The 270501-nt window shown below is 64.2% G+C and overlaps 13 protein-coding genes and 1 long non-coding RNA gene across 23 annotated transcripts; 5 read left to right on the top strand and 9 right to left on the bottom strand.

Moving 5' to 3' along the window:
• Positions 1-1793: 1793 nt before the first annotated feature.
• LOC138822830 (cytochrome b-245 light chain) lies at positions 1794-8807 on the bottom strand. Its single transcript, XM_070015763.1, has 6 exons — positions 8676-8807; positions 3530-3599; positions 3252-3326; positions 3046-3129; positions 2537-2618; positions 1794-2111 (listed from the first exon to the last, which is right to left on the bottom strand). The coding sequence occupies exons 1-6, from the start codon at positions 8731-8733 to the stop codon at positions 1887-1889; spliced, it is 594 nt and encodes a 197-aa protein (XP_069871864.1). The 5' UTR covers positions 8734-8807; the 3' UTR covers positions 1794-1886.
• Positions 8808-12534: 3727 nt separating this feature from the next.
• On the bottom strand, positions 12535-21561 carry LOC138822827 (diphosphomevalonate decarboxylase-like). Its single transcript, XM_070015760.1, has 10 exons — positions 21428-21561; positions 18453-18523; positions 17966-18080; positions 17670-17816; positions 16999-17198; positions 16700-16774; positions 16380-16598; positions 15552-15667; positions 13618-13726; positions 12535-13078 (listed from the first exon to the last, which is right to left on the bottom strand). Exons 1-10 carry the CDS (start codon positions 21495-21497, stop codon positions 12998-13000), a joined length of 1203 nt encoding a protein of 400 aa, XP_069871861.1. The 5' UTR covers positions 21498-21561; the 3' UTR covers positions 12535-12997.
• Positions 21562-28254: 6693 nt separating this feature from the next.
• Positions 28255-33174, bottom strand: LOC138822828 (zinc finger protein SNAI3-like). The gene is made up of 3 exons (XM_070015761.1): positions 33099-33174; positions 29226-29837; positions 28255-28436 (listed from the first exon to the last, which is right to left on the bottom strand). The coding sequence occupies exons 1-3, from the start codon at positions 33172-33174 to the stop codon at positions 28255-28257; spliced, it is 870 nt and encodes a 289-aa protein (XP_069871862.1).
• A 5496-nt stretch (positions 33175-38670) lies between these two features.
• Positions 38671-47676, bottom strand: LOC138822829 (E3 ubiquitin-protein ligase RNF166). The gene is made up of 6 exons (XM_070015762.1): positions 47492-47676; positions 43578-43734; positions 41079-41191; positions 40672-40786; positions 40401-40508; positions 38671-39669 (listed from the first exon to the last, which is right to left on the bottom strand). The coding sequence occupies exons 1-6, from the start codon at positions 47644-47646 to the stop codon at positions 39604-39606; spliced, it is 714 nt and encodes a 237-aa protein (XP_069871863.1). The 5' UTR covers positions 47647-47676; the 3' UTR covers positions 38671-39603.
• Positions 47677-47807: 131 nt separating this feature from the next.
• LOC138822826 (cytoplasmic tRNA 2-thiolation protein 2-like) lies at positions 47808-54108 on the top strand. 2 transcript variants are annotated; one of them, XM_070015758.1, is made up of 15 exons: positions 47808-47928; positions 48715-48789; positions 50462-50540; positions 50647-50706; positions 51424-51484; positions 51861-51970; positions 52082-52350; positions 52428-52563; positions 52730-52861; positions 53054-53145; positions 53224-53327; positions 53408-53546; positions 53637-53703; positions 53783-53841; positions 53913-54108. In XM_070015758.1, exons 1-15 carry the CDS (start codon positions 47861-47863, stop codon positions 53986-53988), a joined length of 1527 nt encoding a protein of 508 aa, XP_069871859.1. In that variant the 5' UTR covers positions 47808-47860; the 3' UTR covers positions 53989-54108. The 2 variants fall into 2 exon arrangements, with proteins under 2 accessions (XP_069871859.1, XP_069871860.1); XM_070015759.1 differs by lacking the exon at positions 53637-53703.
• A 138-nt stretch (positions 54109-54246) lies between these two features.
• Positions 54247-113429, bottom strand: LOC138822832 (piezo-type mechanosensitive ion channel component 1-like). The gene is made up of 51 exons (XM_070015770.1): positions 113366-113429; positions 86141-86236; positions 79062-79184; positions 78359-78401; positions 78058-78196; positions 75618-75786; positions 75282-75495; positions 75011-75182; positions 74815-74925; positions 74660-74747; positions 73725-73825; positions 73174-73434; positions 72396-72507; positions 72136-72314; positions 71909-72057; positions 71626-71808; positions 71266-71360; positions 70797-70957; positions 70538-70714; positions 70077-70202; positions 69789-69989; positions 69177-69381; positions 67601-67705; positions 67139-67292; positions 66828-67071; positions 66643-66739; positions 66378-66549; positions 65886-65975; positions 65706-65806; positions 65353-65424; positions 64944-65044; positions 64482-64560; positions 64353-64409; positions 64102-64274; positions 63929-64023; positions 63602-63808; positions 63047-63305; positions 62778-62966; positions 62404-62695; positions 59259-59376; positions 59028-59175; positions 58734-58948; positions 58463-58621; positions 58209-58356; positions 56705-56893; positions 55591-55683; positions 55325-55497; positions 55124-55246; positions 54969-55048; positions 54672-54861; positions 54247-54595 (listed from the first exon to the last, which is right to left on the bottom strand). Exons 1-51 carry the CDS (start codon positions 113427-113429, stop codon positions 54346-54348), a joined length of 7542 nt encoding a protein of 2513 aa, XP_069871871.1. The 3' UTR covers positions 54247-54345.
• Positions 113430-123332: 9903 nt separating this feature from the next.
• Positions 123333-128277, top strand: LOC138822824 (DNA replication factor Cdt1-like). Its single transcript, XM_070015754.1, has 10 exons — positions 123333-123548; positions 124292-124555; positions 124636-124784; positions 125205-125402; positions 125490-125635; positions 125776-125879; positions 126162-126350; positions 126570-126737; positions 126800-127001; positions 127589-128277. Exons 1-10 carry the CDS (start codon positions 123333-123335, stop codon positions 127750-127752), a joined length of 1800 nt encoding a protein of 599 aa, XP_069871855.1. The 3' UTR covers positions 127753-128277.
• Positions 128278-128573: 296 nt separating this feature from the next.
• On the bottom strand, positions 128574-130875 carry LOC138822833 (adenine phosphoribosyltransferase). The gene is made up of 5 exons (XM_070015771.1): positions 130635-130875; positions 130449-130555; positions 129325-129458; positions 129063-129141; positions 128574-128904 (listed from the first exon to the last, which is right to left on the bottom strand). Exons 1-5 carry the CDS (start codon positions 130712-130714, stop codon positions 128762-128764), a joined length of 543 nt encoding a protein of 180 aa, XP_069871872.1. The 5' UTR covers positions 130715-130875; the 3' UTR covers positions 128574-128761.
• Positions 130876-131434: 559 nt separating this feature from the next.
• On the bottom strand, positions 131435-154216 carry LOC138822825 (N-acetylgalactosamine-6-sulfatase). Of its 2 annotated transcripts, none has more exons than XM_070015755.1 (14): positions 154037-154216; positions 149286-149409; positions 148652-148726; positions 147670-147772; positions 142564-142707; positions 141512-141578; positions 141259-141386; positions 140838-140977; positions 139978-140081; positions 137158-137294; positions 136259-136361; positions 134717-134838; positions 133625-133742; positions 131435-132241 (listed from the first exon to the last, which is right to left on the bottom strand). In XM_070015755.1, the coding sequence occupies exons 1-14, from the start codon at positions 154154-154156 to the stop codon at positions 132155-132157; spliced, it is 1572 nt and encodes a 523-aa protein (XP_069871856.1). In that variant the 5' UTR covers positions 154157-154216; the 3' UTR covers positions 131435-132154. The 2 variants fall into 2 exon arrangements, with proteins under 2 accessions (XP_069871856.1, XP_069871858.1); XM_070015757.1 differs by lacking the exon at positions 154037-154216 and adding an exon at positions 151794-151809 and having other exon boundaries at positions 131436-132241.
• Positions 154217-154444: 228 nt separating this feature from the next.
• On the top strand, positions 154445-159773 carry LOC138822831 (trafficking protein particle complex subunit 2-like protein). 5 transcript variants are annotated; one of them, XM_070015765.1, is made up of 5 exons: positions 154445-154543; positions 155890-156062; positions 157260-157347; positions 157492-157571; positions 158227-159773. In XM_070015765.1, exons 1-5 carry the CDS (start codon positions 154511-154513, stop codon positions 158270-158272), a joined length of 420 nt encoding a protein of 139 aa, XP_069871866.1. In that variant the 5' UTR covers positions 154445-154510; the 3' UTR covers positions 158273-159773. The 5 variants fall into 5 exon arrangements, with proteins under 5 accessions (XP_069871866.1, XP_069871870.1, XP_069871869.1 ...); XM_070015769.1 differs by having other exon boundaries at positions 154485-154543; positions 155913-156062; XM_070015768.1 differs by lacking the exon at positions 154445-154543 and adding an exon at positions 155362-155386.
• Positions 159774-162009: 2236 nt separating this feature from the next.
• On the bottom strand, positions 162010-165436 carry LOC138822809 (embryonic polyadenylate-binding protein 2-like). Its single transcript, XM_070015733.1, has 6 exons — positions 165206-165436; positions 164848-164938; positions 164629-164696; positions 163320-163426; positions 162532-162619; positions 162010-162162 (listed from the first exon to the last, which is right to left on the bottom strand). The coding sequence occupies exons 1-6, from the start codon at positions 165434-165436 to the stop codon at positions 162010-162012; spliced, it is 738 nt and encodes a 245-aa protein (XP_069871834.1).
• Positions 165437-169929: 4493 nt separating this feature from the next.
• On the bottom strand, positions 169930-237993 carry LOC138822822 (protein CBFA2T3-like). 4 transcript variants are annotated; one of them, XR_011370638.1, is made up of 14 exons: positions 237742-237993; positions 191306-191452; positions 186758-186835; positions 183522-183763; positions 183280-183369; positions 182306-182487; positions 181278-181501; positions 179149-179234; positions 178333-178531; positions 177853-177921; positions 176501-176691; positions 172924-175415; positions 170587-170647; positions 169930-170307 (listed from the first exon to the last, which is right to left on the bottom strand). XR_011370638.1 is itself a non-coding variant. In XM_070015753.1 (12 exons), exons 1-12 carry the CDS (start codon positions 237776-237778, stop codon positions 175146-175148), a joined length of 1815 nt encoding a protein of 604 aa, XP_069871854.1. In that variant the 5' UTR covers positions 237779-237993; the 3' UTR covers positions 171075-175145. The 4 variants fall into 4 exon arrangements, 1 of the variants encoding a protein (XP_069871854.1); XR_011370637.1 differs by having other exon boundaries at positions 169930-170647; XR_011370639.1 differs by lacking the exon at positions 237742-237993 and adding an exon at positions 218149-218214 and having other exon boundaries at positions 169930-170647.
• LOC138822834 (uncharacterized) lies at positions 203203-206159 on the top strand. Its single transcript, XR_011370640.1, has 3 exons — positions 203203-203282; positions 205518-205648; positions 205920-206159. It is a non-coding gene; the product is annotated as an uncharacterized lncRNA (long non-coding RNA).
• A 20005-nt stretch (positions 237994-257998) lies between the features above and the next one.
• LOC138822808 (MAPK-interacting and spindle-stabilizing protein-like) lies at positions 257999-260158 on the top strand. Its single transcript, XM_070015732.1, has 3 exons — positions 257999-258074; positions 258566-258671; positions 259462-260158. The coding sequence occupies exons 1-3, from the start codon at positions 257999-258001 to the stop codon at positions 260156-260158; spliced, it is 879 nt and encodes a 292-aa protein (XP_069871833.1).
• Positions 260159-270501: the final 10343 nt, after the last annotated feature.

Here is a 270501-nt window from a genome sequence, read left to right as displayed (position 1 = left end):
ACTTGCTTTCCTCAAACTTCTTAGAACCATGACAAGAAAAGAACTGAGGGGCCCCAAGGACTGGGCCCGGGACCCCACACACCTGGGCCGCGCCTGGGACCCTACTTACACCTGGACTGGGCCCGGGACCCCACAGACACCTGGGCCGGGCCCGGGACCCTACTTACACCTGGACTGGGCCCGGGACCCCACACACCTGGGCCGCGCCAGGGACCCCTCTGCCTCCCCTCCGTTGTAGGTCCCAGGTTGGTCCCACCTCAGGCTTTCTCTTCTCAGTCACCCCAGAAAGAAAAAAGTACCTTTTGTTTTTGTTTTTGTTTTGCAGGTCTTGGGTCTTGAACTCTGGGCCTGGGCGCTGTCCCTGAGCTGCTTTTTGCTAAGGCTAGAGCTCTACCACTTGAGCCACAGCACCACTTTCCAGCTTTTTTCTGAGTAGTTTATTGGAGATGAGAATCACAGACTTTCCTGCTTTTCTGGCTTCACACTGCAATCCTCAGATCTCAGGCTCCTGAGTAGATTTCAGGTGTGAACCAGTAGTTAAGATTACAGGTGTGGGCTGGGAAGGTGGCTCAGTGGTTGGTAGAGCGCTTGCCTTGCATGCATGAGGGCCTGATTTCGATTCCTCAGCACCACATAAGCAGAAAAAAAGCCAGAAGTGGCATTATGGCTCAAGTGGTAGAGCAAAAAGCCTTGAGCTGAAGAGCTGAGGGACAGCGCCCAGGCCCAGAGTTCAGGCCCCATGACTGGACCCAAAAAAAAAAAAAAAAAAAAAAAAAAAGGTTCAGGCGTGAACCACCAGCACCTGGCAGCACCTGTTTTTTCTTAGCCATGCAGTCTAACCGTGCCTGTATTAAACATCCAATTCCACGGTTCAGACTCCTCTGCTCTCCATCTGCGGGTCGCTCCTGGTCCAGCAGACCCCGGGGCCGCCTGAATCCCCACCTCCCCAGGTGTCTGTGTGTCCGGCAGGTGCCCAGTGAGTCTTGCCTGCCTCCCGCGGGCTCCACCTGACGCTGTTTCCAGGCGGCTCTGGCCCCACCCTGGGCGGCCAGTGTGCGGGAACGGGCTCTGCCCCCGGATCGGCAGCGCTGGGGTGAAGGGCCAGCGACTGTCACCACGCTGCCACCTCCCCTCCCACAGGGGCCCGGCGTCCCGGCCACCTCCCACCAGGCCCGGCCCGGGGCTGGACAAGGGACTGGAGCAGCAGCCTGTGTGGAAAGGACACCCGGGAAGCCCGAGGCCCTGGCCCGCCTGGGTACCGGACACGGTCTGTGTCCAGGACCAGGGTCAGCGGGCTGTGGCCTGCAGGCTCAACCCAGAACACAGGAGCCGCTGGCTCCCTCAGCATGCAGCACTCGGCCCAGGGGGAGAGGTGAAGACCTCTCCAGAGTCTGGGCCACCGTTGCCACGAGGATCCCACGGGAGGGAGGTGGCACGTGGCCACCAGGCCAGCCCGCCATCATCGACAAGGGGCCTGGGGTCAGCGTATGCAGCGCATGTGTGTGAGACGGCACCGGCGAGGGCGCAGAGCCCCGGGGGCTCGGCCTGGGGTCCCCCGGGAGCATGGGCAGGCAGCGGCGGCAGCGGCCAGCAAACCCCTACTTCTGAGAAGAGGCAGGAGAGAAAGGCTGAGCCCTCCGAGCGTCCAGCCACCTTCAGCCCAGGGGCTTCTGGGACCCGAGCTCTGCGTTTCCCTGGTAGAAATCCCCGGTACATTTGGTAGAATATGAAACACACCACCACGTCCCAGTGATGCTGGGGTGCCCCCCTGCCCCCCCAGGAAGAGCCAGAGCCCAGGAATCCTCCTGCATTTATTGAGGTGTGCGCTGCTGCCCCTGGCGGCCAGCCGTAGGCACTGCGGGCGGCTTCCGGGTGGGATGCCCAGGTCACACCACCTCGTCTGTCACAGGAATGGGGTTGACTTGGGGGCCTCCTCCTCCTCCTGCTGCCGCTGCGGCCGCGGCCTCTCCCCCCTCCGTGGGCTTCTTGCGGGCTTCCGCCGGGGGCCTGGGCGGAGGGTTGCTGGGCGGCTGCTTGATGGTGCCGCCCACCTGCGGCCGCTCCTTGGGCTTGGGCTCAATGGGAGTCCACTGCTCACCTCGGACGGCTGCCTAGGGGCGCAGAAGGGCTGCAAAGCACCCTGCACGCCTGCACCCCCGCCTCCCTGGGGGACCCACACCAGCAGAGGCCCCAAATCGCTGAGACAGACGGGGGACTCGGAGGCTGAGGACGGCCTGAAGCCACACAGCATGGTCTCCACGGCGCGGACCTCGAGCCCCAGCGGCTCAGCAACAGGAGCCCAGGGCGCGGCGCGGGACGCGCGGAAGAACCCCCTGGAGGCCATGCGGGTGGAGCCCTGTGTCCTCCCAGGGACTGAGGGCCTAACACTAGGACAGGGCCCGGGGCCTCTTCCCCAGGGCCGGAGGGCGCGACCTCGCAGCTTCCTCCCGCGTCCAGCACAGGGCGGGTGGGCTGCAGCCCCTGTGGCCGCACACCACGGTCACCCCAGGGCTCCGGCCCAGCCTCCGCCACTCACCAGCAGGTAGATGACACTTGCGATGGCCAAACAGGCTGTCCCCAGGATGGTGGCCAGCAGGAAGCCCGCGGGCACGGACAGCCTGGGGGAGGACAGGAGGGAGCAAGTGCAGCAGAGCCACCAGAAGCGGCGGCCCCAGCCCTGCACCCTGGGCAGCCGCTGGAAGTGTTCGGGAGCCGTGGGGCCCCAGGCCTTGGGACAGGCCAGACCGTGCGGCTTGACTCCGGGGCCCCGGACACCATGCTGGGGGAGTCTCAGAGCCGTGGCCGCGTGGGGCACCGGCGTGGCCAGACAGAGCCTGCCGGACGCTGGAGAGGGCAGTGGGAGCCACGCAGGCGGCCGCCCCGACGCTGTTCCAGCTCAGGTCTGCGCTTTGGGATTGGGTCTGGGCCCCTCCGCGGCCTGGGATCTGGGCTTTGTTAGGAAAGCGTCCCGGAGGGGGTCTGCCGGAACCCCCGCTCCGCTCCACGGGGGCGGCCACCCCCCCCCCCCGCCTCCCCGAGACTCACAGGAAGTGCAAGGCAGCCCGGACGTAGTAGTTCCTGGTGAGCGGCCCCAACAGCTTCACCACGGCGGTCACGTACTTCTGTCCACTAGACAGAGGGAGGCGGGCGGTGAGCCAGCTCGGCCCTTCTCCTCCCGGTGCCCAGGCCCCGCTCGGGGTGCCCCGGCCGCTCCTGCAAGGCCGGCCTGGCCTCTGCCCCTCGGGACTCACCAGCGCTCCATGGTGGAGCCCCTTTTCCTCTTCCCCCGGGGGTACTCCAGCAGGCAGATGAACACCCCGGCCGCGCTGCAGGGCTCGGTTAAGGTGCAACCCCACTGGGCCTGGCCGCCGGCAAGGCCCTCGTGCTGATGGAAACGGGTGCCGACGTCCAGCGTGCACGGGCGGCACGCGGCTCCGCAGGCCCGGCCCGGCCTCAGCCCCGCGTGCGGGCACCGCCCTCCCGCCCCCCAGCCCCAGCCTCGGGCCCCGGGTCTCCAGTAAAAGGATACATGGAATAGGCGCCAAAATACCACTGGGCAAAGCGCCCGGCAGTGGCCACGATGCCCCCGGCGATGAGGACTGTGAACGGACAGGAGGCGGTCAGCGGCGCCTGCCGCGGCTACCCGACCCGGGAAGACCCCCGGGTCGCGTCACCTCCCCGCCTCCGCCTGCTGCGGCTCCAGGCCATGAGGGCCGGGGCGGGGAGCCCAGGAGGGAGGCGGAAGGAGGACAAAGCAAGGAGGGAGGCGGGCAGAGACCCGAGGCTGGCGGGGTGGGGCCGCTGGGGGGGGGCCTGGCTGGCCGCCCATCATCGCCTGCACCCCTGGCCGCAGCGCCGCCCCGCGGTCCTGCCCCTACTCCACCCCTCGGCGTGGGCACGGGGCCCGGCAGCCCTGGCCGCAGCGCCGCCCCGCGGTCCTGCCCCTACTCCACCCCTCGGCGTGGGCACGGGGCCCCGCAGCGAGTGCCCAGCTAGGACGTCCCAGCTTTCCTTGTCCGCATTCTCCGGTGGCCTTCCTGCCTCCTGATGGCGGGGCTGACTTTCCCGAGCCCTTCCTCGGGCGGGGATGGAAGCTAGGCCGTGGCTACATTCTAACGAGCTCCTCCCATCCTGCGATGAGTCTCCTGGGGGCCACGAGCCTGATTCATGAGCGGCCAGACTCCCCAGAGACCAAGTCACTTCCAGACACCTGCTGCACTTGGGCCATTGCTCAGATACAATGGGCACAGAGGGCGTGGTGGGCAGAGGGCACGATGGGCACAGAGCACAGAGGGCGTGGTGGGCACAGAGGGCGTGGTGGGCAGAGGGCGTGGTGGACAAAGGGTGCGGTGGGCACAGAGCACAGAGGGCGTGGTGGGCACAGAGGGCGTGGTGGGCAGAGGGCACGATGGGCACAGTACAGAGGGCATGGTAGACACAGGGTGCGGTGGGCAGAGGGCATGGTGGGCAGAGGGCGCGGTGGGCACAGAGCACAGAGGGCGTGGTGGGCACAGAGGGCGTGGTGGGCAGAGGGTGCAGCGGGCAGAGGGCGTGGTGGGCAGAGGGCACGATGGGCACAGAGCACAGAGGGGGGCGTGGTGGGCACAGAGAGCGTGGTGGGCAGAGGGCGTGGTGGGCAGAGGGCATGGTGGACAGAGGGCGTGGCGGGCAGAGAGGGCATGGTGGGCACAGAGGGTGTGGTGGACACAGGGTGCGGTGGGCAGAGGGCACGATGGGCACAGAGTACAGAGGGCGTGGTGGGCAGAGGGCACGATGGGCACAGAGCACAGAGGGCGTGGTGGGCACAGAGGGCGTGGTGGACACAGGGTGCGGTGGGCAGAGGGCATGGTGTGCAGCAGAGGGCATGGTGGGCACAGAGGGCGTGGTGGGCACAGAGGTACGCGGTAGGGAGCTGACTTCCGTCAGTGAGCTCCTATGAGTTTTCCCAGCTGACCCAGGAATCCACAGCATCACCCTTGCTAGGCAAGGTCTTTGCCACTGAGTTACATCCCAGCCCAGGAACAGCCTTTGAGCTTGTTCTGTTTTGGAGACAGGGTCTCACTATGTCGCTCAGGCTGGCCTCGAACTTAGGATCCCCTGCTTCAGCCTCCCTAGTCTGGAGTTACAGGTTGAACCTTCACACTGGACTCAGGTATAGCCTTTCTTTTATTTATTTTTTTTTTCCCAGTCATGGGGCCTGAACTCTGGGCCTGGGCGCTGTCCCTCAGCTCTTCAGCTCAAGGCTAGTGCTCTACCACTGGAGCCAAGCACCACTTCCAGCTTTTTCTGCTTATGTGGTGCTGAGGAATGGAACCCAGGGCCTCATGCATGCAAGGCAAGCGCTCTACCACTGAGCCACCTTCCCAGCCCCTATCCTTTCTTTTAATCATGAATCAAATCAAGATTCCTGAAATTGGTAATTGGTTGTTTCTTCCATCTTCCTACATCTGGAACAAGATCTCTTCCTAGTTCTTCTTTCGCAAATGGCACTTTTATCTTTATTTTTACATTTTGGTGGATCTGGGGTTTTGAACTCAGAGCCTTGCCTTGCTCCTAGACCTTTCTGCTCTGGCTTGTTGAGCCAGGGCTGCCGGCACCCGATACTTCTCTCTCTCTTCCACAGCAGCGGGATGACAGGCACACACCACCAAACACGCCTGCCATCCGCCCAGAGAGTCTCACAGACTTTTTACCGAGTCTGGCTTGTAGCCGGCCCTTCTGACCTTCACGTCCCCAGGAGCTGCGGTTACAGCTGTAAGGCTTTCTTCCCCTCTTTAATGAATTCGTTGTCAAGTGTCCTGAGAAGGACTTTCCTTGCCTGAGCTCTTCACTTCCCGCCCCGCCCCGCACAGCCTCCCCGCGTATCCGACTCTCCTCTGGATCTTCCTGTGACCGGCACACGCTGCTTCTTCCTGTACAGTGTCCACACAACTTGTGTGTGGAAATCCCCACATCCGAGCTGCTGGCCACAGGCCTCAGCCCCACTTCCCTCATCTCCCCGGCCCTGGGAAGGACTTCCCTGGTGTTACTAGTAGCTATTCTCAATGAACTCAGGTCCCGAGTCCCATTCCTGCTGTGGAGTTTTGTTCCTCTTTTCCCTTGACCAGTTCAGACGTGCTCACGAGGCCTGGCCGGTGCGCTCTCACCCCTCACAGGGTTTTACTTCCCCAAACGCTGTGTGTGGGGCACACCCACAGGGCATGTTTCCTTCCTGTGTTGATCTGTGCCCCCAAACGCAAGCTTCACTCGTTTGTGCTGGGTCCTGAACTTGCCTCACCCTGGTCTGATTTGCCTTGATTTCTTCACCTGCAGGTCAAGCCAGTACCACGCCAAACCGGGGCTTGGCGTTTGTGATCCTTCCCACCCTGTCCCGGCAGTGGGCCGACCTCCCTGGCGGCTCCCGGCAGCTGGAGGGGAGGGGCTCCAGGGCGCTCCTGCTCAGGCCACCTCCCAGCCCGGCTGCTAACTCCTCTGCAGAACTAAGACTCGGAGCCCGGTCCCGGGGATGCAGAGACCTCGGCTCCGGAGCCTGACTTGCCATGCCCGGCTGCCTTTTTGTCCCTGGCTCTGAGCTCACTACACATTAACTTCTTCAGCCCGCACTCACGTAGACTCATGTGGATGAGGGGGGACGGGGGGGGAGCCTCCTGGCGTGCTCACTCAGCACCCCGAGTGGTCCCACGCTCAGCCTCGGTTTTGCTTCCAAGGGCAAAGACACCCCTGACCCCAGCTTGGGACGGGGTGCCTGAGGAATCTTCTAGCACATCACAGGGCAGGGTCTCTGCAGGGGCACAGAGGGGACAAGACTGAGGGCACAGCCCCAGGAGACAAGCCAGCTCCAGACAGCAGTGGGCCTGAGCAGAGGAACGTGACCAAGGGGGCCGGCGGGATGCTCTAGAAGGATATTTCCAAGCAGGCGTCATCTGAGTTAAGAGATAAAGGAGTCAGACTTGGAACTCTGCAGAAGACACAGCTTCAGCAAAGGTCCTGGGGCACACTGGGAAGACAGGAGGGCAGAAAGGGACTCAAATAGTCAGAAATAGAAATAGGTTTGTGATCCGGGCACAGGGGCACATGCCTGAGCCCGCAGCGCGAGGGAGAGGCGGAGGCAGGAGGGTGGTGTGCTGGAGGCTAGTCTGGGCTAAAAGAAAGAAGAGAGAAAAGAAAAAAAAGAAAAGGAGAGGGAAGGGAGGGGAGTGGGAACTACTATGTCTAAAGCCGGGAGAGGGCACGCTGGATGGGGCGCAAGGCACTTCCCAGGGCGAACGAGGTTGGGGAGCACGGATTTTGTGCGGCAGGCCTCCCAGGAGCAGCCTCCGATGCCGAAGGCCTCCACGCTGGACTTGAGGTGCGTGCCAGCCGGGCACCGCACCAGAGACGCGCTGGGCGCAGCGCTGCCCCTACCTCCTGGAGGGCACTTGGGGGGGAGGCACGGAGGGGGCATGGAGAGGAGAGCCTGGCCTAAACCGGTGCAGTGTGGCAGCCGCTCGGCAGCACAGGAGAGGAGGCTGCGGCAGGGCACAGATCACACCGCAGGGCGCAGCCCCAAAGGAGGCTTGAAGCGCAAGTCTGGGAGTTCTCCCACAGCCCCTGCCACCAGCCTGGTGAGTATGGCGCACCTGCACCCCACAACTAGTTCAGGTCCCTCCGGGGGGCACCCCCACCTGGGGGCCCACAGCACGGCAGACCTGGCCAGGCCCGGCCTCAGGCTCAGGTCCCCGCGTCTCTCTGCAGCACAGGACCTGCTGCAGCCAGGCCAGGGTGGAGTGGAACCGCCCCGCTCTCACCCCAAAGCCAGTGTGGCGGCCCAGACTGGTGAAATACCAGACCCCGGGCTGCGCGCGGGCCGCTCCCAGCCGGGGCCCACTTCCCGGTCTGGGGCCCATGCGCACTGGCTCCAAGCCTGAGGGGTCCCTGGTAGCCCCAAGCCCAGGGCCCCCCAGTCCCGGGCCGCGGAGGACCCTGGGAGGAGGCCCAGGGCCAGCCCCCCAGTCCCGGGCCGCGGAGGACCCTGGGAGGAGGCTCAGGGCCCCCCAGTCCCGGGCCGCGGAGGACCCTGGGAGGAGGCTCAGGGCCCCCCAGTCCCGGGCCGCGGAGGACCCTGGGAGGAGGCCCAGGCCAGCCCCCCAGTCCCGGGCCGCGGAGGACCCTGGGAGGAGGCCCAGGGCCCCCCAGTCCCGGGCCGCGGAGGACCCTGGGAGGAGGCTCAGGGCCCCCCAGTCCCGGGCCGCGGAGGACCCTGGGAGGAGGCCCAGGGCCAGCCCCCCAGTCCCGGGCCGCGGAGGACCCTGGGAGGAAGCCCGGGGCCCCCCAGTCCCGGGCCGCGGAGGACCCTGGGAGGAGGCCCAGGCCAGGCCCCCAGTCCCGGGCCGCGGAGGACTCTGGAAGGAGGCTCAGGGCCCCCCAGTCCCGGGCCGCGGAGGACCCTGGGAGGAGGCCCCCTGGGGGCGGGGCAGAGAGTCCCCGGAAACGACCGGGGAAAAGGCCTCTGCTGGCTGCAACTTCCTCCGCGGCCGAGGTCGGAGAAGGGGAAGTGCAGGGAGCCGAGGGGGCCCGGGACGGGCGGGGAGCGCACAGGCCCGGAGCCGCGCTGCCGCTCCGCCCGCTCCGCCCGCTCCGCCCGGCGCCGGCCCTGGCCCTCCCCCGCCCAGCCCGCCCGGCGGCCCTGCACTCACTCAGGCCGGACGCCAGCGCCTGCTCGTTGGCCCACATGGCCCACTCGATCTGCCCCATGCTGCGGGCCCGGACACCGCGACCGCCCGCCCTGGACTGGGGAAGCCCGCAGACTGCGGAGCGCCCGGCGGCCCCTCCGCCCCGCCCACCCGCCCCGCCCCGCCCACCCGCCCCGCCCCGCCCACCGCGGCCCCGCCCACCGCGGCCCCGCCCACCCTGGACTGGGGAGCGCCCGGCGGCCCCTCCGCCCCGCCCACCCGCGCCGCCCCGCCCGCCGTCGCCCCGCCCACCACCGCGGCCCCGCCCACCACCGCGGCCCCGCCCGCCCTGGACTGGGGAAGCCCGCAGACTGCGGAGCGCCCGGCGGCCCCTCCGCCCCGCCCGCCCGCCCGCCCGCCCCGCCCCGCCCGCCCGCCCGCCCCGCCCCGCCCGCCCGCCCCGCCCACCGCGGCCCCGCCCCGCCGGCCCCGCCCACCGCGGCCCCGCCCACCCTGGACTGGGGAGCGCCCGGCGGCCCCTCCGCCCCGCCCACCCGCGCCGCCCCGCCCGCCGTCGCCCCGCCCACCGCGGCCCCGCCCACCCTGGACTGGGGAGCGCCCGGCGGCCCCTCCGCCCCGCCCACCCGCGTCCCCCCGCCCGCCGTCGCCCCGCCCACCCGCGTCCCCCCGCCCACCGCAACCGCCCGCCCGCGTCGCCCCGCCCCATCCCCGAGAAAGGAAGACTGCAGGGGAGGCCCCACTCCTGTTGGACCACTTGGGGACCTTCACCCAGGCTGCCCTCCCCAGCTCCCCACCCAGGCTCCCCACCCAGGCTGCCCTCCCCAGCTCCCCACCCAGGCTCCCCACCCAGGCTGCCCTCCCCAGCTCCCCACCCAGGCTGCCCTCCCCAGCTCCCCACCCAGGCTGCCCTCCCCAGCTCCCCACCCAGGCTCCCCACCCAGGCTCCCCACCCAGGCTGCCCTCCCCAGCTCCCCACCCAGGCTGCCCTCCCCAGCTCCCCACCCAGGCTGCCCTCCCCAGCTCCCCACCCAGGCTCCCCACCCAGGCTGCCCTCCCCAGCTCCCCACCCAGGCTGCCCTCCCCCAGCTCCACCACCCAGGCTGCCCTCCCCAGCTCCACCACCCAGGCTGCCCACCCAGGCTGCCCTCCCCAGCTCCACCACCCAGGCTGCCCACCCAGGCTGCCCTCCCCAGCTCCCCACCCAGGCTCCCCACCCAGGCTGCCCTCCCCAGCTCCCCACCCAGGCTCCCCACCCAGGCTGCCCTCCCCAGCTCCCCACCCAGGCTGCCCTGCCCAGCTCCCCACCCAGGCTCCCCACCCAGGCTGCCCTCCCCAGCTCCCCACCCAGGCTGCCCTCCCCAGCTCCACCACCCAGGCTGCCCACCCAGGCTGCCCTCCCCAGATCCACCACCCAGGCTGCCCTCCCCAGCTCCCCACCCAGGCTGCCCTCCCCAGCTCCCCACCCAGGCTGCCCTCCCCCAGGCTGCCCTCCCCAGCTCCCCACCCAGGCTCCCCACCCAGGCTGCCCACCCAGGCTGCCCTCCCCAGCTCCACCACCCAGGCTGCCCACCCAGGCTGCCCTCCCCAGATCCACCACCCAGGCTGCCCTCCCCCAGGCTCCCCACCCAGGCTGCCCTCCCCCAGGCTGCCCTCCCCAGCTCCCCACCCAGGCTGCCCTCCCCAGCTCCCCACCCAGGCTGCCCTCCCCAGCTCCCCACCCAGGCTGCCCTCCCCAGCTCCCCACCCAGGCTCCCCACCCAGGCTGCCCTCCCCAGCTCCCCACCCAGGCTGCCCTCCCAGGCTCCCCACTCAGGCTCCCCACCCAGGCTGCCCTCCCCAGCTCCCCACCCAGGCTGCCCTCCCCCAGGCTCCCCACCCAGGCTGCCCTCCCCCAGGCTCCCCACCCAGGCTGCCCTCCCCCAGCTCCACCACCCAGGCTGCCCTCCCCAGCTCCCCACCCAGGCTGCCCTCCCCAGCTCCCCACCCAGGCTGCCCTCCCCAGCTCCCCACCCAGGCTCCCCACCCAGGCTGCCCTCCCCAGCTCCCCACCCAGGCTGCCCTCCCCCAGCTCCACCACCCAGGCTGCCCTCCCCAGCTCCACCACCCAGGCTGCCCACCCAGGCTGCCCTCCCCAGCTCCACCACCCAGGCTGCCCACCCAGGCTGCCCTCCCCAGCTCCCCACCCAGGCTCCCCACCCAGGCTGCCCTCCCCAGCTCCCCACCCAGGCTCCCCACCCAGGCTGCCCTCCCCAGCTCCCCACCCAGGCTGCCCTGCCCAGCTCCCCACCCAGGCTCCCCACCCAGGCTGCCCTCCCCAGCTCCCCACCCAGGCTGCCCTCCCCAGCTCCACCACCCAGGCTGCCCACCCAGGCTGCCCTCCCCAGATCCACCACCCAGGCTGCCCTCCCCAGCTCCCCACCCAGGCTGCCCTCCCCAGCTCCCCACCCAGGCTGCCCTCCCCCAGGCTGCCCTCCCCAGCTCCCCACCCAGGCTCCCCACCCAGGCTGCCCACCCAGGCTGCCCTCCCCAGCTCCACCACCCAGGCTGCCCACCCAGGCTGCCCTCCCCAGATCCACCACCCAGGCTGCCCTCCCCCAGGCTCCCCACCCAGGCTGCCCTCCCCCAGGCTGCCCTCCCCAGCTCCCCACCCAGGCTGCCCTCCCCAGCTCCCCACCCAGGCTGCCCTCCCCAGCTCCCCACCCAGGCTGCCCTCCCCAGCTCCCCACCCAGGCTCCCCACCCAGGCTGCCCTCCCCAGCTCCCCACCCAGGCTGCCCTCCCAGGCTCCCCACTCAGGCTCCCCACCCAGGCTGCCCTCCCCAGCTCCCCACCCAGGCTGCCCTCCCCCAGGCTCCCCACCCAGGCTGCCCTCCCCCAGGCTCCCCACCCAGGCTGCCCTCCCCCAGCTCCACCACCCAGGCTGCCCTCCCCAGCTCCCCACCCAGGCTCCCCACCCAGGCTGCCCTCCCCCAGGCTGCCCTCCCCAGCTCCCCACCCAGGCTGCCCTCCCCAGCTCCCCACCCAGGCTGCCCTCCCCCAGGCTGCCCTCCCCAGCTCCCCACCCAGGCTGCCCTCCCCAGCTCCACCACCCAGGCTGCCCACCCAGGCTGCCCTTCCCAGCTCCCCACCCAGGCTGCCCACCCAGGCTGCCCTCCCCCAGCTCCACCACCCAGGCTGCCCTCCCCAGCTCCCCACCCAGGGTCCCCACCCAGGCTGCCCTCCCCAGCTCCCCACCCAGCTTGCTGAGGAGTGGGTTTGGTGGCCCAAAGCCCCGGCGGTGGGCATCCCTGGGACGGCCTAAGCCCACGTGAGCTGGGCGGAACAGGGGCAGGAAGTGACCCTGGGCCCAGGCCTCTCCAGAGCTTCCCAAAGCCCAGCACCGGGGGCAGGCGGGTGGTGCTCACTGCCCAGGGACGCCTGGGCCTCTGCTCAGTGGTGCTAGCTCCAAGGCCCGTACAGGACCAGCCTACTCCGGACCCCTCTGGGCCCGCCAGCCGGGGATGGCCTCTCAGACCACATGAGTCAAGGCCAGGAAACCCCAGGAAGCAGAGAGAACCAAGTGCTGTGAGCTGCTGACCCCCACTGCCCAGGGCTCACCTGGCAGCCACGCTGGGGTGGGGAGGGGAAGCAGCGGCAGCCCAGGATGACGAGGTCCTGGGTGCAGGCTTAGGAAGAAGAGCCGGCCGACTCCATGGGAGCCACTAGGTGGATCAGGACCCCAGACTGAGCACACTGGACCCCAGGACCAGGGCCAGCCCGGCCTCAGGGAGCCAGAGAACAAAGGGCTGTGCCCCTGCCCTGCTGCGCACTGCTTGCCGCTCAGATCAGGGGCCTAGGCACTGGCTGAAGAAGCAAGACGGCTCAACTGTGTCAACAGTTTATTCCTGCGGCCACCAAGGCCCAGCTCCCACACTGCACCCGCCCTCACAGCGAGAGGCCACGGCCTTTCTATGAAGAAACACCCAATCCCCACCGCTGGCCTGAGTCCTCCAGGCCCGTGGCCAGCTTCCTGAGGGCCACAGGATGGGCTCATGCAGCACACACTGCTCGGGAGGCAGTGACTCCCTGGTAAGCTTGCTGGGGAACACGGAGAGGGCCCCTCACCAGCTGTCTGGGCCCCAACGCCCATCTTGTGAAGTACTAGGAAAATTGAGGCACTTCCTGGGCCCCTGGATACCACCAGGCTGATTCCAGCCTGGAGGAGCCAGTGAGCCCCACTGGGCCCCACAGCACAGCACAGCACAACACGCTGTCACGCTGGCCCTGTGGTCCCCAGGCTGGGGGACGGGGGGGCGGGGAGGAGGATGGAGTCCGAGGGGGGGCAGGTCAAGAGGCCTGCTTTGGGAGGCCATCCGATCCCAAGAGGTGAGCATGGGGGTCATCTAGGACTTGAGGCCCAGGCCCCACCTGGAGGTAGAGAAAGCAGGGTCAATCATCAGGTGACAGCAGTGGCCCTGCCCGCAGCTTCCTCGACCTGGACGGGCCGAGGGTCTTCAGCAGGACATGTTAGTGCACCCACCTGGACGGTGATAGCCATACCCTGCTTATGCAGGCTGAGATGACTCAGCCAGCCAAGGGCCTGTGCCCTGGCCCTGGGGTGCACCGCAGGCCGCAGAGATAGAGGAGCAGCAGACCCAAGCACACAGCCTGGTGTGGGGAGCAGGCGTGAGCGCTTGGGATGGGCCACTCTGCAGGACAGGGCAGGACGCAGGGGCCTGCCTGCCATGGAGGCACGGCTGTGCACGACAACTCCAGACCCACCCAGAAGCTCCTGCCACACCACCGTCCATGTCCCTCCACAGCTCCACGTGGACAAGCCACACGTCCCCAGGACAGAGGGCAGCGTGCTGCCGCCCTGGCAGCATCCCATCGCCCGCCTGAGGTGCGCCGGGGGCAGGGGGCACACCTCCAAGACACACAGGTGGGCAGGGGGCCCCGGGCCTCACCTGAGTGACGATGATGTACTGCACACCCCCAGGGGTGGGGTCCCCAGCCAGCGCAGCTTTCAGCTCTTCAGAGAGGGGGACCGGCGTCACCGGCAAGCCCTTCAGAAACCTGGCACAAAACAAGGCAGGCCACTGTGACTCCGGGCGCATGCTACACTAACACAGCTTGCAGAGAAAGAGGCAGAGGCAGAGAGAGCTCAGTGGAGATAGAGACATAGAGGGAGCTCAGCGGAGATAGAGACAGAGGGAGCTCAGCGGAGATAGAGACAGAGAGAGAGCTCAGCAGAGATAGACACATAGAGGGAGCTCAGCGGAGATAGAGACAGAGAGAGCTCAGCGGAGATAGAGAGCTCAGCGTAGATAGAGACAGAGGGAGCTCAGCGGAGATAGAGACATAGAGGGAGCTCAGCGGAGATAGAGACAGAGAGAACTCAGTGGAGATAGAGACAGAGAGAGCTCAGCGTAGATAGAGACAGAGGGAGCTCAGCAGAGATAAGAGACAGAGAGAGCTCAGTGGAGATAGAGACAGAGAGGGAGCTCAGCGGAGATGGAGACAGAGAGAACTCAGCCGAGATAGAGACAGAGAGGGAGCTCAGCAGAGATGGAGACAGAGAGAGCTCAGCGGAGATGGAGACAGAGAGAGCTCAGCAGAGATAGAGACAGAGAGAGCTCAGCGGAGATACAGAGAGGGAGCTCAGCGGAGATGGAGACAGAGAGAGCTCAGCGGAGATAGAGACAGAGAGAGCTCAGCAGAGATAGAGACAGAGGGAGCTCAGCGGAGATAGAGACAGAGAGAGCTCAGCGGAGATAGAGACAGAGAGAACTCAGCCGAGATAGAGACAGAGAGGGAGCTCAGCGGAGATGGGGACAGAGAGAGCTCAGCGGAGATGGAGACAGAGAGAGCTCAGCGGAGATAGAGACAGAGAGAGCTCAGCGGAGATAGAGACAGAGAGGAAGCTCAGCGGAGATAGAGACAGAGAGGGAGCTCAGCGGAGATAGAGACAGAGAGAGCTCAGCGGAGATAGAGACAGAGAGAGCTCAGCGGAGATAGAGACAGAGAGAGCTCAGTGGAGACAGAGACAGAGACAGAGAGAGCTCAGTGGAGATAGAGACAGAGAGGGAGCTCAGCGGAGATAGAGACAGAGAGCTCAGAGGAGATAGAGACAGAAAGAGCTCAGCGTAGATAGAGACAGAGAGAGCTCAGCGTAGATAGAGACAGAGACAGAGAGCTCAGCGGAGATAGAGACAGAGGGAGCTCAGTAGAGATAGAGACAGAGAGAGCTCAGCGGAGATAGAGACAGAGAGAGCTCAGCAGGGATAGAGACAGAGAGGGAGCTCAGTGGAGATAGAGACAGAGAGAGCTCAGCGGAGATAGAGACAGAGACAGAGCTCAGCGGAGATATAGAAACAGAGAGAGCTCAGTGGAGATAGAGACAGAGACAGAGAGAGCTCAGTGGAGATAGAGACAGAGAGAGCTCAGTGGAGATAGAGACAGAGACAGAGAGAGCTCAGTGGAGATAGAGACAGAGAGAGCTCAGTGGAGATAGAGATAGAGACAGAGAGGGATCTCAGGGGAGATAGAGACAGGGAGCTCAGGGGAGATAGAGACAGAGACAGAGAGAGCTCAGTGGAGATAGAGATAGAGACAGAGAGAGCTCAGTGGAGATAGAGATAGAGACAGAGAGGGAGCTCAGGGGAGATAGAGACAGAGGGATCTCAGGGGAGATAGAGACAGAGGGAGCTCAGGGGAGATAGAGACAGAGCTCTATAGAGACAGACCAAGCACTCCTCACACTATGTGCATTTCCTAAGGAACACTAAGGTCGTTTGGGGGGGGGGCGCAGGGGTCCTGACTCTTGGAGGAAGAGGGCCTGGGCGCAGGCGCACCTGTGGCTTCCAGGCGGGCCGCGACACAGCAGTGGTCCCACACTCACCTGTCTCCGTTGGCAGCAGGGGGAAAGCTGTGCTTCACAGCAGCCACAAACTCAGCCACGGTGTCATCCAGGGTGAAGACCACAGCATTGGGGCCCGCGTCAAATGTGTACGCCACCTGGAATCCACAGCATTCCCAGCTGAGAGCCCCATCTGCCAGGGGAAAATGAGGTCTCCCCGCATGGCCAAACTAGAGCGAGCAGCGTCACAAGTCACCCATGCCCGCAGACCAGGACGAGGCAGCGAGGCTTGACTGAGGGCATCACGCAGCAGTGTATGGAGCCAGGAAACAAAACCCCACAGAAGCCAGGTGCCGGTGGCTCACGCCTGTCGTCCTAGCTACTCAGGAGACTGAGACCTGAGGGTTGCGGTTCAAAACCAGCCCAGGCGGGAAAGGCCATGAGACTCTTATCTTCAACAAACCACCAGAAAACCTGAAGTGGTGCTGTGACTCAAGTGGTAGAGCGCTCGCCTTGAGCTGAAGAGCTCAGGGACAGCGTCCAGACCCAGAGTTCAAACCCCGTGACCAAAACCAAAACACCACAGAATTGACCAATTTGCACAGTGTCTAACCTGATGTATGCAACTGTAATCTCTTCATAAAGCTACTTAATAATAATAATGCAAAAGCCGGCAGAAGAAATTTTTTCTTCTGTCCAGGGCTGCGCTGGCAGTGTGGGAAGGGCGCATGTGCTGTGCCTCAGGACACCAGCGGTCTGTAGACAGATCGCAGGCCTGCTCCACAGCCTCCAGTTTATGAGTGGCAGGTGCAGGCCCATGCCTTCCAGGGCCCCGCCCGCAGCCTGCCGGCGCCCTCCGCGACGCAGTACCTTGGTCTGCCCACAGTAGGCGTTGAAGGCGTGCACCAGCTGGATAATGCGCCTGGAGGTGTCGCTGAGGTAGGATATGGGCGGGAAGGTGTCCAGGCAGGTGGCGTGGAACTGGTTGCTGTCCTTCATGGTCAGCTGGGCGAAGCGCTGGAAGTCGCGGTCCTGGATGCAGCGGGCCATCTCCCTCATGCGCGCCGGCACCACCGACTCAGCCCGGAACTGCAAGGCGCAGCTGTTTTCCAGGGGCCATGCTCATTACAGCTTGGGTCCCACGTCAGAGCCCGGCCAGAGCACAGGGGCAGAGCCTGGCAATCTCCTACCTTGAGCAGGGCACTGGTCTCCACGCTGGTCTGCATGCCCACCGTGCTGCCTGTCAGCTTCTTCTCAGCACTCACCTGGACATGAGACGGTGCCGGCTGGCTGCAGGGGGGCCGTCAAGCCCCGCCCCAGCCCACATATGGGCCCTCCCCCTTCTGACAGCTGGGGGCGGAGTCAGGGCCTTCTGACTTTGGGGGAGACTCCTGACCACTGAGCCCTGTGGGGCCATCTCCCCCTCCTCAGTCCTGGCCCTAACGGCTGGACAGACAGCCACCCACCGGGCCACAGCCAGGCCCCTTACCACGAGGACGAGGACTCGGAGCTGGGGCCAGTGCCCCTCGGGGGCCAGCTGCCGGGCGATACTGTCCTTGCCGTCCGCCTGCTCCCCCATCTGCCACTCCACAAAACCCCCGTACAGGCTCCGGCAGGCGCTGCCCGAGCCCCGGCGTGCCACCTCCGAGAGGTCGCCCTCCACCCCGTAGACTCGGGCCAGGGCATAGGCTGTGCGGAAGCGGCGTCACGTGAGGCAGCGTGCCGGCCCCCCCGGCCCCCCAGGAAACAGGGCAGACGCAGGGAGCCAGCACCCAGCTCAGCACCCACGAGCCCAGCCACACCCTCCCCTCACAGCACCGGGTGTTCCGGCCTGGCCGGGCCGGGAGCACCACCGGATTCCCAGGCAAGCCAGCCAGGAAACCGCAGCTTCAACTGCGCCAGCTCCGCCTCTGCCCTGGCAACTAACAGCCCCAGAGGGGAGACTTCACGGCCAGAGAACAGGACGAACTTGAGACAGCAGAGCCCGGCGCCCGACACAGGCTTCCTGGGTGCTCTGAGCAGAAGCCCCTCTGCGCCCAACGCTGGACACGCCCCCCGGCACCCACCGAGGCAGGCACGGCCCCCCGGCACCCACCGAGGCAGGCACGGCCCCCGGCACCCACCGAGGCAGGCACGCTCCACCCCCCCTCAGGCACCCACCGAGGCAGGCGTAGCCAGCTGCGGAGGAGGCCAGGCCTGCAGCCGTAGGGAAGTTGTTCACGGAGGCCACGTGTACTTTGTAGCTGAGGCTGAGGGGCGGCGAGTCCCCGTCCCCTGCTCCCCTCCGCTTCCGAGCCAGGCGGCGGACTGCAGGACACAGGAGATCATGGGTGACCCCCGCCAGCAGACCTACTGCCGGCCTCTGGGACAGCCTCCCAGGGAGCCTGCAGCCGGGCTTTGGGGGAGCAGAGGACAGAGGACAGAGAGACAGACGCGGCCTGGCTGCCCCCACTTACTCTCCCTCAGGCAGGCCTGGAGGCGCGGCTGCCCCACATCCTCCTCCCGGCCATTCAGCCAAATCCGGTCCTCTGTGAAGTCCGTGCTGATGGCTGCCGTGGTGGTGGTTTTTAACTGAGAAGGAAAACCCAGGGCCCTTGAGGCTGGCGCTCGGCCCGCCGCTCACCAGGACCCCTTCCTGCTCATCCCCTCACACTGCCATCGCTTGCAGGAGATGAGGGGCTGAGGCAGGCCCTGCGTCTGGCAGCCCGGAAGCCCGGGCCGGTGGGCTGGCCCCACGGCACGGGGCACAGCCCATGCTCCAGCCCCAGGCAGGACCCAGAGGTCTAGATGAAGAGACACAGCCGTCCAAGGAGGCCCTGGATCTTTGGGGGCAGGGGGTGAGGTGAAGGTGGGTGCTGTCCAGGGCCCCACCCGTGTGGGAAGGCTGCCTCCTCCTAGCGCCAGGGTGGCCAGAGCTCAGGGGCCACTCACTGTGCCACTCACCTGGTCCTGGCTCAGAGTGACACTCAGAGAAGAGTTGATGGGCAGAATCAGCTCCTCATCACGTTTCCCCCCTGGAAAAAGCAACCGAAGGTCGGCAGGGGTCCCCAGGCACGCGCTCCCACTGAAGGCCCTGCCGCTCTGCTTCTATTCTGTGCACACTCTTAGCTCTCCTGCTGCTGCCAGGCCACTGCCTCAGGAAGCCCTCTGGATTGCCCCTGCCTTGCTGTCGCTGCTCTGCTCATCTTCCTGTCCGCTCCAGATTCACTGTATTTGCTGAGCACTTGCTGTGTGGCTCATGGCCGCCTCTTCCCTCGGCCCGTCCCCCACCCGAGTCCAGGTCCTGACTGCCCTCCAAGCCACCCTGCTCAGAACGGCCCATGCCTGCCCACTTCACACGTCAACACAGCCAACTATCCAGAAAGCCCAATGAAAGGCTCCACTAAGCCGCACCCACATGCAGCGCATGCGTGCGCGCGCACACGCACACGTACACAGCTGGGCTGGTGTGAGCCTGGGGATGGGGGAGAAGAGCAGGTCACACACACAGTGAGTACCCTTTGTGGTTCTCAGGCTGAGGGTTTTCCTTGGAGCGAGAGGCCACTCCAGGGCCAGGGCGATGCCTGTCCCTTTGCAGCCCACATATGACCAAGGCCCCCGGTGTCACACGAAAACCAGCAGGGGACACTCAGCAAGAGAGGGCAGACCCCAGGGCCCCTGATCCTGGCATGGCTCTTCCTGCCACTGGACACACCCAGCCAGGCCTGATCCTGACCGCCTGCAGCCAGGACAGAGCAGCCCAGCAGGACTGAAGTCCCTGGCACCGCCTTGCTCTTTCTGCCCTGTGCAGCCTGGGGCTTTCCCACCAGGGAGAGCTGGACCGGGGAGCTGGACCACTCTCTAGCTTCCTGTTCAGTGGGATGCCCGGCTTCACTCCCAGCCCTGCTGGCTGTTGGCAGGAGCCTGTTGGTCAGGGGTAACCCGCTGCCACTGTCGGTGGAGCCTGCACTTCTGCCTCTGACAGCCTTATGAGGAGGGAGCACCCTCACAAGCGTGTGTCAAAAAACAACCAGGTGGCTTCAATGAGACGGAATCCTAGATCACAGCAGAACCTTCAGATTTCACCCCAAATCCCGTGTTCCCCCTGTGAAGAAGGGAGATTTCAAACAGTAACAAGAACCACCAACAGAGGCCATTTCAGAGGTGCCAGAGACATTCTCTGGAAAAGCATTTAAAACAGCCATGATTCAGACGCTCTGAAATCAGTCGGCTCTGTAATCAGCCCCCCCCCCCACAATGCACCCAGCAGGCTGAGACAGGAAGATAGTGAGTTTGAGGCCGCCTGTATTACATGGTGATTTTTTCTGTTCTTTTCTTTTACAGCAATTACAAATATGTTTGTAACAAACGAGAAAGCTTCCACAAAGAAACAGAAGATGAAAAAGAAAAATACAGTAATTGAAACAAAGGCTCAGAAGAGTCAGAGGGAAAGTTCAGCAAACTGAATACCAATTCATATTCAAAAATAAATCAATGCTGCCCACTGCAATAACATGCTAAAGGGGGGGAAAGATCATGCCATCTTATCAACAGATACAGGAACAGCATTCAGCCAAATTCAACAGCTATTCATGATTTTAAAGAAAGACCTGAAAAGTAAAAATAATGATAAACTATTCTAAGTTTTTTTCGAGACAGGGCCTTAAACCTGTAGATTTTACCCCAGCCTTCTAGAGCTGGAATTATTGGCATGCCTAGCATGTTCAGCCCTGGGGGAACGTTGTCAACTTACAAAGAACCAGCGTCTAGATATATAACACATTCTCGAAATGCATCAGGAAGAGAGCAAGGGTTCAATTAGAACATGGAACCAGCACTTAGAGTTACATGGATGCAAGTAGGCCTAGAAAAAGATGGTCACTGTCACCTGCAATTGATTAATTAATTAGGTACAAGTTAAACACACATTCCTGGGAGACTGACCAAAGTAAAAAAGAAGACAGTGACAAAGGATGCTGATGGGGAGGCGGGAACCCCGATCACACAAGTGTGGCTGGTGGGAAACAAACTAGCAGAGCCACTAGGAAAAGTTTGACAGTTCTTTAAGCAAATGAATTGCAACCACCCCCTAGTGCCCTCGCAATTGCACCGTTGGGCACGGATCCCAAGTATGAAAACCTACTGTCACACACAGACCCGCACAGAACGTGTGCGGCTTTGTGGCAACGGCCTTAAGCTGGGCACCACCAGACCCTCCAGGGTGCGCGGTCAGGCCTTGCCTGAGAGAGCAAGGCAACTCCCAGGGAGCCTCCCTGAAGAAAATAAGCCAGGGGGGGCGGGGGAGGATGGGAAGGGGAAACAAAGCAGGAGGCTACAATGCTTGATAAGAAATGCACTCGTAGGGGCTGGGAAGGTGGCTCAGTGGTAGAGCGCTTGCCTTGCATGCATGAGGCCCTGGGTTCGATTCCTCAGCACCACATAAGAAAAAAGCCGGAAGTGGTGCTGTGGCTCAGGTGGTAGAGTCCTAGCCTTGAGCTGAAGAGCTGAGGGACAGTGCCCAGGCCCAGAGTTCAGGCCCCACGACCAGACCAAAAAAAAAAAGAAATGCACTCATTATCTTGCCCTCTGTACAGTATTTTCACAATTAAAGAAAGAAAAGAAAAAGAAGCCAAACATTGCCGTGTTGTGTGAGAGCCCGGGGTGTGGGTGCCGGGTCGGGGTCGGGGTCGGGGAGGGGAGGGGCCGTGGGTGCCGGGTCGGGGAGGGGCCGTGGGCGCCGGGTCGGGGTCGGGGTCGGGGAGGGGCCGTGGGCGCCGGGTCGGGGTCGGGGTCGGGGAGGGGCCGTGGGCGCCGGGTCGGGGTCGGGGTCGGGGTCGGGGAGGGGCCGTGGGCACAGCGTCGGCGGCGCGGCCCCGGGAGCGCGCCCGGCCCGGGCCCGCAGGCCCCTCCCGCCCCCCCGGCCGGCCGGCGGCACTCACAGTACTTGATGACCGCGATGTTGACCGGCGCGGTGCAGGTGACCACCACCGGCGACTTCCCTGAGGCCATGGCCGGGCCGCGCGCCGCCGTCCGAGGCGAGAGCTGTCTCAGACCGGTCCCGTGGAGCTCCTCCGCCTCACGCGCTGACACGCCATTGGCCCACGCGGACCCGGCTGCTCGCGTGCTGTCCAATCAGAGGCAGGTCCAGCCCCCACTCCACCTCTCAGCCAATGAGCGGGATCGGACGATGGCCCGCAGATCCGGAGCACGGATTCTGCGCAGGCGCAGTGCGATCAATGGGGGTGCCTATTTTCCTCCCGGGTGGGCGCGCCCAGGATCGCGCTAGACTCGGGGGCGGGGCGGGGCGGGGCGGGGCTTCTGGGGGCGTGTCCCGGGCGGGCCCGGGGCGGGCCCGGGGCGGGGCGGGGCGGGGCCGGGGCGGGCCGGGACGCCGCTCAGCTCCCCGCAGCGGAGACTCGGTCTTTCTCAGGAGAAGCATAGCAGAGAAAGTCACGGTTAACCCGCGTTTAGCTGTTTCGGTGGCATGCTACGTAGTGCAACCATCACCACCGTCCGTTCGCAGAACTAAACTTGTAGCTCCCGGCTCCCCTTGCGCTTTCTGCTGCTGGCATCGGAGTGGCTGGGGTTTCAGAGCGCACGGGAACTCTTTCCCGAGCTTCCGTGTTCTCCGTGTTCTGTGGCTCAGTCGGTTGGCATTGCTGTGCAATAAAGCTTTTGGTTGGCGCTTTACCACTTCCAACTTGAATTAGAGCTGAGAGTCTCACGGACTTCCCTGCCCGGGCTGGCTTTGAACCACGGCCCTCAGGTCTCAGCCTCCCGAGGAGCCAGGAGGAGAGGCGGGCGGCAGCAGCGCCCGGCATTTACGTGCTTCTTGCAATCATCACAATGCAGTACTAAAAGAGCACTGCCATTTGTTGTCTAGATGTTCTAGAATGTACTTAACCATCCCCTGCTGATGGACCATTTCTAGGTTCTGTACACAGCACCTTTCCATACATTTTATGCGAATGCATTTCCACAGGCGTGATTCCAGAATGTGGACTATCCGAGCCAACCAGGGGTGCCTGGGGCGGCGTTTGGTGACTGGGGGCCAGGTGCCCTCTATGGAGACTGGGCTCACCGCTCCCTACCAAAGTATGAATACCTCGTCCCTCTCCATCTGTGGGTCTGAAGGCCGACAAATGGCATCTCAGATAGTTTTATTTTTAATTTCCCTTGTAATCACATGTCTGCTTTACAAAAAGCCACATAAGACGTCGTTTCCAGAGTAACGGGTAGGTGGGTCCGCAGAGCCGGCTCCCTGTCCTCACCCAGCTACCTGGAATGGAGTGGGTGTGGCCGCAGGGGAGGGGAGGGCAGGGGTGGGGGGAGGCTCGGTCATTTGCCTTCTGCCCGGCTAGTGATGAGGCATGACCAGATCCTGATGTGTAACCCAGGCTGACCTTGAACTCCCAGTCCTGTCTAAGCATCCTGAGTGTTGGGTGGACCTCCACACCTGGCTAGATACTCCCAATTGTAAATCAGAAAGACTAGTACCCTCATTGTACAAAGAATGTGGGGAGAAGCTGAGCCGTGAGCTCCTACTCTGGGCCAGGTGCCATAACAGGTCTGGTTCTTGTTTTCTCCCTAATCCCTGAACCGTGATTACCATGGGCGCTTGCCGATTGTCCTCTCAAGTGACCAGGAGCTCCGTGGGCATCGAGGCTGGGCAGCCATACCCAGACCTTACCCAGGTGCTGTCCCTAAAGGCCAGCCGACAGCAGGATGGGGTAGGGCCCTCACAGAGCCGTGCCGTCCATTCCTCAGATGTGGACTCAGGGCCATGATGTGGCAACGAGGGCACTTGAGGCCACATCTGTCCCTTATGTGTGTGGGGGGAGGGAGAAGGGAGGGAGGGGGGAGGGGTAAGGCCTCCAGTCTACCCAGCTCTGCCCCCAGGCCTGCACCACACCTTGGCGAGGGCCTCAGGTCTGCAGAGTGGGAAGGGGAGGGGATAAACACCAGCAGTGACCACACCTGCAGCCCTGGGCCCCTTGGAGTCCACTGTGGGGGAGCTGCAGGGTGGCAGGGTCAGCGCCACCCATGTGCAGACCGGAGAGGGATGTCCAGATGAGGCGAGCCCCCCCCTCACGCTGAGTCTTCTTTCCGCAGTTGGTCCTGGTGGGTGTCCGCCCCCCACGCCAGCGCAGGAAGTGAAATAACCACCCTTCTGGGGAGGAGCCATGGTGTACGTACCCTTGCAGAGAACAACAGCTAGGAAATAAGAAGGGGGAGAAAACAGAGGGTTTGGGGAGGCTGGGGCAGCCCTGGGGAGCTGCTGCGGCCTCTGCTGGGCTGGGGACAGTTACGGAGCCAGGGCTGCGCCAGCGCTCCACAGCCAGCAGCCAGCAGCAAGGTGTGTGCGCCCCCTGACCCCGCCTCCTTCACTTGGGGGTCTCACTAAGAACCCAACATGGTCCCTCGGCTCCTGCTGGAGACCCGCGGGAGACCCCACCCGCAGCGTGATCGCGGCCAGGCGATCGCAGCCCTAGGGTGGAGGGGAAGGCAGTGTGGCCTCTCCCAAGCCACCTGCTGGTGGCAGGGCGCTCTGCGCCCGAGGCAGAGCAGTCTGGAAACTATTCCATGGAGCTCTGCCAGGAAGCTAAACTTAGCCATGCGGGTGCGGCCAGGGGTGGGCGCTCGAGTATAGATAGCAACAAGTGGGCTATTTTCAAGTATCTAGAGAACCCTCTAGAACATTCTGGAACAAAATTCTATTTCTAGAACCCTAGGCTTAGAAGTGGAGCTGTGGCTCAAAGTGGTAGAGTGCTAGCCTTGAGAAAAAGAGTTCAGGGATAGAGCTCAGGCCCTGAGTTCAAGCCTCACAACTGACAGATGGAGGAGGAGGGGGGAAGAGAAAAGGAAGAGGGAGGGGGAGGGAGGGAGGGGGAGGAGGGGGACCACCCTAGGCTTCTGGAAACAAAGTCCATCACCTCAGTGCCTCTGGCTCTCAGCGGGCAGCAGGGAGGGGTGGCCAGTGTGCACTCGGTTTCCCCACGAGTCAGCATGGGGAGGTCTCAGGGCCGCATGCAGCGTCTCCTGCTGCCCAGGAGAGTGGTCAGGATTTCCCTTGGGGAAGCCCCAGCCCCAGCCTTTCGTCTTGTCCAGAATCCCGCTTCGCTCCATGGCCTCGGCCTCCACCAGCTACAACTAGCTGGTGATGGAAACATCTGCTCCCAACTCCTTTGGGACCCAGGGCCGCATCCCCTCTTGGCCCCAGCCCCCACTGCAGGGAGGGGTTCTGACGTGTGCCACTCGGCTGCTTGCTCAGGAGGCTTTTTTAGAGAGTAAGGTGGAGCTGAATTGAATCTTGGTAGGAAAGGGGGGCAGGTGGGGTCCCCAAATAGCAGCCCCCAGAGAAAGAGCCGGTGGGGCCTGTGCATTTCGCTTGTCTCCTGCCACACAGGTGTGCACACAGGGCTCCAGAATCCAGATTTGAAACCACCATCCAGGTTAGCTTGCTGGTGACCAGGTAATCACCGAGGGCGAAGGCGGCGGTGCGGCGTGCCCGGCGGGCTGGACGGGCACAGGTGTTTGGCAGGGACTGGTGGGCTGCAGCCGCCTGGCGTGCTGAGTGAAAAGTGTCCTCCATTCATCTCAAATCTGCTCCCTGGCAGGTGCCTGTGCCTTCTCCACCCTGCTCCCTGCCAGCCCAGATATAAATATAAGAGCATTTTCCATGGGTGGTACCAAGGGGAAGGCATTCGGCTTTATTTTCGGCTTGTGAAATTCCCTTCCTTCATACCCAACAGGTGCGGCTGCCTCATTTAGATACAGGGGCCCAGAAATAGACCGCGACCCACAATATAGTTTCCTTTAGGCCTCCGGATGCTATTTTAGCAGAGTTCTCCTGGGAGACACCCAGGCCCCCGTTGGGTAAAGCTCTTGACTGTGCTGGGGTTGGGGGCCCCTCTGCTGGGGGCTTGACCTGCTTGGCAGAGAGGAGCAGCCTCCTTGGGACCCAATTTCTGCCTTTGCTCACCTGAAAGGCCTAGCTCTGTCAGCGGAAGAGAGGGAGTGAACTCGGGACCAGGGAGGGCAGGGGAGGGGAGGGGAAGGCAGGGCAGGGGAGGGGAGGGGGAGGGGAAGGGAGGGGAGGGGAGGGGAAGGCAGGGGAGGGGAGGGGAGGGGAGGGGAGGGGAAGGCAGGGCAGGGGAGGGGAGGGGAAGGCAGGGGAGGGGAAGGGAGGGGAGGGGAGGGGAGGGGAAGGCAGGGGAGGGGAAGGGAGGGGAGGGGAGGGCAGGGAAGGGGAGGGGAAGGCAGGGCAGGGGAGGGGAGGGGAAGGCAGGGGAGGGGAGGGGAGGGGAAGGCAGGGCAGGGGAGGGGAGGGGAAGGCAGGGCAGGGGAGGGGAGGGGAAGGCAGGGGAGGGGAGGGGAGGGGAGGGGAGGGGAAGGCAGGGGAGGGGAGGGGAGGGGAAGACAGGGGAGGGGAAGGCAGGGGAGGGGAGGGGAGGGGAAGGCAGGGGAGGGGAGGGGAGGGGAAGGCAGGGCAGGGGAGGGGAAGGCAGGGCAGGGGAGGGGAGGGGAAGGCAGGGCAGGGGAGGGGAGGGGAAGGCAGGGGAGGGGAAGAAAGGGAGGGGAGGGCAGGGGAGGGCAGGGCGGGGGAGGGGAGGGCAGGGGAGGAGAGGGCCTTCTCATGGACCTCTTTGGTGCCTCTGGTGAATCAGGCAAGGGCTGTGCCTGAACTCCTCCGGAGACGTGGGGAGAGACAGGCAGGCGTTTCCCTGGGCTCCAAGACCTAGCGAGGTCATTCTAGCAGAGCCTGTGTTCTCCTCGTCTGGGTAGGGGGCTGAATGCAGCCCCCCAAATCCTATGCAGATGCCCTAACTGCCAGGTCCTCCAAAGGGGAGGTGAGTCACTGTGAGGTCACGCTGGAGCGCGTGGGAGGAATCCCACATCAGATGACTGGCATGGGGCTGAGGCCGGGGCAAGATGGGGTGAAGATCCAGGCACTGGGAGACCAGGCTGAGGCCTGAGCCCCACCTCAGCCCTGAAGGCTGCCTCCATGTGAACTTGGGGTCCGGAGCACACTGGGGGGCTGCCCGCCGTGGGCGGCCCAGCTCTGCGAGTGCCCCCCGCCCCTCCCACCCCCTCAAGGGCAGCCCGCAGGGAGGGAGCCGTGGCTCCAGGGTGGCTTTCTCAGAGCCTATCCTTGCCAGTTGGCATGGGCGTGGCTCAGCGCTCACTCACCACCGGTGACCAATTTACGGGAGGTCATGCTGGGGCCGGAGAGTGCAACCTCTGGGGTGTCCCCAGCACCCCCAGGGGCCATGGTCACGTCGGCCACGCAGAGCCCTCCAGAGCCAGGCTGACCCACAGGTCCCAGCCAGCTTTCCCGTGCCCACTCCTACAGCGCAGAGGGCTGGCAGGCCCAGAGGCTGGAGGGTGAAAAAGAAAGCCTCTGCCTACTGGCCACAGAGCTCGGCTCCAGGGCCCAGGCCCGGGCTGCTAACTCCCATCACGCTGGCTAGGAAGGGGCAGGAAGAAACGGAAGGAAGCTGCTGGTGGCCAGCGGCGTCTCCAGAGCAGCACAGTGCCTCTGCAGAACTCTGCTGAGCACAGCCCTGCCAGCCAGGGCGCCAGGGCCTGTCTCTCTTGCACAAGATGGCTCTCCTGGTGTTTTTGTTGTTGTTTTTTGTTTTTTACTGATCCTGGGGCTTGAACTCTGGCCCTGGGTGCCATTCCTGAGCTCCTTTTGCCCAAGGCAAGTGCTCCACCATTTGAGCCACAGTGCCACTTCCGGCTTTTTTGAGTAGTTTATTGGAGATAAGAGTCTCATGGACTTTCCTGCCCAGGCTGGCTTTGAACTGTGGTCCTCAGATCTGTCTCCTGAGTGGCTGGGATTGCAGGCGTGAGCGGTTAGCACCCAGCAGGCCTCCTTGTTCTGTCCCCAAAGTCACCTCACACGGTGAGCTGGAGCTGGTCAGACCCCCTGGGAGAACCAGCATCTTGGCCGCTCATGGGGGGGGGCCTCCCCCCACTCCCAGCTCTGGCCTACCAGTGCTTCTCCCGCAGGCAGTCTTTGCCCGGGACCCCCCTCCCTCCCTCTCCTCCAGGCTGGTTTGTGGGACACCCACCTCCTTTCTTCCAGAGAAGGCCCTGAGCTCAGTGGCTCACAGAATCCCTGTATGACGCTGTGGTACCTGCCCTCACGCATCTCCTGCCTGCTCTGTGTCCAGAAGGGCTCAAATCCTGGCCCTCAAGTTCACCCAGGGACAGGGCAATGCTCAAGAACACAGCAGACACGCGTGAGGGGCTGGCTGTTTATTACCCCACAGCTGCTTGCCCCGAAAGAGAAGTCAGCAGGCTACCGAAGGCCAGCTCCTGGGTCTCTGTAGGGCCGGTTCTGGAGGCTTTGTCTCAAACCACCACCTACTCTTCTCCTGGCTCTGCTCCATGTCAGGGGAGTCTGAGAAAGTGAAAAGGTATGTGTGTGTGTGTGTGTGCACGCGCGTGTGTCTGTGCCCATGCGTGGCAGGAGACAGCTTGATCCAGACCCCAGCCAAAGGCTGGCGGAGGGGCGGCTGAGCCTTCGAGGCGGACACAGCTTCCAGTTGCATGGAGAAAGATCTGGCTGCCTGCTGTCAGCGTGGCGCAGAGTTTGCCCATCTCCTGGGGGACCGGGAAGTGGGGCCGTGGTTCTCAGTTCAGTGAAGGCTCCTGGCGAGGAGTCTCCCGGCGGGGCTTCCTGGTTTCTCTGGGCCCAGGGTAGCAGGCGAGGAGCCTCTGAATGCCCCAGGGTACTGCCCCTCCACCCCCATGCCTCTCAGGGGCCGGGGCGACAGCTGGCCTCTTCATGCCGGGCCAGGAGGGACATGCGGGAGAAGGTCTTGGAGCAACCCTTGCACTGGTATTTCTTGGTGCCCGAGTGGGTCTGCAGGTGAGCTCGCAGGTTGGAGCGGTCCGCGAAGGCCCTGTTGCAGTGCGGGCAGGCGTAGGGCTTCTCACCTGCGGTGGGGGGGGACCAGGTGAGCGACTACAACCAGGACCACAGCCACAGGTGAAAGGTCTGCACCTGCTGGTGAGGATCCCCCTCCCCCACCCTCCAGAGGCTGAGCCCCTCCCCCACCCCCTGTACAGGCTGAGCCCCTCCCCCCAGAGGCTGTTGGGGGAGGACTGTGGGGGATCATGTCTAGTCCCACAGTCGTGTGGAGCCTGGGTTCCAGCTTGCAGTCTCCGGGGCCCAGGCCTCCTGTGTGCCCACGGACTCCATTTCCCCAGCTGAGCTCCTCTGCCCTCCTCCGGACCAGGTGCCCGCCGTGCCCCACAGAGGCCGGGCTCCCACCCCTTCCCTCTGTTCTGGGCCTGGAACGGGGCCGGTGGGCTGACAGAAGGCCCTGTATATCCCACGCCCCAGAGAAAGCTGTCCAGACTCCAGTCCTACCCTGTGGCCTCATTTGGAAATGGGGTCTCTGTCTGTATAATTTGCAAAGATGAAGGCTTTAGGGTGAACCCTAAGCCCACCTCCTCATAGCAGAGGGGGCCAGACACAGACGGGCATGGGGGGCAGGGGCAGGGGCAGGGCCCTTGCAGACAGGCAGAGAGGAGTGATGGACGGGGCAGGAAGACCCCCAACCTTCAGGGGCACTCACACCGCACAGCCTGAGTTCAGGCTCTGGCCTCGGGGCCTGGAAGGACAGGTCAGCTGTTCAAGGCCGTCTGTGTGGCCGCGCCACAGCGGGGGCTGCCCCTCCTTTCCTGACCGCCCCCCCCCACACCGGGGCCCGTGGCACCCACCTGTGTGGGTGCGCGCGTGGCCCTGGAGCAGCCAGGGCCTGGAGAAGGCTTTGCCGCAGACCTTGCAGATGCAGGGCAGGGTGTGGGTGCGGATGTGCACCTTGAGGGCGCCCAGGCTGGCGTACACCTTGCCACAGTACCTGCAGGGGAAGGGGCGCCCGGCCGGCAGGCGGCAGCGCAGTTGCTGGTGTCTGGCTAGGCCGGCGGGTGTGTGGTAGGGCCTGTGGCAGTGGGTGCACTCAAAGCCCCCCGGGACTCGAGACATCCCCTGGTCCTTGAGAGGTTTGTCTGGGGCCCCGTCCCCATCGGGACCTGGGATTGGGGGCCACTGCGTGGGCGGCGGCGGCAGCAGGGGCAGGTTGAGGTGGTTCAGGCTGGCTCTGAGGGCCACACTTGGGGTGCTGCCAGCCCGAGGGCCTGTCCAGCTGACGTCCAGGGGTTCTGGTCGAGAGGGCCCCAGAGCCTCCTCGTGGCACGGGAGGAGGGGCAGGGAGAGGCGAGTGATGGCGGAGGCGCAGATCCAGGGCTGGCTGGCCACGGGAGGAGCCTCCCTGTCCGGGGAGTGGACGGGCACCGCCGGCCCTCTGCGCTCAGAGCAGGCACCATCAGCTTCTAGAAGAGCAGAGGAGAGAGAGGGCAGCCCTGTGAGGCCGGAAGGCCTCGTCCCCTGCTTGCAGGCTTCTGCTCGTATCCCGGCACTGTGGCCATCCGCACTGCCACGGAAGGGGACCTGCGCCCTCTCCCAAGAGACCGAAGTGCCGCGCGGCACAGTGGCCCAGCAAGCCTGAGGCTGGACCCCAGCTCCTTATCAACAACCGCCACAGGACCCCAAACAGCTCTGCAGGGCACGGGGGGGGGCACCTGCAGTCCTAGAATCCTGGATACTGAGGCAGGCGGAGCTTGAGTTCAAAGCCAGACAGGGATGCACAGCAACACCTTGACTCAGAAGGAAAACAGTCTTCACCTGGTAGAGGTGTCCCGGCGGGGGTAGGTCTGTCTGCAGAGTCCCTAGCACCCCACCTCCGGGCTGTGGGCAGTGGCTGGGGCCAGCCCTGAGGCTCCTACACGGCACCAGCAGGAGGTCAGGACCCAAGGCGCCTGGAGTAGAGCCAGCCCCCTCGCGCCCCCGCAGCAATTAGCCTCCCGGTCATCCAGCGTCTCCTCAACGCGTCACAGTGTGCTGGTCGTCTGCGCAGCGCACACAAGCCCACTCAGCCAGGTGGACTGCTGGGGCTGGCGGGTTGGCAGGCTCAGACCTGGTTCTGGCGTGGCTAGTTCTTGGGCAGTGGCTCCTGTATGTGTGGCCAGCACACACACAAACACATACATATGTGTTTGAGCTGGATAGTGCCCAGAATCCCCTACCCCCACAAGAAAGGTCAGTCTACAGATAAGAAGCAAATTTTGGATTCTCTAAGGCTCCCATCACTAAGCATCCTCCTCCCGATGTGTTGAATTAAACCTCTGGCCCTGCTTCTGCTGCTGTGCTGAGAGTTTGGGTAGAGAAAGACAGCACAGAATAAAGGAATTACCCCATATTTGATCAGGAAAGAGTATCCCAAACCTATAAAGAATGTTTGCAAGTCAACAATCAAAACACAAAGACAATTTCAAAATTGGGAAGAAAAAAATAAGTTAGGAAGAAATAGAAATAGCTCTTTCTCCTAAGAAGGAAGACACAAAAACTGTCAGCAAGTATACAAAAAGTTATCTAATATCATTAACCGGGACAATGCCAATCAAACCCATGGTAAGGGGATTCTTCACAGCCACCTGGATGGCTGGAATTCAAGAAGAAAAAGACAGAAGCCAGTGCTGGGGAGGATGTGGAAAACAGGAATGGCAAAGCCAAAGACCCTCTGACGTCCCCTGCCCTCACCCCTGCCCCCCTAGTGTCCTGAACTATACAATCAGGTTTCTCAGGTGACAGAGTGACAACTGAACAAGCCAGCCAGCCGCAAGTCCCAGGCCCCACGTTCACAGACCAGGACTGCGAATAAACCCACGAAGTCAGGTTTCTGTCCTCCAGAAAAGCTGTGCGGGTATGGGGGGGGTTTACAGGTAAATAATGGCCGTGACTGGGCTCTGCAGACTGGCAGATTCTCTTAAGTAAGGAGCCACCTCCCCTACGTCTCTACTCCAAGATGGCTGCCTCCTTACCCCAGACAGCACCAGAGCTGAGTTCGGTCTGAGGCCTGTGGTCACCGCAGGAGTAGAACGGGACTGTGTGCCGGGGTGCCAGAGACCCTTTCAATGTCTGCCCACATGTCTCTGGCTTTTCTGTATGTTCTGCAGCCAAGGTTTCTGGGAGAAGGGGCTTCTTGTAAGTAAGCGCCCTCTGACTCAGGACTTCCTGTACCCTACGGCCTTTGTGTATGTGCGTATCTGTATGCATGTGCCAGTACTGGGGCCTGAACTCAGAGCTTGGATGCTATCCCTTCCCTTTTATGCTCAAGGTTGGCATTCTACCACGTGAGCCATAGCTCCACTTCTGGCTTTTTGGTGGATGGAGATGGGGGTCTCATGTGTCTCCCACATACCTTGATGCTCAGAGCTCAGCTTCCTGGGTAAGAGCACAGGTGTGAACCACTGATGCCTGCTTAACAGGCATTATTATAGGGAGGGAACAGAGGCTCCAAACCTCAGCATCCGAGGCCAGTTCTCGTGGTGGGAGGAGCGCCACCAGGCCAGCAGGACTCTCAGGACGCCAGAAGGAAGGCGGGGAATGCCAAAGGAAGGCAGGTTGTCCCAGGGGTTCTACTGCGTACAGGGGGTACTAGATTTGAACATTCGAGTGTAAAGATGGGACACAGCATGGGGAGGCCCCTAAACAATGGTTTTAAACTTAAGTCGATGGCCCGGAGCTGAGGATGTCCTATGCACCGTGTTCCCAGTTCCATCTCCAGCTCTACAAAAATAAGATAAAACTAGCCAATGGGAATAGGAGAGAATGAAGGAACAGGTGACGCTGTATGAAAGGAAACGCACTTTCACCTGATGTTTGTAAATGGAACCCTGCTGTCTATCACCACTAACATAACAGTAAAAGAAGTAAACAAAACCAGCCAGGCCTGGTGGCCTATGTCCGTAATCAGCACCAGGAAAGCAAAAGCAGGAGGATGAGTTCGAAGCCAGCCTGGGCTACACAGCAAGGCTTTGTCTCAAACATAACAAGGTCTAGTGACGCAGAGTACCTGCCTAGCAAGCACAAGGCCCTCAGCTCAAACTCCAGTGCCAGCCCCCTCCCCAAAAGATAAGACCCCTTGCAACCCATTATATTCAGTTTTGGCCTGTTATCTGTGCTGGTATTGACATGTGATTTGACAAAAGCTCCCTTAGGCTGGGGCTGCATTTTGGTAGGTGCCGTTCTAGTTTACAAGTTTGCTGGTGGCGACTCACCGCATTGCTTTCAACCGTTCTTAGACGGAACCCCGGTGTCCGCCGGTACTGGGGTACTGGGGCTCACCCGAGAACTCTGCCGCGCCCACGGCACCCGCTCCCAAGGACCAAGAAACCCCGTCCCCGAGGCCGAGTCTTCCATCCGAAGGGCTGGAGCCCGCCCTGACCCCGGTGCAGCGCGGGGCCACGCGGGGAGGGGTCTCGTCCCCGGCTCCCCGGAGCCGGGCGCGGGGCAGGGACGCGGGGGGTGCCAGGCCGGTGTCGCGTGGAGCGAACCCCGAAGCCCTGCCGGCACCAGCCGCGATAGAGGGCCGGGCGGACCCGGGGCCTCTGCTGTGCCCGGCCAGCGCCGCGGCTGTCCCCGGCCTTCTCGGACCCCCAGGACGGCGGCGGCTGAGGCTGGGGCGCCGGGGATGGGGGGCTGGGGGCGCCCGGAAACTTCTCCGCCCCGCAGGCCGGGAGCCGCAGCCCTACCTCTCCGCGTCTCCAGCCGCCCGTAGTTGGGGGCTCGGTGTCCGAGGTGCGTCTTCACCAGGAAGGAGCGCGGCATGGTCCCCTCCCGGCGGGGCGAGGCCGGGGGCGCGCGCAGGGCACGGGGCGCGGGGGGCGCGGGGCGCGCGGGGGGCCGGGCGCGCGGGGGGCCGGGCGGCGGCGGCCTCGCAGCGCCCGGCGGCGCGGCCAGCAGGTGCGGGAAAGGGTCAGGGTCATTAGCATAGCGCGCCGCCTCGGCCAACCGGTGCCCGGCTCGGCGGGGCGGGACGCGGCGCCACGCCCCGGACAGGTGCGCGGGCGGGGCGGGGGTGGGAAACGCGCCCAGCGCCCCTCGGCCGCGCACCCCGACCCCCGCCCCGGCGCGCACCGCAGAGGAGGGCGCCGGGGCTGCCGCTGGGGTCCCGCCGGCCCGGCCCCGGGATGCGCACGGGCCTCCCGCGCAGCCACAGCGCTGAGCGCCCGGGCGGGGCGGGCCGGGCCGGGGATCGGGGGTCAGGGTCGGGGCGCCCGGCGCGCCCGGGGCTGTGGAGCCCCCCCCCCCCGCCCCGCCACCCCCGGAATCCCTGCGCGACCCCTTCGATTGATGGGAAGGCGGCGAGCGCGTGCAGCGCGCTCCTGTGCGCCGCAGCACCTGCCCGCGACCCGCGCTCCATGGAGAGCGGGGCTCCCGTCCACGCCAGGGCGCCTGCCCGCGCGCGCGGCGGCTCCGGGGTCTGGTGAGGCGTTGGGCGTTTGGGCGCGTGGCCCATGGCCGAGCCTGGCAGCTTTGGCTGTCTGAGCTGGGACCCGGAAGGTGGAAGGATGGGAAGGCAGGAGCAGGCACCGCCGGGTCACTCCGACACCCGGCGCCTAGCGGCACAGCACGCAAACGGCCCAGACGGTGCGCCCCTGCCCGGCCAAGCCTCTGCGGGGTGAGCAGCAGGAGAGTCCAGCGCGCTTCCAGCCTGAGGCCAGGCATAGGGTGGGAGCCCAGCACGCAGGTGGCATGGGGAGGGGCGAGGCCTCCCGCGACCGGTGGCCCCGGCCTGCCTGCTGCTTAGTCACCTGTTCCTTGGCCATGGAAGGTTTCTATTTGTGGCTTTGCAGCCCTCCCTCCCCGGCCCCACACGGATAAGGCCTCAGATGCCTGGAGTCCTCTGCCTGAGAGATGGACCAGTCCGCATTCTGTGGCCAGGTCCACAGCGGGCTCATCAAGGCTTGTTGAACTGGATGAAGGAGAATTGATCTTCTGTCCCCGGGGCAGCGGGGCGGCGGCTCCTCTCTGAGCTTTTCTGTAGAAGCATGCGTGTGCGGGACAGGCACAGGGCACACGCGCCTGCCGGCTGCGCTCAGTCACCTTGGGACTCGGAGCAGAGGCTGGCACAGTAGTCAGTGCAGCCCAGGTCTGCGTGCAGACAGATGGTGTAATGAGACGCACCTGGACCTGTGCAGCCAGTGTCAGTAGACACTTGAGCCCGTGACCATCCACCGGCCCTGCCATCAGTGTGGGCCTGGTCACCCCAGGGCAGGCCAAGGTTCGTGGGCCCTGCTAGCTGTCACGGTGGCTCCTGGTGAAGTGAGCCTTTCACAAAGCTGGGAGTTACACGAAGCAGACTGGATGCCTGGGCTGGAGGCTGAGGCGGGATTGGGGTGGGCAGAGCTTCAGAACGGAGCTGGGGGCTGGTCCAGGAGGCAACGTGTGTCTGCACACACATCTGTGCACTTGTGTGTCCATGTATGCTGTGTGATAGTGCAGGAATGATCGGTGCAACACGCAGACAGAAAGCCGAGGAGGGAGAGTCTGTGGATGGTTCTAGGCATCCTCCGGGGCTCGGGTCCAACACATAGTGGCCTAGCCCCACACAGGGGAAGGAGAGCCTGCGATGCTCTCCTGTGTGTCACCGGAGGACCCCACTTTGGTTCAGTTAATGTCCTATGCTCTCTAGTCCAGCCACAAGGGGACAAAAGCCTGCCCATCTCCACTCATTCATCCCCCATGGTGACAGAAGGGAGATTTGTTAAGCCCCCTGGCTTAACTGGCTGGTGGTAGATGCTCACCTAGCACACACAAGGCCCGAAGTTCAATCCCCAGCACCACCAGTTACACACGTGCACACACGTGCACACCCCCCCCAACACGCTCTTCCAGGAGATCTGTGGCCTGAATATGCCAGGGCTTCCCTGCCAGCTTGCAGTGCTGGCCATCTGCCTCACTGGGCAGCGACCCCCAGCCCTGGACTGGGCTGGAAGTAGGCGGCCCTGGGCCCTCTGCGGTGCGCTGTTGGCAGGCCCAGCAGCACTCAGGGCGGGCTGAGCCGCCTGGCCATGGCGAGGGACACTGTTCACCTCTCCCCCGTCAGCCACCTCCACGCTCCGTGCCCTAGAGGCACCATCCCAACCTTTCCACGTCGTGGCCTGGGAGCTGGCAGATGGCTTCCGGGGTGGATTTCTTCCTCTTGAAAGCTGTACAGTCCTCCCCCATGCATGGAGCCAGTTTGAAGACAGGCCTTCGTAGAGTTATGAAGACAAGAGCCAAGAACGGATGACCTCCTAAGGCTTGGACATCTGGAGGGAGGAGGATGTGAAGGGTGGGGTGGCCAGGCCTCCAGCCGCTGGGCACGCGTAGGCTGCCTGCCCCCGCGGCCCTCCATCCCAGGGAGGGTGTCTGGGCCGAGCCTCCAGGGTGACCTCTCCCTCCTGCGCTGAAAGGTGCCGCTAAGAGCAGAGAGCTGCGCTCGGGCGCCCCTTCACCTCAGCGGGCTGGGCACCGGCTGCAGCGTGGGTGCAGAAGCCTCCGCCTACCTCAGGGGCCTGCCACCTCCATGAGGTGCCAGCGTAGTGACCAGCGGGCGCCCCAGGTGTGCCTGAGTGCCCACAGGGGCCTGCCACCTCCATGAGGTGCCAGCGTAGTGACCAGCGGGCGCCCCAGGTGTGCCTGAGTGCCCACAGGGGGGCAAGGCAGCCGGGCCACATGTACCCCATAGATGAGGCGCAGGTGGAGGACGCCACACTTGACGTTCTGGACCACCAGGGCTGCAGTCTTGGAATTCGCGTTCTACTATACCCATCCCATGGAGGGGGGTGGAGAGGCGAGGAGGGGGACGGGGCGGGGGGAGGAAGGGGAGGAGGGGGAGGAAGACAAGGAGAGAGGGGGAGGATGGGGGGAGGAGGAGCTCCTGCAGTGGGAACAGGGAAGTGTCCTGGGAGCCACAGGGACTGGTGAATCCAGCGTCTGCCTCAGGCTGGCTGCCCACTCCTGCCTAATGGAGAAGGTCCCGCGTCCCTGGCTCTCTAAGAAGGAGGGTGTGAGCTCACACGTTGCACAACCTGAAACCTAAGGTGCGTCCACACCGACCTGAGCCTCTGAGTCCCTGGACTCTGCGGGGCACGCGGCCCCGGCTTGGGGGTGGGGGTGGAGAGGGAGGCCTGGCTGGCTTCCTGTGGCCATAGCCGGGGGAAGATGGAGACTGGGGTGCAGAGCTCTGGTCTCAGAGAGGATCTCCACGCCTGCCACGCACCGACAGGCGCGGCGGGAGCTGCCTGGTGGCAGCTGCGGGGGGCTGACCCTCAGGAGGGGCAGCCCTGTGCCCTGCGGAGGACCTCAGCGTGGAGGCCCCAGGGCTCCCGCGGTGGTGGGAGGAAACGGGGTGCTGGCTGCTTTCCAGAGCCCGGGGCTCCCCCTTGGGCCTGGAGGAGCTGTGGATGTGCGGTCACCGAGAGGGGCTGCGGCTGGGGGGGGGGGCGGCCGGGGGCGGGGCCACAGCCGGGGGAGGGGCTGCGGCTGGGGGGGGGGGCGGCCGGGGGAGGGGCCGTGGCCGGGGGAGGGGCCATGGCCGGGGGAGGGGCTGCGGCCGGGGGAGGGGCCGTGGCTGGGGGAGGGGCGGCGGCCGGGGGAGGGGCGGCGGCCGGGGGAGGGGCGGCGGCCGGGGGAGGGGCCGTGGCCGGGGGAGGGGCTGCGGCCGGGGGAGGGGCCGTGGCCGGGGGAGGGGCCGTGGCCGGGGGAGGGGCTGCGGCCGGGGGAGGGGCCGCGGCCGGGGGAGGGGCCACGGCCGGGGGAGGGGCCGTGGCCGGGGGAGGGGCCGCGGCCGGGGGAGGCCCTTCTGTGGGGTGCAGACCCCTCCGTGGGGTGCAGGCCTGTGGTGGTGCTTGGGAAGCGCAGTCCTCACGAGCAGGGAAGATGGCTGTCCCACCCGCCACCCACCCCAGGCCCCTGAAGGGTGGTCTCTGGGCTCCAGACGGCTCTAAGGAGGCAGGCCGTGGGAGGCCCACGAAAGGGGCTCCCAATGGCAGGGTGGGTCAGGTTCCCAGCCGCCTCCCCCGTGGGGCCTGCTGAGCACAGCGCGTGTGGTGACGGCTCACCCCGGGGCGCAGGACTGACTGGCCACCGCCAGCCAGATGCGGTCACAGGGAGGCTCCCGCCCGGCCCTGCTTTCTGGGTCTGGTGGCGGCGGCGGGAGTGTCACAGGCTGTACCTGGGGACAGGTTCCTTCCCACTCCTCCGTGCCTTCCCTGAGAGATCGAACTAGATACCAGGGCATTCAGGGGTCGGCCCAACTGGAGCCCACACTCACTCTGCTCAGTACACACCCTGACCTCGCGGGCAGTGCACTGCCAGGGGCCACCGTGGCCTTGGCTCCTCCTCCCTCCTCTGTGGTCGCGGCACTCAGGGTCCACAGCTCCAGGTAAAGTAGCCGCAGGGCCTCAGCTACTGCGGTTTCCACAGGGGCCCGGAGCTTGGGCAACGTCCGTCCGAGGGTGGATGGAAAGGTGAGGTTGCTGAGGTCAGAGCCGGCTGAGGCAGGTCCCACGCGGCCTCAGGCCCTGGATACCAAGGGTCCCGCGCAGGATGGCACCTGCATCACTCACCAGTGGGCAGGCCTAGGCCTGCAGGGGCAGCACCCCCGGCTCCACTGGCAGCTCCTGCCCAAGGGCGACAGGCTTGGCCAGGCGCCAGGGGGCGGGCACAAAGCCTGCGGGGCCCGAGACCCAGACAACCGGCCTGGGCCATCTCTGGTCGCCTCCCAGAAGGCAGGGGGAAGTCAGGCTTGGCTGACTGCGGCCCAGCGCTGCTGAGGGCCCCCAGCCACAGAAAACATGCAAGGGGGGGCCCAGCAGCCCTCACAGCTTCGCCCGGTGCTGGCCCTGCTGAGTTATAGTTATGGGTGACCTGGGTTTGCCTGGCTCAGGCCATAGATTTTGCTGGAGAACACACTTCTTCTTAGAACAAACCGTCCAGAACAGATCTGTCTCTGGACCCCATCTGGGAAGGACGGTAAGAGGCCACAGCAACCACCTACAAGGACCGGCCACCGGGTGACCGCTCAGCCTTCCAGTGACCTTCAAGTCAACAGGGCACCTGGTGGTCCTCAGGAAGCTGGAAGCAGTCGGCCTGATGCACCGCACCAAGACCCCGCCCCGGAAAGGAGAAACGGGGTCCCCGGCTGCTTCAGAGCGGCATCCACACCTCACGGCTCTGCAGGGGAGGCTGGGCCCGGGGCACAGGGGGCCAATCCCCGGGGTGGCCCCCGGCAGAGCCGTGCTGAAGACTGAGGAACTCCACTTCCAGACTCGCACGGGTGCTTGGAAATGTTTTATTTAAACGTTTTCGAAAAGACAGCAATAATTTATGCCATGAACAGAAAAGGAGTGCTGACGAGGGTTCTCTGGCCGCTGCTGGGGAGCGCCCTGCCCCAGTAGGTGCCGGGCAGGGCCCCCTGCACGCTGGGCCGGCCAGAGCACACCTCCAGGGGCGCCGGGCTTCTTCCTGGTTGTCATAAAAGCCAGCAGATGACAAGACCCACAAAAAACAACCCCCCACACCCCGACGGGTGGCCGGGGCTGCGACACCTGCCCCGCACACAGGCCCAGGCCCAGGCCCAGGCCCGGCTGGGCTGAGCGTGCCCGCCATCCCGACCCTCTAGGCGCTGATCCCAAACAACGGCTATTTTTAATGTTTTTTTTTTAAAAATATAACTTTGTTAATGTTCCATAAAAATACTATTCATCCTAGTCAAACACAGATATTGCAATATGAAGAGTAACTGCTTTGTCTTTGCTCTATAAAATGTGAAAAGATTATCACGCGGGGTAAGATAGAAAAAACGCCAGGATTCTAAGTATCACAAAGCCAGTACCAAAGGCGCAGGGGGGCGAGCCAGATGCTGGCTGGCTCAGCCTCAGGTCTCCTCCTGCTGTCCGGCAGTGGGGCGCACATCTTGCGCACCACATACTCTCCACCTCGAGGCTCGGAGGAGATGGCCGACTGCGTTGACCCAACGGGCCAGCACTGCCCCTCAAAGCACCGATAACCCTGCTTCTCTGCTGGTCAGCCAAGACTGGCCGGCCAGCGTCCAGGCTCCGGTGGCCCTTGGATGGCTCTCCTCGTGCAGGATGACTCCACCTGGCCTGCAAGGTGTTTCCTGTGCGAGTGCCGGGGTGGGGGCTCCAACCCTGTCCTCGGGGAGAGGGCGCCTCGGTCCCAGGCTCGAGCAGGCCGCTGGGCGTGCCTTCAGTTCTCAGAGAGAGACAGGGCCAGGGCAGCCTGGAAGGCGGCTTCTTCATCAATGCTATAGTCCTGGAAACAGGAAGTGGAAATGGGCTGGGCGTGCAAGCCCCCCTCCATCTCCCTGCCAGGTTTACCCCGTTCCCACTCCCTGCACTACCCTTGTTGGGGATACCGGCACCTGTCCACGTCAGGCCTGCTTGCCTTCCCAGTTCTGCCTCAACAGGCTCCCCAAGGGCAGTCTGCAGACACGTGGCCGGGGCTGACAGGGCAGGCATGGGATGGAGAGCCTGGGCTGAGAGGATGGGGCTGTCTAGGGGTGGACCGAGTGGAGGGCCAGGCAGCCAGGGGCTGTGAGGAGCTGATGGAGTAAGCCAGGCCATGGGAAGGAGCTGCACCAGAGACCTGGTGAGGGTCTGCAGGCTGCCGGACCCCTGCAGCTCAGGGAGGGGACGGAGGTGAGGACCTAGAGCGTGCGGTGGGCCAAGTTTCTCCAGCTTTTCTCCACAAGCATGTTAGAAAACACATGGCCAACCCCAGGAGGCCGTCCTGGAGGCCAAGGCCCACTGAACACGGGCCCAAGTCCCGGGCAGCGTGGGTGTGTGGCGCCCTCCAGTGTCCACTTAATCTTGGCACGTCACAGCTCAAAGGGAGCTTGGTCCACCTGCCTGCTCAGAATCGGGGCCTTTAACGCTGGTTAGGAGGGGCGCACAGGAGCTGTGGGTGAGTCGCAGGGTAGGAGGAGGGTGGAAGGAGAGACAGAGAGTGGGGGCGAGGAGGAGGAAGGCAGGAAGGTGACCTACCACAAAGGTGTCGTAGGAGAACTTGTGCCGGTGCAGCAGGTGCTGCAGGAAGTTGGCGCTCTTGTAGCTGGGGTCACCCCAGGGCATGGCGGAGCAGATAGGACACACCTGCAACACAAGGCCAGCACGCGACAGGTTTCCAGGCAGCCTGGGCCTGGGAGGAGGCCCGGGCGGTGGGGCGGGGCGGTGCCCCAGACTCACACAGCAGCACGAGCTCTGGGCTCACCACGCGCGGGGCGGGGTGGGGAGAGGTGTGGACTCTGGTGCTCACCACGCGGTTGGGGTCGCTGCGGTGACTCTCCACGCAGTGCTTCACCAGCTCCTGCTGGTCCAGGTTTCGGGCGCCACAGTAGGGGCAGGTGAATGTGGACCTATTGGGGATGTTGCTGGAGGGGTGGGAAGAGAGGGAATAAGGCTGGGTGCCACCCCCATCTCTCTCCAACACCGCGAGGCCCAGCCTGCAGGAGCCACACTGTCAGCCGGCGGGAAGGAGGCAGCGGGAGCCGGCTGGCCCTCTTGCCTTGTCTACCAGTCCGGTCCGTCTCCACGAAGGGCTGCAGGCTGCGGCCTACCAGAGAGGGGACTGTGCAGCCCATGGGACAGGCACTCTGGCCACAGCTACCCGAGCCCGGCCTGGCCCGGCCTGGCCCGGCCACACCCGCCCCGAGGGCTGCCTACCTGGGAATAGGCTGGGATGTGGGCACCACAGGAACAAACTTGGGGCAGTTGGCCATCTGCTCCTGGACTTTCAGGCAGGAGGACACATGGACCCTCATCTTGGCCAGGGTCACCTAGGGGACGGAGAGAGGGCAAGAGGTGTTGGGAAGGCTGAGGCCGTGGCCCCCAGGACAGGCAACAGCCAGCAAGTCCCCTGCAGCAGCAGCAGCAGCAGCACACTGGCCCGCTGCCGCTCCAGCAGCCAGGGCTCCGGGAGCCAGGTGGGGAGATGGCACGCGGAGCGGCCGCAGCCCCGCCACCACGCTCCACACACAGCTGGGGCCACAGGCTCGGGCGGCAGAAAGGAGCTGCGGTCCGGCATGCATTAGCAGGGAAACGCACCTCCTGATGGGAACCTGGAAAACCCTGGGCAAAAGGCAAACAGCACAGCAACACGGCGTGCTGGCCAACCCAAGTCGCTGGGCAAGGCCTGGCTGTGGGCAGAGGCAGACCCGGAGGCCTGGGCTGAGGAGGGGCAGCAGAGGGGGCATCTGAGCAGGAAGAGGAAGAGCGAGGGCCAATGCTCCCTTCAAGGTGGGCCACGAGCGGCTGCCACCGGCACGTGGGAGGGGCTGGGAGGGTGGCACCTTCCCCGAGGGGGAGAACCTGTCCCTGAAGCCGCGGTCACGAACCCAGGACCAGCAGGTAACCAACGCATACTCCCGGGCCAGGGTTCTCTTTGATATTGGGCTGCTGGACAGACACCCAAGCTGGCAGGAAGCTGTGCAGGGAGACGCGTGCCCCAAAGACCTCGGGCAGAGGCCTGAGGCACTGGGGGAGGGGCAGGCCCCTGTCCCTGGGGTGCTAGCAGGAGATGACCACCCTGCCCAGGACAGAGTCTGACTGGGGCGTAGCAGGTGACATCTGAGCACCACCATAGCACACCCCAGCGGCTCAGCTCACCGCCACCAAGCACAAGGTGCCCCAGGATGGACCAGGGGGGCCGGAGCGTCTGAGGGGACCCCAGGACGGCCGCGGGGGCCGGAGCGTCTGAGGAGACCCCAGGACGGCCGCGGGGGCCAGAGCGTCTGAGGGGACCCCAGGACGGCCGCGGAGGCTGGAGCGTCTGAGGGGACCCCAGGATGGCCGCGGGGGCCGGAGCGTCTGAGGGGACCCCAGGACGGCCGCGGGGGCCGGAGCGTCTGAGGGGACCCCAGGATGGACCAGGACCAGGGGGGCCAGAGCGTCTGCGGGGACCCCAAGATGGACCACAGGACCTGAGCGTCTGAGGGGACCCCAGGATGGACCGGGACCAGGGGGGCCAGAGTGTCTGCGGGGACCCCAAGATGGACCACAGGACCTGAGCATCTGAGGGGACCCCAGGATGGACCGCGGGGGCCAGAGCGTCTGAGGGGACTCCAGGACAGGCCACAGGGCTGGAATGTCTGCAGGGACTCCAGGACATACTGGGACCAGAGGGACCGAAGCATCTGCGGGGACCCCAGGATGGACCGCGGGGGCTGGAGTGTCTGTGGGGACCCCAGAACGGACCACAGGGCCTGAGTATCTGAGGGAACCCCAGGACGGGCCACAGAGCCTGAGTGTCTGCGGGGACCCCAGGATGGGCCACAGGGCCTGAGCATCTGAGGGGACCTCAGGACGGGCCACAGGGCTGAAGCGTCTGCGGGGACCCCAGGATGGACTGGGACCAGGGGGGCTGGAGCGTCTGCGGGGACCCCAGGACGGACCAGGTGGGCCGGAGTGTCTGCGGGGACCCCAGGACAGACCAGGGGGGCCGGAGCGTCTGGGGACCTCAGGACGAGAGCATCTGTGGGGATCCCAGGAACAACCACAGAGCTGATGTCTACCATGACAGGTGAGAATCACTGGCCAAGACACAGCAATGTCTGAAATGTGCACTGTACACGGCCCCTAGCTGTTCCTTCCACACCCTGCTCAGGACTAGGGTGTTTTTGGGGCCTTGGGCCCTGGGCTGCGCAGCAACAGTGCCAGGGGCATGGCAGGGGCTAGGGGCATGGTGGGGAGGGAGGGGGAGAGGGGGTCACGGTGGGGGGCACCGCGGGGAAGGGAGGTGAAGTTCCTGGCCTGACCACTGGGGGGAGGCCTCAGCGCACTCTGCAGTGGGCGGCAGGCCCCGCCCCTCAACTCCCAGGTGCTCGGCCCCGCTCGGCCCCGCTCGGCCCACCTCCCTGTTTGGACAGCATGCCTCCCGCCTTGGAGCCACCACAGCCCGTGTGCCCAGCAGCACCCAGGGGAGGCAGGCTGAGCAGAGACAGGCGGTTGGTTCAGTGCAGCTCGGCGCTGTGCACCTCAAGCCCGGCTCTGGCTCCATAGGAAGAGGGAGGGCAGGGGAAGGAACGCAGGCATCGGAGTGCGGACGAGAGCCAGCTTCACCACAAGAGGAGCAGCAGCCTCTGCAGAAGAGCGGGGCCCACGGAACGCCGCCGCGCCCCCCCCCCCCCCCGGGGCAGCCCAGCCCAGGCCCACACCAGGTCGCACCTTTTTGCTGCATCCCCGACAGGGCGCCTTGTAGGACGAGAGCTGCTTTTCCACGTGGGCGGCCTTGTCCACTTTCTTGGGGTCGAAGGGCAGCCGGCAGAGTGGGCAGAGTGGGGAGGGCACCTGCAGGCACGGCTGGAGACACTCCCCGCAGAACCTGCGGGACACGGGCCTGAGCGCTGCTAGCAGGGGCCCTGCCAGGCCTCCAGAACCAGCCAGAACCAACCAGCATGGGCAGGGGCGGCCCAGCTGCCGCTGGGATTTGTGGAGCTGGGAAACACCAGCTGGCTGGGCCGTCCGGGCTTTAGGGTGCTGCTCTATCTAGCCTCAGCCCTGCATCCCACATCCTATGAGGTCAGACTGCGCCCTGCAGGCTCCGGTCACATGTTGATGATGCTAACTCGGGAGGCACCGGGCAGCCCCAGGGCTGAGGAGGAAGGTGCAAGGCCTGGCCCTAGCTGGCCGGCTCCCCAGGCTGCAGGGACTCTTGCACCTTGAGCCATGCTTTGGTGGAAGGGCTGCCCTGGGGCAGGTTCAGGTACTAAGCACTCACTTGGGACTCTAAAACCCCCACAAGCACTGTCACCCAGAAAGACCAAGTTAAGCAGCTATGTGCTCTGAGCAGGCCCCAGACTCCAGCTGGGGTTTGTGCCCCATCCCCTGCCTCCTGACAGCCCCCCACAAGAGGGGGGTGAAGAGAAGGACGGGAGCATGCCCACAGGCCCCTCCATGCAGCCTCACAGGAAGTGCCGGGGGCGGGTCCCGCATGGATGCGGAGCACCAGGCGGTGCTCAGCAGGCGGGGCGACCCAGCCCAGCAGGATGGCAAGCTCGCCAACTGCGAGAAGGCTCCGGGAGCACAGTGCATTGCTCAGCCTCTCCCTGACGTGCCCGGCAGGCTGGCATGGGGTGGGGATGAAGAACCACACTGGACAGAGGCTAAGAGTTTACAGATGACTCAGCTAAAGACAAGGGCCACCACACGCTCTCCCTCCCTCCCCAAGAGAAGATCCTTTGTACAAAGAGGAAGCAGGCCCCAGCTTCCGGCAGAGCCCCAGAGTGCCAGCTCCCTTCTCTTTCTACCCTCTGGTTTCTGGATAGTTCTGTTACACTGCGCCGAGAAGGGAGCAGTTACCCCGAGACCCACCTGCCGTGAAAGGACCCTAACAGGCTCTGCCTGACCACGAAGTGGCTCCCTGCCCTTCACCTCGCCCATGGGGGAGGTCTCTTCAGGCACCTACACACCCCTCAGCACCCCAGCAAGTATGTCCAGGACAGCCTGGTCCCAGAGTTCAGCCAGGGAGGCCTCTTGCTTCACCTCTTCACTAGAGGAAGAGGCTGGTGAGATGATGCTGACAAAGAACATCCAAGTGTTCCTGGGATAAGAGGTAGCCATGGCCTGGGTGTCCATCAGCAGAGGGGCAGGTGCACAAATGTGCTGTATGAATTTGGTCATAAAAAAGAGCAAAGCATTGATATCAAATAGACAAGCCTCATAAACATGCTAAGTAAAAAAATAATAATAAAAGGGCCACATTTTGTGTAATACCATTTATATGAAATGCCAGCACACCCAAATACACAGACCGGCCTGGGTACTGGCTGCCAATAGCTAGGGGGAGGGGAATGGGTACTGAGTTTCCTTCTCTCTTGTGCCAATGGCTATGTAACTGAACAAACTAGAAATCACTGGATTCTACACCTGAAGTGAATAAATCGTGATGCACTGCACTTTTTCTCAGTGAAGTTATTAAAATTGCACAAGGCAAGGCCACATGAGCAAGACCAGTGTAAGTCACGGACACTTCACTGGGCAGAGGAAGAGGGTCCATGTGGAACTGGGAAAAGCTGGTCGCTGAAGAAAATGGTGGTGAAAGTAAGAAGGGCAGCTGTACTTCCCTTTGGAATGCAGGGAAGGCTGGAGAGGAAATGTGGCTCAGGGTGACTGTCCCCAAGTCAAGGCCCCTAAGGAACAGGAGACAGGGCTCTAGGGCCTGCTTCTCCCACAGGAGTTTCTGCCTGAAACTGCACAGGGCCCGGTGCTGAGCCACTTCTCAACCGAAGAGACAAGGGCAGTGGGTGTAGGCCCAGCTCTTCTCCAGGCCCTGAGGACTGCCAAGGGTGGACTGCAGGCCACAGGACCTGCTCTGGGCTTCTGGACAGGTGATGTTTCGGGCGTCAGTGGGGCCAGTAGACTGTGCTGACCAGCAGAGGCTGCCTCCAAAGGCTTTGTGGGCTGACTCACAATTGTGTGCACCCTGGCCCACCTGCCTTTGGACCTAGACGTGGCTCACCCCAGCTGTTTCTTGATTGTAATGGGCCACACCTCTGGGGACCCAAGAGAGTTACTTGAATCCTCCACAAGGCTCTACCAGTTGGCTTCCTGTCCATGCCTGCAACTCAAAAGCCCTCCCTAGACTCTCCTCTGTCTGGGTTCTAGAGCAGTAACACCCACCCCATGCGGGCCTCCTCTTACCACCAGAACACCTTCTCACGGGAAGGAAACCGCTTGTGGTCAGTGGCTCTTGGAGGGGAAAGAATCAGCAAACTTTTAAGAGGTGTCAGGAGAGGCCTTAAACTGTGCTCATTTGCCCACATTCTATAACTGTATCTGACAGGAGTAACAACGAGAAGACATCGGTGGAAAAGCTTTTCAGTCCGCCCATAAACTCCTGCTTTTTCCCATGCACATCACATTTTAAGAAAAGACTTCTTTTGGGGGGAGGTGGGAGGGTGGATACTAATTTTTGCAGACAATGAAGCGCAAAGTACAATGGCTCTAATCAGGGTGAAGAAGTCAGAACCATTGTGATGCTCCAGGCCTGGAAAGGTTTTTCAAAGACCCCAGCAAAACCTCATGAATAGACTAGGAGGTGCAGAAGACACCTTAAGACACTTGCGAGTGTGTGCTATCAAGCAGTAAGTCCTGGGCGGTGCCACCGGCTCACGCCTGTCACCCTGCTACTCAGGAGGCTGAGATCTGATGTTCAAGGCTGTTAGCCAGTCTGAGCAGGAAAAGTCTGTGAGACTCTCATCTCCACTTAACCCCCAAGAAGCTGGAAGTGCAGCTGTAGCTCAAGGGGTGGAGCGCCAGCCTCAAGCAGAAGCAGTTCAGGGACAGCCCCGAGTTCAAGCTCCGTGACTGGCACTACGGTCCAACGCCGCTGCAGAGCCGGGGAGCGGCGGCGCCCGGGCTGCCGGCTGGGCTCTCCCTGCGGACGGCGCCGGTGCCACCTGACCGAGGGGGGCGGCACTGGACGCCGACGAGGTCCCCGCCGCCTCCCGCCTCCCCGGCCTGGCAGTTCCCGCACCCGCAGCCCGGGAAGGCAGCTGCTTCTGTGCGCACGCGGCTCCCGGGCCTCCCACCCGCCGGGCGCGCCCTGCCCGATCCCGGCCTCGCGGAGAACCCCGCACGCTCCGCACCAGGCTCCGCCTCGCCCGGGGGCGGTCGGCGCGGGCCGGGCCGGAGCTCCGCGGGCCGAGCGCCGCCTCCGGGGTCGGTCGTGGGGGGACCCGCCGTGGGGGGACCCGCCGTGGGGGACCCGCCGTGGGGGGACCCGCCGTGGGGGACCCGCCGTGGGGGACCCGCCGTGGGGGACCCGCCGTGGGGGGCCCGCCGTGAGAGGACCCGCCGTGGGGGGCCCGCCGTGGGGGACCCGCCGTGGGGGGCCCGCCGTGGGAGCGGGCCGGGGCCGGGAGCCGCCCGCGGGCGGAGAAAGTTGACAGCAGAGCCACAAGTCATTCCTCCCGGCCGCCGCCCGCTCGGCGCAGCGGCTCTGCGGCGCTCCGGCCCCGCGCGGCGGCGGCGGCCCGTGGGCACACGTCCGGGCCGGGCGGCCCCGCAGCGGGGCGGGCCCCGCGCCCCGCGCCCCGCGCCCCGCGCCCGGCCGACCCCCGCCCCGCGGGCGCGCTCACGTGTGGCCGCAGCTGCCGATGGCCACCGGCCGGTGGTAGACCTCCAGGCAGATGGGGCAGCTGTACTGCGCCTCCAGGCCGCTGTCGCCGCCCGCGGGCCCGGCCGGCGCCTGCCGCTGCTGGGCCGACGCCACCAGGCTGCGGAACATCGCCATCCCGGGCCAGGCCGCGTCCGCCGCCGCCGCCGCCGCCCCCCGCCCCCCGTCCCGGCCGGCCCGGCCCGGCCCGGCCCGCGCGTCACCGCCGTGACGCCACCGCGCCGACGTCACCGCTCGCCCCGCCCTCGCCTCACGGCGCGTCGCCGCCGCCGACGTCATCAGACGGCGCGGGCGCTCGGCGGGGCTGGCGGCTCCGACGCCCGGCGCCGACATGTGCCAGGCCGGCGAGGACTACGCGGACCCGGCGCCCCGAGAGCCGGCGCCCCCGCCCCGGCCCAGGTGAGAGCCCCGGGCCGCGTTCGCGGTTCTCCGGGCCGGGCGCGAGCGGCCTGCCGGCTCGCGAGGCCCTGGGAACCGCTCCTTCCGGTCCGCCTGGCCCCCCCCCCGTCCCCCCGTCTGTCCACACCCCCGCCCCCCCCCGCCTGTCCCGCCCCCTGCCTGTCCCCCCGTCCCCCTCACCTGTCTCCCCTCCGCCTGTTCCCCCCTTTCTGTCCCACCCTCCACCTGTCCCCCCTCACCTGTCCCCCCTCCGCCTGTTCCCCCGTCCCGCCCTCCGCCTGTTCCCCCCTTTCTGTCCCACCCTCCACCTGTCCCCCCTCACCTGTTGCCCCCCCCGTCGTCCCCTCCGCCCGTTGCACCCTATGCCTGACGCCCCCCACCCTAAACCCTTCGCCTGATGCCCTCTCCTAGTCACCCCAGCCTGATGCTCTCTTCTTGTTAGTCCTCTCCCCCCAATCTGGCAACCTGGCTCTGACTGCTGTCTACTCCCTGTCGCCCCTGGCCCCTGACTGACACCTTCTGCCTGTCACACACACCCCCCCCCCCCCCGTTGCTGTCCTGTCACTGGAGGCCTGTCTCCTCAGAGACCCTCACATGTCCCCTAGGCCTGCTTTTCCAGGCCACACATTCTTCCAGCCCAGGGCCTTTGAGCTGTTGGTTAAGACACAGACAAGCCCCAGGGTACCAGGGAGGGTCCTCTGGTCCGGCCTTAGGTGGCCATCTGGTCCGCTAAGGCAAGGGGGCCTTGCATCCACATGCTTGTTCTCTCCTCCCTGACCCTTCAAGAGGTGAGCAGAAGTGTGTGAAGTGCAAAGAAGGCCTGCCAGTGGTGGTCATCCGCGCCGGAGATGCCTTCTGCAGGTGAGAGCCCTGCTTCTCAGGCTTTTTTCTTCTGTTTAAAAGCATTGTTACTCTCGGCGCCGGTGGCTCACGCCTGTCATCCTAGCTGCGGAGGAGGCTGAGATCTGAGGATCGCTGTTCAAAGCCAGCTTGGGCAGGAAAGTCCGTAAGACTCTTATCTCCAATAAACCACTAGAAAACCGGAAGTGGTGCTGTGGCTCAAGCAGTAGAACACTAGCCTTGAGCTGAAGAGCGCGAGACAGCACCAGGCCCAGAGTTCAAGCCCCACAACTGACATTTAGGGTTAGCTAGGATACATCTGACGCCATTCAGAGCATCCTGGGAACTTGCCAAGTGCTCTGGGTAGAAGTTGTTTACCTTGTAGGACATCCGTTTTATCTGTGGGAGCAGAGGCTAGGAAGGAAAGCTCATTGTCCCCCAAGTCCTTTGGCCAGGAACAAGATGTTATTTCCAGAGGGTCCGGGGCGGGAGGGCAGCACTAGGTCTCTGCATTTTAGCCTTTTAATTTCTTCTGTTGTTGGATACTGTTTAGAATAGGGCTTGTTTGTTGAGTAAGTAATCTCTTCCTCCTCCTCCTTTTTCTTCTTCCTTTGTGCCAGTACTGGGGCTTGAACTCAGGACCTGGGTGCTTTTTTGCTCTAGGCTGGCACTTGAGCCACCCATTTCTGGCTCTTTGGTGGTTAAATGGAGATGAGTTTCATGGATATGTTTCTGCTCAGATTCTCAGATCTCAATCTTCTGAGTAGCTAGGCTTACAGGCCTCACCCACTGGTGCTTAGCTTCTGAGAGAATTTTTAAAGCAGATAATTTTAGATCTCACCCCTGGAAATTCTGACAACTGGTCTTTGTGAGTCTAACATGCAGCCAGGGTTGAAAACATTTGCCTTAGTAGCCTGAGTCAACTGAAATGTTAAGAGCTTCCCAGACCTGGTGGGAAGTTTTGACTATGTTTTTTTTTTTTTTTTTGGTTGTGGGGCTTGAACTCTGGGCTTGGACCCTGTCCCTGTGCTCTTCAGCTCAAGGCGAGCGCTCTACCGCTTGAGCCACAGCACCACTTCTGGTTTTCTAGCAAGGGGGGGGCGGGGGGGGTCTATTGGAGATAAGAGTCTCACGAACTTTCCTGCCTGGGCTGGCTTTGAACCGCAATCCTCAGATCTCAGCCTCCTGAGTAGTTAGGATTAAGGAGGGACCTGAGGATGTGTGTTTGGTGCAGATTCGGAACCATTTCTGCCTAGCAAGGCCTAGATACATTGCAGCCTCGGTTGGCAAGCCTGGAGGCCCGGGCTGTTGTGCCTCTCTACAGCCTGCTTAGCATTTCCTCTTCCACTCCAGAGGGGCAGTACCTAGAAGCCAATCATCCATCAGCGTGTCTCCTCGTGGGCATCAGGCCTGGCTCATCACTTGCCAGTCTGAGTCTGCCCTTTCCACCAGCTGGGGTGCATTAGCTACGGCCCCATGTTCGGTATAGCTTGCAACCTTCAGGGACTAGGTGTGTTCCTGGGAACCTGGTGCACCTGGCAGCTGCATCTGCAGTGCTGCATTCCACCCAGCCCTTCTCCAGGCTGTGGCAGTCTCTAAAGGCGGGCATTCCCAAGAGACAGATGCTATTGCCATTGGGCCTTGGCTGTACACCGTTGGTGGGCCAGAGCAGCCCCGTTTGGCTCCTTTACAGGGACTGCTTCAAGGCACTGTATGTGCACAAGTTCAGAGCTATGCTGGGGAAGAACCGCCTCATCTTTCCTGGAGAGAAGGTAGCCAGGGGCTTCCCTACAGGCTCTGAGGGTGGGCTCGGTGTGGGGTAGACGCCTGTGTGTTAGAAGGCACTATGTAAAACTGTCGATGTTTCCTCTTCCCCAGGTGCTCCTGGCATGGTCGGGGGGGCCTTCGTCTGGCTCCATGGTCTGGCAGGTCCTTGAGGTATGTTCAAGTTGAGTCAGGGAGCTTCCTGCTCAGCTGGCTCCTACGGCCTTGTGTAGACAGGAGCCAGCAGCCCGCTCCTGCACGGCACTGCTGGGGTTGACGGCAGGGGCAGAGACCAGAAGCCACATCCTGGATACCCAGCTGTGCCCCACTGTGCTCTGTTCATTTTCCAAACCTGCATCACCATGGTGCTGCAGCTTGGCCAAGTACGGCTCATGGGGAGATGGAGAACGCTTGTCAGAAGTGGTCTGGGCAAAGAGTGCAGCATGTAAGGGGAGGAGATAGATGTGGGGGGGCTCAGGCTGTGAACCCAGGACGTGGGTGGGCCCTAGGGCTCTGGCCTTTCCAGGTGGAGGTCTTGGAGCAGGGATGGGGCACGTGTGCTCCTGCCACGCCGGCTGAGGGGCAGGCAGCCCGCAGAGTGCTCCTGTGCCTGGTCCCCGTCCCTGCTCAGGTGGAGCACGGCCCCGGCCGGCCAGCCAGCACTTGGGTGGCATCGCTTGGCCCAGCTCCCTCTGCCTGAGGCCAACTCTGTTCTGCAACAGAACTACAGATTTCTGAGACCTACACAGTGTGCCTTTCAGCGCGTTGGCCTGCTCAGCCCTGTCCGCAGGCCTGCCTAACCCTGCACCTGAGCCGCTGCTTCTGCTTCCTGGGAGCAGCACTCCTTCCGTCTGCTGGGAAGGCGATCCTAGGTGCTGCTTCTCCCCGCAGGGCCTGAGTCAGGATTCTGCCAAAAGACTGCGTTTTGTGCCGGGAGTCATCTTTGTTGATGGTATGTGTGCTAGCGCTAGATGTTGAGGGCCGCCCTGGAGAGCCTCCTCTTGGCGAGGCCTGCCTGGGAGGGCCTTTCGTTGAGGCTCTGGTAGGGACACTTCCAGCAGTGGGCACTGAAGTACTGTCCTGAAGTGTCAGACTGCCCAGATTTGGGGCGAGGGGCCGAGTGCCTGCCCTGTGTTCAGTGCCGGTGTTGGGTAGGATGTGGAGGGCTGTGTGGCCTCTCTCGCTCTGCGGAGGTACCTGCTGCCAGCTCTGAGAACCTCAGAACCGCCCCTGTACGGAGTCTGGGAGTCTGGCCGTGCGGGCGTTGGTCCCCTCCTTCCCCGCCCCAGGCATCTCTGCAAGCCCACACCCTCCTTTTCCCACTGCAGAGGGAGCAGTCTGTGGCCAGAGCCCGGGAGGCCGAGCAGAAACCCTGGCTGAGGTGCAGCGGATCCTGCAGAGCGTTGGCTTCCCGTGGCACGTGGTCGCTTTAGAGGAGGTGGCTGGGCTGTCCTGGGAAAGGACCTGGAGGGCCATGGGTGTGCCCATTCCTGCTCCCGTGCTCCCCCAGGCTGGGCCCTGAGCTCATTGGCCTCTGGCATCCTGGCAGGTGTTCAGCCTGCCGCCGTCGGTGCTTCGCTGCCCTGCCCGGGAGCCAGGAGGGACGGAGGAGGGCTACAAGGCAGCAGTGGGCAGCTTTCTGCAGCACCAGCTGGGCTCAGAGGGCAGCCGCGGCCCGGCTCAGGGGGGAGAGCAGACGTGCCCACCCCACCCAGGCCATACCGGGTCCCCTACAGCTGCGCAGACTGCGGCTCTGTCCAGGCTGTTCAACTCCGTGAAGACATTGACGGCCAAGGAGGAGCTTCTGCAGACCCTCCGGTGAGCCCGTGCCCCGGGCCCTGCCCTTGCCTCTGGGACCCTGGCTGGCCTCTGCAACGGCCGCTGCTCCTTCACAGGGCCCACCTGATCCTGCACGTGGCCCGAGTCCACGGCTACTCCAAGGTGATGATGGGGGACAGCTGCACCCGCCTGGCCATCAAGCTCATGACCAACCTGGCCCTGGGGAGAGGCGCCTTCCTCGCCTGGGACACAGTATGCGGGGGCGGGGACACATACGTGGGGGCGGGGACACGTACGTGGGGGCGGGGCCAGGTGCCCCTGTGCCCTCACCTGAAAGCCTCTGGGCCGCAGCCTCGCCTGGGGGAGGGGGTCTGGCCCCGCCTCAGGCAGGACCTGGGTCACCCGCTGCACCCCTCAGGGCTTCTCAGATGAGCGGCACGGGGACGTGGTGGTGGTGCGGCCCATGCGGGATCACACCTTGAAAGAGGTGGTCTTCTACAACCGCCTGTTCGCGGTACCGTCGGTCTTCACGCCGGCCATCGACACCAAGGTGGGTCTGCCGGGGCGTCCCTTCCTTTGGCACACATCAGCTGATGAGAACCCTACGTTGTCCTGTCATTCCTGATGAGAGGCTGTGGCCTCACGGGGCCACAGAGCGGACATCCCTGGCCTGCTGTGGAAGCAGGGCCGGTGCGTGAAACCCTGTCCTCCACACCACCTCCCCCGCCCCCTCCTCCCCCAGGCACCCGAGAAGGCGAGCATCCACCGTCTGATGGAGGCCTTCATCCTCCGGCTGCAGACCCAGTTCCCCTCCACCATCAGCACCGTGTACAGGTGTGCATGCAGGGGGTGCTGAGCCCACAGCCAGGCTTGGCTGGGGGTGGTGCCCGTGACTTTCCCGCCTACCCGCAGGACGAGCGAGAAGCTGGCCAAGTCCCCCAGGGAGGGCTGCGCTGCCGGCCCCGCCGGCCCCCACTGCCTCCTGTGCATGTGTGCGCTGGACATCGACACCGACGGTAGGTGCCGGGTGGGAGCAGGCCAGCGGGGGGCGGGCTGGCGTTTGGGGCTTGGTGCCCTCACCCCTCTCTGTTTGCAGATAGTGCCACTGCCTTTGGGGCTCAGACCTCTTTGCGTCGCTCAAAAACACCCCAGGCTGAGTGTGGGACTCCCACTTCACCCTGCGGCAGCCTGAAGCCAGGCAGGGGCCAGGCCTGCTGCGGGGCGGCCTGTGAGAGGTGAGTCCCTGCCCCATCTCCCTGCAGCTGGAAGGGGGGGACACCAGGGCCTGGGCAGAGCCAGCTCCACAGGTCCACTCTGCTCCCCAGGGAGGAGGCCCCGGCCTGCGTCACCGAGCAGCTGTGCTACAGCTGCCGGGTCACCATGAAGGACGTGGTGAGTGGACGCTCCTCCCCCAGCCATGGGCACCGGCACGCTCGCCACCCCTCACCCCTCCTGGCTTCTTTTCCTGCAGCCCTCCCAGGACTCGCTGCCCCCCTACATCCTGGCGGAGGCCCAGTCCCGCAGGCAGAGGTGAGTGACGCCTGAGCTGCGAAGCCCCTTGTGGCGTCCAACCCGCCCGGCGCTCACTGTGTGCTCCGCAGGGACCTGGTCATGCAGGAGATCCAGGAGTACCTGATTGAGGACAGTGACAGCGAGGCTGAGCAGGCTCAGAGCTGAGCCCGGAGGACACACCTGGCCGGCGCGGGAGGGCTGTCGGCGCAGGGCGGGAGTCAGGGCAGGATGGGCCTGGCCCGCCATTGTCTATTTGTATAAATAAAAACATTTTTAATTAGAAAACTCTACAGTACGCGTGGGGCTGGGCCTCCGGGCCCAGCTGGCTGGCCGTGGACTAGGCTGGGCCCACGGGGCTCGGGTGGGACACAGCGTCCTTCTGACAGCAGCATCGGGGCTCGGGGGGGCCGCGGAGTTGTCACAGCTGGTGGGCTTGGGGCCGGGGAGCAGCCGCCCCAGTCCACGGTGCCGCCTGTGCTGGCGGCTCCTTCATTCCCAGCGCCCGGGGCGGGAGGGCGGGGCTCACTCCTTCTCTCGCGTCCACTTGATCATGGTCTCTGGCGAGCGGTACAGGAAGATGAGCTTGGCATACAGCTCCTCCTCCAGCTCCAGCTCGCGAGTCTCCCGCACCAGGAAGATGTCCTGGCACAGCTTGAGGATGCGGTCCACGCAAGGCAGCTCTTCGAACATGATGGAGTGCGAGATCTCGCTGAAGAAGCCCCGCACAAACTTGCCGATGACCAGCACAATGGACACGTACAACCCCATGATCCTGCCAGGAGCGGAGAGTGAGGCCCGGGCCGCCGCCTGAGCCGCCCAGCCCCGGGCCACCCAGACCCCAGACTCACCCATAGCCGGCCAGGAAGCCAAGGCTGGGCGGGCTGACCTTGTCGCTGAAGATGACCATGGGCAGCAAGTTGCAGTTGCTGTGGCAGTCCTGCATCTCGATGACCCACCACTCCAGGAAGCCGGCAGCCCCCGCTGCCCCTCGCTCCCTCCACAGCTGGATGCGCACACCGAGGTAGTCGGCTTCTTCCACTGGGTCAGAGCCGGGGGACGCTTGGAGCAGCCACGGGCCGCTGCCCCATTCCCCCGGGGCCGAGCTCCTGTCCCCTCCCCCCCCAGGCCCGGACACCCACACTCACTTGGCTGCAGCTGCTTCACGGGGTTGGCTTCTGGCCCATTGGGGGCCCGGATGTATTTGGGGAAAAGGTGGGGGATGACCCTGTGGTGGGGCCGGCAGGTCAGGGCCAGCTCAGCCCCCAGCCCCCACCAGCCCGCAGGGCCCGCCCTCACTCACACGGAGTGGTCAGACGTGCCGTCCAGCAGGCGGGCCAGCTGCTGGCGCTCTGTGCTGTTGGGGGCCAGCTCCAGGGTATGCTTCTCGTTGGTGTACTCCACGGAGCCACCCTTGGCCAGGTCCCTGAGGCGAGGGCACGGCTGAGCCGCTGCACGCGCCCGCGTGGCCCGCGCGGCGCCCGGGTCCCGGGTCGGGGCCTACCTCTGGAAGTTCCAGGTGAAGCGCAGCGTGATGTCGGCTGTGCCGTTGTACAGCTCTCGTCTCATCTGGTCGCGGCTGGGCGGGCTGATGCGCCACAGCGCCCCCGAGCTGCCCTCGATCTGCGCCGTGACGATGTCCTCAGGGCTGTACTGGCTGATGAACTGCATGGCCAGCTGCGGCGGGGCGGGGGCCCTCAGTGGGGGATGCGGCCCCCCACCAGGCCACCGCCCGCCCCGCCCAGTGGAGGCCACGTAGGGGCCACTCACCGGGTGGGCGTCAAATTGTCGGCACAGCTCCTCATAAGCCTGGGGCGTGAAGGGCACGATGGAGGGCTGCTGGGCGCTCATGGTGAACAGGGGCTGGGGGGGCAATGCGGAGAGCTGTGCACGGGGGCTGTACACGGGCCACGCGGGGTGGGGGGGCTGTGCACAGGGGCCATGCGGGGTGGGGGGGGGGCTGTGCACAGGGGCCATGCGGGGTGGGGGGGGGGCTGTGCACAGGGGCCACGCGGGGTGGGGGGGCTGTGCACAGGGGCCACATGGGGTGGGGGGGGCTGTGCACAGGGGCCACATGGGGTGGGGGGGGCTGTGCACAGGGGCCATGCGGGGTGGGGGGGGCTGTGCACAGGGGCCATGCGGGGTGGGGGGGCTGTGCACAGGGGCCACGTGGGGGGGGGGGGCTGTGCACAGGGGCCACGCGGGGTGGGGGGGGGGCTGTGCACAGGGGCCACGCGGGGTGGGGGGGGGCTGTGCACAGGGGCCATGCGGGGTGGGGGGGGCTGTGCACAGGGGCCATGCGGGGTGGGGGGGGGGCTGTGCACAGGGGCCATGCGGGGTGGGGGGGCTGTGCACAGGGGCCATGCGGGGTGGGGGGGGGCTGTGCACAGGGGCCACATGGGGTGGGGGGGCTGTGCACAGGGGCCATGCGGGGTGGGGGGGCTGTGCACAGGGGCCACGCGGGGTGGGGGGGGCTGTGCACACGGGCCATGTGGGGTGGGGGGGCTGTGCACACGGGCCATGTGGGGTGGGGGGGCTGTGCACACGGGCCATGTGGGGTGGGGGGAGCTGTGCACAGGGGGCCATGTGGGGTGGGGGGGCTGTGCACAGGGGGCCACGTGGGGTGGGGGGGCTGTGCACAGGGGGCCATGCGGGGTGGGGGGGCTGTGCACAGGGGGCCACGCGGGGTGGGGGGAGCTGTGTACGGGGGCTGCACACGGGCCACGCGGGGTGGGGGGGCTGTGCACATGGGCCACACGGGGGTCTGCACATGGGGGCTCTATATGGTGGGGGTGGCCCACATGAGGGTTTGTGCACAAGTGGCCTGGGGACAGCCTTACTCTGTCTCCCAGGCGGGGAGCTGACCGGGCTGGGAACCACCCACCTCGTAGCCCCCCAGCTTGAGGGTGACGGTGACATCGATGGGCTGGTTGACCACGCCCACCACAGAGCGCACCAGAGACATGAAGAGCAGCGGGAACCAGATGATGGCGATGAGGAAGATGATGATGAGGCCGCCCATGCCGTACTTGACGATCTTCTTCTTCTTCTGCCCTTTGGGCTGCGGGTATTTCTAGGGGAGACGCAGGTCACACTGCGGGTATTTCTAGGGGAGACGCAGGTCACGTGGGTATTTCTAGGGGAGACGCAGGTCACACTGCGGGTATTTCTAGGGGAGACGCAGGTCACACTGCGGGTATTTCTAGGGGAGACGCAGGTCACACTGCAGGTATTTCTAGGGGAGACACAGGTCACACTGTGGGTATTTCTAGGGGAGACGCAGGTCACTCCCACCCCTCACAGGCCTCTGGTCTAAATCACAAGGCAGCATCTGCACAAACCCATAGTGTTGGCGCAGGACAGACATACAGGTCGCTGAACCGACCTGAAGTGCAGAAACAAACCCCGATGTGGTCATGGGGCCCTGGATGAGGTGCTGGGAGCGTTCAGCAGGAATGGACTCTTCAACCAAAGGACTGGGACGCTGCACATGCCCGAGAACACACGTGCCCCTTGCTGCACGTATAAAGTGTGGACTCAAGATCAGAGCTTGAGTTTAAACCTCGGCAAGACAGCCACACGGTGGCCTGGATTTGGCAGAAGTTGCAGACAGAACACCAAGAGCTTGAGCAAAATGCAGGCAAAACTGGAGGCAACCACACGTGGCAGAAGCTGTGGCCTAGCTGAGCCGAGCCCTGGTGGCTGGCGTCTATTGAGTTCCTGCTAGGAACTGACAGCCGGAGGCAGACATGGCCTCATGGCTAAAGGGTGGCCGCCGAGGAACAGGGGCCCTGTTGGTAAGAATGCAGCGCCAGAGCAGTGCCGCTACTTGAAGACGGGCCGTTCTTCCACACAGGCCCACAGCAGCTCTGCGACCGTGGATGGAGCACCGGTGGCTCACAGTTGCCACGGGGGGGGGGGGGGGGGAGTGCAGACGGCCTAGAGACCAGCCAGAGGTCGGGCACACCGGGGAGCACCTCCTGAGCGTGGAAAGGAGTGGAGCGCTGACTGGCCGGGCCGTGGGGAAACTGCTGGGAGGGCGGCGGGCAGAGGCGGGAAGCAGACCAGAGAGTTCTTTTGTGGGACTAGCACAGACAGTGGCTGGTAGTGGGGCCAGAACCAGGCTTGCTTTGTGGAGTGATGGAAGTGTCCTAAGTTGGATTTGCGGTAGGTGCACAGCTGCGTCAATACACCAAAGCACCAAACTGCACTCGTAGTGAAGAACCGAAGCTCCTCCACCTCCACCAGGCTCTCCTCCCTCCCGCGCTTCTGTGAACCCCTCAGGAGACCCAGTGTCCTCCTGCCCCAGCCCAGAGGAGCTTCAGAAAGTTCCTCTCAGGATGCCAGCACCCTGGGGCCGCATCCCACGCCCTCAGTCCCACACCTACCTTCTCTGTCTCCCGGCTGCACTTGATGATGAAGATGTTGGCGTAGATGTCCTCCACACACATCCAGTTGGACAGGGACAGGGTGGTGTCCGTCCACACCCAGTCCATGACTGCCCTCAGTTCCACCAGGAACGGCACCAGCCGGAACCTGTCAAGGCCAGTTTCCTGTCAGGTGGGCCCTTCCCGGACCCACGGCAACAGGCCTGCCGTCCTGGCCCCTCCCGCTGCGCCATGCCCAGGGAGCCCACGCTCACCCCTGGAAGAGGAAGAGGTTCAGATGGTTGTACTTCTTGGTGAGGAAATTGCCAAGGATGCGGGTCGGGTAGCCGCACCGAATCTGGTAGGCGGACAGGGCGAAGTAGATGCACTTCACGAAGTACCACAGCTGGGCCACGGCGTTCTGGCGGAACATCCTGGGAGCGGGGCAGAGGCCTGGTTAGAGCGGAGCTGCAGAGCCCCACCAATGCCACGCACAGCGAGTGCCCTGTGCCTGGACAGAGGGGGCCCCGGGGGTGGGAGGCGCACCTCTCTGTGACAGCCGGCAGGATGAAGAACATCCAGAGGTGGATGGCCAGCACCAGGACCACCTGGAAGGCCAGCTTGCCCAGCACCGTCTTGCGCAGGTAGAGGGCGCGGTCGATGACCATGGTGCTGAACTGGATGAGCAGCATGACCAGGAAGGCCTCGGGCACCTGGTCGTCCGACAGTGAGGACGTGATGTCCGTGGCCGCCGAGTGCTTCTGTGGGGGGAGAGCTCTGGTCAGGGGGAGCGGAAGTGGGGGCGCCCTCCACCCCTAGTCACGGGGCAGGCTGGCTCACCCCAAAGGCCCAGAAGCCAAAGACGATGATGATGAAGTCGACCACGTCTGCCAGGAACATGAGCACATACACGTCGGTGGCCGCTCGGTACTTGGTGTGCAGAATGTCGTGGAAGAACTGCCACAGGGGCTGGGACACGCTCTGGGCCCTGGGGGCGGGGAGCTGTGACCCCGGCGAAGTGCCCGCCCCCGCTTCCTCCTCCCCTCCCTCCGCCCTCCGCCCCTCACTCACAGGTTCAGGCAGAAGCTCTGCAGCCGGCGCCCAGCTGCCTTCATTCTTTCTCGGCAGAGGCTTGGCTGCTCTCTTCCTGTGTCCTGTGTCTCCTCTTCCTCCTCCCTGTCGGCAGACTCTGTGGGAGAGGCCGTGCTGACCCAGTCCAGCAAGAGCTGCCACAGCTCCAGACAACCCCAGGAGCAGGCATCACCCCACTTCACAGACTGAGCACAGTCACAGACTGAGCACAGTGACTCCCCTCTGCTCACCACCTAGGGGTTAGCCCTGAGGTGGAGGAGGTCTGAGGAGGAGGAGCTGAGGTGGAGGAGGAGCTGAGGTGGAGGAGCTGAGCTGGAGGAGCTGAGCAGGAGGAGGAGCTGAGGTGGAGGAGGAGCTGAGGAGGAGCTGAGGAGGAGGAGGAGCTGAGGTGGAGGAGGAGCTGAGGTGGAGGAGGAGCTGAGGTGGAGGAGGAGCTGAGGTGGAGGAGGAGCTGAGGTGGAGGAGGAGCTGAGGTGGAGGAGCTGAGCTGGAGGAGCTGAGCAGGAGGAGGAGCTGAGGTGGAGGAGCTGAGGTGGAGGAGGAGCTGAGGTGGAGGAGCTGAGGAGGAGGAGCTGAGGTGGAGGAGGAGCTGAGGTGGAGGAGCTGAGGTGGAGGAGCTGAGGTGGAGGAGGAGCTGAGGTGGAGGAGCTGAGGTGGAGGAGGAGCTGAGGTGGAGGAGGAGCTGAGGTGGAGGAGCTGAGGTGGAGGAGGAGCTGAGGTGGAGGAGGAGCTGAGGTGGAGGAGCTGAGGTGGAGGAGGAGCTGAGGTGGAGGAGGAGCTGAGGTGGAGGAGGAGCTGAGGCGGAGGAGGAGCTGAGGCGGAGGAGGAGCTGAGGCGGAGGAGGAGCTGAGGCGGAGGAGGAGCTGAAGTGGAGGAGCTGAGGTGGAGGAGGAGCTGAGGTGGAGGAGCTGAGGTGGAGGAGGAGCTGAGGTGGAGGAGGAGCTGAGGTGGAGGAGGAGGAGGAGCTGAGGTGGAGGAGGAGCTGAGGTGGAGGAGCTGAGGTGGAGGAGCTGAGGTGGAGGAGGAGCTGAGGTGGAGGAGGAGCTGAGGTGGAGGAGGAGCTGAGGTGGTGGAGGAGCTGAGGTGGAGGAGCTGAGGTGGAGGAGGAGCTGAGGTGGAGGAGGAGCTGAGGTGGAGGAGCTGAGGTGGAGGAGCTGAGGTGGAGGAGCTGAGGTGGAGGAGGAGCTGAGGTGGAGGAGGAGCTGAGGTGGAGGAGGAGCTGAGGTGGAGGAGCTGAGGTGGAGGAGGAGCTGAGGTGGAGGAGGAGCTGAGGTGGAGGAGCTGAGGTGGAGGAGGAGCTGAGGTGGAGGAGCTGAGGTGGAGGAGGAGCTGAGGAGGAGGAGCTAAGGAGGAGGAGGAGCTGAGGTGGAGGAGCTGAGGTGGAGGAGCTGAGCTGGAGGAGGAGGAGCTGAGGTGGAGGAGCTGAGGTGGAGGAGCTGAGCTGGAGGAGGAGGAGCTGAGGTGGAGGAGCTGAGGTGGAGGAGGAGCTGAGGTGGAGGAGGAGCTGAGGTGGAGGAGGAGCTGAGGTGGAGGAGGAGCTGAGGTGGAGGAGCTGAGGTGGAGGAGGAGCTGAGGAGGAGGAGCTGAGGTGGAGGAGCTGAGGTGGAGGAGGAGCTGAGGAGGAGGAGCTGAGGTGGAGGAGGAGCTGAGGTGGAGGAGCTGAGGTGGTGGAGGAGCTGAGGTGGAGGAGCTGAGGAGGAGGAGGAGCTGAGGTGGAGGAGGAGCTGAGGTGGAGGAGGAGCTGAGGTGGAGGAGGAGCTGAGGTGGAGGGCTGAGGTGGAGGAGGAGCTGAGGTGGAGGAGCTGAGGTGGAGGAGGAGCTGAGGAGGAGGAGCTGAGGTGGAGGAGCTGAGGTGGAGGAGGAGCTGAGGAGGAGGAGCTGAGGTGGAGGAGGAGCTGAGGTGGAGGAGCTGAGGTGGAGGAGGAGCTGAGGTGGAGGAGCTGAGGTGGAGGAGGAGCTGAGGTGGAGGAGCTGAGGTGGAGGAGCTGAGGTGGAGGAGGAGCTGAGGTGGAGGAGGAGCTGAGGTGGAGGAGCTGAGGTGGAGGAGCTGAGGAGGAGGAGCTGAGGTGGAGGAGGAGCTGAGGTGGAGGAGGAGCTGAGGTGGAGGAGGAGCTGAGGTGGAGGAGGAGCTGAGGTGGAGGAGGAGCTGAGGTGGAGGAGGAGCTGAGGTGGAGGAGGAGCTGAGGTGGAGGAGGAGCTGAGGTGGTGGAGGAGCTGAGGTGGAGGAGCTGAGGTGGAGGAGGAGCTGAGGTGGTGGAGGAGCTGAGGTGGAGGAGGAGCTGAGGTGGAGGAGCTGAGGTGGAGGAGGAGCTGAGGAGGAGGAGCTGAGGAGGAGGAGCTGAGGTGGAGGAGGAGCTGAGGAGGAGGAGCTGAGGAGGAGGAGCTGAGGTGGAGGAGGTCTGAGGAGGAGGAGCTGAGGAGGAGGAGCTGAGGTGGAGGAGCTGAGGTGGAGGAGGTCTGAGGAGGAGCTGAGGTGGAGGAGGAGCTGAGGTGGTGGAGGAGCTGAGGTGGAGGAGGAGCTGAGGTGGAGGAGCTGAGGTGGAGGAGGAGCTGAGGAGGAGGAGCTGAGGTGGAGGAGCTGAGGTGGAGGAGGAGCTGAGGAGGAGGAGCTGAGGTGGAGGAGGAGCTGAGGTGGAGGAGGAGCTGAGGTGGAGGAGCTGAGGTGGAGGAGGAGCTGAGGAGGAGGAGCTGAGGTGGAGGATGTTCGCAGGATCTGGCCTCTGGTCCTCGGCTCCATCCAGACTTGAGAGCCTCTGGCCATGCAGCTGGCCGCTCCCTCTCTTCCCCAGACCTGGGCGGGCCGCTTGCCGCAGAGCTGTCCACCTAGAAGGGAGCTGACGCCATATGGCTCCCGTCCTGGGGAGCTATGGCCCCTGTAAGGAACCTTATAATAATCTTTCTCCTGTGCTGCCCGCCTGGGGGGTCCCTTGGGGTGGCCGTGAAGGAGCCTCGCAGAGGTCGGCCCTGGAGGCAGCCGTGAGGGCCTCTTTCCCTGGAAGGTCAGAGGCTCATGGCCCTGCTCTTCCCCGTGCTGGGCTGCAGTGCTGTTTCCACCCTCCCGGGAAGAGGGCTAGTCCAGAGTTGTGTGCGGGGGGGCCTCGGGGGCCGGGGGGGGGGAATGTACCGACGGCGGGGCTCTCCTGCCTCCCTCTGAAGCGCAGGCTCAGGTGCCTTGAGTCCTGCGCTCTGAGCTCCGCTTGAGCCTCTGGGCTCCCGTCTTTGGCTCCAACGCTCGCTTCTCCCTGGATGTTCGTGGTGGCCGCAGGCAGCCCCGGTCCCTCTGGATAGCCTGTGCCCACCTCAGCCTGGGGTCCTGGCGGGGCGGCGGGCCTCTCCGCCGCCCCCGGGCCCTGCCCCCTGCTCCTGCCGTGCTCCTTGGAGAGGGGGTGCTCCTCGTGGTCCCAGAGGCCGAAGCACTGTGGGCGGAGCAGGGAGGACGGTGAGACGGCGGCCCGGGCTCCCGGGGCCCGCCAGCACCACCTCCGCCCCGGCGCTCACCAGCAGCTGGGAGCGGTGGAAGAAGAGGGCCATGAGCTGCGCCAGGTCGTACTTGATGTAGCCGTCCATCTTCTCCAGGCCCAGGATGCGGGGCGGGAAGTACGGCTTGTTCTCGTGGCGCCGCAGCACGGTGTGGCTGTTCCACGGGAAGAAGCCGAACTGGAACAGGTACTTGGTGACCACCATGACCTGTGGGGCCGGGCGCTCAGCACGGGGCCAGGCTCCCGGGCCCCCCTCCGCAGCCGCCTCCCGCCCCCCGCAGCCCCCACCTCCGTGAAGACGATGGCCGTCATCCAGAAGCGCTTGCTGGGCCTGGGGATGGTCAGCATGGCCCACAGGAAGACCAGCACGGGCAGCACCAGCGACGCGGCCGAGGCTGTGACCATGTGGTTGAGGATGATGATGAAGTAGCAGAGCAGCTCTGAGTGCGCGGCCACGCACTGGTAGAGCGCCCGCAGCAGCCGCAGCGTCCGGCCCTGCGCGGCCTCGAACTGCGCTGCCTGCTCCAGCTCCGGGATGTGCAGACGCCTGGCGAGACCCGAGAGCTGGGGGCCACGGGCACGGAGGCCCGGGCGGGCCCGCCACCCCGTCCCCAGCTCCCCTCCTGCCCTGGCATCCCCCCTCGCCAGTATCCCCCCCCCAGGCCCCCTCCCTCAGGCCCTCCCTCCCCTGGCACCCCCCCCAGGCCCCCCTATTCTGCCAGCGTCCCTCCCTCCCCAGGTTTGTCCCCCAGCTCCGCCACCCCTGGGCTTCACCACCCCATCAACTGAAGCCTCGGCCTGTCCCTGGCCGCCTCCCTGCCCCCCGCCCCTCACGGGGCGCACCTGTCCAGGAGCAGCTCGCTGGCTGTGCGCGTACGCGTGTGGGCATGGGCCAGCAGCTCCTGGGAACCGTGCAGGGGACCCCCAGCCTCGGGGTCCCCCGTGTCTGAGACAATTTCTTCGCTGCCGCTGCGGGAGTTGTAGCCGGTGCTCAGGGGGCTTCCCGTGTCATCCGTCATGCTGCTCAGCGGCTCCTCGGGCCCCAGCCCGCTGTGGGAGAGAGGGTCCCAGGTGGCCAGCCCTCAGGCTCAGGGCAGAGGCGTGAGGACGGGTCATCATACCCTGTGGCCAGGCACAGGCGCACGCCAGCTTCCCGGGCCCTACACCCACCTTGAGGCCGCGCTGGGCCCGTCGTGGCCCTCCAGGACGGTCTCCGCTTCCTCGACGTAAAGCTGATCCAGCACGCCCAGGTGTACCTCCCCGCCCTGCGGGGCACAGGGAGGTGCTCAGCGCCGCAGACCCGGGGCCCACCCACCAGCCCGCCCTGCCCTGGCGACGCTCACCCGCAGGAGCTCCTGCGTCAGCAGGTAGCGCTCGGCCCGCAGCACGTCACTCATGGTGTGGTGGTGTCTCGTGAAGGCCAGCAGCCAGCGCGTCAGCCCGTCCACCGTGGCCTGCCCCAGCACCCACAGGAACTGCAGCGTGTTCAGCAGGCGCTGTAGCATGTGGCTCCGGCCTGCAGGGAGGGCGCAGGGCTCTGGAGGGGAGGCCAGCCCGGACAGCCCCCCGCCCTGCAGCCCGTGGGTCCACCTACCTGCCACCTCATCCTCCAGGGCCCCCGCCGGCTGCTCTTCCTGGCTGGGGCTGCCTCCTGGGAACGGGGGCCGGTCAGCAGCTGGCGGCCAGGCGGCTCCCTACCACAGCCCCTACCCCCGCAGCTCACCCGCATGCAGGTGCCCTGCCCGCTCCTGCCGCTGCCTGAGTACCGTCCGCGCATTGGTCACCCATGCCTGGTACGCCATCTGCGGGCCACGGAGCAGTTAGCACCCTCGTGAGCCGGTTCCGAGTCAGCCCAGTTCCAAGGAAGGGGAATTAGGCGCAGCTGCCCGCCTGGTTGGGGGCTTGCACCTTCTTGAAACTCCGAGGGCTACGGCGGGACCCAGCATGCCCTGGCCACTCGGGCCAGGACACAGCTGTGGCCAACAAGCACACAGCCCTTCCTGAGCCGGGGGCACCTAGGGAGGCAGAGCTGGGACTTTGGGAGGCAGGAGAAGCGGGAGCCGGTGGAGGTCCCTTCCCTACAGTGTGGCTTTCCAGGAGACTGGAGTCCCCTGGGGTCTGAGGCTCCAGGAGGAGCTGACCTTCCCACTGCCTGGCACGGGAGGCTCAGGCAGAGCACACGCACCTGGAAGGCACTCTGGGCTGAGGGCCTGGGGTCCTCGGGCAGGGCCTCCTCTTCCTCCTCACTATCCGACTCAAACAGGAAGTAGTCCCCGGAGTGGATGACTGCAGACAGAGTGGGGGTGAGAGCCGGACCCCACGACTGGGCAAAATACCGACGAGCTTGGTTCCTTTTTGGCGTGGGGCTGGCCACGGCAAAGCCATCGTGCCAGCCCAGGTGCCCTTCACCTGCTCCCCCCCCACGTGGTCTTGCCCAGTGTCATCTCCCCTGGGCCCCCACGCAGGAGGATCACGAGGACAAGGCGTGAACGGGACGCAGGCCAGAGCAGGACGAGACCAGACGGGACAAGAAGCCGTGAGGTGAGGTGAGGTGAGAGCGGGCGGCAGTGGGGCGGAGTGGCCCAGCAGTGTACCTGTGGCGTGGTCCAGCCAGGGGCGCCACCATTGTCTGCGTGGCAGGGAGGAGCCCCCGGGGCTGACAGGCCCTGTGGAGGGGTGGGGCAGGCGTGAGGCCACGGGAGGGGCTGGGGACAGAAACAAACACGGAGCTCCAACGCTGACAGGGGTGCCGTGCCGTGACGCAGGGCTGGGCCCGGGCGCAGAGCGAAGGCAGACAGGCACGGGGCCAACAGCCAGCAGCCCGCTGGGGCGGAGACCACCTCACGAGGACAGGTGGGCGGGAGCCCTGGGGACGCCACGCGGGACACATGCGGGACACATGCGGGACACATGCAGGCAGGCTCCGGAGGGCAGAGACCACACCCACCTGGCTCCTGGCCGGGGTCCTCGGCCTCCGGGGACCGGGGTCGGCCGCGGCCCGCGCGGCCCTGTCTGTACTTCTCCTGCTTGGCACGGATGCGCTTCATCCTGCGAGGGGGAGAGAGGGCTGAGCACCAGGCGGCCTGCCAGCGGCCCGCGGCTGCGGCCCGGCCCCGAGGGCACCTACTGTCTCTTCAGCTGGGCCAGGGACTTCTCTTCTGTCTTGCGGTGGGAGTCGATGCTCTTGAGGTTGGCCGCATTGTAGAGGGCGAAGCCCCTGCGGAAGAGAGAGGCCTAGACTTCAGGTCCGGCCCCACGGGCCTCCTCCTGCCTGTGGGCTTGGCCAGGCCCACCACCCTGCCCGTGCATGCACACTTGGGCCTCCTGCTCCCACAGAAGGGCCCTGGGGCACACTCTGGGAGATTCCTGTTCCCTCCATTCTCCTAGGCACAAAGCCTGCCCGGGGGGTGTGGGTGCTCACACCCCGGGCCGGGCCCTGAGCCTGAGCTCAGCACGGTGAGCTGGCTCCCCTGTGACACCTTATGGGGGCCGTGGCCCAGCAAAGTCCCTTCCGTTGGGATCAGCATGTGGTGGAGCCGGCGGGCCAAGGGCCCTGCAGCTCCCTCTCAGGGAGTGGAGATGCTACTCCACGGGAGCCCGGGGCCAGGGCCTGGCCGACCTGGAGGCCTGCAGGGCCGTGGCCTGCAGGTCCACGCTGACGTGCTGGAAGTAGTGACTGAGGAACACGCGGCGCTGAAGCAGCAGGAAGAAGAAGCAGACGCTGTCCCAGAGGATGCCCGCCTCCTCCACGGGCAGCAGACAGTCCCTGTCCCTGCTCATCACCTCTTTGGCTGTGGGGGAGGAGCCGGCGTGGGCAGGGTCAGGGCCAGAGGCGCCCGGGGTCCCCGTGCCCCTCCGCCGGCCCGCGGGCCTCACCCACTCACGGTCGTAGTAGCCTTTGACGGTGCACACCAGGCTGAAAAGCTGGATCACCCAGCAGAAGGCGCTCTGCATTTGCTCCACAAAGACACAGGACAGGAGCTGGGGGCGGGCGGGCGGGCGGGAGAGGAGTCACGCCTGGCTCCTGGGGTGGGACTCGGGGGAAGGGGCCGGGGCGGGCGGCACTCACTGAGAGCATGTTCTTGGAGATGATGACCGTGACATTGTACAGGATGAGGCAGTCCCACAGCACGAGCTGGGCCCGCGTGTCCTTCTGCAGCAGCGTGGTCCCGAAGAGCAGCAGGTAGAAGCAGGCCAGCAGGTAGCCCATCCCGAAGATGCTGATGCGGGTGGCCCCCGTGACAAACACCACCACGAGCACCAACCAGAAGAGGTAGCGGAACACGGCCACCTTCAGCATGTCCAGGTAGGACCTGCGGACAGAGCTGTCAGAGGCCGCCCGGCACCCCGGCCGCCCCTCCCGAAGGGCCCGGCACCCACCTGCAGTGGATGAAGTTGGGCACGGGGTTGGGCTCCCCCTGCAGCAGCGGCAGCTGGTCGGTGTTGCGCCCAGCCATGCCCTGCCACTCCTCGGTGCGCTCGGCCGCGAACACCTGCCACTGCTGGGATGCGCAGAGCAGCAGGAGGAAGTCACCTGGGGGACGTGGGGCGGCCGTCGGCGGGAGCCACAGGACAGGACACAGGGCCCGCGTCTGCCTGGGGGTCCCCCGAGCGGCCTCTGTGTGGGGAGGGACGTGTGCACGCACCGCGTCTGCGTGCTTGCTAGAGCACGGCACACACACGGGGCGCACGCCTGTGTGGGTGAGCCGGCCCAGCCCAGCTCCATCTGACTGTGCTCGGAGCCCACCCTCCACAAGAAGCCCGCCAGCGCAGGCCCTGCGTCCTGCCCCCCCCATCCTGTGGTAGCCCCAGGTGGACGGGCGCTGTGCTGGGGTCACTCACTGATGAGATTGGTGGAGTTGGGGGCTCTGAAGAAGTCAGGCAGGTACAGCCACTTGATGAGGGCGGAGTTCATGGGGATGGCCTGGCTCCAGCGCCACGGGTAGTCTGTGGGACGGAGGAGCGTCGGGATGGCCCAGGACCCGAGGCCAAAGCCACAAGATGGAGTGACAGAACACAGCAATTGTGCTGGAGTGCCCTCCCCCCCCCCCCCGGCCTGCCTGGGTCCAAACGCCTGAGTAAGTCTAGTGGGCAATGTCAGAGGAGAAAAAGGACTTCAGCCCAGTCTCCAGTGTCCCCTCCACAACAGGCCTAACCAACAAGGGGAAAAGTAATAGCTGCAGGGGGACAGCCTGGGACCCAGCTCGACCCCGGTGGAGGCCGTGGCCACCTGCGTGGAGCGGAGCTGGCAGGGGTGCCTGGCGCGGCCAAGGGGGCACCTTATTGGGGTCCACAGGGACGGCACTAAAAAAGCCGTCCAGAGCTCCCCAGGGAGCCGAGGAGTCCCTACAGACGGCACAGGGGACAGGCCGCAGCGCAGGGCCGGAGATGGCACGTGCCGAGCGCTTCACTGCCCAGTCGGGAGCCTCGCACGGCCTTCCCTCCCTCCTGGCATCATTGCTGGGCTGTGGACGCGGCTGGCACGAAGGGACACGGGGTGAAGAGCACCTGGGAGCCCACAGCCCACAACTCTGACACTTTCTGTTAAAAAAACAGGTCCACAGCCGGGGGCAGGTGGCTCATGCCTGTCATCCTAGCTACTCAGGAGGCTGAGAGCTGAGGATCTCAGGTCAAAGCCAGCCCAGGCAGCAAAGTCTGTGAGCCTCTTCTCCCTAATAAACCACTAGAAAACTGGAAGTGGTGCTGTGGCTCAAGGGGTAGAGCGCTTGCATTGAGCATGAAGATCAGGGACAGTGCCCAGGCCCCAAGTTCAAGCCCCAGGACTAGCACCAAAAAGAAGAGGAGGAGGAGGAGGAGGGGGAGGAGGGGGAGGGGGAGGGGGAGGAGGGGAAGGGGGAGGAGGGGGAGGGGGAGGAGGGGAAGGGGGAGGGGGAGGAGGGGGAGGAGGGGAGGGGGAGGGGGGAGGGGGGAGGGGGAGGGGGAGGGGGAGGAGGGGGAGGAGGGGGAGGGGGAGGGGAGGGGAAGGAGGGGAAGGGGGAGGGGGAGGGGGGAGGGGGAGGGGGAGGGGGAGGAGGGGAAGGAGGAGGAGGGGGAGGGGGAGGAGGGGGAGGAGGGGGAGGGGGAGGGGGAGGAGGGGAAGGGGGGAGGGGGAGGGGGGAGGGGGAGGGGGAGGGGGAGGAGATGACGATGAGAACCAGAGGCAAGGAGACCTCCAAGCGGCCAGGCCCTGTCCCAGAGTGACCTATGCTGGGGCACAGCCAACAACGGCCCAGAGGACACCGAAGGGTGGCGTGAGCGCACGTGCTGCCTGGCGTGGGCCTGGAGGACCAAGCTAAGATGAGGCTGGTGGAGGGGAACAGACCTCCGTGCAGACAGACGACACACACATGCAGCCCACACTGCCTCACACGCCTGGACAGGCGGAGGCACTCCCCGCCCCCAGCCACGGCCTGCTCACCGACGCACAGGGCGGGGGGCATGCCCAGGCACAGCAGGTACTGGTAGAGCAGGAAGAGGGTGAGGAACAGGCAGTAGTTGGGCCAGAGGCGGGCGATGGCCCCCCGGCGCCGGCGGGTCAGGATGGTCACCAGCCAGCAGCCGTGCAGGATGACCATGAAGTCCATGCGCTGACCGATCACATTCACCGACATGAGGAAGCAGATCTGGACGGAAGAGGGGAGACGCAGAGGGGCGTGATGCAGGGCCCCCGGCTTGTGAGGACCCCCAGAGATGCACGCCGGGAGCAGCTCCCGTCTCGTGCAGGGCACCCTGGGGGCCCACACCCCGGCTTGGGAGGACCCGACCTGCTCTCCCAGGGCTGTCAAAGCTAGATGTGTCTCCACCACGCTTGGAGCAAGCAGGCTCAGGCAGTGGGCTCTAAGACACTGGACAGCCTCACCCGGCCCCTGATGGGAAGGCCCAGCCTCCCTCGCCTCCCTGGGCACCACGGCCTCGCTTCCGTCCTGGGGAGCCCCCTCGAGGCCTCCCAGCGCAGCCCGTGCCCACGCGGCCCCTTGGCCTGCGAGTCACATGCCCCGCAGGGGAACGAGGCGTGGACGCTCCGTCTCACCTCCAGCCCAAACTTGTAGAAGAAGAAGTTGATGAAGTACTTGAGGCAGCTGAGCAGGTCCTGGTCCAGCTGCTGGCGGCTGCCGTCGGCACACACGGCCTGGGCGGGCAGCGGGACCTGCTGGTGCTGCCGGCGGTAATGTTCCTGGCGCCGGTACACCATGGCCTCAAACACGAGCAGCAGCAGCACCTGCAGGTGGTTCTGCAGGGGAAGGGGTTCAGCAGCTGTCACGGGGACCCTCGGGAAGTCTCCGGGGCGGACCGCCTGGCTGCCGACCCCTCAGCTCACCTGGATGTAGCCCAGGTTGGGGAAGCCCTTCCGCACCCCAAACCAATTGGCCGGGTCAACGGGCCCGCGGTACAGCAAGGACTGCTTGATCTCCGCGGCCAGCAGGTTGGTGCTGTTGGGGAGGGGCTGTTGGAGAGGGGTGGGCGTCAGCGCTCGCTCTGGGGTCGCCAGCGCTTCCCAGATCAGCGCCAGGCAGACACAGCAGCTGACCCGGTCAGGCGGACAGGACTGGCAGCCGGAGCCACCCTCACAGGGAGCTGGACGTTTGGGAAACAGCCAGCGCCGGGGGGAAGAGAGATGCCCGGGAAGAGGAGGACAGTGGAGCAGAGGAAGCCCCGGATGGGGCCGAGGGAGCGCCTTTCCCGGCCCCAGGCCTGGCCCCGAGGTCGGTCCCTTCCTTCCACTGCGCTCACGGTCCAGGCCCCACGGGCAGGGTGGACCCCTCCCCCGAGAGCCCGCACCTGGCTGCAGTTGCTGGAATACTCGTGGGGGCTGACGACCTTGAGCTGGTAGAGCATCTTGCACACGATGATGATGCAGGTCCACACGGTGGACAGGCAGGAGGCCATGGGCCGGAAGCGGGGGTAGGGCGTGGCGAAGGCCCACAGCACCACCAGCAGCAGGTTCATCACCGACACCTGCGTGGGGGGAGGCGGCGGGCAGCGGGGGCCAGCAGCACCCAGGGCGCGACTCGAGGGATGCCCGGCCACCCGCGCTCACCTCCCGCAGGGCCACCCAGACGGTGTACAGGGCCACCAGCTTGAAGACGTGCAGCTCCAGCAGACGGCGCACGAACACTTGCACGCGAGAGAGGGCATCCGAGAAGCTGGCCGCAAGGTCCAGCAGCCGCTCGGCCACCAGGCCCCACTTGCTGACTGAACCTGTTGCAGGAAGTGAGGGGGCATGAGGGGGATGGGGGGATGGTGAGGGGGAGGGATGGTGAGGGGGAGGGGAGATTGTGAGGGGGGAGGAGGGACAGTGAGGGGGAGGGAGGGACAGTGAGGGGGGAGGGGACGGTTAGGGGGAGGGAGGGACGGTGAGGGGGGAGGGGGACTGTCAGGGGGAGGGAGGGACGGTGGGGGGCATGAGGGGAAGGGGGAGGACAGTGAGGGAGACCAGCCTCCAGGCCCACAGCAGGATTGGCACCGGAGACCCAGGCCAGGGCTCGGGCTGGCGGCGGCTCCCTCACCCTCAGCGGCCTGTGAGGTGTGGAGGGGGCCATCCTCCCTGAAGGCCAGCTCCTCTTCCTGCTGCAGCAGAGGGGTCTCACTCACGGTATCCTGCCTGGACAAGAGTCCAGAGCCAGCGGTCACTGCCGGCCTGCCCCAGCCTCCTCCTCCTCCACATGCCCCGCCGAGCTCCCCACGCGGTGGCCAGGATGGCTGCATGGGCCCCGGACGTGGCGGGGCCTTTGCCTAGACCGAGTGGTCCCTGAGCCCGGGCCCCGCACCCGGCCCACGCCATCTAATGCCCCTGACCCCCACAGGGCCATGTGGAAGGCAGAAGCCACGGTCAGGCTCTGAACCTCCCTCGTGGCCCGGGACCGCACCTGCGGGCCCAGCGTGCGCGCCGGGTGCCGGGCGGGGACACATGCTCCAGGTCGGTGAGCTGCATGAAGGGCCGGTGAAAGTAGTGCAGCTGCAGGATGCAGGCCAGCAGGAAGAAGCCGGGGATGAGGATGCTGGAGAAGAGCTCCGACACACTGAACTGCTCCAGGCCCAGGTCCCCCAGCCTGGCGGGAGAGGCCCGTCAGTGCCCCGGCCAGCCGGACCCAGGGTCCGCCGCGGCCGCGGCGGGCGGAAGGGCGCGGGCGTGCCGGGGCCTGGACCCACTGCTCATCCGTGAAGCCGGTCAGGTTGCGCCAGTAAGCGGGGAAGTCCTGGAACTGGAAGGTGTACACGGCGATGAGCACCAGCATGGTGTAGGCCACCACGAGCCACCAGAACACGCGCAGCAGCTTCCGCCACAGGCTGTAGTAGACCTGCGGGCGGGGGGCTGTGAGCCGGGCGTGGGGGGCTGCACCTCAGCCCCCCGCCGGCCGGTGCGGCCCTCCAGGCACCTGGAACAAGGTGAGGCACAGGAGGAAGAGGAACATGTAGACGATCTTGTAGACCACCAGGCGGCCGGCGAAGCTGACCACGATGAACATGCCGGCGCACACGTAGATCCAGTACTTGGCGTAGATGCCCGTGACCAGCTCCCCCAGGCTCCGGAGCAGTACCTGCATCCGCGTGGGCTCTGGGGGCCGGGCCGGACGGAGAGGATGGTCTCGGGCGACCAGGGGCCCGTGCCGGCCACCCGCCTCGGCCCGCCTCTCACCTGTGTCGGCCACCGTGACCTCCAACAGCGCGGCGGCCGGCTTTGCCCTCTTCAGCAGCTTCTCCTTCACAAACTGGCGCAGCAGGAGCCAGAAGGTCAGCATGTAGAGCAGCTGCAACAAGTACAGGGGGCTTCCAGGACCCAGGCCTCACCCAAGAGCCCGGCCCAGCGACCCGGCACCACAGAGGACCTCGCTCACCCAGTCACCTCTCTACACACTCACACATGGGTCCTCATGGGGACAGGCACATACACGGTCATGTCTGACACACTCATACAGATGAGCACGTGCTCACACGAAATGATGCACATGAGGTTGCAGGTTCTCACATTCAGTTTCATCACACAGACGCACACACATGCACATTAAAACACTCCTAAGTGTGCAGAGAGGCTCCCGAGTCTCACAATGGAATTATTATAGTCAGTGGGCCTGGTGGCAGACACAAAGGCGCTGGTATTCTCCTGTCTTTCCTGGGGACATCCCTCTCCAGGTGGCCTGGACACCCTGACCTGGCACAAGTGCCAGAGACCGGGGTAGCACACAGGCTGTGATGCACACGGTACTACATCCCAGAGGACAGGGCTGGCCCCCAGAGCGCAGCAACATTCAGCACACAGCACCAATGTCTGCGTGGCCATGGGGCCTGGCCAGGACGCTGTACCACAGGTGACTGCCGGACACAGCTTACTCGCCTGGAGTTTCTACCCAACCGAGCGAGCAGGTCAGGAGCAGACCTCACCTCAGGCGCACCATCCGACGTAGCGACGTACGTACCATGGCGCCGAGGTCCAGGCAGGGGTAGCGAGTGTCCTGCAGCCCCAGCTGGTGGAGGCTGACGGGGCCCAGGGTGGTGGGCAGCTCGGGACGCAGCTTCATGGCCCACACGTAGCGCAGGCAGCAGAGCGTCAGCCCGTAGAGCAGGAGGAAGGGCGCGCACAGCATGGCCAGCTGTTGACGGCTGCGCACCGTCCAGATGAGGCAGGCCCAGAGCAGCAGCACAAAGGTCAGCCAGCTGTGGTAGGTGATGCTCCACACCTGGGCGGAAGGGCATGGGCAGGGGCTGCCTAGGGTGCCCAGTCCAGATCCCCGGCCCACCAACGCAGACAGGTCCTAGTGAGGCACGCACGCACACACGTGTGCACACACACACGCACACACACACAGGCAGCTCCCTGTGCAGCAGTCGGAGCCCCTGTCTGCTGGACGGATGCTGGGCCTGTCTCCAGCCCCGCCCCGGCCCCTCTCAGCGCACCGTCCCTCGGGAACCTCAGGGGACCTCGGGGAGCCTCGGGGGACCTCGGGGAGCCCCAGGCTCCCCCTCTCACCATCATGGCGATGAGGGCGCACACGTAGCTCTGGTTCATGATGAGGTGGCCCAGGCCGTGCAGCGGTGACGTCTCTCTCGGCTGAGCCAGCCTGGGGTGCACTAGGGGCGGGGCAGAGGCTGGCACCTGGGGGTCTACTCCCACAGCCCACGAGGCCCCACGGTGCTGCCTGCGAGCAGTGTGGCCCAGCGCACGGCCAGGGCGGAGCACGGAGCAGGAAACAGCCCTGCTGCCCGCGCTTTACAAGGCCCTGAAGGGCCAGGATACACAGGACCATCCTACCCCCTTCCCACGGAGGGCCCGTGACCACGTACACTTCAACAGGGGACAAATCCCACAACAGAGAACAAAGCTCACAGTGAGGAAAGAAACCCAGGCACCGTTCCCAGCCCTCTCCACGGCACTGTGGGGAACAGCCTCCCGCAGCTGCTTCTCCCGGGGCCACGTGGTCCAGGGGATGCTGGAGACCCCCAGCGCGTGCCGTGGTCCAGGGGATGCTGGAGACCCCCAGCGCGTGCCGTGGTCCAGGGGATGCTGGAGACCCCCAGCGCGTGCCGTGGTCCAGGGGATGCTGGAGACCCCCAGCGCGTGCCGTGGTCCAGGGGATGCTGGAGACCCCCAGCGCGTGCCGTGGTCCAGGGGATGCTGGAGACCCCCAGCGCGTGCCGTGGTCCAGGGGATGCTGGAGACCCCCAGCGCGTGCCGTGGTCCAGGGGATGCTGGAGACCCCCAGCGCGTGCCGTGGTCCAGGGGATGCTGGAGACCCCCCCCCCCCAGTGTGCCGGGAGCAGCTACATGGCTGCAGATGGCCTCGAGGGCACAGCATGGGAAGGCTAGAGAGTGCAGAGGACCTGGCGGCCACTGGGGGGCAGCACCAGCCCTGCCCACAGGTGGAGGGGGATCCAGACACCCTGGCTTCAAGAGCGCCTACTCACTGGGTCGCTGCCGGATGGGGCTCTGGCCGGTCAGGTCATGCACAATGCAGCTGCTGGTGTCGGGCCCCGTGGACGTGGGCACTGGGCACTGTGAGGAGAGGTGGGTGAGCGGGCCGCCGCAGGTGGCCGGCACACCCGCTTGGCCACTTGCTCACCTGCGTGGCCTCCCCATCTCCAGCGGCAGCGCCGGGCTGGCCCTGGGTCCCCCGCTCCAGCTGATCCAGCTCCAGCTCATGTTGCTCATCCTCGCTGGCCACTTCCTTCCTCTGCAAGTCATGGCCCCGAGCTCAGCCCACACCTCCAGCAGGCTGCACAGACCCCGGCATGCGAGGTGGGGTAAGAGGTGCTCACCTGGTCCAAGGGGCGACGCTGACGAAGCTTCAGGAGCGAGGTGACCGTGTAGTAGAGCAGCAGCAGGATGCCGGGGCTCACATAGTCCGGCCAGTCGTGGCTGGTGTTCAGCACCAGGGCATTGGGACTGGAGCAGTTGGTGGGACCCACAAAGTCCTTGAGACCGAACAACCTGCCCAGAGAGGGCATGTCACTGACCACAGGCCCAGAGATGGTGCAGCCAAGACTCAGACAGGCCAGGGCAGGACCGAGGCGGTTCGGGAGCCCTCACCTGGCACAGAGGCCGTCCGGCGGGAGGAGAGCCTGTGCAATGGGCATCTGGTAGCAGTAGAGGCAGAGGAGATGGCCGGCGCTGAAGCAGCTCACCATGACGCAGAGCGCGCTGAAGCCCAGGGGGCTGATGGGAAAGTGGCAGGCCCACCAGGTGCAGATGGACAGGAAGAGCAGCAGGTAGACGCTAGAGAAGGCCGAGGGTTGGGCGATCCCTGCAGGGCAGAGGCGAGGTACGCTGGCGTCCACCAGCCAACGGCCGGCGGGGAGGGAGCGCAGGGAGCGGCCCCAGCGCTGGCCAGCCCGGGATCCCCGCCCCCGCCCGCCCCTCAGGTACCTGCCAGCGCCAGCAGTGTGATGGCCAGCATCCGCCCGGCGGCCACCAACAGCCAGTGCGCGGTGACCCAGAACCGGGGGGCGAGCCACAGCCTGCGCCTGGGTCCCGCTGCAGAGGCCTCCTGTGGGCCTGCCGGGGGCTCACCGTCCCCCTCCGCCTCCTCAGTGTCCTGCTGGTGTCAGGGGAGGGGCGGGAGGGCGGTCAGGGGAGGGCGGCCAGGGGAGGGCCGCGAGGGTCATCAGGGGTGGGGAGGGGAGGACGGTCAAGGGAGGGCGGTGAGGGTCATCAGGGGCGGGGAGGGGAGGGAAGGGGAGGGGTCAGGGGTGGGGGTCAGGAGAGGGGGGTCAGGCGTGTGGTCCTCTGCCCCACCTCACCTGCCCCTACAAAATCACTGGGCCTACAACCGCCCCAAGCACCAGCCCGCTGTCTTCCACCGGAAGTCAGCCGCACAGCCTCCTTCCTCATTCCAGCTCTGCCTTGCGGGCCTTCCCGGGGGTGCTTGGCCCAGCCCACCGGCCACTGCCCTGCCAAGACCTGGCACACACAACCATGCAGGCTAGCCCCAGGAGACAGGGCAGCCACAGATTCTCGAATCTGTCCCCAAAGCAGCTCCTAGATGGGCATTTTTAGGAGGACGGAGGGGAGTAGCGGGCTGTGCGCACTGCACATGCATCGGGCGTGGGTGCCACGTGCACTGTAGTTTACAGGGCATTTTTAGACTTGCCGCCCAGCTGGGGGCCGGGGGCCGCTTGCGGGGCCCCCAGCTGCTCTGCCTGCGCCCTTCCCCACCCCTCAGACAACGCAGCCACACACGGGGCACAGCTTCCCGCCCTTGCCAGCAGGATGGAGGTGGCCAACTGCTTAGGAGGAAGTCAGCCGTTACTTGGGGCTGACCTGGACCCGATGGGACCCGCCTCCCCTGGCCCTGATAGAGGGTTCCCAGAACAGAACTTTCTATTTCCCAGAACCCGGGGAAGGCCAGGACATGCTGGAAAAGAACAGGAACTTCATCAGCTGTGCTGGCTCTGGCCGGGGGCTGGCAGCCCAGGCCCAGCTGGGCCCTGCGCAGAGAGGATGCAGGTGCCCAGGCTGAGTGTGCTAGCTCGGCGCCAGGCGGCCCAGGCCCCGCGGTGAAGTCGGGGTGGAAGCCGGCAGGTCTGGCCTCAGGCTGGGGCTGAGGCAGGGGGCCAGGCCTGGAGACCACAGAGGCAGAGAAGAGGGAGGCCAGACCTGGAGACTGGAGGGCGGAGCCCTGAGCATAGAGGCAGCGGGAACAGCAAGGCTGAGGCCACGCCCGCTGGGATCGAATACATTAGGCCGTGTGCCCTCGCCCACAGCCAAGAAGCCTGTGACAAACGCGTGACTCCAGGCCTGGGAAACCTCCCGGAGAAGTCCGTGACAAATGTGTGACTGCAGGTGTGGGAAGATCGGGGCTGCGCCCGAGAGTCGGGGCGTCCGAGGCCACCCCGTGGCGGGCAGTGAGGCCCACTGGGCTGCTGACCTGCTCTGTGCCCGCCGCCAGCCTCCTCCCCTCTCTGGACGGAACGCAAGGCCCAGCAAGCGTCAGCTGTGGATAAACGCACGCTGGGGCCGGGGGCCTGCGCCAGAACACCTGGACTGTCGTAAATCCTGGGGCAGTCCTAGCCACCACGCTAGCAGGCCAAGGCTGGGGTGGGGCTGGAGGCACAGCTTACAGGCAGGGCGAGAGGCCACCAAGGGCACACCCAGGGCACAGCCCCCGTGCCTGTGGTGCTGGGCTCGGTGGCCCAGCAGTGAGGTTGGGCCCTGCCTGGTCCTCAGGGCCGTGGCTCTGCTGTGGCCACCGGCACCTGTCCCACCTTCCAGCTGAGCTAATCCCTGAGCGACATTTCCCACAAGCAGAGTCATGGCTCCCTGGCTGATTCTGCCCAGGGTGGGATTCCTAGCAGGAACTGGTCTCGAGTAAATAACGGGCTGGGAGTGTGGCTTGGGGAGAGTGCTCGCCTCGCATGCATGGCGTCCTCAGCACCGCATGCATAGAAGAAGCCAGAAGCGGTGTGTGGCTCGTGGTAGAGTGCTAGCCTTGAGCCAAAGCAGCTCAGGCCCTGAGTTCAAGACCAGGATTGACAAAAAAGAAAAAAGAAAAGAGTAACCACATGGTTGGGGCTCAGCAATGGACCAGAATGCTCCCTTTCCTCCTGCATCCCTCTTCAAACCCAGCACATAAGCACCTCCATGACTATTCTCGAGCGCTTGAAGAGAGAGGCTTAAAGCAGCCCTGGGAGCTGCCTCTGCCCGGTGCCGCCGCTCACCGAGTCTCTGCCCGGTGTCACCGAGCCTCTGCCCAGTGCCACTGCTCACCGAGCCTCTGCCCAGTGTCACCAAGCCTCTGCCCAGTGCTGCCGCTCACCGAGCCTCTGCCCAGTGTCACCGAGCCTCTGCCCAGTGTCCCGCCGCTCACCGGCTCGCGGGTGTGCCGGCTCTGCCGCGCTTTCCTCGTGAGGTGCCCGCAGAGACCCAGGCAGACCGCAGAGACCACGAGGATGCCCAGGTCGGGGGCCACCAGCCGGAGCGTGTTGGGAATGTCCTTCAGGTCCAGTCTGTGGAGGGCAGGGAGGGCCTATGGTCAGCACGGGGGGGGGGCAGGGCCGGGAAGGGGAGCGGCTGCCCCGAGAACACACAGGCTGGCCGCGAGGACCCCAGATCGTGGTTCCAGAACCGCCCTTGGACTGAGAAGCCCCAGGCAGCCCACGGGGTCTTACCTTGTGACCCCGACATGTCGAGAGATGTTCTCCCAGCGGCTGCCTGCAGAGAGTGAGGGACCGGTCAGGCAGGACAGCAAGACAGCAAGGGGCTCAGACGCCTAGCCCCCCTCCGGCCTTCACTGATGGGGAAACGGAGGCCTAGCCGGGGGACGGCCGGTGGCGGGGGGCAGGGCAGCGGTGCTGGGCCCGGATGGGCGATGTAGCAGGGCAGGGTTGGAAGTAGCCGCGGCTGAACCTCAGGGTGCAGAGAGGCCCAGACATCTCAGTGGTTAACGAGCAGGGCAAAGCCCCAGGGCGGGGCCCCAGCCTGCGTGGCATTGCGGGACGCCGGGCTGTGTGTGGAGGAAGTGTGGGGAGGGGCTGGCGTCAGACCCCGTCTTGTCTGGAGCCGAGGCTCGGTTCACACGTGGAAGGAAGGTGCTGGAGCCGCCCGGCTGCACAGCCACACGCAGACCTGTGCTGGGCCGGGCGCAGGGGCCCGAAGGCTGCCTTCAAGCCTGGACGCCCAAGACCCGGATCAGCCCCCAGAAAACCTGCGCTGGACATAAACCATGGCCAGACATGATGGGTGAGGCCGGGAGCCTGCCGGGGTCGGCTCAGCCTTCCCGAGCAGACCCGAGGGTCTGCCTGAGAGGCTACGCTGCTCCTTCCAGCCACAGACACAGACACACAGACACACCCCTGCCCCGTGGCAACTCACAGCTTTGCTCTAGGAGCTGGTCCAGGCGGGGCACAGTGTGCAGACAGATCTGGAAGACCAGGTGAGCCGCCAGGAAGAGGAGGCTGAGGCAGAGCAGGGCACGGAGGAGGCGGCCTGTGTGACCTGAGGCAGACAGGCTGGGGTGAGGCTGGACGGGCAGGCAGGGACATGGCCAGGGGCGCAGGCGACATGGAGGGGCAGGAGGACGGCCGTGGCGTCTGAACCACAGCCAACGTCTTCTGTGACCAGAGTGACAGGTACGCGGCACAGGCTACACAGCCCTCGGGCACCGCGCCTCTCCTGGCAGCCATCGGACGATGCTGCTGTGACCTGACGCAGGCTGGGGAAGTGACCGGCCCCAGGCCGCACAGCGAGGGAGGGCAGCCCGACCCACAGCCCGACCCACGGGGCTCCTGTTTGCTCGCTGCTCTCTGGGAGCACAGAGAACAGGCAGGAAGAACCCCTGGCTCCCGGAGACACAACTGTTTCCATTGACCCAGCAAAGATCTACCTGCCTTGCAAACAGATACCTGCAATCTGGAGACTGAAGATCATGAGTTCAAAGGCAGCCTCTGCTACAGAGTGAGACCTTGTCTCAAATAAGACTTTTTTTGGGGGAATCCGGTCGTGGGGCCTGAACTCTGGGCCTGGGCGCTGTCCCTCGGCTTTTCAGCTCAAGGCTAGCGCTCTACCACTTGAGCCACAGCGCCACTTCTGGCTTTTTTTCTTTTTGCTTATGTGGTGCTGAGGAATCGAACCCAGGGCCTCAGGCATGCAAGGCAAGCGCTCTACCACTCAGCCACCTTCCCAGCCCCAAATAAGACTTATTTTAAGGCGTAGAAGGTGGGGAGCAGCCTGGTACACAGGCCCCCGTGGTCAGTCCCTACAGAGCCTGGATGTAGGGTCTGAGGGAGGGAAGATGGGTGGGGGACTTTACCCTCCCCCACTGCTGTTGCACCCCAGTGAGTCAAGAAGTGGGTGGGTGGTGGCAGCCCTGCAGTGACCCTGGCCAGCGAGGCCGGAGTCCACTTCTCAGCCAGAAGCCCTGTGATGACCAGACGTGCGAGGTGGGCCTCCCCCACCGCAGGCCTCCCCGCCCCGCGCCTGCTCCCTCTCATTCAGACGGACAAACCGATGCAGAGAACCCGCGGAGCACGCCCACGGCCCGGGCGCCCACCTTCCCCTTCATCTCCACAGCTCGAGCTGGCTGACGGGGACGCCTGCCCTGCGGACACCGGGAGGCCGGGCCACCTGGCCCGGCGGCCTCCGTCCCTGAGCCGCTGGGTGACCCCGTGGGGCTGGCCAGCTTGGTGGAGGGCAGGGGCTCAGCTGAGAAAACAGATGGATGGAAGGGGAAACAGGAAGTGGCCGGGGCAGGTCCTTTTGGCAGCCAGTCAGGGCCTCACTGGGCCTGGACACTGGAGGTCCGCAGACCCTGCCAGCCGGCCCTGCCCTCCCCCACCCCAGGAAGCAGCAGCAGCCCCGCCTTCCGCGACCGCACCCCGCCCTCCGGGCACAGGCGCTAGGCCGAGGCCAGCTCCAGACCTCTCCAGGGCCGGTTGGCAGACGTGCAGGGCCGGGCCGGGCTGCCAGCGTACGGGAGGCCCGTTTGACTCAACTGTGTGCACATGACTGCAGGAGCCCCCCTCCCCCGCCTCCCCACGCATCCTTTGCCCCACGCTGGAAGGAGGTGAAGGGGGACGCAGCCAGCGAAGGGGGAGCGGTGCTCAGCAGCAGAGGAAGCCCCGAGGAGCAACACGCCTGCCACTCGCCAGGCCCCGGCCCCAGCTCCTGAGCCGCAGCCCCAGGGGCAAGCCTCTGCCTGGGCAGAGCCCTGGGCTGGGGTTCTGCTCACTGAGCTGAGCAGCAGGAGGTCTTAACGCTGCTGGGCAGAGGCCAAGCCGCTGCCAGGACCACAGGGGCTCGGGTGGGGGCGGGCAAGATGGGATGGGAGGGGCTCGAAGGAGGGTGGGTGGGATGGGAGGGGGCGGGTGGGAGGGGAGGGCTGGGAGGGGGGCGGGTGGGAGGGGAGGGGCTGGGAGGGGGCGGGTGGGAGGGGAGGGGCTGGGAGGGGGGCGGGTGGGAGGGGAGGGGCTGGGAGGGGGGCGGGTGGGAGGGGAGGGGCTGGGAGGGGGCGGGTGGGATGGGAGGGGCTCGGAGGGGGTCAGGTGGGAGGGGAGGGGCTGGGAGGGGGGCGGGTGGGAGGGGAGGGACTGGGAGGGGGTCAGGTGGGATGGGAGGGGCTCGGAGGGGGGCGGGTGGGAGGGGAGGGCTGGGAGGGGGGCGGGTGGGATGGGAGGGGCTCGGAGGGGGTCAGGTGGGAGGGGAGGGGCTGGGAGGGGGCGGGTGGGAGGGGAGGGGCTGGGAGGGGGCGGGTGGGAGGGGAGGGACTGGGAGGGGGGCGGGTGGGATGGGAGGGGCTGGGAGGGGGGCGGGTGGGAGGGGAGGGGCTGGGAGGGGGGCGGGTGGGAGGGGAGGGGCTGGGAGGGGGTCAGGTGGGATGGGAGGGGCTGGGAGGGGGGCGGGTGGGAGGGGAGGGACTGGGAGGGGGGCGGGTGGGATGGGAGGGGCTGGGAGGGGGGCGGGTGGGAGGGGAGGGGCTGGGAGGGGGTCAGGTGGGATGGGAGGGGCTGGGAGGGGGGTGGGTGGGAGGGGAGGGGCTGGGAGGGGGTCAGGTGGGATGGGAGGGACTGGGAGGGGGGCGGGTGGGATGGGAGGGACTGGGAGGGGGGCGGGTGGGATGGGAGGGACTGGGAGGGGGGCGGGTGGGATGGGAGGGACTGGGAGGGGGGCGGGTGGGATGGGAGGGGCTGGGAGGGGGGCGGGTGGGATGGGAGGGGCTCGTAGGGGGGCGGGTGGGAGGGGAGGGGCTGGGAGGGGGCGGGTGGGAGGGGAGGGCTGGGAGGGGGCGGGTGGGAGGGGAGGGGCTGGGAGATGGTCAGGTGGGATGGGAGGGGCGGGTGGGAGGGGAGGGCTGGGAGGGGGCGGGTGGGAGGGGAGGGGCTGGGAGATGGTCAGGTGGGATGGGAGGGGCTGGGAGGGGGCGGGTGGGATGGGAGGGGCTGGGAGGGGGGCGGGTGGGAGGGGAGGGACTGGGAGGGGGTCAGGTGGGAGGGGAGGGCTGGGAGGGGGGCGGGTGGGAGGGGAGGGGCTGGGAGGGGGCGGGTGGGAGGGGAGGGTCTCGGAGCTGCGCAGGGCTAGGCTGGGCCGTCCCGCTCTGCGTCATGTCAGTGAGGGGTACCAGTCGAGCCTGGGCAGGGTGGTGAGGCCCGGCCATCCCCGTGGGAAAGGGAGATAGACAGGGGTGGGGGGGGTGGGGGGGGTGGGGGGGCCCTCCTGGCGCGGGCACCCTGGCAGGCAGGACGAGTCCCAGCAGGGGTCAGTCACAAGCAGGTGGCTGGACACCAGGCCCAGGGCCTGTCTGGGCACAGGGCCCAAGCCAGCCCCTGCCAGCCCCCCCCGCCCCCTCCCACCCAGAGGTCAGGGGACGCGGCCAGGCAACGTCAGCCTTCCCCCATGACCGCTGCCAAGGCCTGCAGCTGCACAAGTCATAAACCCACACAGGATACTCCACACCGTTCTGCTTCACATTTTCCTCTCTCACGCCTGGAAAAACCCCCGGAGGGTCTCTGAGGCTGGAGAGCGACACACAGACAGCATGGGACAGCTGTAACCCCGACTGGACGGCCACCATGTCAGAGGACAGGGCAGGGAGTCGGGGTCTCCCCTGTAACCCCGACTGGACGGCCACCACGTCAGAGGACAGGGCAGGGAGTCGGGGTCTCCCCTGTAATCCTGACTGGACGGCCACCACGTCAGAGCATGGGGCAGGGAGTCGGGGTCTCCCCTGTAATCCTGACTGGACGGCCACCACGTCAGAGCATGGGGCAGGGAGTCGGGGTCTCCCCTGTAATCCTGACTGGATGGCCACGTCAGAGCATGGGGCAGGGAGTCCGGGTCTCCCCTGTAATCCTGACTGGATGGCCACATCAGAGCATGGGGCAGGGAGTCGGGGTCTCCCCTGTAACCCCGACTGGACGGCCACCACGTCAGAGGACAGGGCAGGGAGTCGGGGTCTCCCCTGTAATCCTGACTGGACGGCCACCACGTCAGAGCATGGGGCAGGGAGTCGGGGTCTCCCCTGTAATCCTGACTGGACGGCCACCACGTCAGAGCATGGGGCAGGGAGTCGGGGTCTCCCCTGTAATCCTGACTGGATGGCCACGTCAGAGCATGGGGCAGGGAGTCCGGGTCTCCCCTGTAATCCTGACTGGATGGCCACATCAGAGCATGGGGCAGGGAGTCGGGGTCTCCCCTGTAACCCCGACTGGACGGCCACCACGTCAGCGCATGGGGCAGGGAGTCAGGGTCTCCCCTGTAATCCTGACTGGACGGCCACATCAGAGCATGGGGCAGGGAGTCGGGGTCTCCCCTGTAATCCTGACTGGACGGCCACTATGTCAGAGCATGGGGCAGGGAGTCGGGGTCTCCCCTGTAATCCCCACCTGGGTAGGCTGGATGGCCACGTCAGAGCATGGGGCAGGGAGTTGGGGTCTCCCCCGTAACCCCGACTGGACGGCCACCACGTCAGAGCACGGGGCAGGGAGTCAGGGTCTCCCCCGTAATCCAGACTGGACGGCCACTATGTCAGAGGACAGGGCTGAGCTGGCTGCCACATTGGGAGTCTCCAGTGCGAGACATTGAAGGAGCAAGTGGCATTCAGTGAGGCCAGCAGGGGGGAAGGGCTGGCCCGCGCCCCCCGCCTCCCAGCGTGCTGATTTGTGCTGGACTCCCAAATGCCCTCCCTCTGCTTTCTGCCCCCTGGTTCTGCCCTCTGGGCTGGTGGTGCCTGAGGGATGGCCAAGCTAGGGAGGGGTGACCTCTGCCTGTGGCCAGCAGGACAATGCTAAGCTCACACCCCTGGGGACTATGATCTCATGCGGGTTAAGGCAGACGTGAGCAAAGGCGGCTGAGAGCGGAGCTGATGTGGAAGGCTGTTCTAGACCACCTCAGTGTGTTAAGAGAAGAGGAAGGGCAGCCATCTTGAAGGAAGGAGTGCGTGTGCCTCTCGCCAGAAGAAGAGGCAAGAAAGCCAGACCCCAGCTGGCTGGCCGCCCACACCGTCCTCTCAGGTCCTGGGAGGGGCTTCGGGAGGATTCCCACTCAAGTTCCCGTCAGCCTGGGCTAAAAGTTAACGAAAGACCTCCTCTCGGCCAATAGGATGAGCAGGGGGCGTGTGTCTAGTATCTTGGCTAGAAACGCACACACAAGAAGGGCCTATCTGTAAAATAACCTAAAGCAAAAAGAGCTGACCCAGCTGGGCACAGGAGGCTCAGGCCTGTCTGTCATCCCTGCTACTCAGGAGGCTGAGGTCTGAGGACTGAGGTTCCAAGACAGCCCAGGCAGGAAAGTCCGTGAGACACTTATCTCCAAATAGAAATAGCCACCCGAAACCACAAGTAGCACTGTGGCTCAAAAGGATAGAGTGCTAGCCTTGAGCAAAAACAGGTCAGGGACAGTGCTGAGGCCAGGTTGAAGCCCTACCTACAACCTACCAAAAGAAAAAAAGAAAAGAAAAGTGAAAGAGAGAGAGAGACAGAGACAGACGGAGAGGGAGAGAGAGACGGAGAGGGAGGGAGAGAGACAGAGAGAGACAGGGACAGAGAGAGAGAGAGACAGAGAGATGGAGGGGGGAGAGAGAGAGAGAGAGAGAGAGAGAGAGAGAGAGAGAGAAGGGCTGAGGGAGCGGGTCAAGTGGTAGGGTACCGGCCTAGCAAGTTTGAGACCCTTTGTTCAAACCTTAGCACAAAAACAAAATCAAGCCAGGTATGGGAGGCTCACACCTGTAATCCTAGCTACTCAGAAGGAGAGCTGAGGATCACAGTTTGAAGCCAGACCAGACAAGAAAGTCCGTGAGACTCTTATTTCCAAATAACCACCCAAAAGCCAAACAAAAAGCACAAACAGATGAAAAACAAGCAAAAGAAAGCTAAAAGGAAGAGCAAGCCAGTCCAGCCCGACCGCTGCCCCGACCTTGGGTTCTACCAACCGACGAGCAGTCAGGATCAGGAGTCAGCTGTGGCTCCACAGCCCCAGGGTGGGGTGGTGACTCAGCCCAGCAGCCACAGGAAGCCCATTCACCCAGGCGCTAAGGTGGCCAGCACCACCCAGAAGGCAGTGCCCAGGCCTGAGTGTCCTCGGTGAGCCCCGGGTGTCCCCTGCTGGCCTCAGCTGCTTTCCTGCCGCTCCTGGACAGCTCCGCCTGGGCAGGGTCTCTCGATGTGACGCGTGCTCTCCCCACAACCCTCTGTAAACTGGGGGCCACATCCCACTCCAAGCCCCGCGGCTAGCTAAGGCCTCTCCACCCAAGGGTGGGCATTTTGGGGACAGGTTCCTGACCACTTGCTGTCACTGTAAGGCGTAAAACGGACACTAGACGCACACAGTGCAGGCAAGAAGAACTGGAGACCGAGGGCCCTCAGCTCTGGCCCCGGCAGCCGTGGCCAGGCCTGCGCCCAGGGCACAGCGCTGCGCTCTTCCTTATCATGGAGCAGCAATAGCTGGGACACAGCCCCGCTGGGGCCGCACTGCCCAGTCCCCTGGAGGCACGGCTCAGAACCGACCCTCGCTCATGTGGAGGACAGAAGAGACATCCCTGCCCAGCTCACCGCTGGCTAGAGCCCAGGCTGGCCCCGAGGGACACCAGGGAAGCAGGGCGCACGGGCAGCCTGGGCTGCTGGCTGGGTGAGTCGGCCGGAGCCCCTCGGGCTGAGACCGCCGTGGCCACAGTCGTGTGGGGGAGGGCATCCCAGTTCAGCTGCGGAACGGGGTAGGCTGGGAAGCTCCTGTGTGGGCTGTCCTGGCTTCCAGAGGCTCCCGTGACAGGCGGGGAGTCGCCCACAGCCTCTATCCTGTCACACCAACGCCGGTGACGAGCCCTCCGCAGAGCAGACGGAAACAGCCACAGTCCACAATGAGGAAACGAGACTCCGGAGTCCTCGTGTCGGCCGGTTACCCGGGCGGGTCCGGCTCCCCGCTGCCCGGGTCTCTGCCTAGGCGGCACCCCCCCGGGACCTTACCTGGGACACTGTGCCTCGTGGGGCCCGGGAGCCAGGGCAGCAGCAGCAGCACCAGCAGGTAGACCAGGGAGAGGACGTTGACGCGCAGCAGGGCGGCTGGGGAGGAGAGACGCAGTTAGCGTGGCACGGCAAGCGGGCCGTCGGCCCTCCCGGGGGTGCTGCCGGGCCCTCCTCACTGGGAGGCCCCAAGGCCCCAAGGCCCCTGCATCCGCCGTGTCCCTGCGTGCCACACACAGCCAAGCCACACCCCTGCTAGCGCATGCAGGGGCAGGAGCACGCAGTGCAGCCACATCACTCCTCCACGGAGACAGCTCCTCACGCTCCCACACAGCCCGGCCTCCCCACGAGGTCAGACGCGCACACACCACAGCCCCGGCCTCCCCACGAGGTCACACACCACGGCCCCGGCCTCCCCACGTGGTCACACACCACGGCCCCGGCCTCCCCATGAGGTCACACACCACAGCCCCGGCCTCCCCACGTGGTCACACACCACAGCCCCGGCCTCCCCACGTGGTCAGACACGCACACACCACAGCCCCGCCTCCCCACGTGGTCACACACCACAGCCCGGGCTCCCCATGAGGTCACCACACCACAGCCCCGGCCTCCCCATGTGGTCAGACACGCACACACCACAGCCCCGGGCTCCCCACGTGGTCAGACGTGCACACACCACAGCCCCGGCCTCCCCACGTGGTCAGACACGCACACACCACAGCCCCGCCTCCCCACGTGGTCACACACCACAGCCCGGGCTCCCCATGAGGTCACCACACCACAGCCCCGGCCTCCCCATGTGGTCAGACACGCACACACCACAGCCCCGGGCTCCCCACGTGGTCAGACGTGCACACACCACAGCCCCGGCCTCCCCACGAGGTCACACACCACAGCCCCGGCCTCCCCACGTGGTCAGACACGCACACACCACAGCCCCGGCCTCCTCATGTGATCAGACACCACAGCCCCTGGTCAGATGCGCACTCCGCTGCCCCAGCGTCACCTCTGGACAGTGAGCTGAGCAGTGACCCTTCTTCCTCACTGGCTTCCCCACAATTCTGAAGTCCCGCTGACCATGCACCCCCACACGGTTCTGGTGGCCGACTCCAGGAATGCTGCTAAGGCACAGGAGCCACTGGGCAGAGCGGTGCCCTCCCTGCCCCGACGACCCGCTCTCGGGGATACAGCCCTGCCTCCCCCAGGTCACCAACCAGAGCCACACAGCATGCAGCCTGGCTGCCCACGGGGACCTTCTGATGCCATGTGATGCCCACGCCATCCTGAGTACGTCCACCAGCATGGCCAGGGCACCTGGAGCGGAGAGCCGGGGACCCTGCCCGCCAGGCCAGCTGAGCCGTCTCCTCCCACGACCGAGGTTTGCCGGGGGCGAGGTACTAAGATCAGAGCACTGGGTACTTGAGCCCCTTGGCCTTTCCTGGGCACAGAGAGGCCCTTCATGCCAGCTGAGGGGCACCAGTCACACCGCCTAGGAAGCCTGGACAACTGTTTCCCCTAGGAGTGGAGCACACGGACCTGGTCCACACAGACCAGGGCTGGAGGAGCCTCTGGGACAGCCGCACCGCAGGCTGATCCCCACCCGGGGCTGGAGGAGCCTCCAGGACAGCCGCACCGCAGGCCGATCCCCACCCGGGGCTGGAGGAGCCTCCAGGACATCCCAACCACAGGCTGATCCCCACCCGGGGCTGGAGGAGCCTCTGGGACAGCCGCACCACAGGCTGATCCCCACCCGGGGCTGGAGGAGCCTCTGGGACAGCCGCACCGCAGGCCGATCCCCACCCGGGGCTGGAGGAGCCTCTGGGACAGCTGCACCGCAGGCCGATCCCCACCCGGGGCTGGAGGAGCCTCTGGGACAGCCGCAACGCAGGCTGATCCCCACCCGGGGCTGGAGGAGCCTCCAGGACAGCCGCACCACAGGCCGATCCGAACCCGGGGCTGGAGGAGCCTCTGGGACAGCCGCAACGCAGGCCGATCCCCACCCGGGGCTGGAGGAGCCTCCAGGACATCCCAACCACAGGCTGATCCCCACCCGGGGCTGGAGGAGCCTCTGGGACAGCCGCACCGCAGGCCGATCCCCACCCGGGGCTGGAGGAGCCTCTGGGACAGCCGCACCACAGGCCGATCAGAACCCGGGGCTGGAGGAGCCTCTGGGACAGCCGCAACGCAGGCCGATCCGAACCTGGGGCTGGAGGAGCCTCTGGGACAGCCGCACCGCAGGCCGATCCGAACCTGGGGCTGGAGGAGCCTCTGGGACAGCCGCACCACAGGCCGATCCCCACCCGGGGCTGGAGGAGCCTCCAGGACATCCCAACCACAGGCCGATCCCCACCCGGGGCTGGAGGAGCCTCTGGGACAGCCGCACCGCAGGCCGATCCCCACCCGGGGCTGGAGGAGCCTCTGGGACAGCCGCTCCGCAGGCTGATCCCCACCCGGGGCTGGAGGAGCCTCTGGGACAGTCGCACCACAGGCTGATCCCCACCCGGGGCTGGAGGAGCCTCCAGGACATCCCAACCACAGGCCGATCCCCACCCGGGGCTGGAGGAGCCTCTGGGACAGCCGCACCGCAGGCCGATCCCCACCCCGCAGAGGCAATGCGTGCGTCCCCCGAGCCGCCCACCCGTGTCCACTCTCAGCCCCACCCGTGAGAACTCACACACCCAGCTGTGGCTCCGGCCTCTGGGAACACATCCATTCCGGAGGGCGGAGGCAGGCGGTCCTGAGCTCAGGGACAGGAGTGGGCTCCCTCAGAGCGAACTGACAGGGAAAGGGGCTTCCAAACCCAGTCTGGGACCAGGGAAGAGAGCAACGGTGCCCACGCCAGGCAGAAGACGCCGTGCAGCAATACCAGCCACGGGTAGGACCTGCACCCCATCCCAAGCCACCCCAACGTACAGTTCCTCCCAGGAGCCTCCTCCCTCGGGGACCCAGAGGTCTCAGCCACAGAGCCCAGGGCGCCTGCCGCCAGCACAGCGCTCCCCTCCCTCCACACCGTGGCCATCTCTGCCCCGGGGCCCCTGGGGCCACGGTGTCCTCTTTCCACTTCTATCAGCTTGACTCCCTTAAATCTGAACTTTTCAACAATTATACATTTTCATAAAGAAGAAAATCAATGTGACCGGCCCAGGGGCGGGGGAGATGCACAAATGGCAAATCCTTGGCAAACCCTTCCACGGCCCAGGGGCGGGGGAGATGCACATAGGCAAACCCTTCCACGGCCCAGGGGCGGGGGAGATGCACATAGGCAAACCCTTCCACAGCCCAGGGGCGGGGGGGCAGGGGGGGAGATGCACATAGGCGAACCCTTCCACGGCCCAGGGGCGGGGGGGGAGGGGAGATGCACATAGGCAAACCCCTCCACAGCCCAGGGGCAGGGGGGGAGATGCACATAGGCAAACCCCTCCACGGCCCAGGGGCAGGGGGAGGATGCAGTGCGGCAAACCCTTCCACGGCCCCGCCTGTTTCCCAGAACTGCACTCTTCAGCCGCCAGGTGCTGCCTCTACCAGCGCCAGCCCTGCTCTGTCCCCAGGCCAGCCTCCCCTCCCCTCCAACCCAAGAGCCTCCAGCCAGAGGACGCTCACCCATCTGTCCACCGGTGTCCACCACCCACCCTGGGGACCCTGGCTTTCTCCTGACGCGGTGCTAGGGCCTAGCCAGAGGAAGGATGGAACGGACACCCAAGGTGGAAACACAGGAGGGGCGTCCACAGGGACCACCCAGGCTGGCAGGAGGCCAGGAGGGCAGCAAAGGGGCCTGAGGTCTAATTCATGACAATTTACACGTTCTAGAGGCAAACGGTGGTGACAGACACAAAACAATGTGAGCATGTTTAATGCCGGTGGGACATGCATTGAAAAATGGGTTCAAACAGCAAACACTGCCAGGCACTGGTGGCTCACGCCGGTCATCTCATCATACAGGAGGCTGAGATCTGAGGATCGAGGTTCAAAGCCAGCCCGAGCAAGAAAGTCCGTGAGACTCTTATCTCCAATAAAACACCAGAAAACCACAAGTGGTGCTGACTCTCCTTCCCCACGCTCACATGAGGCTGTGGCCTGTGAGGGGAAAGCCAGGAATCACGGCCCCACGCCAGCGCCCCCCCCTCAGCCCCACACCAGCGCCCCCCGGCCCCACACCGGCGCCCCCCAGCCCCCCCGGCCCACGCCAGCACCCCCCCTCGGCCCCACGCCAGCGCCCCCCCCGGCCCCATGCCAGCACCCCCCCGGCCCACATCAGCCCCCACTGGGCCCACGCCAGCTCCCCCCAGCCCCACACCAGCACCCCCCCGAGCCCACGCCAGCGCCCCCCGGCCCCACGCCAGCGCCCCCCGGCCCCACGCCAGCACCCCCCCGAGCCCACGCCAGCGCCCCCCGGCCCCACGCCAGCGCCCCCCGGCCCCACGCCAGCACCCCCCCGAGCCCACGCCAGCGCCCCCCGGCCCCACGCCAGCGCCCCCCGGCCCCACGCCAGCGCCCCCCGGCCCCACGCCAGCGCCCCCCGGCCCCACGCCAGCGCCCCCCCGAGCCCACGCCAGCGCCCCCCGGCCCCACGCCAGCGCCCCCCGGCCCCACGCCAGCGCCCCCCGGCCCCACGCCAGCGCCCCCCCGAGCCCACGCCAGCGCCCCCCGGCCCCACGCCAGCGCCCCCCGGCCCCACGCCAGTGCCCCCCCGAGCCCACACCAGCGCCCCCCGGCCCCACGCCAGCGCCCCCCGGCCCCACGCCAGCGCCCCCCGGCCCCACGCCAGCGCCCCCCGGCCTCACACCAGCGCCCCTCAGCTCCCGGCTCGTTCCAAGCACGCTGACGGTGCCCTTGCTGTGCCCTTGCCCAGTGGAGAGAGGTCAGGTGCAGGAGGCCTAGAGAGGCAGCCATGCTTTGCCCCTGAAGGCAGGCTGCCCGCTGCCCGCTGGAGGCAACGTGGGGACACAAAGATGTTCAGAGGGGACAGAGCCCAGCCCTGCCTGGACAGCACCCGGCTGTGACCTCACAGGAAATGCCTTTCCTGAACTAGCAACAATGGGGGTCAGTGGAGACAGGAAGAGCCCCGCAGCCAGGACCGTTAACCCTTCACGGACCCGCACTTCCCACCTGAGCACCACGCTCAGGTGTCCAGCTCCCACTGGGGAAACTGAGGCCACTGGGGTGAGTCTCCTGGAAGCCAGATGGCCCAGCAGCGGCTGGGATGGGACGGGGGGGGGGGGAGGAGGTGACTGGACGGGACGGGGGGAGGAGGGTCTGGACGGGATGGAGGGAGGAGGGACTGGACGGGGGGAGGAGGGACTGGACGGGACGGGGGGAGGGGGTGACCAGCACCCCAGGTCACAGAGCCCCACACCACTCCCAGCTCCTCCACACGCACGGCCCACTCACCGCCCACTCCCGTTACCTGCAGGGAGACGGGCTGTGAAGTCTGGACAGCCAGGTCCCAGGAAGATGTGGACCCTGCGTCCACCAGCCTGGCCCCGGCCTCGGTGGAGGAGGACACGTGCTGACCCTCGGGAACCTGGGCAAGACTCCCGCTCGGGGCCGGAATCTCCTCTACAATGTGGGTGAGCCGAGCAGGATGGCGGGCAGGGCACCACGGGGACAGGGCCCCACACAGGGGACAGGGCCCCACGGGGACAGGACCCCATGGGGACAGGGCCCCACACGGGGGACAGGGCCCCACACGGGGGACAGGGCCCCACACGGGGGACAGGACACCACGGGGACAGGGCACCACACACGGGGCAGGCCCCACACAGGCTCACACTCCCTGAACCTCAAGGAGGACCTGGCTGGCCCAGGTGCAGGCTTCAGGACACAGGCTGGGCCTGAAGAGGACACTGCTGCCGGGTGTCCCCCCAAACCCACACTGATGGACAGCCGAAGTGCCAGGCAGCAGCCAGTGGGGGGGACTGGGCTGAACTAACGGGGGAGAGGAAGATAAGGGGTAGAGCAGACACCCTGGTCTGCGTGGGCCTCCGGACCTCAGGATAAAGGCCTGCTGACCCAGGTCAGCACGGACGTCACCCCCCAGGGGACAGCACGGGGCTGGGCACCCCACAGCCACCCTGGGGTCGGTGTCACTGGGTCACTTCTACCTTCAGATGCCAGACCCCTGAACCTTGGGTGGCTGAGGTGTGAAATTCCCCACCCCCACCCCACAGCCTCCAGGCTGCCTGAGTGCCAGGGGAACAGGAAAGAGGTACCGCAGGGGAGAGGTCACTACAGGGGAAAGGTCACCGCAGGGGAAAGGTCACCGCAGGGGAAAGGTCACCGCAGGGGAAAGGCTACCGCAGGGGAAAGGCCACGGCAGTCCAGGAGGGAGCGCCTGGGGGGCCCATGTGCCATGCCTCACAAGCCGCCCCTCATTGGCGGTGGCCAGGGTCCTGGGGCAGCGTCGGGCGGGTAACCAGAGAGGGGCGGGCTGAGCAGGACACATGTGCTCGGAGGAGGGAGAAGGGGAGTCACACCGCCCTTCACCCCCCGAGCAAGCCCAAAGCCTGGCCGCCCGTACTTCCACGTCTCTTCTGCAGGAAGGCGAGGGACAGACTGGCCGGGTCCAGGAAGGGGTTCCCAGGGCCCCTCCGTCTCCCAGGCCGCCATGCAGTGGCTACAGAGGAAGAGCCACGGAGGCACAATGGTCCCGGAGCAAAGAATCTCCTCAGTGCCCCCACGGCCGGCCTCCTGTGACACTTCTGCTTTCCAGGAAGCGGCGTCCTCACCCTGGCGCCGGTGGCCCAGCCTCTCCCACGCTGCTCCTGCTGCTCGCCCCTCGGCTGGGCCCGCGGCCGCTCCCCCCGACAGTGGCTCACACCCCGCTGCTCCCCTCCAGCCTGTGCCGGTTTGTGCTTGACAAGGCCCAGCCCCCACCACTCCCTGTATCCTGGAGAGACACCACAGACCCACAAGACAGAGCCACGAGACAGCAGACCAAGGGGGCTCCCTGGAACAGGGCCCCAAGACATGGGGGCACCTGGAACAGTCCACGCCACAGGGCCACGAGACACAGGGGCACCTGGAACAGCCCACGCCAGAGCCACGAGACACAGGGGCACCTGGAACAGTCCACGTCACAGGGCCACGAGACACGGGGCACCTGGAACAGTCCATGTCACAGGCCAGGAGACACGGGGGTACCTGAACAGTCCACGTCACAGGGCCACGAGACACGGGGCACCTGGAACAGTCCATGTCACAGTGCCACGAGACACAGGGCACCTGGAACAGCCGACGCCAGAGCCACGAGACACAGGGGCACCTGGAACAGTCCATGTCACAGGGCCACGAGACACGGGGCACCTGAACAGTCCACGTCACAGGGCCACGAGACACAGGGCACCTGAACAGTCCACGTCACAGGGCCACGAGACACGGGGGCACCTGGAACAGTCCACGTCACAGGGCCACGAGACACAGGGCACCTGCAACAGTCCACGTCACAGGGCCACGAGACACGGGGGCACCTGGAACAGCCCATGTCACAGGGCCGCCAACGTGGAAATGGCCTCTGTACCCTTGGTGGGCGTCACTGCCACGGGAACGCACTCTGCAGGACTTGGTGGCTGTCTCACGCTGCCACCCCTTACCAACCACGAATCAAGTCTGGGCTGTTCGCAGGGCCACAGCAAGTCACAACTGCCCCCTCACAGAACGTCTGCAGCCACAGCCTGCCGGACGGGCAGCACGCAGCCAGTGCGGGGCTGGGGGCAGCGCAGGGGTAGGGGTGACTCACGCAGTCTGTCCAGCCACACAGCTGCAGACAGCCAAACACATCTGATGTTTTCTGGGCGACACCTGCAGCCGCATGTCCAATCCACAATCTATGTGGTGCATGGGGTGATGCCCCTGGGTGCGTGTGGGCCGGCAGAGGGAGCAGAGGTCCTAAGGCTGACCCTCTGCCACGGAAAAATGTTTTCAGTATGACTGGGGTGGTTGACAAGTGGCCTGACCCGACTCCACCTTCCACACACGAGGGGGGAGGGGCCAAGCGCCATCTGCAAGGTGGAGCGGGCAGTGTCTGAGGCCTAGACCCCAGGGTCCCGGTCCAGGCAGGCCTCCTGCTGCACCCGCTGACCGTGTGAAGGGCCGGTGGGGACGGGGGGTACCAGGTCTGGCCAGGTGACAGCGGCCAGGCCGCACAGCTGCTGGGCTGGGGGCCTGGTCCCTGCCCAGCTGCCCTCAGCCCACTCCAACTCCCAGTTGCCTCTGCCTTATTTGGCTTGGGCCAGAAACCATAAACACGTCTGTGGAGCTTCTGCCAGAGGTGGGACGGGGCGGAGGAGGCGGCAGGGGAGGAGCGCAGGGCGCTGCTGCTGCCCTGCCAGCCTGGCCTGGGGCTTCAATCCCCAGGGCTCCCCGCCCCGCAAGGCAGAGCACAGAACCCAAACCCGGACACGGAAGGCCGTGCGAGGCGACTTGCGGGCGTGGCCAGTCCACCCATGCAGAGGAAGGCTGGAGCAGGGGGGGACACGGGCCGGCCACTGCAGGTGCGTCCGGCCTGTGCTCAGGGTCAGCCCAGGCGGTGTGGCCAGACGTCCATGGCTCCTGCGCAAAGGAGGGGGGCTTAGAGCAGTCAGGCGGTGCTGGCGGGGAAGGGGCTGGAGGTCCCTGTCTGACCAGCCCTAGCCAGACCCATTCGCACCAGCCAGCCGTAGGCAGACCTCCTCCTTCCGGAGCTCCTGTCTGCTCCTTGCCCCCAAGACTGGGCGGGCACCGAGCCCGCAGTCATCTGCCTGTGCGCACAGCCCCCCAGGACCAGGTTCTTGCTTCTTCTGTCACCCCAAGTCCAACCTGGCCCCGGGCCAGCGAGGACCTCTGGGCCTTGGTAACCCCAAGGCCGGCTTCAAACAGTCCTAGGCACAGATGGCAGCCAGCCACTCCCACCGGCACAGGCCGGAGGCAGGGAGGCCCGTCTGCAGCACCACCCCAGCAAAGGAGCAGAGAAAGCCCAAGCACGAAGCCCAAGAAATGAAGCCTCAGGGCCTGCCGAGCTCCAGACACCCCAAGCTTTTCACCCGGTGGAAATCCAGGACCCACGGGAGGGAGACCAGACTCGGGACACGTGGGTCTGTGGGAGCAGTGGGGACCCAGGCGGGAGACACGGAGAGGCGGGAGAGGAGCAGGAACACAGTGCTGCCTACCTGGAGCGGGGCCAAGCAGCCGGAACTCTGAGCAGCTTCTGGAGCGTTTAATTAGCACAGTGTCAGAGTTTCATTAGTGCCGTGTCTGGGAAGGGTGGTTTTATGGCTCGCCTGCACGGGGCAGGTCACTGGTGGCCCTGCTCTCTGCGCGATGGCTTTGCGGGGCTGCGGTGGCCTGAGGGACACTTCGCTGGCAGGGACCTCCAGGAGGAACGGGAACGCAGGGCAGCCTGCAGTCCTACACAAGCCCGCCACTGTGCCCCAGGGCCGCCCCTCGCAGCTATACTCGCCACGGTGACCACGAGGTCTGCAGGACAGGAGGGGGGCTGGCTGCAGACAGCTCAGCAGGCCTGCTGCATGCGCTGGTGCAGGCCGGGCGGCCAGGGCACAGGCCGGGCGGCCAGGGCACAGGCCGGGCGGCCTGGGCTCAGGCTGGGGTCTGCAGGGGCCACAGCCTGAGATTCTCACCTGCGTCCGGGCAAGTCCGCAGCTGCCATCTCACAGATGGGCAGACCAAAGCTGGAGAGCCAGGTGGCTCTCTGAGGTGACCAGCTAGCAGGGGAAGCAGGTCGGGGGTGCACACGTGAGCCCCAGGAAAGCGGGAAACCAGGGGTGCATCGGACACAACGGGACGGGGCCAGCAGCCCAGCAGAGGAGACAAGTTCACGCAGTACCTTTTTGGGGGGTCATGGGGCTTGAACTCTAGGCCTGGGCACTGTCCCTGAGCTCTTCAGCTCGAGGCTAGGGTTTTACCACTTTAAGCCACAGCACCACTTCTGGTTTTCTGGTGTGGAGATGAGTCTCCTGGACTTTCCTGCCCAGGCTAGCTTTGAACCGTGATCCTCAGATCTCAGCTTCCTGAGCAGCTGGGACTGCAGGTGTGAGTCACTGGTGCCCGCTCAACGGGGCACCTTTGCTGGCCTCCCAAGGGAAGCAGAGGCACGTGTGGCCAGGAGTTGTACTTGACTGACAGACACAGGTATGGAGGGAGGGAGGGTCCCCACCGCAGGAGTGCCAGAGGCCACGGAAAAGACCAGAGCCCGCGGAGGGGGGTCCCAGCAACCCACCTGGGAGACGCTCCCCTCCCACAGACCCGGGCTGCCCCACGGCCAGCCAAGCCTGAGCCTTCCCGGAACTCGCTCCGGCCGCCCCTCCCTAAATCCACCCAGCAACTCCACGCCTCTGCAGGGCCTCCACATCCCCCCACACGGTCCCCCAGGAGACCCTGGCACGGAGGGCCGGCTGGACTGCATTCCATGCCAGCCATCCAATCTCCCACAGCCCACAGGGCGGGGCCCAGGCCGCCCGCCCCGGGGCCCCGGGCCCCCAGCCTCTGAGGGAAGGAGGATCCCAGGGTTATCTGGGCTGCCATCTGCCAGCTGATGCAGGTGAGCAGGCGGGGAGGGGTGTGAGCACAGGCCGGGGAAGGCACGGGGAAGGGGCAGGCCCCAGCCCCAACAAGGCTCCAGCAGAGCCACCTCTGCAGAGCCAAACATCCCTCCCGGGCTTCTGGAACTCTGGGATCTGGGCTTCGGCAGGGGTCCGGCCAGGAGAGGCCATCACTAACCCTATACACGGCAGGCCACTGACAAAACAGCTCAGACCTAGGGACAGAGTCCCTCGGGCACAGCAAGGGACCCAGGGCTAAGACAGGCTCAGGAGATAACCTGCTCACATTGCATGTATACACACATGCACGCCCGTGTGCACGCGCGTGTGCACACACACCCTCGAGCCTCCACCCAGGTCATATACACACATGTACGTGTGTGCCTGCACACACACACACACACACACACACACACACACACACACACACACACACACACACACACACCTCCACCCCGGTCAGCCCAGTCCATTGGCACTACCCTCCAGATCCCCAGCCCCCTGAGATCTTTGGTGGCAGACGGACAAAGCCAGCACAGCGAGGGGCTCAGTCACAGGTCCCAGTGTGGAAGGGACTCTCGGGCTCCTGTGGTCAAAGGCCAAGACCAGAGGTGAGTGGTGGGGGGGGAAGGGTTGGACACCCTGCCCTCCTGCGGCCCTGTGTCCGCATCAGGTGGGGGGAGGTTCCGGCCATGCCCCTTCCGTGGAGACCAGGAGCGACGAGGCATGGTGTTGGGGGGCCCTGGGCCGAGGGGCCAGGAGCTCAGAGCCCGTTCACTGGGAAGGCACTGACTTCCTGGAAACTCTTGGAGGAATGTGCCGAGCCAGAGTCGCCCACGGTGACTCCTGCAAAGGGGGCCTGGGTCACAGCGGCAGTGTCCCCTCCCGGCTCTGGCCCCACAGAGTGGCCAGCACATTCCAGAGGACTCTTGGATGGACCTGACTGATTAGCACAGAAGGGCTGGCATTGCGCTGTGGGTAAACAGCCTCTCTCCTGACCTGGAGCCAGGCCACAGCAGCATTCCCAGTAGACGGAGGGAGGGGGGAGGATTCCTCCAGGAACAGCCCTGCCCAGGGCACCTAGGCAGGGCAGAAAGAGAGTCTAGAAATCTGGAGCGGCACCCTGGGATCCTGGGCCCTGCCTGCCCTCCCAACTCTATGTGATGGAGCCGACAGCCAGGGTCCTCCTGCGCCAGGACACGGCCTCTCACCCGGACTTTCATGTGAGCCTGGACCCCTCACACAGCAGAGCCCACCAGGACCGACCGCCAGCTCCCACAGCTGCGTGGGTCAGGATGGTGGAAGCCACCACCCTCTCCACCCCGGGTCTGTCTCAGGGATGCCGGCCCTGGCCCGGGCCAGGCCCTGGAGCTAGAGACACGATGCAGAGCCCAGACCTCAGGCATCTGCCAGCCGTGGTGAGGAGCTCTCCACAGTGGGAAGAGCACTAAGCTACGGCACAGAGTGGGTCCAGACCTGCCACACACCCAAAGCAACAAATACAAACTGGGCAACATACAGCCTGTCTCAAAAAACAACTGCAGCCAGGAAGTAGCTCAGGCTGTAATCCTAGCTACGTGGGAAGTAGAAAAAGGGAGAATCATGGCTTGCAGGCTTTGTGGTCGTCGCTACTTGAGAGGAAAGCAAACAGCAGGATTGTGGCCCAGGCTGGTCTGGACATAACTGTGAGGCCTTATTTGAAAAATAACTAAAGTGGCTAGAGATGTTGCTCAAATGACAGAACACCTGCCTAGCAAGCGTGTGAGGCTCAGAGTTCACACTCCGGTACCACTAAACAACCACAACAAAACAAAACACAAAACCCTGAAGTTGCCACTTGGTGTCTGTAGGAGATTGGTCCTAGGGTCCCACAGACACCACCATCCATCCGGGAGGCTCTCTCTTCTGGAAAGCAGCGTGGGGCTGTGCGGAGCTCACATGGCCTGTGCGTGTGAGTCAGTGGTGGGAGCCTGGCAATAGGCCTATGCTGGCCATGCAGGTGCTACGCAAACACGCTGCACCACGGCGCTTACCGCATCAGAGCGCTGAGACGCAGCCGGCCAGGCTGACCAGAGTGTGAGCCAGGGGAAGGGAGCGGCACACAGGCAGCGGAGGCCGGGCCGGCACGAGGGCAGACGGGGGTCGTGAAGCGGGGCTGTGGCAGGGGTGCACACACAGCGTTCTGCTCACAGCAAATGGAAAGTCTGCTTCTTGAGAGCTTCCAGGATTTTATGTCAATTCTTTCATCCTTTTTTCTCTTTAATTTTAGGGATTCTGGAGCTTGATCTTAGGGCCTCGAGCTTGCTAGACCTCCAGCCCTGCCGTTTCTAGTTATTAGAAACCTTTTCTGCCTGGGCCTGTCTCACACTGAGATGCTCCAAACCTCTGCCTTCCAGGTGGGTAGGATGACACGTGAGCCTCTGGCGCCTCGCGGCAAACACTCTGATCTGTGGCTGGATGAGCCACAGGTGCAGAGGCTGCAGGCGCAGAGGGCTACGTACACGCATGAGGGCAGCCATCGGGTCAGGGGTCAACAGCACGGGGGGGGGGCGGGGGGAGGGGCGGGGAGCCAGGGCCCAGTCCCACACCCAGGTGCCCAATGAACCAGGAGGCAACGCAACAGGAGTGTCCGATGGAAGGCTCCCCTGGGGGACGCAGGAGCTGGACATGGGGCAGGAAGAATCGGGGCCTGGGGAGACTCAGCAGAGAAAGCGAAGTGCTGAGGCCCTGGAGGGGAAGGCTGAGCCCTGTGCCGCCGGGGTCCCCGAGGTGGGCGGCTGCCCCTTGTCCCTGTGCCCGGATTGAGCACCACCCGTGCCGCAGAGCTGAGGGTCTCGAGGCGGGCCTCCCCTGGGGACCCCAGGCCCCGCGGCGTTCCCAGGGCGGCTTGCGGACAGGTTCTAATGCCTCACACTCCAGGGATGGAGGAGAGACAGATGGTAAGCTGCCATGGAGATCTTCCTGCCACTATCTGCGAGGCTGGCGGGCGGCACGGCAGGGTGTGGCTTGGCACTGAGTGACCACAGCAGAGGCCTGGCTCAGTCCCGCTCTGTCCCGCGCTGCCCCCAGGATGGACGTGGGCATCACTAAGGACAGACGGCCCCCACGGCTCGCCCGAGGAAGCGGCTGGCTCCGCCCTTGGGCGTCAGAGGCCGGTGCCCCGGCTGGCCGTGCGCACGGGGCAGAGCGTCCACTCCAAATGCCTAGCCAGCCCAGGCAGCTCCAGCCACCACACAGCCCTTTCGTCACTCCCAGCCAAAGGCAGAAGTTACGCACTGACTCAGACCCCCGCCCCGTGACTCAGCCTTCTCAGCCGTCCAGCCTGGCTTGTGCAAGCAGACCCGGAGCCCGGCCGCCCAGGCCCCTCCCGCACACCTGGGAGGAATGCTGTCTGGCGGCCTCCCACTGGCTGCCAGGAGGCGGCTGACCCCTGGCTGGGGGTGAGGGACCGGTGGCACCGGCCAGGCTCCCCTGCGGGGCCTGCCCGGGCGCTACCGCAGGGTCGCAGAGGCCAGGGTGACTGGTCAGGTGTCTCACGCCGGCCCTGGCTCACCTCTGCCATCTGTGATTCCCCAGTGGTAAAACGTGGGGACACGGCCCGGGAGGTACCCGTGCGCGTGGCTCACAGAGCTGGAGACCGCAGGCCTGCCCATCCGGCCCGGAAACCTTGCCCTCCCGCCGTCGGTTTGGGATACAGCGTTGGGGCTCCCGCTGGGCTGAGGCTGGAGGTGTAGGGTCTGCGTTTGGCCCTGTGGGCACCGTGGGCTGGCCCAAGCCTCATTTCCCGGGTTCACTGTGAAGCCTGGGCTGCCGGGCCCAGAGGCTGACCAGGCACCAATCTTACTACCGGCACCAAGGGGTTTTTAGGACACTGAAACAGGTTGGCATGATTAGGGTAGATGCCCCAGGACCCCAGAGGAAGAGGGACCAAACATGAATAGCAAAGATCAGTGACTCCATTTCCTACTTGCTGCCACCCTGACATCTTCAGAAGATAAGAGATAAGCAGATGTATACAGGGAGGCAAAGATAGGAGATACAGACAGCTGCAGGTGGATACATAGCTACAGGTCTAGGTAGATATAAATACACAGACACAGATAGAAGTAGTTAGCCGTAGATACAGGAATGCAGATACAAATAGGCAGACGGATGGGGACAGCTCTCCATGGCTGTGGACAGGGCAGGGAGGACACGCAGCCCAGGCCCCTACACGCACTGGGGAATTCCAACAAGCTTGTGAAGTAACCAAGCAACACCCAGCACCACAGGTCCAAACAGCTGCTGTGAGCTCCGCCTGGAAGAGACCCAGCCCACGGCCCCAGCCCCAGCCCCGGCCCCGGCCCCAGCCCACGGCCCCAGCCCCGGCCCACAGCCCCCCGCCCGGCCCCGGCCCCAGGCCCCAGGCCCCGGCCCCAGCCCCAGCCCCAGCCCCGGCCCGGCCCCGGCCCCAGGCCCTGGCCCCAGCCCCGGCCTGGCCCCAGCCCCAGCCCCGGCCCCAGGCCCCGGCCCCGGCCCCGGCCCACCACGGCCCCGGCCCTGGCCGCCCAGCCTCCTTTCATGAAAACTCTGGCCAGTTCACAGAACACTCACTGTCCTGTGTTCATCTGCACAGGCCCAAGGTGCAGAGCAGCAGAGCGGTGCTCGCTGCCTGGGGCCGGGCACCTGCGCACCGCATGCACGCTCCCTGCCTGCCTGCCTGCACGTCACCCAGCTGTGCCCTCGGATGCCTCCCAGGCCTCCTCCCTCCCCAGACGACCCCTTCCAGACTGGGCCCTGGAACTTCATGCGGGTCACATTCCAGGCCTGTGGCTGTGAACCACGGCAGCCACAGAACACACCAACCTCCAGGGCCAGCCAAGCGTCTGGCCCAGCCAGGCTGGGGATGGGACGGGCAGCCTCGGGAGGGAGCGCAGCTCCAGAAGCTGCCCTGGCCCACACCCCTCGGTGGCCCGGCAGCCCCAGCCCCAGGCGCCAGCCTCAGGTCGCAGTCAGCGTGGAGCTATGGAGACACGCTGGGCTGGCCCCAGGCCCCACTTCCTGGAAACCCCGCTCCTCCAGTGCCAGAAACCCTCAGCAGTGAGGCCTGTCCCCAAGCAGGGCACAGGCCCCGCCCCGCGAGGCAAGCCGGTCACTCCATCACCGGCAGTGACACACGGCTCTCCTGCTCCTTGGAGGAACGACACAGCTGATCCCTTGGTCCCCAGGCCGCACAGCCGGAGGGGCTGCGCCAGCTGAGCCCCAGCCACCACGTGGGCCTGGCCCCTCAGGCTGCCCCTGCCCCGCAGTCCCACCCAGGATTCACAGCGGGTAGTGAGAAAACTCCAACAAGCACCCGCCAGCTGTCCTTCATGGCACCCAGTGCTGACAGGACAAAGCCTCACCCCGACACACCCTCAGCCTCCAGAATCCGCCCCGCCCCGCAGCCGCCCCTCCCCTCGCGTGGCTCCTCACTGCCCCCCCCGCCCCTCGCGTGGCTCCTCACTGCCCCCCTCTCCTCGCGTGGCTCCTCACTGCCCCCCGCCCCGCAGCCGCCCCTCCCCTCGCGTGGCTCCTCACTGCCCCCCTCCCCTCGCATGGCTCCTCATTGCCCCCCTCCCCTCGCGTGGCTCCTCACTGCCCCCCTCCCCTCGCGTGGCTCCTCACTGCCCCCCTCCCCTCGCGTGGCTCCTCATTGCCCCCCTCCCCTCGCGTGGCTCCTCACTGCCCCCCTCCCCTCGCGTGGCTCCTCACTGCCCCCCCGCCCCGCAGCCGCCCCTCCCCTCGCGTGGCTCCTCACTGCCCCCCGCCCCTCGCGTGGCTCCTCACTGCCCCCCTCCCCTCGCGTGGCTCCTCACTGCCCCCCTCCCCTCGCGTGGCTCCTCACTGCCCCCCCGCCCCTCGCGTGGCTCCTCACTGCCCCCCGCCCCTCGCGTGGCTCCTCACTGCCCCCCGCCCCTCGCGTGGCTCCTCACTGCCCCCCGCCCCGCAGCCGCCCCTCCCCTCGCGTGGCTCCTCTGCCCCCTGCCAGGGCTGCTCTTGGCCCTGGGCCCCTTTCTGCACAACTGACCCCAGAAGTGGAGGTGTGAGGCCCACAGACCCTCCATCCTGTGCCTGCGCGGCGTCCGGGGAAGGGCTCCCCGGGCCCAGCGCCTGCCATGTGGACACCGGCTGGGCTACTGCTCTGCTGGACACGGTGCTCAGCGCCTAGGCTGGCCAGCACTGCCCAGGCTGAGAGCCTCCTCCATTTCCCGCCCATCCTCGGCCACGAGGTCGGTGTCCCCGTGGGACTCAGTGGCTCCCAAGGAACTAATGAGCTCGCCGGGCCTGGAGGACGAGCGGATCAAGTGGCCATTAAGAGCAGAGAACTGCGGCGCATGGGGACGCAGGGTGGGGACGGGGACGATCCCGGCCAAAGGCTATATGTTCAATTCCTGGAAAAAGAGGAGTGAGAAAATGACGGCTGGGCGGGCCTGTCGCCCACCACATCCTGTTTTCATGGAAAACTAATCTAATTCCCGCTGGCAGGCCAGGGGCAGCCATCCCTGGGGTCCTGAGGGGCCACGGGACAGCAGGCGAGCCCACCCCGACCCATGTGGAGGCAGCAGCCCTCCCAGCCGCTTCCCTTCTCCCAGCGGCCGGCCCTCCCCAGCAGCAGGGACGGCTGGGCCTCACCCGCCAGCCCCAAACCTCGGCCAGCTGCGGAGGAGCGGCTCTGACCCTGGGCAGGACAGGGGAACGGCAAGCACTGGCCACACTGTGGGTCTGCACCAGGCTCGGACCCTGGGCCGGACGCAGCACAGGCTGGAAAGCACAAGCTCCGGGGCCAGTCGCACCCCTGCTCGCCACGGGGCCTCTGGGCCTCCATCTCCCCTTCGAAGCCACCAGACGAGACTGGCTGCCAGCTACTCACTCGTTAGCCACCGGCTGTCTGTCTCAGCACAGCTGCCCGCACTGCAGGGAAACCACACCCACAGGGCCCACGGGGCCGGCCCAAGCCCCGGCAGGGACAGGGACGCAGGACCATGGGGCTCTGGGGCTGACCCCAACCCTGTCTTCTCTTGGCCCATGGCCCCAGAGCTCCGGCCTGTGGACTCCAGAGGCATCAGGACCAGCCCCCGCCCCCTGCCAGGCTGCCCCCCAGCACGCTGGACAGGCTACCAGGCTAACCAGGAACAGCATGCTTGCTTCCAGAGGGCGGCCCTGTGGAAAGCAGGTGTGGGCCAGACCACCCCAAGGGGCAGGTGGCACTGGGATGGGCTTCGGTGCCCTCAACGGTGGCCAGAAGAGGGCGGCTAGCTAAAGGAGAGGCTATGTACTGCGCCTGCTGGGGCCGACGTGGGAGGAGGGTGGGGTGTGGACTGCTGGGGGTCCCGGGCCCCTCACCAGCGAGGGACTGTGAAGGCTCGCGCTAACCTCAGGGCACAGGACTCTGCGGGGGTCCTACAACACGTCCCCCCGCCTGCGAGGCCGCTGCCAGCTGCGCCCGCTGCCCAGCACACGCTGCCTGTGTCTGGCCCCGGCTGTGCCACGTCCCACTGTGGCTGTGGGAACCGGCTCGCCTCTCGGGGCTGTGGCTGTGACTGAGCTCGCCGCGAGGGCCCAGGGCACCCAGAGCAGCGTGCCATCTCGTGGGGCAAGGCCTCCTGTGTGTGTGCAGCCCCGCCCACACGCCGGGCCACGGCCCTCCTGGGGGGACTCCGGACCCCAGAGGCCCCTGGCTTCCTCAGCAGCCCCGGACCACGGCCCCCGCCTGGCCTCAGGCCATAGCTAGTCCCCAAACTGGTGTTTTCAACTGGCAGCTGCCTTTGTCCCCACCTCGGCCGCAGGAGGACACCGCGGTCTCCAGGTGCAGATCCGTAGACTGGTCCCCACATCCTCACACCGGGGACCAGGCAGCACACGCATGCGCACGTGCTCTGAACACGGGACAGCCCCTGAGTCCCGTGACAGGAGGCTGGCCGTGCAGGGAGGCCCCCCTCCTGTCTCGTTTGGTTTTGCAAGGCTCCTCTGTTCTCGTCACCTGCTGTGTCCCCAGGAGCCAAGCAGGACAGGCGCTAACATTATAACTGAAGCATCCAAAACGCAGATAAAGCCTCCGCCGCCGCCAGAACAGCTGCAGCACTGGACAGCGCCTTGCCAGGCACCGGCTCGGAGCCTGCACCCCGGGCCCGGCCTGCACTACAGGGGGCCGCACCGGCCCCACTCCTTAAAGAAGAAAGGCTCAGGGCTTAGGGAGGCCGGACGAGCTGCCCCGGGGGCCGGCAGCAGAGACAGGACTGGAGGTGACGAGAAGCTAGCGCGGGGGTCACCGTCCTGCCTGGCTTCCACCCAGGTGAGGACGGCGGAGGGGCTTCGAGGCGAGGCTAACGCGTGGTCGCAGCCGCTGACAGCCAGCACCTTGCAGACAGGGCACGTTCACACCGCCGGGGCCGTGGACAGTCAGGTGACCTGGGATGCCCCAGGGTGGCGCCTGGGTGAGCGCGAGTCTGGCAGAGGAGATGGAGGAGCCGCTGGGATGGGGGGCCTGCTTCTCGGGCGCTGCGGGGCGGCTGAGTCACACTGCCTCACCCACCCAGGGCTCGGCGCGCGCTGCGACACCCACACAGCGCAGGTGGGTCGCTGGCGGCCTCCAGGGAGCCTGGAAGCCCCCACCCCCACCCGTCCTCCTCTGGAATGTGACACAGCCTGTCAGCCCAGGAGCCCCAAGCTCGGGAGGCAGCTATTACCTGCCCCGGCCCAGGCCCTCCCCAGCCTTTCAGTAACTCCTGGCTCCATGCCTGGAGCTGGTCATCATGGGGAGCCTGCAGGGGAGGGGGGGCTGGAGACGCTGACCCCGGGGTGAAGGGCTGCCCAGGGCCGGAGTGGGGACTGTGGGAGAGGGAGAGGCGGGTGGCCCCAGGGTGGGGCCAGGGTGAAGCCAAGAGGGAAAAGCAGGGGGGAGGGGGAGGATCCACAGGAAGCCCCACCTGCATGCAGGTCCTGTACAAGCCTGGCAAGGCCTGGCCTCGTCTGCAGGACACAGACAGCAGCGGCCATGTCCGGAGGTCACACACCGAAGCCCCCCAGATTAGGGACCAAAGCCTGGAAGGGCTGGGCCAGCAACCGCCAGCAGGGTGGCAAGCCCAAAGGAAGGCCGCCACCCACACCGGGTGCCCGGGGAACACGCCAGGTCACCCAGCTTTGCCACCCAAGGAGTGGCCTGGAACTCTGCTTGTCCACTGGCCAAGTGTGTTCTTGGGAAGGCATAGGACGAAGCCAGACCATCTGCACATTTTCCAGGAAAAGGAAACCAAGGCAGGAGACTGTGTAGGGCAGAGTCGGGGCCACATGGCTGCTGCCTGGAGAGGCCAGCCCGCTGAGCCCCCAGACACGGCCACCCGTAACAGGGCCTCAGCCCCTGCCCCAGACCTCCAACAGCTCCCTGGGGGTCCCCAGGCCCACAGTCCTGGCCCTCCAAGATTGGAACCGGCTAGCCACCCGCACCCCTAACAGGCACGGTCTGCACCCACTGATAAGGGCCGGATAGAAGTGGCCTTCACAGTATGGAACCATGGGGCAGGGCGGGGCGGGGCGGGCAGGCAGGCATGACCTCCACGACCCAGAGCAGCACCCGCCTCCTCACCTCCTGGCCCCTGCAGACATTCCCTTCCCACCACAGGGTAGGATGGGGCCCAAACCACACACGCCAGCCTGACCAGATATCACAGAAGCGGGCTGACCGGAAGGGCAGGTGGAACCCGCACGACTGCAGGGCACAAGGCCCAGCTAGGCCCCCGAGACCTGCTCCCAGCACCCCATCTCCCGGGAGGGCCGGGCACGGGCCTCACAGGACCCGCAGAGGTCTGGGCTCCAATGCCACAAGGTATAGCTATCCTAGGCACAGCCCGAAGATGAAGGGACAGGTGGCCGGGGGGCTGGGGCCTCCTGGACTTGATGAGCTCCACTGGCAGATGATGAACAAACAAATGGAATGTCACCCAGCAGCCAGGGACCAGCCACACGCGCAGCCCACACGTGCGCTGAGCAAAGACCACAAAGAGACACATCCCTGCGGGGCCTGACCCAAACACAAGCACCAGACAGGGAAAGCGCTGCCGCAGAAGCTGGGGCCAGAGAGAGGCAGGGAGTTTCCAGGGGATGGGAACCGCCACTGTCTTGTTTAGAACCTCAGTCAACTGTCAAAACTTGTCAGGTGCATACCTAGAACCCCTGCACTGAGAAGGCGAACGCAGGAGTGTTGATTGTTCAAGCCTAGCCCGGCCTAAAGAGCAAGATCCTGCCTCAAAAAACAAAACAAGCCTGGCACTGCTGGCTCACACCTGTCATCCTAGCGACTCAGGATGCCGAGATCTGAGGATCACAGTTCAAGGCCAGCCTGGGTAGGAAAGTCCATGATGCTCTTTATCCCCAATTAAGCACCCAAAAAGCCACACAGCAGGGACTTTGTCGGGACTCCGCACCCTAGGGCAGCCTGGCCCCCAGAGAGTTTTCCAGACTCATTTGCCAAATAAATGGCTGATGTCAAGGACAGGCACTAGGGGTTTGGAGGGAAATGGGTCGGGGAGATGGGGGTGGAGCGTCTCAGGCCCTGGGCAGGAGGGTAAATGGCACTGGGGGACAAAGTATCCAGGACGAACACAGGAGGACAAGGGGTCTGGGCTGGGAGTTAGGGAGACTTAAACCTCGGCAGAGGTTAGTATGACAGGGGGTGTAGATGGAGGCTGGAGGAATGAAGGATCTGAGCTGGAGGCCAGGGAGATGAGAGACACTCCAGCCACAGAGCAGGAAGGTCTCTTGGCCAGGCTCAGGGAAGGAGCTGGGGGCTCAGACAGGGCAATGGGGCAGGACACCGGCCCCAGGCAGGGACAGTGCACCGTAGGACCTTCTCTAAGAAACGGGGCTACTCCGCTGAACTGTCCGGAAGCAAGCCTCTCACTGCAGCAGCTGCCCTTGCTGCCTCTGGAGGGTGATGACAGGGCGAAAGAGCTGGGGGCCCCGCACCCCAAAGCATCTGGGTCTTCACAGCTGGGCAGTCCGGTCAAGGGCTTTACTCGAAAAATAGGTGGTGGGGTGTGCTCGGGACAGCTGCACGGCAGCAGGGGCAGGGAGAAAGCAGACAGCGGATTCTGCCAGGCTGAGGGGCCCGAGGGGCTGCCCAGGGGGCTGCTAGAAGAAATGATGCAGGTCTGTACACACATGCCGGGTCACTGGACGGAGGCGCTGGGCCGGAAGATCACAGCCCGAGGCAAGGCGTCCTGTGCCTGCCCACCAAGGCCAGGCTGCCCGCACCCGTGGCGCTGCCTCAGCCACCCAAGAACAGGGGCACTGTACGTGTCACAGCTCCACCAGACACACAGCCGCACGGCGTCGGGGTGTGGGGGTCCCTTCAGTCCTAGACAAGCTGGACAGGAAAAGGAACACAAAAACAGCGGCTCTGCTGGACAGGACTGGCGGAAGGGAAGGTTCATTTCCCTTTCACATCAGGATGATGTGCTTTGTTAACCCGTGTTTTAACTATAAACAGAACTCAGGTAATGACAGGGACTGCACAAGTGTGGCTGGTGGCAGACATGCCCAACAGGAGCTGGGCGCAGGGGTCCAACCAGCAGAGCGCAGGCCCTGCGGGCTCCAAGAAGTAGAGGCTGGCCGGGCACCGGTGACTCACACCTGTCATCCTCGCTACTCAGGAGGCTGAGCCCTGAGGACTGCGGTTCAAAGCCAGCCCAGGCAGGAAAGTCTGTGAGACTCTAATCTCCAACGAATCACCAGAAAACCAGAAGTGGCGCTGTGGCTCAAGTGGTAGAGCGTTTGCCTTGAGCTGAAGAGCTGAGGGACAGCGCCCAGGCCAGAGTTCAAGCCCCATGACCAACACAAAAAAAGTAGAGGCTGAGCCCCTCAGGCCTGCTGTGCACCCGGGTCTTGTCAGAAGACCCTTGCCCGGGGCCCATCCTAGTCCTCTGTGCTGTGACCCTTGGGGCTGCCCGAGCAGAGAGCAGCCTGCAGGCCTTGCGAACGGATCCCCACGGCACTTAGTTTTATGGATCCTGCAGATTCCTCAAGGCCGGCCGGGCAGCGGGAGAGGGCGGCTGCAGCCCAGCCCCCTCCTCCGGCAGCACCCAGCGCCCAGCGGCCGCTCGGCACCGACCTGTTTTGGCTGCCTATTCAACGGCAGAGGAAACCACAGGAGACCAAGGCAGACAGTCCCTCTGCAACCTGAGCCAAGGAAGCAGCGGCCCCAGCTATATATATATATAGAGAGAGAGGGAAAAACAGCGTGCACCAGTAAACAGCACCCCAACCCCGCCAGCCCGTTAGAGGGGACCAAAAATACTCCCTGTAATTATGCTATTAAAACACACCAGAAAAATGGACCCGCCCCATTCGGCTGAGGCCCCAAGACACTGCAGGTCGGGTGCCCGTGGTGGAGGGGCCGTGGTGGAGGGCCTGTGTCTCGGAGCCGGGAGGCTGCTGGACAGCTGGGCCTCTGCAGCCCAGCCCGGAGCCGCACTGACTCCCCACGGGCCGGCCAGTGGCACACGTAGGAATCCACTGTCCCCCGGAGAAACGGGGGCCCTCACAACTTCACACAGCCCTCAAGGTCTCCCCAGCCCGGTCATACCCCCCTGGACACCGGCCCTGCTCCGAAGGTCCAGCACTTACTTTAGGGAACCTCATTTGAGGGTGTGACTGGGGTCCCCCCAGGAGGCGTTACTGGGAGGCCCTGCTTTGCTGGTACGATTCGCTCTTCCCACCTGTGGGTAGCAGCAAGCATGCAGAGCCCCCGAGCCCCCAGGCCCCACACCCGGCACTCCAGGCCTCAAATCCTAACTTAGCCCCTGGCTCCCACCCAAGGCTGCGGCCCACAAGACCTAGATGAGAGCCGCACGAATGCACTTGGAGCCAGGGAAAGGGCCGCGTGACTCCACAGGCTGTGTGGACCTGGCTGCGGGGACTGGGCCGGAGACACCCCAGGGGATTCGTTCTGCACACGGAGGGAGGCAGACGCCTGGCTGGGTCCCCGCGGAGCCTCCCCTTCTAGAGAGCATCAGGGGGAGGCGGCCCCCCTTCACAGAGCTCCCTCGAGGTCTGGCCTGGCCGCTGACCACCAACGCCTCAGCGCTCGGCCCGGCACATCTGGGAAAGCACTCGGGACTCACAGGCCCGCGAGGAGGGCTGGACTCAGGGCTGGCCTTCCCGAGGGCGGGCTGCCCACGCCGCCCAGCAGGCCCTGAGAGATCTGGGAGCCCCTGTGAAACTCGCATTGTCCTGTCTACAGAGGAGGTAACAGGGCAGGAGGGAGATGAGGCTGCCATGCTCAGGGCAAGCAGAGGCCTCACGACCCCTCCAGCAAGCTGGCCGGGCCTCCGCCCAGCACTGCCTCCAGCCACCTAGGCCTCCTCTCAGCGACCTCCCAGCCCAGGTCCTCCACAGGTCCAGCTGCCGGCAGGAGAGAAGGATTCACTTGCCCAGAGGAAAGCAAGACTTCACCCCCAGTGGTTCCCCCTCCAGAGGGCAAATGAACTCCCCATACTCCAGAGCTGGGGTCAAAGGTCAAGGGAGGGACAGAAGACAGGGCTAGGGGTGAGAGGTCCTCCCCCAGGCCACCCCATTCCTCCAGGCGCAGGCTGCGGGCAGGGTGGGGCAGGGCGGGGCCAGGAGGCCTCTGCTCTGCAGGGACCCTCACCAGGCCAGGCTGCCCGCAACACTGCTCACCTTAAGTAGAGCAAAAAAAAGGGCCACATGGGTGCTTGTGCTGCCATAATCACTGCTCAGATTAACACTTAAACGTCTCACGAAGACAAAATACAAAACTACTGCAGTAACAAGAACAAAACATGGATGAGGGCTGGGAAGGTGGCTCAGTGGTAGAGCGCTTGCCTTGCATGCCTGAGGCCCTAGGCTCAAGTCCTCAGCACCCCATAAGCAGAAAAAGCCAGAAGTGGCGCTGTGGCTCAAGTGGTAGAGCGCTTGCCTTGAGCTGAAGAGCTGAGGGACAGCGCCCAGGCCGAGTTCAGTACCCACAACCGACAAAAAAATAAAAAACATGGATGAAAATGTAAATGGGTAATTGCGTATGTCTAAACTAGATAGCAAAGACCAACGTTGCTGGGTTTAGGATGTGTGGGGTCAGGGCACGGCGCCCCTGGACAGCAGTGCCTACAAGGCTCACCTTCCCGACCTCTGATCACAGAGAGCAAACTTAGTGCTGTGCCAGTACAGGAGACACGGCCCCGCAAACAGCCTGGGGCCAGGATCGAGGAGCAGCTCCCTGCCCACCCTTTGGGCCGGAAGACCACTTCTGCAGGAAGACCCTCAGCCCAGTGGCTGGCCAGAGGATGGAGGTGCATCCTCAGCTCCTGGGTGGGCCCCTGGCACCCCACCTTAGGCTCACCCTTGAATACACACCCAAGTGCACCATAGCCCTCAGTTCCCCGCCCACCACAGAGGCTGTGGCCTTCACCAGTGCCAGGCCCACCTGGGGTCCCTGCCAGGGACGCGGGACCACCCATACCCCAGTGGGTGGCTGCCAAGCCTGGAGCTTTGAGATGTAGCACAAGCACCTGCCAATACTGAGTTCCCTGGGATCCTCATTACTCGCTGGCCAGCCACTGGGCTGAGGGGCAGATCTGAGGCTGAGTGACTGCTACCGAGTCCCGGCTGTTCTCAAAGCCGAGCCAGAGCCGCCGCCGCCCCCTCCCCTCCTGTCTGCCCGCCTCACGCTGTGGAGAACAGTGAGAAAGCCCAGATCACCACGACCTGAGGTAACACGCTGGGGAGACCTGCGCGCCCCAGGCCAGGCCGCCTCTCACCGCCGGGCGTTCCGTTCTGATGTCCATGCTGCTGCTGGGTGGCCCAGCAAGCCAAGAGCCAAAGAGGTAGCTGCGGTCCTTTCTATCCAAGTACAGAATGTTCTGCCCGGACAACCCCAGGAGCTCATCCCCGAGGGCTTCCGCCACAGGAGATACCCGGACACGGTCACTGTGCCACGCGGGGCGCGGGCCCGGGGCCAGCGCTGCCGGGCTTTCCAGGTAGTGATGCTAGATGGGACGTGGTGAGGAGGCCAGCACTGGGTGACTCAGGCTCTCCCTCCACACAAGGTGACTAACCCTCCAAAGGTGTCACTTCCAAAATACCAGAGCACCAAAGCTCCGTGACCAGGGGCACTCCGGAGGCAGCACATGCGAGGCTCAGGTGTCAGGAGACAGGGCTTGGCCAGCCCTGCACCCCTCCCCCAGGGGTGCAAGGCCCACACTGGGCACACAGCCAGCGGGTGTGTCCTGGGCATCGGCATTTTCTTCATGAACAGATGTTATTCAGGGCAGTTCGGGCTTAGGGAAAGCACAGAGTTAGTCACTCCCCAGGTGACTAACTCGGCCTGGGTGGAACCCTCAACTGGTGAAACCCCACATCCTACCCCAGGAGCTCGGGTTTCCCCTCGCCACCCACCGCCCTCCCGATGGGCAGGGGAGGGGGTCACAGCCCGGCTGCCCGCTGGATCTGGCCGCTCTGCCTGTTTTGGTACTGCCCACAGCCGAGAATGTTTTTTACGTGTTTAATGGCTGGAAAAAATATCAAAGGAGCATTTCATTTTGTGAAAGTGTTTACCATCTGGCAGGGCAGAGACAGCTCTGCCGACTTTGTTCAAGGGCTGTTACCATCTAGGAAGAAATCCTCCCGCTAAAGGAACACAGACAACCTGTCCGGCCCTCCCTGGAATGCCCCCAGGGGGTCCCAGGTGAGCTCATTCATCTCCTGGCTCCCGGGCCTACCACTGGCCCAGGACCTTTGTTTTTACCATCTGGATTTCTACAGGCCAGGGAGGAAGGCAGGCCGGCCGTGTGGAGCTTGGACCCAGCTCTCCTGCGCAGAGTCCACACGGGCCGGGGTGTCCCAAGGCCCCTCCTTTCTAAGCTCAACGGTTCTCCTCCATTCCTGCCTTGAAGTCCCCCATCTGGCCCCTTTGGGTTCGCCGGGGCCGCAGTGGGGGCAGCGCCCACCTCCCCAGCCGCAAAGCTCTGGAAGGCCCGGGGACAGACCCGGCTGGGCGTCGGGATTCCTCCCCGCGGACGCTCACGGAGCAGCGCCGAGCCAGCCGGGCTGCGGACAGGGACTCCGGGCGGGGCGCGGTGGGGGCAGAGGGCCCGGGGAGGACGCTTTCCCGCGAACAAGGGGTACAGATTCTGGGGACCCCGGGACCCTCCTCCCGCCACGCCCGCGCACCCCAGGCCTCGTGGGGCGCCCTCCGCGTCCGCCAAGCAGGGCACAGGGGAGAGGGCGCCCAGGGAGCCGGGCGGCGCGGGGCGGCGCGGGGCGGCGCGGGGCGGGCTCGACGGCTCCTGGGCGCGGGGAAGCCGGGCAGGAAGCCGCCGTCCCCCGGTCAGGAAGTCCCGGTGCGCGGCCGCGCTTCTTCCTTCCTTTCTCTTTTTTTAAGCAAGAAGGAGAGCCGGAGATTCGCGCTCCGACCCGCGGGCGCAGCCGCCCCGCGCCCCGCGCCGGGCCCCGGCCCCGGGCGGCCGAGACGAACGCGCTGCGCTGGGCGCCGCGGGACCCGCGCGGGGAGGCTGGGGGCGCCCGGCCCGGCGCACCGCACCCGCGCCCGCGCCCGGCCGTCCCCCACACCGCTGCCGCCCCGCGCCCCGCCGCCCCCCGCCCATGCTTCCGGAATGCGGGCGCCCGGGGCCGCGCGCCCCCCGCCCCCCGCCCCACTCACCCGCCAGCAGCGCCGAGGGCAGCAGCAGCCAGTAGAGCCCCGCGCCGAGCACGTGCGGCTCCATCGCCGCGGCCCGCCCGGCTCCCGCGCTAGGGGGCGGCGCAGGGGCCGCGGGGCCGGCGCGCCATGGCGCTCAGGGCGAGTCTGCGCGCGGCCGGGAGCCCGGGGGCCCGCGGGGGCCCAGCGCCGCGCCGCCGCCTCTCCGGGCCGGGGCCCGCGGCGTCCGCGCTCCGGTGCCGACCCCTGGAGCCCGCGCGCCGGGCGTCAGCGTCGCGGCTGGCGGAGACCGAGCTGGGCCGGACGGCGCCTCCGCGGCTCCCTCCGCCCTGCCCGCCCGCGGGCCTTTATAAGCTCGGCCCCCGCCCTCCCGGCGTGCCCGCCTCCGCGCTGCCCCGACGGCCGGCGGACGCGCCCTGGCGCCCTCCGCCGCCCCGCGGCCCCTGCGCCGCCCGCGCCGCCCCGCGCGCCCCCTCTGGGCGGCCCGCACCGCCACCCCGCCAGCGCCCGCAGGCCCCCTGGGCCCGGCCGACCCACGCGCGAAGCTGCCCCGCGTGGCCCGAGCGACTTTCGCTTTGCTCCCGGAGCCGCGAGGGCGCGGCGCCCCCTGGGACCGGCGGCGGCCACGCTGGCGCGGCCTGGCCCGCGGGGACCGGCTGCACCCCCGCCTCGCCGCCCCAGCACCCGCCGTCCCGGGGAGGCCGGGCCGCGTTCCTTCCGGGCGCCTCCTCCAGACCCACGCGGCCGACTCCGCCTGCCCGGGGCGGGCGGCCAGGGAGAGCCCGGGAGAGCCCAGGCCCAGGTCCCTCCAAGACCCACCCCCGCCGCCGGCCCCCAAACGGCGGCTGGAAAGAGGCCGAGACGGGAAGTAGCAGAAGCTGCACTGCTCTGGGCATGTGCGTGCCCAAGGACTGCCCAAAGTAGCAGCCCTTGAACCCGAGTTCTGCGCGGGGGCGCGGGCCAACGCTTACAATGAATCCCGCAGGTGACCTGCCGCCCTCCGGCTGTCACCATCACCCGAGCGGGGACCACGGGGTCAGCGGCCGTCCCTCCTGCCACCATCACCCGAGCGGGGACCACCGGGTCAGGCCCAGGCTGCTCGCCCCCCCCCCCCAGCAGAGAGACTTTCCTGGATGTCCTTTGGTGCTGTGACATGCACCGTCTACCCACAGAAGTACCACAGTGGGACAGAACTCGTGCACTTGCGTGCTCAGTAGGCTCAGTTGAGGCAGACAGCACAGGGGCTCCCCCGGCCCACAGCTCTGACATTTCAGGGACACCTCCCTGCTGGTACGTGTGCCTGGCTCACAGCCTGTTCAGGAACAGGTGTGTGTGTGTGTGTGTGAATACTGCACCCAGGATAGTGTACATCCAGGCACATTCTTTGTTGTTATTGTTTTGCCAGTCCTGGGCTTGAACTCAGGGCCTGGACACTGTCCCTGAGCTTCTCTGTGCTCAAGGCTAGCACTCTACCACTTGAACCACAGCACCATTTCCAGCTTTTTCTGTGTATGTGGTACTGAGGAATCAAACCCAGGGCTTCATGCATGCTAGGCAAGCACTGTACCACGAGGCCACCTTCGCAGCCCTGTCCAGGCACATTCTAAGCTAAGTTACAGTCCAGTCCTTGGGTTGTTTTTCTAATCGAACTCCCTTTGCAGAAGAGAATACTGAAGGCTAAGTGGGCGAGCCTCTGCTAGAGGACAGGCCAGGCTTCTGGATCCCGTCTAAGGCCACTTTTGCCCACTGCCCGCGGCGTGGGGCCTTCCTGAACTTGTTTAGAATAGTGGGAAGGACCAAGACCACAGTGACCAGAGGGACGTTGGCACCACCCCTCAGGTTTTCACCAGCGTTCCAAGGATGATCCAGCCATCACTACTTGTCTGCCCTTCACTTCAGCTGGGCATGGTGGTACACACCTGCGGTCCCAGGACTCAGGAGGTATTGGTGGGCGGATGGCAAGTTCAAAGCTAGCCTGAGCTGCACGTTATTCCTTGTGTCAAATATCAAGGACTAGGACAGGGTATTGCTCAGTGGTAGAGCACCTTCCCAGCATGTACAAGGCCTTGGATTCAAACCCTGGCTCCACACACACAAAAATCAATCTTGAGTTAAAAACAACCCAAGTGTCCTTTAGAGGATTAAAAGATAAAATCCTGGGAATGTGGCTTAGTGGCTGACGGCTTGCCTAGCATGCATGAAGCCCCAGGTACTCCTCAGTACCACATACACAAAAAAAGCCAGAAATGGGGCTGGGAAGGTGGCTCAGTGGTAGAGCACTTGCCTTGCATGCATGAGGCCCTGGGTTCGATTCCTCAGTACCACATAAGCAAAAAGAAAAAAGCCAGAAGTGGCGCTGTGGTTCAAGTGGTAGAGCGCTAATCTTGAGCTGAAGAGCTGAGGGACAGCACCCAGGCCCAGAGTTCAGGCCCCACGATCAGAACAAAAAAAAAAAAAAGCCAGAAGTGGCACTATGGGTCAAGTGGCAGAGTGCTAGCCTTGAGCAGAAGAAGCTCAGGGACAGAGCCCAGGCTCTGAGTTCAAGCCCTAGGACTGGCAAAACAACAATACAAAAGACAAAACATCATCCATACACATAACAGAGCATTACCTGGTCATAAAATGATATAGCCAAGCCTGGCGCCGGTGGCTCACGCCTGTCATCCTAGCTACTCAGGAGGCTGAGATCTGAGGATCTCGGTTCAAAGCCAGCCGGGGCAGGAAAGTCCGCGAGACTCTTATCTCCAATAAACCACTAGAAAACTGGAAGTGGCGCTGTGGCTCAAGCAGTAGAGTGCTTGCCTTGAGCTGAAGAGCGCAGGGACAGCGCTCAAGCCCAGAGTCCAAGCCCCACAACTGACAAAAAAAAAAAAAAAAAAAAAAAAAGTGATATAGGCTACAAACTGGATAAACCTTTAAAACAGTACACCTAGAGAGAAAAGGCAGACATAAAAGGACAACTACTGCACCACCCCATTGTACTCAAAGAATAAAAAAGAAAACCGGCACTGCAGCAAGAACAGGAGCAACAGCATTATCCACACAGCCAAAGGTGGAAACAGCCCAATGCCGACTTTTGGCCTTTGCTTGCTTATTGGCATTCCTGGGGAGTGAACTCAGGACCGTGTACCAGATGCTCTTCCACTTGAACCCTACCGCCAAAATGTAGCCTGCTATGTGGTCATGTAGAATTCATACTGATATGTGCTACACAGTGGATGAAGCTGGACACGTACGTGCTCAGGACTGCAGATGGAAACGAGGGGTGGATACCACACAACTCCACTCGCACAAACTGTCTACAGGAGGCAAGTCTGAGCCAGGAAGCGTGGTGCCTGGCAGGGGCCGGGGAGGGGGGATGGGCCAAGTGCCACTTCTGAGGAGGAGAAGGTTCTGGAGCTCATAGTCAGACGCAGGCTCAGGCCCACAGCCCGTGGGGGAAGAGGGGGTGAAACAGCTCAATCCCAGTGAGCCCAGTGTTAGAAGGTTGTCAGAGGTGTCACCCCCGTCAGTGCCACCAGACCAGAGCTCAAATAGATGCCATGACCAAGAGACAGGACAGGCCCCAAGCCGAGCAGAGTGACACCACCCCTGGGTGGCCAGTGCTGTCCTGAGCTGCAGCTGACAGCGGTCGGGTTGGTGCAGCGCAAGGGGCCTGGAGCTGGCCACGGAGGGCAGGACTGGATGGTCTGCTGCTCCCCCAGCCCCTGGATGGTCTCTGCTGACCCCCCCCCAGCCCCTGGATGGTCTCTGCTGCCCCCCAGCCCCTGGATGGTCTCTGCTGACCCCTCCCAGCCCCTGGATGGTCTCTGCTGCCCCCCCAGCCCCTGGATGGTCTCTGCTGACCCCCCAGCCCCTGGATGGTCTCTGCTGACCCCTCCCAGCCCCTGGATGGTCTCTGCTGACCCCTCCCAGCCCCTGGATGGTCTCTGCTGACCCCTCCCAGCCCCTGGATGGTCTCTGCTGACCCCCAGCCCCTGGGTGGTCTCTGCTGACCCCCCAGCCCCTGGATGGTCTCTGCTGACCCCCCAGCCCCATGATTCCTCGGGATCAGCCTGGCTGGTCCATCCCCCTCAGTGGGGGTGATGGGTGATGGGAGAGAGGAGGAAGCCACGCTGCCAGCCCCCTGTGCCCTGCTGTCCACTCCCCCCAAACTCTCCTGAGCTGCACCCAGTCGGCCAGAACTTCCTAGGGCAGGGCCGAGGGTTCTGACTGGGGCTGCCGCCCAGCCGCGCACCCTTTCCTGCAGCTCTGGGTGTGGGCGGGGCCGGCGCTGACCCTGCCTCTTTCCTCTTCTGCAGGAAGCCCCAGGAGGCTCCGCTGGGTGGGTAGGCCCGAGGCCTGGCTGAGGTGTCCCATCCACACTGCTTTCATTGTGCACAGGCTCCCCTGTCTCCCAGCTGTGACCCGGGAAGGCCCTGCTGCCCGGCAGAGGAGGGTCCAAGAGGCCTCCCGGGAGCCTGGACGAGGAGCGGGGCCACTGCTGGTGGACAGGAGTCCTGCCTGCACCTCGGGCTCAGGAGCAGAGCAGAGGGGGAAGCGCCCGAGTGTTCGGGGATCACAGTCAGCGAGTCTGACTATGTCCCGCTGTCCTCACAGTGGTGATGACCACCACATGGTCCTCAGCCTCCACTCGGGGTGCCTCACTCAGCACCCCTCCTCTGAGCTTGTTACCATGTGCCTTTACTCTGGTCCGTCTTTAATTATGGTGGGCAGGTGCTATCAGGGGAAGCGGCCGGCAGTAAAGCAACACCCACCTGACCTGGCCGAATGCCTCTTGCCAGCCTACCTCTGTGGCTGCAGGACTCACCACACGTGGGTGTAGCTCTCTCCTGGAGAGTTTCCAGGTAGCTTGCAGCACACGGGCCAGCCGCGGCCGAGTCGCCCTTTCCAAGGCGCACCTTGGGGTCGGGGCTGCCCCAGCCACCCAGGAGAGGGGGGGGAGGAGGCCCCCAGCCACCCAGGAGAGGAGGCGGAGGAGGCCTCCCTCGGCCAGCCGCTGAGCGTCAGACTGGAGTCCTGCCAACACCACGTCAGCCAGGAACGCCAAGCAGCCTCTCCGAGGCTCCGGGCTGAGGATGTGCTGGGAAGAAAGTTGGAAATGTTGTTCTCTTGTTGGACTACAGAGGCATGGCCAGCTGCCCTCAGGCCTGGCTGGGTTCCACTCGGGCAGGAAGCCCCGGGCCTGGGCCTTCCTCCTTCCTCCTGTGCGCCACTTCCTCACCGCGGGCAGGGCTGTTCCTCCACGGCCCGGCCCCTGGCTGCTCGCTGTGCAGCCCTGGGCGCCGGGGGGCTGGTGCCGCCTCCCCTGGGCCTCCGGCTGCCTGGCCTGTTCTCCAAACCAGAGGGACCTGATGCCACGGGCAGTTCCCTCCCCAGCAACCTCAGGAGGAAGTTCAAAGTCGTTCCAGGTTTGGTGGCCACGCCACCCCGGCCTCTCAGCCATGAGAGTCATGGGGGCCACCCCGGGATGCTGCCTCCGCCGCATCGACTAGGACTCGGCTCTGACCACACTTGGCTTCAAAACGTGGTCACCCCTGGGCGGCCTCTTGTCAGAGGCTGCTCGTCCTTCTGGCTGAATACCCCAGGTCCACACTGTCCCCACCTGTCGCTGAGGATCCTTGCAGCTGGCCCCCCTCCCAACCACAGCCAGCTCCTGCTTCTCCAGCACTTCCTGCAAGACAGGCACCCGCAGTCCTGCGCTGCAGCCTCACAAAGCGGGGTGGGTAAATGCTGAGGCGAGGCCACACATCCAGGGCCCTACACAACTGGCATTTCACCACACCACTCTGTGTAGTATAGGCTGGCCTAGAACATGAGAGCCTCCTGCCTCTGCCCCCACCGTTCTGGGACTGTAGGTGTATGTGATGGTGTCTGGCTCGTCTGACCTCATCTTCTGACCCAGAGGCCACAGGGCTTTTGCAGTAACTGCATCAGCTGTTCTCGGTCTCCTAGCTGCATTCAGGCTCTCTCCCCAGCACAGGACTTCACTGTTCTGGGGAGAAGTAGCATCCTTCTGGAAAGACTTCCAGGGAGCCGTGTGAGTTTCAGTGCGGGGATAGAACCCAGAGACACACATGCCAGACAAGAACGCCACGCTGAGCCGTATCTCCAGTCCCGGTGGGGCCGAGTAAACCCCACTGCCCAAATCCCAGCTGCCCCCTTCCCCCTACTCTCTCCTCCACACCTTGATGTCTGCTGCCCGCACATCCGCAGGCCCAGCCAGTGCTGCTGGGCCGGCCGCCGGCCGTCCCACTGCAGTCATCGCTGAAGGACTGCAACCTCCCGAGTCAAGGCCACGGCCACTGCATTCCGCACCTCCAGCTGCTGGCTCTCTCTGGTGTGGAGCAGGGCCTTCAAAGTCATGGCAGGAGGGAACTCGAAGGTGGTTCAGGGGCCTGGCGAGAGCTGCCCAGGGGTCGGAGCCCCCGGGGTTTGCTCAGTTGTCTGGATACGCTGGAAGATCTCGGCCTTCTCCCTGAATAGGGAGCGATCTGAGGCAATGCCAAAGTGTTATCAAATGACTCAACCGCTCTTAGGCATTCTAGAACTCTTCTGCTTGAGTTCTCATAAACAGTGCAATGTGGGCTCAGGCTTGCTTGGCTCGCTTGCTCAGTGGTACTCAGCATCTCGACCACACATCTAGCTCATTCTTTTGATTATTTTGGAGATGGACTCTCTTCCTAGGCTGGTTTTATATCTCAGCCTAAATAGCCAGGCTGATAGGCATGAGCCTCCAGGACCCAGTGTTTTCCTGGGGCCTGAACTCGGCCTGGGCGCTGTCTCTCAGCTCTTCAGCTCAAGGCAAGCACTCTACCATCGAGCCACCTTCCCAGTCCCAGCACCCAGCTTTGGAATTACAGGTTAATCAGAATGTTTGTGATGGTGGTGATGATACTTGTGTTGAAAGACAACAACTTTATGAGTTCTTGCTTTTTTTTTTTTTTGGTCAGTTCTGGGACCTGAACTCTGGGCCAGCAGGGCGCTCAGCTCTTCAGCTCAAAGCTCGCACTCTACCACTTGAGCCACAGCACCACTTCTGGCTTTTTAGTTCTTGCTTTTTATGTGTGTGCTGATACTGGGGCTTGAACTCAGGCCCTCATGCTCCATGCTTGTTTTGTTCCCTGTGGGTACTCTACTCCTTGAGCCACACCTCCACTTCTGGCTTTGGCTAGCTAGTTGGATATAGGAGTCTCTCACAGACTTTTCTGCAGGGACTGGCTTTACACCATGATCCTCAGATCTCAGTCTCCAGAGTAGCGAGGATAATAGGTATGAGCCACCAGCGCCGCTCACATTGCATTCCTAGTGGGCTAGATGCTCATATAGGGGTGGACAAAGTTAACCCTCTTCCCATCTTGATCTCTCTGAAGCCAAGTGTGACAAGTGTCCTCACTGAGACAAACATGAGGGCTCCTTTTCCCAGAATCCTCACTGCAGGGCCCATGAGATCTTGTGGTAGACGGGGAAAACTGAGGCTGGACAGGAGGCGGCCTGGGTCACTGCCCTGTGGACAGCAGTGGTGTCTTCTCCGTCTCCCTTCTTTGCCCCATTTATAGCAGATCGTAGGGTTGTCTGGCGGAAGGAGCCAAGAGCAGCTGGATCCTGGTGGAGAGCCAGCGGCCCTCCTGGGAGGTGCAGCTGCCCGGGACGTGGCTACAGTCTGGAGTCACAAGCCTAGAGTGTGCGGGCTCCCCTGCGGGCCTTCCGCAGGCCTTCGGGCACGAAGCTCTGCGGGCGGGCAAGGACGGAGCCGCTTCCCGCTCGCCAGCTCTGCGCTCTAGGGGCGGGGCGGGGCAGGGCACGGGGGCGGGGCAGGGCACGGGGGCGGGGCAAGGCACGGGGGCGGGGCAAGGCAAGGGGGCGGGGCAGGGCACGGAGGCGGGGCACGGCACGGGGGCGGGGCAAGGCAAGGGGGCGGGGCAGGGCTTGGGGGCGGGGCAGGGCACGGGGGCGGGGCAGGGCACGGAGGCCGGGGCAGGACACGGGGGCGGGGCAAGGCAAGGGGGCGGGGCAGGGCAAGGGGGCGGGGCAAGGCACGGGGGCGGGGCAAGGCAAGGGGGCGGGGCAGGGCTCGAGGGCGGGGCAGGGCACGGGGGCGGGGCAGGGCACGGAGGCCGGGGCAGGACACGGGGGCGGGGCAGGGCAAGGGGGCGGGGCAAGGCACGGGGGCGGGGCAAGGCAAGGGCGGGGCAGGGCTCGGGGGCGGGGCAGGGCTTGAGGGCGGGGCAGGGCTCAGGGGCGTGGCAGGGCTCGGGGGCGGGGCAGGGCTCGGGGGCGCGGCAGGGCTCGAGGGCGGGCAGGGCTCGAGGGCGGGCAGGGCTCGAGGGCGGGGCAGGGCTCGAGGGCGGGGCAGGGCTCGAGGGCGGGGCAGGGCACGAGGGCGGGGCAGGGCTCGGGGGCGGGGCAGGGCTCGGGGGCGGGGCAGGGCACGAGGGCGGGGCAGGGCTCGGGGGCGGGGCAGGGCTCGGGGGCGTGGCAGGGCTCGGGGTCGGGGCAGGGCAAGGGGGCGGGACAGGGCTCGGGGGTGGGACAAGGCAAGGGGGCGGGGCAGGGCTTGGGGGCGGGGCAGGGCACGGAGGCCGGGGCAGGACACGGGGGCGGGGCAAGGCAAGGGGGCGAGGCAGGGCAAGGGGGCGGGGCAAGGCACGGGGGCGGGGCAAGGCAAGGGGCGGGGTAGGGCTTGAGGGCGGGGCAGGGCTCGGGGGCGGGGCAGGGCTCGAGGGCGGGGCAGGGCTCGGGGGCGGGGCAGGGCTCGAGGGCGGGCAGGGCTCGGGGGCGGGGCAGGGCTCGAGGGCGGGGCAGGGCACGAGGGCGGGGCAGGGCTCGGGGGCGTGGCAGGGCACGAGGGCGGGGCAGGGCTCGGGGGCGGGGCAGGGCTCGAGGGCGGGGCAGGGGAAGGGGGCGGGGCAGGGCTCGGGGGCGGGGCAGGGCTCGGGGGCGGGACAGGGCTCGGGGGCGGGGCAGGGCTTGAAGGCGGGGCGGGGCAGGGCTCGGGGGCGGGGCAGGGCTCGGGGGCGGGGCAGGGCTCGAGGGCGGGGCAGGGCACGGGGGCGGGGCAGGGCTCGAGGGCGGGACAAGGCTCGGGGGCGGGGCGGGGCAAGGGGGCGGAGCAGGGCACGAGGGCGGGGCTCGGGGGCGGGGCAGGGCTCGAGGGCGGGGCAGGGCTCGGGGGCGGGGCGGGGCTCGGGGGCGGGGCAGGGCACGAGGGCGGGGCAGGGCTCGGGGGCGGGCAGCGCTCGGGGGCGGGGCAAGGCACGGGGGCGGGGCAGGGCAGGGGGCGGGGCAGGGCTCGGGGGCGGGGCAGGGCTCGAGGGCGGGCAGGGCTCGAGGGCGGGGAGGGCGGAGCGGGACGGGCGGTGGTCCAGGGCGAGGCCGGAGCAGCCGGTGCGGTCGGGGGGGGGCAGCGGGCCCGGGGCGCGGGTCTGGCGTCGGCCCCCGCCCGTGCGCCCGCTGTGGCGCCTGTCCGGCCCGTCGGGCGCCGACCCCGGGCGGAGGGCGCACGCGGGACCCGGCGCGGGGAGGCTCGGCAGGCGCCTGCGCGGCCGGTCGCACTCGCCACGCACACCCGTGCCCGCCCGGGACCGCAACCCCACTCCGAGGCCGCACCGAGTCCAGGGGCCGAGTGCAAACTACGCGCGGGACCTGTTAACGTCCACGGCGCATGTGCGGAGGCCGCACAGTCGGCCACCACTGCGCACGCGCTGCGCTCGCCCAAGCGTTCCCCTTCCCCCCTCCCCCACCGCGAGCAGGCCCGAGCTCCTCACCACACCGCTCGCCTCAGTGCGCACGCGCCCCGCTCCTCCAAGCGTCTCCCCCACCCCTTCCGGGCCACGCCGCTCATCCCAGCGCGCATGCGCCCGAGGCCATTTCCCGCCCCACCCCCGTGCGCTCCGCTCATTGGCGCAGCCCCGACGGGAGGCGGAAGCCGCCGAAAACCGCGCGAAAGCTGCGAGCGCGCCGTCCCGCCATGGCTCAGCGGCGGCTCACGGACTTCTTCGCGCGCCGCGGCCCCGGCTCCGCCGCGCGGCGGGCCAAGCCGGCCTGCCGCACCCCGAGCCCCGCGGGGCCCGTGGTGCCCGTCCTCGCCTCGGGCGGCAGCCGCAAGCGCGCCCGGGCGCCCGCCGAGCCCGGGGCCGCCCCGCCCGCGCCGCCCGCGCGCCGCCGGCTGCGGCTGCTGGACCCGGTGAGGCGGGGACGGGGGGGGGGACGAGGGGGGAGGGCGCGGGGGGACGGGGGAGGGCGCGGGGGGAGAGGGCCGGCTGCGGCTGCTGGACCCGGTGAGGCGGGGACGGGGGGGGGACGAGGGGGGAGGGCGCGGGGGGAGGACGCGGCTGCTGGACCCGGTGAGGCGGGGACGGGGGGGAGGGGGGAGGGCGCGGGGGGGGAGGGGGCCGGCTGCGGCTGCTGGACCCGGTGAGGCGGGGACGGGGGGGGGAGGACGAGGGGGGAGGGCGCGGGGGGAGGGGGCCGGCTGCGGCTGCTGGACCCGGTGAGGCGGGGACGGGGGGGGGGGACGAGGGGGGAGGGCGCGGGGGGGAGGGGGCTGGCTGCGGCTGCTGGACCCGGTGAGGCGGGACGGGGGGGGAGGAGGAAGCGGGGGGGGGAGGGAGGGGGGTGGGCGGCTGCGGCTGCTGGACCCGGTGAGGATGGGGGGGAGAGGACGCGTGGGGGGGGAGGTGGGGGGGCTAAGGGGGGCGGGCGAGTGCAGGAGAGCCCGGAGGTCAGGCGGGGCCCGGGTGCGCGGGGCCCTGCGGGTCCTGTGGGCCTGTGAGCCAGCGCGGCCCTGGCCGGCTGGGAAGGCCCAGCCCACCCTGCCCCTCCTAGACAGCCTCGCGGGACCCTGGCTTCTGGCCGGGAGTCTAGAGAAGTGACTGAAGCCAGCCCCTGCCCGTCCACACTCACCATGCACGGTTCTTTTCTTGCCAGGATTCCTGTGCCAGCTCCCCCGATGTTCCCAGCACCCCAGATGTCCCCAGCACCCCAGATGTCCCCAGCACCCCAGATGTCCCCGCATCCCCAGGTGTCCCCAGTCTCCCAGATATCCCCAGCTCCCCAGTTGCCCCCAGTCCCCCAGATGTCCCCAGCACCCTGGCTGCCTTCAGCTTCACCCACCAGTCCCTGGGTAAGAGGACCAGGAAAGCCACAGCTGCAGCGGGGCCCCAGCCCCACCCCAAGACCCACCAGGAAGAGGTGAGGAGGCAGCCAGGGCAAGTTGTGGGAGGTACTGTGGGGTGATGGACGGCCTGTCCTGACACCATCTGAGTTCCCAGGTCTCCTCGAAGAACTCCATCTCTGATCTCCGGTCCCGCCTGCAGCGGGCACGAGAAGCGGGTGCTAGGGTCCAGGCACTGAGGGCCCAAGCCCAGAAGGAGGCTGAGGAGGCTCTCAGTCCCCAGGCTGAGCAGCCTGCCGAGCCATGGTGAGTCCCAGTGGCTGTTGTGTCTGGGAGATAGGCTGGTGGGAGGCCCTGCAGGGCCAGTGTGGGTGATAGACCCGGGAGCCGCTCCTTGGGATGGGACAGTTGGTGTGCCTGGCGGACAGACCCTAGATGCCTGCTTGCTAGCTGCACTGAGTAACCTTATCTAGCGGTAGGATGGACATACACAGTCTGCTAACTGTTCCCTATGTGTCCTCCGGTCTGGGTCAGGCCACTAGACAGGCGTGCTGGAGGGCTCCTTGTGTGGGACAGTTATATAGTCAGTCCACTTCTTGTTCCCTAGCACTAGCCTTGCAGGCAGGCAGTGGGTGTTTGCTGGCTTTGTGCAGTTCTCCGACCCTGTGGCTGCTGCTAGGCACTGTAGGGAGTGTGTGGTCTCATAAATCTGCCCCCCTCTGACAGTGAGGAGCAGGTTCCTGCCTACCAGCGCTTCCATGCCTTGGCCCAGCCTGGGCCTCCAGGCCTTGTGCTGCCCTACAAGTACCAGGTGCTGGCCCAGATGTTCCACAGCATGGACACCATTGTGGGCATGCTTCACAACCGCGCGGAGACAGTGACCTTCTCCAAGGTCAAGCAGGGTGTACAGGACATGATGCGCAAGTGAGTGGCCTGTGTGGCTGGGTTCTGCCTGCCCTCAGTGTCTGACCCAGCCCGCCGGTTTCTTCTGACCAAGTGTCTTCTCTGTAGGCGCTTTGAGGAGCGCAACGTGGGCCAGATCAAAACTGTGTACCCCGAGTCTTACTGCTTCCGTCAGGAGCGCAATGTCCCCACCTTCAAGGATGGCGTCAGGAGGTCGGATTACCAGCTGACCATTGAGCCGCTGCTGGACCAGGGTGAGCATGGGGCCTGGCCTTGGCCACACGCGTTCACCTGTGACCCACATTTGGAGTATGGCACAAGGTGTTGGCTCCACACCTGGTGTCAGGTGTCATGTGCTGGGCGAGCCTGGGGCTCAGATGGACTCTCTTCTCAGAGCCCGGTGGAGCTGCAGCCCCCCAGCTCACAGCCTCGCGCCTCCTGCACCGGAGACAGGTGTTCCGCCAGAACCTGGTGAAGCGCGTGAAGGAGCACCACAAGGTCAGTGCCGGGCGAGTGTCGTGCCCATGCCCAGTGGGAGCTGCTCTGTCAGCAAGCACAGCATTCTGGAAGGCTTTCAATCTCAGGAGGGGGAGAGGAGAGGCTTGGCATCTGCTGCTGGGGGCCTCAGGACTAACCATAAGCTTTGGTGCATTTGGTGCTGCCCATGTGTAAGGCCGCAGATCCTCTTCCTACCTAGCTTTTAGTGCCTAGACAAGCGGTTTTCCCAGGGCCATCTAGCTGGAGCAACTCGAGCAGCCTAAAGCCCGCTCCCTCCCACAGGTCTTCCTGGCCTCCTTGAACCCCCCCATGGTGGTGCCTGAGGACCAGCTGCTGCGCTGGCACCCACGCTTCAATGTGGACCAGGTCCCCGATATTGAGCCGGCAGAACTGCCCCAGCCGCCCACCACTGAGCAGCTCACCACGGCCCAGGAAGTGCTGGCCCACGCCCGCAGCTTCATGTCGCCCAAGGTGAGGCTGGCCCGGCTCTGAGCTGGCCCTTTGTCCTGGGGTGGAGCTCAGTGCTGAGCAGCCTTGGGTACTTAGTGCCACCTGGCTGGGCCAGTATCGGGACGCCCTTTCACCCACCCGCTTGGGGAGTAGAGGAGTGCAGGCCACTGAGGTGCTGGCAACTTGGGCAGGAATCCACGCAGAGCTGGGGTTTTCTTTCTGACCTGTACTCACCTGCAGATGGAGAAGGCCTTGAGCGAGCTGGCCCTGCATTCAGCTGAGTCTGGCAGCCCCGGCTCAGCCCTGCCGGCCACCCCGCCTGCCGCCCTGCCGGCCACGCCACCCGCCACCCCCCCTGCCGCCTCCCCCAGTGCCCTGAAAGGCGTGTCCCTGGCCCTCCTGGAGCGGGTAAGTGAGTGGGGGTGGGGGCATGGGACCCCCTTCTGCCGCTCACTGCTCCTCCCCTGCAGATCCGGGCCAAGGAGGCCCAGAGGCAGCTGGCACAGATGATGCGGCAGCCAGAGCAGGACCTGCGCTTGCAGCGGCTGGAGCGGCTGCCTGAGCTGGCTCGTGTGCTACGCAGTGTCTTCGTGTCTGAGCGGAAGCCAGCACTCACCATGGAGGTGGCCTGTGCCAGAATGGTGGGCAGCTGCCGGGCCACTTTGAGCCCAGGTATGTGCTGGTTTGAGTCGGTTGGCCCATAGTGCCTCCTCCTGTAGAAAGCTGGGCTTGGGCTGTCTCCTGGATGTCCGTGTGGATCGTTCATGCCCCGGTGTGCCCTGGTGTCTGCTGTTGAGTGCTGTCAGGCCCATGGCCTCTGTGCCGGTCACACAGCTTCCCGGTGGCTTCCTTGTGGCCTGACCCTCACAGCTCACCAGCCCCAGGCCCTGCCGTCCTCTGGCTCTCAGCTATCCAAGGACTGCCAGCTGCTCTCTCCCAGGCCTGCTCACGTGGCTCCAAGCACCAGAGGCTCCTGGTGGGCCACCTGCAGGACACCAGCTGCTTTGGGCCTTCCCTGGGTGGGGTCCACATGCTCAAGCCTCAGCTGGAGTCTTTGCCTTGTCCATACTTACCTTCTGGCTTTGGGGGCTCTGCCCAAGAAACCCAGACCTGGCTTCTACCGGGTCTAGTTTACGTAGCAGTCACTGCCTTTTTCAGACAGTGCCTGATTGAAGGTCCTGGCTGGAGGGCTGGAGGGCTGGGCCAAAGCTCAGGCACGTGGCACATTGGGATTCCGAGACAAGCCCCACTCTTCGCAGGTGAGATGGAGAAGCACCTGCTGCTCCTGTCTGAGCTGCTGCCAGACTGGCTTAGTCTGCACCGTGTCCGCACTGACACCTACATCAAGCTGGACAAGGCTGCTGACCTGGCGGCCATCGCTGGGCGGCTGGCCCGGCAGGCCCGTGCGGAGGGGCTGAGCTGAGCTGCCACGAGAGCCCCCCCCCCCGTGCCCATGCTTGCACTCTGCCAGCAGGCGTCTCCGGGTCCCAGCCAGGCAGTCCCGCACCCTGGCCAGGGCCTCGTGACTCTGCTGCTGTGGCAGGGGCACTGGAGGTCATAACAGAACGTGATTGTCACAGATGCCCTCCAGATACCCATTGCCTATCCTGGAGCAAACTGATACCAGGGTGGAGGAACATTGCTGTCCATCCCCAAGGCCCGTGGGTGGCCTCCACCATGAGCAATTCAACATCCAAGGTTTACTTAGATAGGCTTGAAGCTAAGACCAAACTGCGTCAGATGTCAGGAACTTGCAGACTTGTTTAGGTTTGAGAGCAATTAATGATGAGGATCTAACCATAGATTATTTTCTACATTTTGGGCTGAAATAGCTTGTAAAAATTGAGCTCATTTAGTTTTTTATTTTGCTCTAAGCATTTCAGTAGGACCTGTAGTATGGCTTGATCTGTTAAACTTTAAAATAAACATTCCCAATATCTGAAAGAAACCTCAGCAAGAAAACCTGATTTTCAGTCTTAGCCTTTTAGCCTTGTCACTAAGAGGACCGCCGGGGCTTGGGGACGTGGCTCAGTGTGGGGAGTACTTGCCTAGCATGCATGAAGCCCTGGGTTCCACTTAGCACATTACTGACCCCCTCCCCCACAGTGAGGACCTCAGAGCAGGTGATTCTAATGGCCTCCACCAGGAAAAATGCTTGCTCTCAGTGGGGCTGCTACTTACTGCCTAGGCTGGGTTTATACATTGGTCCAGGCCTCCCAGCCCTGGACCACAGGACACAACACATGTACAAAAGCTCTTTACTGTGATATTGCTGTTTGTCGACACTCCTGGGACCTTCAGGAAGGCCCTGTGGGAGCCAGGACAATAGAGGAGCCCCACAGAAAAATGTAGCTGGCTACTGCCAGGGCCCCCGGAGGACACTGAAGGCAGGAAGGTGAACCAGTCCGTCCTGAGGTGGAGGTGCTGTTGGGTCACTCGTACTGCAGGAGAGAAAAGAAGGGCACTGGCCCCAGCTTCTCCCTGCCCTTGAGCGAGGTCAGCTCCACCAGGCTGACGCACTCCAGCACCTCGGCACGCAGCTGACCCAGCAGCTCGCAGGCTGCTCGCATGGTTCCTGTGGGTGCAATAGAGTCTGCTCTGACCTCCGGTGGGTACAGGAGGGAGGAAGTGGACAGCACAGGGCTTCTCACCACCAGTGAGCGGCCAGGTACCGGACTCCTGCCCTTCCAAGCACCCTTTGAGGCCTTGTGGTCTGTTCTGGGGAAGTCTTACCACCAGTGGCCAGCAGATCATCCACAACCACCACCTTCTGCCCAGGCTCCAGGGCATCTTTCTGGATCTCCAACTCAGCCTGTGCACAGGAAGAGGACACTGCAGAGCCCGAGAAGCAACAGGTGGCCACACCTGGCATCCTGGCTGTGTGAGCCATAGCTCCTGTAGCCACAGGCTCCCAGGGAGCTCAGGCCCAGTGCCCCCCGGCGAGCCGAGGAGCACTGGGTGGTGACTGTCCCCATTGGCCTGACTGTAGGCTCACCTTGCCGTACTCCAGTGCGTAAGAGACGGACACTGTGGGGCCTGGCAGCTTCCCACGCTTCCTGATAAGCACACAGCCCAGGCCCAGCTCCTGGGCCAGGGAGGGTCCAAACAGGAAGCCCCTGGAGTCTAGGCCTGTGGGTGGTAGGTGCTGGGTGGCAGAGCAGCCTGGACAGGAGTCCCCCAGGCTGGGGTGCAGCCCAGTGACCCTGGACCTCCTCCAGCTACTCCGCCACCACAGCCACAGCTCCACTTCCAGCTTTTTGCTGGTTAAGTGGGACTAGTTTTTGAGTCTCACTGACTTCTGTCCAGGTTGACTTTGAACTGTGACCTTTGGATCTCAGCCTCCTTGCAGATAACAGTCTGTGCCCACAGGCCAGCCTGTCTCAGGGCTTTGTCCTGCTGGGCTGCATCTTAGCCCTGGGGCCGCCGCCTGCCTCCGGCACTGCCCAGAGCCACTTAGTATCTGTCACGTGTAGCAAGCCACGGAGCGCCCAGTCCACAGGGGAGGCCGCAGCGAGAGCTGGCCAGTCCATGTGAGCGGAGCTGTGGTGGGGACCGTCCTGGGTGGCCAGGGCCTTCCTGCAGTCAGGAGACCCCTGTCCTCCCTGCCCCCGTCAGAGCTTCCTCCTGGGATGCGGAGTCCCAGGCCCGGCACTCGGGGGTGTGCGGGTGTGACAACCACACTGCAGGTGCGAGGGAAGGGAGGCGGCCCTCTGAACTAGGCGGGCAGCAGGTGGCAAGTGCGCCAGGGGCTGCGGCCTGCAGGGGACGGGACAGGCCCGGCAGCACGGTGCTGTGCTGGGCCAGGCCAGGCCGGGGTAGGGCGGGGGGGGGGGGGGGGGGGACAGAGTAACGGGCCGGGGTAGGGGGGGTTGACGGGCCGGGTAGGCGGGGTGGGGGGGTAGGGGGGGACGGGCCGGGGTAGGCAGGAGGGGGGGTAGGGGGGGACAGGCCGGGGTGGGCGGGGGGGGGTGGGGGGACGGGCCGGGGTAGGCAGGAGGGGGGGTAGGGGGGGACGGGCCGGGGTAGGCAGGAGGCGGGGTAGGGGGGGACGGGCCGGGGTAGGCAGGAGGCGGGGTAGGGGGGGACGGGCCGGGGGTCCGGGCGCGGCCGGCCACTCGCCTGCGATGTAGTCGATGCGGCCGCCGTGCGTGGCTCTCAGGTGAGCGGCCAGCAGATGGATGGAGGCGCGGAAGGAGTCGGGGTCCTTCAGGAGCGGCGCGATGTCCCTGCACGGAGGACAGGCCGGTGAGCCGGGGCCGGCGGGCGGCGGCCCGAAGGACCCCGCGCCCGCGCCCGCGCCCGCACCGGAACAGCACGCCGGGGATGGGGAAGTCGGGGAAGCTGCGGATGCACCGCGCCACCAGCTGCAGCTCGGGGTCCGCCATGGCCGCGTGCGGGAGCCGGGGTGGGGAGGGCGGCGCGGGAAGCGGGAGAAAAGGCCCGGGGGCGGGGCCTGCGCGGAAGGGGCGGGGCGGGGCCGAGCGAGGGCGTGGCGTCGCGGGGCTCAGGGCTTCGCGGCCAGGCGGGACATCACCGAGGGCCGGTTCTGCGCGCCAGGCGTGACGCTTCAGGGGGCGTGGCCCGAGGCCGGGCGTGGCATCCTGGGGGCGTGTCTCCGCCGTGGGCGTGGCGTCGCGGGGCTCAGAGCTTCACATCACCGAGGGCCTGGTTCTGCGCGCCGGGCGTGACGCTTCCGGGGGGCGTGGTATCCTGGGGGCGTGGCTCCGCCGTGGGCGTGGCGTCGTGGGGCTCAGAGCTTCACATCACCGCGGGCCGGTTCTGCGCGCCGGGCGTGACGCTTCCGGGGGGCGTGTCTCCCCGTGGGCGTGGCGTCGCGGGGCTCAGAGCTTCACATCACCGAGGGCCGGTTCTGCGCGCCGTTCCTGACGCTTCCGGGGATGTGGCGTCTGTGGCGTCGCGAGGCTCAGGACGTCGCGACTAGGCGTGGCTCCGCGGGCGGGGCAGCCGGCTCCCCCAGGGCCCCCCAACCTCCCCCCCTCCCCGGCAGGAGGGTCGCCATCTCGCCCGCCCGCGCGCGCCCTCGGGCCGCCCCCCTCCCGCACTGGGCGCTCCAGCGGGACCGAGGCGCGTGCCGGCCGGCCGGGAAGCCCCGCGCGGAGCGGAGGGCCTCGGCCCGAGGTGGGCAGGGCCAGGGCCCTGGGCGGGGGTCCCGCAACAAGCCCGGCCAAAGACCAAAGCGGACACGGGGTGGAGTGCTTCCGATTCTTGGCCAGACTTCTCTGGGTGCCTCGCCCTCCACAGCTCAGCTTCGTAGGGGCCCCGTACAAACATGAAAGGCGGCCCGGGCGGCGGCGGGGCGGCGGGCCCCGGCTCTGCGGCCAGCTTCGCCGTGGTGGGTGAGGCTGCCTGCCTGTCTCCAGCTCCCCCGGCTCACAGCCCTGTGGGTGGCGCAGGGCGGGAGGCCGATGCATGGGTGCTGTCCTCCTGATGCCCAGCCCCGAGCACTCAGTTTAGATCAGCCCCACGGTCTTCAGTGCCAGGGGTGAAGCAGACTTAGACCAGCGAGATGCCCCCTGGGCTCCAGACCCTGGACAGGGGCACTGGGCACAGATGGGCTACTGTGGTCAGAGCCTATTCGTGGCCAGCTGCATGGCAGGTCCAGGACTGGACAGCACTAGACCCTGGGCTCTAGGGACGGGTCTTGGGTCAGGTGTGGTCTCAGGCCCTGCCACTGGTTGCAGGTGCCATCTGGTGGTGGGCAAGGCAGAGGGCAACTGGAACTCTTCCAACATGGGAGTCCTGAGGCCAGAGCCTTCTTATCCTCCAGCGGGAGATTCTGAGCCTGGCCTGGGTCCAAACAGAAGCTAATGGGGCCAGAGGCACTTGGTGGGAGCCGACTCAGGAGGCGTCAGGCACTTCTTCAGCTTTTCACAGCCCGGGGGTGCCCAGTTCTAGGAAATAAAATTCAGCAAAGAACATGTGGTTATTCTAGGCACCTCAGCCTGGCCTGTCCCGGACACTGGTCCCGCCCCCTGGCAGGGTGGAGGTTGGCAGCCTACACCATGCAGGCAGAAGCTCACGCGCGCATTGGAATCACAGGAACGTGGAGCCCTGTACTTTCCCTGAAGCCTTGCTCTGCGGAGGAGTATCTGGGCAGTGGGTGTGGGCCACTGGGCAGGAGAACATCTGGTAATCAAATTCACACAGCACCCACAAGTGGCAGAAGCTGGCAGGAGGTACACACGCAAGTGCCAGGAAAGCTGCCATTGCTGTGCCTGTCGGGGTAGCTTGGACAGCCATGTTCTGGAAGCCTCTGGGGGTGGGGGGGAGGGAGGGCTGGAACATGGACCCCTAGGAGGAACCCTCTGAGAGAACTGGAGGTGGCCTAGTCTGCTGGGCTCCCACCCAAGCCTTGTGTCTGGTTTTATTGAGTCAGAGTGAGTGTGGAGACATGGCTTGGCCCCAGACAGCGACAGTGCTGCTGCTGCGGGCTGTGAAGGGTGAAGCGGTGCTGTGGGTCTGATCAAGGGTGAAGAGGGCTGTGTCGGGCTGTGATGGCCTTGATGTGAGACCAGAAGATGTCACAGCCCCTCATCAGGCTGGCCCAGGATCTGGGGGGCAGAGCTAAGCAGGGAGGCCCCGACGTGGCATAGGGGCAAGACCACCAGGGGTCCTCACAGCTCCCGGGGCAGCACTGCCGATGAGGCCGGACAGCCACACAGCCCTGTCTCAGCTGAGTTGGTTTGAGGACCCAGCACCACTTTCTGGAACCTAACCGTGGCCTGTCGGTGTTGGCAGTTCCACTGGCATCCAGAAGATGGCATTGGCAGCCAGCAATGTGCTGCCTGCTTCCCCTGCCCAGCACCAGCCTGAGGTGGACAGGTCATTTCTGTGCAGCTGGACAGTGTCCACTCCCCGCAGGCAGCCCTCACTTCAGGATGCACTGGGTGCCCAACACCTCAGTAGTCCTGAGAGAAGGGCCTTTGCCACCCTCCCGCAATGCGGCTGGGCACTGGCAGCAGCTGCAACAGCGCTGCTGAAGGAAGGGCTTCGTCTGCCCTGGGCAACACTAGAGCATGAGGCGCCAGTCACAGGCCTCCACAGGGTCCCCAGGCTCCGCCCTGCCCAGTCCAGTTCTGGATGAGTCTTCAGCAGGGCAGCCATGGACAAAGCTGTGCACATCTGTCTTCACTGCTACAAGTGCACTCTATGTCCCTGACAGTCCTTCCACGAAGCCCCCCACTTCCTCCTTGGTACCACAGCCTGTCAAAGCTGCTATGCAGTATGGGCAGTAGCAGCCCGGCCCGCAGCGGGCCCAGCACACAGACACCTACCATGACTGCCTGGTCACATATGTTGAGCTGCGGCTGGCCAGGGACCAAGGCCTCTTGATGCTGCTGGACAGCCCAGGTGGCTCTCTCCAGGGCAACCTGGTACTCCTCACTGGCAAAGCTGGAGACAAGAAGGCACTGGTCACGAGGCTGCACTGTGACCTGTCGGCTCTGCAGAGGGCCCAGACAGGCTAGGGTGGGGAACCAGCCTAGGGGAACCACATCCCACACAGGCCTGGCTCCTTCTGCTGGACCCAGGCCTCACGGACAGGCAGCGTGCCTGTACTTAAGACTCAGGGCCCAGGGAGGGAGATGAGGGCCAGTCCAAAGGAAGGTGAGCAGCCAGTCCAGCCGGCTCAGGGAGCATGGCTGTCCCCTGCTCTGTCTCCACCGGGACCCAGAAGGTATCGCCCAGAGGCTGACCCTGAGAACAAGACCTCTCTGTGGGGACTCCATAACACTGACTACTGCTTAAAGTATTTACAAACATCGTACACCAACTCAAGGCCTCAAGCATGCGGGGCTAGCACTCTACCACTTGAGCCACAGCGCCACTTCCAGTTTTCTGGTGGTTAACTGGAGATAAGAGTGTCACAGACTTTTCTGCTCTGGCTGGCTTTGTACCACGATCCTCAGATCTCAGCCTCCTGAGTAGCTGGGATGACAGTTGTGAGCCACTGGCACCCAGGGTCTTAAAAAAAACACTTAGTGAGCATGTCAGGTGATCATTCACAGGGGATCTGGGTGTCCCCGGGCACAGAGTCCCCAGAGCCCAGCTTGCCACGCCCCGGGTCCTGGCAACACCCCATGCTTCTTCCCCACCCAGCAGTTCGGGGCCCAGGGCTGGCCAGTCTCTTGTCTGTGCTGGACACCCGTCCTCAGCGGCAGCTCAGAGCAGGGACCATCCTGACCCGGAATGAGAGAAGACGGGAGGCCACAGGGTGGGGAGCGGAGGGGGGATGCAGGGAGAAAGGCGGACCCCAAACCTGGTGAGCAGCCAGCTCTGCTCCCAGTGCTCATTGTCCCTGTCACCTCTGCCACTAGAGTGTGCAGAGGGGCCTGCTCTGGCTGCTGGACAGGGCAGCCCCGCCTCACCTGAGTGGGAACCTCTCCCCTGGGTCTCGGCCGAGGTGGAAGACCAGGGGCAGCTTCGTGTGCTCCTCCTGGGTGTGGGTCGTGACTCCTGAGACGTTCTGCCCGGGACAGAAGTTAACGCCCTGCAAGGAGAGGTGGAGGGGTGTGAGCACGGACCTGTGGCGTTGGGTGGCCCTGCCGCCCCCTTCCAGTGTCCGCCTTGATGTCCACTGGGTGAAGGGAAGCGAGGCAGGGTGAAGCCTGGCCCGTGTGCCCCATGCCCCTTTGCGGGGGAGGGTGGGCATCGTTAAAGCAGCCTATCCCATCTCCATCCTGACTAACAAGACTTCATGTCCCAGAGAAGAGCTCCTCGTAACACCTTCAACATGCACCCCTGGGGCAAGACCGCCTCTCTGTAGGAGTTCAAAGTCAGGATGAAGCCCCGTGCTGGTGGCTCATGCCTGTAATCCTAGCTGAGATCTGAGCATGGTTCAAAGCCAGCCTGGGCAGACAATTCCAGACTTGAAGCTCCAATTAACCAGAAAAGCTAGAAGTGGTGGAGTGGCTCAAATGGTAGAATGTAAGCTATGAGCAAAAAGCTAGATGAGAGTTCAAGGCCCTGAGTTCAAGTTCCAGTACTTGTTTAAAAAACAAAAAGGGCTGGGTGCCCGTGGCTCATGCCTGTAATCCTAGCAACAAGGAGGCTGAGATCTGAGGATCAGGGTTCAAAGCTGACCGGGCAGGAAAGTCCATGAGACTCTTATCTCCAATAAACCACTAGAAAACCGGAAGTGGTGCTGCAGCTCAAGCAGTAGAGCGCTTGCCTTGAGCTGAGGGACAGCGCCCAGGCCCAGAATTCAAGCCCCCCCCCCCCCCCCAAAAAAAAAGAACAACTAGGCAGGGGAGGGGACCCTATGCACCAAAAGCCAAGAGAATAGAAAAGACAAGATGGGGTGGGAGGCACTGAAACTGAATAACCGCAAGTAACACGCAGGGGAAAGCTGAGGCCGCAGGGGCCCAGGGCTTCTCTCTCCCAAGTGCTGCCCTGGAGCAGCTGTCGTCCTGGCGTGCTCGTGAGCAGCACCCGCCCACTCCCCGGCCCACTCCCGCAGCGCAGGAGCAGAGACCAGAGCGGGGCAGGAGGCCTGGGGGCCAAGTACAGACTGGGCTCAAGCGCGAGTCTCTCCAGACTGAACTCCAGTACCAACTCTTTTCTTTTTCTCTTTCTTTTTGTTGGTACTGGGCCGTACAGGTGACCGTATTCTGAGTTTCAGGGCAGAGGCTGAGCAGGGCCTAGGAGGGCTCTGGGCAGGGTGGAAAAGCAAAGCGGTAGAGGCCTTTATGGGATCTGTGTTGTGCTCCCTGAAAGCAACCCGTGGGGTCCAAGTCAGCCCCCAGGTTCAGTCCTTGCAGGGTACGAGAGGCATGTCCCTAGCATCTTCCCCGCGTGTGTGCAGGGGGCTGAGAGCAGCCTCTCACCCTGAATGAAGGCGATCGTCCAGGCTGAGGCACAGCCTTGTCTCACCCCAGGCGGCCTCCAGCTCTGCAACCAGAGACCCATACCTGTCGGAATTCCTCCCAGGAGTTGGTCCAAGTCCAGAAGTGGGCCTTGTACTGGCCAAGGGTGATGGCCATCAGCGTGTTTCCACGGTAATAGAATATTGGCCTGTTGAGGGGGAGGGTCATAGCTAAGTGTGTGAGTAGGGGTCAGCGGAAGCGACAGGGGTCAGACTGCAGCAGGGGGGGAGGGGCTGGGAGGGAGACTGGGGCAGAGGGCTTCCCCAGCATGCATGAAGGCCTACGTTCCACCCTAGCCAAGAAAAGCGGCCAGGCCAGTGAGTCTGGGGCCCGGCTCCGGCCGGCGCCCTCTTGCTCACTCAGGGCCCCGGGAGGACGGCTTGGCAGGAGGGCACTAAGGCTGGCAAAAGATGGGGTCTCTTTCTGGAGACCAGATGGGCCTGAGAGAGGCCTGCAGCCACAGGCACTGGGCTCTCAGCGGCGGCACTCTGACCAGCTTTCAAGACATTTGGAAAAAAAATAAGGCAGCGTTCCCCTCCTCCCAAGACCTGGCCCCGCAGCCGCCCTGACCGGGGCTGAGCGCCCGCACGGCCGCTCCTCAGCTGCTCAGGACCCAGGAATTGAGAAAGGCTCCGAGCCGGGCACAGGGCAGTGTGGGGTGAGGGACCCCAGCTCAGGGTGGACGGCAGCACGGGAGCCCCTGCGGGCTACAGCCTGAAGCAGACAGGGGAAGGATGCGGGCCACAAGACCACAGATAATCAGAGGGGTGGTGACGGAGATGGTGGCAGCGGCTGCCGCAGGCGGGGACAAGACCCGTCCTCCAGCCCTTGCGGTGGTTCCCCAAAGCCGGGGCCTCTCGCAGCAAGGCCCCGAGCAGTGCGGGGCCTGGCCGAGGGAGCTGTGGGCAGGCGCAGAGCCACGGCCAGGCCTGCCCCACACCCACCTGTCCGTCAGCTGGCCCTGCAGGAGCGTGGGGAGGAGGTCCAGGCCGTCCACTGCCCTGTCGCTGGGCGGCTGCAGGCTTGCGAGGGACAGGCTGGTGGTGAAGAGGTCCATGATGCTGCCCAGCTGGTGGCTCACCTGCGGCGACACAGCAGGCGCACTTGGGAAGCCGCCCCGTCAGACGGCGGCCGGGGCCCAGGTCCCGGGGGAGGAGCCCCACAGGGGCGGCAGGCAGGGCAGAGGCACTGGGCCGGTGGGTGGCACATGCCCAGTGAGCCAGCCTTCCAGGAGAGGCAGGGCGCGCATGGCTGCGGTGTGCACCAGCACCAGGCTTGGCCCGGGACAGCGCAGCGACCGCCTCGGCCCTACCCTGGCACATGGGGGGCGGCAGCCAGGACCGCCAGGGGCCCGCCGCGTCCTATGACCCTGACTCCTGGGCCGCTCACTGGCCCCACTACTGGCCAAGGCAGGTGGGTGGGAAGCACAGTGGCCAGGGGCGGGCACAGTGCTGGGGGCCTGGCTCGGGCGGGGCGGGCACAGTGCTGGGGGCCTGGCTCGGGCGGGGCGGGCACACTGCTGGGGGCCTGGCTCGGGCGGGGTGGGCACAGTGCTGGGGGCCTGGCTCGGGCGGGGCGGGCACAGTGCTGGGGGCCTGGCTCGGGCGGGGTGGGCACACTGCTGGGGGCCTGGCTCGGGCGGGGCGGGCACAATGCTGGGGGCCTGGCTCGGGCGGGGCGGGCACAGTGCTGGGGGCCTGGCTCGGGCGGGATCAGCACCACTCCCGGGAAAGCACACCCAGGTTCTGTTTGGACGGTGCTCCCTTCACAACTCCTTGCCCGGCCCTGGCCCAACTGCAGCTGGAGTTGAGGTTTTCACCATGCCACGAGGACCCTGGCAGCTGGTTGTCTGGAGTCCACGCCACCCAGACTGGAGGGAAACACCAGGGGCCATGTTTGTTTTAGAAACAGTCCATGGCGGGCTGGGAAGGTGGCTCAGTGGTAGAGCGCTTGCCTTGCATGCCTGAGGCCCTGGGTTCGATTCCTCGGCACCACATAAGCAAAAAGAAAAAAGCCAGAAGTGGTATTGTGGCTCAAGTGGTAAGAGCGCTAGCCTTGAGCTGAAGAGCTGAGGGACAGCACCCAGGCCCAGAGTTCAGGCCCCATGACCGGACCCCCAAAAAAAATAGAAAAAAAGAAACAGTCCATGGCCTTTGCCAGAAGGAAGGCAGCTCCAGGGGTCCTGGCTGCCGTGGGGCTTCCCTCCTCTCAGGGCTTTTTGTTGTTGGAAAGAGAGAAAGAAAAAATGAGAAAAGGAGAGAACCCAATACTCTCAATATGGGAGAAATGAAGGCAGGGCTCGGTACTGGGCAGGGTGGCGGGAGGGAGGGGTCTGGCCTCCGGCGCAGGCACACGGAGAACACAGGCCCCCGCGTGTGTCAAGGGGAGCGGCTCACATGCTAGCCCCACAGCAAGAGGCCACCGAGGAGGACGCAGGGCCTGAGATTTCACAAGGCCCAGGAGCATCGCGGGAAGGCTGGGCATGGAAGCTGCGGGACAGATGTCAGCCTTTTGAATCAGCTGTGCTGTGATCACAGCACACGGCCCGTCTCCCCGCCTGGTTCATTCAGTGTGTCCCAGGGGAGGTGGGGGGGGACGGCCACAGCTCAAGAGAGACGCGCTCTCCTTCAGAGTGAGGCCGCCAAGTGCCCTCCTCTCAGCTGGGAGGGAGATGGGGGCAGAGGCCCCGGAACCCCCTGGACAGGGCACGGAGTCCAGGCCTGAGCCGGGCAGCAGCAGGGAGCTGTGTGGCCCGTGGCCAGGGTCTGCCGTGGTGCCTTGCCGGGGGACAGGGCACGCAGCCTACGTGGACGCCCCATCCCGGGCCTCCCTGTCCCCAAGCCCTTCGTGAGGCTGGGGTCACCAAACAACGGCCACACTGTACTCCTCCAAGCCATGGGAGGCCGAGCGGGGACGGGGCTTGGGGAGCCCCGCTCACGCGAAGGGCACCCGTTTTGTGTCTTTCGGGCCATGTCTCCACACGCACAGGCTCAGCACAGCTGCCCTTCACAGGGTCAGGCCCAGGGTGTCCGCCAGCGCCCGCGAGGCCCTCCCCTCTGCAGAGTCCAGTAACGTGGCAGCGGGGTGGAAAGCGGCAGGCAGAGCTAAGGCTGACCGGGGAGAACGGGCCGACGGCCCATGGGGGCCCAGCAGGCCACGATGGGGGGGAGCAGAACACAGCAAGAGGCCCTGTGCCGGCCCTGCGGGGGGGGGGGGGGACCCTGGGGCTCTGCTGGGATCCCAGGTTCTCGCTATGTGGGCTGGCACTGCCGTCCAGCCCCACGCACGTGGGGCCTGCGCCTGCAGTTCTGGAATCCCACGGCCTCCCACACCAACACACAGATGAAGAGCACCTCAGCAGAGACAAGGCCCCAGGAGACGACCCTGGGGAAGAGGCCGACCAAGGACAGCCACACCTGTGCCCTGACTGCACGCCCACTAGGGGACTGCGGGTCCCAAGGAAGGGTCTCAGCTGATGCCGGCCTGCAGGATGAAGGAGACACTCGGAGTGCCTGCTGGGTATCTCCCTGAGACGGCAGGGAGCCCTGTGCGGGAGCCAGCCCACCCCACGCGGCCCGCCAAGTCCCACAGCCCTGGCCTGGCTGCGCTCAGGCCAGACGCTTCCAAGCTCCGCACGGCACCGAGGAAGGACCTGCTTCCCCAGCACCGCCGCACCCACTGGGCCCGCAGGAGCCTCCTTCCCGAGGCAACAGCGGCTTCTCGGGTTCTGCAGGGGATGCGGGTCTCCGCGGGCAGTGACTTACCTGGCCTGCAGCGATGTGCCCTGGCCACCACGCAATCGCCGGCTCCCGCATGCCACCTTCAAACGTGGTCTGCTTCCCACACAGGAAGGGGCCGTTGCTGCCGCCTGAGGACCGGAGTCAGCACTGTCAGAGGGTGGGCCCACAATGCCCCTGGCAGGCAGTCACGGGAGGGCACCGGCCGCCCCAGGCCTCGCTGCCAGGTGGTCTTGGGAAAGCTCTTGCGATGGCTCCCCAGGATGTCTGAGGCCCGGGCTGTGTCTGCACCGGGCTCTGGGTGGCCTGCAGGGGAGGGGGCTCCCCCCGGGTGGAGCACAGGATCTGCCGTCTCAGACCCCAGGCCTGGGTTTTCCAGCCTGTGTTCACAGGCTGCTGGAGACAAAGACCCAGCCTGAGAAATGGCTGCAGCTCCAACCATGCAGCCGGGGCCACAGGGATAGCACACTCTCTACCTCAGGCCCTGAGCACACAGCGAGAACACGGGAACGGTGCTTACACGCAGGAACAGAACACTGTCACTATACAGCCAAAGCCAGGAACAGAACACCACCACACTAGCAAAGCCAGGAACAGAACACCACCACACTACCGAAGCCCAGGCGTCAAAGCCCCCGCTGGTGTCTCTCCCGCCCCCGCGGCAGCCGCCCCTGCTCCCACGCACTGCAGCCTCCTGCTGCGGGCTGGAGACGGCTGTTCTCGGTGGCTTCCTCCCCTGGCCTCTCCGTGCCCGCTCCCTCTCAGGCCATGCTCCTGCCCGCCCTCCTCACAGGGAGCCGCTCTCATTCTGCCCCAGGGCGTGAAGGCCTCGGAGTAGAAGCGCTGGGCATCGGCGTCGGCCCAAGGCTGCCGTGGAGGGAACTTGCCTTCCTTGGGCGCAGAGATGAGGGCGGCGCCGTTGTCGGACGTGAAGAAGACGAACGTGTCCCGCTCCATGCCCAGGCGCTTCAGGAGACTCAGTATCTTCCCAACGCTGTCATCGATTTCCCGCACGGCATCGCCATACCTGCGGGGGAGCCAAGCCGTCCGGGCGGCATGGGACACACAGAACCCTGACTTCCGAGTCGGCCCAGGCAGGCTCAAGTTCAAGTTCTTGCTGACAGGGCCACGGTCGGTGCTGTGGCCCCTCTCTGCCAGCCCTGGCTGGTGGTTTCAGAGGGACAAGGGGGCTCTGGACTTCCTCTTAACGGTGCCGCGTGCTCCCCCTCCCCCATGGAAATCCAGCCTGCTGAAGGCCCCACAGGGACCCGCCCCACCAGGAGCCTCCATCCCCCCATCGGGACTCACAGCCCTCGCTGGCTGGTGCCCAAGAAAGGTCTGGACGCGTAGACAGGGGCGTGTGTGGCATCGATGGCCCAGTAGAGGAAGAAGGGGCGCTGCTTTGCCTGCTGTGTTCTGATGAAATCCAGGGCTTCCTGCCAAGAAGCTCTATGTCCTCCTCTGCCACATGGCCAACCTTCCCCCACTGCCACATGGCCAACCTTCCCCCACTGCCACATGGCCAACCTTCCCCCACTGCCAGGCACTGGCCCGCCCTTACCTCTAAGTAGATCTGAGTGAGATTGGCTTCCCCAGTCTTCAGATTAATGGGGAATTCTTCATAAAATCTGAAAATATACCAGACAGAATCCAGACTTTAGTCAAGAAAGTCCCTTCCCAAATGCTACCAGCAAAGGCACAGGCTGTGTTGGAACAGGGCTGGGCGGGGCGGCTCATGCGCATCACCAGGTCTGGGCTGCAAGCTGCAGGTTGGGGCCACACAGTATGATAACGTATCTCAGGAAAGCCGCCATTAAAAAAAAGACAATGTGATGCTGCTGCGTGGCTCACACCTGTAATCCTAGCTACCCCGCGAGGCTGAGGATCATGGTTGGAAGCCAGCCTGGGCAGGAAAGTCTGTAAGTCTCTTATCTCCAATAAATTACTCAGAAAAAGCTGGGAGTGGTGCTGTGGCTCAAGTGGTAGAATGCTGGCCTTGAGCACAAGGAGGCTCAGGGACAGTGCCCAGGCTTCAAGCTCCACAACTGACAAGAAAAAAAAAAAAAAAGAAAGAAAAAAAGAAAAAAAAGTGAACAAAATTCAAGAATTCTGCCTATGCAGGCTCTCCACGGTCAGGCCAGCCCGTCCGGGAAACCGGCTTCCACCCTGGCTCTCGAGGTTGAGGCTCATCCCCTCTCTGCTCTGCTGAGTGTTCAGGCTACAGCTGAGAGGCGAATTTCACACAGGCAGATGACAGCTCACCAAGAGGCTGTATGGGGTCCTGGACCTCCAAAACTGGGTGCCGGCTCTATGATGTCCCAAAAGAAACAGGGACCCTGGAAAGGCCAGAAATGGCCCCAGGCCCGAGTCTCACAGGCTCCAGGAAGAATGTCCCAGGAACCAACGCTCTTGGGACCCAGAAGGCCAGTCCTTGCCAGCAAGTGGTTCAAGAATCACCTCTCCTACATGGCTCAGGTGGTGGAATGCCTTCACAGCCAGTGCAACGCCCTGCGTTCAAAGCCCAGGACCCCAAAAGAACCACTGTCCATCCTGGTCCAGAGAAGCAGCGAAGCAGGGGCAGGGGCGCTGGGCAGGGAAGGAAGGGCCTGTTACCTGCCAACCATCTCCCAGTCCCGGTACACAGGGATGTTGGGCCGAGCCTTGTTGTCATAAGGCCCAAAGTGGCAGTTGGGGGAGCCGAACCACTCATCAAATCCGTGCTTCAGGGGGTGGAACTGGGGCCTGTGGCCCAAGTGCCTAGAAACAGAGGCCAAGACACTTCAGGGACCCCACCCAGGGGCGCTCCGAATTCCTACAGCAAACCCATCCTCTTCACAAATGTTTCACAAAACAAGGGTGCCTCTGGCACTCACTGCGTGCTGAGGCCTGGAACACCAAGACATAAAGACTGCCCCAGAAGGAGCACAGGGCCTAACCCAGGGTGCCAGGCACCTGTGGACAGGACACCTGGCGTGGCCAGGCCTGGTGTCCTGTAGGTGCTGGGCAGAGCCTCCAGTATGGTAGGCAGTGGGAACTGGCCTCCAGGCCCCAGTGGCTTTATCCTGCCCATCTTCACTCTTATTTATTTTTTTGTGGCAGTCCTGGGGCTTGAACTCTGAGCCTGGGTGCTGTCCTGGAGCTTTTGCTGTTAAGGCTAGTGCTCTACCACTTGAGCCACAGCTCCAGTTCTTGCGTTTTGATGGAGATAAGAGTCTCACAGACTTTCCTGCCATGACTGGCTTCAAACCTCAGTCCTCAGAGCTCAGCCTCCTGAGCAGCTGGGGTTACAGGCGTGAGCCACGGGTGCCTGGCCAATCTTCCTGGAGGGCCCAGCTCCCACCTGCTCTACTGAGCATGCTGAAGAAAGGGGCTCCAGCGCTGGCTGAGGTCACAGCCTGCGTGCAGCGCAGCTCCAGCCTGGGACACAGCCACAGCTTGAAAACAGCATCTGGGGGTTGGCGTCCTCTGCCGGACTGTGTTTGGGCAGGAAGGGTCCTGTGCTAGGGCTGTGTCGGTCTGAGGCCTGGGGCTTGCCCCTCAGTGAGCAGAGTCACGGGCTGGCGGCTTCGGGGAGGAGTACAGCCAGTCAGCAACTGGTCTGTGATTTTTGCAGGTCATCCCATCTGTCCAGGCCTCGGTTTCCCACCCACAGCTGCAGGGACTGCTGGGGGCATGGCTGGCTCCCCGTTCCTTCCCTCCTAGGTGAGTGTGCCTGCACCTCACAGTGACACCACGGGTCCTCGAGCTGCCCCTGGGCTGTGTGGGCCCCTGCTGTGGCACCTGTCCTTTCTGCATGTGTTGGACAGGTGGCGACCTGGCTTCCGGTGACCTCCTAGTGTCCCTGTCCAACACAGCATAGAAGGCTTAAAAGCATGGTCATCAGGCACTGGTGGCTCATGCCTGCAATCCTCGCTACTCAGGAGTATCACTGTTTGAAGACAGCCAGCGAGGAGAGTCTGTGAGACTCTTACCTCCAGTCAACCACCCAAAAGTTGGAAGTGGAGCTGTAGCCCAAGTGGTAGAGCACTGTCAGGACCAGTGCCCAGGACCTAAGTTCAAGCCCCAGGACCACACAAAACAACTAAAACCCAACAATAAAATTACATGGTAGGGCTGGGAATGTGGCTTAGTGGTACCTAGCAGGCATGAAGCCCTGGGTGCGATCCTCAGTACCACATACACAGAAAAGGCCAGAAGTGACTCTGTGGCTCAAGTGGTAGAGTGCTAGCCTTGAGCAAAAGAAGCTCAGGGGCAGTGCCCAGACCCTGAGTTCAAGCCCTAGGACTGGCAAGACAAACAATCACATGATCATGTGGGGGAGGAGTTGGATATGGGAGAAAAATGAGAGAGAGGGTAACAATGTAAAACAAGAAATGTACTCATAGGGGCTGGGAAGGTGGCTCAGTGGTAGAGCGCTTGCCTTGCATGCCTGAGGCCCTGGGTTCGATTCCTCAGCACCACATAAGCAAAAAGAAAAAATGCCAGAAGTGGTGCTATGGCTGAAGTGGTAGAGCGCTAGCCTTGAGCTGAAGAGCTGAGGGACAGAGCCTAGGCCCAGAGTTCAGGCCCAACGACCGGACCCCCCCCCAAAAAAAAATGTACTCATAAAAACGAACTTTACAACTTTGGCGGGGGGGGGGGAGGATGGGGTAGGGGGTCCGGGGGGAGGGTATGGGAAGGGGAAACAAAGGAGGAGGCAACAATGCTTGATAAGAAATGTACTCATTATCTTGCCCATATAATTGTAACCCCTCTGTATGGTATTTTCACAATAAAAAAAAAAAAAGAAATGTACTCATTACCATTACCTTACTTATGTAACTATAGCCCCTCTGTACATCACCTTTACAATAAAATTAAACTTAAAAAAAAAAAAAACAAAACCACAGTCACAGTCTTGCCCAGCTTTACTTCACCTCGTCTGTCCCCCAACAGCGGTGGCCAGTGCTGACCAGCAGGGGTGCCAGAGCCGAGCAAGGGCTGGCAGCACTGGGGCTTCCTCTGAGTCTTATTCTCCGGCTGCAGTTTCTGCAGGAGCCCAGGCCCCACCTGCCTCCTTGGCTCTGTGGTCTAGATGAGAACCAGGGCAGTTCTGGCTTGGGCCTGCTGGGACAGAGACCTACGGAGTGGTGGTGTGCCCGCCCTGGGCCTCTGGAAATCACCCTTGTACTGATCCCGCTGCAGACTCCATTGCTGACCTGCCACCCGCTATGCTCCAGTCCTTGGAGACTTCCCTCTAGGCCCTGCTCCGGCTGCAGCCATCCTGGACCTCGGCCAGCTCCACAGACGCACTCCTCGAGCATCTGTGGCCAGCCTGCACTGACGACAGTGGACAGGAGGCTGGTGGATGGGCGGAGCCGCACACAGGCAGCTCTGGGACTGTGTTGGCAGCCCTGAGGGCAGCGTGTGCCAGGACTCCCCGGTGTCCCGGCGCCAGCTCGAGGGCCGCCACCTGCTCTGCCACCTCATCCTAGCCGGCAGCCGGCGTTCTCCTCGCCTGAAGAGGAGCATGGTGTTCCTCAGGCAGCCCGCAGACGGCCTGGATTTCCTGAGAACTAGTCTACTCTTGGCAGGTTCGGAGTCCCTGTGACCGGCACGGGCAGCAGGAAGGGCTCCTACAGGGCAGAAAGCAGGGGCAGCTTCCTGAGGGAGGAGGGCCTGTGGGCACCAGCGGGGGGGTGGCGACGTGTCCTCACACCAAGTGCCCCGGGGGGAGAGATCAGTGTTTCTGTGCAGACGCAGGAGTCTGTGCAAGCTGACAGGGTTATCATGTGGTCAGGGCTCCGTTACACTGACAGACCACACTGTTCCTGCGCTTCCTAGCCGCTGCTGCGCACTTTAGAATCAAGTTCCCACCACCACATGGAAGCCCTCTGCTGGCTAGGTGTGAAGGAGCGTGGTGTGAAGGAGAGCAGTGTGAAGGAGCACGGTGTGAAGGAGCACGGTGTGAAGGAGCACGGTGTGAAGGAGCGCGGTGTGAAGGAGCGTGGTGTGAAGGAGCATGGTGTGAAGGAGCATGGTGTGAAGGAGAGCGGTGTGAAGGAGCGCGGTATGAAGGAGCGTGGTGTGAAGGAGCGCGGTGTGAAGGAGCGCGGTGTGAAGGAGCGCGGTGTGAAGGAGAGCATGGTGTGAAGGAGAGCACGGTGTGAAGGAGCACGGTGTGAAGGAGCGCGGAGTGAAGGAGCGCGGAGTGAAGGAGCGCGGTGTGAAGGAGCGCGGTGTGAAGGAGAGTGGTGTGAAGGAGCGCGGTGTGAAGGAGCGTGGTGTGAAGGAGAGCACGGTGTGAAGGAGCGCGGTGTGAAGGAGCGCGGTGTGAAGGAGAGCACGGTGTGAAGGAGCACGGTGTGAAGGAGCACGGTGTGAAGGAGCACGGTGTGAAGGAGAGCACGGTGTGAAGGAGAGCACGGTGTGAAGGAGCGCGGTGTGAAGGAGCGCGGTGTGAAGGAGCGCGGTGTGAAGGAGAGCACGGTGTGAAGGAGAGCACGGTGTGAAGGAGCACAGTGTGAAGGAGCGCGGTGTGAAGGAGAGCACGGTGTGAAGGAGCGCGGTGTGAAGGAGCACGGTGTGAAGGAGCGCGGAGTGAAGGAGCGCGGTATGAAGGAGCGCAGAGTGAAGAAGCGCAGTGTGAAGAAGCGCGGTGTGAAGGAGTGGTGTGAAGGAGCACGGTGTGAAGGAGCGCGGTGTGAAGGAGCGCGGTGTGAAGGAGCGCGGTGTGAAGGAGCGTGGTGTGAAGGAGCGCGGTGTGAAGGAGCGCGGTGTGAAGGAGCGCGGTGTGAAGGAGCGCGGTGTGAAGGAGCGCGGTGTGAAGGAGCGCGGTGTGAAGGAGCGCGGAGTGAAGGAGCGCGGTATGAAGGAGCGCAGAGTGAAGAAGCGCGGTGTGAAGAAGCGCGGTGTGAAGGAGTGGTGTGAAGGAGCACGGTGTGAAGGAGCGCGGTGTGAAGGAGCGCGGTGTGAAGGAGCGCGGTGTGAAGGAGCGCGGTGTGAAGGAGAACAGTGTGAAGGAGCGCGGTGTGAAGGAGCGCCCGGTGTGAAGGAGCACGGTGTGAAGGAGCGCGGTGTGAAGGAGAACAGGGTGTGAAGGAGCGCGGTGTGAAGGAGCGTGGTGTGAAGGAGCGCCCGGTGTGAAGGAGAACAGTGTGAAGGAGAGCGGTGTGAAGGAGCGCGGTGTGAAGGAGCGCGGTGTGAAGGAGAGCATGGTGTGAAGGAGAGCACGGTGTGAAGGAGCACGGTGTGAAGGAGCATGATGTGAAGGAGTGGTGGGGGGTGTGACAGAGCATGGTTGGTGTGTCAGTGTGGAGTGGGTGTGATGGAGCACAGTGGGTGTGTCAGTGTAGAGAGGGTGTGATGGAGCACAGTGGGTGTGTCAGTGTGGAGCGGGTGTGACGTGTGGAGCGGGTGTGACGTGTGGAGCGGGTGTGATGGAGCACAGTGGGTGTGTCAGTGTGGAGCGGGTGTGTCAGTGTGGAGCACGCGGTGGGGCTTGGAGACAGTGACAGCAGGGTGTGTTCACTGTCTGGTGCTTGAGGCCCTCTGTTCCTGGCTGGTGGCCCAGCTTCCTGCTGGACCTAGGGCTCTGCCAGTGAGCCCGGGGAACAGCCCTGGAGTGCCACATCAGCTTTCAGAAGCTCCCTGCTCCAGAATTCATTCTGGAACAATCAGTCCTGACAGAACACGACGAAGCAGAACTGGCTGCCCGCTGCAGCATGTTCTGGAACTCACCACTTGCCCACGATCTTGCTGGTGTAGCCGGCCTCCTTCAGGAGCTCAGGCAGCAGGCGCTCCGAGCTGGGGATGCCCCCCACCACGTCCTGTGGTGTGTACGCTGGAAGGACAACGTGACCCTGAGTTCGCGGCATGCCCTGCGAACCTCCCCCCCCCCCACGGCCGTAAGGCAGCTGCCACCAGGGGCAGAGTTAGGTGCAAGTCAGGGTTGTCGCAGGCATGCGCACATCAGCACCAGTGCAGGTGCGGGTGGATGTAAGCAAGGCCCACTGGCTCACGCCTGTCACCCCAGCTACTCACAGGACTGAGATCTGAGGACCTCAGCTCAAGGCCAGCTCAGGAAGGAAAGTCGCTGAGACTCTTTATCTCCAATTAATCACACACACACACACACACACACACACACACACACACACACACACACACACACAAGCTGGATACGGCATTATGGTGGTGATAGTTTGAACTCAGGGCTTCGCGCTCGCTTGGCCTGCTTGCTCGGCTGACATTCTACCACTTGGGTCATGCTGCAATCCTGCTTTTTGCTGGTGATTTTGGAGGTGAAGTCTTACAGACTCATCTGTCTGGGCTGGGTTTGAACTTTATCCTCGGTAGCTAAACCTCCTGAGTAGTTAGGATTGGATAGGAGCCACTGATGCCAGCATGACGTGCTACTCCTCAGCCACCCCGAGCATGCAGTCAGCCCCTAGTGGGAGGGACCGTGTGGGAGGGGCGCCGGGGGGCTCGGGGTCCTCCAACCTCCGGCTCTCATTGAGCCAGTGTAGGAAGGAAGCCTGGGCTCTACCCTGGTGCCTCTATCCACCTAACTCTGTTTTTAGGGGAAGAACAGGATCTGGTTCAAAACAACCGAAACAAACATCTGGCCTGCGGCGGGAGCTGCGCTGTACAGCTGAGATCCACCCGCCCCACACCTGGCCGCAGGGCCTACCCTTTCCTGGGGCATGCCGGGAGGACTAACCGTTTCTGGCGTGTGCGTTGGTGGTGTAGAAGCCATTGCGGATGGGCAGCCGGCCTGTGAGCAGGGCTGCCCTGGCTAGGTGGAGGGGATGAGAGGAGAGTCAGACCCGATCCGCAGGACCGCAGCCAGTCCCTCAGCCCCCGTGCGCCGCCCCCGTGAGCGTCTGCCACACACACTTCACACCTCAGCTTCACCTCACCCAAGGGGCGCACCCGCACCCCAAGTGGCTGGAGGCCTGGGCCTTGGGCCCCGAGCTCAGCGTGTCTGGAGGCTAATGCCGCCAGGCCTGTCCTCCTCACGCAGGGTCACCCCACTTGTCCACTGCTCTTCTCTTGGGCTAGCACTTCCGCAGGTGCCCTTCCAGCAGGTGACTACCCACCGGGAGGAGGCACGGCTTCACTCCCTCCGCTATGCCTGGGGACAGGAAGTGCTCCCCAGACAACTTCCTCAATCCTGCCCTAGTGGCAGGTGTGGCCCTCCCCTTCCCCTCAGCCCTGACAGAAGGGACTGCACCCCTCTCCTCCCCCTCAGCCCTGACAGAAGGGACTGCACCCCCAGGCTGGGCGGAACGTGGAGGCTGTGCAGGGCCTGGCTGGCATCCCTCAGCCCGGGGCAAGGGCCAGCGCTGACTTACATGGTGAACAGAGAGGGTTGGCAGAATAGAAGTTGGGGAAGAGCATTCCTTCCGCAGCCATCCGGTCCAAATTTGGAGTCTCTCGGGAAGGCTCCCCATACACCCCCAGGTCGCCCCACCCCATCTGCAGGGAAGAGCAGAGGAGGAGTGAGATTCGGCGAGCGGCATGGCTATCGTGGGGTGTGGCGTAGGCCCACTCCCTCAGGCTCCTGTGAGCTGCAGAGCCGACACCAAACCCCACAGAGCTGCAGCAGCTCAGCAGGGCCGCCACATTGGACTGTGGCAGCCCTCCAAACACAATATAAGCGGGACACGCACGCACAACTCACTCACGCAGACTGTCCAGAAAAAGCAAACTCACCACGCAGAAGCAAATTGTGGGCTTGGAGGTGTGGCTTAGGCGGTAAAGCACCTACCTACCAAGTGCAAGGCCCTGAGTTCAAACCCTAGTACTGCCCAAAAAAGAAGTAAATAGGTTGTGGTTGTTGCACTGGGGTGTGTGTGTGTGTAGGTGGAGAATGACGGCAGGCAGGTCCAGGGTTTCTGTGACCTAATGTTCAGCACAGTGACGGCTTCACAGCTGTAAGTATGCTGAAGCTACACTCCATATGCTTACGTTTCAATGTGGTTATGTGAGAGCAAGCGCGGGCAAGCTGGTGCTCTGCAGATGTCTGGCAAGGCTCCTCGGCTGTCCTAGGCTGGCTCTTTGGACTCGGGGAAGGGTCAGGGCCTGTGTGCAGGAGCGTGCCCCCTGGCTGAGCAGCCATGGCAGGCAGGAGATCCCCTGGTGATGGTCTCACATGGATGGCTTGGTGTTAGGGCTGCCTGGCCAGGCCAGGCCTGCTGTCCAGATGCAATGCTGAATGCCCTCTCTCTGCCTATGAGGACTGTCCTGGGGGTGACCTGCTGCATCTCCCACCCTCCCCTGCTAGAGGACTCTGGGAAGGCATGGTGCCCAGCGCTGCCGGGGTCAGGCTGAAGCCCTCTAGGGCACAGGGACTGTGGGACTTGGCTCTGTTTAACCCTTTCCATGTTGAGTCCCTGTGGAAACCATTTGAAGTAGCTGAAACAGCTTTTCTATCTGATGACAATGACATTGGGGCCAGCTTATGGGGAAGGAGACAGAGACAGGAAGGCAGACGGCAGGGGCTGGGAGGCTGAAGCAGCTGCGCGAGGTCCAAGTGGATAATGCACTCAGGGACATGAGTCACTATGACCACAGGCCCTGAGGCAAGTCTACCCCAGCTTCACCAGGCTGGTGGTGGCCTCAGGAAACTTCAGACTCACTAATTCCTGCAGGCCGGGCTCGGTCAGGAACACGGCCCCGGTCAGGCAGAGGGACCCGTGGAGCAGAACTGCGGCCTGACTAAGTCTGCTGACGGCAGGAATTAGTGAGTCTGAGGTTTCCTGAGGCCACCACCAGCCTGGTGAAGCTGGGTACCCTAGCTACCCAGCTTGCTGCGCACACAGCTGCGGCTGTCTGCACACACGCTGACTCCTGCTCTGCCTCCTAGCCAGCCACGAAAATCTTCCTGCTGACTTAGATCTGACCTTTGAACTGGGGGTCAGGCACAGACCAAGGCCCTGCACGTGTGCCCTGCCTCTGCCTCTCTGCTCCTCCTATCCAGAATATGGACCCTCAGAGGTGCAGCCACTGCGGTGCTGTGAGGACAAAGCTGTATGTCAGGAGGTAGAGCAGGAAGGAACCTCCAGCTGGCTTGGGGGAGCTGCCCTGTTGGAGAGGGGTAAGATGCATCCTGAGGGTGCTCCACCCCCACCACAGACACGCTGACTGGCTCCATCCCAGACCCTAATTAGAAGCCAGGGAGTTTCCACTTTTGCTTAGGTTCTCTGAGTTCCTTTTCTGTTATTTGATTAATACATGTTTTTAAACAGGACTGAGATGTTGGATTTTTTTTTTCCAGTACTGGGGCTTGAACTCAGGGCCTGGGCACTGTCCCTAAGTTTCTTTTGCTCAAGGATAGCAGTAGAGTGCTTGGGCCACAGACACCATGCCACTTGCAGCTTCTTCTGTGTATGTGGTACTGAGGAATGGAACCCAGGGCTTCATGCGTGCCAGGCAAGCACTCCACCACCAAGCCCCCTCCCCCCATCCTCCTGGAAAGCCCCAGGGTGTTCTGGAGGTGACTTGGTGCTAGTTGCCTTCCACTCCAAAATGGTGCTGCCCCGCAGGGTGATTTCACATTTTCTAGAAGCCACATTAGAAAAGTGAGTAGGTAGCAGGGCGCTGGTGGCTCACGCCTGTAATGCTAGCTACTAAGGAGGCTGAAATCTGAGGATCACAGTTCAAAGCCAGTCCAGGCAGGAACTCCTGTGAGACTCTTATCTCCAATAAAACCACTCAGAAAACTAGAAGTAGCAATGTGGCTCAAGTGGTAGAGTGCTCGCCTTGAGCTGAAGAGCTCAGGGACAGCGCCCAGCCTCACAGTTCAAACCCCACAACCGACCAAAAAAAAGAAAAGTAGTGAAGACTAACATTATATTTACCTAACCCATTATATCTACAATTGATCCTTTCAGGGAATCTGCAATACAAAAGGGTATTAATGAACTGCAAGAAGACATGCCTTGCTTCTCACACCCTGTCATTTGGAAAGGAGACGTGGGACAGAAAGCTGAGAGACCATGACCTCTGCCCTCAGTGACTGAAAGCAATGGTGTGAACAGGCAGCAAGTGGGGTATAACGTTGGAAGGACTGAGTATTAAAATAGAAAAGGGGCTAGGAAGGTGGCTCAGTGGTAAAGTGCCTGCCTTGCAGGCATGAGGCCCTGGGTTTGATTCCTCAGCACCACATAAGCAGAAAAAGCCAGAAGTGGCGCTGTGGCTCAAGAGGTAGAGCGCTAGCCTTGAGCTGAAGAGCTGAGGGACAGCGCCCAGGCCCAGAGTTCAAGCCCCAGAACTGACAAAAAAAATAAAATAAAACAAATAAAGTAGAAAAGGATTTTTTGGAAATGACAGAGCCAAGTCTGCAGAGAGCCCTCAGGATAGAAGGATGAAGAAGCTGAGAGCACCAGGAAGGCAGTCGGCAGCCACGTAAGCGTGCGACGGTGGAGAGAGCGCGTCCAGGGCTTCTAGCTGTGACCTCTGGGAGGTAGGATTATGGTCTCACCTTAATTATCCAGTCTTTTACATTTAGATTCAGATTCTCTGAACTCTAGACAGGCGTGGTGGTGTCTGCCTGTAATCACAACCTTAAAGTCTCTGAAATCTGAGTGCATCTTGCACACGCAGCCCTTCTAAATTGGACCAAGACCACCTGCAGATTGTGGCCACCCAGTCAGCACAGGACAGGTCTCTGGACACACAGAGCTGCACTGATCTTTAGTAACCAATGAGCACCCGCAAAAGCCCCAAACTCCTTACCCCATTACCAGGCCATGTTCCCCAAGAGGAACGTGCTTTAAAGAGGAGAAAGTCGGGCCTGTCATTTCCTATTGATGCCCCCATGTGAAGTCGCCACTCCATTCCTGCTTCAAGGACTGTCCCATTCGAAAACCAGGGATAGAACAGTCCATCACATGGCTGGTGGGAGGAAGGGCCTGTACCCCCCGCCCCCTGCACACACGTCCTCGGGTGCCATGTCCTCTTAGCGCCCACTGGGTGAGGGCATGCACACGCACACACGCACGTACACACACACAACCTCCTCTCAGCTCCCCCCCGCATACACACGCACACGCACACACACACACACACACACAACCTCCTCTCAGCTCCCCCCGCATACACATACACATGCACACGCACACACACGTACACACACGCACACACCCCTCCTCTCAGCTCCCCTGCACACACACGCACGTGCACACACACCTCCTCTCAGCTCCCACTGCACACGCACACGCACACCTCCTTGGGTGTCACCTCTCAGCTCCCCCGCATACACACGCACACGCACACGCACACCTCCTTGGGTGTCACCTCTCAGCCCCCCTCTCCCCCCCCCCAGCCCTCACTCCCGCCCTCACTCCCGCCCTCACTCCCGCCGCCCTCACCCCCGCCCTCACCCCCGCCCTCACTCCCGCCGCCCTCACCCCCGCCCTCACTCCCGCCCTCACTCCCGCCCTCACCCCCGCCCTCACTCCCGCCGCCCTCACCCCCGCCCTCACTCCCGCCGCCCTCACTCCCGCCCTCACTCCCGCCCTCACCCCCGCCCTCACTCCCGCCGCCCTCACCCCCGCCCTCACCCCCGCCCTCACTCCCGCCGCCCTCACCCCCGCCCTCACCCCCGCCCTCACCCCCGCCCTCACCCCCGCCCTCACTCCCGCCGCCCTCACCCCCGCCCTCACTCCCGCCCTCACTCCCGCCCTCACCCCCGCCCTCACTCCCGCCGCCCTCACCCCCGCCCTCACTCCCGCCGCCCTCACTCCCGCCCTCACCCCCGCCCTCACTCCCGCCCTCACTCCCACCGCCCTCACCCCCGCCCTCACCCCCGCCCTCACTCCCGCCGCCCTCACTCCCGCCCTCACCCCCGCCCTCACCCCCGCCCTCACTCCCACCGCCCTCACCCCCGCCCTCACCCCCGCCCTCACTCCCGCCGCCCTCACTCCCGCCCTCACCCCCGCCCTCACCCCCGCCCTCACTCCCACCGCCCTCACCCCCGCCCTCACTCCCGCCGCCCTCACCCCCGCCCTCACCCCCGCCCTCACTCCCGCCGCCCTCACCCCCGCCCTCACCCCCGCCCTCACTCCCGCCGCCCGGCCGGGAGCCGCCCGCGGGCACTCACGTCGTCCATGAGCAGCAGCACGATGTTGGGGGGCCGCGAGGCGCCGGGGGTCCCCAGCCCCGCGGCGCTCAGCACTAGCAGCAGCTGCCACCCTCTCGGCGTGGCGGGCGCCGCGGCCATGCCTCGCGCGGCCGGCGGAGCGGGACGCCAGCGCCCAGCCCGGAACCGGCGGGAGTCGGAGCCGCCGGCCGGCCGCGCGGTGACGGGGCGGGGCGGGGCGGGGCCTGCCGGCCGCTGATTGACAGAAGGGGCGGGGCGGCGGAAAGACAGGAACGTGAGCCGGCGAGTGACGGGATGGGCGGGACCACGCGGGAAGGGGCGTGACCAACACTTCCGGATGGGTAGGGCCAGAGCGGCCGGAGCCCGGTATGATTGGTTGCGTCCCGGGAGGCGGAGCCTTCTCGGCTGAATGACAGCCAGAGGTGAGGTTGAGGCCGGCAGCGGGTCACATGACGCGACGCGCGTCCTGCCAAGATGGCGGTGTGCATCGCGGTGATCGCCAAGGAGGTGCGTTCGCGCGGGTGGGCGGCGACCCCCGCGACCCGAGGGCTGCGGCGTCGGCCGCGGCCGCGTGCTCCCTCGCCACCCCTCTGCCCGCCTTGCACGCCGCGCCCGGGGCTGGGCCCCCCGGAGAGCGGGGCGGGCCGGGCGCGGGGAGCCGGGCGGGCCGGGCGCGGGGGGCCGGGCGGGCCGGGCGCGGGGGGCCGGGCGGGCCGGGCGCGGGGGGCCGGGCGGGCCGGGCGCGGGGGGCCGGGCGGGCCGGGCGCGCTCCGCCCTCCGCCCTCCGCCCTCCGCCCTCCGCCCTCCGGCCCCGGCCCCGGCCCCGGCCTGCGCGCTCGGCCCTCCGCCCTCCGGCCCCCGCCCCGGCCCCGGCCCCGGCCTGCGCGCTCGGCCCTCCGCCCTCCGGCCCCCGCCCCGGCCCCGGCCCCGGCCTGCGCGCTCGGCCCTCCGGCCCCCGCCCCGGCCCCGGCCCCGGCCTGCGCGCTCGGCCCTCCGCCCTCCGGCCCCCGCCCCGGCCCCGGCCCCGGCCTGCGCGCTTGGCCCGCCGGCGGCCGCGCCTGCCTCCCGCTCCCTTCCCTCCGCTCCGCCCTCCGGTGCGGCCCCGGCGGCCTCCCCGCCGCCCCAGCCCGGCCGGCCGGCCTGCACGCCGCCATCCAGCCTCAGTGCTCGGACAGGGCCTGCTGCGGGAGCCCCCGGGGTGCGCGGGGGCCGCGGCCGCGGGAGGCTGCCCGAGGCCAGGGCCTTCCACGGGTGTGCTGCTCCTGGCACCGACAGGCTCTCTTCCTGATGGTGGAGTTGTGTCCCCATTAATCCACGTCCAGAAAGCTGTCCGGAGTGGCCACAGCCATGGTACAGTGCTGGACCTTCCTGAGTCTGGCCGTCTGTTGTGGGTCAGTTGACCAGATACCGTCCAGCTAGGAGGGGATGGAGCCCAAAGAAAAGCTGTGCGTTCCAGGGTCAGGACCCTCAGAACTGGAGATGAGTGGGTTTGAGATGATCGTGTTTTGCGTGGTGTGTAGGAAGCAGTATCATGGTGCCATGCTAGGATGGCCCGCACACAGGGAGAGGCTGAGTGGACCCCTGGCGAGTGACTCACCAGGTGACAGGGTTTGTGGTCAGGCTGTGTTCAAAGCCATTTTCCTGAATTGTCTTCACACTTCTGCAAGCAGCACATAGGCCTGCTGAGTGGAAAGCAGTTCCTACTGCAGCGTGGAGAATCAAGCTGGGGATTTTGGAGGCGTTGCATTCTCCAGCGATGGTTGGTTGGCCATGCACACACCTCAAGAGGCGCATTTTAGAGCTGAAACCTGCGGGTGGGTGGACTGTTCAGCTATCACCATTCTTTCTTGCAGAATTATCCTCTCTACATCCGCAGCACCCCCATGGAAAATGAGCTGAAGTTCCATTACATGGTGCACACATCTCTGGATGTGATAGAGGAGAAGATCTCTGCCATGGGGAAGGCATTAGTAGACCAGAGGGAGCTCTACCTGGGCCTACTGTACCCGACCGAGGACTACAAGGTGTATCCTTCCTGGAAAGAAAAACATGAGGGTTTTCAACTGGATGGGCAGCTGGGGTGGCCTGAAGCTAATGAAGGCCTGAACTCTGGGCCTGAGCGCTGTCCCTCAGCTCTTCAGTGTAAGGCAAGTGCTCTACCACTTGAGCCACAGCACCACTTCCAGTTTTCTAGTGGTTAATTGGAGATCAGAGTCTCACGGACTTTCCTGCCTGGGCTGGCTTTGAACCACGACCCTTAGATCTCGGCCTCCTGAGTAGCTAGGATTACAGATGTAAGCCACTGGTACCTGACACCTCTAACCTTTTGGAAGACTAGTTTGGGAAAAAAATGAAGCTGGAGGACCCAGGCCTCCTAAGTTTGTACCTGTAAGATGTCTCCTCGTGTTCGCCGGGCGCTGGTGGCTCATGCCTGTAATCCTAGCTACTCAGGAGGCTAAGATCTGAGGATCGCGGTTCAAAGCCAGCCCGGGCAGGAAAGACCGTGAGACTCCTATCTCCAATAAACCACCAGAAAACCGGAAGTGGCGCTGTAGCTCAAATGGTAGAGTGCTCGCCTTGAGCTGAAGAGCTGAGGGACAGCGCCCAGGCCAGGAGTTCAAGCCCCACAACCGACAAAAAAAAAAAAAAAAGATGTCTCCTCGTGTTTCAGGACCATCACCTTTGGGCAAGGGTGATTGTTTCACTTATTTCACTATAAATGATTGTTACTTCATTATAAATATTTATATACATAAATGTATTTATTTGCTATATCGTTGTTAGGTACTCAAAATGCGTGGCAAATCCTTTGGAAAAAGTGCTCAAGATCACGGAGTTCAAGGACATTCTTGTAGGGAATAATATAGCTGTCCATGCTGATAGTGACCCAGGAGCAACTGACATGGCCTCCAGAGGAGGTTCATCTTACTTGTGAAGACTTGACTGTGTGAGCCAGGGCCCAGCATTCACTTAGACCTGTGCAGGTGGTCAGTTCACAGGGCCTGTGAATTTTGGGCCTTAGCTTCCTCTGCTCCTGCAGCAAACACTAATCAGTGCCCAAGGAATGTCCTGGCCTGGGCCTTTGCTGGGATTGGAAGGCGTCAGGCTTCTCCAGAATGAGGCACACAGAGATCCCAGGTTCCCAGGCTCTCAACCGGGATGTGTGTCATTTGTTGTAACCGAGTCCTTGTGTCAAAGCAAACTCCTTAACCAGCTAATGCAGATACGGGTATGTGACTAACTCCAAGGTGAAGTTTGTCATGGTGGTGGATTCCTCCAACACAGCCCTTCGGGACAATGAAATTCGTAGCGTACGTTCTGGGGATTGGAAGGCCACTCCTGGATGGGTGGCTGGGTTCCATTTCCCTTTCTTTGTGTTAAGATGCTGAGGAGCCAGAATTCTGGTACTGGTCTTTTTGCAAGTTCATTTTAGCTGTTGTTGGGTTTTGTTCCAGATGTTCCGTAAGCTGCACAATTCCTACACAGATGTGATGTGCAACCCCTTCTACAACCCTGGCGACCGCATCCAGTCCAGGTGGGCCTGCCCTCCTTACCTGGCTGCAGCCTTCTGGTGTGGAAAGCCCCCAGCCCCCCAGCTTCAAAGTGGCAAGGCCTTTTTACCAAATCATTGCTCATGCAGACGCCCATCTACCCAGCAGATGTGGGGTGTAGTGGGGCGGGGGGCTGTGTATGCCTGGGGACATGCAGACAGTTCTCAAGGGTCCAATTGTCTATCCTGCCTTCTGTGGTGAGCAGATGCTTGACTACAGGTGTCTTTCAAACAGCCCCCAGGTAGACTTGATATGTGACCAGTCATGCCTGTAATTCATGGCAAGTGTGGGTTCTGTGTGTGTGTGTCTATCCAGGAATTCCTAAGGGACTCCTTCCCGCATGCCTTTCCTGGCTGGGCACTGGCGTCTTGGGTCAATGCTCTGTTCTGGGGGAGAGCAGGCAGGTGTCCTTGAACTGTGTAGGGTGAGGACAACGCTGCCCACGCACTTTGGCCTTGGCCTGGGAGGTCCTCCAGGGAAGATGGTGGGACTCTGACAACACTGCAGAGGTGGAGTCCGTGTGCCCAGCGCGGCAGGCTCCTACCCCAGCTGTCTGTGGGGTCTCCTTCCTTGAAGCCCCTGGAGGGTGGGGTGGGGGATGGGAGCTGGTCCTGCTGAGCCAGTGGTTTCTCTTTGCAGAGCCTTCGACAACATGGTGACGTCGATGATGATCCAGGTCTGCTGAGAGGCGGCTCTGCTGCTGAAGACGGACGTGTACGCGCCTGTTTGGAGCCGGCCATCCCTTCCTTCCTCTTGCTGAGTGTGACAGGTGCACCGGGCGGTGGCCTTGTGCCAGGTCCTCCACTAAAGGCCTTGTGAGCTGAGATCTGCTCTGTCCTGTATTAGCAGAGGACTAAGCTAATAACCTTCCAGGGACCAGATGCAGCAGGACCCAGTTCCCGGTGGAATGGGGGTGGGGGGCGGGAGGCAGGTTGCCCGGGGCTAGGTGCGAGCTGGGATGCACCGGGGAGGGCCCTGGGGAGAGGACGTGGGCCTCTGCTGGGTCTTCTCACTGGCTGAGCAAGTCTCCAGGGGTCAGGGTGGAGGCGATTCAGGGCACTTACCTTCAGAACGCTGAGTTCTGAATTGCTGTGAAATCAAGAAAGCCTCGTGAGCCAGGAACCGGACGGTTCAAAGCCAGCCCTGGCAGGAAAAGCTGTAAAACTCTTACCTCCAATAAACCACCAGAAAACTGGAAGTGGCGCTGTGGCTCAAGTGGTAGAGCGCTCGCCTTGAGCTGAAGAGCTGAGGGACAGCACTCAAGCCGAGTTCAAGCCCCACGACCAACCAAAACAAAAAAGCCTCATAGACCACACATCTGATCAGCTGCAGTAGTTTCCAAATGCCCAGAGAGCAGGGGCAAGCCTTTTCCTGGTCTCAGGGGCCCCGGAGGTTAGAAGATGGCCTGGGGCCCTGCGGCCCTGCAGACAAGCCAGAGCTCCCCAGTTGGTTGCCTTCCCCAGTCCTGTGCAGCCGGCGTCCAGAGGACGGCCCGTTACCAGGGCAGTGGGAGCAGCTGCTTCCTGGCGTCCGTGGTGGGGCTGGTGCCCCTTGGGTCACCTGATACCATGGCAAGCCATGGGGGCCGTCCTTGGACCCAGGTCCATTGGTGACCCTGCTCCATGCTGGCTTCTGAGCCACCAGCTCCCGGCAGTCTCTGAAGGCTTGGTCAGGGTTCGTCAGGGGAGCTGTCTGCTGCTCTGACTTGCTTCCCTTCTAGGGAGCACAGGCTCATTTTTTAACTTCCCTGAGAAGCCCCAGGCCTACCCCTGGTGAGCAGGCAGCGGGGCCTAGAAGGACAGCAAGTGAGCAGCAGTGCTGAGCCTGATGCTTGTGTCGGAGGACGGGGCAGGATTGGGTGGAGCTGCCCGGAGTGGTCACCCCGTCTGCGGGCTGCCTGCCTCTCCCCGTTCCCTAGGGTTCCTGGAGACAGGGTGAGGCTGCGTGTTCCTTCTGTAGCACAGCAGGGGTGAGGTGTGTGGAGAGTCCTGCGGGAAAGCCCTGTGGATGGGGAGGAGGTGCCCTTCACCTCTGCCTTCCTGCCTGCTGCTTGGCGGTGACCACTGGAGCTCACACTGCCTTCTTGAGATGTGGGGACGAGATTCACGCGCAGGATGGAGCAGAAAGCAAGAAGCCTGTGCCAGTGGCCAGCCCTCTGTGAGAAAATAAAATTCGCCCTGTCCTGAGCCACTGCTGTGTGGGATTCCTGTTAGCGGCAGCCGGCCCAGGCCTCAGGCTCTAGAAAGCAGGGCTTTGCCGCCTGCTGGCCTTTGTGCTGCGCACATCACCCCTGCGGGGCCTCGAAGCTGAGCCTGGCAGCTGCTCAGTCAGCCCTGGTCAGCTGTGGCTCTTGGTCTAGGCGACCTGTTGTGTATCCCTGCCTGCTGTGCTTGCCTGCCCACCCCGTGCTTCCTGTGCCCACAACGGAGCAGTAGCCTGGGGTCCTTCCCACTCCGGGGGTGCTTGCTTCAGCTCCCATCCCAGCTGTGCAAGCCTGAGTCAGGGAGAAAAAAGACCCCCAGGCCCTCCTTAGAGCAGCTCCCTCTATGGTGCGGGTCTGATGACGGGCCTGCCCAGCTGAGGGCACGGTGGCAGCCATGCAGAACAGAGGCCATCCCCTCTGCTTCGGGGACACCCTGCTGGGCTACGGGAGTTATCCAGACCGCAGCTCAGCCCCTGCAGCCCGCGGGCTCCTGAGGGCAGGCCCTGCCTTGGGAAGGCTCACCCTTAGCCTCAGAAAGCAACCAGACCACTCCATTTCCCCAGGGCAGATAGTCCTGGGAGCTGCAGTGGCTGGCAGGGCAGATCTGGTCACTACCAGAGACTCCTGGGGCTGTGCACAGGTCAGGCTGTGCGTTCTTGGAGGCCTTCCTACTACCACTGACCAGCTTCCTCCTGCTCAGAGCAGCAATCCCTACGGCTCTGAAGAAAGGATGTTTAATGAGGGGCAGGGCCAGCTCTGGCTTTGCCGGAAGTCCTGCGGCTGCTGCCCGCTGTGGGTGTCCACACCTTTGCCACCTGTCTCTGTCCATCTCGCCTGAGCCATTGGATTTAGAGCCTACCCAGATAGCCCAGGACAATCTCACCTGGAGATCTCCAGTTAATGCCAGGCGAAGACATTTGCAAAGAACTGGTATTCCTTCAGATTCTGGTGAGGCAGCTATGTTTTGGGGAACACCATTCACCTTAGTAAAGGCAGTGCTGTCTCAAGGTCAAAGGTTGAGTGACCCTGGGGTGTACGGCAGACCAGCCCCCCGGGGGCCCGAGCAGGGTGGGCGCCAGTCCCAGGTCTCAGTGCTGGAGGAAGGGTGTGGGTTAGGGCCTGAGAGAGCGCTCAGCAGCTCCGTGGGGCTTACGGAATGAAGTAAGCAGAGGCGAGGGGCCACCTCGGAGCTGTGAGCTTCTGTCAGTGGTTCATTTGGCGAAATGTGCCCTGGAGGACTGGCCTGGCCCAGCCTCCTTTCTGCCCCGGACCGCAGTCAGTGCAGATGGCCCCGTCCACGGAGAAGCCGAGTGTCCCTGCTTTCACCGGGGCCACCATGGGCCCACACGGAAGTGGGTGAGGCCTCCGCCACTCATCCCTGAGCTGACGGGCCAGGGGTCCAACCTGGAGGGTGGGCTGCGTGTTGGGGGCTGCCCTCTTTGCTCACAGCGGATCGTGGGGTACAGCGGGGACCCATAGCCATATCACATGTCCACCCTTTCTTTGGTGGACCCAGAGAAAAGACAACATGAGTCAGGAGGAGACAGCAGATCTATATCTTTAAAAATACTCTAATTACTGATACTTTATTGCTGACACACACACACATTTCTACTTTTCTTTAAAATCAGCTGAGGAGTCCAGGGTGCCAGTCCTGCCTGACCCTTCCTCCCCTCCCTCCTCTTCCCTACCCAGAGTTCCCAGGCCTGGTCCACTTGCCATGCTGTGTGCACGGGGTGCAGGCCACTCCGAAAAGCCCTTACAGGCCATCCTGACGCACAGACGTGTCCTGGAACAAGTGCTCCCCTGAGGAGCACGGCTGATCACGCCACACCCAGCTCTAGGATCTCGTCGTCTGACCAGCCCGTCAGTGTGATCTGAACCTCTGGGAGAGTCTTCCTCCACCCCTGTGCAGGGAGCCAGCACAAAGGCAGGCGGTGGCTTTCCGGAGGGTCCTCAGAAGGGGAGGGCACTTGGGGCCTGGGAGCGCGCAGGCCGCGGGAGCCAGCTGCAAAGCCACCCCTGCGAGGACTCTGCGAGGACTCTGGGGACCCGTGTGGGATGCACCCCAGCTGGGAGCCTTTGGGGTACTGACTGGGCCCTGCCTGAGGGCCTGGTTGCCATGGCTCTGGAGCTAGTGCGGACCGCGGCCCTGAGCCCCCATCAGGGCCAGGCTTGCTTGCCTCCGCCCCCCTCCCCCCCCGCCCCTGCCTAGCCACTTACCGGCCCTGCCTGAGTCCCCGCTGCGCTCTGGGTGGAGGCCTTCGTGGGGGGCTCTGAGGGCAGGGCACGGCCCTGGAGCCCCGACGTGCCCACAGTCCTCCACGGTCTGTGGAGCTGATCCCGGGGAAGTTGGTCCTCTTGGGCAGTACCTGGAAAAAGGCCCCATTGGCCGCCAAGCCTGTTCACCAGCCCCTCCCGGCCGCCTCTCTGGAGCAGCCTCGAGTCTGGGCCAGGCTGGCCCCCAGGCTTGAGCTTCGCCACCTCTCCATCACCACTGAGGCCCCAACTGTCCCTCTGCCACTGCCCGGACACAGCTGGGGCGCATGACCTACCCAGGCACCAGCCAGGTCCTGCCTCTGCCTGCCCTGCCCAGCACAGGCCCCAGGAGCAGAGAGGGGCCGGGCGGGGAGGCGGGGCGTCCCGAGGCAGGTGGCCTGCCACGTTCAGTCACCGAGGGGTATTGCGCAGAGGGCTCGGCACCCAGGGTGGCCCACAAGCTGGGGATAGGCGGGACACACCTTGATGACGCGTCCTCGGAAGGTCCTCTGGTTCAGCTCCACTGCGGCCTGGGCAGAGCTCTGGGAGGCAAACTCTATGTAGGCATAGCTGGGGGCGGTGGGGTCCAGGATGAGAGCCCAGGCCCCGTCTGCCCACTGGGCGCTGCCCGTGCTGCCCGTGCTGTCCACATTGCCCACTGCCATGCTGCCCACACTGCCCACTGCCCGCGCTGCCCACATGCCCACTGCCATGCTGCCCACTGTCCACACTGCCCACACTGCCCACGCTGCCCACACTGCCCACGCTGCCCACACTGCCCACTGCCATGCTGCCCACACTGCCCACACTGTCCACTGGGCACTGCCCACACTGCCCACACTGCCATGCTGCCCACACTGCCCATGCTGCCCACACTGCCATGCTGCCCACACTGCCATGCTGCCCACACTGCCCATGCTGCCCACACTGCCCACACTGCCCACGCTGCCCACACTGCCCACGCTGCCCACACTGCCCACTGCCATGCTGCCCACTGCCATGCTGCCCACACTGCCCACTGCCCGCGCTGCCCACACTGCCCACTGCCATGCTGCCCACACTGCCCACTGCCATGCTGCCCACTGTCCACACTGCCCACGCTGCCCACACTGCCCACTGCCATGCTGCCCACATTGCCCACACTGCCCATGCTGCCCACACTGCCCACGCTGCCCACACTGTCCATGCTGCCCACACTTCCCCTGGGCTCTGCCCGCACTGCCCACACTTCCCCTGGGCTCTGCCCACGCTGCCCACAGCCCATACTGACCCCTTGGGGTGCCCTGAGAACCTGTCACACAGGATGGTGATGCGATGAATCTCCCCGCACTGGTTGAAGTAGCTCTCCAGCTCCTGGGCTGTACTCCCGTAGTCCACCTGTTCACAGACGGGCATTGCGCTGCGCACCGCTGGGCTGTGCACACAGGCACGGCGCTGTCCTGTGTGTACTCGCCGGGGCTTTGCAGGAGTGTCATGGCATAGCGGGGGGGGGGGGGGCAAGGATGAGCCTGTGGCAGGGAATGGCCTGGTGCACTGCCTCCTGCACAGGGTGTGTGTCCATGCGTCCTGGCTTGTGCAAGGTGCACATGGCCGCATAAAAGTAAAACATCTTGCTGAGTGAGGTGGCTCACGCCTGTAGTCCCAGCTACCCAGGAGGCTGAGATCTGAGGGATCACAGTTCAAAGCCAGCCTGGGCAGGAAAGTCTGCGACTGATCTCTACCAAAAACAGCCAGAAGTGGAGCTGTGGCTCAAGTAGTAGAATGCTAGCCTTGAGAAGAAAAAACAGAAAAAGCTCAAGGACAGCATTCAGGCCCCGAGTTCAAGCCTCAGGGCAGCTGTGCGTGCACGTGTGGGTGTGCATGCACGCGCACACACGTAAATCTTGTCAAGCCAGGTGGTACATGCCTATATGCAAGAGTAAAAGGATCCTGGTCTGAGGTCACCCCCCAGGGAAAAATAATCAAGACCCGATCCTGAAAATTAGGCAGAAAAGGGTTGGGATGTAACTCAAGTGGTGGAAGGCTTGCCCAGCAAGCATGAGGCCCCAAGTTCAAGCCCCAGTCCCACCCCAGTCCCACGCCAGTCCTACCCCTAGTCCCACCCTCATCCCACCTCCGGTCCCACCCCCGGTCCCACCCCCCTCCCCCTCCCCCTCCCTCCCCACTCCCACCCCCCACCCTCCTCCCCATCCCTCCCCCTGTCCCACTCCCAGTCCCCCCCCACCCCAGTCCCACCCCAGTCCCACCATCATCCGACCCCCCCTCCTCCCCCTCCCTCCCCAGTCCCACCCCAGTCCCACCCCCAGCATCACAAAGTAGGAACTCTCACGTGAAAGCCGGCACGCAGCCAGCAGGCCCACACAGGCCCACGGTTGCTGCACGCCCAGCTCTCCACGGGCCTGGAGGGACTTCTGTCTGCAGCACAGAGAGACTCCTGCTCATCTGACCACTATGAGGAACAGGGCCGGCTCCGTGTGTCCATGCAGGGGGTCCTGGGGTGGACGGCCAGCCCGTCCAGCGGAGGGGCCTGAGTGTCCGGGCCTGTTAGGATGGGATCGCCTGCCCGCCCCCCCACTCACGTTGCCCACAAAGATGGATCTGTGGTCAGCCTCCACCTTCTCCTTGGGGAGCTCCGGGAAGGGGTGTCCTGCAGAGGGAGGGCCTCGCGGTCAGACCTCCATGGGGGAAGCCGGTTCCTCGCCCCACCCTGGGGGGCACAGCCTCAGCTATGAATCCGACACCTGGGGTGGGCAGAATGGGAAGCCACCCAAGGCCCATAGGGGCCCCCAGCTTCCTACCTGTGGCTTTGGGGCTCAGCCGCCTCCAGGCTCTGAGACCCTCCTCTCTGGCGTCTTCCTGAGAGCAGAGCGGTTCTGGTGGCTCCTCAGCCTGCTCCAGACCAGTGTGGGCTCAGGCTTCTGGCTCCTGCCAGCCGGCCCCAAGGTGAGCCCTCCGCCGGCCTGGCAGGCGACTCAGCCCCAGGGAGCCACCTTCTCTCTGGACTAGGCACGCTCCTCCTGCGGCGCTCAGGCTGGGCAAACGCCCCTGCTCGCACCCAGCTCCCTCACGGGGCCAGGCAGGAGGAGCCGCCAGCAATCCCCACCCGGCCCTGGCCCCGGCCCGCGCCCCACGTCCACACCCACACCCCACGGCTACCCCGTCAGGTACAGGGCCCTGGGCCAGGTCCGCCAGCTCCAAAAGAGACAGGGAGAAGCCTTCATCGTCTTCGTCTTCCTCAGCTCTTCCAGCCCCTCGCCTGGGGCCTGGAGGGGTCTTCCTGGCTCCACCCCAGGCCCCCCAGCCCTGGGCCACGGGGTCCAAGGACACGGTCTGAAGCCAGGCCTCTGTGGGAGGCGGGAAGAGCGCAGAGCTCAGGAAAGGCCACATGGGTGAACGACGGGTCCTGGCCGGCCTCGGCACCACGCAGCCCACGCCGCCGGCCTGTCTCCAGCCGTCCGCCGGGCCAGGTGCGCCCACTCCAGCACTTAGGGAGGCCTTCCCAGCTGGCTGCTCCTGCCTAACTTGGCTTTCCCGGGCTGAGGGTCAGAGGTTGTGAGCCCTCCCCTGCTCAGAGGGAGGGCGAAGGGAGGGCCCGGCCACCCACCAGCTGGGCTGTGTGCTGAACGTGCCCTGGGGCACGCCTGTCCCCAGACCGCAGGCCCCAGCCACAGGGCTGCCCGGGCCTGCTTCATAAGGGGGCAGCCAGGGCTTGGCCTCCTCCAGGGCCCTCCCTCCTCCTCCAGGGCCCCTCCCTCCTCCAGGGCCCTCCCTCCTCCAGGGCCCTCCCTCCTCCTCCAGTGCCCCTCTCTCCTTGAATGGTCCCTCACTCCAGGGCCCCTCCCTCCTCCAGGGCCCCTCCCTCCTCCAGGGCCTTCCCTCCTCCTCCAGGGCCCTCCCTCCTCCTCCAGGGCCCTCCCTCCTCCTCCAGGGCCCCCCTCCTCCTCCAGGGCCCTCCCTCCCTCCTCCAGTGCCCTCCCTCCCTCCTCCAGGGCCCTCCCTCCTCCAGGGCCCTCCCTCCTCCTCCAGTGCCCCTCCTTCCTCCTCCAGTGCCCTCCCTCCTCCTCCAGGGCCCTCCCTCCTCCTCCAGTGGCCCCTCCCTCCTCCAGGGCCTCTCCCTCCTCCTCCCGGGCCCCTCCCTCCTCCTCCAGTGCCCCTCCCTCCTCCTCCAGGGCCCTCCCTCCTCCTCCAGTGGCCCCTCCCTCCTCCAGGGCCCTCCCTCCTCCAGGGCCCCTCTCTCCTCCTCCAGGGCCCCTCCCTCCTCCTCCAGGGCCCTCCCTCCTCCTCCAGGGCCCCTCCCTCCTCCTCCAGGGCCCTCCCTCCTCCTCCAGGGCCCCTCCCTCCTCCTCCAGGGCCCTCCCTCCTCCTCCAGGGCCCTCCCTCCTCCTCCAGTGCCCCTCCCTCCTCCTCTAGGGCCCTCCCTCCTCCTCCAGTGCCCCTCCCTCCTCCTCCAGGGCCCTCCCTCCTCCTCCAGGGCCCTCCCTCCTCCTCCAGGGCCCCTCCCTCCTCCTCCCGGGCCCCTCCCTCCTCCTCCCGGGCCCCTCCCTCCTCCTCCAGTGCCCCTCCCTCCTCCTCCAGGGCCCTCCCTCCTCCTCCAGTGCCCCTCCCTCCTCCTCCAGGGCCCCTCCCTCCTCCTCCTGGGCCCCTCCCTCCTCCTCCCGGGCCCCTCCCTCCTCCTCCAGTGCCCCTCCCTCCTCCTCCAGGGCCCCTCCCTCCTCCTCCAGGGCCCTCCCTCCCTCCTCCAGGGCCCCTCCCTCCTCCTCCAGTGCCCCTCCCTCCTCCTCCAGGGCCCCTCCCTCCTCCTCCTGGGCCCCTCCCTCCTCCTCCCGGGCCCCTCCCTCCTCCTCCAGGGCCCCTCCCTCCTCCTCCAGGGCCCCTCCCTCCTCCTCCAGGGCCCTCCCTCCTCCTCCAGGGCCCTCCCTCCTCCTCCAGTGCCCCTCCCTCCCTCCTCCAGGGCCCCTCCCTCCTCCTCCCGGGCCCCTCCCTCCTCCTCCAGGGCCCCTCCCTCCTCCTCCAGGGCCCTCCCTCCTCCTCCAGGGCCCTCCCTCCTCCTCCAGTGCCCCTCCCTCCCTCCTCCAGGGCCCCTCCCTCCTCCTCCAGGGCCCCTCCCTCCTCGTCCAGGGCCCTCCCTCCTCCACAGTGGTCCACTTGGAACTTTGCAGCCTCACGTCTCCTTAGTCTAACTGGCTGTGCCACTGATTCCCTATTAGGTGCCAGGGCCAGATGTGCACATGTCCCTCCTCCACTGACGTCCCCAGAGCTCCATAGGGGCCCTCTGGCGCCCCTGCCTGGCCCAGACCTGCAGTCACGGTTGCTGTGACTGCCCCCACACCTCTCCCCGGGAGCCCAGGCTAGCAGTGGACACCTGCAGGAGCTGCTCCCTGCACTAGAGCTGGCTGGGCACAGAGGTGAGGAGATGAGGCCTGCTGCCCTCCAGGGAGGCCATGAGCCTCTGTCCCCAGCTTGGCTGCCCACACCACAGCCTGGCTGCTCACACCACAGCCTGGAGACCACACCACAGCCTGGCTGCTCACACCACAGCCTGGCTGCTCACACCACAGCCTGGCTGCCCACACCACAGCCTGGCTGCCCACACCACAGCCTGGCTGCTCACACCACAGCCTGGCTGCCCACACCACAGCCTGGCTGCCCACACCACAGCCTGGCTGCTCACACCACAGCCTGGAGACCACACCACAGCCTGGCTGCTCACACCACAGCCTGGAGACCATACCACAGCCTGGCTGCCCACACCACAGCCTGGCTGCTCACACCACAGCCTGGCTGCTCACACCACAGCCTGGCTGCCCACACCACAGCCTGGCTGCCCACACCTGTTCACACCACAGCCTGGCTGCCCACACCACAGCCTGGCTGCTCACACCACAGCCTGGCTGCCCACACCACAGCCTGGCTGCTCACACCACAGCCTGGCTGCTCACACCACAGCCTGGAGACCACACCACAGCCTGGCTGCTCACACCACAGCCTGGAGACCACACCACAGCCTGGCTGCTCACACCACAGCCTGGAGACCACACCACAGCCTGGCTGCTCACACCACAGCCTGGCTGCTCACACCACAGCCTGGAGACCACACCACAGCCTGGCTGCTCACACCACAGCCTGGCTGCTCACACCACAGCCTGGCTGCTCACACCACAGCCTGGAGACCACACCACAGCCTGGCTGCCCACACCATGCCTGGCTGCTCACACCACAGCCTGGCTGCTCACACCACAGCCTGGAGACCACACCACAGCCTGGCTGCCCACACCACAGCCTGGACACCACACCACAGCCTGGAGACCACACCACAGCCTGGCTGCCCACACCACAGCCTGGCTGCCCACACCACAGCCTGGAGACCACACCACAGCCTGGAGACCACACCACAGCCTGGAGACCACACCACAGCCTGGCTGCTCACACCACAGCCTGGCTGCTCACACCACAGCCTGGCTGCTCACACCACAGCCTGGAGACCACACCACAGCCTGGCTGCTCACACCACAGCCTGGAGACCACACCACAGCCTGGCTGCTCACACCACAGCCTGGCTGCCCACACCACAGCCTGGAGACCACACCACAGCCTGGCTGCCCACACCACAGCCTGGCTGCCCACACCACAGCCTGGAGACCACACCACAGCCTGGCTGCTCACACCACAGCCTGGCTGCCCACACCACAGCCTGGAGACCACACCACAGCCTGGCTGCCCACACCATGCCTGGCTGCTCACACCATGCCTGGCTGCCCACACCATGCCTGGCTGCTCACACCACAGCCTGGCTGCTCACACCACAACCTGGCTGCCCACACCATGCCTGGCTGCCCACCCTGTTCTTAGCTCCATGCTGGGGTCCATGAGGGAAGGACTTCGGCGTGTGGTCACGGGGTCTGACGGGAACTGGCCCCCAGCCCCCCACAGCTGCGCCCGCTTCTGTATGCAGGACCTCAGGCTCTGTGCTCTGGGTGGCCGCCTCCAGGGTCCTCTGAGGCGGATCCCCCCACTGGGTGGCTACCGTGTCTGGGCCTTGCTGTCCCTGGGGCAGGGACTCATCCAGTCTTCTCAGGAAGGCATCGGTGCTGAGTCTGGGCGCGTTGGTCCAGGACGCTGCACAACTGCTGCTGTTCTCCTGGCGTGTTGGAGGTGGGGCGGGTCCTGGAGTGGAGGGTGTGGGGGCCGACCGCCCTCTTCCTCCTTGTGGGAGGCAGGATGCTCAGACCGGCGTGGCCCGGCCCTGGCCGCCTTGCTCTGAGCTCAGCATCTGCGGTGGAGACATCAAGTCACGCCGCACACCCCCGGGGGTGCTGGGGACCCAGCGGCTCCATGCTGGCTTTCTCCACGATGCCTTCAAATACATCTGTCCCGAGCCTTCTGAGGACTGACCGCAGCCCCCTCCTCCAGGCAGCCACCAGCACCCCCGGAGCCCTGGGCCAGGCTTTTGGTTCGGGATAGGCCTTCTCTCCAGGCTCTTCTGCTGTGTCCCCTCTGGCCCTCTGGGTCCCACGGGGCCTCCGTATGCCCTCAGGTCCCCTCGGGTGGGATGCCCCGCAGGCAGGGCCACCGCTGGCCTGGCCCTGGAAGCCTTCAGGGAGGTCCCTGGGGTCCAGGGTTGCTTGAAGCCCCTGCATGGCTCTCCCGAGGACCGAAAACTGCTGTGGCCAGGGTGGTGGCCCTTCCCCCTCCCGTCCTGGCCCTGCCTCCTTCCCATCAGATGTCCACCCTTGCTCTCAGCCCCTGGCGAGCAACTGTCTCTTGCTGAGCACTGAGAAAGCCCCGGAGTGTGGGTGAATGTGTCCAAGGAGAGGCCGGGCCACGTGGTACCAAATGCTCCTTTATTACACAGACGCAGTTGACCTGGACACCGGGACTCACAGTGCCGCAGGACACATGTACAGGACAGTGTGGGGGGGCATGCTACAGCACCCACGGAGAACCGGGACTGTGGGGCACAGCTTCTTAGGAAGAAAACAGCCCAGCAAACACTCAGTCCAGCTCCTTTGAGGAAATGAGGAAAGCAGCAGCAGAGGCAGCGAGCCGTCTGTTCCCAGCAGGCCGTGCGTGGCTGCGCCCCGGGGCTGGCGCCGGCCTGCCACGGATGGGGCTGGTGGGCTGGAGGCCGGCTGGGTTCCCCCCGGGTAGGAGCTGGACGCTGATGCCCTCTTTTCAGTCATGTAGAGACTAGGCTGTACTCTTAGTCTGATGCCGATCGCCCTGTTTTCTAGGTCTCTGGGTCACAATGCCAGGGGCTGCTGAATTGGAACAAAAAAAGCAGGCACAGTGGAGTTTTCTGGAGCTTGGGAGCCTGTGCGGGCCACTGTCCCCACGCGGGCTGAGCCAGGCCTTGCTGCCAGCTGCCGGTCTGGAGGAGCAGAGCGGCTCCTCAAGTCAGTCTGCCCCACTTCCTCTCCTGCCAGCACGGGCCCACAGGTCCACAGGCCAGAGCTGCGGGGCAGGGCAGGGCAGGAAGGAGGCCAGGATGGGCAGAACTGGGCAGAGGAGCCTGTGGCTGGGTCCTGAGGACTACTCACCGGGGTCGGCGGAACTCAGCAGGGGCAGATCAGAAGAACCGACTCTGAGCCATCTGGGACCCTGGCAAAGACAACAGAGACGCACCCACATCTTGGGCTTGGGGGCAGGCCTCTAGAATGCGAGGCCAGTCCGGGTTTGCCCACTCTTGGGCACCTCCGCCTGCGGGCTGTGGCCACCTAAATGCCTCCTTCGCAGAGCCCTGGGACCGTGTGTGGACAACCTCCCAGCATACCCATGTGCCCTGCTGATCTCTCCAGCAGGTCCGGACTGGCCACCGGTCCGGGCCACAGATCCAAGCTGCCTACAGCTGCCGCAGAAGCTCCATGCCCGCAGGAGCCCCTGCCCCCGGAGGTGCCGGGGGGGGGCAGGGGGCTCAGAGGGGCTTCCCGGAGGTGCCGGGGGGGCAGGGGGCTCAGAGGGGCTTCCCGGAGGTGCCGGGGGGGGGGGCAGGGGGCTCAGAGGAGCTTCTGCCTCCTTGGAGGGCCCCTGAGCACAGCCTTGGTCAGCCCAGGTCAAGTGGAGTCGGCCAGCGGGAGGACTTTAGTCGTCCCCAGCTTTGGTACACTGAGGAAACTGGAGGTGCCACTGGGTACTGTGGATGGAGAGACAGTAGCGGAGATTGATCCAAGAGTGGCCGTGCAGACACAGACTCGAGAGGAACATGCTGAGGGGTGAGGAGAGTCAGGCTGGAGTGATGAGTGGACAGATGGACGAGGGCTGGACAGTGGGTGGATGGATGGGAGGTGGAGGGAGGCAGGTGTACAGGGGGATGGGCGGAGCGATGGAGGCAGGCTGGGGCGTGGCGGGAGGCGGCCGGGCAGCTGGGCAGTCAAGTGGGGACTGACGGCAGATAGTCAGAGGTGAACGCATGGAGGCGTCAGTCCACAGTGGAAGCTGGGGGCCCAGATGGGAGTTCTGGTGCCAACTTGAGGATCTATTTGGAAACGCTGGCCGGTGAACAGTTTGGATCCTGGCCTGACCCCTGCCGCCCAGCCCTCCAGCTGCCCCGTCCACCTGACCCCTCGCAGGCGTCTCCCGCAGTCCCTGCTGGCTGGCTCCTCTTGTGCCCCCCGGGGGGGGCTGGCTCTTGCCCGCCGGCAGTGGGGCAGGGGGCTGCGGTGGGCCCAGGCTGTCCTGCAACCACACGTGGAGTGGGAGCCACCGGTCTCGCCTGTGTGGGTCGGGGACTGGCCTGGAGGGCGTCCTCCGGTGGGTGGCCCCCAGGACACCACCAGGGGCCTGGCGCCAGGGGTGAGGAGGGGTGAGGAGGAGGGCCTGGGCCGGCATGTCAGCCGTCTGTTCTGTAGTGGTCCCTGGGCCGGGCCCCGGGCTCGGGACGCCGGCTGCCGCCTGCCTGTGCTGCTTTGCTTCCTGTCTGAGTTTTGGCCTCACAGGCAGGGGTGCCACTGCTGTCTGGTGGGATTTAGGGGTGCGCAGCCCCTCCTGCGTGGAGGCTCCCGCTCTGCGTCATGAGGAAGGCCGAGGCTTCCTCATCCAACCGCAGGCTGGCACCTTGGGTGCCGGGCAGCCACGGCCATCTGTGGGACAGCTCCCACCCCCGAGAGCCCAGCCGTGCCCCTCCCCAAAGCCGGGGGTCCTGTGTTTAGCTCTGCTCTAACCCAGAGCATCACGGGCCCTGGAGCCTCCCTTCGCACCTGCCTCCTGCCCACAGGTACTCCCTCCCCCCCACTGGCTGCCATGGGCACTGGGCTCTGTGTCCTGGCTCCGGCCACCCCTGCACCGTTTCCCTGACCCACGGGCTGAGAGTCCTCACGCACAGCGGACCTGCGGAATGGCAGAACCGTCTCAGGGGGCAGGCCCTCCCCGGTAGCGGGCAGGATCTGCCCCACCCCAGCTTTACGGCCCCTGGAAGCTGGGATGACCAGGTGGGCCTGCTGGCCTCCGGAGGGACGCCGTGAACAAAGGGTCAGGAGGACGCCGTGAAGGAGGGGACGGCTGGCTCTGCACGCTGAGGTCCCCTGGCCTGGCCGCCCCACCCCGGAGCGCACGTCTTCAGGAAGGCTGCCCGGGGCTCCTCAGGCCAACCTGGAGCATCACCAGAGACCAGGGCGCACCAGCACCAACAGCCTCCAAGGGCCTGGCTTTATTTTCCCATGGCACGGTGGCGCCGGGGCCCTACAATCACAGCCATTTCCCTGTCCATCCAGAGGGGCCCAGAAGGCTGCAGCCGGCCCACGGGCAGGACCGTGCGACGCCACGGCTCCACGGGCTCTGTGCTTTGGGAGATCGACCAACCGGAAAGAACCGACTGGACTGGCGCCCGTATCTAACCCAAGCCCAAATCCCACACCAGTCTTGGCTTTTCTGAAACTCACAAAAACAAACTTCTGCTGGCGGAGGGGCCTGGGTGCAGGAGGAGAGGCGAGATCTATCTCGGCCTTGGGAGTCACGCGGTCGCTGCTGTCAGCCTCAGTGCTGGCACTGGTCTGGGGTACCTGATGGGACCCTTTCTTGCAACATCCAAAGAACGGGTTTCGTAGCTGTGAAGAAACGCCGGTCGCCCCGGAAGCGGGGCCATGGGTCAGATTCCTTTGAAAATTTATTTCCTACATTTCACATACTTGTGTGGTTTCTCTCATTTTGTTTTTATTTGGCAAACATCTCTTCAGAGTCATCATCATCACCACCACCACCATCATCACCACGGATACCGTCTTTTGGACCTCTGCAGAGACTATTTACATTCACATTATGACTCCTGGCTCTGGTGGGGCCTCTGGACCCAGTTCAGTAGCTGACCACCCTTATTGCACTGTTGTCACGGAGCTTTCTAGAGAATGCACGCAAGTGGTCTGGTGTTGGCTCTTCCATTTGTGACAGGCGTGACTCTCCTTCCTTCAGTTCTTCCTGAATCATGGAGGGAGTCAAGTGGATGGAGGGCAAGGTGGGCAAGAAATGGAGTGTGTGGGGGAAAACGTCTAACCAAAATATCTGACAGAAAAGTATCACCCATCGCCCTGAGGACTGGGAGCACAGATGGGGGGGTCACACGGATGCGGGGTCACACAGGGCTGCGTGGACATCTCCACGGTGAGGTCCGGGCCAGCTGCCTCCGAGGCTGTTTTGTTTTTGTTTTTTGTTTTTTTCTGTGAAAGCTAGGGAGGAAGGAGAGGAGCTCATGGAGACACGGGGTGGGTCGTGACGGGCTGAGAGGTAGGGTGGGGCGTGGCGAGTAGAGGTAGAGCAGGGAGCACTGGGCGCGGACTCTCAGGGCGGCGGCGAGCTCCTCGCGCCTTGAAAAGCAGTCAGGATTCAACCCAAAAGGTTGCCACGGCTTCGTTTCGGAAGTATGCTCTCGGGGAAGAACACTTTAGCACTTCCGTGTTCTCACAAGTGGGAAGGTGAATTATAAAAAGTCACAGGGAGTGAGGACGGATGGGCAGATGGACCGACGGACGGAGGCGAGTTCCCTCGGACCCAGGGTGCACAGGGCAACGGAGGGAGGCCTTGGAACTCACGGGCAGCACCTCGCCGCCTCCGCCCAGCCTGGGCAGCGCCCAGGGGCTGAAGGACACCAAAGGCTGCGTCTCCTGGAGCCACGCCCCCTAACCCCAACATCCCAACACCCCCAAACAAAATCAAGGCCCAAATGAAAAAGACCAACATCCAAACAAACCCAAGAGGGAGTAAAACAGTGAAAAAAATACTTTGGCAGTGAGAAAAACTTTTGGATTTTGACTTCCTGTGTTGCTTTTTGGACTCTTCGGAGCAGAGGTGTGGCGGCATCCTTGGCGGGCTAGCTAGTAAGGTAGTTTACAGGTAGGTTTCCTTTGCTTTTTTTTTTCTTTAAAAAAAACTTTTTGGATTTTTACTTAAAGCCAAAGAGTCTGACATGAAAGGAAAAACAAAACAAAACACCTGACACCAAAAATGCTTCTCGAGTCAGAAACCGAAGTCTTCCTCACAGCCCCCGCCGATCACCACGGCCCTCGGGGTGTCCGGGGACGGCGGTCAGGACGGGGCTGTGAAATCACAGCTTCTTTTTCCCTTTTAATAAGGAAGGGGAGAACTCCTCAGTCTTCTGTGTCCATTTTGAAGTAGCGCTTAAGCCAACGAAACAAGACCCACAGAAGTTCTTCACCGAAAACTAGCCAACACGTAGACTTTTTCCATGATAGAGAACGTACGTAAAAGTCAAAAGACAGGAGAGAGAGAGAGAGAGAGAGAGAGAGAGAGAGAGAGAGAGAGAGAGAGAGAGAGAGAGAGAGAGAGGACAGAGACGGGGGCAGAGGGAGACAGGACAGGGGCAGAGCCGGCCACGCTGCGGGTGCTTCGCCTCCCCGCCGCCCCCTGAGGCTGGCGGCCCCTCCCCTCCCCCGTGGCAGTTTCCCGGACGCTGGGGAAGAGGTGGTGGTCGTGGTGAGCCGTCAGGCAGCTGAGGAGGCTGCAGGGATGCAGTGGTGTTGGGTCTGTGTTTTCTTTTGGAGAGAAGCAGTAGCAGCAGTGGCTTCAGCCCAGGCTCTGCGGGGCCGGGCAGGCAGCAGGGCACAGCGTCCGCCGGCCGGGGCTGGGGCTCGTGGGCCAGCAGGGCCGGGGGTCAGCGGGGCACGGCGGCGTCCAGCGGTCCGGGCAGGCCCGGGGAGCAGGGGCGGGAGGGTCCGGCGGAGCCGGCCTCGCTGGGGCTGGCGGTGGCGTCGGGCTGTCCGGGCAGGGGGTCGGCCACGGCGGCCGCGGGGCCCTGGAGGCTCTGGCCGCACACGTGGTGGTGCTTCTCCCAGTCCTTGTGCTGGCAGAAGGAGCCGCAGTAGCGGGCCGCGTTGCAGCCGCTGCAGGTCTCGCTGGCCTTGCGCCCGCAGTTCCAGCAGCTCTGGGGGTGGAAGGGCAGAGGGGACAGTCGGGAGGGGCAGACCCCAAATGCCCCCTAACCTGGCCGGCAACCCCAAACTACAGACCCTGCCTCGGCCCCGGAGGCCGTCACTGTGGCGGTGGGCGGACTGTGCAGCCGCCACGTTCTGGGGAACAGGCGGTGGCAGAGAGGACCCCCACCCCCTGTTTCTTTTGGGGGCTGTGGGACAGAGAGGCCAAACTTGTTCCAGGAGTTAAAGCCCACGTGCCCATCTGGCCTCCAAAGCCTCTGGCCTCCTGCGGCTCGTGTCCCTGGCCTGTGCTGGCCCTGCTGTTCTCTGCTGGGCAGCAGCCACGCTGACCCTGCGCCCCTCTGTGGGTCTGCTCGGCGGCCACCTGCCCAGTCTTCCCTGGCCCCTCCACCTCCTCGGGGCCAGGGCTGCCGTCATTCTGTGAATGCTGTCTTTCCGCATCCTTCCTCTCCTCTCCAGCTAGCTCTAGCCTGCGTCTCCACAGCTGTGTCCAAAGATCTAGAGCAGAGGAAGGACTGGGTGGGCTTCCTCTCCTGACCCAGACCCCGGGGCCGGCCCAGGGATTTGGAGACCTGCCCTGTCCTGAAGGTGCCACGGACGTCCCCAGGAACGCCCCTCTTCACTCATGTCACAGCCGGCCGATTTCCTGGGCAGGACGGGATGGGCAGTCTTCCTACCCCCACCCAGCTGGCAGAGTCCAGCACAGATGCCCCCTGCTCCCAGACTACAGCTCTCACCCTTCCTACTCACATGCGCCCACCAGCGTGGGCTGGGAGCCCAGAAGGATGTAGACCCTGGGGGCCCCACATCTCAAAGCGTCTGCTTTCGCAAAGTAAAGACGAGCCCAGTAGTCCGTGCCAGGACCAGGCCTCGGAGAAGCTGCCTGCCCTCTCGGCCCTCAGGGAGGCCATGGGGTCTGCACTGACAAGCAGTGTGGGAGAGGTGGCAGGTGGGGCACGCCCCGTGGCCCAGGGTGACCGCAGGTGGGGCCGGCCCCGTTCCCCGGGGCACAGGCTGAGCTCCGGCCCAGGCTTCCTGACCGCGGTGGCTCTGGGGGCCTGGCCTGCAGTCCTACCTCGCTGGAGTCCTCCTGCTGGTTGATGACGGTCAGGGCGTCCTCCGAGGCCTGCCGCTTGGCCTCGGCCAGTGCCCGCTCCATCTTGGCGCGCTCGGTGGTGATGAGCTCGTGGGCTTTGCGCTCTGCGTCAGACACGGCTTTCTGCAGCTCCGACATCGCCTGCCGCTTCACCTCGTTCACAGCCTCTTCTGCAAAACACAGGGAGGGCTGTGGTCAAACATCAGCCCACCCTGGTGCCCGGGCCACCGATGCCCTCTGGCCAGGGAGGAGCCCACGTGCACATCTGACCCCTGCTGACAGGTGCACCGCGCCACGGCCCGCAGCGCGTCCTGAGCACAGGTGTAGTGTGGTGGTCACAAGGAACAGAGATGTACGAGTGCGCCGGAGCAAACCCCGCACCCTGCCGGACTGGTTCTAGCTCTGGGGCACGCAGGCTCCCTGGAGGCTGGGGGCACCCACCCCGGAAACTGCGTGCCAACAAGCTCAGGCCGCTGGCGGGGGGTGGGGCCTCCGAGCGGCACAGCCGTAGCGTTGGCTTCACCGGGGACACACAGCGGCAGCCAGGAGCCAGTTCCCAGGGAGTCTCCCTTTTCACTCAGGTCTGTGTCAGTGGCTCTGATCCCAGGGCCTGGCTAGGCACAGCCAGGGCAGAGTAGCCTGGCCGAGGGGGCAGAGACCCTGAGGGACCTCACACCCACCACCGGCCCTGTGTGCAGACTGGAGGGTCAGGGCCAAGGCCTAGGACCCAAAGCCTCACACAGACCGGCCCGGGCCTTGCTAAACCCCCCCAAGGCCTCTGGGGCCCGCCTCAGTGTACCCCGCGACACCCCAGGAGCGTCTGTACGCCACAGTGAGAGAGCAGCTAGCAGGGCCTGGAGGGCCCAGTCTACAGATGGCAGCGCAGCCGGTAACTCCACGCAGGTGCCGGCACACGTCCCACGGCCCCTCCCGGGGATAAGGCGAGGAACCCCAGGTGCACGCCGAGCCCGCCCTCAGCCTCCCCAACATCCGCCCCAGACCCTCCCTCCCCTTGCTTTTCTCCCCGCCACGCTTCACACAGAATCCACAGAAGCTCTGCTCCCCCTCACCTGAGCTCGGCCCCCAGCCCAGGTGGGTGCTCCTCTTCCTCACGGCGCCAGCCGAGCCCCATGGACTCCTTGTCTAGATGCCCGCCCTCCCCGGCGCGCTCGTGAGCACGTGCGCATGCGCCCTCCCGTGTGTCTGCACTCGCTCTGCCCTGTGAGGAGCCGGTGGAGCGCCAGGTGCGGACGGGTGCTCCTCACCCCAGCTAGGGAGGGGCGCTGGCCGCCACAGCCCCGCCCCTCCCCGCCCTTCCAGCCCCCACTCACCAGCCTTCCTCCAGATCTCCTCGGGCACATAGCCTGAGAGCATCCTGGGCACAAACTCCCGGTGGATGTCTGAAACACAGGAGAGGCGTCACACGCAGGCCGGGACCATCCCTGCCTGCCTTCTCCCATCCTGGCCGGGCCCTGGGGGCGGGGCGCCCGGGTGCCCATGCGTGGGGGCAGAAAGGGCAGCGTGGTGGATGTAGACTCAGACCTCCTTTGGGCTCCGCGGTCGCCATGGTGGTGGATGCAGAGACCCCCGAGGTCTCTCCTGAGCTCTGGCCTCTGCCCACCAGGACCCGGGAGTTCTGAGCCTCCCAGAAGCGGGTCCCTCTGTGCAAAGTGGAACGGGCACCTCCTTTTGAGTGCGCCCCTCTTGGCGTGCTAGCCTACTGGCCGTGCTGCGGCCAGCTCCTTGGGGCCTGAGTGGCACGGGCTACGCCCCCTGTGCAGGCTGGCTGTCACCCCGCCCTCCGAGCACACCTAGCTGAGAGCCCTCCGAGCCGCTGCTGCCGTTGAGGGGCCGGGCTGGGGCAGGGGCGGGGCCGCTCTTCCCATCCTCGGCGTCGCTGTAGCGCCGGATCCAGTGGTTGAGCTCCTCGCGGTCAGCCTCCTGGCACCGGCGCAGCACGGTGAGCGACCGCCGCGTCTTCTCCACCATGTCCATGATGCAGTTCAGGAGCTGAGGGTGGACGGCGAGACTGTTGGTGCCTCAGAGACGGCCTGGCCAGGGGTGCACGGGGGGGGGGGGGGCGGCCCGGGGGCCTCCAGAGGGCGGGCCTGCGCACACGCTGGGAGGGGCCACCGGCAGCCAGGGCCGGAAGCTTGTTTGGATGCCCGGCGGGGCTCAGGCACCTGCGCCCTGGGAGACCCCACCGGAGGGACCACAGGGAAGGGGGTTGAGACCCGAGCCACGTGGCCCCTCCGGGGCAGCTTCTGGGAGGCCCACAAGGGTGCCACACACAGGACACTGGCGTTCCCCAAATTCCCTGCGTGACTTGTGCTCCACTCTGGAGCACCATGGAGCGGGAAGCGAGGCGGGAGGCTGGCCGGCCTGCAGGACCTGCCCGGACAGGCGGCTAGAAGGGCCCTGGGCAGGCTCAGACATGGGTGGCGAGCACAGAGAAGCCCACACCCCGTGCTTTGTGCTGGGAGCTGCAGGTGCCATGGTCAGCGGGACCCCGGGGGTCTCAGGCGTGTGGTCAGCGGGCCCGGGGGCCTCAGACGCGTGGTCAGCGGGCCCGGGGGCCTCAGGCGCGTGGTCAGCGGGCCCGGGGGACGGGGGTGGCTGTAACTCACGTGGTTGAGGTGTTTCCACTCCTCTGCCCACTCCCGCTCGGTCAGCTTGTGGTCAATCACCTCTTCCTGCCGCGACCCAGGCACCACTGCAGGAGGGGCAGGCTCAGACTACCTCCGCTCAAAGCCCGCCCAGCTCCCAGACCCATGGCCCCCTCACAGTGCTTCCAAAGCCCTACCTCCACCCCTGCTCCCACCCAGCCCAGCCCCCAGGCCCTGTGTGACATCCCAGCCACCTTGGGAAGACAAGGTGGACACAAGGTGGATGCTGGCCCTTGGCGCGGAGCCCGGGGGCATCAGGAGCCGGCCCGGCCCTGGTCGCTCGCCCTCTGCCGATGGGGCCGCCCCTTCCCAGCCTCCTGGATCCAGAGCCTCTCCCCTTCCTGCCACTGTGTCCACACGCCGCTCCCCACTGGGGTCTCATTTCCACCCCACGGCTGCCCGGCTCCCACGGGTGCTTCTGGCTTCCTCTACTAGCTGTGTCCACGCCTCCCTCGGGCCCAGGCAGCCCCCAGTCCTTAGAACCCCAGCCCTGTGTGTGTCTCTCAGTTGTCTCTTCGGTGCAAGCGCTTCCTTGACCATTCCAAATCCTCCTGGGGGCGGTGTGGGCTCCCCAGGGCAGGACGCCATGTCCCCAGGCTGGGCTGTGGCCAGGCACAGGCCGGATCTGCAGGCCTTCAGCAGGGCCAGCGGCAAGATGTTCCTCTCCCACGGGCCCTGGGGCTGCCTCCCTGCCTCCCTGGGATGAGCAGATTTCCAAGCTCGCATGTAGGAAGCATGCAGAGTAGGAGGATCGAGCCGGAGCTGGGGCTGCTCAGTACCCCTGTCCCCGCCCCCAGAGGGCAGCAGGATTCTGCCTGCTCCCCTGCCCCCCCCCCCACTTCACAGACAGAAAACTCATCTGGCAAAGGAGCTGTGTTTGCCCAGATATCGCACAGGAGAGGCCTGCAGCTGGCCAGACTGGCGCTGTGCCCCTGGCACTGGCCAGTGAGATTCAGGGACACAGAGGAGGGCCCCTAGGACGTCGCTGAGACCCGAGAGACCTTATCTGGCCGTGCATACAGGCCGCTCCTGTGGTTGTCCTGAAGAGTCAGAGCTCCAGGCCCCCACCGTGGTTTGGGGCCTGGGCCCGTGACCCAGCGTTAACTGTGCTTTTGGGGCAAAGGCCTCAATTCTACGCTGCCTTTGGTCCCTAGAGATCTCCTTGCTGGAGTGCTGCCCTCAAGTTGTGGTGGTGTGGGGAGGCGGTGGCCGCAGTGGATGTCCACCCTCTCCCTGGATGCCCGCAGGGCAGCCTGCACCAACGCCCCAACCAAAATAGCGCTGAGCTGTGCCCGACAGCTGGCGTTTATTTTTGCATTAGCAGAAGCGGGTGGGAATTAGCACCTGCCTGACCCGGCCTGGGAGCCAGACGCCCGTCACCTGCTGAGGGGACCCTGGCTGGCTCTGGACACTGCAGCAGATGGGGGAGGAGGCTTTGCCCAGGAGGAGGCCTTCAATGACCCTGCTCTGGGGCCTCCTGGGGTCCTGGCTCCGCTCCCAAGGCACCTCGCGGGTAGCTGGGCTGGTCACCTCCAGCTTCAGCACAGAGGAAGGTCTGGAGGGGTGGATCATGGGGGAGTGGTGGTCTGGGGAGGGCGGGGCGGTGTTACTTGTATCTTTGGGCCTCAGTCTCCCCACTGGGGTGTGGATTGGGATAAAGGACAGAATGCAACCTCTGAGCCTGCTCCACAACAGCTGCCGGGCCTTCGAGCCTGACGCCCAGCAGGGCCTTACGCAAATGCCCCAGGCCCGGCGAGATCCCTGCCTCACCCAAGTGACAGGAAACCGAGACGCGCCATGTGGCTGCTCAGGGGCTTCAGGCCCAGGGGAGCTGTGGACACTGGCCCCGACGGTGACCCTGTGAGGAGAAATCCTCACGGCAGGGAGGCAGGCTGTCCCCAGAGAGGGCTGGGGAAGTCACGTCTGCCCGGCCAGAGAAGGCCCGGGGTCGCATCAGGGTTTAGGCGCCTACAGCTGCTGGTGGCGGTCTCACGCGAGCCACAGGCTGCCCGCACGCCAGCTGCGTGGTCACAGGCGCACTTGCTCTGGGTAGGGCTTGCATCCACGACCTGCCCTGGCACACTGCTTACCGGGCTGCCGATGGCGCTCCCGCAGCTCCCGGGGGTCGGGGGGTCGGTAGGCGTCGCGGAAGTGGTGGGCCATGGCCATGTCCTCCAGGCGGTAGTGGGGCGGTGGGGCGGGGCAGGGCAGCCCGCTGCCAGGGCTGCAGCGCTGGGCGGGGCTCTGCGTGCAGGCCCGCTTGCTGAGGTGGTCGGGGTGTAGCGGGTCACGGTCTGACCCGTTCTCTTTGGTCCTGGCAGGGAGAACAGGTAGGGGACCATGTATGGATCACCAGCTGTGGCAGGAGGCTTAGGCACTGGGGGTGCGGCAGAGAGAGGGGCAGGAATATGGAAATGGGAGTGGGACCAGCCCGGCCCTACTGGGGCCCGACCCAGCCTCTGTCCTGTCCCTGGAGGTGCGATGGGGTGATGCTCCTGGGGACCCCAAGTCCAGCAGCTTGCCCTCCTGGCAGGGTGTACGGAGGGAATGATGCAGGCACTGGCTGTACTGGATGTGGCCCCCTCGGTCCCCACAGGACAGCAGCCCAGGTACCCGGGGCCCTGGACTCAGGAGCCGCTTGAGGCCTGTGGTCCAACACAGGAGAACCACTAGGAAGTGCCTTCCCGTGCGTGGACACTCCCGAGTCTCTGTCTTCCTGGGGCTCCCGGGGCCATCTGAGCGTGCAGCCCGACAAGGCAGCTAATCCTGGGGCCTTGCGGGAGAAGCGGAGGCCATGAGCCCATCAGTCCACTAGCTTGGCCCTGCTGGGGTCAGCAGGGCTGACGAACACTGCTGGACTTTGCTGCAGATGGGCCGGGCTGCCCTGTGGAGCTGTGGCTGGCAGCCGAGCACGAGGGACAGCCGTCCCCGTGCACAGACACAGGGAAACCCTGGATGGTACCGGGCAGGCGAGTGCACGGGCAGAAACCTGGGCACAGGCGCGGTGAGGCCGGGCAGCCCCCTCTCCCTGGACACAGGCGCGGTGAGGCCGGGCAGCCCCCTCTCCCTGGACGCAGGCGCGGTGAGGCCGGGCAGCCCCCCCCCCCCCCGGACGTACCTGTCAGGCGACCTCCTCTTGCCATTCTCGTTAACTTCCAGCAGAAGCTCAGAGGAGTCCACGGGCGAGGCGGCGCTGGCATCCAGCAGGAGCTGCTCGTGCTGGGCAAGGTACTGGGCGGGTGTCTGCTTGGCCAGGCGAGCGCAGTGCAGGAGCTCTCGCTGGAGCAGGGGCAGGTTGGCCTGCGCGAGGAAGGGGCTGGGGCAGTGCTGGCTGGACCGGTCCCGGCTGGGCCGGTCCCGTCTGGGCCTCACGGCCCGCGGTGGTCTGTTGCTTCTGGCCGTGGCACGGTGGGAAGAGAGCAGTGCAGGCCAGGCCCTGCCCGGCGCGGTGATTCTCGGTACATGGGACTCCCATGTCGCTGCCTTCCGCAGGGCGCAGGGTTATCCTGACCTCGGTTCCCTGCTCCCTCCCTGACCAGTGCGGCCAGCCGCCGGCCTGGCAGCATGTGGCCACGCATGCAGGTCCGATATGAGAATACAGCTTCTGGTCCGGAGGGTGTGGACCGAGCTGCTATGGCTCCCTGAGTGCTCTCCAAGGGGCCCAACACCATCCACACACGAACTTATCTGTCTCACAGCCTGGCTGTCCGGCCAGTCTGTCTGTCCACAGACTGCCTGACGTGTCTCGCTGTCCCAGCCATGCTGTCCCCTACTCTCCCTCCTTCCCAAGGCTCTGCACCGGTTGTTCCTGCTGCCTGGAGGGCTCCCCCGACCTATCCCGGGCCCTTCCCTCATCTTCCTCTCCTTAAGAGGCTCTGGGACATTCCCTTGCTGCCTGTGATGGCTGGTCCACAGCCCACTCTCCTGACCAGGCCCTTTTCCGGGACCTTGCCTGCCAGCTCTCCTGATCCCCGGCAGGCTGGAGCTCAGGAGGACCTGAGCTCTGGATATGGCGGCGCATGGAGAATGAAGCTTCAGGGATGGGGTTTGGAGGCTGCTGGGCCCCGTGGCAGGTAGGGTGGTTTGTGTTACCTTCAGGAAGGGGATGACAAACGGTCGCAGTGGGAAGTTGGTGGCCTCTTGGAGCTTGGAGTGAAACTCTTCGATGGTCAGTGTGGAGTTCTGAGGGAGGAAGCCACCTTGTGTGAGCTGATGGGCACTGAGCACGGCCGCCCCACCAAACCCTGGGGAGGGAGTTGTGGGGGTGGCAGGTGGCCGGACGGCTGGGCACCGCGAGGGGGCACCGGGGCATCGGAGAGGGGCCCGCGACTCACCACCAGCCCCAGCACCAGCGTGTGCACGCGCTCCCCAATCTCGGGGGAGATGTCGCTGCCAAACTGCTGCAGAGTGGTAAGGAAGCGCTTCAGCTTGCTCAGCTGCCGCACCCCACAGGCCGGGGGCAGGTGCTGCGTGGACAGCGAGGCCGTGGACGAGGTGGCCGGCCCGTTGCTGAAGCCATTGGGTGTGGACGGGGTGCCGTGGGCGGCCGTGGGCGAGTGGCTGCTGCCGTTCATCACTGCGGGGAGGAGGCAGAGGCGTGGCTGGGTGTGCAATGGTGTGTCAGGAGCCACCACGACGGCCGGAGCTCCAGCGGCAGCAGTGTGGCTGCCGAGTCCCGGAGGGGGCCAGGCCCCCGGGGCGCGGCGCCCCGTCAGTCGCAGGAGCTGGCACTCCGGAAGGACTGGCTACAGCGGGACAGCCGTGTGGGTATGGCCTCCCTGTGGACGGAGGTCAAGCCCAGGCCGGGATGCTGGGTCCCCACCGTCAGCACGTGCCCAGCCCCCAGGCCGGCTCAGGTAGGCGGTGCCTCCACGTCCTGGCTCACCGCCCCCAGCCTCTCCATCCTCACCCACTGGGCACCACCCGCTCCTCACGCCTACTCATCACTGCCCCTACTGGGGCGGAAGGTCTGTGGGAACGGGGTCGCACTGATCAGTCCCCAGGAAAGCCCGGCAACTCCACCTCTGCCCTGGCCCCAGGCAACACCCCCGTAGGAGCCTCCCCACCCCACCGGGAGCCTCCTGGGCCACCAGCAACTCTACTGCCCGCCTGGTGACGGCCGGTGCCTGGGATGTTGCAGCTTGGGGTCGGGCGCGGGGTCTGGGACACCCAGGGTGAGGGGGTGGGCCCGCCTGGTGCTTCTGGACACGGCGGAAGCGTGCACATGAGCCCTGGGCTGGTGTGCTGGGGACAAGCAGGTGACCGACGCGACAGCTGAGAATGTGGCAAGGCCAGCACTGTCCGTCACTGCAGTGTGACCGCCTGGCTGCCCGACACCAGGTCAGTGTCCCATGGCCCTAGCCAAGGCCCGGAAGGGGGGCAAGTCCTCACCCCTCAGCCTGGGTTGAGGGAGGCCAAGGTAGCCCCGTGCCTGCACCTGTGCCGCTGGCCGCACAAGCCTCAGCCATGGCCCCCAGGGTCTGCAGACAGGTCAAAGGTTGCAGAGTGAGCACACCCTCTGTGCTCTGCTCGCCCTCAGCTGGGGCTCCTGGGCATCCATGCCCTGCCTGCCCCTTACGCCCACTCTGTTCCTGCCTCTGCGGCTCCCTGGTGCACGGCAGGACTGGGATTTGGAGTGGGGCCGCTCAGGCCACCTGCTCCCTCAGGGACACCTCCTCTGGGGCCACCTGTGGTAAGGGCCGTGCTTTCTGGGGTGCGGGGTTTCCAGGATGAGACGGCTGGCCCAGCTGCTACTGCAGAACCCCGGTAGCGTCTGCTGTTCACTTTGCTCCTGGTGGACAGTGGAGGCTTCACTGTGTCCATCTGGACGGCACCTGTCCTGTCCACTCTGACCGAGGCCTGGGACAAGATGTCTGCTGGCCATTTTGGCCTGGTCAGCCTAGCAGAGGTGTGTGTGTGTGTGTGTGTGTGTGTGTGTGTGCGTGTGTGCGTGAGTGCGTGCGTGTGTGTGTGTGAGGTGGGGTTGCATCCCAGCCCCTTCCTCTGGGGCTGAGGCTCGGCCGTGGGTCCGGGCGCCCCTCCGCCTGCCCTGCACACCTGGGCGCCTGCCCTACCTGTTCAGGCGACTCCCGCTCGGCCCCTATCCTTGGTCCTGCTCGCCCTGGGACTGGCTTAGGGTGCTGGGTGTGGTGTGTAGCAGAGGTTTGGAGAGATGGTGCTGGAGCCGGGGCTCTGGTGCAGGGTCCTGGGCCTCCACACGGCCGGGCGGCATGTGATCCCCTCCGCGCCTGGCCCTGGGGGCTCCTTCGAGGCGGAGCCTACGGTGGCCCGGCCGCCACCCGCCGTCCAGTGGCGCTGTGTCCAGTGGCACATACCCCCAAGGCTCACCGACGGCCCGCCTCCCAGAGGACCCCGCCGACACACAGGAACATGACCCCACCTAAACTGATGACGGCCTCTCGCGGTCACTCCAGCCAAACCGGGAGATGCCTGACCACCACGGAGACCTCACGGTAACTGGGAGCTAGCATCTTGAGGCTGAGCCTACTGCCAGTAGAGCTCCAAGCCTTCTAGCAGCTTCTAAGACATACCAGTGGCATGCGGCGTGAGCCCCCTCCACCAGGCCTGGCCAGCCCGCGCCTGCCCTCCCCGAGGCCCGCTTACCAGCTCTGCCCTAGCGCTAGGTCCCCCGCGGCCTGCTTGCCTCTGCCTGTCCGGCCTCCCTCCCTCGGCTGCCGGGCAGTCTCAACAGCTTGCTAAAGAGATGCCTAAAATAGCCCCCAGCACAAGTGCCTGCACTCCACAACAGGTGTGTTACTAAGTTAGACTGCACACGTGTCCCCGGCTGAGGTCTGGGGGCACACGCCTGCTCCCCCAGCCCGGTGGCCTCAGCCCGGGGTAGGAGAACCCCACGGGCAGCCCTTCAGCCAGACCTCTCCCTGCAAGTGGCTCTGGACGGCTCCCAGGAGCTGGACCTCCAGGCTACCACAGCGGGCCACCGTCCAGCGGCGTGGCAGCGGCAAAGACACACACCCGGCACCGCGACGCGGGCCTCCCACGACGCCTTCTCCACCCTCAGAGCCCCGGCGATACACGAGCTGCACCTGGGTTGTGCAGCCACCTGGCTCAGTCCGGAGACCACAACATGGTGGCGTCGGTTCAATGGAGCCTTGACCTGTGTTGCCCCAAGAGACGCCCGCTGTGGGGCTGACACTGGTGCCTCTGCCCACGAGCGGCTGAGGTAGGAGGGACACGGTGCCACGCATCACAGCCATGGCTCTACCAACCCATCTGGCCCTTCGTCCCTAGCGTTGATACAGTGACCATGTCCCTTGTAGGCAGGGAAACTGAGGCCCCAGCGGCTTTACCTGCCCAGCACCACCCAGGCAGTGGCAGGAGCTGGGCCCTGCCCTTCGGCGGTCCCTCTGTCCTCCCAGCCCCGGGCTGGCTTCAGGCTGATGGATGGCTGCTAGGGACACTGTCCACCGGTGGCCCCCGGGCCAGGGGCCGTCAGTGCTGCACCATCAGACCCTCCCGTTCCTGAGGAGGCGGGGAACCCGGAATGGAGCCGAGGCCAAGGCCTCCCTGCGGTTTTCGTTATTTTACTCACAGAGACAGACCATGGACCACTTTAAGCAGCCATGAAAACGGCCGTGGGGCAGAGATGTCGCCGGCCCGTCCTCACCATCTGTAAGCAGAGCAAGAAGAACACGCTGTCAGGAGGGCGCGTGCCGCCTGGGCCCCGGCCTCGGAGCACAGCTCTGAGACTGGATGTGGATGGCACGGGGCTGTCCACTCCCGCACTGCCTCAGTTTCCCTCTCTAAAATAGCGGATTGGGCTGGGTGGTTCCGGCAGGACCCTCCTGGGACCACCACCACGGGGCTACCTTGTTCTGAACAAGCCTCAGCCTCAAGGGCCTGGGGTCCACCCCGAGGACTCCCCCAAGAGGAACGTGTTAGGGCCTCGACTCCTCACACTTCTGGGTCTCTGCCTTCAGCCTCCTGACCTCGTCAGCCGAGGCTTCGGCTCCCAAGATGGATTTGCGGCCTGGGCAGCCATAGGGCAGCAAAGCCGCAGTCTTGGAGCTGAGGGTCAAGGTCAGCGTCTGGGCCTGGCTGGAGGCACTGGCAGGAATCTGCCGTCGGCAGCAGAGGCCGCGGCCAGGCCTGGCTGCCAGGCGCCGGGCACCGAGAACCAGCGGCTCTCAGGATCCGGGGTCAGGGACAGCTCTGAGGATGGTGAAGGCGGAGAAGGGAGGCCTCCTCCGCCCCGTGCAGCAGACGCAGCGGGCAGGGGAGGGACGCCGCCGGCCCTGGGTTCCTGCGTGGACGGCGAGGCTGGAACCCACACGGAGACATGGCCTCCAGTCCCAGGGAGCGGGAAGGGCTCGGACCGGAGCCGCAGCACCCCCTGCCCTCCTGTGTCCATGGCCCCCGGGGGCCCCGCGGGCCCCAAGGCACCCCACCAGGAGCATCCCTTCTCCAGCTGGTGCTTCCAGGACACGGACGCTGGTCCTGAGGGAGCAGCAGGCTGACCAGTCCCGCAGCCGCCCTGACCGCTCTGTCCACGTGGGCCTTTGACATTCGGGCTCAGAGGTTTTAGGTGGTGCCCTGCAACACCCTGCCTGCCCTCCGCGGGCCTGTGAGCACAGTGACCGCCTCCCCAGCGCCGGCTGATCGGCCACTCACATCACCACCGCCGGCACACCGCCCTCCCCTGCGTCCACCAGATGAGCAGGTCGGCAGCTGGCCGCCGCTTGTCCCGGGGGGGGGGGGGGAAGGGGGAACTCCTGCGGAAGAGGGGAGGGTGGCCCTGGCCAGCCATGCTACTGATGAGGACGAAGCCTGAGAAAAGGCAGCATCACTGCACGCCTGGAGGGACGCGGCCGTGGCAGCCCAGGACCCCTGTGGGGCCACCTCTGCCCACAGGCCACAAGCCACTGAGGACAGAGTCATGCTGCTTGAGGTGTGTCCCTGCACACACTTGGGCCCCAGCGATCCTGCCACAGTCCAGCATGCCCTGGCGTCTCTTCCACGCACCCGTGTGCCCCGGCGGCCCCTCCACACACCCAGTGTGCTCCAGAACACCACACACCCAGTGTGCCCCGGAATGCCACACAGCCAGTGTGCCCCAGAACACCACACACCCAGTGTGCCCCAGAACACCACACACCCAGTGTGCCCCAGAACACCACACAGCCAGTGTGCCCCAGAACACCACACACCCAGTGTGCCCCAGAACACCACACACCCAGTGTGCCCCAGAACACCACACACCCAGCGTGCCCCGGAATGCCACACACCCAGTGTGCCCCGGAACACCACACAGCCAGTGTGCCCCAGAACACCACACAGCCAGTGTGCCCTGGAACTCCACACACCCGGTGTGCCCTAGCGGCCCCTCCACACACCCAGCCTGCCTTACACAGTGGCAGCCTTCAGAGCTCCTCCCCAACCTCACAGCTCCTCTAACCACACAGCTCCTCCCCAACCTCACAGCTCCTCCCCAACCACACAGCTCCTCCAACCTCACAGCTCCTCTGCCACGCCGACCCCAGTAGAGTCTGCTTAGCATGGGAAACCATCTATCAGACCATGATAGGGGCCTCGAGACCTATCTCTGAGTTTTGGGACTTCACCGAAGTCTACCTCAGAGAATGGGGCTTTACAGAAACCTATCTCCAAGTTTTGGGACTTCACCGAAGTCTACCTCGGAGAATAGGGCTTCTAAGAGGCCTACTCCTGGGAAAAGGCTGGAAAAACCCCTGGGAAAAGATGTGTTTCTGTCTTTCTTCTCCTCATAAGAGTGCCTATCAATCTTTTACTGTTTCTGCTGTTCATTGTACTTACTCATTGTCAACGTTCCCTTAAGAGTGTTGACGACTCCAATATCTGATGAGTATCTTAAAAATATGACTAACTCACCAGAGTTAAGTGCTACCCTGAAACCCCTCTTATGAAGGCTAGTAGACAAGTTATAAGTAAATATAAAAGTATTGGGGTTTCACAAAGTCACTCCAGCAGAAGGAATTGTAAGAAATTTACAAGAAGCTGTAGGCGCGGCTAGAACAGAAGGAATGTATGGCAATTGCTGAGATAACTACTTAGGAGAAAGAACTTCCTGGTACTCTCATTTCCTAAGAGACTTGCTAGATCTAGGCCTCCGTAACCTTACTATTAAAGAAGGAACAGGAAAAATCTTATGGGATAATTAAGGCCTCTATAGAAATAAGGTAATGGTGAGATGGTGACAAACGTCGAAACCCATTATATTTCTTAGAGATAAGCCGGAAACAAGTGCCTTTCAGGCGACCAGCTGGTGACCACCCAAGAATGAAGCCCTGCAGCAAGATTGTGTAACCTTTTGCCCCTTTTCTTATGGAGACTTCTGTTATAAAAGTTTGTTATCCTCTGCATTAAATCGCACTCAGCACTCAGCATCCACTCCTAACGTGTGTGAGTTGTCTGTTTGCCATCTCCCCGTCCTATTCCAGGTTCCTCCCCTAGGTATCCTCCGTCGTCCTGACAGAACCCGGTCCGCGGCACTCCTCCAACCACACAGCTCCTCCCCAACCACACAGCTCCTCCCCAACCACACAGCTCCTCCAACCTCACAGCTCCTCCAACCACACAGCTCCTCCCCAACCACACAGCTCCTCCCCAACCACACAGCTCCTCCCCAACCTCACAGCTCCTCCAACCTCACAGCTCCTCCAACCACACAGCTCCTCCCCAACCACACAGCTCCTCCAACCACACAGCTCCTCCCCAACCTCACAGCTCCTCCAACCACACAGCTCCTCCCCAACCACACAGCTCCTCCAACCACACAGCTCCTCCAACCACACAGCTCCTCCCCAACCACACAGCTCCTCCAACCACACAGCTCCTCCAACCACACAGCTCCTCCAACCACACAGCTCCTCCAACCACACAGCTCCTCCCCAATCACACAGCTCCTCCAACCACACAGCTCCTCCAACCACACAGCTCCTCCCCAACCACACAGCTCCTCCCCAACCACACAGCTCCTCCAACCACACAGCTCCTCCCCAACCTCACAGCTCCTCCAACCTCACAGCTCCTCCAACCACACAGCTCCTCCCCAACCACACAGCTCCTCCAACCACACAGCTCCTCCCCAACCTCACTGCTCCTCCAACCACACAGCTCCTCCCCAACCACACAGCTCCTCCAACCACACAGCTCCTCCAACCACACAGCTCCTCCCCAACCACACAGCTCCTCCAACCACACAGCTCCTCCAACCACACAGCTCCTCCAACCACACAGCTCCTCCAACCACACAGCTCCTCCCCAATCACACAGCTCCTCCAACCACACAGCTCCTCCAACCACACAGCTCCTCCCCAATCACACAGCTCCTCCAACCACACAGCTCCTCCCCAATCACACAGCTCCTCCCCAACCACACAGCTCCTCCAACCACACAGCTCCTCCCCAACCACACAGCTCCTCCAACCACACAGCTCCTCCAACCACACAGCTCCTCCCCAACCACACAGCTCCTCCAACCACACAGCTCCTCCCCAACCACACAGCTCCTCCAACCACACAGCTCCTCCCCAACCACACAGCTCCTCCCCAACCACACAGCTCCTCCCCAACCACACAGCTCCTCCCCAACCACACAGCTCCTCCAACCACACAGCTCCTCCAACCACACAGCTCCTCCAACCACACAGCTCCTCCCCAACCACACAGCTCCTCTCCAACCACACAGCTCCTCCCCAATCACACAGCTCCTCCAACCACACAGCTCCTCCCCAATCACACAGCTCCCCACCAACCCTCATGGCCACTGAGGCCTGGCTGCAGGCCCCAGGCTGGACCTTCCCCTCGGAGCTGCCACCTGGGAGGACCCTGTGGCTCTGAGCTCATGCTCCTCTGCATTGCATCAGTCCTGGGCATGAGGAGGGCAGCCCTGTGCCCCGAAGTGTGGCAAGTGTTACGGTGTGGCGCTTCATTAGATGTCAGAGCATCTATCTGTCCATTGACTCACAATGGCGTGCGGCAGGGACGGGCCAGGCCACAGAGGTCACACAGCCAGGAAGCAGAGGGGCTGGGACTTGGGCCTTCGACGGGCTCTAGCAGGGTTGCATGCGTCCAGATGGGAGGGAGGGGTGGAGCTACTTACGTGTGTGCGGCGTGAAGGAGGGCGGGCGCGTGGCCCCCTGGGCGGCAGCGGCAGGCGGCGGGGCCGGCATGCTGGGGGGTGTAGACCGGGGCTGCATCTTCACCTCAGCTGGGGAGTCGGGCATGGCTGTGGCCTTCTTCCTGGGCTCTGGGAAGAAGGGAGAGTCAGAGAGGCAGCTGGAGGCAGCGCCGGCCCGTGGCACCTGGCTCTGGCCAGCCCTGCCGCACAGGCGCAGGCCCCCGCCCTCCCTCCCCAGGTGCCCGCACCCGCGGCTGATATCCACCTGCAGGTGACGCTGATCAGAACCAAACCAGAGGTGAGTGTGGGCCAGTGGGGCGGGTGGGGGGGCCAGCGGGGCGGGTGGGGGGGCCAGCGGGGCGGGTGAGGGGACCAGCGGGGCGGGTGGGCGGGCCAGCGGGGCGGGTGGGTGGGGCCAGCGGGGCGGGTGGGTGGGGCCAGTGGGGCGGGTGGGGGCCAGGCAGGCCAGGGCCCTTCGCCCCAGCTGGTGTTCTACTGAACAGGGAGCACCTGGGCCCCCCAGAGGCCCGGCCCCTTGGGTCTGGGAAGGGAGAGTCTGCACCTCCACGGTCAGGCTGACAGCGCCCCCTTTGGGGGAGGGGGGAGCAGGAGCTGGCCCTGGGCACCAGAAGCTGCATTTTGGACAGTACTGGGGCTTAAGCTTGGGGAAGGCACTCTACCACTGAGCCATGACCCAGACAACCTGTATTTTATTGTATTTTACTTTTTGTTGTTGTTGTTGTTGTTTTGTCAGTTGTGGGGCTTGAACTCTGAGCCTGGGCGCTGTCCGTGAGCTCTTCAGCTCAAGGCAAGTGCTCTACCACTTGAGCCACAGCGCCACGTCTGAGAACCTGTAGTTTAACCACTTGGGCTGTGACCTGCACAACTCCAGAGGGAGGGGTGTGGATTTTAGGGGTTCTAGGCCCGGCCCCTGAAGTGTGGCCGCGGGCCAATGGCCGTTAAGCCAGACCCCAAACTCCCAGAAGCTCTGCTCCAGGTCAGGTGACTGGAGAGGGGCAAGGAGATGACGACGGCCAGGGCAGAGCCAGGACGGCACAGAGCCAGCCAGGCCGCTCCGGGCCACAGGCCTGCTCCGGAGCCTGCCCAGGCATTCTGTGCAGGGAGAGGTGCTGCGAGCCCGGGGGGGTCCCCGCTGCGCGGTCAGGGTCAGCCGGCGTGGGGCTGGGCGGGGACACCATCCGCCTGCAGTAAACCGTATGGCCCAGTGCCCACGGGGGAACGGAGGAGGGGAATTCAACGTCGGGATCTCTGTGACTGGGGCCACTACTAACTGTGGGTGCCACCCCTCCGTTCCTCCCACCCTGCAAACACAGACAGGCCCAGGCTGCCAGGCCCTGCGCGTGAGCGAAGGTGGCACCATTCCACACTAAACAGCACAGACCCCACCCACCCCACTCTCCCGTCCCGGAGCAGAGGAGAGGTGCCCCGCGCCGCCCGCACCGCCCACAGGAAGGGTCCGGGCCGGGAGCAGCCCGTGCACAGAAGCCGTCCAGGCCACGGCACCTGCTGTCCCCAGCTGCGGCCCTGCCCCCTCCCCCGCCACGCCCCTCCCCCGCCTGTCCCGGCTGACGGCCGCGCACATGTGTGGCCGCAGCTGTGGGGCCCTGTCAGCACAGGCCTGTCTGCAGGGGTGGCAGCCGGTCGCCGGTGACAACCAAAGAAGGCAAACGTGGCTGGCTGCCCCTGTGGGGAGCAGACCTGTCTGTCCTCAGCCGCCCTTCACCAGTCCAGGCTGCCCTTGGCCAGGGCGTGGGAGGGATGGGCCTAGCAGGGTGTGGGCAGGACCAGAACCAAGTGTCTCAAAGGCCAGGCCAGCCCTAGGTTACAGGTCTGGGGCGTGGGGCACCCACTCCTCCGGAACCTTCTACAGAGGATGCTTACTTGGGCCCTGAGAACTGAACAAAATGAGCAAAAGGAAGATAAGCCCCAGAGGGGGGTGTGGAGTGGGGCAGAAGAGGACGGGGCTAGGCCACTGACTGACCAGTTGACCAGCAGGCTGGCCAGCTGGAACCGGTGTACCGAGTCCCAGCAAGCACCATGGCTGTCCCCAGCACACGCTTCGGTACCACCAGTCGGTGTGTTACTCACTCCAGACACAGGAGCCAGGGGACTGTGCTCTGCGGGTGCCCAGGGAGCGGCAGGGTGCTGCCCTGTGCATGGCGTGTTTATCTCTAGGGCTGTGTGTGTGTGTGTGTGTGTGAGAGAGAGAGAGAGAGAGAGAGACAGAGACAGAGACAGAGACAGAGACAGACAGACAGACAGACAGCACTAGGGCTTGAATGTAGGTCCTGGGCTGTCTCTGAGCTCTTTTTTGCCAAAGGCTAGTGCTCTGCCATTTGAGCCACAGCTCCGCTTTGGCTTTTATCTTTTTTTCTGATTCACTTGGACATAGGATCTCATGGACTCTCCTGCCTCGGCTGACTTCCAGCCGCAGTCCTCAGAGCTCAGGCTCCTGCGTGGGCAGGATGGCAGGCGTGGGCCGGGGTGCCCGTGCATGTCAGTCCCTGTGAAGGCCGTGAAGCTGGCGCTGCTCACGGAGCGTCTGCAGGGAGGCCCGGGGCCACAGGCGCACATGGGGCCTGGATCTTAACCAGGACCTGCTGTTGCCTCTGTGGGGTCTTTCTGTCTTCCAAGCTGTCAGAGGTCAGGGGGCGGGCGGGGCGGGGTACGCACTCCCGTTGGGGGACAGCACAGGGGCACGGCAGGTGTGCTGCGGGCACGAGGAGGGGCACACGAGTAGACAGCTGGAGCATGGGGCTCCGCACAGCGCCAGCCAGCTCGGATCTCGGCCCCCACGCCCAGCCTCCTGGCCCAGCCAGCACGGGCTCCGGTGTCTCCTGCCCCCTCCCCGGCTCAGAGCCACACTGGTCCCTGGCAGGGGCGCCCAGCCCCATCCCAAGGCCGGTGGAGTCAGGCCCCTTCTCAAGCCATGGCCCCGGGGTGGGGATGGCCCAGCCTCTCTTACACCTGGGTGGCCAGGCCCTCTTCCCCACTGACTCCAGGAGTCTTCTGCAGCTGGCCTGTCTGGGAGCCTAAGGGGTGGTGGGCACTGCCCCTAGCCTTGTCTCCTTGTGAGGCATCTGCAAGTGTCCGCCTGGCCGTCCATCAGTACTGACGGCAGGCCCTGTCTACCCCGCCTGGGGATGGGCCCCCCATGGTCTCCCACCCTTGGTCTCGGCTGGGCAAGGCTCTGGTCCACTGTGGAGTGGGGTGGCTGAGGTCATGCCCCGCCCCTGCCCCGGGGAACATCTCAGGGAACCAGGGGCGGCTGAAGGCCTGCCCCACCCTCCTCCCCAGTCCCAGCCCCTCCCAGGCCTGGAGCACCTACGTTCTCCAGAAGGGTCCGGCTCCCAGCTGAGGGCCGAGCTGGCCCTTGAGGACGCTGCTCCCCAAGGCAGAGAGCTGGTGGGAAAGAACACAGAATGTGCTGGAACAGGCCACACCATCCATCACTGTCCTTGTCCACTGTGGTTCCCAGCTTGCCCTTCCAGCTGGGAACTGGCCCCAGCCCAGCACTCCCAGCCTGGGTGCTGAAGCCCCAGCGCAAGGAGCCTTCCATGGAGGAGGCCCCTGGGGAGGAGCCCCAAGGCCCCAGCCGCACTTCCCGTCCCCCAGCTGACCTCGCAGAAGCTGTGGGACTCGAAAGGAGAGCAGGCAAGTCCACGGCCTCCACGGGCGCTTCAGGCTCCGTGCCCGTGAGCCGGGAGGAACGCCCGGGTGTGAGGACAGAATCACGACCAGGAGAAGGGAGACGCGTGAAGGAGACTTCCAGCAGAGACAGTCTAGGACGGGGAGCTCGCTGACACACCACGCTGGGTCTGGGGCACGGAGCCCCCCTCTCCAAACTCCAGCCTCTGTGCGTGGCTGGACTACAAGCCGGATGCCACCCAGGCCGGGTCACGCGCGTGGCTTTCCTGGGAGTCGCAGCACCAGCCAGCCCCACCCCAGGACGTGTGTCGGAGCCAGGGCATGCCCCTCCACCACTGACCCTGTCCCTCCTCCAGCCTCAGGGCCTTTGTATTAACTGGTTCCCTGGCAAGAGGGTCAGGCCTCTGGTCTGTTAGGCTCCATGTCTTCGACACACCTTTCTCTCTCTGGAGATGCTCTCCTGCCTCCTTCCAGAACACCCCCTCCACACCAGCTCGGGGAGGCCCCATTCTGTGTGCTGTTCGTGGATGCATCCCAGGGCCTACAACAGCGGCAGGCGCTCAGGAAGCGCTTGTTATGATCACGAGAACCCGGGGAGACGTCTCACTGCCCGCCCAGGTCTGGGGCAGTGGCAGGCGCTGCTTGGTGTTGGGTGACCTAGCTCAGCACCCTAGCCCTCTTCAGCAAGTACTACAGTGGCCTTGCCCAGGAAAGGACGCAGCATTCTCCAAGCCTGCCTGGCTGGGTGTCCACATCGCTCAGCTGCCGTGATCGCCCTGCCTCCCATCTTCCCCTCCTTACAGACGAGGAAACTGAGGCCCAGACACATGTCAACGAGGTAGTGCTGCTCCCCCGGACCTCGGTGTCCAAGTCCACTGTGTCCCCCATTTCTTTCGCAGTCAGTTCGACTCCTCCTGTGGCATGCTGGCGCTGTGCAACCTGCCAGGCCACCAGCACAGCCTGTTTCCACGTTCCCACCAGAGCTCTTCCCTACCGCCCACGACGTGCCAACCACCAGCTCTCCCACGGCCCGGTGCCACGCTTCTCCCCAGTGGGCGACAGCTACGAGGAGTGGAGCTGAGACAGTGCCACGGGATGCCTGGCTGCACTATCCACCAAGTGTTCCTGCCCGTACTTACCACCTCCACCTACCCACCCACCCGTCCGTCCATCCACCTATCCACCCACCCACCCACCCACCCACCCGTCCATCCATCCACCCATCCATCCATCCACCTATCCACTCACCCACCTACCCACCCACCCGTCCATCCATCCACCTATCCACTCACCCATCCACCCGTCCATCCATCCATCTATCCACTCACCCACCCACTCACCCACCCACCCATCCATCCACCTATCCACTCACCCATCCACTCACTCACCCACCCACCCGTCCATCCACCTATCCACCCACCCACCCACCAATCCACCCGTCCATCCATCCACCTATCCACTCACCCACCCACTCACTCACCCACCCACCCGTCCATCCACCTATCCACCCACCCACCCACCAATCCACCCGTCCATCCATCCACCTATCCACTCACCCACCCACTCACCCACCCACCCGCCCACCTACCCGTCCATCCACCTATCCACCCACCCACCCACCCGTCCATCCACCTATCCACCCACCCACCCACCAATCCACCCGTCCATCCATCCACCTATCCACTCACCCACCCACTCACCCACCCACCTACCCACCTACCCGTCCATCCACCTATCCACCCACCCACCCACCCGTCAATCCATCCACCTATCCACCCACCCACCCACCCACCCGTCCATCCATCCATCTATCCACTCACCCACCCACCCACCCACCCGTTCATCTACCTATCCACCCGTCCATCCATCCACCCACCCGTCCATCCACCTATCCACCCACCCACCCACCAACCCACCCGTCCATCCACCCACCCACCCACCAACCCACCCGTCCATCCATCCACCCACCTATCCACCCACCCACCCACCCATCCGTCCATCCATCCACCTATCCACCCACCCACCTGTCCATCCATCCACCTATCCACTCACCCACCCACTCACCCACCCACCCACCCACCCACCCACCCATCCGTCTATCCATCCACCTATCCACCCACCCACCCACCCACCCACTCATCCATCCATCCACCCATCCATCCATCCACCTATCCACTCACCCACCCACCCACCCACCCACCCGTCCATCCATCCACCTATCCACCCACCCACCCACCCACCCACCCGTCCATCCATCCACCTATCCACCCACCCACCCACCCACCCGTCCATCCATCCACCTATCCACCCACCCACCCACCCATCCGTCCATCCATCCACCTATCCACCCACTCACCCACCCACCCACCCACCCACCCGTCCATCCATCCATCCCCTCAACCATCTACTCACCCAAACACCTCTCCTACACCTCTGTCTATCCAGCCATCCATCCATCCATCTACCATCCATCCATCCATCCACCCACCCACCCACCCACCCATCCATCCATCCATCTATTCATCCACCCACCCACCCACCCACCCATCCACCCACTCATTCATCCCAACACCTATCCTACACATCCACCTGTCTATCCACCATCATCATGTACAAACCCACCCATCTGTCTAGAGACCTTGAAACCCAAACAGATCTCAAGCTTAATCGCTGACACTCTCATAAGTGGCAGGCCAAATGCAGGCAAATGTCCCCTCCACAATATAAGCACAACACAATGCGGAACAGGAGCATATGTGGAAAAGGGTGTCAAGCAAAGCAGCACCAGCGCAGTTGCACAGGCTTCAGGGAGGCCTGCAGGACTTGCTGGACAACATGATGGGGGCACTGTCCAGACACTGCCGCTGGGCACAGACGTCACCCTCGACATCGGCCGCGCTCCGACTGCTGGGGCCCCCTCTTCCAGGCCCTGCAGGGCAGACACGGGGTCTTGCATGGGCTTTCTAACCCTAAGTTGAGGCCCTGGCGCTGCAGGGCAGGTGCTGGTGTGCAGCTCAGAGACGCACTGTGCTGGCACTGTTGTGGGGCTGGGCGGAGGGTCTGCCGCAGGCCAGCCCATAGGGCCGCTGGGCTCATCTACAAGCCTTGCTGAGCAGCTCCTCTGCGGGGGCCACCCTGCTCAGCTGTGGGGCCTGTCCCAGGCTTGGCTTGGGGGCTCCCTCTCCTGGGTCCCACAGCCTCACCATAACTTGGCGTCCTGGGGTGGGGGCAGTTCAGAGTCGGAAGCCATTTCTCCAACCCAGACTTTGGGGCACCACATCTGTGGAACCCCTCATTCGGTGTGGGAGGTCTCGGTCAGAGGGATTCAGGCCGGGACCTCCATCCAGGGGTCACTTCTCAGAGGGCTCAGGACTGGGGTCCCACCTGAAGTCCCACCCTAGGCCATGTGAGGAGCCCAAGGCTTGCTCCCGTGGCTCCTGATGGGGTTGTGCCCCTCCCCGGCTGGAGGTGTCTTTGATCCCAGGGCCCTGGGAGGCAGGGATGGGGGAGGGGCGCAGCCCTAACAAGTCCCAGGTGCCCCACAGTGCCTTCCACATCTGGGTTCCATCTGTCCTCCCGGAGATGAACAAGGAAGAATACAAAAATAAGGGATTAGCATTTCCCCCGCACTGGCGGGGCAGGGCTCCTGCCGACCTACGGGGACTCAGAGCCTCGGCCTGGCCTAGGAGCGGCCACTCCCGTGCCCAATAACTGGCTGCCTACCCCGCCCGGCCACCCGGGGAGGGACTTCAGAGCCCCCGGCCTGCATGGGGAGGAGGACAGCCACTAGGTTTCCATGGCAACAGTGCTCTTCCCACTGTGTGGCTGACGGGGCACTGGATGATCCTGGCACTTGGGGGGCAGGAGTTGAGTCGAGGACCACTAAAGGGCTTTGCCAACTCAGCACCTGCTGGGAGAGGCCAGAGGGGCTTCACCTCCCGGGCCCCAAAGGCACCGTGCACGGCACGGGCAGGGTGCTGGCTGTGTGGCACGGCACGGGCAGGGTGTGGCTGTGTGGCACGGCACAGGCAGGGTGTGGCTGTGTGGCACGGCACGGGCAGGGTGTGGCTGTGTGGCACGGCACGGGCAGGGGCCAGCCGTGAGGCTCAGCACAGGGGTCCGCGCACATAGACCTGGTCTCTCCTCCTCTTCTAGAGGAGAGGAAGTGCATCCTAGGGCACAGCTGAGGACACCCTAGAGCAGACCCAGGCTCATCAGAGAGGGAAGGATGCGACAACCGTCCGCTTGTATGAGGGTGCAGCGGATGAGCAGCAGAAGAAAGCTTCCTCCTAAACCAGCTATGCGGGCTGCTGTTCAGTCCCCACACGGCACCGTCCTGACTCCCCCGGCCTTCGTCCCTGCAGGAACACCCATGCCCAGACATCTCCACCTGTCACTGCCATCCACACCACACACACCACCTTCTTCAGGGACCTCTCACTACCCAAGTCACCGTCCTGCTCGGTCCTCCTGTCAGTGGCCGTTCCTCGGAGGCCCGACCCTTGGTGCTCCAAGAAGACTGTCCTCTGCCGCCCCAGCCAGCTCCACGCTGCCAGGGGCCCAGCCCACAGCTCCTCTGTGTACAGCAAGGGGCAGCCGGGGGGCCCAGCCCACAGCTCCTCTGTGTACAGCAAGGGGCAGCCGGGGGGCCCAGCCCACAGCTCCTCTGCGTACAGCAAGGGGCAGCTGAGGGGGGGCCCAGCCCACAGCCCCTCTGTGTACAGCAAGGGGCAGCTGAGGGGGCCCAGCCCACAGCTCCTCTGTGTACAGCAAGGGGCAGCCGGGGGGCCCAGCCCACAGCCCCTCTGTGTACAGCAAGGGGCAGCCGGGGGGCCCAGCCCACAGCCCCTCTGTGTACAGCAAGGGGCAGCTGAGGGGGGCCCAGCCCACAGCTCCTCTGTGTACAGCAAGGGGCAGCCGGGGGGCCCAGCCCACAGCTCCTCTGTGTACAGCAAGGGGCAGCCGGGGGGCCCAGCCCACAGCTCCTCTGTGTACAGCAAGGGGCAGCTGAGGGGGGGCCCAGCCCACAGCCCCTCTGTGTACAGCAAGGGGCAGCTGAGGGGGGGCCCAGCCCACAGCCCCTCTGTGTACAGCAAGGGGCAGCCGGGGGGCCCAGCCCACAGCCCCTCTGTGTACAGCAAGGGGCAGCCGGGGGGCCCAGCCCACAGCCCCTCTGTGTACAGCAAGGGGCAGCCGGGGGGCCCAGCCCACAGCTCCCTCTGCGTACAGCAAGGGGCAGCTGAGGGGGGGCCCAGCCCACAGCCCCTCTGTGTACAGCAAGGGGCAGCGGCTCCCCATCCTGATCTGTGCCCCGCCCGTCCTGCGGCAAGCGTTCAGCACACACTGGGTTTGGCTGCCTCCTATGGAGTCATGGCATCTCATTTGCTGGTCAAAACCTGAGTCCTCTGCTAACACCACCACGGCTCTGCCACGGAGAGCTGGAGTTGGGAGCAGACTTCCTGCTCTCTGACCCAGGCTGGCCACAATCTGCTTCACTCGACAGGAGGAGGAGACGCGATACAAGGGGCTGTCACCCTGTCACCCCTCTGTGGACTCTTGGCCAGCGCTCTCAGGCCCTGCAGGAACACGAGACACACGGGGCACCAGCGGCCGGGCCGGACCTCATGCTGCCTGCACAGGAGCAGCGGAGCCTTGCCCGAATCCACCTGGTGCCCGCCACAAGGGATGTGAGCAGGGCGGGAAGGGCCCCGCCTCACAGACCAGCGCCAGGCGGCCGTGACACACAGTGGCCGAGCAGAGACATCGGGAGTTAGGATTCTGGAGCGTCTGGGGAAGGGACTTGGGAGGCAGTGGGGGCTCAGACCCACCTGCCCAGCAGCGTCAGCCCTGGACACCAAGGCCAGCGTCTGCTGAGCTGTCCAGCCTCCTATTCCTCCCGTGGCACCTCAGATCCACTGAACCCGGGGCGGGGGGCATGGTTGAAGAAGAGAATCATGCTGCACACACGCATTTCCCCAAAAGGATTCAGCACAGCAATGCTTATGAGAGGGACAAGCGGAGGACAGAGAGGACCTGACCTGAGGGTAGAGTCCCACTGGAAGCCCCACTGGTGGGTATGTGCCAGCCTGAATACTCAGCCAAGGCAGTGACGTGCTCTATAGAGACCAACAGGGCCTCCAGATCAGAGAATGAGAACGTTCACGTGACGCTTTAGCATAGAGACTACCTGGATGCCCGAAGGGTTGAAAGAAGGTGTGCACTGTGGCGTGTGTCCACAGTGGAGTCTCACAGCAGCGGAAGGAACCACAAGCAAGCACACACGCAGCTTCCTCACAAACCTGGCTGAGTGAAGAGCCGGGCTCTGGAGAGCACACCTCCAGAGTCCATTTGTAGGCCATGACTCACCACCGCCGCCGAGCCATTGTAGGCAGTGATACACATTCTCATGTGACAGGTGGCCTGGAAGGTCCTGGGATCTGGGGGTGCCTGGGATCTGGGGGGCCTGGGATCTGGGGGTGCCTGGGATCTGGGGGGTCTGGGATCTGGAGGGCCTGGGATCTGGGGGGTCTGGGATCTGGGAGGGCCTGGGATCTGGGTGTGCCCGGGATCTGGGGGGTCTGGGATCTGGGAGGGTCTGGGATCTGGGGGGGTCTGGGATCTGGAAGGGTCTGGGATCTGGGGGGTCTGGAATCTGGGGGTGCCCGGGATCTGGGGGGTCTGGGATCTGGGAGGGCCTGGGATCTGGGGGGTCTGGAATCTGGGGGTGCCCGGGATCTGGGGGTCTGGGATCTGGGGGTGCCTGGGATCTGGGGGTGCCTGGGATCTGGGGGTGTCTGGGATCTGGGGGGTCTGGGATCTGGGGGTGCCTGGGATCTGGGGGTGTCCGGGATCTGGGGGGGTCTGGGATCTGGGGGGGTCTGGGATCTGGGGGGTCTGGGATCTGGGGGGGTCTGGGATCTGGGAGGGTCTGGGATCTGGGGGTGTCTGGAATCTGGGGGTGCCCGGGATCTGGGGGTGCCCGGGATCTGGGGGGTCTGGGATCTGGGAGGGTCTAGGATCTGGGAGGGTCTGGGATCTGGGGGGGTCTGGAATCTGGGGGTGCCCGGGATCTGGGGGGTCTGGGATCTGGAAGGGTCTGGGATCTGGGGGTGCCTGGGATCTGGGGGTGTCCGGGATCTGGGGGGTCTGGGATCTGGGGGGTCTGGGATCTGGGGGGGTCTGGGATCTGGGAGGGTCTGGGATCTGGGAGGGTCTGGAATCTGGGGGTGCCCGGGATCTGGGATCTGGAAGGGTCTGGGATCTGGGGGGTCTTGAATCTGGGGGGTCTGGAATCTGGGGGTGCCTGGGATCTGGGCGGTCTGGGATCTGAAGGACCTGGGATCTGGAGGGTCTGGGATCTGGGAGGGTCTGGGATCTGGGGGGGGTCTGGAATCTGGGGGTGCCCGGGATCTGGGGGTTCTGGGATCTGGGGGGTCTGGGATCTGAAGGGTCTGGGATCTGGGAGGGCCTGGGATCTGGGGACTGGTAGATCGTGTTTGTTGAGCTGGCCTAGGGTCCCAAGTGTGCATCCTTTGTGAGTTGTCTGGCTGTGAGGCTGTACCTCAGTTGTCCCTTCACTCAAAAGCGTGTCACAGAACACCATGTGCCTACAGGGAGGAGGGAGGCCAAGCTCAGGTCACGCAGGGACAAAGTGAACAACGTCACGAGGAGGTGACCATGAACAGAGAGGGCGCCAGCAGCCCCACGTGCCCCCAGGTAGGAGGCCGGCAGCTTTGGTTCTTGCCTGCCCGCGCTGCTGAACAAGATCCAGGCTTTGGTCTGCCTGCAGAGCTCAGAGCTACCCCAAAGATGCCCTGGCCCCAGGCCCGAGAAGGCACCCAGAGCGCAGTGTTCCCAGGACCCTGGGCTGGCCGGAGTTAAAACGCAAGGGCGCAGGAAGCTCAGAGTGGCTGGAATGAAAGCCTTCCACGCTCTGCAAAGGGCTGCAAATGGAATCCAGATGTCCAGGGTCTGCTCACCCTGCGGCTGGCGCTCAAAGGAAGCACATTCCTCGCCCAGCTGCTGGGGCTGCACAGCCAACTCCCCGAGAGCTGAGGGAGGCGGCCGCCATCTGGGCCGCCCGCTGCCTGAGCGGGCTGCCAGGCGGGGAGGGGCGGTGGGAAGGACCTCCGCTCGGCACCAGTCCCAGCACTCGGGACGTCGAGGGGTATCATCTGGTCCCTTCCATCCCCCACCCCCACGCACCAGGGCGCTAGGAAGCCACCATCTGCAGAGCGGCACAGCTTGCTGAGCATGAGTGACAGCGACGGTGAATGGCGGGGAAACCCAGGTAGGCGGAGAGTGGGCGTGGGTGGGTGAGGGTGCGGAAGGGTGGGTGATAGATGGGTGGGTAGATGAATGAATGGTTGCCTGGGTGGATGAATGAGAGGACGGGTGGGGAGATGGGAGGATGGTGAGCAGATGGAACAGAGGCTCAGGCAGCAGGGAGGAGAGTGTGCATGTACATGTACATGTGTGTGCAAATGTACCGTCTGTACAAGTGTGTGCGTGTGAGTGTGCATGAGGACATTATTAGCACTCTGATAGTGTGCACTGGGCATGTGCATTCATGTGTGAATGTATTACAAGTGTGTGCATGAGTGTAGGGGTGTGCACACGTGTGCATACAGAGGAGTGCACATGTCTGCATGAGTGTGCATATCACGGATGTGCATGTGCATGACCGCATGTGTTCACGTTTGAGTTCCACATGTGTGCACGAGTGGATATATGCACACACAGGTACAGGAGCCCACATGTGTACCTGCTGGAGTTCACCCTGGTTCATGCATGTGTGTGTGTTCACACATGCACCTTGATGTGTGCTTGCACTGTTAGTGTGTGCACATGTATGCACACGTGAGGTTTACGTGCACTACGTGCCTTGTGAGTGTGTGCATGCGCACAGATGTGCGTGCAGGGGGTCCTTTGTGTGCACACTGGGTGTGCCGTCCTTACGTGTCTCCTCCAGAGTGGGAAGGGTGTGATCTGTGCACTGGCCACAGGAAGGGTGCGGCCTGTGCACTGGCCACAGGGGGCTCCTTCCCCTGCTCTTCCTCTGCCACTCTCTCCACTTCCTCCCAGTGTTTTTTTTTTTTTTTTTTTTAAAGAATTTATTATAGACTAAGGTTTCACATTCACAATTCTTCTTTTTTTTTTTTTTTTTTTGGGTCCGGTCATGGGGCCTAAACTCAAGGCCTGGGCACTGTCCCTGAGCTCTTCAGCTCAAGGCTAGTGCTCTACCACTTGAGCCACAGCGCCACTTCTGGCTTTTTTCTTTTTGCTTATGTGGTGCTGAGGAATCGAACCCAGCGCTCTGAGCATGCCAGTCGAGCGCTCTACCACTGAGCCACCTTCCCAGCCCCCCTCCCAGTGTTTTACAGTGCGAGCCACTCGCTGGCAACGCTCAGCTCGCGGCCTGGGAGTGAGCGCGCGCTGCTCAGGGCCCTGCTCGGGCAGTAGGCAGACGTCTAGACGGTAACAACAAATGGCCCCACGGTCAGTAAACAGATTCATTATCGAAAAATTTAAAAAATAAAGCAGATGGAAGGAGCCCCAGGCATCCCCGCCCCACTGCCCCGCCCCGAGAGAGGCCTTGGCCCCACCGGGCAAAGGGCCAGCCTGGCACGGACGACACAGCCTGGACAGCCCCAGACAGAACCAAGACGAGGCTGGGGCGGGGAGGCCCAGACAGGCCTGGCAGCCAACTGTGCTCCACGGGCAGCCAGGTGCTACCCGGGGCTCCACCGAGGCTCCACGGGCAGCCAGGTGCTACCCGGGGCTCCACCGAGGCTCCACGGGCAGCCAGGTACTACCCAGGGCTCCACCGAGGCTCCACGGGCAGCGAGGTACTACCGAGGGCTCCACCGAGGCTCCACGGGCAGCCAGGTACTACCCGGGGCTCCACCGAGGCTCCACGGGCAGCCAGGTGCTACCCGGGGCTCCACCGAGGCTCAGTGCTTTTAGCTGTTTATAAAGTGCAAATGGCTGCACATCACCTTGAGGCCCCGGAGGAACGATGCCAACATTTAAAATAACGCCACACCCCTGGAGCCAGGGACCCAGTCAACACTGAGGATGTTTGAGCGAACTCCTGCAATGTCAGCAAAACACGCACCACACGCCACACCGAGAGCACACGTGACACGCACGGGACATCCATGACACACCGAGAGCACACAGGTGCACCCCATCCTGGGGGCCTGAGACTCACGTTCTCTTCTGGTGCAGATTCTCCACCTGTACCAAGGGACGATGCTCGCCTCCCCCCCTCTGTGTCCCCCCCGAGTTCCCTCAGCTACCATGCAGAACTTGTGATCCAAGGCCCACAGGCTCGTCCCCAGCATGGAGGCCTGCTGACCTTCAAACCCTATGGCTGTGTGTGGTCTCCGACTTTAGCCCTCCGGGGAGGCCTGAAGTGGGGGAGCCTCACCTCACCCACAGAGGGACTCGGACCACACACTTCCCCATCCTGAGCTTGGGGTCTTCCTTGATGGGTTCCGGAACATTCTATCCTCCTCCTCAGGGAACTGTCCCACCTGGACAAGCCCAGGCTCTCCCAGGCAGATGTTACAAGAGCCTCAGGTCCCTGGTGGTGGGGCGAAGACCATTTCAAACACGTCACCTGCCTGGCACCTTTACTGACCGGCTTTGCAGGTGAGGAGCCTGAGTGAGCGAGCCCAGCAGCCTGGCCCTGGCCGTGGCCCCTGCCAGACAGAGCCAACTCCTTCAACACTCCAGAGCCAAAGGTTCAAGGGACAGCGGCCCAACCCTGGAGCTGCGTGGGCCCGGTTTGTGTAGATAAAATCCTGCCCAAGTGCCTGCACGCCAAGCTGCTGGGCAAGGCCGTTCGCCCGTCGGGTGCAATGGGGTGGGGTGGGGGGCGTCCCAGCAGACCCACGGACAGCGCTCGACTCCCTCCCTCCAGGGTTACCGTGGGAACAGCGAAGGAGGGGAGGGCCGCACTGTGAAGCTGCTAGCTGGGAGTCCAGCCTGCGGAGCGCGGGCTTTCCAGGGCACTCTGCACAGGCTCCTCCCCTCGTTCTGCGGAGGACCCCCAGCTCCGATGCCCCCCCCAGAGGCTGCCCTGCAGTGCTGAGGGCCCACCTGGCCCGCGGCCGAACATTCCTGGCCTGTGCTGTGCACCAGTGTGGGACCGAGTCCTGGAAACGTGGGAGGCCTGCGTGGTAGGTTTCCCTTCGCTTTGACCTGTCCTGAGACAGCATGAGACAAATGCTGGGGGGGAGCCACCTGCTGGGCTGGGCTGGGCTGGGCTGGGCTGGGCCAGGCTGGGAGCACCCTTCCCACCGGCCGCTCCTGGCCGGGCCCCTGGCCTGGCCGCCTTCATCCCCGGGAAAGGCAGGCACGTGAGGAGGCGTCCTCCAGGCCGGGCTGGGAACATGCACACCCTTTCTCTGAATGGAAGGAAGCGGCCTCGCCTGGAAGGGAACCCTGCAGACAGATGCTTCCGGGGGGGGGGGCTGCTCTCCGCCATGTTGCCTTTTCTGGAAGAGGCAGGGAGACCAAGCCCTTTCCATTCTTCTCTTTAGGCAAGGGGAGGAAAATCTATTTTTTTTTTTAAATGTGTTTTACAAGGCTGCCTTTGCCATTGTTTATGTAAACAGGTAAATTGTTTCCTGCCTCAATTAAAAACATCTGCCACATAAATGAATACCAATTAACTCATCCTGTTTTTAATTACTCTGTTAATTACACGCAGGCAGCGCCAGGATGGTGTGGAGCGGGGCTCCCAGCGCCCTGCCCCTCCCCCGTCTGCTGGATGGGGTGGCAGGGAGGTGGTGGCGGCCCGCCAGCTGGGATTTCCCCACCCGGCAGCTCCCCCGGGTGGGGGTCTGGGCCAGGCCCCTGCAGCCCAGGTCTGTGCCTCCCCGTGCGGCTGGGACAGTGGCCCGGGGGCCAAGCGTGCCTCACTCACCCCTCACAGACCGAGGCCTGGCTCCTCCCCCACCATCCTGCCGTGGTTGCTTCCAGGGACAGTGGGATGGCGTGGCCCGACAGGGCCTATGGCGCTCTAGACACCAGTACTGGGTACTAAGCACCTACACACAGGGCAGACACCGGTACTGAGCACTAAGCACCTACGTGCAGGACAGACACCATACTGAGCACTAAGCACCTATGTGTAGGACAGACACCATACTGAGCACTAAGCACCTATGTGCAGGACAGACACCATACTGAGCACTAAGCACCTATGCGCAGAGCAGACACCGGTACTGAGTACTAAACACATACATGCACAGTGATCCCAGGCCCAGAGTCAGGGCCAGGATTTGAATCATACATTGTTACGGTGAGAGGACCTGGCAGACCCTCTGGTGGGCACAGAGCTAGGTGGGCCACACCTGAGGTCCTGTCTTCCGCACAGTCACAGCACTGCACCTAAGTGCTGGCAACCTTGGGTGAAGATCCACCTCTCGGAGCTCCCCCCCCCCCCCCCCCCCCCGCGTGACGGACACGCTGGTATGCCGTGCTGGTGGTGACAGCCGTGGTTGTTGGAAGCCCTGTGCAGACCCTGGCCCCATGGCTCCGGTGGGCAGCAAGGACCTGAGCAGCACCACCTCCTCCCCAGCACCTCAGCCAGGATGGTTTCGACAAAGTGCTGCCCAAACCGAGGAGCTGGGTCTAGAGCCAAGGAAGGTGGGTCAAGGTGAGGTTGGGGCCAGAGGTCAGGATGACCTTAGGACAGGGTCCCCTAGGGGGCAGGGGCAGGGGCGGGCCTGGAGCAGAGTGACAGGCCAGGTGACGGGTTCCGTGCTCGGCCTGATGCTGGGGCCGGCCCTCAGAGGGCACTGGGGCAGCCATGGCTCCTCAAGGCTGGAGGAGGCTCAGGTGGCGTGCCGGGGCACACTCGGGGACAGCCCAGCCCCACAGATGCACAGGAGCCACCTGCAGCCAGGCTGGATGAGACAGCCAAGGTGAGTGCCGGTCCCGGCCGAATCCTGCCTCCTCCAGGCCACAGACGCTATACGTGCGGGTGAGGGGCACGATCCCGGAAGAAAGGAGGGCCGAGGACATGGCGGCCGTGCCAGGCCCGCAGCTGCCCCAGCCCAGGCGCCTCTCAGCCTGGGATGCCACGCGGCCCGTCCCACGGTCCTGGCGAGGTGCAGTAGCACTGGGGCAGGCGGAGCGCGCGTTTCCTGCCCACCTGCAGCCCTCTCCCGTCCCCGGCCCGGTCCTGGGAAGGAGCCAGACGGGCAGATGGGCCGGGCGCCGGTGCTGCTGCAGCTGGGGCGGCAGCTGCTCTGGGGAGACGCAGCGCAGCCTGCGCCAGGGGGGCCCTCCGGGCGATCTGACTCATTCCGCCAAACGGTCCCGAGCCCCAGGAGGGTGCGGTGAGGCTTGCACAGTCACAACAGCGGGAGGAGGCCCTCCCGCCTCTGGGAAGGGCCCCTCCTTCCTGGAGGGAAAGTGGGGACTACGGAAGAGCCTCCTGCTCAGAGCTGGAGAAACGGAGGCCAGGATACAGAGCTGCTGTGGCTCTGGAGGAAAGAGCCTCCCGCCAGGGTTCCAGCAAGTTCTGTGCCATCCGGGAACCCCCGGGGGAACCCCCACATACAGGGGAACCCCCACATGGAGGAACCGGGCCGTGCTGTATCCCAGAGTCCAGAGCGGCCGCTGCGCCAGCTGCCGGATTCTCAGGGTGGGGAGGGCAGAGGCCCCAGTGTCTTCTCCCCGCGGAGCTGAGGCTGAGACCATACTCCCGGGGCAGGCCGCAGGAGCTGGGGAGGGACAGGGCGAAGGAGTTTCTTTTCTAGGGTGGTTTCTGGAAGGGAGCGATTCTAGGTTGGAGACATGGCCCAGGGCAGGCCCACGCTGCCTCCGAGGACGTCCCTTTGGGAGACACGCGGGGTCACACTAGGCGGGAAGCAGACGTGGGGACCGACGGATTGTGTGGAGGTCGGCAGGTGGCAGATTCCAGGCTGCGACCTCCCCCCCTCCCCCGGCAGCAACAGGACATCCCAAAGTCCACAGCGAAGACCACCCGACCTGCAGCCAGATGCAGCCCCTGCGGACAAGCGGGCGGGCCGGCCTTTACAGAGACAGCAGGAGGGGAGATGGCACTAACACCGCAGGAGACCACCCAGTGCAGGGGAGCAGGGCTGTGGAGCGTAGGGCGGGCGGGCGGGCGGGCGAGCAGGGGTCAGGACATGGTGTTTGGGCAAGATCTGCAGGAGAGAACGGTAGGGCCATGCACACAGTATGAGAGAGCGTTCCGGGTGGCAGAAGCAGCATCGCAAAGGCCCCAAGCGAGCAGAGAGCAGGGGGGGCAGCGCAGAGAACACCGGGTGGTGTGAGGGGCCCCACGGCCCCAGGAGCCACAGCTCAGCCCCCTCTGGGAGGAAAGAGACCAGCCTTGAAGTGACCCTTCTGGCTGCCCAGGTAAAACAGACCTGGTGAGGGCAGGGGCGGGGGCGGGGGCAGGGAGGCTGAGTACCAAATCCAGCTCAAGCCAGGAGGGCCAGCAAGCGGGGCTGGGAGATCTGTGACGCCTGTGGAATCAAATACAGCGACAGCTTGCAGGCTGACAGGGCTGCTGTCCAAACAACCTCCCTGGGCCCTGGCAGCTGGCGCTCAGCCCGCGGGGTGCTGGGGCCACACTCACCACCTGTGGAAGGGGTCACGGGGCAGTCCGAGCCTGGGACCAAACCAGTGATCATGAGACCCAGAAAGTCCCCTTCTAGGAACCTGCCCCAGAGCAATGAAGACACACCCACCCAAATCCACACGGCATCCTCTCCCAGCACGACTCACAGAGGTCAGAGGTGGAGACATCCAGCGTCTAGACCCAGCAGACTACCAACCCACAAAAGGCCGCCGGTCAGAAGTGGCGCTGTGGCTCAAGTGGTAGAGCGCTCGCCTTGAACTGAAGAGCGCAGGGACAGCACCCAGGCCCAGAGTTCAAGACCCATGACCAACCAAAAAAAAAGGTCATCTGTCCATCCACACAGTGGAATACCATTCATCCCTGCTCCGGGTGCTGGGTCTGGACACATGACCCCCGCCTGCCCACAAAGATCTCAGGGCACAGGCCCTCCTCAGTGTGGCGGAGGGACCCGGCCGGTCTCGGGGCTCAGGATGGAGCCCACGGCCCTCCTGGCCTGCACACTGTTTCCAAGCCTCTTTGCTCAAGGCTGGAGCGCTACCACTTGAGCCACAGCATCACTTCTGTCTTTTTGGTGGTCATTTAGAGATAGCCTTAGGAACTTTCCTGACTGGGTTGGCTTCAAACCGCGATCCTCAGATATCGGCTTCCTGAGTAGTTACACGTATAGGGGTGAGCCACTGGCCCCTGGCTGAAAATGGTCACTTTTGCATAAATACTGGCTTAAATAAAATACATTGTAAAGTTAATTTTGCTGGCCTCCCATTCCCTCAGTGTGGACGGCACGCAGTGTGGGACGTGGGTAGTCACGCCGGCTCCACCCCCACCCGGGGCTCAGTGAGGCAAACGGCTAATGGGAGGACCCACTGCTCAGAGCAGAGAGAGCCCGAGAGCAGCCAGGGCCCACGGAGAACACTAGAATGCCCACAGGCGTGGAGGCCCTGGAGGCCCCCGAGCCCCTGCCTTGAGCCCAGCACCAGACTCCCAACCCCGCTGGCCTACCCCACCTCCTAGGATGAAGACACTCAGCTCAGAGAGCGGGCAGGGGACAAGACACAGGGGTCTCAGGAAAGGGAAGGCCCACGGCCAGCACCCGCTCTGCACTCCAGGTAAGTGCGGCAGAGCTGGTGCCATGCCGGTTTGCCTGAGGCCCAGCACCTGGTTGGTAGACACAGAAATACCAGTGCATGTCTGCTCCGTGCAGGCACAGACCTCTCTTCTCTGCCTGCTGTCCAGCAGAACCAGAGCAGCTCTGCCAGGGCCTGCCTGTGCCACTCCAAACACCAGCCTGCAAAGAGTCCAGCCCCAAGTGCCCCGTCCCCTCTCGCAGAGCCACGCTCAGACTCCATGCTTTCCCTGCTCAGGGGAAGAGGCAGCGGCTGGGGCCTGGGCCGGCCGCTGGGGCCCTGCTGTGGCTCGGAAGCCAGCGGTACCTCCCTGGAGGATTCTGCCTCGGCCAATGGCCCGGGCCCCCGCCTCAGAGCCCCCTGGGATAGGGCACTCAGGCTCACCGTGTGCTCTGCCCTAGGTGGAACTCCCAGCTCGCTGGCCATTCCTGGCAGGAGACAGGCCACGGGGTGACGGGGCTGGGCTGCACTGGGGAACGAAGCCACACCCCTGAGCACAGACATCAAGCTTCTGGCGGGGTCAATGGGAAGAAGAAAGGAGAGTGTGGGTCCACCCACCTGACAGACCTGCCATGCCACCAGGTGTCACCGAGGGGGCAGGTGACAGCCACGCCCACACTGGTGTCGACGCACCTCACCACAACCTGAAGAGGTGGGTGCCCTTGAGATGCCCTTGAGCCTGCATTTTGCCCGTGAACCAGGAGTGAGGAAGGGGCTCGGAGGCCAGAGTGCCAGCCCTGCGCTTCCCGACTCTCCTCAGAGAGACGGGGAGGGGCTCCGGAGCCGGGCAGGGGCTAGCCTCTGACACCCTACTCCACAACTGGGAGAGGGGACCCTCCCGGACAGAGCAACTTCCTCTGCCAGCTGGCTTCACCCGAACTCTCCGCATGCTCCAGAGTCAGACCGGGGTGAGGCCTCCTGAGTACCACCTGTCACCCAGTGCCATTGGGGAAGCGGGTGTGGGGGTGCCCCTGACCTACCCCAGGAGCGTCTGGGCCTATCTCCCATCTGGGCCTCTCCTCAGGCCATTCCTTGCCTGAGTAAATACCTGCCACGTCCTGGCTGCGGCCTGGGGGCTGTCTGAGTGGCTCTGTGCACCCCAGGTCCTCCTAAGGACAAACCCAGACGTGTGGGGCCAGGAGCCAGTTGGGGGGTGGGGCTGAGGCGAGGAGGGAGGCCGGGGCCTGCGGGAGAGCCCGGGCCGGGCCCCTGCCCCTTGGCCCGCAGAGCCCGCTTCCTGACACATCCGGGGTCATCTCTGGCTCCCTTCTCTGTGACGCCAGGCCTGCCATGAGGGCCTGCAATTACCGGACTCGGAAGGCCAAACCTCTGTCTTACTGCCTTGAGAACTGCGCTGTGTGCACAGCCCAAGCTGACCCAGGCAGGCCCCTGTCCAGCCTGCAGCTGGGGCTCACCAGCCAGGTCGGCTGCCCGTCAGAACAGGCAACCAGGATCCCAGGGTCCACCCACGCTCCGGGGCTCTGCCCGCTCTCCCAGGAGGCCCTGCACCGCCTCCACAGCAGGGCTCCCCGACAGACCCAGGCCCTACCAGCAGGGCATCTGCGCTCTGGGTGAGGGGCCGGCCCTCGGAACGCAGCCCTGCCCTTTGCCCCCAGCCACGTGGACCCTGAGTAGGGGTCCATGCCTGGGGAGCCCCAGAAGCAGTGAGGTTTCCTCGCTCAGCCCAGCAGTTGTGGGGTCCGTCCAGCATAGCAGCTCACAAATACTCCTGTGGGAAGGACCCTGGCCCTTCTGGATCCTCTGATGCTCTGTCACCATCCTCTCCTCAGATGGACACTCTGATGCTCTGTCACAGTCCTCTCCTCAGATGGACACTCTGATGTCCTGTCACAGTCCTCTCCTCAGATGGACACTCTGATGTCCTGTCACCATCCTCTCCTCAGATGGACACTCTGATGCTCTGTCACAGTCCTCTCCTCAGATGGACACTCTGATGTCCTGTCACAGTCCTCTCCTCAGATGGACACTCTGATGTCCTGTCACCATCCTCTCCTCAGATGGACACTCTGATGTTCCCTGTCACCATCCTCTCCTCAGATGGACACTCTGATGTCCTGTCACCATCCTCTCCTCAGATGGACACTCTGATGTCCTGTCACCATCCTCTCCTCAGATGGACACTCTGATGTCCTGTCACCATCCTCTCCTCAGATGGACACTCTGATGCTCTGTCACCATCCTCTCCTCAGATGGACACTCTGATGTCCTGTCACCATCCTCTCCTCAGATGGACACTCTGATGCTCTGTCAGTCCTCTCCTCAGATGGACACTCTGATGTCCTGTCACCATCCTCTCCTCAGATGGACACTCTGATGCTCTGTCACCATCCTCTCCTCAGATGGATCCTCTGATGTTCCCTGTCACCATCCTCTCCTCAGATGGACACTCTGATGCTCTGTCAGTCCTCTCCTCAGATGGACACTCTGATGTCCTGTCACCATCCTCTCCTCAGATGGACACTCTGATGTCCTGTCACCATCCTCTCCTCAGATGGACACTCTGATGTCCTGTCACCATCCTCTCCTCAGATGGACACTCTGATGCTGTCACCATCCTCTCCTCAGATGGACACTCTGATGTCCTGTCACCATCCTCTCCTCAGATGGACACTCTGATGCTCTGTCAGTCCTCTCCTCAGATGGACACTCTGATGTCCTGTCACCATCCTCTCCTCAGATGGACACTCTGATGCTCTGTCACCATCCTCTCCTCAGATGGACACTCTGATGTCCTGTCACCATCCTCTCCTCAGATGGACACTGATGTCCTGTCACCATCCTCTCCTCAGATGGACACTCTGATGCTCTGTCAGTCCTCTCCTCAGATGGACACTCTGATGCTCTGTCAGTCCTCTCCTCAGATGGACACTCTGATGTCCTGTCACCATCCTCTCCTCAGATGGACACTCTGATGCTCTGTCACAGTCCTCTCCTCAGATGGACACTCTGATGCTCTGTCACCATCCTCTCCTCAGATGGACACTCTGATGTCCTGTCACCATCCTCTCCTCAGATGGACACTCTGATGCTCTGTCACCATCCTCTCCTCAGATGGACACTCTGATGTCCTGTCACCATCCTCTCCTCAGATGGACACTCTGATGTCCTGTCACCATCCTCTCCTCAGATGGACACTCTGATGCTCTGTCACAGTCCTCTCCTCAGATGGACACTCTGATGTCCTGTCACCATCCTCTCCTCAGATGGACACTCTGATGCTCTGTCACAGTCCTCTCCTCAGATGGACACTCTGATGTCCTGTCACAGTCCTCTCCTCAGATGGACACTCTGATGCTCTGTCACAGTCCTCTCCTCAGATGGACACTCTGATGCTCTGTCAGTCCTCTCCTCAGATGGACACTCTGATGCTCTGTCACAGTCCTCTCCTCAGATGGACACTCTGATGCTCTGTCAGTCCTCTCCTCAGATGGACACTCTGATGCTCTGTCAGTCCTCTCCTCAGATGGACACTCTGATGCTCTGTCACCATCCTCTCCTCAGATGGACACTCTGATGCTCTGTCACAGTCCTCTCCTCAGATGGACACTCTGATGCTCTGTCAGTCCTCTCCTCAGATGGACACTCTGATGTCCTGTCACCATCCTCTCCTCAGATGGACACTCTGATGTCCTGTCACAGTCCTCTCCTCAGATGGACACTCTGATGCTCTGTCACAGTCCTCTCCTCAGATGGACACTCTGATGCTCTGTCACAGTCCTCTCCTCAGATGGACACTCTGATGCTCTGTCAGTCCTCTCCTCAGATGGACACTCTGATGCTCTGTCAGTCCTCTCCTCAGATGGACACTCTGATGCTCTGTCACCATCCTCTCCTCAGATGGACACTCTGATGCTCTGTCACAGTCCTTTCCTCAGATGGACACTCTGATGCTCTGTCAGTCCTTTCCTCAGATGGACACCGGGTGTGCCCAGTGTGGGCATGTTTGGGATTTGCTCAGCCGTGCCTCTATGGGAAATTCTGGGGCTGTCTGGCCTCTGGTGCATACAGAGCTGCTGTAAACACTTCAAGCCATGGACCCGAGTGTGGGAAGTGGCAGCAGGGCAGTGCTGCAGCTACCACAAGACTGAGACAGGCATACAGGCTCGGGGCCTGTCTAGGCCCAGGGACCCTGCGTGAGTATGACCCCCCTGGACTGTTATTATTTGACCCCCTGCGTAGCATTGAGTAGGTGTTCAATCAATATTGGCTCAGGGATGGAAGGATGGATGGCAAACACTCCTAGGCCCGCTTCACTGAGCAAAATGGCAGCCACAGGGTCTAGATGACACCACCCACAGACTGGACTCAGACTCTACCAAGAATGGACACTGTCTGCTCAAATAGCCAAGACAAGGTTGTTTCAGGATGCCAGTGGCTTAAACACGTGTGTGTTACTGAGGTTTGAACTCAGGGCCTTATGATTGCTAAGCAGATGCTCTCTACCACTGAGCCATATCACCAGCACCTTTTGCACCACTTACTTCTGAGATAGGGTCTCACTGCCTGCCTGGGTGTGCAACACAACTTCCATCTTCTTTTCTTTCTTGTCAGTCATGGGTTGTAACTCAGGGCCTGGGCATTGTCCCTGAGCAATTTTGCTCAAGGCAAGTGCTCTTCCACTTTGAGCCACGGCACCACTTCCAGTTTTTTGGTGGTTAATTGGAGATAAGAGTCTCACAGACTTTCCTGCCTGGGCTGGCTTTGAACCATGATCTTCAGATCTCAGTTTCCTGAGTAGCTAAGATTACAGGCGTGAGCCACCTGCAGCCCGGCCAATCTTCCTATTTTCTGTTTTCCAGTGTAGATGAAATGACAGGCATGCGCCACATATTCATCTTCTCCCATGGAAATGGGGGTCCTCCAGGATTTTCTGCCTGGCTGGCATGAAACGGATCCCCCGGACCTGAAGCAGCTGTGCACACTGTGCCTAGCCATGGCTGAGAAGGGATCCTGTCAGCTGTCCTTCCCAGACCGGCCTTGCACCTGAGCCTTCCAGGCTCAGCCTTCTACACAACTAAGATTACAGGGCCAAGCCACGGCCCCCACCTTCCTGAAGGGTCTTAACAATCCCCTCCCCAGCATGGGGGCAGGGGACGGCCGGGACGGCGGCCTGGAGCCTGCCGGAGCAGACAGGAAAAGAGTGGGGCCTGCCGACTGCCCCTGACCAGGTGGGCTCAGGGCTGGTGACAGCTGAGGGAGGACGTCCACGTGGGCAGCACTAACCTTGGTCCCCTGCAGAACTTCAGCTGCACTCAGGTCCGCCGAGCGGCGGTCCCGGCGGGGTGCCCAGTGGCCAGGCATCTCCGGGGCCCTGCCCTGCGGTCCAGCGTGCGGCCCCGGGCCACCCCGCCACAAAGACCACACCAGGCACCGTCAGTGGGAGGGTGCATCTACTGGACACTCACCCCTGTGGTTCTCTGAGTGTCGGACACAGGGAACCCTCCAGCTCCTTTGCAGATGACCCTGGGGACTGGTCAGGACAGGGAGCATGCAGATGACCGTGGCAGCCCCTGTTCAAGAGGGTTCTGAGCGAGTGGAACAGGCAGGCTCAGAGCACAGCCACAATAGCAGGAGAAGCAAAGGGCTAGGCCAGCTGAGCGGAAACGCCCGTCCCTCCCCAGCCCTCACAACTCTGTGCCTACAGCACTCCCCTCTCCATGCGCTGAGCACGTGTGTGTGTGTGTGTGTGTGCGCGCGTGCGCGCGCATCCACACACACTGAGGGTGGTTCTCACCCCGTCTGGGGAGGAAATTCAGATCAATTGAATTCAACCATCATCCTGCCACCCTGGAGCGTAGGAGTCTGAGGATGAATCAGAACCCCACCCCCCAACTCATCCTGCTTAGGGTGCAGCGGGTGGGGGGGACCAGTTGGAAGCCCCAAAGACAATTCCAGAAGGTGGCGGGAAATGCGTCACCGGCTTTACCCTCCCGGCGGAGCGGGTCCTGGCTGTGGCAGCCCACTTGGTTCACGCAGAGCAGTGACCTGACCTGCCAGCGGCTCCGGATCCTTTTGTAGGAAGGAAAATTAATTTCTTCCAGTCATGCAGAAATGGAACTATGTGGAGCCAAATCAGAGACTTTCCCGGAGGTGGTAACTCATGTATGCGGACAGCCAGGGACAGAGGAAGGGCTCAGGACCCGAGGCCCACAGCGGCCCCAGGGGTCCGGGACGCGGCCCTGCTTCCCGTGTGGGAATAACAGCTGCGGTGCCAGGTAGCAGTCACGTGACGGCACAGATCGCAGCCCTCCTGTGAGAGGCAGATTCTGCCCGCAAATTGGTCTTAATGCGACGCCCTCCCTCCCGGGTCTGTCTGGCTCTCGGGGAGCAGCGAGCGCCACATCTGTTCCTCCTGCTCGCAGCCTTTCTTCTTTCTCTGCGTTTCCCTCTGAAAGCACCAGCGTGGCCGCCCGGCCGGGCTCCGCAGGTGGCGCCCGGAGCAGAGCCACCGGCCGGCAGGAGCGCCTCCAGCCGCAGCCGACAAGTTTCCCGCGGGGTGGCGGCGCCTCGGTGCGCGCCCCGCCTCCCTCCCGGTGCCGCCGGCGCCCCCCCCCCCGGCTTCCCGCCCCCTCCTCCCGCAGGCAGACGGCCCGGGTGCCGGCCGCCCCCGGGGGGCAGCGCCCCGGCCCCGGGAACCTCCTGTCTGCGAGCCCGGAGAGGACACGGGGTGGCAGGACGGGGCTTCCCGTCACTCCATCAACTCCATAAACGGGGGCCAGGACCGGTCGGGTTTCGAAGGCGCTGTGTTTTCTCTCTGGGCCCCGGGCAGCCGGGCGGGCGGGCCCCGGCCCCCCGCGCCCCCCGCGCCCCCCGCGCCCCCGGCGCCCCCCGCGCCCCCCGCGCCCCCCGGCGCCCCCCGCGCCCCCCGGCGCCCCCCGCGCCCGGCGCACACCAAGTCCAGGCCCCGTGCGCGCCCGGCGGCTCGGAGCCGCGTCACCAGCCCGTCCGCCTTCCGCCCCGCCTTCGTCAGCCCGACCGGGCCGAGTTTCCAGCCATCTGTCCCTGCGCTCGCCCGCACCTCCCTCCGGGCTGCTGCACAGCCCGGCTCGGCCGCCGACGGACGGTTCCCAGAGGCGGGGGGGGGGGATCGAAGCCCAGGCGGGAGGGGCGGCCCGGGGCCCCGAGATGCCCGGCCGCCGGGCGCCCCGCCGGGACGGCCGCTCCGAGGACCCGCCGGGGCGCGGGCGCCCTCTCCACCCCGGCCGGGCGCCGGCCTTTGTCCGGAAGCCGGGCGCGGGGGACCCGGGGCCCCGCGCCGCACGGCGCCCGCCTCAAGTCCGCCCACCCCGGCGCGGGTCGCCTCCGCCCACCTCGGGCGGCCCCGGGTCCGAGCGCCAACTTTGCAAAGTGGGGCGCGGGCGCGCGCTCCGAGCGGCACTTACGGTCCGGAGGTCCGGGGGGGTCCGAGGATCCGGGGTCCGGCGGCGGCTCCGGCGCGGCCCGGCTCCCCGCTCCGGCGCTCGGGCGCGCGGCGGGGCGGCCGCCTGGGCCACGCCGGGGCGCTCGGCCGCCCGCGCGGGAACAAAGCGCGCTCGCCGCCCGGGCGGTCTCGGCCTCCGCGGCCGCGCCGGGTCCGCCGCGCGCCCGTGGCTGCGCCGCCGCGCTGGCCGCGCGCCTCACGGGGCCCCGCGGCCCCCGCCCCGCCGCGCGCCCCGGCCCCGCCTCCCGCGCCCCGCCGCCGCCGCCGCGGCTGCGCCACCTGCCTCCCGCCCCGCGCCCACCGCGCGCTCCGCCCCGGGGCGCCGGCCGCGGCGGGGCGGAGGCGAGGGGCGGGAGGCGAGGGGCGCGGGCGGCCGCGGCGGGCGCACCGAGGCGCGGGCGCGGGCGGCGCTGTGGGCGCGGAGGCCCCCGGCGGCGCCGCCTCCCGCGCGGTGGCGGCCCGGGCGGGCGGGGAGCGCAGCCGCCTCGGCGCCGCCCGCGTCCCGGCCTCGCGGCCCCGGCGGCGGGCGCCTCTCCGCGGCCGCCGCGGCCCCGCGCGCCCGCCCGGCCGGCAGGGGTCGCGCGCCCCCCGCCGCGCGCTCGGCCCCCGCGGCGCCCCGCGCTTCGCTCCGCGCGCTCGGCCCCGCCGACCCCGCCGCGCCGAGCGGCCCTCCGGAGCGCCGCCCGGCCCGGGCCCGACGGCGCGGGCGGACGCCCGGCGGGGCCGCTGCCCCGCTCCCCGGCCTCCGGAGGACGCAGCCGCACTTTGGCCCCCGGCCCCGGGACCTGCGCGGCGGCGGCGGCTGCAGAGATCGCCGCGCCCGGAAGAACGTGGATCCAAAGGTGCTGGCACGGGCGGACGGGCGGTCCGGAGGCCGAGGTCTGAGCGTGGAGGCCCAGGAAAAGCGCACGAGGCTCTCCTCCGGTCACCCGCAAGACGCCGGAGCGCCAGCCGTGAGCACCGAATCCCAGGGACCGCGCCCAGGCCCCGAGCTCGAGCCCGGGACCCGCAAACCAACCCATCACGCACCAGTTTGGGAGCAAATGAGGGCGGGCTGAGGCCGTTCAGAAGGAAGCGTCCCCGTGGCCCCCCCCCCCCCCCGTGCCTCACCTGTAAACACACCTTTTAAAAGCACCGAAAGCCTGCGGTGTAAAAGAAGCGCTGGACTGCCGCCTCAGGGGAGACGCCACGGACCGGGACCGTGTGTGACAGCGTCTGACGAAGGGCTGTTCCCAGAATGGGTTTTAAAAGCTGAAGACTAAATACAAGGGAAGGCCCGTTGAGCAGGGCAGGTGGCTCGGCCCGGCCGCTGCCCAGCAGTGGAGGGGTCGGAAGATCCCAGGGTGAGATCAGCCTCGGAAAAAGGTTCGGAGACCTCAACACCACTGAAAGGCTGGGCATGGTGATGCAAACCTGCCGTCCCAGCCACAGGGAAGCATAAATAAGAGGAGTCTAGGCCAGCCCCGGCATAAACGTGAGACACAATTTGAAGCACAAAGGCCTTGGGATGTGGCTCGAATAGCAGAGCGGCTGCCTGGCAAGGGCAAAGCCCCAGGTTCAAACTCCAGCACTGCACAAACGAAGGAGGAGGAGGTCAGCACAAGGAAGGAGGCCCGCCCCGCGCTGGGGATACAAGGAGGCCACCGTGAGGTCCCACCCCCACCTCGCAGAGGGACTGAGCCCCGAACAGGACAGCGTCCGGTGGCTGGGCAGGGGCGGAGGGCGGGGGAGATACGGTGCCGAGCAGTAGGAAGCCCCTGTGCTTGCTAGTGGGAATGCAGAATGGGATTCTGCAAGGCTTTTTGCATGCTAACCACACAGACAATCCTTGGGGTCACCTAAGTGGGTTAAAAGCTTGCACCTTCACAGAACCTGTCTATAGCAGCTTTATTCCTAATTGCCTGAAGTCAGAAGCCACCGAGCGGTCCTTCAATAGGTGGAAAGCGACTGCACGCTACAGCAGGCACTGGATATTATTCATCCGTAAAGAGAAACAAGCTGTCAGACCGTGAAAGACCCGGAGGAGCCCTCAGTACGCATTGCCAAGCGAAGAAGCTCATCTGACAGGTTGCACACATCACCTCTGTGATGTCCTGCAAAAGGCCAGAGAAGGGCTGGGGCGGGGAGCAGGCGGAGCCGCAGAGCTTTAGGGCAGAGTGGAATATTGCAGTGTGTCCCAACCCACAGAACATTCAGCTCAGAGACTAAAGCCCAATGTAAGCTATAGCCTCTGGTTAATAACAATGTATCAGAAACATGATACCTTGCATCGCTCATCATTGGTAGTAAGTGTCCCATACCAGCCTTAGCGTGGGGAGCATGGGATAAGGTCTCCCTGAACTCTATTTTCTGCCCCCCTTCCTCCTTCCCTCCCTCCCTCCCTCCCTCCCTCCCTCCTTCCTTCCCTCCTTTCCTTTCTCACTCACCCAAGTGCTAGGATTATATATGTGCACAGTCACATCCAGCTTCTGCTCAGATTTTTTGCAAACCCAATACGGCTCTAAAAATTATTAATTTTAAAAAGTCCAGAAGACAAAAGTATAGATATCAATAATCAATATTTTAAACACCATATGTACATAAAAGTAGAAGCAGGTGAAGAAACATATGTAAATAGACTTCTACCTTACAACTAAATCTTTGCATGACCCCTCTTCTGCCCTTAATGCACAGTTCTACTCCATCCAGGAGAATTTTATCCTAGCTGCTCATCGAATCCCAGCACACTGAGGGTGCTGAGGCAGGAGAGTGGTCTGAGCTACATAGCAAGGTCCAGTCTAAAGGAAGAGGAGAAAGTCTTAATATATTTTTATTTTTGAAAGCCTTTGGATTCCTCCATCTTACACAACTCTGTAAACAGAATGTCAAGATGCAAGCACTGTCCTGTGTTAATCCAAATTATCATTTGGATCCGATTATTACCTTAATTATAACTGTTATACAACAGATAAATCATGGTGATGACTTAGGAGGCACAGATTGGGAGACTGAGGTTTAGGACCAGCCTACGGTAAACAACAACACCAACACCAACCACAGACAAAGAACAGGAAGCTTGTGACCTCTCATTTTGACCCACAGCTGGGCAAGGGGTTGTGTGCCTGTGATCTCAATGTCACGGAGAGACACAAACAGGAGGATTAGAGTCCAAGCTGGCCTGGGCACAAATCACAGACCTTATTTTGAAAGTAGCAACATAAAAAGGAGGCTCGTGGAGTGGCTCCAGTGGCAGAGTTAACTACGTAGCAAGTGCAAGGCCCTGGTTTAAATCCCAGTACTGTCTGAACAAATCAGTGTGGATCTGCAATGCATTTTGAGAATGATTAAATAGAAAAGCAAGTTTTTGTTGAAAAAGTGATGCGGCATTCTTTTTGTAATTTGTGTATTCATGCATGGATGTCGCTTATTGTGAGGTTAATTCCATTCCTACTGTGTTTTTTAAATGTGGAAGCCAGGGGCTCCCCACGAGGAGCAAGTAGCCCAGGAGGGAGCGTGGGCCCAGTGACATCACCGTGGCCACGAGCCGGCTGGCAGTCAGCCCCAGACCACACGGACATTGGTCATAAAAAGGGCTTAAGCGGCTGCCAGCTACAAACTGATTGCATCTCCTTTCAATTTTGTGGTATGCAAAGTGGAATCTTCTTGAATTCCAGATAAGAGTTGTTTTCTCCGTGTGAGAAGTTAGACGTTGAGCCAGGCCCAGAGATCCTCAGGAGGAAAGCATGGTAAAGGCCCCAGAGCACGAGCGGGGCCTGGCGCCAAAACTGCTTGACAGCCTCCCCTGGGGCAGAGACCCCGAACTCCAACACAGCACCCCCATCCAGACCCCGAACTCCAACACAGCACCCCCATCCAGACCCCGAACTCCAACACAGCACCCCCATCCAGACCCCAAACTATTAACACAGCACCCCCATCCAGACCCTGAACTCCAACACAGCACCCCCATCCAGACCCCAAATTATTAACACAGCACCCCCATCCAGACCCTGAACTCCAACACAGCACCCCCATCCAGACCCCAAACTATTAACACAGCACCTCCCATCCAGACCCCAAACTCTTACACAGCACCCCGCCAAACAGACCCCAAACTCCAACACAGCAGCCCACCAGACAGACCCCAAACTATTAGCTCGGCACCCCATCAGACAGACCCCAAACTATTAACACAGCACCCCCATCCAGACCCCAAACTATTAACAGTGCACCCCACTAGGCAGACCCCAAACTATTAACACAGCACCCCACCAGACAGACCCCAAACTATTAACAGTGCACCCCACTAGGCAGACCCCCAAACTCCCACAGAGCACCCCACCAGCACCAGACCCCAAACTATTAACACAGCACCCCGCCAGACAGACCCCAAACTATTAACACAGCACCCCACCAGCACCAGACCCTGGTGGCCAGGACTCGGTTGTGTGACATCAGTCAGGATCAACTACATTTTATTCAATACTTAAAAGTATTATAATGGATGGCAAAACCAAAAGATCACAGTGTGAAATAGGTAATAATAAATTGTCACCAGGACTCATCCAGTCTCAGCACTGGCCCCCTCGCCTGCCCCCCCTCGCCTGCCCCCCCTTGCCTGCCCCCCCTCGCCTGCCCCCCCACCTGCCCCCCCACCTGTCTCTTTCCCTGGCCAGGACTGGTGGGTTTGGATGAGGACCAGAGATCTGTATTTAGACACAACCACTCTGTTCTCTCTCCAGGTGATTCTGGATAGTCTAAAGCCATAGTTTGGAAAGCAACACCCCCAAAGCACGTCAAAGCTGGTCACAAGCCAGGTGCCAGGGCCTCACACCTGTAATCCTAGCTGCTCAGGAGACTGAGATCTGAGGATCGTGGTTTGAAACCAGCCCAGAAGTGGAGCTGTGGCTCAGGGAGTAGAGCTCGCCTTGAGCATAAGAGCTCAAGGACAGTGCCCAGCCCCTGAGCTCAAACCCAGGACTGGTGTGCTCCTGCACACACATGGGCACGCAGGCATGCACACACAGGGGCACGCAGGCATGCACACACAGGGGCACGCACGCATGCACACACAGGGGCATGCATGCACGCACGCACAGGGGCATGCACGCATGCACACACAGGGGCATGCATGCACACACGCACAGGGGCATGCACGCACACACGCACAGGGGCATGCACACACACAGGGGCATGCACGCACACACAGGGGCACGCACGCACACAGGGGCATGCACACACAGGGGCACGCACGCACACACGCACAGGGGCACGCACGCATGCACACACAGGGGCATGCATGCACGCACGCACAGGGGCACGCACGCATGCACACACAGGGGCACGCATGCACACACAGGGGCATGCATGCACGCACGCACAGGGGCACGCACGCATGCACGCACAGGGGCACGCACAGGGGCACGCACAGGGGCACGCATGCACGCACAGGGGCACGCAGGCATGCACACACAGGGGCACGCACGCACACACGCACAGGGGCACGCATGCACGCACACACAGGGGCACGCACGCACACACAGGGGCACGCACGCACACACACAGGCACGCACGCATGCACACACAGGGGCACGCATGCACGCACAGGGGCACGCACGCATGCACACACAGGGGCACGCATGCACGCACAGGGGCACGCATGCACGCACACACACAGGCACGCACACATGCACACACAGGGGCACGCACGCACGCACAGGGGCACGCATGCACGCACACACACAGGCACGCACGCATGCACACACAGGGGCACGCACGCACGCACAGGGGCACGCATGCACGCATGGGGCACGCATGCACACACAGGGGCACGCATGCACGCACACAGGGGCACGCATGCACACATGGACACGCATGCACGCACAGGGGCATGCACGCACAGGGGCACGCACGCACACACGCACAGGGGCACGCACGCACAGGGGCACGCACGCACAGGGGCACGCACGCACAGGGGCACGCACGCACACACGCACAGGGGCACGCACGCACAGGGGCACGCACGCACAGGGGCACGCACGCACGCACACACAGCCAGCCACACAGCTGGGCTGCCCGGGGGTTCCGCCAGGCGTGGCCTCCTCCGGTGAGTGTCAGCTCCCGCTCCTCTTCCTCTGCCTGCCCAGGGGTGGCTCAGAGGGGGAGGAGGGCTGGGGTCAAGTGACCCAGCTCAGGTCTGCAAAGGGCGGTGGGAGGCAGGAGCAGCCGACCCCACCCTGCGCTCACTTCCCAGGGTGCCGTGCAGCTGCGGCCCCGCGACCAGCTGTGAGGCCAGAGGGGGAGGCCGGGTCTCTGGGGTATTCTTGGGGCACGAGGCAAGAGCAGGAGGCTGCTCCCCACCTCCCCGCTGCCCTGCCTGGGCGCCCAGAAGTCAGAGGGGGCAGAAAGGACCAGAAGCAAGTGCGGGGCGCTGGGCCCCACAGTGCCAGCCCCCTTGCGGACGGACCGTTCCGGATTCCAGTCCTTCCCAGAGCCTGCAGGGAGGCTGGGCCTGCCAGCACAGAGGGCTGAAGCCAGCATCCGGTGTGTGAGCAAGGGCGTGTGAGAGTGTGTGAGTGTGTGAGCGAGGGCATGTGAGAGTGTGTGAGTGTGTGAGTGAGGGCATGTGAGTGTGAGCAAGGGTGTGTGTGTGAGCGAGGGTGTGCGATTACATGTGAGTGTGTGAGCGAGCACGTGTGAATGCGTGTGAGCAAAGGTGAGTGTGAGCGAGCACATGTGAATGCGTGTGAGCGAGGGGGTGTGTGAGCGAGGATGAGTGTGAGCGAGCATGTGAATGTGTGTGAGTGAGGGTGTGTGTGTGTGAGTGAGGGTGTGTGAGTGCATGTGAGTGTGAGTGAGCATGTGTGAATGCATGTGAGCAAAGGTGAGTGTGAGCAAGCACATGTGAATGCGTGTGAGCGAGGGGGTGTGTGAGCGAGGGTGAGTGTGAGTGAGCATGTGTGAATGCATGTGAACGAGGGTGTGTGAGTGCATGTGAGCGAGGGTGTGTGAGTGCATGTGAGCGAGGGTGAGTGTGAGCGAGCACGTGTGAATGCGTGTGAGCGAGGGTGCGTGTGAGCGAGCACGTGTGAATGCGTGTGAGCGAGGGTGCGTGTGAGTGAGCACGTGTGAATGCGTGTGAGCGAGCATGTGTGAATGCATGTGAGCGAGCACGTGTGAATGCGTGGTGTGAATGTGTGTGAGTGAGGGTGCGTGTGAACGAGCACGTGCGAATGCGTGTGAGCGAGTGACTGTGAGCCGGCCCGAGCTCGTGTCCACCCAGGCCTGGGCACCGTCCAGCGGGTACTGAAGCTGCCCTGCCAGGCTGGGCGATGGGGGCCGGGCTGGCCGGGCCCGGGGATGGAGGAGGCTACGGGCCGGACATCCTGCTGACCCCCGATGGTGAGGTGCCTTTCATTGCTATTCAGGGTCCGGGACCGTAATTTCTGCCTATTGAAGTCGTAATTTACCCCTGGGAAAATAAACATTTGGGTTTGTCTTGCCGACCTCATTCCATGAATCTTAATCACTTCTTCTCAGGCTTTCCCCCGGGGCTGGCTCCACGGCACCGCTGGCCCGGCCGCTCGGCCTCCGGCTTCACCTGCCCCGCTTCTGCTTCTCTCCAGCCCGTGTCTCCCTGTGGATGTGGAGGGGCCTGACCAGATGGACTAAGGACACAAGGATGGGCTGACTTCTCCTGGAAACAGCCTGCTCTACTATGATGTGGACCACGAGCATGCCCCCTAGCCGGTTCCCCGTGAACCTGCCTGGAGAGGGGCTGGGGGGGCGGCTGGGGAGGGCTGGTGGGAGGGGTCCGGCTGGGGGGCGGCTGGGGGGCGGCTGGGGGGCGGCTGGGGGGGTCCAGCTGGGGGGCGGCTGGGGAGGGCCGGTGGGAGGGGTCCGGCTGGGAGGCGGCTGGGGGGCGGCTGGGGGGCGGCTGGGGGGGGTCCAGCTGGGGAAGCGGCTGGGGGGGGTCCGGCTGGGGGGGTGGCTGGGGAGGGCCGGTGGGAGGGATCCGGCTGGGGGGGTCCGGCTGGGGGGCTGCTGGGAGGGGTCTGGCTGGGGGGCGGCTGGGGGGGTCCGGCTGGGGGGCTGCTGGGAGGGGTCTGGCTGGGGGGCGGCTGGGGGGGCGGCTGGGGGGCGGCTGGGAGGGGCCAGCAGGGAGGAGATGGGGGGGCTGGAGAGGGCTGGCTGGGAGGGCCTAAGGGGGTCTAGGGGGGACTAGGGGGCAGCTGGGGGGGCTGGGGGGCAGCTGGGGCACTAGGTTCAGGGATGCCCTGGGACCAGGTGGCTCCAGCCTGCCTGTGTGTTGCTGCTGGTTTGTAGTCTGGGTTGAGAGAGAGGCCACTGCCCTGCCAACCCCTGCCCGCCCTCCCGCTGCCCTCCCTCCCTCCTGCCAGCCCCTGCCCGCCCTCCCGCTGCCCTCCCTCCCTGCCAGCCCCTGCCCGCCCTCCCGCTGCCCTCCCTCCCTGCCAGCCCCTGCCCGCCCTCCCACTGCCCTCCCTCCTGCCAGCCCCTGCCTGCCCTCCTGCTGCCCTCCCTCCTGCTAGCCCCTGCCCGCCCTCCCGCTGCCCTCCCTCCTGCCCGCCCTCCTGCTGCCCTCCCTCCTGCCAGCCCCTGCCCGCCCTCCCGCTGCCCTCCCTCCCTGCCAGCCCCTGCCCGCCCTCCCGCTGCCCGCCCTCCCTCCTGCCAGCCCCTGCCCGCCCTCCCGCTGCCCTCCCTCCTGCCAGCCCCTGCCCACCCTCCCGCTGCCCTCCCTCCTGCCAGCCCCTGCCCGCCCTCCCGCTGCCCTCCCTCCTGCCAGCCCCTGCCCGCCCTCCCGCTGCCCTCCCTCCTGCCAGCCCCTGCCCGCCCTCCCGCTGCCCTCCCTCCTGCCAGCCCCTGCCTGCCCTCCTGCTGCCCTCCCTCCACCCCTTGTCTTGTCCCGGTGCCCACCCGCCCTCAGTCAGGGGCCTGCCCACTACTTCAGGAGTCCTGGCATCCAGGATGGGGACGTGGCCTGAGCTGAGGGATGGGCCGGCTCAGGGTCTGTGTGTGCACACTTTGGGGGCTTGCTTCTGTGTGGTCACAGCCATCTCCAGGGGCTGGCCCTCCCCGAGGCCTCCCAAAGCCATTTTGCCAGGACAGGACCCGCCCCCCAACTGCCCCAGGACGGTGTGCACACAGACCCCGCCCTCCCTCCCACAGCCGCTCCCGTCCCCTGGTGCGTGGGAGGGCACCCTGGGGCTGGGTCCCTGGAGGCCTGGGAGGGCCGCTGCTTGGTCCACAGCCTGTGCCGGCTTGATTTGGCCCAAACAGAATTTCCTGATCAGAACTCAGGGGCCCGGGCTCTCTCGGTGGCTTGTGGGGCCCGGGCTCTCTCGGTGACCTGTGTGGTGGAGGGTAGTGACCAATGCACCCTTGCACAACCATGCAGGGGCCTCCAGCCCTCCCTGGGTCCACCTGCCTTCCACTGGCCCCAGTGACCACGCCGGGGCAGTGTCCCATTCCCACCCAAGGGTAGCCCATGTGCCATTCTCTGAGTCCTGTTCAGTTCTGGGGGCACAGCAGCAGGGCTCTGAGCTGCGAGTTGGAGCTGTACTGGCCAGCTGCACGTCGGAACCACAGGCGACCCCTGGCGGAGCTGGCCCTCCCCCAGACCCACCCTCTGCCCCCCCAGGCTTCGAGCCACAGGAGAGCCGGCTTCCACCCCGGCTCCGGGTCAGAACCCGCCCCAGAAACCCACACACCCGCTCAGCACCCTTTTAGGGCTGTGTCCCAGCTCGGGGCACCTCTCCAAGCCTCTCTTTGGAATGAGGACCCCGCTGGGAACAAGAACACTGTGTATGGAGAGCATACCGGGTCACCGCACGTGGCCCAGGGAGGACGAAGGCGAAGGCACCACCCCCTCCGCCAGGCCTCTACCCCGCTGCCCCTCCGCCAGGCCTCTACCCTGCTGCCCTCCCTGGACCGTCGCGCCCACCCTGGTGCCATCCTCATCGTTCCTGTGCACATCTAGGAAGCAGGTTCAGAAAGGCAGGCAGCTTGTAGGTGCACAGGCACCAGACACACCACCATGGTGGCCCTGAGGGCATGGCACTGAGTGGCAGAGCCAGGCACAAAACCCCAATACCTAGGGATTCCATTGCGGAGAAGCATCCAGAATTGGTGTATCTGGAGAGACGGAGGGTGGATCAGGCCGCTGGCCGCCGGCTCACAGGTCTGAAGAGGAAGGACTCTGGGTGTGACCAGGGTACCTAAAATAGCTGAGGAGCTGAAACTCCAGGGGGAAGCTGAGGGCAGCGTGGCCGCCCCTCAGGGAGCTGCTCTGGGAGGAGAGGTTCCGCTGGGGGTGGGAGGCTCGGAGGGAGGGGACCGCCCCTGGCTTCTCCTGCACGAAACCCTTGGCACCCTCTGGCATCAGACCTTTGTACCTTTGGGGGAGACACCAAAGGTGGCCGATTCCCTATGGTGGAGGGTGTTATTCCGGCATCCTTGACTGGAGGCTGAGGACAAGCTTTGGAGGCCAGGCTTCTGGGGGTGTGTGGCTAAAGGAGGGACCAACAGCACCACTGGCCATGGCCGTGGGGGGCGGGGACTCGTTCCCGAGGGCTCTGCCTCCCGTCCCGGGCCCTGGGTCCTGGGATCAGCTCCCAGGGCAGGGTGGAGCCCACCCGGGGTCCCACCGAATCCACACGGGGCCATCTCAGTCCCTGGTGGGCCGGCCGCACACTTTCCTTTCTGCACGCTGTCCCCGGTCCCATCTCCACGAACGCCACTCCTGAGGTCCCTCCTGGGCCCTGGAGATGACAACTCCACCTTCTGTCGCTATGGATTCTCCTCTCCTGACATTTCATAACGTGAGATCATGTGACGCGGCCTTTGTGCCTGTTGTTCTCTCTTAACGTCATGTCGGGACTCACCCACAACGCAGCTAAAGGTAAGACTTTCAGTTAGGCACATAGTGTACGCCTGTAATCCTAGCACTCAGAAGGCTGAGGAAAGAGGATTGTGGGTGTAAGGCCAGCGTGGGTTACATAGACCTGTCTTAAAACAAGCAAACAGTAACAAATACCCCAAACCAACAAACAGAAAATATTAGGATTTTTAAAGGCAGCCTTCACCCCTGCAGCCCCTCCTCTCTTCTTTCTTGCCCACCAGAGATTCAGTCTGCTAGGTATAGGACCAGGGGCCCTCTCAGCTGACATTTCCTAAGCACCTACTGTGTGCCGGCAGCAGAGCGGCCAGACGGACTTCAGAACCCACAGGAATGGTTTCTGTGTAGAAGGCCTCTACCAAGTCCCTGAATGGCTGAGAGCTCGACCTCATTACTCAGAGAGTAGACGGAGAGGAGGACCAGGAGAGAGCCTGGCTCAGCCATACTGGATGTGTGCACCTCATCTCTCCCACCCTGGGAGACCCCACTGACTTCAGAAGGAAGAAGAGCTCTGTATATCCACCCACCATCCATCCGTCATCTACCACCCATCCGTCCATTCATCCACCACCCATCTATCCACCCACCACCCATCTGTCCATCCACCATCCATCCATCCATCCATCCACCACCCACCTGTCCATCCATCTGTCATCCACCACCCATCCATCCATTCATCCACCACCCATCTGTCTATCCACCATCCATCCATCCATCCATCCACCACCCACCTGTCCATCCATCTATCATCCACCACCCATCCATCCATTCATCCACCACTCATCTGTCCATCCACCATCCATCCATCCATCCACCACCCACCTGTCCATCCATCTGTCCATTCACCCCACCCATCTATCCACCCACCACCCATCCATCCATCCATCCATCCATCTGTCCGTCCACCGCCCATCCATCCATTCATCTACCACCCATCCATCCATCTACCATTCATCTGTCCATTCACCACCCATCCACCCACCATCCATCCATCTGTCCATCTACCATCCATCCATCCATCCATTCATCCACCACCCATCCATCCACCACTCATCTGTCCATCCATCTGTCCATTCACCACCCATCTATCCACCCACCACCCATCCATCCATCCATCCATCTGTCCGTCCACCGCCCATCCATCCATCTACCACCCATCCATCCATCTACCATCCATCTGTCCATTCACCACCCATCCACCCACCATCCATCCATCTGTCCATCTACCATCTATCCATCCATTCATCCACCATCCATCCATCTACTACCCACCTGTCCATCCATCTGTCCATTCACCACCCATCCACCCACTATCCATCCATCTGCCCATCTACCACCCATCCATCCATTCATCCACCACCCATCTGTCCATTCACCACCCATCTATCCACCCACCACCCACCTGTCCATCCATCCATCCATCCATCCATTCATCTGTCCGTCCACCGCCCATCCATCCATTCATCCACCACCCATCTGTCCATTCACCACCCATCTATCCACCCACCACCCACCTGTCCATCCATCCATCCATCCATCCATCCATCTGTCCGTCCACCGCCCATCTGTCCGTCCTGCATTGGACATCCTCATCAAGGTCTCATGCCCAGCTCCTAGTTCAGATGTGTGCTCTGCCACACTGACCAGACCTCCTGAATGTGCCCCCCCCGCAGCGATGCATCTCCCAGGGACATGCCACCTGCCAGTGCACGTCTCATGCACATGCAGGTGGGGTGCAGTTTGAGGTTGTGGGGTACAGCTAACTGCTACCTCTGCTGGACACTGGTTATTTATCCAGAGTGGAGTCACATGTCCAAGCCGTGCAAAGCATTTCATGAACTTTCACCTCAAGCGAGTAGAGCCCCTGGCCTCACGTGTTCCCTGAGGACAGGGCTGTGAGGGGGACAGGGCTGTCCCGGGCCCGGGACAGGCTGTGTGTGGAGGGGACCCCGGGCCCGGGACAGGCTGTGCGGGGGGGGGGGGGAGGACCCCGGGCCCTGGGCAGGGCAGGGAGGGCCGTGTGCCTCTCCCCTGCCTTCCAGGGGAGCCTGGGCAGCTCCCTCGAGCCGCTCAGAGCAGAGTAGGTTTTCCTGGGCCCAGGGGCCCCATCTCCAGCCCAGTTCTAGGACTTTCCACCACCTTCATCTCCCCGAGATGCCCAGTGACTCATGGCCTGGGACGCTGTGCCAAGGGGCGTGAGGACACTGAGCACCAGGCAGAGCTGGGGAGAAGAACATGCGTCCACAGCCTCCCGGCCCTGCCCCACAGGCCCAGCGCCACAGGGCGGCCACCCAGGCACGCCTGCCCCACAGGCCCAGCGCCGCAGGACGGCCACCCAGGCATGCCTGCCCCGCAGGCCCAGCAGCCCAGCGCCGCAGGGCGGCCGTCCAGGTATGCCTGCCCCACCTGGTACCCCCACATCCATCTTCAGCGAGGACCGGCCCGAGGCCCCATGGGTTCTGTGGGAGAATGGGGAGGAGTGCCCAGTGCCAGGCCACCCAGTGCCCGGCCCTCCCTCCCTGCACGCATGGGGCCTGCAGGACCGCCGAGCCCTGCTGCCGCACACTCGGACTTGGTCTGTCCCTCCTGTGGGCTGGGGGAGGACCTGAGACCCCAGACCCCTCACTGCATCTTTGGCTCGTGGGGTCACAGCAACAAAAGTTATATCCTGAGTTCTCTGAAGGCCAGGACATGGCCTTAGTGTCAGCGCTTGTCCCCTCCTTGAAGAGAACCACACAGGGACAAAGAACAGGGAGAGGTCTCCATGAGGCCAGGGACCAGGGAGTCTGTGCGTCGGGAGCTTCTCCAGCGTGCCTGGAATATTCCAGACCTGGAGGACTAGCCCCAGAGAGGGGGCTTGCTGGGCGCAGTCAGAGCCATCCTGCATCCTGGCAGGCCTGGGCCGGGGGGCCGTCCCTGGACGGCAGCCATCCCTAGACGGCAGCTGCCCATCTGAGCAGAGCTGGGTGTGAATGCCACCCAGTCGGGCAGCAGTCGGGGAAGACTGTGGAGGAAGAGGTCGGCATTCACAGGGTATCCCATCGAATCTCACCCCACTGGAACGTCATGATTGCCACATGTATTCAATTCAAAAGGAATTTTTGGTGGTCCTGGGGTTTGGACTCAGCGCCCCACGCGATCCTGGCGGGAGCCCCCCCAACCCGTTCCCTTCTAAAAGGATGAAGGGACTTTGGAGGACTGGGAAAGCAGTCCCCACAGGAGGTCCGTGACCACGCCCCCAAAGGCCCTGAGGCTGCCACCGAGCCGAAGGGCCCTGCACGCTGCTGGGATGAGGGGTGAGGAGGGGCAGACGGCAGGCCCGCGGCGGGGCGGATGGCAGGCCCGCGGCGGGGCGGATGGCAGGCCCACGGCAGGGCGGATGGCGGGGGTCCGATGGCAGGCCCGCGGCAGGGCGGATGGCGGGGGGCGGATGGCAGGCCAGCGGCAGGGCGGATGGCGGGGGTCGGATGGCAGGCCTGCAGCGGCCGGCCCAGCCTCTGCGGTGGCAGCTCACCTCTCACCTGGGTGTTTCAGTTTCCGACAGGAAGCCGCCCTCCCGCCGGCACTCCCCTGTGTGCATGCTGCCTGGGGAGCCCCTGTCCGGGGAGCCCCCGGTTGGGGACAGCCCCGCACGGCCGGCCAGGGAGCCGCCTGGGGCCCAGGGTGAGCCTCCTGGTAGAGTGGCATTTGGCAGCCTCTACCAGGGTCTGCTCTGGGCAGCGGCCAGCTCAGGGTCTGCGGGGCCGGCCGCTCGGAGCTCCCGGGACGCTCTGGCCAGGGTGTGTGCGGAAGGCCTGTTCTTAGAGACCCGAGGTGTCTCCCCTACAGCCCCGGGAGCGCCACATGCGGGCAGGTGCAGCCCCCCCCGGCCTGAGGGCTGGGGCTTTCCAGAAACCCAACAAATGCACCCAGAACTGGAGGGAGGAGGAAACCCTGGGCCCAGTTCCTTCTGCTCCTTGCCAGCCCCTCAGGCCTTCTGTCACCAGGAGCAGCGCAGAGAGTGCTTGCCAGGTCCCCAGGGGGGCACTGGGACTGTTCTTGGCACTGTTCTTGGGCTTTAGGACACGCTTGATCCAGGTGTCAGCTATGGGGTGGCAGGAAACATCTGCTCTGGGATTCCTGACACAGAGCAGGATGAACACCTGTGTGGCCCGAGCCGGCCCAGCCGGGGCCCGGGCTGCTGAGCCGGAGGTCCCGTGGGGCCCTGTAGCCATGGCAACAGCCACCGTGGCTTCAGAGGCAGAGGGTCCTGGGAGGGCCTGGACCTGTGCCGGGCCCCAGCCTCTCTTCCTGTCTCCTCGGGCAGCTGCACTTGTGGAACTGAGAGTGTCCGAGGGCTGGGGCGGCGGCCGGCCACCACCAGGCTTTCCTCTTCATCTCTGCTGAGAACGGAAGCCACCTTTGCCTGGGACGTGGCCTCCACGCTGCCCCGCAGGACCACTTCCTCTAGGGAGCCCGCCCGGCCAGGGCTCCGTCCCTTGGCTCCCTCTTGTGAAGTTCTGGGGGGGAGAGTGCTGGAGCTCAGGGTAGAGACCCCCCAGCAGGTCCCAGAGGCTGCCGAGGGGGAGGGGACTGTGGACAGTCCTGGACGGCAGGAGGGGAGGGAGGCCCTGCTTATACCTTCCTCCCTCATGGCCTCCGTCTCACACCTCCTCTCCGCCCTCTGACCCGGGGTTCCTTCCCCACCCCCTTCTGACTTCTGCCAGGGGTCCACTGTCCATGAGCAGGTGGCTCCCAGCTGGGCCTGCCGGTCAGCGGGGCTCTGGGGCCGCCCCCCACTGGAAGCTATTGTTATTATAGGTGGCGCCCAGAGCCATCACACTTACGTAAGTCAGGTAATGAGCTTGTTTCTTTTGGGGCGCGTGATCCCATGCTGCCCGTGGGCAGAGCCTGTGATGGCAGCGAAGGCCCTGGGCCTCACGCCTGACCTAGAACCCCTGAGGCCACACTGCCAGCCGTGGGGGCGCTGCTGCAGCCGGCGCCCCCGCGCGCGAGCCGGGGTGTGCATGGGGCACGCGGGGGGCACGGGAAGGCGCACTGTGCAGTGGGCGGGCCTCCATCGCAGGGGCTGCACACACCCGTCACAACGATGTTTGTCTCCCGGTCCCCTCGTGGCCACGCTGTGTCCACTCCAGGGACGTCATCACCCACACCTGCGCCCCTCAATGCTGGCGGCTGTGGAGCCAGCCCTGGCCGGGGTCCCCGGCTCCTCCCCTAAGGGATGACGGAGAGAGCCCCCAGCTCCCGCCGTCCATCTCCCTCTGGTCCGCTGCTGGACCAGGCGGCTCCATCATTGGAGAGAGGCCCGAGGTCTCGGGAGGGAAGAGGTGGCCACTGAGGACGGAGGCTGGGACTGGAGTGACCGGACATCACGGCCAGACACCCAGGAAGCCCAGATGCACCAGGAGGCAGAATGGAGGTCCCTCCGCAGAGGCTCCAGCCGGAGTCTGGCTCCGCAGAGCCGGCATCACAGCTCTGGGCCTCCCGCAGGGTCATGAGAGTCCGGAGTGGGTGCACACGCCCGGGACCAGACCATGACCCTGGAGGCGCTGAACTCGGCGCTGCTCATGTCTTCCACACACGGCCCCAGCACCTCCTCCCCCATCCAAGACGGCTTGCACGGTGTTCAGAGCCTCAGCACGCAGGGGCAGGAACGCACACGCGCGCACGCACCGTGCAAGGAACGGCAACAAGAAAACTGCCCACGGTGCGCACGGCGGGCGGGAGTCCCCCACACGTGCTCTGCCCACACTGGCCGGAGCGAGGCAGGTGCCCCGAGCGGTGAGCTCCCCCAGGGGAGCGCCCCCGGGGCCCCCGCGCTTCCCCGGACCCACGCTGCGGCTCACGGGCCTCACAGGGGCCCCCTCCCTGCTGGCCACCCCATCCCTTCCCTCTCAGCCCCAGCCCCAGGAGTGGGCGGGGCGCCCCAGCTCAGCTCTGCAGGGAGCCACTGCCCCTCAGTTGACGTGAACCCGCTGCCCGCCCGCCTGCGGGGCTTGCTCGCTTTGGGGCTGCCGCAGCTCGTGGCCTCTCCCCAGCCCGCCAGCACCCCAGCCCCCTCCAGCACGGCTCAGGTCAACGCTGCCCCTGGAGGTGACCCCCAGAACCTCAGGGTCCCTGTGAGTCCTGAGTCCCTGAGGAGCAGGGAATGACTTGGGAACTTCAAGGTGGGCGTCTGTCTGCGCAGATGGCCAGCTCCGGGGGTCTCCAGCGCACCAACCCCACCACCACACCCTTGCACGCCCAGCCACATTCACAGCTACCGGGGGGTCAGCACTGCCATGCAAACAACGGAGCCACAAGCCCCCTCCCGCCGCCGCCCTGTCCACCGAGAGGCCACGCCCACGCCACGTGGGGGCCAACAGGAGGAACCTGAGGTTGGGTGAGAGCTGGCCCAACACCACATGGCGGGGCGGGCGGGCGGAGGGCTGTGGACCTACCCCGCGGGGCCGTGAGCCCAGCTCCTGGGAGGGGACGGCTGTCTTTGCCAACCACACCTTGGCCCGCACTGGTGCCCCCTCCCCACACTGGTGCCCCCTCCCCACACTGGTGCCCCCTCCCCACACTGGTGCCCCCTCCCCACACTGGTGCCCCCTCCCCACAGTGCCCCCTCCCCACAGTGCCCCCTCCCCACACTGGTGCCCCCTCCCCACAGTGCCCCCTCCCCACAGTGCCCCCTCCCCACAGTGCCCCCTCCCCACAGTGCCCCCTCCCCACACTGGTGCCCCCTCCCCACACTGGTGCCCCCTCCCCACAGTGCCCCCTTCCCGCAGTGCCCCCTCCCTCAGGGGTGTGAGTTGCCATACTTGGAAGAAGCCAATATCACGCTGTTGTGTCAGCAGCATGGCCCTACACACCCCAGGATCTGCACACCACAGGCTCTTCCACCATGAGCTCTGCACACCACAGGCTTTGCTACTGTGAGCTCTGCACACCACGGGCTCTGCACACCACGGGCTCTGCACACTGTGAGCTCTGCACACTGTGAGCTCTGCACACCACAGCTCTGCACACCATAGGCTCTGCACACTGTGAGCTCTGCACACCACGGGCTCTGCACACCACAGCTCTGCACACCACAGGCTCTGCACACTGTGAGCTCTGCACACCACGGGCTCTGCACACCATGGGCTCTGCACACTGTGAGCTCTGCACACCACAGGCTCTGCACACTGTGAGCTCTGCACACCACGGGCTCTGCACACCACAGGCTCTGCACACTGTGAGCTCTGCACACCACGGGCTCTGCACACCACGGGCTCTGCACACCACAGGCTCTGCACACCACAGCTCTGCACACCGTGGGCTCTGCACACCACAGCTCTGCACACCACAGCTCTGCACACCACAGCTCTGCACACCACAGGCTCTGCACACCACAGCTCTGCACACCACAGGCTCTGCACACCACAGGCTCTGCACACCACAGCTCTGCACACCGTGGGCTCTGCACACCACAGGCTCTGCACACCACAGCTCTGCACACCGTGGGCTCTGCACACCACAGGCTCTGCACACCACAGCTCTGCACACCACGGGCTCTGCACACCACAGCTCTGCACACCACAGCTCTGCACACCACAGCTCTGCACACCACAGGCTCTGCACACCACAGCTCTGCACACCGTGGGCTCTGCACACCACAGGCTCTGCACACCACAGCTCTGCACACCACGGGCTCTGCACACCACAGGCTCTGCACACCACAGCTCTGCACACCACAGCTCTGCACACCACAGGCTCTGCACACCACAGCTCTGCACACCGTGGGCTCTGCACACCACAGGCTCTGCACACCACAGCTCTGCACACCACAGGCTCTGCACACCGTGGGCTCTGCACACCGTGAGCTCTGCACACCACAGGCTCTGCACACCACAGCTCTGCACACCACAGGCTCTGCACACCGTGAGCTCTGCACACCACAGGCTCTGCACACTGTGAGCTCTGCACACCACAGGCTCTGCACACCACAGGCTCTGCACACCGTGAGCTCTGCACACTGTGGGCTCTGCACACCACAGGCTCTGCACACCACAGGCTCTGCACACTGTGAGCTCTGCACACCACAGGCTCTGCACAGTGGCATCTTCGCTGGAGGCATCTGTGGGTGGCTGGAGCCCCAGAGGTTGGACCGCTGCAGAGTCTGCTCAGGGTAGGACCCTCTGCAGATGACAGGCCAAAAACTCAGGGTGAGGAGCACTTGGTTTTAGAGGCTCCCTGGAGGTGGCCACGTGGCCCCGGGGAAGGGCAGACCAAACGCCTGCACACCGAGCCCCGAGGTGTGGGCCGAGGTTGGCAACGTCAGAGAAGCCCTGTCCCCCGTCCTGCCCGGAATCTCTGGCTCGCAGGTACTCCTGCAGCTCTGACCAGTTCCCTCGTGAGATCGGGCAGGGGCCTCTGCCCTCCATGTTTGGCCACTGCCCCACTGTGGAGGAACACAGCTGGCCCCTTGTGCGTGGGTCCAGGCGCAGGCCTCCGGGTGGGGCCGGGACTCGGGCCTGGCGCCCGCCAGGTCCTCCTCAGGCCACCTGTCCCCGCCATGGGACAGCTGAGGCCAGTCAGCCTGACCACGCTGTCCACAGAGCCGCACAGGCAGCAGCTCAGAGACGTTGCCCCCTCCCCGCCTGCTCCGGCCGCCCCTGCCCCCCAGCCTCTTACCTGCGCTGCTCTTTCGGGGACCCCGAGGTCCTGACATGGGGGGCTGGCTCTGCAGCAAAGAGGAAGCCTGGGACAGGCAGGCGGAGGCCGGGCTGGAGCCGGGCAGCAGGAGGCTGCCCCCGGGGCAGGTGGCGGTCAGCCCTTCCCAGAGAGCCTCTCCTGACCCCGTGGGGCCTCGTCAGCCGTGGAGGGTCGGGGCCAGCTGGGCCTGTTGGCGCACAGGCCCGTGTTCCCCCAGAAGCACCGGGCCCTGCTAACGTGCGCCCGCCTGCCAGCCTGTGCTAGCTAGGCCCTGGGGAGGGTGGGGGGTGGCAGGGCCTCATGGGCCGTGGAGGGGAGGGCCGTGGAGGGGAGGGCCGTGGAGGGGAGGGCCGTGGAGGGGAGGGCCGTGGAGGGGAGGGCCGTGGAGGGGAGGGCCGCGGAGGGGAGGGCCGTGGAGGGGAGGGGCAGCCAGCTGTGTCGCCGCGATAGTGCGGTGGGGCCGGGGGGCCGCAGCTGTGCCCGCCGCTTCCCCAGCAGGAACCATCTGCCCGGCCCCTCCTCGTGCCATTCCGGTTTGACTTTCCAATAACTTCCTCTGCCCGGCCTGCAGCCTGTGGCCTCCCGTGGCCGGCTCGGCGTGTTTCCTCTGTGCGGGACGGGAACCATCCCGGCCACGACCCCTGGCCTCCCTGCCCTCCCGCCTGCCCACCACCAGTGTCCCTGCAGCCTGGGTGGTTCTCTTGCTCAGTCCCCCACCTCCCCCAGTCCCCCGTCCGTCCGTCCGTCCGTCCCTGCCAGTGTCCCATTCTGCTTCTCTCCCAACCGGAGCCAGCCGGCCAGGGGCAGGCCTGCAGGCCGCTCAGCGGCGTCCGGGCCCCACAGCTCAGCTGGAACCTCTCCACTGCCCAGGCTTCCTGCCCTCCATCCCTCCCCGGAGAACTTCCCACCAGGCTGGCCCGGGAAGCTGTTTCCCTGGGGGCTTCCTGGCCAGTGCAACTTAAGGAGACTCCGATGCCCCCTCTCCCACGGGAAGCCACACACAGGTGGGCGGCGGGCCCTGCCCAGGGGCCTGGGAGACCCCACATTCCCCTCAGAGCCCTCTGTCCCCACTCAGACGGGGCTGGGGGAGATGGCGTCCTGGAGCCCCACCCCATGTGTGTCCATTAGAGGAAGTGCTGGGGAAAGGGCACGGCGGTGCCCGAGGGCGCGGGGCAGGCAGGAGGCTGCGGGGGAGGGCCCCCCACCCCCCAGGCGTCACCGCACCATGCCGCGGGCCCCCCACCCCCCAGGCGTCACCGCACCACGCCGCGGGCCCCCGAGACAGGCCCTTCAGCACGGCAGCCCTCGACAGCCCCGCTGCTTTGCGTTGCTTTGATTGTAGATTGCTCATGCACACAGTGAATTACTCGTCCCTCCATCCCAGTCTGCTTCTGTCATGGGCGCTGAGTGGGTCGCCAGGCCGGGCGAGCGGCTCGGCCTTGCGCTGATGGGGCCTGTTCCGGGAGGGGCTTCCTGGCACAGCCCCCCCCCAGCCTCTCCAGCCGCTAGCCTCCCCCCGGCCTCTCCGGCCCGCTAGCCTCCTCCCGGCCTCTCCAGCCGCTAGCCTCTCCCCGGCCTCTCCAGCCGCTAGCCTCCCCCCGGCCTCTCCAGCCGCTAGCCTCCCCCCGGCCTCTCCAGCCGCTAGCCTCCCCCCGGCCTCTCCGGCCCGCTAGCCTCCTCCCGGCCTCTCCAGCCGCTAGCCTCTCCCCGGCCTCTCCAGCCGCTAGCCTCCCCCCGGCCTCTCCAGCCGCTAGCCTCCCCCCGGCCTCTCCAGCCGCTAGCCTCCCCCCGGCCTCTCCGGCCCGCTAGCCTCCTCCCGGCCTCTCCAGCCGCTAGCCTCTCCCCGGCCTCTCCAGCCGCTAGCCTCCCCCCGGCCTCTCCGGCCCGCTAGCCTCCCCCTGGCCTCTCCAGCCGCTAGCCTCCCCCCGGCCTCTCCGGCCCGCTAGCCTCCGCTCTGCCCAGGTTTGTGGCTGAGCTGTTCCCTCTGGTACCCTCCCCTCCTGTGTCTGGCCAGGGTGGGGTGAGGGGCTGGGCCTGGGGGTCCTGGCCTCGTTCTTCTCACAGCATGGAGGCCTCTCCTGATGGCCTTCCCCCCCCCCCAGCCTCCCTGGAGCAGAGGTTTGTAAATTGTGGACCCATTGCAGCCACCAGTGCAACCAGCCGGGCGCCCCTGGGCTGGGTCACGTCAGGGAAGGAGGTTCAGGCAGACCCTCCCGCTTTGGCCCGGGGAGGGCTGGTGGCTGCGGCCCTGGCTGCTGGTGTTTGGCCTTCGGGTCCACCATGCTGCCCCAGGCAGGACAGTCCCCTTCTGAGAGGAGGCGCGGGCGCCCAGTCCTTGTTCTGCCTGGTTTTCTGGTCCGCAGAGCTGGAGGGGGCCGGGCGCCACCCACGGGGGCTGCCGACCTGGGGCGCTCCCCCCCCCCCGCGCCCCAGGAGGGGCAGTTGGTGCTTGCGAGGAAGCAGACGTTGGCTGTGGCTTTTTGAGCTAGGCAGCCCAGCAGATAAGAAGCCGGAGAGGAAGCGGCTGTGGGGGCGGGGCGGCAGGGGACAAGCCTCCCCCAAAGACCACTTCTGTCTGCGGCCAGCACCCAGCTTTGTGGTGGAGGGAATGAGGTCTTCTCCCCTCCCCCCTCCTCCCCTGACCTCTTCCCTTCCTCATCCCTCCCCTCGCCTCTCCCCCCTACTTTCTTGCTCCCTTAGGCCCTCCTTACACATACCTCCTGGAGCCCACGGGTGGGGGGGTGCACGGTGCTCAGGATGGTTCTGCCACTGTCCTCTGGAGACTAGGAAGACAGGTCTCCAGTGGAGGTGGCTGTGGGATGACTGAGCCGTGCTCGAGAGTCCAGGATCTACAGGAGGGCACAAACCTGGGGTGGGGTCTGGGGCAGTGGGAAGAGGAAGCCCCAGGTGTGGGGGGTGTGCCCTGTGAGCGCCCCATCCCGTGTCTCCTGGGTGGATGGACGGACAGATGGAGAGATAAGACCGGACGGCTGAAGCCGTTCTGTGTGTCTCACAGTCTGCAGGGCAGGCAGGCTGAGGGAGGCCTTCCAGTCACAGTGCTCCCCCAAGTCACCATCGGGAGCCCCCAGGAGGCCAGGCGGCCAGGCGGGCGTCTCTGCCCGCCCAGCAGGCGCTGCCCAGCAGCTTCCTGGTCCCAGAGGAGGCGGTGCAGGGGCTGGCCGCCGGGCAGCCAAGCGCAGCTGGCGCGCACGCGCTCCCAGCTCAGGGCAGGGCTGAGCAAACTCCACGCCCCGCAGCAGGTGCTTGGCTGCATCCACCTTTGGACGTCTCCAGGAAAGCAGACGGCACTCACCTGGGGGGAGGCTGGGCTGCAGGCGGGCCCTGAGGGCCTTTGCCCGTGTAGGCCTGGGGTGGGCCCTGCAGCCGCTCCTCAGAGGGCTGCCTTTTCAGGACAGAGGTCAGTGGGGACAGTCCCTTAGACGCCCACTTATTAAAGTTCAGTCGTCAAACTGTCGAGCTCCGAGGTTGAGGACGGCGGGGGGGGGGGGGGGGCTCCACCGCCGTCCTGCCCCACCGTTGGTCCCTCGACTCGCCCTTGCCCAGCCCTGGGCCAGGCACAGCTGGTGTGCAGTGGTGCAGTGGGAATGGTGGGTCACGGGGGCTGCGTCTCCACCCGGCGGTGAGCAGAGAGCGGTGCTGAGGCCGGTGTCCGCAGGGCGGAGTCTGTCGGGACGGGTGGGCGGGACTCCCACCTGCTCAGCCCCTGCAGCTGGGAGGGACAACCGCGACCCCGTGACCTTCCAGAACCCGCTCCGCACCTGGCCAGGCGGCAGCCACCCTGGCGTCACCTGTGTCAGAGGGTGAGCACGGGTCCCCCAGCCTGCGGGGCGGGTGCTGGGATTTGGGGCTGGGCCTGGCTGTGACCGGGCCCCAGATTCCAGGCACCCAGCCCCCCAGAGGTGTGCACAGAACAGGAGGCAGGCTCCCTGAGGGGGCGGCCCAGGGCCCAGCGGGGCAGCCCAGAAAGAAGTCCCCCCGCCCCCCCCGGCTTCCCCTGGCCCCCCCAGGCTGCCCCACGGCCCCCACCCCCCCTGGCTGCCCCCCCCGCGCACTTTCTCCCTTTAAGGAGAGCAGAGGCGCAGCACCTGCTTTCCGCTCTGACTCAGAGCCCGCCTGCTGCTCATTTGTTTTTCACCTTTTTCTCTCTACCCGGCTTGCCTAGAACTGGCTCTGACCCAGAAACTAACTCTGAGCCCTGCATACACATTCTAGAACATTCTGGAAAAATTCTGTTTGCTCAGTCCAAAGCCTGGGCACAGAACCCAGTCGACCCTGTGGCGTCCTCATGGGGAGAGGGGCAGCAGCCCGGTGCCTGAATGTGTAGGCCCGGAGTCAGGGCCCACGAGGGCCAGCCGCCCACCCGGAGTCAGGGCCCACGAGGGCCAGCCGCCCACCCGGAGTCAGGGCCCACGAGGGCCAGCCGCCCACCCAGAGTCAGGGCCCACGACGGCCAGCCGCCCACCCGGAGTCAGGGCCCAGCATGGCCAGCCGCCCACCAGGAGTCAGGGCCCACGACGGCCAGCCGCCCACCCGGAGTCAGGGCCCACCATGGCCAGCCGCCCACCCGGAGTCAGGGCCCAGCATGGCCAGCCGCCCACCCGGAGTCAGGGCCCACCATGGCCAGCTGCCCACCCGGAGTCAGGGCCCACCATGGCCAGCTGCCCACCAGGAGTCAGGGCCCAGCATGGCCAGCCGCCCACCCGGAGTCAGGGCCCACCATGGCCAGCCGCCCACCCGGAGTCAGGGCCCAGCATGGCCAGCCGCCCACCCGGAGTCAGGGCCCACCATGGCCAGCTGCCCACCCGGAGTCAGGGCCCACCATGGCCAGCTGCCCACCAGGAGTCAGGGCCCACCATGGCCAGCTGCCCACCCGGAGTCAGGTCCCACGAGGGCCAGCCGCCCACCCGGAGTCAGGGCCCACGACGGCCAGCCGCCCACCCAGAGTCAGGGCCCACCATGGCCAGCCGCCCACCCGGAGTCAGGGCCCACGAGGGCCAGCCGCCCACCCGGAGTCAGGGCCCACGAGGGCCAGCCGCCCACCCGGAGTCAGGGCCCACCATGGCCAGCCGCCCACCCGGAGTCAGGGCCCACCATGGCCAGCCGCCCACCCGGAGTCAGGGCCCACCATGGCCAGCCGCCCACCCGGAGTCAGGGCCCACCATGGCCAGCCGCCCACTCCCTTCACAGCCACACCGAGTGTCTGGGCTCAGCCATGGGCTTTCTGGGTGGGGTCTGGGCTGTGGAGGGCCAGCCGGACATGGGTGCGGTAGACAGGGGGTACAGGGGACCCTCAGAGTTAACCCTGTGCCACCGCACAGCACTGAGCAGCCAGCGTTCCCTGGGGGGACCCGGGGTGCCCTCCGCCGGCGCCCACCGCCAGCGCTGTGGTGAACGCACACCATTACCACTGAGGGAACTCAGCACCGAGGAGAAACGGACTCCTTTCCAACTGGAAAACGCGCCTGGGTTTTATTTGCACGGCTTTTTAAACACTGCATTTCTATTAGTACTTTTCTCAGATACGTGTACAAGTCTGCAGACTATAAAAGCTCCTCCTGTGTCTCCTCAACTGCCCAGGGATTTAACATCGGGTACTTTTTCTTTTCTACTGGGTGAAAGACTGTGCGTCAGACCCCACCGGGCGGCTCACAGCTACAGGCTGCCGCCAGGTGCTGGGCAGGGTGCAGAAGGTGGCCGGTGGGCATGTGGACTGGAGCCGCGTCCTGTGGTGATGTGGACTGGAGCTGTGATCTGTGGTGATGTGGACTGGAGCCGGGATCTGTGGTGATGTGGACTGGAGCTGGGATCTGTGATGATGTGGACTGGAGCTGGGATCTGTGGTGATGTGGACTGGAGCTGCGTCCTGTGGTGATGTGGACTGGAGCCGCGTCCTGTGGTGATGTGGACTGGAGCTGTGATCTGTGGTGATGTGGACTGGAGCTGGGACCTGTGGTGATGTGGACTGGAGCTGTGATCTGTGGTGATGTGGACTGGAGCTGTGATCTGTGATGATGTGGACTGGAGCTGGGATCTGTGATGATGTGGACTGGAGCCGGGATCTGTGGTGATGTGGACTGGAGCCGCGTCCTGTGGTGATGTGGACTGGAGCTGTGATCTGTGGTGATGTGGACTGGAGCTGGGACCTGTGGTGATGTGGACTGGAGCTGGGATCTGTGATGTGGACTGGAGCTGTGATCTGTGGTGATGTGGACTGGAGCCGTGTCCTGTGGTGATGTGGACTGGAGCTGTGATCTGTGGTGATGTGGACTGGAGCTGGGACCTGTGGTGATGTGGACTGGAGCTGGGATCTGTGATGTGGACTGGAGCTGGGACCTGTGGTGATGTGGACTGGAGCTGGGATCTGTGGTGATGTGGACTGGAGCTGGGATCTGTGGTGATGTGGACTGGAGCTGGGATCTGTGGTGATGTGGTCAGAGGCGGAGGCTGGCAATCTGTGTGTCCGTTACCCCCGTGTAGCTGGAAGGAACAGGCTCCTGCGTTGTCCTTCCTGCAGCCGGCTCCCAGTGCTGGTGTGCGTGTGTACACACACCCACACATCCACACTCAAGCTCCTCTTGGGCCCTGGTGCTGCTTCCTGTCTGGCGGAGCTCCCAGCCCAGGCTGGATGAAGCGGCCAGGGCCAGTACGCAGACACGGCGTCGCTGCGGTCCCTGGGGGGGCTGGGGGGCAGCGTGGGCTGTGGAATGACCCGAGTCTCGAGGTGGCAGCTGGCTCCCGAAGGCAAGGCCTTCCCTGCCCGGGCGCCGTGTCTCCCAGGTGGTGAGGACAGAAATACGGTACACTGGGACATATTTGGATGTCAATGTTTTCAGCCGTGAGAGCAGCTGGAGGAGGAGGCCTCCTCTCCGCGCCTCGGTGGAGTTGGGCGTCTGGGCCTGATGGCTCCTCTCCACGGGGAGCCGCCGTCCCCGGGGCCTGGAGGCTGGCTGCAGGGGGAAGACCCCGGGGGTCCAGGCCTGGGCCCTGGCCTCCGGTCCCATTGCCGCCTTCCCGGCCCCCACGGCCTCCCGTGGGGCCTGCTGCCCGTCCTCGAGGACTGGAGAGGACCAACTAGGAGCCACACCTGTGCTTCATGAGAACCGCCTGGAGCAGGGTGAACAGCAGGTGCAAAGGTTCCGAGCAGCGGGGCTGGACGGTGCGTGTGCCGGTGGCCTGGTGAGCCTCCTCTCCCTCACTCTGGGCTCCCACCTGGCAGGCCCGGGCTGAGGGTGGGGACGAGGAGGTGACACCCGTGGTCCCCCGGCAAGCCAGGCCGCGGCTGTCCCTCGGTCCCCTCCCAGGGCCAGGCTGGCCTGTGTGGCCTCAGCTCCACACTCGCGAAGCCCAACCCAACCAACCACCTCTCCCGCCTCCCCCGGATCCAGCTAACACGCAGCTCCCGCCAGTGTTTGCCTGCCCGCCCACACCCACCTCCAGCCAGGCATGCATCCTCCTGAGGGCCGGAAGACCCTCAGAGCGGATCCCACCAGAAGGGCCGGCGCTGGGGCAGGGCAGCGCGGCCGCCTGTTGTAAGGACACAGCGAGGACTCTTATCATTCACCCCCAAAGTCTCAATTCTTACTTCTACTGTCAAGCAGCCCAGCCCCATTTCTTTCATGCTCGACCCCAGGGCCTTGAATAGTGATTGGCAGGAGTATGCACTCAGCATGTGCTCGCTGAACTCACCAAAGTCCCCTTCCCAGTGTGGCAGCCCAGAGCCACGTGTGACCATGGGCACAGCATCCTACCATGTCAGATAGAGTGCGTGTATGTGCACGTGTGCTTAATCAATGTATACATGTGCACATGCACTTGACTGTGTGTGCAGTGTGTGAACATGTGTGCATTCACATGTGTGCAATGTGCTTGAATGTGTGTTCACGTGTGTGCCTGTGTGCGTGCGTGTGTGCAGTGTGCGTGAACGTGTGCATTTACACATGTACCTGTGTGCTTGAATGTTTATTCACATGGGTGCCCATGTGCTTGAGTGTGTGCATGTGTGTGTGCATGTGCTTGATTGTGCACACGTGTGCAGTATGCTTGTGCATGTGTGCACATATGTGCAGGGCTTTGCTTCCTGGAGCCTTGCAGGGGGGGAGCTGAGTCCCCTGCGTGGCCACCACTGAAAATCCGCCCTGCAGCCGTCAATGCGTGGCCTGTGAGCACCGACCTCAGGTCCTTACAGACCGCGGGGCTGGCAGCGCGCGGGGCTCCTGGTGCTCTGGGTCACAGAGCAAGCCTCGGGGCACGATGCAAAAGCAGGCTCTGCCTACTCTCCAGGGGCTGTTTGTCTGTGATTTGGGGCGGGTCCTGATTGTCCTGCGCCTCAGTTTCCACACTGTGGGGGGGGGAGCAGGGCATCAGAAGGGAAAATAAACAGCTTCCTGCAGACCTGAGTCAGAAGTGCCCGGGTCAGACAGCCGGGGACCGGGCGGGCACGGCCGCCGACCCGCAGCTGGACTGTGCGTGGTCAGGCGGAGTGACCTGGGCCACGGGGGGGCGGCTGCCTTCCCGCGCTGGGCTCCGGGTCCAGCGTCCTCTGCCTTCCCGCGCTGGGCTCCGGGTCGAGCGTCCTCTGCCTTCCCGCGCTGGGCTCCGGGTCGAGCGTCCTCTGCCTTCCCGCGCTGGGCTCCGGGTCGAGCGTCCTCTGCCTTCCTGCGCTGGGCTCCAGGTCGAGCGTCCTCTGCCTTCCCGCGCTGGGCTCTGGGTCGAGCGTCCTCTGCCTTCCTGCGCTGGGCTCCAGGTCGAGCGTCCTCTGCCTTCCCGCGCTGGGCTCCGGGTCGAGCGTCCTCTGCCTTCCTGCGCTGGGCTCCGGGTCGAGCGTCCTCTGCCTTCCTGCGCTGGGCTCCGGGTCGAGCGTCCTCTGCTTTCCTGCGCTGGGCTCCAGGTCGAGCGTCCTCTGCCTTCCCGCGCTGGGCTCTGGGTCGAGCGTCCTCTGCCTTCCTGCGCTGGGCTCCAGGTCGAGCGTCCTCTGCCTTCCCGCGCTGGGCTCCGGGTCCAGCGTCCTCTGCCTTCCCGCGCTGGGCTCCGGGTCGAGCGTCCTCTGCCTTCCCGCGCTGGGCTCCGGGTCGAGCGTCCTCTGCCTTCCCGCGCTGGGCTCCGGGTCGAGCGTCCTCTGGGGCTGCCCCGCGCCACAGGCCATTGTCTCCGCAGGCTCTGGCTAGAGCGCTGAGTGTGCACACACCCTTCTCCGCAGTGTTGTCTGGCTTCCTGGGAATGTCCCAGGCTGGCCCCCAGGTGGCTGGAGAGATACCGGGCGTGGGCAGGCCCTTCCTGCCCGGGACATGATTTAAGTGATGGCGCAGTTGCCGGTGCGGCGTCGGCCACGGCCCCACCATCTGGCCCAGCGCTGCCTTTCTCTGAGTTTATCTTCCAGGGCCCAGCCCCGGGCCGGCCGCTCCCGCAGTGCTGACCCGCTGCGGGGATGGTACCCCTGCGAGAGCTTACCCACCAGCCCCAGCCAGCCCCAAGCCCGGGCATCTTCTGGGGCGCAGCCTCTGGTCCCAGGAGAGGCCGTGTCCCCTCCCCCAGCCCGCCCCCTGCCGCGCCATCCCCCCCTCCTTCCTCTGCCCGGCCTGCCCTCACACCTGCACCGTGTATCGGTTCACATCAGCCCCCGCGCCTAACCGAAGCCAAAAATACTCAGCCAGGGCCCATCTGTCGGCCAACTGATGAGCGCAGATGTGCAGTGGCTTTCGGAAGCGACTGGCAGGCACTCCAGGCTGTTAGACGCAACACCTGCCGCCCGGGCTCTGCTCCCCCATTCCTGGCTCCTCCAGGCCCTGGCAGCTTCCGGAAGGGGCCAGGGAGCATCCTGAGGCCAACTCACAAAGAGCCTCGTCCCCCAGCTGGGAGGTGAAAATCAAGGACACCTCCCCCAAGTGCAGGTGGACTTGGAGCCTCCCCTGGGGCGGCGTTGAATGGAGGCGGCAGCTGGCGTGTTGTGGCAGCCACCCCAGGTCCTTTGCGCTCACTGTCCTCTGACTAGAACATTCTCCCCAGGACCCATGCAGCTAGATCTCCAATCTCCTTGAGCGTCGCACTTAGGTGAGTGGCTGGGAGAACACAAACGTGATGGTCTGTATCTTGTTCAGCTTGGGTTTCACGTGGGAGGCGGTCTACTCCATGTAAGGGATGGCTCATCAACCAATGAAGGGAAAGGAAATGGGGCAGGTTCCCTCTCCTTGGTGCCCGGTGAGCCCAGCCAGGAATCCGGGGCAGGGTTTGAAGATGGGGTCCGCTCTTGGAGTGGGCTGGTCGGAGACAGAGGGTGGCGCTGTCCAGGAGACCAGCCAGAAGTCTGGGAGGCTTGCTGCTCCAGGCCCCGGGCTCCGGCCTGCCCCCATCCTCGGCCAGGCGCCCCCAGGGCTTCTCTCTTGTCCCTGTGGTCTGTCTGGGGACACGCGAGGGCCTCTCAGGACTCAGTTGGGGAGGTTGAGGTGGGCTCACGGGGCAAGGGCATTGTGTGCCGAGGAGGGGAGGGTCCCAGAGACTCCCTCACCCCCTCCTCCCCCTGCCTGGCTGGGCTGGGACTGCGGACGCACGCTCTGAGTCACCTTCCCTCTCACCACGTCTCCCTGGACAGGGAGGACCCCTGGGCCAGACACCTGCATCCTGGCATCCAGGAGCCTGGGGCAGCTGCTCTGAGCTGCAGCCTCCCACCCCAGCAGGTCCCCAAGAGGTCATGGGGGGCAGGCATGGATGCCCCCCACACAGGGGCACAGGAAGGGCTCTCGCTCCCCTCCAGCCCTGGGACCCCAGCCGTCCTCAGCCCAGGGAAACCGCGCTGCCCAGCAAGTGGGCAGAAGAAGACGCAGATTTTTTTTTTTTTAAATCAAGGCTTTCTGACCACAGTGGAATCAAGCTAGCTCTCAATAACAAAGCATACCGCAGAAATTTCTCTAATACATGGAAATTGAACAGCACACTCCTTAACAATGCCTGGATAACAGAAGAGATCAGAGAAGAAATAAAGCATTTCCTACAACTCAATGAAAATGAAAACACCTCACAAAGAAACTTGTGGGACACAGCAAAAGCAGTCCTGAGGGGCAAATTTATTGCCCTCAGTGCCCACATCAAGAGAATGGAGACAGACCAAGTAAATAATCTCATGTTGCAATTAAAACAGCTAGAAAAACAGGAAAAAATGGGACCTAAAGCTACTAGAAGAAGCCAGATAACCAAATTAAAAGCAGAGATTAACCAATTAGAAAATCAGAAAACCATAACCAAAATAAACCAAACAAAAAGCTGGTTCTTTGAAAAAATAAACAAAATTGATGGCCCATTGGCTAGATTAATTAAAAAAAGAAGAGAGGAAACCCATATTAATAGGATTAGGGATGCCACGGGAAACATCACAACACGTACCCAAGATATCCAAACAATTCTAACAGACTACTTTCAAAAGCTATACTCTCTAAAGGAAGAAAATCGGGCAGAAATGAATGCATTTTTAGAGAAATACAAGTTGCCCAAACTGAGCAAAGAAGAAGTTAACCAATTAAATAAGCCAATATCCTATAATGAGATACAGGAAGCTATCAAAAGTCTTCCAACAAAAAAAAGCCCAGGACCAGATGGATTCACAGCAGAATTCTATAAGACCTTTAAACAAGAACTAATACCCATACTCCTCAAGCTCTTCAGAGAAACAGAGAAGGAGGGAGCTATCCCAAACTCATTCTACAAAGCCAATATCACACTCATCCCCAAACCAGGCAAAGACCCAACCAAAAAGGAGAATTACAGGCCAATCTCCTTGATGAACACAGATGCAAAGATCCTTAACAAGATTCTAGCTAACAGAATCCAGAAACACATAAAAAAAATAATTCACTATGACCAGGTAGGCTTCATCCCAGAGACACAGGGATGGTTTAACATACGTAAGTCAATAAATGTAATCCAACATATCAACAGAGCCAAGGTCAAGAATCACATGATTATCGCCACAGATGCAGAAAAGGCCTTTGACAAAATTCAACATTCATTCATGCTAAAAGCTCTGGAGAAAATAGGAATAGAAGGAACATTTCTAAAAACAATAAAAGCCATTTATGACAGACCAATAGCCAATATTATACTTAATGGGGAAAAGCTACAACCAATTCTCCTAAAATCAGGAACAAGGCAAGGATGCCCACTGTCTCCACTCCTCTTCAATATAGTCCTAGAACCCTTAGCCAGGGCAATAAGGCAAGAAAAAGACATTAAAGGGATCCACATAGGGAAAGAAGAAGTTAAGCTATCCCTTTTTGCAGACGACATGATACTATACCTCCACGATCCCAAAAACTCCATCCCCAAACTCTTAGAAATCATAAATCACTTCGGCAAAATAGCAGGATACAAAATAAACCCACAAAAATCAGTTGCCTTCCTATACACTGACAGTGTACAAGAAAAGAGGGAAATAAAGGGAGCAACCCCATTCACAATAACCTCCCCAAAAATAAAATATTTAGGAATTAACCTAACCAAAGATGTAAAAGAACTATTTAATGAGAACTATAAAAAGTTAAAGAAAGAAATTGCAGAAGACACTAGGAAATGGAAAGACCTCCCATGCTCTTGGATAGGCCGACTTAATATAGTAAAGATGGTAATACTTCCAAAACTAATATACAAATTCAACGCAATTCCTATTAAAATCCCAATGACGTACATCACTGAAATACAGAAAACAGTCCAAAAATTCATATGGAACAACAAAAGACCTAGAATAGCCAAAACAATTCTAGGGGATAAAGACAATATGGGAGGGCTATCCATGCCGAACTTCAAACTCTACTACAGAGCTATAATAACAAAGACAGCATGGTACTGGCACAAAAACAGACCCGAAGACCAATGGAACAGAACAGAAGATCCAGAAATAAATCCACAGGCCTACAGCCAGCTGATATTCGACAAAGGAGCCAAAGACATACAATGGAAGAAACACAGCCTCTTCAACCACTGGTGCTGGGAAAACTGGGCGGCCACATGCAGAAAACTAAAAGTGGACCCCAGCCTATCACCATGCACCAACATCAACTCAAAATGGATTAAAGACCTTAACATTAAACCTGAATCTCTGAAAATACTGCAGGTCAGAGTAGGAGAGACACTTGAACTAATAGGCACAGGAAGGAACTTCCTGAACAGAGTCCCAGGGTCACAACAAATTGGAGAGAGACTCGACAAATGGGACTACGTTAAAACAAAAAGCTTCTGCACAGATAAAGCTATCGCAACCAAGCTAGAAAGACAACCAACTAATTGGGAAAAAATATTTACCAGCAATATATCAGACAAGGGGTTAACATCCAGTATATACAGGGAACTCAAGAAACTAATCCCTCCCAAACCTAACAAACCAATTACTAAATGGGCAAGGGAACTAAAGAGGGACTTCTCAAATGAAGAAATAAAAATGGCAAAGAAACACATGAGGGAATGTTCATCATCCCTGGTGGTGAAGGAAATGCAAATAAAGACAACCCTGAGATACCACCTTACCCCAGTCAGAATGTCCCACATCCACAAATCAGCCAACGACAAATGCTGGAGGGGATGTGGAGAACGAGGAACGCTATTACACTGCTGGTGGGAATGTACACTCATACAACCACTTTGGAAAGCAGTCTGGAGGGTCCTTAGAAAGCTAAAGATTGACCTCCCTTACGACCCAGTCATACCACTTCTAGGCATCTACCCTGAACAACAGGAACCAATATACAAGGACACGTGCACCTCCATGTTTATTGCAGCACTGTTCGCAATAGCTAGGATATGGAAACAACCTAGATGCCCCACCACAGATGAATGGATCCAAAAATTGTGGTATCTATACACAATGGAATATTATGTAGCCATTAGAAATGACAAAATAATGGCATTTGCAGGGAAATGGATGGAGCTAGAAGGAATCATGTTGAGCGAGGTAAGCCAAGAACGAAGAGACAAACAGTACATGGTCTCCCTGATAAGTGGATGATAAATCCAAAATGTTAGGTGATATGACAAAACTAACAGGACTTAAGAAACAAAGAACTCCCACTCATCTGGTTGAACCACTACCAAATATCCCCATGCTGCTGATCACATATATGGTATATAACATGTGAGCACCGTTATATATTACAGACTGTGATAGACAATTTGCTCCAGGAAAGTTAGAATGAACTTGTGACTTTAAACGAGCCTCATTATTCCACAATACTGTGAATTACCGGAAATTAAGTAATCACTTAATCACAATCAAAAAAAAAAAAAAAAAGAACCTTGGGGAAGGGAGGGAGGGAGGGGATGGTAGGGGGAAAACAATGGAGGGGGTAACAATGTTCAAGAGGAAGTGTACTCATTACCTCACTCATGTAACTGTAGCCCTCTGTATAGTATCTTTACAATAAAAAAATTAAAAAAAATAAATAAAAGCAAGCTAAAAAATAAAAAAAAATAAAAAAAAATCAAGGCTTTCTGAGCCAGGGCTCCGCACTATGGTCAGAAATCATCTCCCTCCCAGCCACACGCCAGGCTCCTGGGCTCCATAAATAAAGCGTGGCTGCGATCTGCCGGACATCCACGCGCAGCCCACGCGCAGCCCAGAACTGGCTTGCCCCGGTGCGCTTCTTCCTTTCATTTCCCGCGTCTTTGACCCGGACGTTCGGGGGCGGGGGGGCCTGGAGTCTCCGCCCGCTCCCCGGCCTTCCCGTGATGGCCACTCTGTACTTTCTGCACAGTCCCCCACCCCTGCATGCGACCTGCCGGGAGCGCACGTTCCCTGTGTGTCCAGATCTGTGTCTCGCGGGCCCCCTTCCCCGCTCTGACCTGCTCTGTCTAATGGCCATGGTGGTCACACGGAGCCCCCTTGCTGGCCATCATGGCTCAGCTGCTCAGGAAGCTGAGATCCAGAGGACTGAGGTTCAAAGCCAGCCCAGGCAGAGAAGTCCTTGAGACTCTAAAACAAACAGCAAAATGCCTGGCTAGAGGCGTGGCTCAAGTGGTATGGTGCCATCTGAGCAAACAAGCTGACTGAATACAACACTACACAAACTCTAGAACCAGCACAAAACACAAGCCCCCGTCTGCCCTATTGATCAGTTCTGCTTGGGTGGTTTGGACTCTTTGCTGGCATAAGCAGTGGCAGCTCTTATAAGCAGCGTGGGCTCTGCCCAGGATCCTGGCAGAGCACCTGCTCCTCGGGGCAGACTGGGACGGAGCACCCTGTGGGGATGGGGCCCCGGGAGGCGGGGCGGTCCCGGGAAGGAGGGCGCACAGAGTGGGAGCTCTGAGCCTTCCATCCCAGAGAGGAGCCAGGGAGGCCACTAGATCTCAGCATGGCCCATCCCCCCTTCCCCCAGACCCCGCTTCCCCCAAGACCCCGCTTCCCCCAGACCCCGCTTCCCCCAGACCCCGCTTCCCCCAGACCCCGCTTCCCCCAGACCCCGCTTCCCCCAGACCCCGCTTCCCCCAAGACCCCGCTTCCCCCAGACCCCGCTTCCCCCAGACCCCCCTTCCCCCATCCCCGCTTCCCCCAGACCCCGCTTCCCCCAGACCCCGCTTCCCCCAGACCCCAGCTTCCCCCAGACCCCAGCTTCCCCCAGACCCCGCTTCCCCCAGACCCCGCTTCCCCCAGACCCCGCTTCCCCCAGACCCCAGCTTCCCCCAGACCCCGCTTCCCCCAGACCCCGCTTCCCCCAGACCCCGCTTCCCCCAGATCCCCACTTCTCCCAGACCCCGCTTCCCGCAGACTCCAGCTTCCCCCAGACCCCGCTTCCCCCAGACCCTGCTTCCCCCAGACCCCGCTTCCCCCAGATCCCCCCTTCCCCCAGACCCCGCTTCCCCCAAGACCCCGCTTCCCCCAGACCCCGCTTCCCCCAGACCCCGCTTCCCCCAGACCCCAGCTTCCCCCAGACCCCAGCTTCCCCCAGACCCCAGCTTCCCCCAGATCCCCACTTCCCCCAGCCCCCATAAGGCCCACCCCAGCTTCTCTATACAAATGTGCACATAGGATGGCTTGCCGTCAGGCAGTGATTCCATGTGCCTCAGTACCTCCAGGAAGAGGAGTGGGTGTCCTGTCCTCAGGCAAGAGCCTGAAGGCAGGGGCGTGTGTCTGGGATGGGGCTGGCCACGGTTACCCTGGGGCCCTGGGCCTGTCCTTGTGGGCTTGGCCTCTGCACTGCAGGGCCCGGAGCGCCCTGGCCTGCGCTTCCCCATGTGTTGATTGTCCATCCAACAGACATTCTGAGCATGGGGCCTGGGCAGGGACGCCACGCTGCCATCTGCACGGCCGTGGGAGCGTCGTGGGCTGTTGGGACAGACAACCCCATGCTGGGAGGAGACCATGGGTGTGCGGCCCAGGCCTGGGCGGGGCCCCCTCCAGAGGCTCCTCCCGCCTCCTCCAGCTCCCGGGGCCGGGCCTCGGTGGCCCGTGGCTTGTGGTTGCGACGCTGGGGTCTGGAGATGGCTTGGCTGTCACCTGGTGGTGCGTGTGCATTTCTCTCCCTGCTCTTCTACGGATGTGGGCCGCGGACCAGCCTGACCTACTGACCTATCCCTCGAGACCCTTCACCTCGAGTCACCTGCAAAGAGACTTAAACAGTAAATGGGGTCGCCTTGATCTGCTCCAGTTGGAATGTGGTCATATCTTTCGGGGGCCACCTGATGACCCAAGCCGGGACCTGCTGGGGCCTGGGGGTGGCTAAGCAGCCTGCCGGGGGCGGGGGGCATGGCCAGGTCCTCAGGGCCAGGGTCAGGTGAGAGAAAGCCTGGGCCTGGACACCTGCTCGGCTCCTTCAGACGCAAGGGGGAGACACGCCCACCCAGGAGGCCCTGCACCTGCCGCCCCTCCTTCCTCTCTGTCACAAGTTGCCACCAGGAGCGAGCTCCAGGCTGATAACCTCCCGGAAAGCCGGGTGCCAGTGGCCACACAGATCACCTCCTGGAACCTCGGCTTCCTGGCCTGTGCAGGGGCGATAACTGAAATCAGAAACCCTCAGAGGAGCCGGGGTAGAGGCTGGAGCCGCCCCTCGGGAAGCCGGGCCCTGCTGCAGCCAGGCTGAGCCGTGCGTGGGCTGCTGTGGGGGTGGGGGTGGGACCGAGGGGCGGGGGAGGCCTGAGCGGCGTGGGTCCTGCAGAGGGAGGCTGGCTGGGAGCGCAGCGCTGGACGAGCGGAGGTTCGGCCATTGCCAGCGGAGGATCTGGTGAAGAGGCTGAGGGACCAGTGGCTGAAGAAGGTGGGGGCCCACCCTTCACCCCTTTTCTCCAGCCCAGCCGAGAGAAGGGTCTGGCAGAAAGAAGGAAGCCATCCACTCTGCCTTGTTACAAAGAAAATATCCCTGAAAGACATGAAATGAAGTAAATAAAAGAGATAAAAATGGAAATATCAAGGCAGCAACTTCTCTTCTGATTACAAAGCAGGCGGTGGGGGCGGGGCGGGGCAGGCGCCGCCGGGAAGCCGCAGCTGCGGCCGCCGCGGGCTGATAAGGCCTCCGGCAGCCTGCTTGGGTGAGATAAAGCCAGGCAGGCCGCCCTCAATCCCGGCCGCCATCAATATTCATACGGCCTGACCAACTGGCATCGCAGATAGAATAAATATAGATTGCCGCTGCTATTACCAAGACCTTATTAATCCGTTCACAGGCATTTAAATGCCGTGGAAAATATGGGGTTTATGAGCGCAGCCATCAATAGCTTGACACTTCATCAAATTCTTCCCTTCAGCCCCTCCCCTCTGCCATTGTCTTCAGGTCTTGAGTTTCACTTGGAAGTGAAGTTTTGGATAGGGGTGGAGATGCTCTGAAGACCATAGAGGGGGTGGGGGTCATGCGGCTTGGGGGGGCGGGCTGAGTGCCAGCCACGGGGCCCTGAGACGGGGTGCTGGTGGGAGTGGCCCCACGCGGCATTTCTGGGCTGTGGCCTCAGGGGCAGGCTTTCCCCTTCCCAAGTCCTGGTCGGCCCGGCCGTGTTCCCTCCAGTCCTGAGTGGCTGGCTGACCGCAGAGGGACTGGCCTGGCGTCCTAGCACACACCGCGCATGTCCAGAGCCGCTGAGCCCGCCGCACCTGCTCAGCCCCGCGTCTCCCGGGCTGTGGTGGAGCCCAGGCCTCCCTCCTCGATCTTGGGCCTGTGTGGGCTTCGGGCCCAGGCTCGCTCCACACGGGGCCTTGCAGGGGTGTCCACGTGGCCCAGCCTTAGCGCCTCCCCGTCTCAGCTCCAACAGGTCAGGAAGGCTTTCTCTGTGTCCTCACCCCGTCCTGCCTGAGCCAGGATGCCCACAGAAGGAGCTGACGTTTATATCCAGCTAACCTGCCACCGCAGCCCAGAACCGGCGGGCGACCAAGGAAGAGGCTGGTCCGAGGCGGAGGGGACATGGGGCGCCTGGAGGAGGAGACGTGCACTGTGCACACCACCACGGCTCAGCACCTTCTCCTGCATGGAGCACAGTGGTCCCAAGGGAGGCGTGCTGGCTCGGGCTGCCACCACCCAGGCCCCCTCAGCCCCGCCAGGAAGATGCAGAGAACGGCATTCTTCCTGCCAGTCCGGAGTGCGGGCTGCTGTCTGGCTGCGGGGCCCGCAGGCCACCGGGGAGCCGCAGACAGCACACGCTCCCGCCTGGCGCCGCGCCAGCCAGTGCCAGCACGGCCCAGACGCAGCATTCCTCCGCACCACGCACCCCTGCCAGAGAAACGGTCCCCACGCAGGGGTGAGACGTCTGGGGACCCTGGGGGCTGTGGATCTGTCCATGGTGCTAACCCGCCCGCAGGAGGGGAGGCCCGGCCAGCCCAGCCGCTCCCGCGGGCCCTGCCCTCCCCCTGCGTGCTCCGGGTCTGCCAAGTTCTGCTGGCCAGAGCTGTCAGGACAGGCTCCTGCAACGTCACAGCCACACGTCCCTGACTACAGCTGTCCCCACACCAGGCGTGTGTCTGCTGGGCATGGGTGCCTGTGCCGTGCGGCTCCAGGAAGCTGAGGGTCTGCGGGGTCTGTGTGGGGCTGGGCAGCAGGGCAGGTGGGATGCGGGGTTGTAGGGAAGGGGAGAGGCGGGGCTGGCTGGTGGCCCTGGAGAGCCAGTGGATGGGAAGGAGAGGCAGCCGCAGCAGGAGGCTCTGCTGCAGGTTCAGCCTGGGGCTGTGAGGGAGCCGGGCCACCCAGGGCACGGCCCTCACCCCTGCGTGTCCTCACCCGCGTGTGTCCGGGCGGGACGGGGCGGCTCAGCCTCACACCCAGACCCCACAGGGCCTGGTGTGGTCGCGGCCTGCAGTGTCGCCAAGCCTCCTGCTGAAAGAGAAGAGATCCCTGACCGAGAAACCCACGGGGAGAGCTTTAGAAACGCAATTAAATGGAAAAATAATTAAATCCAATTAAAAATGAGCCGTGGGGGGAGTTCTGGAGCCTCCAGCCACACGTCTAAGTGAACGCTCGCGGCGGGCCCTGCTGGCAGCCTTCTGCAGTACCAGGGCCTCGCGGCGGGCCCTGCTGGCAGCCTTCTGCAGTACCAGGGCCTCGCGGCGGGCCCTGCTGGCAGCCTTCTGCAGTACCAGGGCCGCGCTTCCTGGGGGGGGGGCAGGCCGGGCTGGGTCCTCCCAGACCTGCCCTGAGGTAGAGGAGACGCCGCTCCGTCCTCCCCTCTACTCTCTTCTGAGTGCTAGGAGGCTCGCACCCGCCCTTGGAAATGCAGCTGCCCTGTGTCCTGCTTTCCCGCGGCACACCTCTCGCGGGCGGCCTGGAGCCCGGCCCCGTCCACAGCTCTGAGCACACCAGGGGCTGGGTGCAAGGCGGCGGAGCGCAGGAGCCGGGGCCGCAGCCGGCTCCTGGCTGGAAGTCTCATTTATGGAAGGCTGTGTGGTTCTGAAAGCCTCTTTGGAACTGGTCTGGCCCAACACCTTTCCTTCAGGATGACCAGCCAGAGGACAGCCCGTGCGGGGCTCCTCAGGTACCCTCACTACATGCCGGTGCCGGGGCAGAGGGGCCGCCCTGTGTGTGTCCTCCACCGCGTCCGGGCCAGCTCCACTTTGCTGTTTGAATGCTGGGGCATTTTGTCACACTCCACCCATACCTCCAGCCTCTACCCAGGAGTGGTGGGTTGATCCACGGCCACGGGAGGGACAGGCGGGCGGCCGGGGGGCCGAGTCCTGCTGCACAGGTGGCAGGCATCGCGAGGTCCTGTCCTCCTACTGTCTACTGTCCGGGAGAGCGGGAACCGCCGTCTTGCAGGCTGGGGCGAGGCCATGCGCCTGCTCGCCTGCCTGCTGCCAGCACGTCTGCTCACCCACGCCATGTGGAAGTTCAAGTGTGAGGAGGAGGGTGGGGAGGTCTGAGCTAAGTCTGGCCAAGTACCACCTTCTCGGGTCCCTGCCAGAGTGCGACGAGGCGACATGGCTTCCATTCGCTTGCTTGCTTTATTTTGCAGCAGGGACGGAACCTGAAGCCTCGGGCTCTACTACTTGAGCCACAACTCCACTTCCAGCTTTGTGTTGGTTGATTGGCAGCAGGAGTGTGGAGGATTTATTTGCCCAGGCTGGCTTCCCACAGCCATGAGCAGATCTGAGCCTCCTGAGTTCCTGGAGCCACAGTTGTGAGTCCCCAGCGCCCAGCTCCAGCGACCTTGCCTGTGCCGGCCTGGAGCTCGCGGTGTTCCTGTGCCACCTGCCTTGCCTGCTCGCCTCCACCTCCCCTAGCAATGCCTGTCCCCCGCCCCGCCCGCCCCGGTCGGTCCCCACCGCACAGCCAGGGGCGCGGGCGAGCCTGCGGGCTCTGGGGAGGCCTTGGGGATACCGGTCCCTCCCCACACACAGGCCCTCAGGAGCCCACAGGCTTCCCCTCACTCCTGTGTCTGCTGCGGTACTCACTGCTCAGCCCTCTTGTCTGTCGCCAAGAGCTGCGCGGGTTTGAGGCCTACACGTGGGTGCCAAGCTTCTAAGACATTAGTAAGAGAAAAGATCAGAGACAAGGAGCTTTAATATTTTATTGCTCATAGCACAGCGTTCGCTTGACTTTCCCGACCGCCTTGGTTTTCCTGGTCCTCGGCCCCGCAGGCACGGCTGGCTGGGTGCCGTGCCGGCTGCGCTCTCCCATCACTGGAGGGGTGAGCCTACAGAACCTGAGACGTTGATACCGGGTCCTTCCCGCAGGACGGGGCTCCGGGGCTGGGCCGATGCAGCCGGTGCCTTTGATGGCCCCAGGGCCTCCGTCCCCGCCGGGAGCCGGCTCAGCTCTTCACTGCAGCCCACGGCGTCTGAGTCCTGACCCCGGCTGCAGCACCCAGAGCGGTTCTGTGTGCTCTCCCGGCTGTGAGCGTGACCTGAGGCCGGAACCCGTGCGTCTCACAGGTGTGGATGTCAGCGATGGAGCTTCTGAAACCAGAGCATGTGAGAAGCCAGTGTCATTTTTGTTCTTCCGCTTCCTCCTTGGTTGTTACAGATTTGAACTCACTTCCTGGTGCTTTTATAATAAGTGGAATGGAACGAGAGTAGAAGAGGGTCCCCCCCCATAAACTCTGATGGGGGCAGAGTCAGGAGCAGGCGGACAGAGGGGGGAGGGGCTATCATGGCTGCCGGCCTTCCTCCCACGAGCCAGCAGTGCTCCAGAGCGGCAGGAAGCAGTTTGTGCCCCTGGCCCCTGGCCCCTGACCCCTGGCCCCCTGACCCCCTGGCCCCCTGGCCCCCTGGCCCCCTGGCCCCCTGGCCCCCAGGCCCCCTGGCCCCCTGGCCCCCAGGCCCCCTGGCCCCCAGGCCCCCTGGCCCCCTGGCCCCCTGGCCCCTGGCCCTCTGGCCCCCTGGCCCCCTGGCCCCCTGGCCCCCTGGCCCCCTGGCCCCCAGGCCCCCTGGCCCCCTGGCCCCCTGGCCCTCTGGCCCCCTGGCCCCCTGGCCCCCTGGCCCCCAGGCCCCCTGGCCCCCTGGCCCCCAGGCCCCCTGGCCCCCTGGCCCCCAGGCCCCCTGGCCCCCTGGCCCCCAGGCCCCCTGGCCCCCTGGCCCCTGGCCCTCTGGCCCCCTGGCCCCCTGGCCCCCAGGCCCCCTGGCCCCCTGACCCCCTGGCCCCCGGGCCCCCTGACCCCCTGGCCCCCTGGCCCCCAGGCCCCCTGGCCCCCTGGCCCCCTGGCCCCTGGCCCCCTGGCCCCCTGGCCCCCTGACCCCTGGCCCCCTGGCCCCCTGACCCCTGGCCCCCTGGCTCCCTGGCCCCCTGGCCCCCTGGCTCCCTGGCCCCCTGGCTCCCTGGCCCCCTGGCCCCCTGACCCCCTGACCCCGGGCCCCCTGACCCCTGGCCCCCTGGCCCCCGGGCCCCCTGGCCCCCGGGCCCCCTGGCCCCTGGCCCCTGGGCCCCCTGGCCCCCGGGCCCCCTGGCCCCCTGGCCCCCTGGCCCCCTGGCCCCCGGGCCCCCTGGCCCCCTGACCCCCTGACCCCCTGGCCCCCTGACCCCCTGGCCCCCGGGCCCCCTGACCCCCTGGCCCCTGGCCCCCTGAGCCCCCTGGCCCCCTGGCCCCCTGGCCCCTGAGCCCCCTGGCTAGCCACTCCACCCCTCACCTGCCCTTGTTCCTGGCAGTGCTTTGGATGGTGCATGAGTGCTGATACTCAGCCGTGCCCCAGCCTGTGTTTTGCTTTAGTTATTTTTGGACGCGCCTGGGGTGGACCTCATCTGCAGGTCTCCTGCCTGCCTCTGGCAGCTGGGGGGTGTGAGCATGCACCCAAGCCCTGCCTATGACAGGCTGATCGGAGGGAGCTGTGTCCCGGGTGTGGGTGGTCCACGCCGCCCAGGACCCTGCCCCGCCCGGGCACCGCACGGCTGCACGGCTTCCGGCTCACAGCTAGACTCCCGTTGACGGTTCTCGGCTCCTTCTACCTTCGGTGCCTCATGCTTCCCCCAAGACTTGGGCATGTGCTCGCTCACAGACGCCTCAGATGGAGGGCCTCCCCTGTGGCACACCAGCAGAGCCTCGTGTGGCCTAGTGTACACACGCCTAACCAGATTTCTGGAAAGGTCTTTGGTCCTACAGAAGTCACACATGCACGCATGCATGGACACACACGAACATGCACATAGGCACACACATGCACACGTGCACGTGCACTCACACACATTTATGTGCCCCCAAAGCACCCTGCACGCCGTCTCCGAGGCTGGGCGCTGCGCCCCTCCCCCAGGGCTAGGCAGTCCATCCCAGAGGCCACAGGTGGCCTTCGCCCCTCTCTGGCCTCCCATTTTACTTTGGGCCCCTCCCAGAGCTGAGATCTCAAAATGGACGCAGGAGGGCAGGCGGCAGCTGGACCGACACTCGGCTCCAAGGTCCCCAACTCCAGCCCCACCCACGGGGGCCGGGGGTTCTGAGGGGCTGTCCTCCTCTCCCCTCCCGCCTCCCTCTCCTCCCCACCCCCACGGCTGCCTCCACCACCCTTCTCATTGCCTGTGTTCGGCAACAGCTGGCTGAGTTTAATTAAGCCCCACAGTGCTGGTTCCACCTGGCGAGGAATTAACAACAATAACAAAATAGCAAACATTGGAGCGGGGTGTGAAGCGGGGGCAGAGGGGCGGGGGCCTCCCGTTTCTCCCAGAGGTGGGAACCGGGAGCCCCCCCGTCCTGCGCCTCCTCACGGGACGGCACACTGGGCCCCGAGAAGGGTGCGCCGTCCCCAGCAGCCACGGAGCCCTGGCTCGGCCGTCCGCCGAGCGGCACGTGGGGGCCTTGGCCGCCCCGCTCACAGCCTGGGGGGGGGCTGGTCTCCAGGGTCTGGGCCGGTGGTGTGTAAGCTCGTCCAAGGCCCGCACACACTTTGATGGTGACACGGGAGGCCTGGTCTGCTGCAGACCCCGGGCAGAGTCACAAAGGGGCAGCAAAGCGGACACAGGGGGCGGCCCTGGCAGAGGGGCTGGAGCTGGTGCGGGAGCGGCTGGGCAGGCAGGAGCCCCGCGGTGCCTGCAGCGTCCTGGGCTCCCAAAGTCCGCGCTGGGGCCTGGGCGCTGGCTGGGCTCCCGCAGTCCACACCGGGGCCTGGGCTCCCGCAGTCCACGCCGGGGCCTGGGCTCCCGCAGTCCACGCCGGGGCCTGGGCTCTGGCTGGGCTCCCGCAGTCCGCGCCGGGGCCTGGGCGCTGGCTGGGCTCCCTCAGTCAACACGGAGAAGCCTGGTCCGCAGCCACACCCAGGAGCGGGTTTGTTTCACTGCGGGCAGAGGAAGAGCGGCTTCTGAGCGGTGCGGAGGTGAGGACAGGCTCCCTGAGGTGAGGAGAGAGGAGGCCGTGGCGTGGACGCTCCGGCGGCCATGCTCCAGGTGTGAGGGTGAAGGGAGGGGGCGTTGGAGTGTTATTTATAATGCGTGCCCATCTGCTTCCAGAAGGGGGCTGGGCGCCGGGGAAATAACAGCACTGTGGAAACAGGAAGAGCCGGCCGACTGCCTGCTCCCGCCCGCCCGGCTCGCCCCCACGCGGCTCTGCTCTGAGCAGCCCGCCCCTCAGCAGCGCAGCCCCTCAGCAGCCCCTCAGCAGCCCCTCAGCAGCCCCTCAGCAGCCCCTCAGCAGCGCAGCCCCTCAGCAGCGGCAGGAAAGACCTGCTCGCTCGCGCCAGCCCTGCATTCCATGGCCAGGCTTGAAAACAAGGTGGGAACTGTGTCCGTCACAGAAGGCCTGGGACGGACTCCCGCTCCCTGACCTCAACCTGTCCAGTTTTGGTAGAAGAGGAAAGAGCCCGCGGCTGCCCTGGGCGCCAGGAGCCCCAGGTTGCTGGGCACCGCGTAAGCGGAGGTGCGACAGCAGCCGCTCTGTGGCGTTGGGTTCCCGGGGACAGGGTGCGGTCACGCTGCCTCGGCCCCCCTCCGACTCCTCCCGGCTCACGGATCCAGCCAGGCAGCTCCGGTCCAGGCTTGCTGAGCCTCCACGCCTGCTTTTGGCTTGGAGGATCAATTATTCTGTTACCACATACGTCCATGGGTATAGGTCTGGTCTTGAGCTTATTGTTGGTAAGAGTGGGGTCCTTTGCCGGGAGTGCTCGTGTTGGGAGTGAGTTAGCGAGACCCCCCGTCCGGTGGAGAGAGCCGCTGCTGACTGGGCACGCTGCAGTGGCTCCTAGCTTCTGCTGCTCTGGGTGCTTTGTCCTTGCTTCAAAGGCCGGCGGGAGGTGTGTGGACCGAGCTCCTGCAGCAGGGGTGTGGAGGCGGTGACACACACACACACACACACACACACACACATGCTCCACACACACATACACGCACACACACGCACACACACACACGCTCCACACACACACACAGACACACACACACTCCACACACACATACACACACACTCCACACACACACACACACGCTCCACACACACACACACATACACATATGCTCCACACACACACAGACACACACACACACGCACACACACACACTCCACACACACACTCCACACACACACAGACACACACACACTACACACACACTACACACACACACATGCTCCACACACGCACACACACACGCTCCACACACACAGACACACACACACTACACACACACACACGCTCCACACACACATATACACACACACGCACACACACACAGACACACACACACGCTCCACACACACACACACACACGCACACATGCTCCACACACACACACACTCCACACACAGACACACACACACTATACACACACACATACAAACACACACACTCCACACACACGCACACACACGCTCCACAGACACACACACACTACACACACACATACACTACACACACACAGACACACACACACACTCCACACACACACACACGCTCCACACACACATACACACACACGCACACACACAGACACACACACACACGCTCCACACACACACGCACACATGCTCCACACACACACACACACACTCCACACACAGACACACACACACTATACACACACACACATACAAACACACACACTCCACACACACACACATGCTCCACACACACACACACGCACACACACGCTCCACAGACACACACACACACATACACTACACACACACACAGACACACACACACACTCCACACACACACACACGCTCCACACACACAGACACACACACACTCCACACACACACACACACAGACACACACACACAGACACACACACACTCCACACACACACAGACACACACACACTCCACACACACATACACACGCTCCACACACACACAGACACACACACACTACACACACACATACACTACACACACACACACAGACACACACACACTCTACACACACACACACACACACACACACACACACACACACACACGCTCCACACCGTCTTTTCTAGCTCGTATCTAAAGCTATCCTCTTCACTCTAACCACAGCTTTGGCTGTAGCTCACAAAGCTTGCTTGACATGCCTTGTTCTCATGATCATTCACAGTATTCCCAACATTCTCTTCGAAGGTGTTATTTTACCCCGGGATCACTTGGAAGTCTATTGTTTGATTTTCGTATGTTTAAAGGGATTTTACAGGTGTCTTGAGTGTCAGAGAGTGTGTGGTGCATGGCGCCAGTCCTCTCTGAGTCTGGAGTCTTGTTTTGTGGTGACTGGCGTGTGCGTGCTTGGCAATGGTGTGAGGTCGTGCACACCTGCTGCTCTGTCACCGATTCCATCACTTGCTGGGAGGAGGAGGGGGTCACGTTCAGTGGAGCTGGTGGATCATGGATTTGACCATCAACCTTTAGATCTGCCTGTCTCTGTTGAAACTCTTACTAGAAACTCTTAAATTCATGGTTATGACTCTTGATGACTTGACCTGCTTAACCTTGATAATACTTATTGTCTGAACTCTACTTTGTGTGTCATACCTCCCTGCCTCCTTTCCTCCCTCTCTCCCTCCCTCCTTCCTTCCCTCCCTCCCTCCCTCCCTCCCTCCCTCTCTCCCTCCCTCCCTTTCTTCCTTCCTTCCTTCCTTCCTTCCTTCCTTCCTCTCTCCCTCCCTCCTTCCCTCCCTCCCTCCTTCCCTCCCTCCCCCTCTCCCTGTCTTCTTCCCTCCCTCCTTCCTTCCCTCCCTCCCTCCCTCCCTCCCCCCTCTCTCCCTGTCTTCCTCCCTCCCTGCCCCCTCTCCCTCCCTCCCTCCCTTCCTTCCTTCCTTCCTTCCTTCCTCTCTCCCTCCCTCCTTCCCTCCCTCCCTCCTTCTCTCCCTCCCCCTCTCCCTGTCTTCTTCCCTCCCTCCCTCCTTCCCTCCTTCCCTCCCTCCCTCCCTCCCTCCCTCCCTCCCTCCCTCCCCCCTCTCTCCCTGTCTTCCTCCCTCCCTGCCCCCTCTCCCTCCCTCCCTCCCTGCCTGCCTGCCTGCCCTGGACTGGGCTGAACCCAGGGCCCTGCATACGGTGGGTCTGTCCATTTCTCCAGTGAGTCCAAAGGGCCTGGGCATATCCATGACTCTGACAGGTGCTCTCATACATGTACGTACCCTTGCACACACAAGTGCTCACGCGTGACACTCGTGCCCGTAGCTTCACATGGCTCTCAGTCAGGGCAGGAGGAAGGCTGCGTCTTGGGCTGCCCGGCACCCTTGGGGGCCGCTTACCTGGGACAGGCCTGCAGATGCGGGCAGCGTGGGGGAGGGCACATGGGAAGCACTTTCCTGCCAGCTGCAGGCCTGTGAGCCAGCGCCAGGCTGCGTCAGGAAGCCGGGCGGACGCCACACACCGCGAGGCTCCGAGCACCCACGGCGGGCTCTGGGGTGCCGTGAAAATGGGGGGCTGTGTGGTTGGAGTGAAGGCCGGGTGCTCACGAGAGGCAGAAACCACTCGTGGACGGGTGCCTCCTCCTCGCAGCCCTCACGTTACGCCAACAGAGCCTCGGGAGGCCACACGCAGCCAGAGCTGCCCTCCTTACACTCCTTCGGCACCCACTCCGTCCTCTGTTCCTACAAAGGAGCCCTGCCTCCCCCACCCGCCGCCCCCACCCGCCTCCCCACCCGCCGCCCCCACCCGCCGCCCCCACCCGCCGCCCCCACCCGCCACACATGCCCTGCACCCCCCCTGGACTCCCTCTTCTCCTCTGTCCCTGGCTCCCCTCCCCCATCCTTCTCCCACTCCTGAAAGGCAAGAGAAATGGAAGTCGAGATCTTCCCGTGTGATAATTATTGAAAAGTTCAGTGCGGAGACAGACAGCGCTGCTGTGGGGAGAGACATTAAAATGCATGTGCACAGCTTGGCTTTGCAGCAGATGTTGGCATAATTAGAGAGGAAAAAATTATGAAATTAATTTGTGGTTCAATGTAAATTTGAGTCATGGGGGAGAGCCGGGCTCTAGTTCCACAGACACACGCCCCACGATGCACAGACACGATGTGTCTGCACACATGCACGCGCGCACACACACGTAGGCCACACGCACCAGCTGCCAGAAGAGTGGTCGCTGTCAAGTCTTTCCAGGGGGAGTGGGTGGGAGGGTGGGAGGGAGTCGGGCTCTTGCGCAGGTGGGGTGGTGGCCCCCCGCAGACAGGAGCTGGTGGGGGGCTGGGCTCAGGAGAGGGAGAGGGGGAGGGGATGAGGGACAAGGGGGCTAGGGGGCCTGCTCAGGACACAAAGCTGGAGCTGGAGCGGGGGTCCTCCCTCACCAGCAACCCCCCCCAGGTCTGCTCCCCCCACCGTTGGGGAAGTGTACTGGGTGGGGCACAGCAGGTAAGAAGTGCGGAGAAGCCGGGCGCTGGTGGCTCACGCCTGTGATCCTAGCTACTCAGGAGGCTGAGATCTGAGGATCGCGGTTCAAAGCCAGCCCGGGCAGGAAAGACCGTGAGACTCCTATCTCCAATAAACCACCAGAAAACCAGAAGTGGCGCTGTAGCTCAAGTGGTAGAGCGCTCGCCTTGAGCTGAAGAGCTGAGGGACAGCGCCCAGGCCCAGAGTTCAAGCCCCACAACCGACAAAAAAAAAAGTGCGGAGGAGACCCTGAGGCAGTGTGGGAATGCGGTCAGTGGTTTGAGGGCAGGCGGCTCGGGGCCTGGGCGCCCACGTGGGGTCCCTGACTGGTCGGGGAGGCCTGGGTGGGCGTGGGGGGCGGTGCAGAGCTGCGTGGGGACTTAACCGGAGGGTGTACCCCACGGTGCCCTCCCCCACCCCCACACAGGACTGACTCCCGGTGTCCAGCACCCCAGCCCTGCCGGACTGGACCAGCTCCCTCCTGCCTTGCTGGCCCAGGGGCCCTCGGAAACCGTTTCCCCAGAGGTAGACAAAGGTTCCTTCTGCTTCCTTGCGGTGCTGACTGGCAGACACGGCCTCTCCCTAGCTCCACACACAGCGTCTTCCTGGGCCGGGGTAGTGGCCATCAATCACCTGTGAAAGTGACCCCACACCAAGCCCTCTCCACACGGACCGCCACCTCCATGTCCTCCCCTGCTGGGGCCTGTCCCGTCCCAGGCACCAGCCTCCACCCTCCAGCCCCCCTCGCCCATCCGTCTCCCTCCCTCTCCCGCTCCATCTTCAGGGATGACCCTGTCAGGCCTTCCGGTATCTGCCCCAGACACAGCTGCGGGGACCGTGGTGGCGTGGCCAATCCCGAGCCGTGAGCTGCGGGGACCGTGGTGGCGTGGCCAATCCCGAGCCGTAGCTGTGGGGACCGTGGTGGCGTGGCCAATCCCAAGCCGTGAGCTGCGGGGACCATGGTGGCATGGCCAATCCCGAGCCATGAGCTGTGGGGACCACGGGAGCGTGACTTTGTGGCCGGGCTCCCGCGCCTCCTCTGGCAGCCCTCCCTGACCTCTCTGCGGCGCAGGGCACACAGCGGCCCCAGTCCATGCGGCCCTGCCTTCTGTGGGGGTCCACGCGTTCCCAGCCATGCACACAGTGGGCCTCTGCAGGCCCTGGGCTGGCGGAGGCAGGGAGGGCAGGGAGGGCAGCAGCCGCCTGGAGCCGCGGGGCGTGGTGGGGAGGGAGGGCTCCTGCCGCCAGGACGGAGCCCTGCGCTGCGGTGTGTGCCCGGTGTCAGGCCAGCTCCGTGCTGTCCCGCTCCGGCCAGGGGCCTCGGAGACGCCTGGCCATGGCCTCCATGTGCTGTGGGACGGGACGGAGGGGGCACTGCGTGGGCCGCAGGCCAGGGAGGGCGCCCTGCACAGGGGACACGGGGTCCCAACTGGTCCCAGTGATGTCTAGGGCTCTGGCCCCGGGGTGCTGAAGTCCGCCTCGACCCCAAGCCTATGTGGCCCCAATGCCACACAGGGAAGGCCCCTGGCAGGCCGGTGCGGTGGGGTGTAGGGGTGGGAGGGGTTGGGCTGTGGTGGACCCGTGTGGGGGGGGGGGATGTGGCAGGCCAGTGCGGTGGGGTGGGGGTAGGGGTGGGCTGTGGCGGACCCGTGTGGTAGGGGGTTGTGGTAGGCCGGTGTGGGGGGTGGAGGGGCGGGAGGGGTGGGCTGTGGTGGACCCGTGCAATGGGGGGGCTGGCAGGCAGGTGCGGTGGGGTGGGGAGCTGGGAGGGGTGGGCTGTGGTGGACCCATGCTGGGGGGGAGCATGGCAGGCCGGTGCGGTGGGGTGGGGAGCTGGGAGGGGTGGGCTGTGGTGGACCCGTGGGGGGGCGTGGCAGGCCGGTGTGGCGGGGGGGGTGGGGGGGAGGAGGGACAGCCTGTGCAGTGGTGGGCAGGGAGGCCCATGGCAGGCCAGAGCGATGTGGGGAAGCCCGGGGGGGGGGCCTGTGCAGTGGTGGGCAGGGAGGCCCACGGCAGGCCAGAGCGGTGTGGGGAGGCCCGCGGGGGGGGGGCCCACGGCAGGCCAGAGCGGTGTGGGGAGGCCCGCGGGGGGGGGGGCTGTGCAGTGGTGGGTGGGCAGGGAGGCCCATGGCAGGCCAGAGCGGTGTGGGGAGGCCCGCGGGGGGGGGGGCTGTGCAGTGGTGGGTGGGCAGGGAGGCCCATGGCAGGCCAGAGCGGTGTGGGGAGGCCCGGCCCCTGGTTTCCGGCCCTCGGGCACTCTCCAAGGTGCTGACGTGGGTGAGCGCTGGATCTCACAGTCTGGCTGGGGTGGGCTCGCATGCTTCCTGCCCAGGCCCTGCCCGGTGCCGCACAGCTGGACGCCCTTCCCAGTTTCTGACATTTGCTGCCACCAGGGTGACACAGCAGAGCCGGGCCAGGCAGACCTCGTCCCACACTGCAAGCCTCAGCGCCTCGGTTTCCCCCTCTGTCCAGTGGGAGAGCCGCAACCACCGGCAGCTGCTGGAGGCAGGGCGTGGGGCTTCCTTCCTTCTGAGTCTGGTTCTGCTTCTTCGTTTCAGTCTTGCTAAACGTACATCCTGTTTACGGCCTTGAGGGGGAGAAGCAGGAGGCTGAGCGAGGCTGAGCTGGGGTCCCTCCGGTGGGAGTGTGAGTGCAGGCATCTGAGATGTACACACGTGGAGCTGTTGCTGCGCAAGGCAGGGGGCCGGGCAGGGTGTGTGCGGCCTGCCCGCTGGGCGTGTGTGTGGCTTGTGCCCGTGCGGGGGTCACGCACGGACATAGGTTTCCCGCGCGCACCCCCCGCAGCCCCGCCAGACCCACTCGCCTCCTCATTAAGGCTCTCCCATTATTCTGACATTTGTGCACATCACGTACCGGCAAGAAGTAATTTACTTAGAAGAAATTAAAAGTTCATTTTAATTGAGCGCACGCTGCAGTATGCAAATGTGGAGCACATTATGTACACTGATGCAGAGACAAAGCTATCATCAGAGCTTAACCCTCGGCGCGCTGGGCTCCCCCGCTCTCACGGGGGTCCGGGCCCTGCAGGGGCCTCCCTGCCCCCACGCAGGAGAGCCCGCCGGGCCTGGGGCCCTCTGAGCTCAGATGTCAGCCCGGGGCGGAGATGGCGGCCTCAGCCACAGCCCTGCGGGGCCAGGGGATCTCCACCAGACCCTGGGCTCTCCAGAGAGCAGCCACGCCACCTCCACGTGGCCGGAGCAGCAGTGTGTCATGGCAGACCCCCCAGGGAGACTGAGGGTGGGGTGGGGACACGTCTGCCCTCCCGCCGTCCCACCGGGCAGCTGCACATGGGGTCCGGCGCGTGCTGCGTCCCCGTGAGGAGAACGGGCCCCAGCGCTCCCACGCTCCCAACCCCGGAGTGTCCCGTGGCCGGTCTTGCTTTAGAGCGGCGCCTCCTGCCTGTGCCACGGCCCCCACTCACTGCCGCCAAAGGCTGTGGCTCGGGGGTGGAGAGGGGCTCAGGCTAGCCCACATCAAGGAGAAGTTTCCAGAAGTGGAACAGGAGACTAGCCCTTAGCCACCCCATCTGGGAGGAGAGAGGGCATTCTGGGCCTTTCATAGGCCCTGGTGGACCCGTGAGGGCCCCTTGTTCTGGCTCAGAAGGTGGGGGTAAGGACGGTCAGACACCTCCAGACGGGCCTCCTGGCCACAGCTTCCTTGGAGGGACAAGGAGGGTGCAAGGCCCCACAGCGCCCGCTCCTCCGTTCCCTCAGCTTCTCCCCTCGGGCCTTACTACTGTGTTGGGTGGCACCTGCCCTCCTCAGCCCACCCCAGGTCAGGAGGGAGGGCAGACCCCACCCCAGGTCAGGAGGGAGGGCAGACCCCACCCCAGGGCAGGAGGGAGGGCAGACCCCACCCCAGGGCAGGAGGGGGGGCAGACCCCACCCCAGGGCAGGAGGGGGGGCAGACCCCACCCCAGGGCAGGAGGGGGGGCAGACCCCACCCCAGGGCAGGAGGGAGGGCAGACCCCACCCCAGGGCAGGAGGGAGGGCAGACCCCACCCAGCTTCTCCCTGGTGGACGGGAGCTCTCAGTGGAGTGGCCCCTGGAGCTGGGG

Source organism: Dipodomys merriami, unplaced genomic scaffold (genome assembly GCF_024711535.1).
Source record: "Dipodomys merriami isolate MVZ:Mamm:240054 unplaced genomic scaffold, mDipMer1.0.p SCAF_116, whole genome shotgun sequence".
Lineage (NCBI taxonomy): Eukaryota > Metazoa > Chordata > Mammalia > Rodentia > Heteromyidae > Dipodomys > Dipodomys merriami.
This window is presented reverse-complemented; position numbering and strand designations above follow the sequence as displayed.

What these genes read in the sequence shown, in the direction of transcription:
- LOC138822828 (XM_070015761.1), bottom strand. Translation starts at nt 33,174, where the DNA reads ATGCCGCGCTCCTTCCTGGTGAAGACGCACCTCGGACACCGAGCCCCC. An exon ending in GCGGCTGGAGACGCGGAGAG is followed by an intron (nt 29,838 to 33,098) that starts GTAGGGCTGCGG and finishes CTGCTCTTCTAG; the next exon opens with AAGCTGATGGTGCCTGCTCT. An exon ending in CCACGCGCGCACCCACACAG is followed by an intron (nt 28,437 to 29,225) that starts GTGGGTGCCACG and finishes CCCCCACCGCAG; the next exon opens with GTGAGAAGCCCTACGCCTGC.
- LOC138822829 (XM_070015762.1), bottom strand. Translation starts at nt 47,646, where the DNA reads ATGGCGATGTTCCGCAGCCTGGTGGCGTCGGCCCAGCAGCGGCAGGCG. An exon ending in GTCGGGGATGCAGCAAAAAG is followed by an intron (nt 41,192 to 43,577) that starts GTGCGACCTGGT and finishes TCCGTCCCCTAG; the next exon opens with GTGACCCTGGCCAAGATGAG. An exon ending in GCAGCGACCCCAACCGCGTG is followed by an intron (nt 40,509 to 40,671) that starts GTGAGCACCAGA and finishes CTTGTGTTGCAG; the next exon opens with GTGTGTCCTATCTGCTCCGC.
- LOC138822824 (XM_070015754.1), top strand. Translation starts at nt 123,333, where the DNA reads ATGGCTCAGCGGCGGCTCACGGACTTCTTCGCGCGCCGCGGCCCCGGC. An exon ending in GAGCAGCCTGCCGAGCCATG is followed by an intron (nt 124,785 to 125,204) that starts GTGAGTCCCAGT and finishes CCCCTCTGACAG; the next exon opens with TGAGGAGCAGGTTCCTGCCT. An exon ending in GTACAGGACATGATGCGCAA is followed by an intron (nt 125,403 to 125,489) that starts GTGAGTGGCCTG and finishes TCTTCTCTGTAG; the next exon opens with GCGCTTTGAGGAGCGCAACG.
- LOC138822808 (XM_070015732.1), top strand. Translation starts at nt 257,999, where the DNA reads ATGCGCCTGCTCGCCTGCCTGCTGCCAGCACGTCTGCTCACCCACGCC. An exon ending in GTTCAAGTGTGAGGAGGAGG is followed by an intron (nt 258,075 to 258,565) that starts GTGGGGAGGTCT and finishes CCCCACACACAG; the next exon opens with GCCCTCAGGAGCCCACAGGC. An exon ending in CGCGGGTTTGAGGCCTACAC is followed by an intron (nt 258,672 to 259,461) that starts GTGGGTGCCAAG and finishes CCTGGCCCCCAG; the next exon opens with GCCCCCTGGCCCCCTGGCCC.
- LOC138822825 (XM_070015755.1), bottom strand. Translation starts at nt 154,156, where the DNA reads ATGGCCGCGGCGCCCGCCACGCCGAGAGGGTGGCAGCTGCTGCTAGTG. An exon ending in AGCAAGATCGTGGGCAAGTG is followed by an intron (nt 142,708 to 147,669) that starts GTGAGTTCCAGA and finishes CTCTGTTTCTAG; the next exon opens with GCACTTGGGCCACAGGCCCC. An exon ending in TATGTGACCAGGCAGTCATG is followed by an intron (nt 132,242 to 133,624) that starts GTAGGTGTCTGT and finishes TTTATTTCCTAG; the next exon opens with AACTGGGCACCCCCGGGCTG.
- LOC138822827 (XM_070015760.1), bottom strand. Translation starts at nt 21,497, where the DNA reads ATGGCCTCAGGGAAGTCGCCGGTGGTGGTCACCTGCACCGCGCCGGTC. An exon ending in CCAGGCCTGCCTGAGGGAGA is followed by an intron (nt 17,817 to 17,965) that starts GTAAGTGGGGGC and finishes TGTGTCCTGCAG; the next exon opens with TCCGCCGCCTGGCTCGGAAG. An exon ending in TCCGAGTCCTCGTCCTCGTG is followed by an intron (nt 16,775 to 16,998) that starts GTAAGGGGCCTG and finishes TCTCATGTCCAG; the next exon opens with GTGAGTGCTGAGAAGAAGCT.
- LOC138822826 (XM_070015758.1), top strand. Translation starts at nt 47,861, where the DNA reads ATGTGCCAGGCCGGCGAGGACTACGCGGACCCGGCGCCCCGAGAGCCG. An exon ending in GAGCTTCTGCAGACCCTCCG is followed by an intron (nt 52,351 to 52,427) that starts GTGAGCCCGTGC and finishes GCTCCTTCACAG; the next exon opens with GGCCCACCTGATCCTGCACG. An exon ending in GGGTCACCATGAAGGACGTG is followed by an intron (nt 53,704 to 53,782) that starts GTGAGTGGACGC and finishes CTTTTCCTGCAG; the next exon opens with CCCTCCCAGGACTCGCTGCC.
- LOC138822831 (XM_070015765.1), top strand. Translation starts at nt 154,511, where the DNA reads ATGGCGGTGTGCATCGCGGTGATCGCCAAGGAG. An exon ending in TCGCGGTGATCGCCAAGGAG is followed by an intron (nt 154,544 to 155,889) that starts GTGCGTTCGCGC and finishes TCTTTCTTGCAG; the next exon opens with AATTATCCTCTCTACATCCG. An exon ending in CCGACCGAGGACTACAAGGT is followed by an intron (nt 156,063 to 157,259) that starts GTATCCTTCCTG and finishes CAGCTAATGCAG; the next exon opens with ATACGGGTATGTGACTAACT.
- LOC138822822 (XM_070015753.1), bottom strand. Translation starts at nt 237,778, where the DNA reads ATGTCAGGACCTCGGGGTCCCCGAAAGAGCAGCGCAG. An exon ending in GGAGCGCCATCGGCAGCCCG is followed by an intron (nt 179,235 to 181,277) that starts GTAAGCAGTGTG and finishes CCCCTCCTGCAG; the next exon opens with TGGTGCCTGGGTCGCGGCAG. An exon ending in AGTGGAAACACCTCAACCAC is followed by an intron (nt 178,532 to 179,148) that starts GTGAGTTACAGC and finishes GTCCACCCTCAG; the next exon opens with CTCCTGAACTGCATCATGGA.
- LOC138822833 (XM_070015771.1), bottom strand. Translation starts at nt 130,714, where the DNA reads ATGGCGGACCCCGAGCTGCAGCTGGTGGCGCGGTGCATCCGCAGCTTC. An exon ending in ATCCCCGGCGTGCTGTTCCG is followed by an intron (nt 130,556 to 130,634) that starts GTGCGGGCGCGG and finishes TCCTCCGTGCAG; the next exon opens with GGACATCGCGCCGCTCCTGA. An exon ending in ACGCACTGGAGTACGGCAAG is followed by an intron (nt 129,142 to 129,324) that starts GTGAGCCTACAG and finishes TCCTGTGCACAG; the next exon opens with GCTGAGTTGGAGATCCAGAA.
- LOC138822832 (XM_070015770.1), bottom strand. Translation starts at nt 113,429, where the DNA reads ATGGAGCCGCACGTGCTCGGCGCGGGGCTCTACTGGCTGCTGCTGCCC. An exon ending in TCCACCGCTCCCAGCTGCTG is followed by an intron (nt 62,696 to 62,777) that starts GTGAGCGCCGGG and finishes CTCCGCCCACAG; the next exon opens with TGCTTCGGCCTCTGGGACCA. An exon ending in GGCACGTCTGACCACTCCGT is followed by an intron (nt 55,049 to 55,123) that starts GTGAGTGAGGGC and finishes GCCCCACCACAG; the next exon opens with GGTCATCCCCCACCTTTTCC.
- LOC138822809 (XM_070015733.1), bottom strand. Translation starts at nt 165,436, where the DNA reads ATGTGGCCTTTCCTGAGCTCTGCGCTCTTCCCGCCTCCCACAGAGGCC. An exon ending in AGGGCCCTGTACCTGACGGG is followed by an intron (nt 164,939 to 165,205) that starts GTAGCCGTGGGG and finishes GGTCTGGAGCAG; the next exon opens with GCTGAGGAGCCACCAGAACC. An exon ending in GCTGAGCCCCAAAGCCACAG is followed by an intron (nt 164,697 to 164,847) that starts GTAGGAAGCTGG and finishes CTCCCTCTGCAG; the next exon opens with GACACCCCTTCCCGGAGCTC.
- LOC138822830 (XM_070015763.1), bottom strand. Translation starts at nt 8,733, where the DNA reads ATGGGGCAGATCGAGTGGGCCATGTGGGCCAACGAGCAGGCGCTGGCG. An exon ending in TATTTTGGCGCCTATTCCAT is followed by an intron (nt 3,327 to 3,529) that starts GTATCCTTTTAC and finishes CGAGCCCTGCAG; the next exon opens with CGCGGCCGGGGTGTTCATCT. An exon ending in GGCTCCACCATGGAGCGCTG is followed by an intron (nt 3,130 to 3,251) that starts GTGAGTCCCGAG and finishes CCCTCTGTCTAG; the next exon opens with TGGACAGAAGTACGTGACCG.